We start from the raw sequence: 255,791 nt of genomic DNA on the forward strand, positions 1-255,791 counted from the left end.
TTGTGATTATGTGCTATATATCATCATATATACCTTTCTAAAACCTTCACCGGTTCACTGATGTCACCCTGTGGGCAGAGTCCAGTGATACATGCGACAAAGATGAGTTGTAACGGGGCCTGGAAGGCACGGGGTTTGTGGCGTTCAAGTTAGTTATAATGTCATTTTGATGAGGCTTCTTTGACAGCACCGAAACTGAATGGCGTGGCTTGTAGTGATCAATCTTCTCCACTATACGAGCCACGTTCTATCGACGAGGGAAGGCAGTTGTTCCTTCTATGCTATGCCTTGTATGGTGAAAGGTTTCTGTCACCAGAATTACTTAGATGGTACGCAACTTAGTACTAGAACACACTTCAAGCTTCAACTAGGCGGCCAATGACCGCCCATTGCAACACACATTCTCATTCAATTCGCCTTGGCTAATTCTTACATAGTATTTCGTACGAGGCACAGCCTCAGCTGCTGCTGTGTATTAGGTTGAGTGGTGAAGCTGTGGAGAGCCAATGGTATCTGCTGGGTAAGTAGTACGTGCACGAGGCATGTGCATCGTGCTGTGTTATGCACAGCAGCCTAACATTATAAAACTCGGTACTGTTCTACCTCTATTCCCTCTTACCTAGTATCCTCTGACCCATCTGATCAAAATGTCCCCTTCGCAGCAGATCAAAGATCTTGTCAAGGTCTTCGCAGTTCGTTTTAGGCGCCCCAAAATGAACGGACCCAGATCGACAACCACCGATCATGCTGGTGATGGCTCCATCCATGCAAAAAAAACCCAGCGCCTTTGCCTTTCCTTCCCCACCAGTACACTCTGCAGACAGCAGAGAACCAGGTCTCGAATCCTCCACCAATGTTCCATTCGCTAGATACTCTACTAGGAGTGTACCCCTTTCGCGCGAAGCTTCCGACATGGCTCAGCTGGTGCTGTCCTTGATACAGAATGTCACAAGTGCAATTCCACTTATCCGATCCGATGCAAGCGGGTATTGGTGCACCTGTTGGTGGGGGAAGGATATATCTAACTGGCTTACTATTAGCCAAAAACCTCAATATATCCTCCACTTTAGCTATCCATGCATAAGATACATCCCTCCTATGCGATTATCCGTCTGAGGCTGTCCCCGGTGAGCACCTCTCCTTCGGAGGCTGCGCCGGGAAATGTAAGTGTTTGTCCCTCCCCATCAACGGTCACTATGAATCGCTTTGTAGATCTAAGATTCTCGTTCGTCCGCGCCCGGCAATGTAAGTGTTTGTCTGTCCCCATCACTATGGATTATAATACCACAGCTACAGGTGTAACGTCCGATGTCGCCCAGTGGCAGCATCCTTATGTACAAATCAAGACATAGACAAAAATCCTGATCTTTCGACGGAGTCGAGTAATACTGACACAAGAAACCGAACAGCTGTTGGCGATTAGCGTATCGATTTGCAGTCGGGCCATCCTGTGACTGCCTTCGTAAGCCGGACAAAGGGACGGTTGAACTTGAGTCTACTTTATGAGATGATCACGGGAAAAGATGCGTGGCAGAAGACATCAGCCGTAGGCACCATCATCACCAAAATTCCCAAGTCTGAACTTGCCAAGAAACCGGAATTCTCGTCTTTGTGTTGTGCTTTAGAAGTATGGCGAGGATTTAGTAGACTACTGGAAGTAAGCACTACAATGATGATATAAATATAATATAAGCTATCTGGGCGAAAGCGCTTTCCGATCCCGATCCGCGCGTCTGAAAGAGATGAGGTGAGCTGCGAATCCCAACCAGGTACTAGTAGGAGCCCAGTGACGTACCACACCATGGCGGGAGGCCACCTGTTGTTCCAATGTGAGTGCGGGAGATATCATAGGGCCATCAATGACTCCCTTGATATGCACTATCTCGCTTACCCCAATTGTATGACATCGCAGCAGAGGATGCAACAACCGAGAGATCCCAGTCATGGTTAGATTGAGACAACAACAATATATATCACTTGCTCTTTACGAACCTATAACATAGCTGAAAAGGAGAGATCGATTTATTAGCGATCACCAACTGGCATCATTCACAGACTCTGTCTTGACGATCATGTAGCCATGTCAGCAGCCGCCACACCTTCAAGCTTTACTCCCCTCCCTAGTTCACTAACAGGGCATCCATCACATCATGTCCATCGCCTCGTTCTTTGTTCGGCTATCAGGCTATCATAGTATCGAAGCCTTCGAAGACATCCCGCCGTGGAGAACGCACCGCCCAGTATCCACGTATCCGTAACGATTCATTATGCAGTTGATGGCATCACCGCGTGACTTGGCTAGCGCTCATCCGCCTGAAGCCAAGAACAATCAGCCAAGCACAAGAAGCGTCACTCTGTATGTCACTGCCATTGCATTGATGGATGAAATCGTCGCCAAGGCAGTACCAGGATCGCGAGATGCCGAGGCTCCAAAAAGCTGTGAATAATGTTGGTATTTTTGAAACTTGAAGACATTATTCTTACGACACTGGTATCAGTAAGTGAACCATGTGCTATCAAAACCGGGAACCATCGAAGAAACCTAAGAGCCTGCCGTTTCATCTTAAAAATACTCAACGAGCATCTGTACTCTCTCCGCCTCATTCGCTGGAGCGTGTAAAAGCTCATCCAACGTCTGAAAACAACAATAAATCAGCACCCGCGAAAATGATATGACAGACCAGTTGAAGATACAACACAATAAATCCAGTGATCAAATGACTCACCTCCCCCACTGCTAAGAATCCCTCTACAAAGCCTCCAAGAAGGCTCTTCAATGCCTCATCTGCCTCCAATGCGGCCCTTGCCTCTTCCCAAGACATCGGCATCCGCCGCGTTACGCCCACTGCCTCCCTTTCTGCCTCAGTCATCAGCGCAGCGGGCGTATCACAATCTTGCTCTACGAGCGCTGCTTGAGATTGGATGCCAAGAAGACCAGAACCGATGAGACTGGCGAGAACGAGGTAAGGGGAGGCCGTGCCGTCTACACATTTTACTTCGAAGTGGTTCTTCGAGGGAGCATTGGTCGCAACCTCTGTGTCTACAGACGCAGCAGGAATACACAAGCGTACGGGCGCCTCACGGTTATCCCTTCCCCACGCGACCCATGTTCCGCCACTCCAAATTCCATCGAGCATGCGTGCATAGGAGGCACGTAGGGGGAGCGTGAACGCACAGGAAGCTTGCAGGTGATTGAGTACACCAGCTAGGAAAACGCTTTCAAGAGGGGTGATAGGATTGTCTGATGTGTCCGCTGGAGATTGGTTCAGATTTTGAAGTTTGGATGGATGCTCGGAATTGATGGGGTGCACGGAGATGTGAGTGTGAGCTGCACTGCCACCTATGTGAGAGAGTGAATCAGAGAAGGTAGACTCAGGGTGTGAACATATTGGCAGAAGGCGGAGAGAATGATCAACTACAGGAATAACACGTAACACATACAGGTGTCCATATGTAACCTTGGTGCAAACGTCGCATGAAACCCGTGTTTTCTTGCGACGTTGGTGATGGTCTCCCGTGTGTGCACGAGGGCATCAGCAGCTTCAAGAGGTGGGAGTGGACCCGTCACGATCTCGTACTATGTTGCAAAAAATCAGTATATAGAAAAAAGCGACGAAAAGTCAGGTAAACCAACCTGCCCCGGCGCTGCTTCAGAATGATACATCATCAGTTCGATTCCGCTCCTGACGAGTCCATGTGCAATCTCCTCAAGAACTTCTGTCTCCTTGGCTCCGGAAGGTAGCGCTCGCGTGTGGTTCCACCCGTGTGGGTTGATCGCCTCGATCGGGTTGGTGCTTTTGAGGAGAATGAATTCAGTCTCAAATCCAACAAGGAACGCGGCATTGTAAGATTTGGCGGTGCTGAATGTTCAAGTGAGTCCGCATTCAATGTGGTGTTAGAGAGGACGCACTTGACGATACGATTCAGTGCTGATCGTGGACACATGGGCACACCCGTGCCAAGGATGCGGCCTGGAGCAGGAACCTTATCCTGGAACCAGCCCATAATACTTACATGTCCTGGGGCGTAGGGACACAACCTCATAGATGACAAGTCCACCACAAACAGATACTCCTCTGTAGGCCCAAACCCAGCTGCGAGCCTGTTAATTACGAAGCCGAAGACACATTTGGCGATGGTTATACCCGGTCTGGAGGAGGCGAGGAGTCGATGGAAGGATTTGAGAGGGACGACTCGGATGCTAACAATGTTGACTAGATCAACCCAGGTGATGCGCACGGAGTGAATGTTATAATCTGCTAGGGATTCGATCGAAATGGTGTGAGCTTTGATTGTCTGGGGTGAGTAAGCTGGCGAGTTCGACATTACTGCGAATTGTAAGAGTTGTTGATCCAGTGTCAATTCCAATCTGCGACTATATATACGTATACGCCTCGCCGAGCGTTAACGTTAATTTGCCATCTATTGTAAACATTGATAAGGCTATGGTTGTGATAGAACTTCATAGAAGCAGACCAGGAGCGCCAGATGCTTATATAATATTTCGGCATAGCGCCGCTAGTGTGTAGCGTTCCTAAAAGCCTTCATCATTACAAGGCAACATCTTCCCATAAGTTTTCTCATTTACTTTATTGTTCCTTACTCTACAGTATATAAGGCCCGCATTATCTACTGTTAGAGTAGTTGATCTTACCCCCCCCCGAATAACATTTAGTTCGGACAGTTCTCTTGTCTGAAATAAGTCTATTCAACTATCGACTCTATCGTGTGAACGTATTTGCATACACCACATATTTTGAACTTCCCTAAATCTAAATAAAATTCCCCCCTACGGCCGCCATCAACGAGGACTGATCACCCTCGTACGTCGACGACCCCCTTTACAAAAATCCCTATCCCTTCAATCTTGAAAACAAAAATCAAAATGTCAAACGACAACGACCATGAAAACGTACCAGGTACCTTTCCGCTGAGCTCCCCAGCTGTAGTGAGTGGGTTGAGCATTGACACAGGTGCTCTTGACCTGGGTGTCAAGAGCGCATGGACTCGCGACATGGCTGTCGCTAGAGTCAGGCAGTCACTGAGTCTGAGGGCGGAAGCCCCAACCAGTGACCAGCTATCCACGGACTCATGGCTGGGAGCTCTGGGAGCCCCATCGAAAACTCAAGGACTGCCCCTCACAGATGGGGGCGAAGGGTCCGCCATGATGAGCATTAGTCCTATACTAGGCAGCGTTAGCGGATTACAGACGTCCCACTTTAGGATACGCACCGATAGAAACGTTGACCTAGATACCAATATTAACATTGTCGCACGTCAATCTAAGGAAAATATTAGTTGGTTCGACATGCCTAACGACGATGACATTGGAGAAGTACCGGAGTTCCCAGTACTCAAACCTATAGTCCAAGCCGTGACCTCAACACCTCGGGTTTCATATGAGCTTAAAGGAAGAGCTACAGAAGCAAATAAGGACGCACCTGAAACAGATGATCTGTTTGAACGTTGGACCGAGATCGACGAGCACGCAGCTCGTTTGAGTAAGCCCGATCCTCGAGATTCCGACAAGTCTCTCAAAAGACTCTGGAATGACGATGATCGTTGTGAGTCACTCCAGGTACAGAACCTGGCTCTGCAAAGGTATCGCAACCTAGCTTGCATCAAATTCGCAGAGCAGGAGAACCTTGTCGTAAATCTAAAAGAACAGATTCGTGAGCTTCAGAATCAAGTAATCACAAGTCAGACTTGCGAAGAGGAAACTCGAAAGAAAGTAATGGAAGCAGGCCGTACTCCACCTTCTACTGACACTAAACCCACCAAGTCCAGGTGCGAAGAACCCGGGGTGAACCTGGATAACCCGGAGCTGCCCAAAGAACCTCGATGTTGAGACCCACCCAAGGATTTGAGGTACCAAAGGGCGTCATCGATTCTCCCCAATGGGAGTTCGGTTAAGCGCGCAATGACTGGTCTGGATCACAGTGATCCAGACCCAAGTGACTCGGACTCAATGTCAGCAGATGACGGCGAACGATCATCTACTGAATCTGATGCCGAACGAAAACCTAAGGCGAGACGTCAGAAGTCTTCTAAGTCCCTGAAGAAAGGCAAAGAACTCACGACTAAGAACATGGACGAAACTGTAACTGAATTCGGAATTGACTTCCTTGCGTTAGAGTCAGATTCGGACCATGCCAGTGACTCAGACAATACCAAATGATCCAAAAGGCACGCTTGCAAAGATTATCGCGCCAAGCTGAATCTATTAAAATATCAGCAAGGATTCATAAAGAACGTCCCACCTTTCACCTACAATGGCGAAGCGAACGCAACGATGTACAAGAAGTGGGTCCGAGAGGTCCGGGACTGGAAGGACCGAGCTCGACTATCAATGGGACAGAGCTTACGGATGCTTGGTAAATATATGAGCGGGCAAGCATATCGTTTCTATGAGCGAGACATTCTGGACTTAAGGAAAGAGTACTCACTCACCGAATTCTTTGAACAACTCTTTGATTACCTGTTCCCACCGGATTTCCGCATGCAGCAACGTCAGAGATTCCTTGAGTGCAAGCAAGATGTCAAGCTATCCGTCCGAGACTATCTGCGCAGACTCCGAAATATAGCCGACACTGTTGGTGATGTTGATGAGCGAGAAATGGTGCGACAATTCTGGATGAATTGCCAACCATACATCAGAGCATCGTTAGTAGATAAGGGCTACGAGCCAAATACTGTTAGTCTTGATAAAATTGAGCGTAAAGCCCTACGTATCGAGCGAGCTTACCTCGAGAATGCTAGGGACCCTAATGTCGCCTTAGCCCTGAACCCCACACTAGTTGCAAGCTATGCATCTAATGCAAATCCCAACTGAAGAAGGAACTCTAAGCCATATCAATCCTCTAATCAGCAAAGGACCAATTTGATATCTGCAAACGCCGTGTCAGAATCATCAGCGCAAGGGAACAAACAATACAGACCTCGTCAGACACCTCCCAATCGTGGCTCCAGAGCCCCACCTCGACCTAAAAAGAACATGGATCAGATAAAACAACTGTGTGACCTGAACCAGTGCTTTGAATGTGAGCAAACCGGACATCTAGCGAAAGACTGTCCCAGACGACACCGACTCCCGTTTAGGCCTAGATCCACAGTAGCTACCCTAGGTGCTCGTGCGGTTGGAATCACCAGTGCCGATATACGCAATGCCGCAATCGAAGAAGGTGTCGCTAGTGGTCTATATGGGATGGCTGTCAGCCTGGACGAAGAGCCCAAATTAGATGCTGTGGAAACACTTATGATCGTCTCCCGCACCATCGAGCAATTAAAATTGGGTGTACCTCTCCCTACGGATGAGATCTATGACCCATTATATGATCCTACTGGTAGCGACCGATTCAGTATTTCCCTGCACAGAGGACCAAATACGTACCTCTTATCAGACAAGTACAACTACGATGATTATATCATCTATCTTGACCAAATGACCGACCCTGACTTCGACGTCGTCTCCTGGTTAATTGACAACAAGTTGCGCAACTATGATAAACTTGTACTCACTAAGTCCTCATTCAAACCGACTTGGAAAGGTGTGGTACTAGAACACAACCAAGATGCCCCACCGCAGTCATCTGCCAATGAACCCATCGCGGATGTCTCTGACGCGCCTGAACTGCTTGATGTCGAGACAAGTGATGATGAAGAAACAGGCTCGTCACGAAACCCCCGACCTGGTGAGGTTGAGACTAGAGCAAGAACAGAGGGCCCTGAATTGGACTCAGAGCGTGGAAGCTTCGACGAAGGATTACACCCACCAGACACTAATCCAGTCGTCTCCCAGATCAACCCATCTGTCCTACGTCACTACAATGAATCCAGTGAACTTTTCTGCGCCAGTCAGCCGAAACGGGGTGACGCACCTGACACTCGCACACTTCAATGCAATGCTTCTAGGCCCAAGTCAACCACTAGAATCCTCCCACGCTCCATTGTCGTAATTGTCATGGTGAACGACCGGCCGTGCCAGGCGCTATTAGACTCCGGGTCTCTAACAGATTTCATATCAAGCACCGTTGTTGACCAACTGAAACTCACTTACACGCTGCTGGACAAGCCAATCCCATTACAGTTGGCTGTGTCCGTGTCATGTAGCACAGTAAAGGCTTGTACGACTGTCGACCTAAAGTACCAAGACGTCAGTGGCCCTCGTACTTTTGATATCGCAAATTTAGAAGCTTATGACGTGATCCTTGGAATGCCGTTCCTGTTTCAACACCAAGTTCTGTTAGGGTTTAACCCCCCAGAAATTAAGATAAGAAGTATCTTACCGTTACCAATCAGAGGCGCGCAGACTCAGGTGCTAGAATTGAAAGGGTCTAGTCCAGATACTGACGTGATTGAGTCATATCGACGAGAATTGCTTGCCTACGCAAAGGATATCTGCAAGGAAGCTCATGAGACTCCTCTCCCTCCCCTGAGAAACATCAACCACGTCATACCTTTAATTAATGAGAACGAAGTGTACTCGTGGCGGCAGTCTAAGTGTCCCGAAGCGATGAGACCACTGTGGAGGGCGAAGCGCGACGACTACATCTGGACTGGTAGATGGGGGTTTGTCAGTGGGTCCAATGCTGTCCCTATGATTATGATGAAAAAGACGACAAAGGATGGGTCATTGAAGCTGCATACCGTACTGGACACTCGTCAGCGCAACAAGAACACACAGAAGCTCGCATCCCCCCTGCCTGACATTGATACCATTTTGCACAATGTGTCGTCCAAACCTTTCCGTTCACTACTGGACAGTAAAGACGCATATGAACAGATTTGTGTTGTCCCAGAAGACGTCCATAAAACCCTGTTTGCGACACCTGACGGCACGATGATCAGCCATGTAATGCAAATTGGAGACTGCAATGCCGGTGCAACGTACCAGTCCCTAATGAATCACATTTTTGGCCTGTACATCGGGGTCTTCATGGACGTTTATCTTGATGACATTGTTATCTATTCGGACACTGCGGAAGATCACGTTAAACACATTAAAATAGTTATCGATACCCTAAGGGAGCATCAGTTCTACCTTAGTGAGCATAAGATGCAGCTCTTCATGAAAGAGCTTTGTATTCTGGGTCATGTCATAGATGACGCTGGGATCCACCTGGACCCTCATAAGGTTGACAAAGTTGTGAATTGGAAGACGCCTACTTCCAAAGAGCTACTCATGCAATTCATAGGATCGGTGGGTTACCTCGCCTCCGGATGCGAAGGCGTACGCATGGATATGCAACACCTCTCGAAGGTGGCCGCGCTGACCACTAAATGGTCCTGGAACCTGACTGATCAGCGGGCTTTCGACCTCATAAAAGATTGCATCGAAGCTCACCGTAATGTTCGGCGGAAAGCCATCGACCTTCCCCAGGCCATAACTGGCACCCTGCCGGTGAACCTGACCACAGACGCGTCCCTCACTGGCGCAAGTGGTGTATTGTCTCAGGGAGTGGACCCGACAAAGGCTGACGTCGTCGCCTTCTGGTCCGGTAAATTCAATGCTGCGCAACAGAATTACCCTGTACATGAACAAGAGTTGTTAGCCATTGTTGAGTCCCTCAAACGGTTCAGGCACTTACTCATTGGCCTCAAGTTCCTGATATTCACTGACCATAAGGGCCTAGAGTGGATCTCCACCCAGTCCAAACTCTCGCCTAGACAAACACGCTGGCTGGAAGCATTGAGTGAGTTTGACTTCGACATAACTTACCTGCCTGGTGAAGACAACGTTCTGGTGGACGCCTTGTCCAGAATGTACAGCAATGAGCCTAAAGGCATGGTCAGATCAGCAAGTGAATATGTTAGCGTAGAAGATGATGACTTACCCAAATCCCTGCTGCTGCACTTCATGACGGCGCCAGTCTACACGGGTACACCACTGTTCCTGGGTGCCACAGAGGCAAGACGTTCCACCCGTGTAGCTATGCAACGCATCAATGATGGTAGCGAAGGCAGCAAGCAACGTAGCACTCACGTCCAATTGGCCTCTGCCTCGCAGACTTCACCGGCGGGAGTACAAAAGGCAGTGCAGGGCACTACCCTGCCGACGAAGGCACCTGGCAAGCAAGAAGGTCAGCCAACGGCGCAAGGAGCCAAGCACTTACCTCCACAGCGAATAAGGAAAGTGACCCTGTGACTGGGTGCACCCCCAGTAGAGTCACTGGAGGGTGGGTTGGTAGACAGAAGACAAAGAAAGAGCTCAAACAGCGCACCGGCAAATAGACACCCACAAAGTCATGTGACAAACGTCATTGTCCAGACAGGGCCAAGATCCTTGGACATCTCCGATAAGAACCCAGACGAAACAATGCCGGGCGTAACAGCCCAGACCAATGACGTCAATGACATCACAGTCCAGACCTCATGTCAAATGACTTCCGAGCTTAATTCAGACCCAGCCGAAACGGCCGCAAAGCACATTCTCACTGAATCCCCCCCATCATTAGCCTCTGTTATTGCCCTAGGCGACCCATCTGTCGACATCCACAAGAGAACAGTCGACAGGTATCAAGAAGACAAGTTCTATGCTAAGATATTGGACCAGCCTCACGCATATAAGAACTTTGAGCTGAGTAATGGCAGAATATTCATTAAACATGACAACCATCGCGTCCTATGTATCCCAGACGTACAGATTGGAGACCGACACATCCGCAAGGTACTCATATCACACGCGCACTCTATCCTGGCCCATCTAGGCCCATCAAAAACGCTTACTTACCTTTGAGAGAACGTTTGGTGGAAGGATATGATAAGTGACATAAAGGCATTCTGTGAGTCATGTCCGACGTGCCAAACGTCAAAGCCAACTAATAGCCACCCATACGGCCTACTCGAACCCCCCGAGGTTCCGACGCGCCCATGGAAAATGATTGGCATTGACTTTGTTGGCCCTCTCCCCGAATCTCGAACCTTGAATGGCATGTTCGATATGATTTTGGTCGCTATTGACCACCTAACGGCTATGGTGCATCTCGCCCCAACTAAACAAATGTATCGAGCCCGCGACATTGTGGAAGTCATGTTTAACTTAGTGTACAAACTGCATGGAATGCCGTCTCGCATCGTTAGTGATCGGGACTCCCTCTTCACCAGCACCTTCTGGAAACGACTCCACGAACTCACTGGTACCGAACTCCGGATGTCGACCTCATTCTACCCCCAAACCGACAGCATCACTGAACGTGCAAATTGTACCATCATGCAGATGCTCCGACAGTGTGTCTCTCCCACGCAAAAAGACTGGGCCATCAAACTACCTTCCATTGAGTTTGCGGTTAACTCGGCGAGCTCTGCAACACGAAACTCTCCCCCATTCAAACTCATCTACGGCATGATGCCACCATCCATGATATGGAACACCAAGTGTGAGTATCTGGGAGTTTGCAGTCTTTGCCCAACGGATGAAAGACTCAGTTATGGCTGCCCACAATGCCTTAATCGCTGCCTGGGTTAAAAGCACGTCATTGTCGAACCAACGGCGTAAGGAGGCACCCTTCGTAAAAGGCGACCTCATTTACTTGTCCACCGAGAATATTGCACTTCCCAAAGGACGCGCACGCAAACTGGCGCCTAAGTTCATTGGCCCCTTCAAAATCTTAGACGACTACAAAAACAATGTGTTCCTACTAGATCTCCCTGCAGAACTGAAGCAGCGCGGCCTGCACCCCGTGTTTCATGCCCATCTCTTACGGCCACATGTACCCAACGACGACAGATGATTCCCCGGCCGGCAACTCACTCAAATTAGCGATATTGGTTGCCCGGAGGAATGGTCCGTCTCCAGAGTGACTGACCACCACGGGCAAGGCTCTAACTCCCTTTTTGAGATAGAATACTCATCCGGAGACCGCGTCTGGCTCCCTTACCATGAAGTCTCTCGCCTAGAGGTGGTCACCCAATATCTGGAGTGCCTGGGGGTGCCTGGCATCAAGCACCTGCCAAAGAAAATTTCGGGCCCCTCCCACGAGGTTAGTGTTGCTACCATGTATAATTACACGGATGCTTACAACGAGGTATTCGGACTTGTCAACCGACTACTGGTTGACCTCCCTCCTCGGATCAGGATTGGGTCCTCACAAGGAGTACTTAAACTCTCGGCAGGTCCTACCTCCACCACCCAGATTCCCCGCAGTTCAGGCTGCTAAAGAACTTGCCTCGTCCAGACTCCCCACAGTTCAGGTAGCTAAACCTACCTCGCCCAGACTCCCCACAGTTCAGGCAGCTAAAGAACTTGCACCACCCAGATTCCCCGCTGTCTCCCCAGACATAACCCCATCCCTCACTCACCAGATGGCGTCCAACGCTCCCAGAGGACACTTCGTCCGTCGACGTGGAGGGCGTATGTTACGCTGACCGTCAGTCGGCGTGTGCAAACTAGGATAGGTCTTCTCAGCGACGACTCGAGTGAGTCTACTGAAGCTGAGGGTGGTTCTCAGCTTGACGGAACGTCAAGGGTTCCTCCGGCGATCTCGGTAAGACGGCGCTCGTCAAGATGCAGGGCTAGCGGATACGTGCTAAGTCGTAAGGGGGCGACTTAGAAGTGCGGTCTTGCGCAAGGAAGCTGGGAAGCTTAGTTGAACAAGTTCTGGGATGAACCTAGTAGATTAAAGTAAAGTCTAAGTACAATAATCTGTCTACTTATATGTGCTACATATAGGTATTCTAGCTCAGTCTGTAATCAATGGTATATCTGGGATCTATGATAACAAGACGTGAGGTCAGATAAGATACATGAGGCTTAACCTCTGATCAAGCATGCAGCGCCAAGTGCGACTGTGCATAGGTACATGAGGCGCCAAGGGCGCTCCGGATCTTCATGAAGCGACATGCGGTATGCATGCGCTGATCTAGGGTGACCATGAGGCGTACAGCCTCCATGGATCAGGTACAAGGCCATCTAGGCCAGGGGCGGGGTCATAGCGCCAGGGGCGGCATCACAGCGGTGTAGACCGCTGTCTTTCTAAGTGCAGGCGGTGTTCTGCTGCGTCGGGAGTCTAGCAGGGCGGGGGCTGGCGTAGGCAGAGCTGGGGCTCCAGTAGGTGTTACGGATGCCTGTAACATGTAGAGATCAGGGTCAGTTTCCTCCGCCGGACCACCCCAACTCTGACGCCCTCAATGTGTTCATGCACTTCTTCGTGGCCGAGGCTCAAGCTAAAGAGCTGGCTACCAGGAAGGAGGCTCACGCATTCAAACAACGCCTCCATTCTGAGCGCGACCGTGACCAGGACTACCGTCACCGCCCACATGGGCGCGATCGCAAGCTCGAAAGACATCATCAGCGTGAGGCCACTCACTTTGCTAGCCGCCGGGCGCTGTCTTCCCTTCATCGAATGTTGGACAACCGCCCTGTCCACAGACATGACCTACCAAGGACGCAACCTCATGAGGTTCCCCTTCCCCAGTCCCCTTCCATGTCCATCACGCCTCCTCCTTCTCTACCATCCCCTGCTTCACCTTCCCCCCCTGCAGAACCTGCAGGTGATCTTGGCGCGGATATCGACTCGCTCATTGCCGAGTCCGAGCAGATGGACTTAGAGGCCGAAGCTCGTCGTCGCGGTTTCACAACCGAGGAGCTTTTTGGTAGTGTCGTCCTCCTCGGATTAGTGACTATTGTTAACATGTCCCTCCTCGTTCTCCTAGCAGCTATGGGCACCATGAACATTGAGTCCGCTCCCACCTCTCAGGCTTAATAGGCCCTACCGAATATTCAACAGGTCCCCTTCAGAGGACCTGGAGGGCATATGTAGTGTTCCTAAAAGCCTTCATCATTACAAGGCAACATCTTCCCATAAGTTTTCTCATTTACTTTATTGTTCCTTACTCTACAGTATATAAGGCCCGCATTATCTACTGTTAGAGTAGTTGATCTTACCCCCCCCCCCGAATAACATTTAGTTCGGACAGTTCTCTCGTCTGAAATAAGTCTATTCAACTATCGACTCTATCGTGTGAACGTATTTGCATACGCCACATAGTGCTACTGCTGCGGCAACACTGCGGTTCTTTGTGCATCAAATACACTTACTACTAACTGTATAGCGTAAATTTGGAACGTCGCGGCAGATACTTATATACCGCGCAGCAGTCGCAGCAGTGGTGCAGCATTTTCCTAGTGCCCGTAATATTTCGGAAATCTCCCAGATACATATTTTCTCCAAAACACCGCGATCACAGTCAAACTATCAACGATATATCACCGGTTCAACGCAACCATTGTACTAGATATGGTGAAAGGTTTTGATGATTTTGTCTCTCACCAGAATGATATAACCCCTCGAGCGGCGAGCGCTAATCATCAAATTCAAATCAACCGCTGCTTTAAGACTACTGTTCGGCTGCCCATTATCTTTGGCACCTTGCAATTGCTGCTTGCACTATCACATAACATCTGACTACACGTTGAAGTCTCTCACATGCCTTTGGCTACTCGCATGTTTCCTGTCTCGCGCCGTCATGTATTCTATTACTTCGATAGTACGCAAATTAGTACTAGACAGCACTTCAAGGCTCAACGACAATTATGATCGCCCATTGCAACACAAACTCACATTCTCATTCGATTCTCCTTGGCTAATCCTCGCAAAGTATTTCGCGCAAATAAGTACGAGGTACAGCTTCAGCTGCTGCTGTGTATTAGGTTGAGTGGTGAAGCTGTGGAGAGCCAATGGTAAGTAGTACATGCACGAGGCATGTGCATCCTGCTGTGTTGTGCACAGCTGCCTAACATTATAAAACTCGGTACAGTTCTACCTTTGTTCCCTCTTACCTAGTATCCTCTGACCCATCTGATCAAAATGCCCCCTTCGCAACAGGTCAAGGATTTCGTCAAGGATTTGGGCAAGGTCTTTGCAGTTCGTTTTAGGCGCCCCAAAATGAACGGACCCAGATCGACAACTACCGATCATGATGGCAATGGCTCCATCCATGCACAAACCACCAGCGCCTTTTCTTTCCTTCCCCACCAGTACACTCTGCAAACAGCAGAGAACCAGGTCTCGAATCCTCCACCAATGTTCCATTCGCTAGATACTCTAGGAGTGTACCCCTTTCGCGCGAAGCTTTCGACATGGCTCAGCTGGTGCTGCCCTTGATACAGAATGTCATAAGTGCAATTCCACTTGTCGGTGCTCCGATGCAAGCGGCTATTGGTGGATTATTGACAGGCCTTCAAGCTATAGATGTGAGAGCTTGTATGAATGCGAGCCAGTTTCTTGATTTCAGAGATTGCTACAGAGACGAAGCCAAAATCAGGCGGACCTCAATAGCCTGATCTTGCTACTTGATCGACTGAGCCGCGAATTATGCAACGCCTCGCCTTCCTCGGATCCTGTTGAACAGTCCCGAAGAGATTCCTTTGCCAGGTATCCACGTTATTGATGTATTTTTTTATTCACCTTGACATTGAGTTGCACTCAGAATGCTGCAAGACACCTCAGCCCGAGTGACAACGTTGCGTGAGCGCTGTCTTGCATCCACACTTGTCACACAAGCTATCGCTGGATACTTTGCTGAGATCGACCGCTATCTGGCGGTGTATTTGGTAGTGTTCTATTCTCTAGCGAATGTTTGCATTCACTCACTACTCTGTTTGGTCAGTGGTCGTGTCAAATGCAAAGTCAACGTGAAGTACACGAAATGTTTGTGATTCTACAGAGGGAGCAGGAGGATCGTCAGAAATTCCTGCTGACAATCGAAAACCTGGTTGCCCGCGCACAGTCCTCTGTGGGACCGACTGCAACGCAATTAATTGGAACTGCTACACGTGGCTGTGTGACACTGATAGATGCAACAGGTCACCAATATCCAATACCGGTGGACTTCTGCACCTCATTTGAGGTACGGCTTTTACCGCAAAAACCCGTCTTGCAAAAGCATACTCATCAGGTTCTCTTCAGCAATTCAATGAGATGCTCAAAGTTCTCTTTAAACGCAACTCGATTGAAGCTCAAATCCAGAGACAGTATATGGAGAGCGGACAGTACGATTTGTGCATTGACGAAGGCATGCAAGTAACTCGACTTAATTCCAACGAATGGTCAACACTGGAAGTGGGCACGAAAGTTATCATGAGGGCCATCATCCAACAGCAGACGACATCATCCTCTGGAGTTTCCTATACATGTTTTTGTGGTGGGGTGAATCCCCTCGGCGTTGAGTCTATCATGTATTCGCTTGAACGGCAGGCTGGTTCCTCGATTGATTGGTGAGTATGCTTCAAGTCTTCTGGGTCCTGATTACGTCTAACAACTGGCAGTCGAAAGTGCGGACGACGGTTTCAGATTTCCCGCGTATCTTGCCCTGCAAAGCAGAGTTCTGGCACTCGATCGTCTAACATCGACTTTGATCGCAGAACTGACGCAGGGACGGACCTTATTCCCAACTTGCATATCCAGCAAACTGTATGTCGCATGAAATTGTAATCTTTAGCTGAATACTTAACAATCTTTCGTTCTCAGGAGATTTCAGTGCGTGATGTTGCCTTCTGAATTGTTTATTCGACATTGATCACGATGTCAGTCTCTTGACGGAGTGTTCCAGTGCCTGTGGGCGCACTGCAACCACATAATTTTCGGCTACCAAATATATCGTCACCTCCGTGCATTTCACGGAATTCATGGTGCAGATCACACGCGCGTAATTTGCTCGTGGGGTTACTGTAACACCAAACTGTACAAGGAGAGCCTCGTGCGACATGTGCAAGAAAAACATCTCAGAATTACATATTTTTGCGACACCTGCGACTGGGGATCCGCGCGCATATACAACCTCAAAGTCCACAAGAGAAATTGTAAGGGTCTGCAGCAGTAGATGTCAGTCATGACTTTCTCTTGCATATGACTAACACTAATTGTGCGATTTCAGGTATTGCTTCGGTATTTCAAATATTCAACCCAGATTCCAGTGTGCCCAGTTTCCAAAAAATTCTTACTTCGATAATCTTTTTTGCTCCGGCATCACGGTGTTTACCCATGGTATCTTTTTTTTTGGATCCTCGTTTACTGTCCTGTGGGGCGGAGCCCTATGGTGGACACTACCCCATGGTATCTTGAGTTCAGCTAGTGCTTCTATGGATGTTCGATGTTTCAGTCTTCCTGGCCACGAGACCATGTTTGGAGTAGCAAAATGGCTGCAATCGCGTCAAATTTTTGAAGTGCACGCCTAGTTTTAATACTCTTTTACCAGTGGTACCGCGAATAAGTTGTCATTTCTCTAGTTATGTGTCCGATGTGTTCAGGCGCCCTTCTATCTACCCATAAACGCCGACTCAGACATTGAATATTGAGACTGGAACCCGCAATTCACATTAATACGGCGCCCTCGATATCGAGCAGCCAGTCCGATGATGTAAGAGAAATTGAAGGAGGCTAGCCTGTCGGCTGAAGTTGAGAGCTGTTCATGAGGAGTGAGAGTCGCAGGTCTCATAGATCCAACGATCGGAGACTACAGTAGTCTTGAGATACGATGTGACGGCGACACGCTGAAGGGTAATTTGCGATGATGTGCTACTTTACATTAAAAAAATCGAGTTAGTGTCCTCTAGATCATGAACGAAAACAATCGTTCCTTCTATAAATCTCTGCAAATTGAGGCGTCCGTCATCGCAGTAAAACTCACCTCGAGCTCCCATCAATCACCTCATACCCCCAAACAAAAAAAGTCATGACTGTCATTAAAACCGAGAGCACACAGAAAGGCACACCTGCATAAAATACGTATATACTCAAGTAAAAAGAACGCATAAACAACGACAAAAAACGCAGATCAACAATTTGACGCGAGTGTGACAGAGGAGAGAGAAGAAGAAAAAAGTATAAAATAATTGTAATGCGATGCGATGCGTGCATGCGTGCATGAACGGGTGGTATGGGTTGGGTTGGGGTGATATGCTATAGCGAAGGATATGGAAGTATAGAGTTGAAAAATGAATGCGTTGCGTCAAAGAGAGCGAGGGACAGACAGACAGACAGACGAGACACCCGAACCGTCCAATGCATGCACATTCCACACCGGAAATACCTGATACTTGATACGTTTTATCCATTGCAAATAGCACATAGGGCAACGGGAATGGGAATAGAAAAATACGCACTCCTCACCCCCTCAATACTTGCTTATTCTGGTTTCATGCGATATATCACGGCAGCGGCCGCGACACTCAAGACGAGGACGCCAATGGCAGCTGTTATCGTTGTTGATGCCGAATGCAGCTACGCTCAAGGCGTTAGTACCAGTGGCTATATGCATGTGGAAAAATACTCACCCGCTGCGTCACCTCTGTCTGCGTCTGCATTTGTAGGTGCACTTTCTGTCCCACAGTATCCGTACCCCCGGCATCGGTGACAGATGACTCTGGAGTGAGAGGTTGCACACCCTCGTGCTTCTCCAACTCGCCCTCTACCTCAGGCTCGCTTCCCACAATCGACGGTCCAGGTGAAGGGGATCGTGATCGACCTGCATCACCGTTCAAAATCCCATTTCCATCCTTGTGCGCATCATCATCCAACTCGATGGAAGACACAGATGGAGATCTCGAACGTCTTCGTCTTCGCGCTTTCCCCCGACCAGGATTAGAAGCGACGCTCACAGGACTTGGAGGCGTCACTAGTCCTCCACCTAGAGGATTCGTCCCGTTCGCGGTATGCAGCTTGAGATCACCGTTTTGAAGTCTTGCATGCGTTTGCGCTTGTACGTGCGAGGTAACGACGGTCGATACCCGTGCGTCTAATCCGTTTTCTAGTCCCTCAAAGGCCCGGCGTAACCGTTCACGCTCTGCTCCCCATTCTTCTTGCGCTGCGCTCCATTGCCCTTCTACACCCTTCTTCCACTCTGCCATCAACGCAGTCAACCCTTCCGCAGGATCCGGTTGCTGCTGTTTATGTGCGCGAAGCTGGGCCTCTACCGCGCTTTCTACGGCCTTGGCGAGTTGGGCCTCCACAGCTGCAGCGATCTGCGTCTCGAACTGCCGGTCTGCAACCAGCGCCTCCAGCGCGGTGATCTTGTCCTGCAACACAGTGATCGTGCCCTGAGCGGCAGCATGTTGCGCCGCTAGGGAATGGTTGACTTCTACAGCGCTGTCTATGCGTCCACTAAGAGCTACTAGCCGTGCTGAGAGCTCGTCTAGTGCAGGGTGCGATGGCTGTGGCGAAGGAGATCGTGGTCGTGATCGTGATGTCGAAGGTTCAGTTTCCGATGCACGGGCATGCATAAGCTCGTCCTCGTCCATTCCCATCCCCGATGGCTCTGGCGTCCGCGGCCTACCCAGCTCCTCCCTCCTCTGTGCACGCTCCCTATCCTCCTCGCTCTCATCCTGTTCTTCGCTCTCGTCCTCTTCCTCGACGCGCTCCAACTCATGCGGGGTGATTGTACGAATGCTAGATCCGTCGTCGTCGTCTTGTCCACGGCGACCGCGCTCCGAGTCTACGTTCATGGCATTGTCGTGCTGAGAACGTGCGGATGAAGCATGGATGAGATCGCGGAGAGCTGCAACCTCGGCCTTAATGGCCTCGTGCTCTGCAAGCATGTCCTCGAGTGCGCGGACCTTGTCGACATGGCTTGCGAGGCTGGCTTGGGTCTCGTGCAGCTCTGTGCGCAGCTCAGAAAGGGCAGGGTGCTCCGGGGGAGGTGCAGGAGGTTCTGGATTTGCGGGCGCGGCAGATGCGGGTGCGGGTGCAGAGTTTCCGGAGGTTTGTTGTGAACGTACGGGAGGGAGCGATTGAGGGAAGTGCGGTAGGTTTTGGGGCTGTGGGAGTGGAGATAGTCAGTATGTATGGATGTAGAGAGTAATGGAAGACGGACCACCGAGCCACCGAGCGTGTCGTGAATATCATTCATTACAGTGCTTAGGGAGTGCAGTTCTGTACCGGTCTCGCGACTCTTCTGGAGTTCGCCCTGAAGCCTGCTTAATATGTGGTCAAAGGTTAGGCCATTTTTTCCCGGTGGACGCATACTGCCGCCCATACCACCAAGCTGGCTCTGTAGGGCAGGGCGGCGCTGTGGATGTGCAAAGCTAAAGTTATTACCACTTCCAGATGATGAAGTGGCGGGAGGAAGGACGGAGGGAATATTGGGAGGAAGAGAGGTGGATGATGGGATGGCCTCTACGCGGGCAGCGAGGTGCGCATCTTCGTCTGTGAACACACACATGACGCGTGCAGCGACTTTGTGGTGGATTGTGGTCTTGTTGTCTTCACCAATGATGTCGATACCGAATTCCTACGAAGGGGTTGGGTGGGTCAGACGGGGGAAAAGTAAGGGAAAACATACCACGATATCATCATTTTTGAGCTCAAATGGCTCGGATTCGACTCCTTCTGGGCTGAGTCGCTCGCCATTGATGAAAGTGCCGTTAGAACTTTTCACGTCTTTGATGTATATCTTCCGCCACGTCCGTCAGTCTTCCCCCTCGAAAACAAGGAACAAGACACACCTTTCCACTGTCCTCCCAAATCTCTGCATGTTGTCTGCTTAGTACTTTTGAGTCAAAATAACCGTTTCTCTCTCCTGGGATTGTCTTTGTGTTTGTCTGGCGCCCGATCTTTACGCGCTGGCCATTGTGAAGGGAGATATGTTTTGGGATAAAAGTGTCGTTTAGAGGATAGAGGTAAAGAGAAGGATATGGCGGGTGTACATGTGGAGAGGAGAAGGGTTGAGTCGGGGCCATCGCTGCTAACGGCGGTCAAGTAAATTATCGTCAATCCCTTCTAGCCGCATCCCACATCCCACTTCAACGCTTATGTAATAATTACCTAATTCGTCCATCCTCTGCGCACGAACCGGTCAACATTCCTCGTGCCCAGTATCAAGCAGACATGCATCTTTCATTTCTGATACACATTCATGAGCGGCGTTTTCTGGCGAAACAAATCTGACCAGTTAACTGGAATTGATCAATTGCGAATATTTTAACATTAAATATTTAGGAGGGTGACCAGGTGAGTTTTTCCACATTTCATCACTCTGGCACCCCACTGACATTGAGCAAGTATCAACATTGCTCAAGCTCTCGCTAGCACGAGCGCACAACCACTTCTCGGTCTACGGGAAGAAAAATACAAAACAAACGGACAGACCCCTTAGTGGTTTGAATGACGAAATTAACTGCAACACGACCTTCAACATGTGATACAAGCAAGCCTCAAGGCGCCTACAAGCACGCTGTGCAAACTTTGTCATCTAAGCCGTAAGGCTATCTGGTCTCCCAACTACCTCCACCATAACTACCTCTCTTTTCGCCGCATTGTTTGCGTAGAGCTAAATTCGTTTATTTGAGTATTGTCTTTTAATCATCTCTTCGTGAATATCTTTATTAAATCTGTGGATTTAAACAGCTCTCCTCGTAAGCAGATTCCATTAGGACGTGAGGATGAGACCCCTCGTAACCCTTCCGCTCCATCTCTGACCAGATGGTCTTCTATTGCGGGTTGTGATTGATGGTTGTGTAGTGGCAGAAGGTTGTCCTAAGGTGAGCGTCACTGCTAACTCCTGAAGATCACAATTTGATTGATATGTATGTCCAAGACCTGGTTCTATCTTTAGGTCGGAGTCCCGATTGAGTCAGAATGATAGCCACATTCTGCCTTCTGCCACAGACGGATCGTTCTCAGAATACCACCAGCCCGTGAGTGGTATATGCTAATCTTTGTCTATAAGGCGAGATGCTTCGCTCTGTCACACTCAGATGTTGTCTCCTTCGTGTCTTAGGACGGTTTGCAGCGCAAACGCGCGCTTACGGATCCGACGGCTCTAACTCACGTGACCGAACTGTCAAGATGCGGTCCCTACAACTACTTAACTTTATTATGGACACACGTAGCAGGGGCGCCGGCTGCGTTGACTTCTACCCAGCCTCGGATAGCCCATAACTCGTCACGACAGGTGATGACCGGACTATCAAGATTTGGGACTACCTTAGCAAAAGCTGCGTGCAAACGATGGAAGGACATACGAACGACCCAAGCTTTGCTGTATTCCACCCCAACGTGCCCATCAGCAGCAGCAGTGAGGACGGTACCGTAAAGATATGGAATGGCAATGCCTGAGAACACCCTCAGCTATGTGCTCGAGCGCGCATGGTGCGTCTCGCTGCGCCGAGATGCGAATGAGGTGGCTGTCGGTTTTGATGAGGGTATTGATGTGATGGTCTATCTCTATCGTTCACATGGGGATGGAAGTGGGGAGACGAGTTAAGGAAACGGCTCGCAACATTCTGATCATTTTCTCAAGCTTGTCAAGTATCGTTCTTGATGTTTAACCTCGCGGCCAATTATATGTTTGCTTTGTCCTGAGCTAAATTTTGTCGTGATATGCGGCTTTGCTTTTTTTTTCCTCCGTGATTCCGTGAACAAGGGTAGCATAGTACAGATTGTACACTGGCACGACCATGGCTATTTATCAATTATAATGTAGCCTCTCTATTGAACGCAACTGATTATCGGGATATAAGGATGTGCCAGTGTCGGAGGTCGGATATTCTGGGATCGAAATACTTGCGCAGACTGCACCCAAAGTTTTGCCAGTTCTGTTTGTGAGCGGCAAAACTGACCCCAAGTAATCCTACTATACCAACAAGTATGCGACACATAGTTACCTGTCTTTCTTCGCTGGCAGACTCTCGGATACCCACTGGGTCGATTATCTATCTCCGAGGAAGGTTTGTGCCACTCTCCAGTTCGTTCTGGGAACTTCCGCAACTTCTGCCAGTAAAGTGACTAGGCACATATCCGACCTTACGCCGTAATGGCGCTACTAGTATTGGCGCCGCTCTGCAACGATTCGCGTCAAGTGCCAACGTTTGGCCACCCAAGGTATGGAACATCCCCAAAATATTTCCATGCCGACGAGATACTTCTATAGTGCGCGTGGTTTTTCTACCAAGCCTGTTCAAACAGATAGCCTTTGCGCAAAGTATCGCAGATGGGTCCGGGGTGAAAGGACGGATGAGTCAGCTCGTGAACAAAAGTGATCTTGTTCCTACTAGACAGTAAGACTGGTCGTGGAGGACGGCGCTGACAATATTAATATTGTAGTTTGGGTATACTGGTCTAATGACCATAAGGGGACAAAGTAGCGGTATTTCAAATATCATACTGTCAAGCGCCGGACCCAACGTTCGACCAGAATGTCACCTAAAAGATTCGCAGGCGATGCTGGCATCGCGAAGTTCATAGTGACGTTATACGATTGTTCGGTTTAGCCCCGCATGAGGGTATAAAGCTGGCATCTACTGGTCCCTAACGCCCATTTTCATTTTTTGCACCCCACCACAAGTTCGAGCAGTATGAAAGTCACTCCAGCTTCTGTCACTCTTTTAGTTGTTGCAGCCTTCCATGACCTCTGCGTGGCCGTACCTGCTAAACGTGATGATACCAGTATCCCAACAGGTGAGTTCATTGTTTACCCCATCTGACTCAATGATCTCATACCGTGGTGTTCTTAGACATTCAGATTCTGAATTTCGCACTCACGCTTGAACACCTCGAAAATGCCTTCTACACTCAAGGCTTGGAGAAGTATACCCAGCAGGACTTCCTCAATGCAGACCTGCCCGCCTGGGCGCGTGGACGATGGAACGAAATTGCACAACATGAGTCGACACACGTGTCGTTCCTCGAGAGCGTAATTGGCGAGCAGGCGGTACAGCCATGCACCTACAGTTTGTGAGTAGAGATTTCACAAGAGCAATTTATACGTCACTGAATGGGTGTGGTCGCGTTAGCCCTGACACGGACCCAATGTCTTTCGTAACAACTAGTTTCATGTTGGAGACGGTTGGCGTTTCAGCATATTCTGGTGCGGCGCAGTTCTTGTCTCAGTCGGTAAGTTGTGGACCAACTTTACGGTTTGATCGTAGTCGTGTATTTATTTTATCATGCTCTCAGGATTACATTACGTCCTCGGGTGCTATCCTAGCTGTTGAAGCAAGACAATCGGCGTGGATCAATTCAGCGATTTTGAAAGCTAACCCGTGGAACACTGCGTTTGACGTATGTCATCATGTTCGTCACTAATGATCGCTACTCACATCTGTCTAGACCCCACTAGACCTCAATCACGTGTGGACACTCGCATCAGGCGTGATCGTGTCATGCCCTTCCTCTAACATGCCACTGCCTGTGAAAGCGTTCCCCGCATTATCTTTCCCTGCTGGTGCTCAGCCAGGCCAGACTGTCCAAGTCTCTTTCAACGCAACAATGGTACCGTCGGTACCTCCACAACTTTATGTTGCGTTCATTGCTGGCCTCGGCGCTACTTTTGTGCCACTGAGCGCTCAAAACACAGTTGAGATTCCATCGACTTTACAGGGTGTCGTGTTCCCTATAATCACTTCCAGTAGTACGGCGGTGACTGACAACGTGACAATTGCTGGACCCGCCTTTTTGAGTTTCCACTTCAAAGCTGATGGCGAGGACGAACTCTAAAGTCTTCTTTGTAGTTTAGTACGTTGCTGTATCGGATTTTTTCTTTTTTCTTCTTTTTGGTTCGTGTCTAGTGTATCGATGGAAATTTAAGTATATCTACTCGCCAGAACATTCCCCGTAGTACTTATGTGTACGGACACATGTTGTTTTTTTCGCTAGAGCGTTATGTGCGTCACGCACAATTGCAATCTAGGTGTGAAATATTCTACAAATACTGTGTTCCGTATATTGTCCTCCAGGCAATCTAGCAACGTCTCAGGTGTAGGCAGCCGCAGACCAGCTTGATAATATCATAGAAGATAAACGTTCCTTCATTGTCGGCGGCGTGTCGGCCATCACTCGTAAGTCTCCCCAGGGTGCTTTACGTTGATTGCGGTGGTTTTCCGACGTTATACATGGCTTTATATTCCAATATAACGAAAACAGATCATATATCGGCATATATGCCAGTATCTGCGCCTTACTGACTCACTGACGTGGATGCTTTGACTGACAGTTGAAACGTTGACTCCGAGTAGGTTCGGAACCTCGGAACCAGTTGATGACATGTTACCCTCTTACCTTTTACTCTCCAGACACACAGTGTCATCTTCCAACTTCCTTGCGATTTGATCAACCCACTGACGAAGCCATAGCAGATTTGATTGCATTTGGAGGCTGACAATGGGTTGGCTTGATCCAAATTATGGATTATAGCCAAGAGGCTGACATGGGCTGACATGTGCTAGTACACATATAAAATGTACCTCCGGTATTCTTTGTGAGCTGCTTCTCTTTTCTACTTTGGACGATACCCATATTTTTCAAAACCCTACTGTATACCCTTGTATTATTGACGTTTCACGATGAGGGCCATATTGTCGTTGCTCGCCCTTGTCATCCTTTCCTCTTCCGTTCTCTCCCTTCCATCAGAGCGACGTGACGGCGATAGCGCACTGACGGGTGATGTTAATTTCATTTCTCGAAGCTTTAAACTGACGAATACTACAACAGAGATCCAAGCTCTAAATTTTGCCCTCTCCCTCGAGCACTTCCAGTACTACTTTTACAAACGGCTGTACCAATATGAGCCGCAGGACTTCTCCAACGCTGGTTTGCCGCCATGGTCGCAGGGGAGATATGCACAGATATCCTCCCATGAACTCACGCATGCTCAGTTCCTTGAGAATATCCTGGGTGACAATGCTGTTCAGCCATGCACATATAACTTGTTAGCTCATTTCTTGTCCATCTTTCACGTGTGGCCTGAATGAACCCTCCATCAGTCCAGACTCCGATCCGAGATCATTCGTGAAGACCAGCAACATTGTGGAAGCAATAACATCCTCTACGTACACAACTCTCGCGAAGTATCTCTCCGATCCTGTACTTCGATTTCTATTGCTCTATATTGGGATCCAACTCAAAAGCATTTTAGGACTATGTCATCTCCATCAGCTCTATTCACTCCGTGGAAGCAAAACACTCAGCGTGGGTCAACGCGGACATGCGTGAAGGTGCCGCTTGGAGTACGGCATTTGATGTACGTGGCATCTCATCTCTTAACATGCATTTTGAGACCGACAATCAACAGGCGCCAATGAGTCTGAGTCAACTATACACGATGATGAGTGGCTTCATCGTATCCTGCCCATCCTCCAATTCGCTGCCGCCGATCAAAACATTCCCCTCACTCACGTTTCCCTCCAACGTTATCCCAGGGCAGACTGTACAAGTGTCGTTTTCGCCCGCAGCTCCGGACCGCGATTCACACACGTTGTACGCCTGGTTCATCTCAGGGTTCAAAGCGCTCGTTGTACCTCTCAACGCTGACATGACGGTCACCATCCCGGACACGCTGCAGGGTTTTGTGTTCTCGGTGATCACGAACAACAGGGAGAGCGTGTCCGACGATGCTACAGTTGCTGGGCCAGCGTTCTTAGTCTTCGATTATGACTACCAAGGAAACGATCAGTCGCTACCCATGTGAAGAAATCAATGATTTCTCAAGTGCGTCCGAGTTGCTAAACTACATTCTATCGACTTGTACATTTATTGCCGAAAACTACTTCAATTTTCTCCACTATCAGTATCGGGATGCTGGAGCTCCAGGTTCTCCGCCTAATGCAACGATAGCGTTTGCTGCCACCGACTCACTCATTGCACCAATGTCAGAAGTGACATTGATCTACATGACGCAAAAAGAGTGAGCTATAAACGCGGATTTTCAGTCAAGTGATCTCACTATGTCGAAGCCTTCCTCAGCACGCTTAAGGGCCTGCTTTCCTGAGCTGCAGTAAATTGCGCTGGGTCATAAATGGATCAGTGATGATTATTTAGCAGGAGTTCAGCACACATGCTTACCACTTCTTTCCTTCCTTGTGTGTAGCTTTGAGAACATTTTGAATGACAGTTTCTACGTCAGGGTGCGGATCGGGAGAGGGGGGAGGGTATCCCAAGGACAGTGAAAGATCGTAAGGACCGATGAATAAGCAATCTAAAAGATCATATTAGTGGTGTACGTAATTATATACACCCAACGCACCAATGCCGTCCACAGCAGCAATGGCCTCAACATTCTGCACGGCTTCCGGCGTTTCGATTTGTATCATAACAACTACATGTTCATTCGCAGATTTGATGTACCCGGTGGCATCGATGCCCCACACGCCATGCGTGAATGGACTTCCAAAGCCGCGCCGGCCTGCCGGAGGGAAGCGACTGTCGGCCACGATCTCCCTCGCCTTCTCAGCATTAGAGACCTACAGCCCGGCACAGAGTCTAAAAAAAACGTTCGATTCCATACTCTCCCAAAGCCACTCACCATAGGAACAAGCACACCCCGTGCGCCTGCATCAAGCGCGTATTTAATCTGCCACGACGTACTATTGCTGAACCCCGTGGCTGGGATTCTCACGAGCGGGCTCGGCGCGTTGGGTCCAAGACCAGTGATAGCCTGAATGGATTCTGCAGCGCCAGGCTGGAGCGATGTGAGACCGTGTTCGCAGTCTATCATCACCCACGAGAGGTACGGGCTGGCTTGTGCGACCGCGCGTGCGTTCAGGATACCTGGGAGGGTGATCCATGCGCCGAATGCGGGCTTGGAGGCTTTGAATGCTTGCAGGAGTGCGTGCGTTGTCATAGCTGGAGATTGAGCGTATTCGGGTCTGGAGATGGGTTTATATAGAGAGGGCCAAGATTATAGTCATGAGGGGTGTTTTGCGGACCGATCTGAGCCGCTGACGCCTTAGCGCTATTGAACTTGCACCATATCATGCTAAATAAGCCTAGATTTATGTAAAGTCATTCAATTTGAGAGCTGTTGGGGGTATTGAAATGGTCATCTGAGTTAATTTCACGAGTGTGTGCTGTACATTACCTGTCCATGCGCACTGCAGCATCATCACTTAGATGGAGAAACGACCGCAAATTCAATAGACAGAATCAATGATTAATGTTGATGGAAGATGCCGAGTTAGGAGGTGACATCCATCTGGCGGGTCTTCAAGCCTACCAATAAAACGAAATCCATTATATTCGACTGGTGATTAAAGGAGCTGTGATTATGCGTGCTCAGTGGCAGTTGCAGGTTGTATGGGAGTAAAAGTATTGCGAGGGCGCCATTCACGTTCTGTTGTCCAGTATCGTATCCACTTCCACTCCTTTCCCGTCTTTTTATGTACCTTCTCGATCGTCTTGAGGGCGTCCAACAACCAGATATTGGGCTTCTCTGCGTATCTTGCCCTAATCACGCTTTCCTGTGGAGCCTTGACGGGAGGTTTGTCTTGGACTTGTTTGTGGAGCTCTTCATACAACGCCTTGGCCACGATACGTGCATTTGCCGAATTATCTTTGAGACATGCGACATAGAGCATGGAACAAGCAGCCAGGTCAGATGAAACCGGTGGGAGCTTGTAGACACCAAATAGAGCTGCGACAGTCATAGAGTCCGAAAGCGGGCGCTTGTCATAGACGGAGTGCAGCATATGTCGTGCGGCGAAGAGAGAGCCCAAAGCCAAACCGTATTTCGAATGGTCTCCAAAAACCTTGAGTGCGAGTGTCGGGCAATTCAGCTCCTCACAGCGACCTTGGTTTATATCAGCAGAGAACGGGGCAGCGATAGGATGTTGGACTCACGGATGAAAGCCTCTGCGTGTATGGGGCGGAACTCCTTGCCCGAGTCTCTCCACCTCGGAAACAGCTCTGCAACCATTTCTAGCTGTTCTGACGAGCTCGCGAGCTGGAACAACCGAAGCCATGCAGTTTGGCGCACTTGGCCGGCTTTGATAGCACGTTTGCGTCCTGTGCGGTTTGTCACGTACTCCACAAGTTCGTAGAACTGTGGTTCTCGACGCGTAGCAGCGTCCTGGAATTTAGCTTTTGAGGCCGTAGTAGACTTGGAGGGATCAGGTACTGAAGTTTCAGATGGTGTCACAGACGAGAAGAGGTCGTCATCCCTGGACTGTTGAACTGCATAAAATTTGTTGAGCACTTGATGATGCTCTGCTGCCGTGCACCTCACCTACAGTCGTCAGATGGAAATTTCTGCGACACACTGATCGATTGGCGGCGCTTGCTACTCGAAAGAAGGCCTGTGGCCGGGAACTTAAGGAGAGGAGGCTAGCCATCCTACGGTGCATCATTCACAGCTTTGAAGCAAAAGCATGAAACTGAAATTTCTTGTCAAACATCGCCAAACAAAGGTCGAGTATCATTATTTGATAATATCATTTTTGATTCTTCTACTCACCCATGTGCAGGCTCAGCGCTCCGCAGAATACCCGGAAAGTCATCAAATCTCAAGACTCGAACTGGGTCTACGGCCGACGACGCGGAAGGCACGAATCCGCTGCAAAATGTTCCAGATAAATAACACTTCTTCGCCCAACGCCAGTGATATCTTATCTCAGACTTTGTCTCATTCCAACTTTTCCGATAGGCCTCTTATCTTGTTTCATTCCCAACACTTATTGATGATATCGTTGGGAAACTCATTTGATCGGCTCTGTAATAGATGTCCATCCATGAATTTATAGTTTTAGATTTCGAGGATATGATACATCGTGATGTAGATTTTCCCTTGACCGGATCACCAGTACTGACTTGTCTCTCAAATTAGCTGCTCCGCACTATCAGCGAACTTCAGCTCGTGCACGAAGGCGTACAGGACCGCAAATCAAAATCAAGACTCGGATATCATACGTCGATGATAACTCCGCTGCTGTACTCATCCGACGGGCGACCGCAGAAGTCTGGTTCGAGACCGGCGAATTATTCATATTCCGTTTTTTCACCTAGCTTCATGTATTTCACAACTTGCATGCTGTCGATCGTGTCTATGACTCTCAGACGGCGATACCCTGATATTATCTGGCACCACTTTGGGGTATACACGGCATGGGAATCATGCAGACGGTGAGTGCGATGAGAGAGTCTTGGGAGATGAAGTAGTCACCGTCGCTGGGGTAGAGAGAAGGTGAAAGGCCGTAGGAAATCGATGGCTCACACGAGCTCTGTAGTTCTCTTGTGCTTATTGCAGGCAAAGCCATCATTTGGCACGTCAGCAGCACGTCAAATGACTCAAATTCGACTGATCTCAGGTTCAGGGCTCGCTGGCACCACTTCTTCGAATACGGGCAGAATACAAGGGAAAATTCGGGTGTTCCAAACTTATCTTAAAAGTCCCCCAGGCAATTGGACTACAAACATTTGTTCCTGATATGTCAGGCTCCTTATTTTTTCCGGATGTGTTCGAGTTCACGTTCTATTTATACCGTGCTAGCGGTATTCAACACATTTACATCGCATAGCTGCGTGTACATGTTTGTCGATGCATTCCCCATCCGGGGATGAACCCTGATATTCGAGTTAGCCGGGTCGTTTTTGGCCTTGCGTCGACGTGGCCTATTGGTCAGGTTCTGATTGTCGCCCCCACCGTGCAGCCAATTCACTGGGACGGGCTACACGCATTTTCAGCAACCGTACAGTATCGTCATTGAACCCGTCCAGTGATATGCAATATCCCGGTTCCAAAGATAGAAATGTCCGAGGGCTTTCATTGGGATGAGGTTTAGTATACTTGCGAGGACGCAGGCCACGTACCGGATTGCTCGAAGTAGGGATCCTCGGGACGCGCGTTTACTAAGCTCATCCGGACAACAAAAATAACAACGACACGAGGACGAGCCACATAGGTGACTCGAAGCGAGATTGAGCCACACGGCCCACACCTCTTAGCAGCATATAACATGATTTTGGAGCGATGCTCAGTCGGGTGATGCTGATTTTTTGATGCCGTATAGGTCATATCTTTGACGCTCGCTTCGGATAAACTTCGGTCGTGAGCAGATGTACTAGATGTTCCCGACGGTCGACGGTCGGCCATATTGCATAGATGTGACTACGATGGGGTCGTCAGCGCGCGGCACTCTTTGTAATACTTTGCTTACTTACTATGCGTATTATTGATAGTGCAGGTACTAGGATGGGGGCCGTTCTCCACATGCTCTGGTACAACGATTGGATGCGGAATGAATAGATTCCGCCGGAGATGAATATGGTGGCTTGCCCTTCCGAGGGAACTATTGCACCCATTTGACCTTTTTACTGCTTCTCCCGCGACTGACTGCAAGATGTGACGGGATGAAACGTCAACATAGCCCTACATAGCCTACAAGCCAATACAAATGACACTGCAAATGTACAGCAAGTGCTGCGAAGTGACGAATTCGTATATGAAGGGGAATTCCGAACAAGCACTAGGCTAGTACTAGAGGTTCCGTCAGGTACACATACCTAGTACATCCGCGGTCAATCACCCTCTACTCTCCACCCAGACTTCAAGCTTGTCAAGTTGCCAGTAAAGCTCTCACGAAACGCTGACAACGATTCTCATGCAGTGAGGATGTCACAATGTTTTCTGATCGTGTCATGACAACACTTTGTTCCTGATAAGTGAGTATTAGTTCGAGTTGAAGGAGTTGCATGTACGTAAATATAAGCAGGGTCACCGTCGAAGGAAGGCGGGGAATCAGTAGCCAAACTCGGGCACATGATGGGAAGCGAAATGGTCTTTTTCTAGAAAGAGCTCACGTTGGTGTTAAGATGGTATGTTGTACGACGCGCGGGGTGCCATATGTCAATCAGGCCGAGCTTAGGTTTGGCGAGTTAATTATTGATGGAAAACAGCGTGACCCAAATGCTGGCCCGCCGGCGTTGTCATTCTTTTTTAATTTAAGAGTTCTATGAAAATAATGAAAAGTACTTCGGAGTATTAATTTAAGTATATCGTGCGTACTACTACTACTAGTTGGTATCATGATCGAGGAACAGCGAGCTTATCGCGCGCCCTGGGGACCGCTTTTTGTCAAAAAAAAACATTGAAAAGGAAGGTTTAAGGCCTGAGGGGAGGGTGGATGCCGCCGTCAGCAGTATTTGTCTGCCGCCGTCTGAATTCAAACTCCGCGCACGTGGTGGATGCCGTACTAATCGTCGTTCATTGGATGATAAACTGAAGTACAGCTTATTCATCATTTCTCGTTATCTCTTGCCAAGTACTTAAGACAGCGGTAGGATGAATTCACGTACGGCAACTAGTCCGACGTCAGGTCCCACAGATATTCGTATATCTACCCACAGGGTTTTCCTCCTTTTTCAAGGAGCGCACGTCCATCTTTTATTTGCAGGAACATTAATTCGTCACAGCCCCCATCCCATCGTCAACGTGTATTAAGGGCAAAATGGTGAACGTTACCTACGATGCTTGTGAGTCTTCTACGTCATTCTCCTAAAAAATGCTCAACAGCGCTGTCCAGCCGGCGACCTCTATTCGTCTACTGGAACCATTTTCAATATGGGCGATATTGCCTGGACATTGGCATCAACCGCTCTAGTATGGATCATGATACCTGGGGTTGGCTTCTTCTACTCCGGTTTACTCAGGAGGAAGAATGCTCTCAATATGATCTATCTCAGTATGATGACCGTTGCTATGGTCTCCTTCCAGGTCCGTCACACTTTATGAGATTTTAACTACGCTCTATGTGCTCATCGACATTGTAGTGGTTCTTCTGGGGCTATTCTCTAGCTTTCAGCGAAACTGCCAGTCCCTACATTGGCAACCTCAGTATGATTTCCCTCAGAATTACAAGTCTCCACTTTTAACCGCTATTCGTCAGAATACTTTGCCTTGCGAAATGTACTAAACCAACCTTCTATCGGTAGTCCCAGAGTACCGGCCATCGTATTCTGCGTCTTCCAGCTTATGTTCGCTGCTATCACGTACGTCATGATTAGTATGGTCTCTTATTCAGAACACTCATGTAACTCCAGTCCTATGATTGCCCTTGGTGCTGTCGCAGAACGCAGCCGCTTGGGTCCTCTCCTGGCATTCGTTTTTATTTGGTCTACACTCGTTTATGATCCCATCGCCTGTTGGACATGGAACTCCCAAGGCTGGTCGTACGTCCTTGGTGGTCTTGACTTCGCTGGAGGCACCCCAGTGCACATCTCTTCTGGTACTGCCGCACTTGCCATCTCACTCTACCTTGGCAAACGTCGCGGATATGGCACCGAGCGCCTCGCCTACAAGCCTCATAACACAACTTATGTCATTCTGGGCACGGTCTTCCTATGGTTCGGCTGGTTCGGCTTCAACGGCGGTTCTGCACTCTCCGCAAACTTGCGTGCAACCCAGGCGTGCATTGTTACCAACCTTGCTGCAAGCGTTGGTGGTTTGACTTGGATGCTCTGGGATTATCGTCTTGAACGCAAGTGGTCCGTTGTCGGTTTCTGTTCTGGGGCTATCGCGGGTCTCGTCGCTATCACTCCTGGTTCAGGTTTCGTGGGTTCTCGTGAGTTTTACTTTTTTAGAATCCGTTGAAAATTTTTGAGACGTGAATTAGCGGCTGCTGTTTTGTTCGGCTTCATGGCTGGTACCGTCTGCAACTTTGCCACCCAGCTCAAGTTTATCTTCAAGTATGATGATACGCTCGATGTATGTGAACATCCTGTCTGCATGGAATTATCGGTGCTCATTCTACGTCAGATCTTCGCATCGCATGCCATTGGCGGTATTGTTGGCAACGTCCTTACTGGTCTCTTCGCTCAAGCAAGCATTGCTAGTGCTGATGGCGTTGTTACAATTCCTGGAGGTTGGCTTGACCAGAACTACCGTCAACTTGGCATCCAACTCGCAGATTCCGTCTCTGGGCTTTCTTACTCTTTCGTCATGACTGTCAGTCTCATGCCCATATCCTTTCTCCGCCCTTCTTTATCTGACTCTTTGCTCATCTATAGACCATCATATTGTGGGTCATGCACTTTATTCCCGGCCTCCGGATCCGTTGCGACGAGGAGACCGAGATCCTCGGTGTCGACGATGCAGAGATGGGCGAATTTGCATACGACTATGTCGCTCTTGAAAATGAAGTCATGCCTCGTAGCGAGTACAACGCAGGTGCGTCTTCCGGCAGCCGCGAGCCGCAGCACACCGCCGCAACGACATCGCAAATAAGCCAAGAAAAACAGATTGGGGAGGAGGATGTCAGTCGTGTACAGTGAAAGGGTTCATAGGGTCGAGGATAAGAAGACTGCAAGAAAGTCTACCACTCATTACGTTAAAGTCTGTTTTCTTTGTTCTAGCGTATTCACACATTTTTGCATGTTCTGTTTTAAACAGTAACATGCGTGTTATTTAGTTATCCGGACTTTTATTTATGTAACTTTAAGATCGAGTCATTTCTTGATGGACTGACTTGAAGGCATACCCCTTGTTGACCCAGTTACTTGTGATACCCTTGTGTCATGTAAATACAAGAAAGCCAGAAATAAGAGATCTTACGGATAAACAGTAATCATGTGGAAGTGTAATTAATTTGCAATGAACAGGACCAGAACAGGAGTGTGTTTGTAGATCGACAGGATGGGATCCGGAAACTCCCTATCATTAATGTGGCAAAGACCTGGGGCCCAACTCTTTTCCCAGTCATTAATATGTAGATCTTAACGTGACGCGCGCTGCCCTCGCGCAAAACCGGTCCGACATGTTCGCGCCACTTCCTTTAATGCCTATCGTCATAGAGCTTGACATGAAGACCCTGTTGATCCAGGGTGTGATTGACACATATCGCCACCCTACTTTGTCGGGCACAATGGTTGCGCATCGCGAACGAACCAAAGCAGAATGCGCAACAGGGAGCTTGACAACGGAGCACAAGGTCGAAGCTCATATATCGTCATCTAGGTGACTTGCAGAATTGACGATTTGGCACTAGCAGTCAAACTTGATAGCGACGCACCCGGAGAGGCACCCCCTCGCTTGCCAGCACAGTCACGGTTCCCAAGCTCTCTATGATCGGCACCGTTGTCCCATCCGCCATCTCAAACGCATGTACAAGGACAATCTGGGACGAGTCCAAACTCGGTCAAAGTCAAAACGATCCGGAACTAATAATAATGATCTTGACAGTGCAGTGTACCTTGGACAAACTCTGTTAATGCAAAGAGCCTCCCTAGGCACATCCGCGCTCCATCCCGGAATGTCATGGAAATAAAAGGTAACCCTGCAGGGTTTCTCCGGGAATATGCGGGCTTTCGAGCTAGCGGGACGTCTTCGCACTAGGCCCTAACAGAACAGTTGAGTGCTGCAAGTGGAATGATGACCGCCGTCCCCTTCGGAATGAATACGCTCTTGGTAAAGTTATTGGCAGCTGTACGCAAGGATTTGACGAGAGGGATTGCGTAGCCTGTCATAGTCAGCTTGAATGCTTTGAATAATTTTTTTTTCGTTGGATACGCACTCATCGCGCAATTTCCTTGACTGCTGCGTGAAGGCGCAGAACTTTGTTTAGTACGGCATCCAGCAGGGACGCTTGTTTGTAAGATCATATAAGGGAGGTTGGTCTGAACTCTATACATTCGTCACGAAGCTTCGTCTGAATGTCTGAATGTCTGAATTCCGCGCAAGTTCTAATGTGCCCACTGTAAAGTTGAAAAGCAAAGTGACAGCAGCGGACTGTTGAAACCATGGTGACTGATTAGAATGCAAGGAATACTTAGTGGGAATGTGCATACGGTCTTTTGCTAGATGATTGCATGTTACCTGCAGTGATCTCAAAACCGGTGAGAAGCAGAACCTTTACCTGGCGGTGACGGAAACCAGTGTCACATCGTTCAGAAGAGTTCTGTGAATTCGTATACTTCGTCTAATATTTCTTGTGGAGTCGGCTTAATGTTCTCACCAGATTCTTTTGCTTTCACTGAACAACGATTTAATTTGAATCCGAAGGGCGGGACTCAAACCCGAACATGATATGTCCTCCTGCTCAGCGCCGCTGGAGCGGGGCGTTCCATCAGACCTAGGCAGGTCCGGGCGCAGTAGCAGGTGTCCTGGCGCGGTGGCAGGAGTCCTGTCTCGTAGTCGGTCCTCACGCGTGTCGTAGTCTGTCCTCGTTAGACAGAGCCGTAGCCTCCCGCTATAGAGGTCTGGCCTTGGGTTCCCTTGCAGTCCGTGCCCGTTCCACCAGCCCTGGCCTTGAAAATTGGCAAATTATGCAGATGAATCCTGAGATGACTGGAGGTTAGCATACAATTTTCTTACAATACCATTACATAGTTACAGACCGTAGTCAAACCTCATAGCGACATACCCGGAGAGGCACACTCCCAGCCTCAGCACTCCCAACCGCCCCCGGCCTTGGTAAAGATCCCAAACTATCCACAATCTGCACTCCAGGGTCATCCATCTCAAACACAAATTTTCGAACGAGGACGAATAGTACAGCCTGCATGGACGAAACCAGACGCGGTCAAAACAATCAGGAATCAATATTCTCAGTGCGTAGCTGCGTACCTTAAACTCTGCCAATGCAAAAAGCTTTCCTAGGCACGTTTGCGCTCCATCACCGAATGTCATTAAATGACGGTAGCCATGCAGGGTTTCTCTGGCATCGAGCATACCCTCATCCCCTTCGAACCACCGGGAAGGTTTGAATGCCTTTGCGTCAGGGCCCCACATGCTAACAGAGCAATTGAGTGCAGCGAGCGGGATCACGATCACAGTCCCCTTCGGGATGCACACGCTCTCCATGAAGTTACCGGCAGCTGTGCGCAAAGGTTCGCTGAGCGGGATCACGTCGTCTTGCATAGCCTGTTGTAGTCAATTCGAGTAGTTTGTGTTGCATCTGAGCGGGATACGCACCAATCGCGGGATCTCTTTGAGTGGTGCATGGAGGCGAAGAACTTCGTTCACCACAGCGTCCAGGTAGGGAAGCTTATTCGTGAGGTCATCGTATGAGGGGGTTGGCCCAAACTCTAAACACTCGTCGCGAAGCTTCCTCTGTATGTCTGGATTCTGCGCAAGTTCTACTAAAGCCCACTGTGGAGTTGAGAAACACGGTTGGAGCAGTGAACGGTTCGGAACTTACTGTCATGCTCACTGATTAAATGGGAGCAATAGTGAATATCTACTATTCTTTTGCTAGACGAATTCACGTTACCTGCAGTAGTCTCAAAGCCTGCGAGAAGGAGAACCCTTGCCTGGCGGAGACAGAGGTCAGCGTCCCATCGTTCGAAAGAGTTCAATGATTCGTGTACCTCGTCTAGTACTTCTTGTGGAGTCAGTCCCGCGCTCTCACCATATCCCTCAGCTCTCACTACACAACAATTTCAGGGTTGACAATTTCGCAAATGAAAGGCAGAACTCACAAAGCAAACCCAAACATGATTTGTCTCACTGCTCAGCGCCGCCCGTCTCATTTTCCTTGCGTGTCCGCAATAGCATCTCCTGGCATATTTTTCCAACTATCAGGCGAAGCTTTAGGGAGAATCGTATGGCAGGCAATGGCAACTTCAGGATGAAAGGAAAGTTTTGTGCCAATATGATCAAGTTGCTAGGAACATTGGTGGATGAACCAAATGCATTCAGAATGTGCCCAACGTCGGAGTCATTTCCATCGAGTGCGCCGAAGTCATGGGACAGGACGGCTATGCCCGCACTGTCGAGTCTATGTGGCAGGGGATAGATAAGACATCAGCCTAGTAGAAAGGAATGGATATACATACGAGATATGGTTCATCCTGCATAATGTGTCTGAGTGCGCAGGTACGAAACTTTGAAGGAGAACTCAGAAAAGTACCATTGTTGAACATCAATGGTTGCGCAATGAGTTCCTTGGTTCAATTCTATCTCATTGTCCCAGGCAATTGCTGTCTGTAACACATTTTAAGTGAAATTCGGGGTGAATTGGTTAGAGACTGACCTTGTGAGCGGCATCATGGAAAACAGATGTCAAGTTGCGAATGACAGCTGCGGTAAAGGCGGGGTTGAGAGCCTTGCGCTGCCTGACGGATGAAAGAGAATCGCATGGATTTAGCTTGACACGACTTGCAAGTCTCACTTCTACTAACCTTTGGTGACTTTCACCATCGGCCCACAACACTCCTCTTCCCATCTATCAGTTGCATAAGCACGCCGTTACCCTGTAGCTGTACAAGTAAAGAGACATACCACTGTTTGAACGACGATCTTGTTGAATGGAGTTTGGTTATACAACCATGTGTCTCTTGCAAAGAAATGAGATATTGCTTTCGGGTCCCATAATACGACCCTGGACTGTCCAAAGATACCCGGAACTTTGTACACTGGACCATACTCCTTGGCCCAACGTTCGTACAATTCAGTTGTAGCGGTAGAATCTAGCATTATCTTGGCGAAGCCAAACACCCAGCCTGGGCTCTGAGGCCCTCGTATATGTGTTGTTCGTTGTTGTCGGCGATAGACTTGGAGGGGATAGAAGAGCGCCAGTATCACAACCGCGATACGTGTCGTTGAGCCTGACAAGGGCGAGACCAGACAAAGGTCCTTGAAGGCAAGCCAAATATCCCTGGCGCAGGGGTTACTTTGCAACAAACCCATGATATCAATCACTGGCAGTACCCGCTCTCAAATGTTAGTCACAGGATAGCAAAAGGGCAAGTGAGACAAAGCCAGCTCATACCCGTATATGTCTAAACTGGATTTCCAACCAAACGAGAGAAAAGAAGACATTTGCCAGCGGGTGGGCCCAGTCAACTGTTCGCCGAACCCCAATAAATATCCGACTTGGTTGAACTGACCAGCTTCACAGGGTTCAAACAGTCTGTCTATATGATCTTGATGGCTGTGACGGTTGATCCTGACCCCCATGCTTCAAGCTATCTGAAAGACTGGCGATCGTTGCGGTTGCTGGACTTTCGAATTTGTCATCCTGCATGGGATGTCCACATCGTAAGTGCTTCACGCACGGGACAATTTCCAAGTAGAACTGCGGGGAATAAATTCTTGTTAGGGTCTTATGAGAAGGCAAGGATAAAGGTATCAGCATTATCATTTTCATGTACAGGATGGCAAGACAGGTCATGATTACATGCAGGAATTGTGTAGAAAGGATGGAATGGAAGAAAATAATGACCAATTGATGACCAATAACTTCGAACAAGTTACCGCCAAATATTCAACATCAATTTGATCCGCTGAAGACGTTCAAACTCAGGTTGGATCCACATGGTCACAAACATTCTTGGGCCTAAGACGAAGCAAGGCACTCGCCCATTGGCAATTGCAAGCTGAGCACTCTTTCCTTGCAGCTAACCCTCCTGGATCATCGTTAATTTTCATCCACTTCAACCTGTTTATGTCATTTGTCAACTTTACCAGGACGGCAAATATGAAGAATGTCTTCGGCGGCGCGCACTTCACGGTAGCCTTCCAATCGACAGAATATTGTGATGCGTGCCTCTCACTACCTGCGAGTCTATCAAGGGGTACGGATCTGTCCTCATGAAGCTATCGTTTCTGGCGCCTCTAACACGGAAAATGGAATACGCCCGTCGGATCATGTGTGTTGATGCGTCTTCGCAGAATCCTCCGAGAGACCCAACGATTCCCATGTTTCTGTCCGTGGTGCCAGGGAAAATCATTGGAACCTTGGAAGCGCTTGTCATGGCTCCATCGATTCATTTACATTTTCCACGGGAGTACGACCACTACAGTTGACAGGGATATCGAGTCGCTATGCTCACTTCTCACTGGCATTATCAATTCTCAAATTAGCACACATCCCCTCCGCTCGTTTCTTCACAACTTTCTCAAAGAGTCACGGAGCTACGTAGTTCTCCGTCAATGTGTCACCTTGCCTCGGCGTCTCTTACTCCCCGCAATTACAAGCTAATAACATCGAGCCTGTTTCATGATCGGGGGAATCATGCGTGATGAACCATACTAAGTTACAGTACCGAGTCAGTACGATTACAACTTGTATTTTGTCACGTGAAGCACCAGCACTGACAACGTTAATACAGGGCGATGACATCGATGATAAACCACACACTTCGACGAGATACTTTCGTGGGCCTATCATGGCCATATCAGCATTCAACCTGTAAATGCGATGCGCGAAGCTTTTGTGAGATTCCCGATCATTGCCAGGGCCTTAAATCCGCAATCAAACAGCCATTTTTAGAGATACAGCCTTGTGGGGTGGATATAATTTAATATAACAAAGTCGTGATCAAACTGTAGCGAGGGCACAACAGTCTCAAGTATGGATGTCCAACACAGAACAGAAGACTCACTCAGTCACCGTCTACTATCTATTGCCATACAACCAGACGTCATTTTGTACCACCTTTCGACTTCTAGTTTTGGGGTGAAGTAACGAAGCGCCTTCCTTTCGGTATCACCCAAAAATAACTGATATATCTGGCCAGCCAGGCCCAACGGTTATGATACAACGATCACGTTCATACCCGAAATCAAACGTCCCTGTGCCTCATTGTGCAGGAAGTATTCTCACCATCAGCGTAAGACGCCATAGAATGGACAGCAATGCAGTACACTGACTATGAGATATATAGATAAATGCATTACTAGTGGAATTTATTCGGCCAGCAATGTCTTCCTCTACGCAGGACCTCTTACCACAACTTAACCTAGGAAACACGTTTGGCGCACTTTTTATTGGGGTCGCCCTTTCAGCAGTGTTTGTGAACTGTTTCCTCACCATGTAGTATTCAATGCTGAAAACTTGTCGTATCATTCTCACGAATAGTCTGTTTGGTGTGACCAACGTTCAAACCTTTATCTACTTCCAGACACATAAAGACACGGGAATGACGTTTTTCAAGCTGATTGTACGTATATCATGCTGCCCTATTTTTCAATTTAATCATTGATGCTACGCCAGGTTATCTGGCTTTGGTAAGTGTCCCCCCGAGTTATGATTCACTGAACATGTCAATTTTACACTGTACCCCATATTTTAGGATACTTGATGCTCTACATCTGGCACTGATTGTACATTGCGTCTATTACTATTTAGTGACCAACTACGCGAGCTTCAATGCGCTCACAGAAATCGTGTGGAGCTTGAAAGTGAGTTTCCTACTTTGGCACTCTATGCAGCCTGATGACGCTTATGATATTGATGGACTCGTGCAGCTTCAGCTAATAGTCGATGTATGTTGTTTCTTCTGAACTCTGAGATTTACACTAGACATGCATTTAACAGGTTCTCATCGTTCCTACGGTACATCTGTAAGTTCGATGTGCAATGTTACACGCAACATTCTAATTGATGCTGTCTGGTCCCATAGTTCGTATGTCTATCGCATATGGATAGGTATATCATTCCTAATGATGATTTGTTTCTACTAACACGATGAGTCTAGTCAGCAAGGGCCGATCGAGAGTTCTCCCGGCTATAATAATGGTAGGTCTGAAGTCGGTGCTCGATGGTATATCGTTTTGTTGACGCACTGTCAGTGCATAGTCGTGGTTCTATCAGGAGGTGAGTCTGTCGCTGGAAACGCTCTTTACTCGATTCTGAAAATCTGTTCAGGTGTTGCCGTCCGTAAGACTTCAGTGCCACTACCTTTGTTATTAGCTCATCACTCGACGTAATGACAGCTGTCGTGTTGGTGCAGTGAGTCAGACATATACCTAACTTCGCGAAATTGCTGATAGCCGCTAGATATCGATGCCGCTTTTTCCAGGATGTGGTTGCAACCGAGTGGGCGACATACTTGACTTTGGGCGCGGTTACTTTTGATGACATCCTTATTGCATCATCACTATGTTATCTCCTCGCTACTTCCCGTACTGGATTCTCTAGGTGACGAGATGCACTTTGTTCGCTGTCGTGATCTGATATACTAACGCAATCATTTAGTACCGATTCTTTCTTAACAAAGCTCTTGGGTTATATAATCAGTACAGGCTGTCTGACGAGGTATCCCTCTCTCCAACTCACCCCATGCTTGGACTAATATGTCTGCAGTATATGTTCATTAATAGCTGTAATCACTGTGAGGTTCCATCTCTTGCACTGTCCATGATTGAGGCCTCAGACAGCCACCTATAGTGCGCGGTGATGCCGAGGAACTTCATCTTTCTCAGTATTGAATTCTTAGTGACTAAATGTAAGACCAACCCATTGTCTCAGGATCGTGCTAACTAACGGTACGGTTTCAAGTATACGTGAACTCTTTCATGGCACTTATGAACGCACGATACTACCTGCAGGCCGGCGCAGATAATGTGGGTTCTCCCAAATTTCGTGCTGGCCATAACGTTTTCCACCCCGAGCTACGCATTGAGATGTCGCAAGACGAGAAGCTTCAAACATCGCGGACAGATGTATCTGATGATGCAGTGCTCCATACTACTCGACCGATTCAAGCTGTCAAAGTTGGTAATTGTATTATTGTTGATGCAAAAGGGCTAATGGCACGATTTATCTACAGTTGCCAACGACGGGGACGATGCAAATGCAGTCTTTCTCGTTGGCGTGATTCAGTGGGCATGGATTATTATTTGTGCGTTTCCTCGCGAGTAGCGCTCACAAATAACTTATGGGTTCGTAGTAAATCATCACTCCCTACCCGCCATGTTTACGGAAGGACTTCAATTGCTGGCGATGAAACATCAACTTTCTTGCACGTCATACCCTGATCCTGTACGTTGGTCCGTGCTCTTCCACTCAGCATTTTTGCAATTCAGTGGTTGCGGCGGTATCCAGCTTGGCGAAGCCAGATACCCAACTTGGGCCCTGAGCGCTTGAGCCCGAAGCCACATGCGTGCTGTTCATTGATGATCTTTGGCAATACACTTGCGATGAGGCTTAAAATGAGTCAGCGCTGAGAAATCCATCAGCCGCACGACATAGATATCCGTCGAATCTAACCGAAAGTGCTTCACGCACTGCTTGTTTCGAAGGAAATGAATGGTTCCGAACAGGGCTAAGCGTTACATGGGGAAGAACAGCACCTAGATACTGAGCCCGAGATCCTTTGAATCAGAATCTGATGGTTTTCTGTAATGGTTTGTAGTGTGTTGTATATGATATGGCAGGCGATAATGAGACAATTGAGGTGCTACTTAGCAAGGTTCGTCGAATGGACGTCGCTACTGGGTGTGCATGTGATCATAACAGGTTCGTTGTGCGCACAATGCCGAAATGAATGGTGATCGTGATGTGAACCTGCTCACCGACAATTATTAGCACTGCCTTGTGGGATCCATGCTGCGATACACAGCCAAACTTGGCCAGATTGGTGATCACTACAGGTATTATATCTCAGTATATTTGACCTTCGTGTATGTGTGGGTCCATCATTAATGATATCGATGGCATCCTGATTCTTCCACACAAGATTAACATTTAATGTTTCGACTTGCGCGTCGACGGTCCAAGGTACGGTCCAGGAGACACAAGTGGGTTATGGCCCCTCGCCTCACCCCTCCGGTGGACGAGTTGCCGCAAGTAACACATACGTCACTTACGTACGTGATTACAAGTCTTAGTCTGTACAGTTGCCATCGTGGGACAAAGCACCTTCGCATCAATGGCATACTATCATTGCTGTACTTATACATCTTATACATGCTTCTAGTACCATCAGCGTTCAGCGTCAGAAGTCATGATTCTCTCACAGAACAAATGGCAGTGTGATTATTCTGGGTTATTATATAGTATGTGAACCTACTACTGGTGGACTCGTTTAGTCAACAACAATGTCTTCCTCGGCTCAGGATGCCATTCCACAACTTGACCTGGGAAACACGTTCGGGGCACTTTTTATTGGCGTTATCCTGGCAGCAGTGTTAGTAAAACTATTTGTTCATCATGCAGTCAAAAGCTGAACGTTTCCTGCGACCTTTCGTACTAACATACCCCATGGAAAACAGTCTCTTCGGTCTAACCAATGTTCAAGCCTTCATCTACTTGCAGGCGCATAGAAGCGCGGGGATAACATTTTTCAAGCTGGTTGTACGTCTATGCTGCCTTGGTGTTGGTTCCAGTCTTGATGTCATGTTCTGGCAGATTACCTGGCTTTGGTGTGTCCTCTCGATTCGCAATTATTGATCGCGTAGAGATTGTTTCCCAAACTTTTAGGATATCTGATGCTCTGCACCTGGCATTGACAATCCATTGCGTCTACTATTATCTGGTAATAACTATGCAAACTTCGGCGTGCTCACGGAAATCGTATGGAGTCTCAAAGTGAGTTTCTATAATGGCCCTTTATGCAGCGTCTAATGGGCTGGGACAGCTTCAGTTAGCAATCAACGTAAGTTGTGCTTCCGTTCTTTGTGACCCACCCAACAATACGCACTGCACAGGCTCTCATCGTTCCTACGGTACATCTGTAAGTTCAGTCACTGTTACTACATACAACACTCAAGTCATGTCATGGTCGACAGTTTGTATGTCCATCGCATATGGAAAAGTGATTATTCCCCTACTATCGTGAATTTGCTACATCTACTGAATGAACCTAGTAAGCGAAGGTCGATCAAGAGTTCTCCCGACCATATCATTGGTGGGTTTGCAATCGGGGTTCATTTGTGTTTCATTGTGTTGATTCACTGTCAGGGTGTGGTCTTGGTACTAATTTCAGGCGAGTTTGTTGCCTGCAAATGTTGTTCATCCGATCTTAAACCTCCCCTTAGTTGGTGTCATCCGTGAGATTTCAACAGTGTTACTGATATTGTTATTGGCTCATCGTTTGACCTAATGACAGCCCTCGCTTGGGAGCAGTGAGTCAGGCAGTTCCGTAACTTCAGGAGGTGCTGATAGCGAGTAGATATAGGGTCAAATTTTTCGAGGATTTGGCTAAGGCCATGTGGTCAACATATCTGTCTTTAGGAGCAGCCACTTTTATCGATATTATCATCACATCATCGCTATGTTATCTCCTCGCCACTTCACGTACTGGGTTCTCTTGGTACAGAGCAGATTCCTTATCAGGATCTGACATGCTGATGCAGGTTACTCAGTACCGATTCATTCATAACAAAGCTCGTGGGCTATACCGTCAGTACTGGTTGTCTGACAAGGTATCCTCCCTTCCAGCATGCCCTATAGTGCTTTGACTGATATTTCGACAGTATTTTTTCGGTGTCAATCATAATCACAGTGAGTGATATCTATTATGTTGTCTACATCTGAGGTCTCTGTTGGTTTCCTGCAGTGTGCTGTGATGCCGACAACCTTCATCTTCATCGGGCTTCAATCTTTAGTGGCTAAATGTATGATCAACAACACATTCTTTCGTGACCATGCTGACCAGCTGTATATACTGTTTCAAGTACATGTCAACTCGTTTATCGCACTCCTGAATGCGCGATACTATATGCAGGCCAACGCAATTGTCGATCCTCCCCAACTTTATGAGCACCACGGCGTCTATCGCCAGGAACTCCACACCAGTGGATCGCAAGATGAAGAGTTTCACAAATCCCAGGGGAACCCTAAGGATGAGGTACTGCATATCACGCAACCTATCCAGGGTATCATGGTTGGTGGTTGTGTCATGGTCGATAGGAGAAGGCTAATTGACACATCTTAGCCACAGTCAACGACATCGACGATGGAAATGAAGTCTCTCTCGTCATTAGTGTGACATGTTAACTATGTGTCTGATCAAGAAATGACACCTACAGAAACATAGTTTGTGTTCTAAAGTTATCAGGGCGGCGCATCTACAACGGCCGGCGGGAATGGCGGACTGGTGGGGGTAGGCATCACATCAGGTTTTGAAAGCGGAAGAAAGGACTAACTTAGTCGACAGGGACTTTCTTTACTGTTCATCGTACGGTTATGTTTATTGGTTTTGCGAGTACAGTGTACAATTGGGCATGACTTTATCGTTTGAATGTTCAGCCACAATAATAAAGCTGCGAGTAACTTTTACAGTAAACGTCAATAAGGTAATGAGCAAGCCCATGCTCCCTTCTAACCATGATGCATGACCCGGCATTTAGATATGCGATTGGTATGTGGACAATCTTCCTGCGCGCAGAGTCGTCAGACTTCAGAAATGGTGACATCTTTTTGGTCTCTCACATTCTCTCAAGATCGTGCTGACCAACGGTACGGTTTCGTGAACTCTTTCATGGCGCAGATAGTGTGAGTTCTTTTGAATTTCGTGCTGGCCATGACATTTTCCACCCCGAGCTGTGCATTAAGATGTCGCACGACGAGAAGCTTCAAACATTAAGTGGTTGTCATTATTTGATGCGATACCAGGCCCCAATGACTTTCCGTAATGGTGGTGACATTGTATAAGTAGTATGATATAGGAGAAGATGATGAGAGGTGTTCATGCTACTCGGCGAGGTCCGTTGCATGGATATCATGACACGTCACAGGTGAGGATAATTTGCGAAACCTGGTCAGATGAGATGGATCGTGATATGATGAGAACAAGACAATAATGTGCTCATCGAAATGAATTTGAAAACGTCCTTCCTGTCATGTGACTCGATGTTTGGGTTCGCCATTCAAAGTCGTTTATTACGTTTATCATTACTCCAACGCACGAAACGCAGGCAGAGTGCATATCACACAAAACATATCTGTGACCTGCGTTGTGTCAGCGTCTCGTGTCAGCAAGACATGCCTTCGTCGACACACACCATGCCCAAGACTCCACACTAATACTTTACAGAGTCAGTCACGGTGACACCAAAAAATATCACTGCGATTGCGAGAGATTATGCAGGAGCTAGCTGCACCAAGTACTTTATGGAACGTGGAGACGACATGCAGAGCTCGGAGGTCCCGATACGAAGGGGACGTGTTCTCTGAAGAAAAGAACGCATACTAGGATGGCCAGCTTTGCTGTGCAACGTGCTTCCCGGGGCTGTTCTACTAATGGTAGCGCGTTAGATATTCGTAGGTCTCTGGATCGGGACCCACAACCTGTCCAGCAGGATGACCAGGATCATGATCCTGGTATAGAGGTTCGTCTTGTTTTGCTTGTGCTTTCTACTACAATGACTTATGATTTCATTGAACCATTTTGCAGGTTACGACGCGTTCACGACACAACGACAGGTGTCCACCCTCCCACGTTACCTCCTCAACATGTGGTTCCACAACGGATTCACTACTATCAGACCCTAATGACAGCGGTGTTCTCGCACCCCCAGATACGGACCAGTGTGTCCTTAAGGAGGATTTATAGTGAATACTCACATGAAGCGTCACTCCCACATGTTTGTCTTGTGGACGCAAACAGCCAGTCTAGATGACGAAGACACCGGGCTGAGTACAGAAACCGTCGCACGGCTCAAATTCTCACTGCAGTTCACGCCTTCGCTTGAGGGGGATTACCACTGCCGCCGTCAAGCTCTACCTTCCACATTCAGCTTCAAACAAGGATACGCAAGATAGTCATCGAGCTTCATGGTTGGGCGCCGGCATGCAATGCTATGTCTCGCAATGTTTCGAAATGGCTGGATACAAGGCATACAATCGCACATCGTTCAAACCAGTGAGTCTTGGACCATACCGCGAGTTCTTGTACTGATCGTATGCTTGCCAAAGCATGTAATTTGTACGTTCCAGGTGCAGAGCCATGTACTTCATCGCCTTACATCACGACGGTTAACGGTATATCATTTCAATGTGATTTTAAAACCGTCGAACGACAGCAGGGAGCTCGGTAAGGACCGAGAAGCAGTCAGCCTGAACGACATCACCCATCAGAGTAGGCACCAGCAGTGCGGGAAGAGTCGGAGGAAGGCTGAGTCAAACGTTGGTGCACATTGCGATTCTTAAGGCTGCAAGAAGTTTGTCCATCGTGCTCATGAGTGAGTATTCAAGGTTCTTGGGACGGATTTTGTTATAATCCACCGAGACGCACGCCAGCCTTGGGAATCTACGTGTATGTTGACCGGTACGTCATCTTTGATACTTTGACAATATATGCGCCAATTTATAAAGTATGATGGACAGTCGGAATCATCTGCGGACGTGTACCAAACCTGCTCCGAGTCATCTATGAATACACAAGCTCCTGCGGCCCGCTACATCGGCCTTTCCAACGAGCGTGCTCGACGTTCGAGTTCACCCAACACGCACGGCATCTACTGCTCCGTCGCCCCTTAGTTCGTACTCAGGACCAACATATTCCGGGGAAAACTCCAAACGTGCAGACCTTGTCGAGCATCACGGGATGTCACCCATTCCAGAGAGTGTCTCACATCCTGACATGCTCTTGTTTGCTCTCAGACGTTTCAAAGATAAATCATCTGGAAGATCGAGCTTATTTGCATTTGCAGAGATTTCCGATATCACTGCTTTTCAGCTGGACGGGTAGGAAAGAGCGAAATTCTGTCATTTCCGTCCTATTCTAATCATTCATCACAGTTCATGTCTCTATCAATGTTCTCATTGTTCGATATCATCTGTTGTGTCATCCTTGTGCTTTATCGTACGAACGATTGAACAGTTGCAAATTCGTATCTGTGCGAAGGTATAATCAGTTGCCTGATTGGCAGGGAGTTAGATAAGAGATAGACGCCTGTTGTGCCACAAGCTATAAGAACCCTTGCTTCGTGTTCGTTCGCTGTCATATTTCGCCACGACCTCGTTCTGTACCGCCGTACAGCTTTCACGATAAACCAAATCACCTCTACTTCAGGACTCATATCAAGATCTCCCAATGGCAACCATCGAAGCCCAGGACCTCAGAGAAAGAATCGGGCGCTTTCGAGTTCTGATCATGGGGAGAGCAAACGCAGGCAAAACGACTATCCTTCAGAAGGTCTGCAACACCACCGATCAACCAGAAATTACCGATACCCAAGGAAACAAGGTGTGATGATCTATGTCATGCACGCCTCTATCGCTGATCAATTGTGGGTAGATTGATACTACCATCGTGAAATCCTCAATCAAGGTGCGTGCATCATTTGCTCTGTGGGTATACATGCGCTGACGGATGTTCAGCGAGGAAATCACGATATCACGAACGAAATGGTTTTCAAAAGTAATCCCGGTTTCGTATTCCACGACTCATGCGGTTTCGAAGCGGGATCTGAAGAAGAATTCAAGAATATGAAGAACTTTATCTCAGAACGGGCACATGCGACAAAATTGGAGGAGCGAATTCACGCCATCTGGTAAGTAGCCCCCTTCTGACATTACGCGCGTTTTGATTGCCATCAGGTATTGTATTCCGATGGACGACCATTGTCGAACATTCCAGCGATCAGAAGAGAAGTTCTTCCGGGAGTGCGACACTGGCCATGGTGAGCTTGCGATTTCATTGTCAGTTGCCGTGCTCGGGCTAAATGATCGATCTTTAGTTCCTGTGGTCGTGGTGTTCACCAAATTCGAAGCTCTGCGTCCCGTCGCATTTGGAGAAATCAAGAAGCAACTAAAGGGAGTATCGAAAGAAGAACGCTCAAAGAGGATTGCCGAGCGCGTTGAGGAACTTTTCACCAAGACAGGAGTATTGGATCAGTTGGGCAACCCCGAAAATCGTGCGCGTCCTAAGTCCTATGTACGCTTGCAGGGTAAGTGGTTCAATTTTGATTTGTCCCATGTCAAAGTTGACATCAGCAACCATGCTAGAGATGAATAAAGCGGATATGAACTGCAACGCTCTACTGGAACACACCACTTTCGCACTAGACAACGAAGAATTGCGGTTGTGCTTGGTGTCGACACAAAAATCAAACATGGAACTTTGCATTAAGTGTGCCATCGCGTGAGTCTCAGATTTGCAAGTCACATGATTTTGTTTCAACATTATCTAGAACACTCGTTGATCGTGCGTATAAGCAAATCGAAGATGGAGCCTATCAGCATGATATTGCTAAGTGGTTTCCGCATCTCAAAGTAAGATGAAGATTCATTCAATCTGACAATCACTGGTAATGGTTCTGACGGATGGTAAATACCGAAGCGCTAAAACTGTACACATTCTGATATGTTATCCTTGATTGTAGTTGTTTTTTGATAACAGCTGGTAAGATTGTGGCTTAAAAAGCTAAGCAAGGACAACGCTGATGCCTTACTGGTCTGTTTTTGTTCTTGTTTTTTTTGTGTCCATTTGCTGTTGCTCGTCTGTTGACAGTATGTGAGTGACTTGATTGCTTCCAGTCCTCGACCCATGCTCATGATCCCTATCCCTCGCTGCTGCTCGCCTGTTGACAGTTTGTAAGTGCCTCGATGGATTCTAGTCCTCGACACATGCTCATGATCCTCATCCCTCGCTGCTGCTCGCCTGTTGACAGGACGTAAGTGCCTCGATGGATTCTAGTCCTCGACCCATGCTCATTATCCCCATCCCTCGCTGCTGCTCGCCTGTTGACAGGCCGTAAGTGCCTCGACGGATTCTAGTCTTCGACCCATGTTCACGATCCCCGTCCCTCGCTGCTGCTCACCTGTTGACAGTTTGTAAGTGCCTCGATGGATTCTAGTCTTCGACCCGTGCTCATGATCCCCATCCTTCGCTGCTGCTCGCCTGTTGACAGTATGTAAGTGCCTCGATGGATTCTAATCCTCGACCCATGCTCATGATCCCCATCCTTCGCTGCTGCTCGCCTGTTGACAGTCGGTAAGTGCCTCGATGAATTCTAGTCCTCGACCCATGCTCATGATCCCCATCCTTCGCTGCTGCTCGCCTGTTGACAGAACGTGAGTGCCTCGATGGATTCTAGTTCTCGACCCATGCTCATGATCCCCATCTCTCGCCGCTGCTCGCCTGTTAACAGGACGTAAGTGTCTCGATGGATTCTAGTCCTCAACCCATGCTCATTATCCCCATCCCTCGCTGCTGCTCGCCTGTTGACAGCGGGTAAGTGCCCCGGTGGATTCTAGTCCTCGACCCATGCTCATGATCCCATCCCTCGCTGCTGCTCGTCTGTTGACAGCGGGTAAGTGCCTCGATGAATTCTAGTCCTCGACCCATGCTCATGATCCCCATCCCTCGCTGCTGCTCGCCTGTTGACAGTACGTAAGTGCCTCAATGAATTCTAGTCCTCGACCCATGCTCATAATCCCCATCCCTCGCTGCTGCTCGCCTGTTGACAGCGGGTAAGTGCCCCGATGAATTCTAGTCCTTGACCCATGCTCATGATCCCCATCCCTCGCTGCTGCTCGCCTGTTGACAGTTTGTAAGTGCCTCGATGGATTCTAGTCCTCGACCCATGCTCATGATCCCCATCCCTCGCTGCTGCTCCCCTGTTGACAGGACGTAAGTGCCTCGATGAATTCTAGTCCTTGACCCATGCTCATGATCCCCATCCCTCGCTGCTGCTCGCCTGTTGACAGGACGTAAGTGCCTCGATGGATTCTAGTCCTCGACCCATGCTCATGATCCCCATCCTTCGCTGCTGCTCGCCTGTTGACAGGACGTGAGTGCCTCGATGGATTCTAGTCCTCGACCCATGCTCATGATCCCCATCCCTCGCTGCTGCTCGCCTGTTGACAGCGGGTAAGTGCCTCGATGGATTCCAGTCCTCGACCCGTGCTCATTATCCCCATCCCTCGCTGCTGCTCCCCTGTTGACAGGACGTAAGTGCCTCGATGGATTCTAGTCCTCGACCCATGCTCATGATCATTATTCCTCGCTGCTGCTCCCCTATTGACAGGACGTGAGTGCCTCGATGGATTCTAGTCCTCGGCCCATGCTTATGATCCCCATCCCTCGCTGCTGCTTGCCTGTTGACAGTACGTAAGTGCCTCGATGGATTCTAGTCCTCGACACATGCTCATGATCCTCATCCCTCGCTGCTGCTCGCCTGTTGACAGGACGTAAGTGCCTCGATGGATTCTAGTCCTCGACCCATGCTCATTATCCCCATCCCTCGCTGCTGCTCGCCTGTTGACAGGCCGTAAGTGCCTCGACGGATTCTAGTCTTCGACCCATGTTCACGATCCCCGTCCCTCGCCGCTGCTCGCCTGTTGACAGGAGGTGAGTGCCTCGATGGATTCTAGTCCTCGACCCATGCTCATGATCCCCATCCTTCGCTGCTGCTCGCCTGTTGACAGGACGTGAGTGCCTCGATGGATTCTAGTCCTCGGCCCATGCTTATGATCCCCATCCCTCGCTGCTGCTTGCCTGTTGACAGTACGTAAGTGCCTCGATGGATTCTAGTCCTCGACCCATGCTTATGATCCCCATCCTTCGCTGCTGCTCGCCTGTTGACAGGACGTGAGTGCCTCGATGGATTCTAGTCCTCGACCCATGCTTATGATCCCCATCCCTCGCTGCTGCTTGCCTGTTGACAGTACGTAAGTGCCTCGATGGATTCTAGTCCTCGACCCATGCTTATGATCCCCATCCTTCGCTGCTGCTCGCCTGTTGACAGGACGTGAGTGCCTCGATGGATTCTAGTCCTCGACCCATGCTTATGATCCCCATCCCTCGCCGCTGCTCGCCTGTTGACAGCGGGTAAGTGCCTCGATGGATTCTAGTCCTCGACCCATGCTCATAATCCCCATCCCTCGCTGCTGCTCGCCTGTTGCCAGTTTGTAAGTGCCTCAATGGATTCTAATCTTCGACCCATGCTCATGATTCTCATCCCTCGCTGCTGCTCGCCTGTTGACAGGGCGTAAGTGCCTCGATGGATTCTAGTCCTCAACCCATGCTTATGATCCCCATCCCTCGCTGCTACTCGCCTGTTGACAGGCCGTAAGTGCCTCGATGGATTCTAGTCCTCGACCCATGCTCATGATTCCCATCCCTCGCTGCTGCTCGCCTGTTGACAGCGGGTAAGTGCCTCGATGGATTCTAGTCTTCGACCCATGTTCACGATCCCCATCCTTCGCTGCTGCTCGCCTGTTGACAGGACGTAAGTGCCTCGATGGATTCCAGTCCTCGACCCATGCTCATGATCCCCATCCCTCGCTGCTGCTCGCCTGTTGACAGTTTGTAAGTGCCTCGATGGATTCTAGTCCTCGACCCATGCTCATGATCCCCATCCCTCGCTGCTGCTCGCCTGTTGACAGCGGGTAAGTGCCTCGATGGATTCTAGTCCTCGACCCATGCTCATTATCCCCATCCCTCGCTGCTGCTCGCCTGTTGACAGCGGGTAAGTGCCTCGATGGATTCTAGTCTTCGACCCATGTTCACGATCCCCGTCCCTCGCTGCTGCTCACCTGTTGACAGTATGTGAGTGCCTCGATGGATTCTAGTCTTCGACCCGTGCTCATGATCCCCATCCCTCGCTGCTGCTCGCCTGTTGACAGCTTGTAAGTGCTTTGATGGTTTCTAGTCCTCGATCCATGCTCATGATCATTATTCCTCGCTGCTGCTCCCCTGTTGACAGCGGGTAAGTTCCTTGATGGTTTCTAGTTCTTGACCCATGCTCGTCATCCTCATGCCTCCCTACTACTCGTTTATTGACAGAACGTATGGACTTTTGACTGTTCCTCGTCCTCAACCCATGCTGACAATCGCTGCTTTTAACCTGTTGACAGAAGGTCAGTTCCTTGATGGTTGTCCGTCTGCAACTCATGTGGACAGCTCTTACACTTACTTTTTTTTTTGGCAGGTGGTGCGTGTCTTGATCATATTTTGTATTCAGATGATGGTCAATAGTATAATGATGTTCACTCGTTTTCATAGCCTGATGTAAGCGTGTTCTATTCCATCAGATGAGCCGAATTATCATTACTCATATAATGCTTAGTTCGTTGAGTATCCCCCCTTGATAACTTATTTTCCATGTTCATTCATCTTGCATATTTTTGTGTCCTATGCAGAATGTGAGTCGTTTGACCTTCATAATGCGAAGCGTTAATCTCAATCATTTTGACTCACTCTGTCGATCTGTAGGATGTAAGTCTCTTTCAATCGCCAATCATTTTAGCCAGATAATCTCTTGCGTTCTTCACGTGTTCACAGAATGTGTGTTGATCATATCCTGTCTGACATCATGTTACTCCACTGACAAACAATCTCGTCTAGCTCGTACGTCCATGAATGGTATTCGCCAGTATATAGTGATGCTCATCCGGTTCCAACCCCTGACAGTTTGTAAGTTACCTGAGCACAGCAGTCATTGTCTACAATCTGGTGGTTGATTATTCACAACCATTACGTCGACCAAATAGAATGTGCGTCTCTGTTATTAATCAAATGCCAATTTTCCACCTCATAATTCTGACATCCCTTTCCCGCAGGGGGCAAGTACTTTCCTCCGTGGAGTTGATTCCGATACCCATACTTTCAACCTATGGCTAGGCATATACCCGCCGAGATGATATTATCCGCGTCCTTCAGTCCTTGGTAGGTTGGCTTCCCTCCGCATTGATTCCCAGCACTATACGAGTGTGCAACAGGCTGTAAAGGGTCCACTGTTCACTTCTGCTGCGAACAGAATGATTCAGACTGGCATCGGTTAGTTTCTCACCACATGAACGGTTGTAGTCTTAATCACAGCAAGCAGCTACCATTATCGTCCTCGAATACTCTGCGTTTCTCCCGCACGAGTCGAAGGGCTCAGAGTTCGTCGAGTCTGCCGTGGACTACTACCTGAAATCTCCGACGGCTGCTGCAGTGGAGAAAGGAGCGAAAGAGATTTTTCGTCAAGACTACCATGGAAAGGAACTGGAAAAGAAGATTCTCGAGTTCATCCTTGAAAATCGCTTGTGTACGTCCCTCGTCTCGTTGTGAACCTGGAAGTCGAAGTTTACCAAAAGCCTGCAGCAAAAAACTTGACAGAAAAGAAGTAGATGATGTTCGGGCCAAGCTCCCTGTTTTTTTTGATGCGTCTTTCTTCATGCTATGCGCTCGTGTCGTGTACAATACCAAGCACGCCAGCTCTAACTCCTGAGCGGTGCAGTTGTTTCCGATTCTCTTCCCCGTGTTATGTACTATACTACACCGACGAATTTTCTATACCAAGTCAAGCAGATTAGCGGTTCTCAAAGTCGAACCTTGAAAAAAATCATGGTGAATTCGGATGCTGCCGATACGGCAGGTTTTAACTCCGACCTGCCCTGCCAGCGTGCTCAACATCGTTGCTGCTGGTGTCGACGCTGCTAAAGCTTTAATCTGATTCTTAATCGCTGTCAGTAGGAATATCCTGGATCATGTCACGATCCAATCAAAGAGGTCGAACCAATACATCTGTGTCGAGATGCGAGAGTTCCGAGATGTCGAATGTAGTGCTGCCGCGGTCCGGTCCAGAACCACGGTTCGAACCGGACTTTTGGTCCGGTTCTCTGTGGTTCGGTCCATGGTTCCCTCACCAGCCAGAACCGGACCGGAAAGCGGTTCTGGGTTCTGGACCTTCACTAGTGGTCCGGTTCTGGTTCGACTTTCCCGAACCTTCCCGAACCGTTCCTTGACCTTCGAATTCCCTCGACTTCGACACCAACCACGACGACGTCGGTGTCCATGTCGACATCAAAACACCGTCTTCGAGATTTGCATTATTTGTTAATCAGGCTACTGTTAGCCTTTTTGAAGGTAAGTACTAATCAATTTATTCTCAAGACTCTGACATATGTTTACCTATATCACAGATATCTACTTGTTCTAGTCTATATGCTTCCTGGATAGTCATGATCCTCCACCGGTTCTCAACTCTAACAGATCTCCTTGGATATTGTCGCTCTGTCTAGGTGAGTATCTTTTTTTTTTTGCTTAAGTCCATGTCTCATTTTGTTACAGTTCTTGACCCTAACTATAAGTTAGCATACGTCGAACAGCGATGGACTGTGACGAAGGTCGCAAACGGGAGGGCTCGTCTTGAGGCAGTGGTGAGTACTATTCAAACTTAAGTACCCTACCGGTCTCTAACTCCAGATGTATTCTTAGTTTGACAAATATTATCAAGTGCCTCCAGCCCCAGGACCACATCCCAAGGAGCCAGAGGCCATGTCATCAACAACGAAAGCTTCGATCTTTCTCCAGCGTGGGCATCACATCAACTCTGCGCTGCAACGCACTCGCATCATCCACTTTCTCCGCGCTACAATTGATGAAGGCAGCCTATAAGAATGGACATGTGTCAGCAGCAGTAGAGGCAGAAGAATATGCAGTTGGTATGCAGTTAGACTAGCTACCCAATGTCATGTAGATGTCTTGTGAATGTTTTTTCTGTTGCTTGAAAATTTTTTGGTTTGGTTCGCGTTCAGACCAGACAAGAACCGGACTGGACCATTGAGAACTGTTCTCAATGGTCTGGTTCTGGGTTCGACAATTTTAAAGAACCGAACCATGGTTCGGTTCTTGGTTCTCATAAGGACCCTCTGAACCGGACTGAACCGGACCACGGCAGCACTAGTCGAATGCTGAAGAGTCCGAGACGTGAGGTACGAGCACATGCTAAAGCGGAAACGGACGAGCGCGCATTGACAGCGGCTCGTGCCCTCCCTTATTTTTCATGTCTTTGATTAATATATGTTCCTGCTCAATTTACCTTATAGCCAGGACCAGATAGTTAGACGCATCTCAGTCTTGTCCCAAGTACTGAGATGTGAGTACCATTAGTTACACGACGTACAAAATAACTAATGTCTTTCGTAGCGTTTTTCATTCTATTAGGTACATATACCAAATATACAGAGTCTTGTCCCAAGTACTGAGATCGTTTGTCATTCTATTAGCTCCCTCCGACGTGTCCGCTCGCCTTTAAAATCTACAATCTGCTGGTACGGACACCTCAAAGAAGTGTACTATCCATTGGGAGGGGGTCCGTAGTGCTCGTACTGAACGCCTACTTGCCTGGTGCAAGGAAAATGAAGACGCACGCATCAAGCTTTTCTCTGATTCTGTAAAGGATGCCAAGGAGCAAGGTCGGAAGAAGAAGCAGAGTGGTACTTCGAGAGATGTTGTGTATTCACAGGTCGCACAAGCTGTATTTTCGAACGACGAGGATCTGGAGGTTCAATGACTCTTCAAGGAGGACCCCAAGGCATTCATAAAACCAGTTTCAACCCGTTTCGGCACGTAAGTATCTAGTTCCTGCGTCATCCATCTTCCCACTGGAATCACTGATCAGATGTCTCAGACTGAGGAAAAAATACAATGAATTTAACAAGGACCTCAAACAGTCGGGAGCAGGAAAGACATATGCGGAGCAGCAAGAAGATCCAAAGATCAAGTCTTTGATCGGTAAGTTTCAGCTGCTGTTGATCTGCGCCTGTCTGAACCATGTCTCCGTCAGATACAAAGCTCGAAAATTTTCCCTGGTGGCCTGAGCTTCATGGCTGGTGGCGGACAAATCCAGCCTTCAATCATGCCTTCTCTACTGCGGATGCAGGGCAAGATTTTGCGTCTGCTGCATTGGAACATTTCAATATTTCCAAGCACCCACAACCACTGGCTACAGTTGACGACGATGCTCGCACGGATGATGATGGAGACATAGTCGAGGTCGATACTCGCAGTGTGGACGATGGTGCTGTTGTCGATGTGGCAGATGAAATGATAGTCGACCAGCCCCCCCACATAGAATCACAATCATCAGCATCATCATCGCTTGTACCTTTGGACCGTGGTCCTAGCAACACACCTGACTCATTCTCACTGCCTCCATTGCCACACTGGTTCCAACAATCTCAGCTCCCTCCCATCTCAACTTCTGATGCACTTGGAGTGGTATTGTTGAACTCTCCTGGGCGCTCACCAGTACCCAATCGCAGTGCCCCCGATAATCCATTGTCTGTTTTTTCCGATTTTAGGGAATCTTCACCTAGCTATCAGTCTACGCCTATCAACTCAGAAGACTCGGATATTGGTGCCAGCCGAGCACTGCGGTCTCTCTGTGTCAGCTCGCTTAAGGGAAGTCGTGAAAGTTCACCTTCTCTTGCTACAAAACGGTCTTGTCCACCTACTCGAAGTGCATCACCTCAGTTTAGTCGTCCCTCCTCTTCATCACGCAAACACCCTGGCGGCAGTGCTCTTGACCAGACCTCTGCCACTGCAGAAAAAATGTCCCAAATGGCAGACTCTCTAATGAAGCACCTTGAGAGCAAACGTGAGGGTCATGTCGAGCACGAAAGCTACAAACGTATAAAACTTCAGGGCGACATTTGGGCTCGTGATCTCAAGGCCCGCAGTGCTCGTGATGAGCGGGAGCATGTGATGCGTCTTGCGGAACAAGACCATCTCCACCAGCAGGGGAGGATGACTCAACAAATTGAGTTTGCAAGACTCGAGCTTGAGCTATCTCGTGCACGTCGAGAAGAGGAGGAGGCTCGGATTCGTCGTATTGCTATGGAGCGTGGTTCTGATCAAAACTGAAGTAGGTCTGTACTGTGTCATCATGCGACTCGTTTTTAGGACTCGGAAATGCATGCCATTTTGTACTCGATCTCAAGCGTGACTACACACAGCAAACACTACAGGTTTGGGATAAGTGCTTTGAGCTCAAGTGCAAATTTCCCTCATTGGGTACTAAAGAGGACGAAGAACTTCTACTTGACAAAGGTTAGGTGCTAAGGAGGACGAAGAACTTCTACTTGACAAACACATCTTTAATGTGTTGCGATTCGCTCCAATGAGGAAAGCAACTGCGCCTTTAACACATTGCGAAAATCCTGCCCTGCAGTTCCAATGTAAGTCTGATCACCTACTGCACCACCCCCTTGCTGATCATCCTCTCCTGCGTCACCATCAGCTCGCCTCAACCTCCGAGTTTGCTGATAGAAACAGATGTTCGTGTCTTCATGGTGTGTTTTTTCTTCGATTTCGACGATTAGATTGTGCAGAACAAAGCATGAACGGATCCACATGTTTGCATAGTCAAGGTCCTTCTGACTTTGGATTGGGATGCGAAGCTCCCGCAGTGATTGGAACCGGCCCTTGATAGAGCCGAAAAAATGCTCTGAACGAACACGGACCTAGATGTTGGGTAAGTACTATGAATGTATATTGCCATTCATACTCACTGTTGATAGGTTATAGTTGAACGTCTTTTGGTCCAGCATCAAACTCCCTCCCACCGGCCGTTTATACGGCGGCACACACCAGGTTCACGCAGCATACGCCGAATCCGCCCACAGCCACTCTCCTGCACCGAAAAACGACTCGGGATCCCGGGAAACTCTTGTCCGCGCAAATATGTTTGAGTCGTGGAGACTTCCAGGTACGCCAATGACGTAGTCCACGATACAAAGATTATGAGGGAATATAACAACCTTTTTGATGGTAAGTCACCACGCTGCACATCAAACCGACACTTACCTGCGCTGTTAGAGAATAGTCTGAGTTCTTGTCGAAGAAACCCTCCCCATGCCAACCTGGCTTCTCGTGTAAGGGGGACGGAGTCCCATCTACAGAAAGAAAGCCTCCACGCCATTCATGACACGTCTTACTTTCGACGTAAGTTTTTGCCCGCTCTCGCTCAATTTGATCCTCGTGATCAAGCAGATCAAAATGAATGGCCCGGTCATGAAGTTGAAGGATTGCGATCATCACCCATTTGTAGCAGTTGTAGACGGTCCCCACGGACACTCCAGCCCAGTCAGTCAGAGATGTCTTCAGTGGTTGCGGCATTGCCATAATGGCCAGCGCCATTGAGAAAAATGGTGAGCTGTATTGAGACAGGAAGCTGGGGGTTATTCGAATTGTTGTAGAAGATGGCATGTCCTTGAATCAACTTCGTAAGTTCATCAAACACGTCCACGTCAACACAGAGCTTGCAACAGAATTTTTCAGGTGAGAATAGAGCCCACTCCTCCAGCAAGTGTAGCTGAGGCGCGCGACTTAAAGACGGACGGACATCAAGGACTCGACATTTCTCTACCTCGTCATGCAGTGCAGTGATTGCATCGGCAAACTGAGTAAAGACTCGTTCGCACATATCTGGGATATCGCGCGATAGGAATTCGGAGTACGCTGTGGAGAGTGACGTCAGAGAGTTGTTTGACAAGGCAGACGCGATTGACGACGTGGGGGACACTGGGGACGTTGGCCATGTTGGTGATGCGGACCGTATACTAATATCCGAGCCACTATGGCCATCGACAGCGTCGTCAGATTCCTTATCATCGTCTTCATCGTCGTCTTCATCTAGTAGCTGATCTATCATAAACTCGATTAGTTCCATATATCGCGCGATGGTAAGGTCATTTCTGGTTTGTTTGAGGCTGCGAAGCAGCTTCTTTCGATCTGATTCACAGGGCATATTGATGGAGCTGCAGAACGCTATAGCAGATGGTACAGCTTGAAAGCTTAGGGTTTGTTTGTCAGCGTCGGAGCTTCAATACTACCGGCAACGCGCAAATTTCTGACCTTCCAAAATTCTACGAAGTCAACTTTGAGAACCGCTATTGACAGGACGCAAGTCTGCATCTAGTTTGCATAGACCTCACGCAAACCGGTCAAATCCTGCATTTTCTGAGATTATCGAACTCTCAGCCTCAAACTTGGAGTTCAAGGACCGTTCACTGCGGCCACTTGACGAGGGCGAGCAGGACGACGAGGCTTACTTCCCCCTTCCTGGAAAAGAAAACTTCGTCACAGTCTGATCACGCTTGTGAGCAACAGACAGACTTGACTTGCAAATTCTAGACCATGTGAGTATTTCTAAATCATGATATTCCATGTTCAAGTTAACCGTCACCGGCGGGCTAGTCTTGTATGTAATATGGAGATAGTGTGGGTTCTTCTAAATTTTGTGCTGGCCATGATGCCATGTTTTCTACACGGGCTGTGCATTAAGACATCGCAAGACGACAAGCTTCAAACATCGCGGACAGATGTATCTGACGATGTAGTGCTCCATAGCTCGACCTATTCAAGCTGTCATGGTTGGTAATTGTATTATTGTTGATGCAAGAGGGCTGATGGCGTGATTTATCCATAGTTGTCAGCGACGGGGACGATGCAAATGCAGTCTTTCTCGTTGGTGTGATGAACCTTCCAGTAGGCATGCATTACTCGCGAGTAGCGTTCACAAATAACTTATAGGTTCGTAGTAAATCATCACTCCCTACCCGACATATTTACGGAAGTACCTCGATTACCGGCTGTGAAACATCAACTTTCTGTCTGAGACTTGCACGCCATATGATTCGGACTGTCCTAAGTCACGCCCCTGATCCTGTAGGTTAGTTCGTGCTCTTCCGCTCAGCTTCAGTGGTTGCGGTGGTATCCGGCTTAGCGAAGCCAAACATCCAACTTGGACCCTGCAGGCCTGCACACGAAGCCACATGCGTGTCGTTCATTGATAATCTTTGGCGATAAACTTGCAGGAGATGAAGCTTGAGAGCAGTCAGAATTGAGATGTCCGTCAAAGCTAACCGAAAGTGCCTCACGCACTGCTTGCTTCGAGGAAAATGAATGTGCTGCGAACAGGGCTAAGTGCTACACGGGGAAGAACCTGCCACGAACACTAAGCCTGGGAGAGCGTTTGAGCATCTCGGGAGTACGAAGTAGTCTTCAAAAGATTAGGTATTTCTCATTGAAGCTTTCGGGGCGCCTCGAGTTCTAGAACTGGGATACTTGCAATGAGTCTGTGAAGGTACCCAAGTTGTGCAATGATTTTTCGTAGAGTTAAGTGGTAGCCATTATTTGATGTGATACCCCTTTGAACCAGGTTCCAATGACTTTCCGTAATAGTGTTGACATTGTATTTGATATAGGAGGAGATGATGAGATAGGGTGATAGTTCATGCTACTCAGCGGGGTCCGTTGAATGGACATCGATCGCAACAGATTCGTTGCGCGCATGAGGCTGCCGCATGCCGAAATGAATGATGATATGAACCTGCAGCGCCGCAGGCCTTGTGGTATCCACGCACACCTAAACTAGAGATCAGATTCGGTATAGGTATTATAACTATTTGGCCTTCGTGCGTGGATCAGCCTGATTCCTCACAAAAGATCAGCACTGAATGTTTTGACTTGCACGTTCAACGTTGTCAACGGGCAAGTATGTTATAGCCCCTCTGTCTTATGTAATATGGAGATACGCCACTCCTCGGGCCCGGTGGACACATATGACCGTCATACGTACTAATTACAAGTCTCCTTCGTTCATGCTTCTACCATCAGCGCTCAGCGTGGAAGGCATGATTCTCTCACAGAACAAATGGCAGTGCAGTTATTTAATACGGTGAACTGGTGGACCCGTTCAGTCAGCAACAATGTCTTCCTCGGCGCAAGATCCTATTCCACAACTTGACCTGGGAAACACGTTCGGGGCACTTTTTATTGGGGTTATTCTGGCAGCAGTGTTAGTAAACTATTTGTCCATTATGCAGTCAAAAGCTGAGCGCTTCCTGTGACCTTTCGTCGTAACATACCCCATGGAACAGTCTCTTTGGTCTAACCAATGTTCAAGCTTTCATCTACTTGCAGGCGCATAGAAGCACGGGGATAACATTTTTCAAGCTGGTTGTACGTCCATACTACCTTGTTGTTGGTTCTGGTCTTGATGTCACATTCTGGCAGGTTGCCTGGCTTTGGTAGGTGTCCTTTCGAGTTGCAATCATTGATCGCGAAGAGATCGCTTCCCAAACTTGTAGGATATTTGATGCTCTGCACCTGGCCCTGACAATCCATTGCGTCTACTATTACTTGGTGACCAACTATGCGAACTTTGGTGTACTCACGGAAATCGTATGGAGTCTCAAAGTGAGTTTCTATAATGGCCCTCTGTGCAACCTCTAATGGGCCATAACAGCTTCAGTTAGTAATCAACGTAAGTCGTGTTTCTGTTCTCTGTGATCCGCCGACAACACGCATTGCACAGATTCTCATCGTTCCTATGGTGCATCTGTAAGTTCAATAACTGTCACTGCAACATTCAAGTCATGTCTCGGTCAACAGTTTGTATGTTCATCGCATATGGAAAGGTGATTATTCCCCTACTACCACGAGTCCGTCATGTTTACTAAATGAACCCAGTAAGCAAGGGTCGATCAAGAATTTTCCCGGTCGTAGCATTGGTGGGTTTGCAATCGGGGTTCGATTGTATTTCATTATGTTGATTCACTGTTAGGGCATAATCGTGGCCCTAGGTTCAGGCGAGTCTCTTTCCTGTAAATGAATGTTCTTCATGTAATTTTGAACTTATCCTCAGGCATTGCTATTAGTGAGATTTCAACGATGTTCTCGTGATTGGCTCATCATTTGACCTAATGACAGCCCTTGCGTGGGCGCAGTGAGTCAGGCAGCTCCCTTACTTCAGGAGGTGCTAATTGCGAGTAGATATAAGGTCAAATTCTTCAAGGATTTGGTTAGCATCGAGTGGATGACATATCTGTCTTTGGGAACGGCCACTTTTATCGATTTTCTCATCGCATCATCGCTATGCTATCTTCTTGCCACTTCACGTACTGGGTTCTCTAGGTACGGAGCTGTTCATTCCCTATCGGGATCTGATGTACTAACGCAGACTACTCAGCACCGATTCATTCATAACAAAGCTCGTGGGCTATACCATCAGTACCGGCTGTCTGACAAGGTATCCCTCCTTCCAGCCTACCCCATAGTACTTTGACTAATATCTTGACAGTATCTGTTCGATGTCAATCATAATCACAGTGAGGCTAGATTCATCGTATTGTTTACATGCGAGGTCTCTGAGGGTTTCCTGCAGTGTGCTGTGCTGCCGACAACCTTCATCTTCATCGGGCTTCAATTTTTAGTGACCAAGTGTATGATCAACAATACATTCTACCATGATCGTGCTGACCAGCGGTATATACTGTTTCAAGTATATGTCAACTCGTTTATCGCATTCTTGAACGCGCGATACTACATGCAGGTTAACGCGATCGTCGATCCTCCCCAATTTTATGAGCGCCACGGCGTCTATCACCAGGAACTCCACACTAGTGGATCGCAAGACGAAGAGTTTCACAAATCCCGAAGGGACCCCAAGGATGAGGTACTGCATATCACGCAACCTATCCAGGGTATCATGGTTAGTGGTTGTGTCATGGTTGATGGGATAAGGCTAATTGACACACCTTAGCCACAGTCGATGACATCGACGATGGAAATGAAGTCATTCTCGTCATCAGTGTGACATGTCAACTGTGTGTCTAATCGAGAGATGACACTTACAGAAACATAGGTTGTATTCTAAAGTAATCTCATCTTTGAAGGACGACGCGTCTACAACCACCGGCGGGAACGGCGGACTGGTGACTCGTGAGCGTAGGCATCGCACCAGGTTCTGAAAGTAGAAGAAAGGGCTAACCATATCGACAGGGTTGTTTACTGTTCATCGTACAATTATGTTTGTTGGTTTTGCGATTACCATGTACGATTGGGCATAAGTTTATCGTTCAAACGTTCAGCCACAATAATGAAGCTGTGAGTAACCTTTACAGTAAACGTAAATAAGGTAATGAGCAAGCGCAGGCTCCCTTAAGCTAACCATGATGCATGATCCGGCATTAAAATATGCAATTGGTACGTGGACAATCTTCCTGCGCGCAGAGTCCGAGGACTTTAGAAGTGATGATATCTTTTTGGTCTTTCAAAAGTTGGTATATCGATACATCGCCGCTTTATGTAAATCACCGCTGTATCCAATTGCAGTTATCTACTAAGTACTCCCGTTTGGAACAACTCGTGGGGAAAACAGGGGTGCCGGGACGAGCGAGGAGGCTGGCAAGCTTTTATTCGCGAGCGTGATGATGCAAGGTTCAAACTTATAGCTTAAAGGATAACGCGAAAGGCCGCTCGCGACAGAGCCCGCTACGGTCGCTTTGTCGAGTCATGATGTGAATCAATTGGTGTTATAGACACAAGTATCGTACAGATTACGGGACACCATTACATATGGCTTTTCGGCGCCTCGACACCATTTGGAGCCAAGATCAATCTCAAGTGTTTGTCCTTGCGACATATGTGCAGTGATCACGAACCCTGGAAGAACTGGCACTTGCGTTCGAGTGATGCGACACATTTTCTTGGGTTGGGATAGGTGAATTTGAGCTCTATGAAGTCTTCGATTGTTGGAATTTGGTACGGGGACAAGTTCGGGAGTGCTTCATTTGACGAGTGACTGATTTGTACGATGCAGGATCTTAAGACCCGTTGTCCCTCATCGTTCAGCCAGTGTCTGACTTTCCTGAGCTTTAGAACCCGTTTGGGTAGCTAGACATAATCCCACTTGGATGACAGACGAAGAAGACATTCTTTATAGATCATTATTTAGCCTGGAGCCATATAAAAATGATTCGGGCGAATACATGTACCTCGAGGCTGAAAATTTCAAGTATGATGACCAGCAGAAAACTGCGCAAGATCCATCTCCGAAGGCCGAAGAAATCGAAAGCCATCGAACTTCATATTTAGGAATGCGAGCCAATCACGGCCAGGTTCGACATCGCGCCCATCCAGATAGACAGGGCAAAATGTTTGTACCAACCGTCAACAGTAGGAACGCGCACCGGACCAAAAGTCGACTCCGCAGCCACTCCATTATGATCAGAATGCGGCACATTATAACTGTGCAGAAGGATACAGTGGAATCAGAACTCGCACCATTGAAGCAAAAAACGGTAGGAACCTCAGCGAAAGATTCAATGACTTCGTGATAAATAAAAGACATAGTCGACGACTAAAGAAGATCGATGTACGCAGAGACTTGATACATGTTGATTAGAGTTTGAAAATAGCCCTGCAGGACCGTGTGAACAAATCACCATTTAAAACAGGAATGCATTTTTCAATAGCATAGCGGGAATGAGAACTATCGCCCAGTCAGTACCGACTCATTCGGTGTTCGAACGTTCATTCTGTATGATGCACGAATCGGATTAGGGATTCCATTTTTATAGATGACACTGCGGATACTGCCGCTTGGCCTCAACCGTGACAGTACAGCCTGAGAATGCACTCACACCATCATCATCACGGGGCTATCCACAACAATGCACTTATCTCATTCTGGATCATTTGTAACAGAATGGTAAATCCACGCCACTGCCAACAGAACTGGCACAGCCAGCAATGACGGTCTTCCTCAATGCAGAATCTCCTCTCAAAAGTTGATCTCGGAAACACGTTTGGGGCATGTTTTACCGGGATTACCCTTGCAGCGATGTCAGTACTTTACCCAAGCACTGGAATTCCGATTATGTTCGAATCAGAGTCTCTCCCCCGTTTACTGGACCCAGTTTGAAGTCCCCGCTGCCGTTAAATAAGACCGCTTGGTATTTTTGCTGCAACTTCTATCTTGCTAATGCAGGCGTTTCGGCATACGCAACGGACTCGGTTGTTTCGGGATCGTTGGCAATAGGTTTTGCAATACCTGTAAACACTTGAGCCTTCGGCCTCACACATGCTGTATTTTGCCCTGACTGATCTCTATGCCGCTCCTACAGCGCCCGTTCCTCCGCAGCCCCTGTCAAGAAAACCAGGTCTCTCAGAAATGCCTTGATGAAGCTGGGGAAAATAGTTATCAGGGTTCATACTTTATCCCTCAGGAAGGCGTACAAGGGACTTTGAATGGATATATAACGTCTGGAATGATGGCATGCGGAATGGTATGTCATTATTCTGTGACCTCATCGGACGTTGTCGTGACTCACCCCTCGCATAGCCTATGTCATGATTTCTTCTGTGTCCTTTCCAGATTGTAAGCCTATTAAGCCACCGTAGCTTTCAAGTCGCCTTCTCATCTGCTCGAACTGTCCGTTACGCATGGCATCGCCCAGTCTACGCTCCGCAGCAACTGGTGGATTTTTTTATCTTCAGCTCGATGCCACGCATGATCGCTTGGATAACGTGAATCGTTACTTGATGAGAACTACTGCGGTTGTTAAAATTTGATCATTGGTTCTGACCGCAGGGCTGATTGTAGTCGTACTCAGTGGAGTTGGTGAGTCATTTGCACTGCAATCTGGGAAAAAATAAACATGACCACTGAACTACAGGGCAAAGTGGTCGCGCGGTCAGTCATACATGAAACAATATGAGTGGAGAAAAGGCGGATCATATAGTATTGCGGAGAAGATGGGCGCTTAGAGCCCTTGTCAAGATTGCGTTACAACGATAGATCAAGAGTTGGTCATGGTATTACTGTTTGCTCGGTCAAGCCAAGCATGGTTGATTTTCTCCATTTTGTTGTGAACATACCACGTCTTTCAGAGCTACATTTGATGTCGAGATACATGTTATACGAAACTGTCAGCCATTTTGACGATATCGACAAGTGATACTCCCAGGCTTTGAAAGATAAGATTAATGCCCTTTTCTTCTCCACTCAAACCTTAAAAGAGCTAGCACCCATCAGAACGCACCTTCTTCGTCTGTGATACATCGGCCGAATCGAAAGCATTAAGAGGGAAATCATGATAATACCACGTACAACGGAACAAAGGGTCAACGTCGAACCGTAGTAGACCTAGGGTTATTGACACCTTGAGAACTTGAAAGATCACTGGGTCATGTATATACTTAGCACTGGCACCGCTAGACAAACCGACATCTATGATAGTTCTTGATGCCTGCCGGTGCCAAAGACGTGACAAGACGCGTGGATGTCCCAGAATATCTTCTCCTGCTGATAAGCTCGCACGTTCGCGCGCCAAGAGGTACTGTTTTGTAAAAAACAAATGTATCGTCCTCCAACTTGGAGCCTATGTTGGACCTAGCCTAGCTATACAGGGTGTGCTTATACTCCCGCTTATCTATTGTGCTGCGCTGGCGGTATCATGATGCGGATGTGATTAATGTGATTACTAGAATGAATTACTAAGTAACCACCGGGATTGCAAGCGCTTTGTAAGCGACTGCACGCCATCGAGCTCGCAATTCGTGCATCATTCCAAAGCAAATGTAATGCAGGTAAAAAAATTATCTTTAAAATGCTGGGAGCGCGTACATTATATAAACTCTTCTCTATCTCTACATCCTCGCACTTCCATCTCCCACATCGGGTTTACCCCATCTAATCGATACCCCACTGCGATATGACCATCTCCCTATTCACTACCAACGGCCATGCAAAAGGCGTCAAGCGTCACTCGAAACGCTCGTCTGAGCTCGGCTTTTCTACGCGAGCTATTCATGTAGGGTCAGAGCCAGACCCTGCAACTGGCGCTGTCATCCCTCCCATATCTCTTAGCACGACATACAAGCAAGATGAAGTAGGGGTGCACAAGGTTCGTGTTTCAGTCTGACTCCACATGCCGTACTTATGACGTGTCTGTGGCGAGTAGGGTTTTGAGTATTCTCGTTCTGGCAATCCAAATCGCGATGCACTAGAGCGCACGCTTGTAGGCCTGGAGGCAGGTGCAGGACACGCTATCGCGTTTGCTTCTGGTAGTGCAACGACAGCCACTGTCTTGCAGTCTCTAGGTCCAAACGCACACGTACTAAGTGTGAACGATGTCTACGGCGGTACGTTCAGGTACCTCACGAGGGTCGCGAAGGAAACCATGGGTACCGAGTCGACGTTTGTAGACTTGGAGAACGCGACAGATGATGAAATACTAAGTGCTATAAAGGAGAACACAAAGGTTTGTTTTTAACTATTCAAATTTGGCCAGCCACTGACGCAAATACTTTAGCTTATCTGGATCGAATCGCCAACAAATCCCACCCTCCGACTAATTGACATTCCGCGCATAGTGGCTCTCGCGCGCCGCGCTCCATCGAAACCCCTTGTTCTCGTCGACAACACATTCCTCTCCCCATTCTATGCCTCCCCACTCCTGCAAGGCGCTGACATCGTCATTCACTCCCTCACCAAGTATGTCAATGGCCATTCTGATGTCGTGATGGGCGCTGCCATCCTTCGCTCCTCGTCTACACCAGACAGAGACTATGAAGGCCTCGTCCAAAAGCTTCGCTTCCTCCAAAATGCCCATGGTGCCGTCCCCAGTCCTTTTGACAGTTGGCTCGCCCAGCGCGGTGCCAAAACTCTCGCAGTGCGGATGAAGGCCCATGGTCTGAATGCACTCCGCATTGCCTCCTTCCTGACTTCGCACCCCGCCGTTGAACACGTCATCTACCCCGGTCTCGCCTCGCATCCGCTACACGCCCTCGCACGCACCTCCCTCAGCCCACACGCGGAGCAGTTCATCAGCAACCTACCGTCATCGAGCCTTGCACACGGTATACCATACGGTGGGATGGTCTCATTCCGTCTACGTGGTGGTGCAAAAAGTGCAGAAGCACTTCTGCCGAAGCTGAACCTGTTCACGCTTGCTGAGAGTTTGGGTGGTGTGGAGAGTCTTGCGGAGTTACCTGCACGCATGACGCATGCAAGTATCCCGGCGGCGGAGCGCGAGGCTTTGGGCATTGAGGGGCTAGTACGTTTGAGCTGTGGCATTGAGGAGGTGGAGGATTTGGTAGATGATTTGAGGGCTGCATTGGATGGGCTGGAAGATGAGGATAGTGGGTGTGAAAGCGGGTTGGTAACACCGTCGGATGCGAGTGATTACGGTGCAAATGAGCTTTGATCGTAGACTTTAGTGTTCCAGATACCTATACAGATATTATCGTAATCGTTTCTGGGTCTATTAGATGGTATATTACTTTGGAGGCTTGAGCTTGACTTCCATTGCACGATGTGCAGCCTCTGAAAGTATCAAGAAATCTAATTTGCTGAATATGCTTAACAAGCTGAATCATTCTTGGGTTGATCCTATCTAAGAATTAACGTGACCACAGCAATGTTGTCATTGATAAGAAGCCTCGGGTTGCAGATAGCGTTCGTCCCATCACAATTTTGGTAGTCAAATATAGCTAAAGGCTCGAGGGCGGTTTCATAGTGGAGAAACTGTTACAAGGCTCTTTGTCTGCATACTACGATCTGTTCGTGCCTTCTCTTCTACGGAAGGGAATTGACTAACAAACTTACAGGGTACAGCCAAACGCCTTACCTGAAGTGAGTACTCCTTTGATTCTTTTGTAATCCGGTTTACCAACTTGGCCAGTCTACACCCCAGCCGCAAAAGTACAACATTGCTCACATAATGAAAAATTCACTGATTCCAGCTATTGCAGCTGGTAAACTGGTTGGAAGCATATGCAAGTTTCCTTGATCTCGACGTTTGGACGCCCTCGACGATCACCAAGACATCTTGGAACGATAGCACGAAAACTTGGTCTGTCGAAGTCAATCGCGGCGGTAAAGATACTAGGGTTCTGACCGTTAAGTACCTCGTTTTTGCCACTGGATCTGGCGGTCGCCCGAATGTTCCCGACATCCCTGGGAAGGCATGTAACGCTCGAACCAGTGATCTAAACGTGACTCATGGACGCAGGCAAGCTTCAAAGGGTCTGCCGTGCACTCGTCAGAGTTCAAATCCGCGGCTGATCATATCGGTAAAAAGCACTCGTAGTCGGCTGTTGCAATTCTGGTTGGTCTGTCATATCTTTCATATCGAACGAGGTCTGAATATTTCATCAGCACATGACATTGCTCAAGATTTCTGTAGTCACGGTGTCGACATCACAATGTGCGTTCTTTGGTTCAGGTTATGCCATTTTCATATCTTATGGAATACTAGGTATCAATGATCGTCGACATTCGTGATCTCAACAAAGTCAGTGGAAGCAGTGCTAGGCGGTAATTGTTTCCGTCGTTGTTGGTGGCTTGGCTTGGCTTTCCTTGCCTAGCTCTCTATAATGAGGAATTCCCCACTGAGCTGGCTGATGTTTACAGTACCTCGCTACCTTGAACAGTTGTTGGGCGGCTGTTAGGCGGCTGCATCAACGCATGGTTCCTATGGTTGCTGAGACCACAGACAAGTATGTCGGACGATTCGAAGCTCACTTCCAGGTGCATTAATCACAATCGCAGGGTCATTCTAGATGGATTGGCTAAGGTTGGTTTTAAGACCAATCTTGGCATACATGGAGCGCAGTGGTGGCTACCACGTCGGTGGGTGTACCTCTAATGCATAACGAAGATGTCTTTCAACAGCTTCCAGATACCGGAGCAAGTAAATCTATTATCGACGGGGATATTAAAATCAAGAATGGTTCCGCAATCGAGTCCTTCATGGAAAACGGCCTTCGATTTGTTGATGGCACCGAGCTACAGGCAGACATGATAGTATTTGCTACGGGGTATGGTAATATTTCACTTTGACGAGCAGGACTCATAATTGCTTACAGTTACGGCGATCACCGTGACTTCATGCGCGAGGTCTGTGGAGATGAAGTCGCATCAAAAATCCCCAGGGTCTGGGGTCTAGACGATGAAGGGCAAACTGTGGGAATGTGGAGGTATTGCGGGCATGATGGTCTGTGGTTCGCAAATGGTATTTTGCATCGTTGTTATGGGCGCGTCAGTTTCATTTTGATGAACAGGTGATTTGGCTCTATCGCGCTTCCACAGTCTCTGTTTGGCCATGTGTGAGTTCATTCCTTGTGGTATATAGAGCGTTGCTGATGATTGAAAATATAGAAATAAGAGCAATCGAAGAAGGTATTTTGAATAAGGCGGATATAGTTATTTGATGACATTTCTGCTCATGATCAGGACTGGAAGCTGAAGACCTGTAAAATGTACGAGTAGTTATTGCGTGAATTAAATGTTGTATGTACAATGAATTTAAGGGAATTTTCACTGGAGCCTCAGCAATTGCAATTTTTTGTTTTGTTTTTTAATATAGATATATACAAGATGTTTCTGTACCCCCAAACTCCCAACCTAACTTGAAGCTATTCCCCCTACTACAACAGCACCACAGAAGGACTAGTAGAAACAAGCAACCTGGACCAGAAACACGTCGAGCCCGTCACGATCGACCCAAAACAACCGCAGGCCCACCTCATCTAACCTCATGTACTAACCTTCTTGTTGCAGTCTTCCTTTTGTGCTTACTTGCGTCGTCCTGCCTGACGGCGCAGGGAATACGTGTTCGAATACATAGATTCATAGTGCCACACCGCCCAAAAAACATATACGAAGGAAAGCATATGACGAGACATATCCAACATAGGGTCTACGATCCCAAAGGACTCATCCTGATGAAAATAAAGCTATTCCCCCAGCACCAGCCAGTTCCAGTTACAGAGATAGCTGTCACGTTAATGTATCACTGACATTATTGGCACGGCAAGCAAGAAGCGGGCTCACCCTTTCTTTCCTCTTATGTGCAATTCACAGACCCGGAGTCGCCTACACCTCCGTGGATGACAGAACAGCACTGGATACAATGGCAATTTTGAACGACCTCGACAATGTTGTTTATATTGCAGTAGAACAAAAATGGCATGTTCCCGTTATAACCCGCCATTCGTCCACACTCATACTTGCCTGCAAACACCCGTAAGTATGCGGTCAGATCAACTTGAAAATATGTGCTGAATATTTACTGTTCTGGGCACATGGCCCCCCGTTGGGGTTGGTGTCCGAGTCTGCTTTAACGATGCCCACCAATACTGCGGCAGACATAATCATAGTGGTGAGTGAGATGAACTTCATTGTAGCGCTCGAGGATGGGTCTCCAGTGACTGTGGATGATGTTCTTTGTTATTGGACTGAGATATTACCGCTTCGCTTTTATACACGAGCAGTAAAGGGCGGTCAGCCCAAAACATGTACCTGCTGTGCGTCCGACCAAGTAAACTAATGCGCCATGGCAACAGGACATCTCTAGACGTGGCTCTATGAGAACTTGCTGTCTATGAAAATTTGGACGCGAGCTTGACACTAGCGAGTTCTCATGGAGCCACGTCTAGCATCCGCTTTCCCAATGATCCCCTAAATGAATGACTTCTTTCTTCTATTGTTCGGTGTGGCAAGCGGTGACTTCAGTCGTTGCTTTGTTACAAAAGCCGACTTTTGTACACTATATTTGCACGATCTTTCTCTTCATTTACTCCTGAAAATATGCACAGCGTACCTTTGATGGTTTTTGACACAGGACAATGCAGTAATAAAACAACGACATGCTTGGAAGGAGGCGGCAGGTATTCTGAATAGGTGAGGATAAATTTGTTGATAGTAGCGAACGCCTGTTGAGCCTGAGAGCGAAAAGATATTGAGAAATGTCGATGTCGAACCCATGATATTATTCTAATGAATAGCCGCCACGACTGACTTTCCCAGCACAGGCAGCGCACGATTACCGTCACCAAGAGGTTCTGCTAGATCCTGTGAAAATAGTATGAGCAAGGTGCGACACCGAACAGTAGGTAACAGGAAGACAGCGAACATCATCCCCGTATAGATCGGAAGTGTGGGTAGGAGTGCCATCGTCGGTCACTGCAGAACCAATATATTTGTTCCAACAGTGAAGACTGCGGCTACCGCGTCAGGATCAGGTGACGGGTAGAGCGCCGAGCGGTGTAGCGGTCCTATTTCGAGTAGTTTTTCTTGTCATATTGGTACCTAGGATGAGTATTATGAACACAAACCAATTCATGAAAAGTACAGTTGGTCGGCGGTTGAATCATTCTTGGGTTGATCCGTTATCTAAGAATTAATAACGTGACCAAATGCTGCACAGCGTGCGAAACACCGTATCTAACAGGTTTGCGTATTACCTCAACTATCACGACAAGGCCCTCCCCCACTATCAGTGGGAGTCGGGGAACGTCCCAACCATTGTCATGCAGCATGCAAAGGCAGAGTCAAGCACGTCAGCAAAACAGGGAGAGGCAAATCGAGGAGTGCTGTCAGGCTCATCAGGACTGGTTGCTCCCCTGAAGCGTGAAAAGAATCCGCCAGCCTATGGTGCACAGCACCGCCAGGATGCACTTTGGGAAGGTGAGCCAACATATTGTGCAAAACATTAACCAAATCAATATCAAGCAGGAGGGAACGAGGCGCTTCCTCCTTCATGGAAATATATATGGATAGAAGAACCGTTTTATGAAGACTTGCTACTCGAGATGGGTTCATCAAACCGACCTTTACCGGGAGTGCGATTAGGTGAACAACGAAAGTGAGATGACTCGGAGAGCAAAAAATTCATTGTCAAGCGTAGATTCCTCCGAGCTGCTCATTATTGGATGCGAATGGCATATCTCACCACTCGGTCGGTCTTACTTCGTCAACCACAACACTCGGAGTACATCGTGGAAGAAACCAACACCAGAACGTCCAGCAGGGTGTTTGCTGCCAGAGTGCACCATCAAGGGTAGTAGGTGGTGGAAGACCGAAAGCCTTGCCTGCTTGGGCACCGATGGCGATATAATGATCATGTTGGATGATGGTTCCATTCGCCAGTGGACAAAATCTGGACGGCCAATAGGAAAACCTTTCGACAGTGACGCAGAAGATGCAATCACAATGGCAGTGTCTCCAGACCAATCGATGGTCGTAGGTATATGCAAAGATGGCAAAGTACGACTGTGGAATATAAAGGAGGGGAGCTTGGTAGGTCTCCCGTGGGAGGGGAATGATGATGAAGTGATGTGCCTCGATTGGTCACCGAATGGGGGGGAGGTAGCAGGTGGATTAAGAGACGGAACTATACGACGATGGAACCCTGCCACTGGCCGACAAATTGCACCACTGATAAAGAGCGGCGATCTATGGGTGAACACAATCAAATACTCTCCGCAAGGTGATAAATTCGCGAGTGGCAGTGAAGACGACATACTCTGTGTGTGGTCAAAGGACGGCGAGCTACTCATCGAAATCACGGGAGACAACTTGGTGACGTCGTTGTGTTGGTCTAAGGATGGCGCATACATCTTTGCCTCAGATGATCACAACATACGAAAATTGCAGTCGATTGACGGGGAAGAACTCGTCGTTTTTCGGGGTCATACCAGAAGCGTTGAATCCCTTTGTCTGACTCCTGATGGATCCCATCTTATCAGTGCATCAGGTGATTACTCAGTTCGCATCTGGGACCTCAAATCCAATCAGCAAGTCGGAGACCCACTCTGGCACGACGGCGGTGTTTCAGTTGTTGCCATGTCCTCCGATGGACAATACTTTGCCAGTGCTATCTTTGGACGTGATGCAAAAATTTATGTGTGGAGCCTGGAAGAAGCACTCCGACGCGCTCGTGGAGTTGGCGTGCGTGTGTACAAACTTGGGTCGATCTCTTTTCTAAATAGCCTTGTGCACCGGTCAGCCCGGGGGCGATGCGGAGTCTAATGCGAAGCTTAAGGCAAGTAATTGCAATTTTCTTTTCTTTCGTACCTATTTTGACGTCTCTACCAGGGACGTGCAGCTCCATTCAGAGATGTATGCTAGTTAATTTCGAACAACCTGATCCTTCACTCATGTATCTACATTAGATCTCTTTTGCCCCCAGATGGCAAAGTAATAAATCGAACATAGGCTTGACGAGATATGTGAGTCCAGCTGTATTCTTTCTGAACTGTTGCCAGGTCTGACACTAAGACAGGGAAATGACTTCTGGGGTGAAGACACAAACCACCCACCTCGTCGCTCAGCAGACATATCATCTCCACCTGGTCTGCGCAAATTGTTCGGCTTCCTGCGCTCCAGCACTCGACCTACGAATACAGTCCAGCTCCAGCCTCGGCGTTTGAATTTCAGCTTATTTCCTGTAAAACTTACCACACGTCCCGCCGATGTTGCTCATTGCCAATTGGAAGACGTGAGATGCTTGTCGTCACTACCCTTTGTGATATCACTCAAATAATTTTGCAGAGATATGGGATTGTCCCTGAGACCGACGCAGAAGCAGAAGTAGCTATGCAACGTACGAATAGCAACAATGTTGACGGCTCAACGCAACAAGGACAAGATGTAGCGAGGGTACAAGGGTCTCAAGGTCAAGTTACTCAGGGGCAAAGTTCTCCAGAAGAGACTTTGATAGGATGTTGTGGATTCTATCTTGTTCGTCGTCGGCCCGCATCGGACTAGTCCTTGCATTGGTCTAAGTGAAGGCTAGTATCGTCGCTATTGTGAGTAGTTATTTCCGGACGCGCATGAGCTGTCTCAACAATGTCATCTGATCTCTCACTGGCTCATATGATAACTGTTGAATTAGTATTTCCCTGAGCTATTCTGTTCAGTGAATCAATCTTATCATCGCCAATGAGTCCGGATCAACGTCAGTCTTTCCATCTCTCATTGCTTATCTTATTGTCTGACAATTCATGAAACCGTAACGCAGATACACATTGCACCAAATATGGACTGATCGCAATCTTGCATGACACGAGACTAACTCGCAGGATTGCAGTCAATTCATTAACACTCCTAGATATACACAAGGTTCGTGCGTTACTTTATCTCACACCATAGCATAGTAACATGTTCCGTTCTGGTGAATAGGATTTCCAAGTCGCGTATTCGCAATCGGGCAGTTCAAAGAACTGTGAGTGCAGAAGCACTCCTGCCTCAATTAAAGCTATTGAGGTTTGAGAGTTTGGGTTGTGTAGAAAGTCTTGCAGAGTTACCTGCGCAGATGACGCATGCGAGTATCCAGCAGTGGAGCGTGAGGCTTTGGGCATTGAGGGGCCAGTGCACTTGAGCTGTGGGATTGGGGAAGCGGAGGATTTGGTGGATGATTTGAGGGCTGCGTTGGATGGGCTGGAAGATGAGGATAGTGGGTGTGAGAGTGGGTTGGTGACGCCGTTGGATGTGAGTGGTCATGGTGTGAATGGGCTGCATTAATTATAAGTAGGCGTTGGTGTTCTGGATATCTATTTAGATATTATCGTAATTGTTTATGTGCCTATTGGATGACTATCATTGCACAATGTGCAGTCTCTGAAATATACTTCACTGAATATAGAAACAGGTGTGCGGTTGAATCACTCTGGCCAGCGTTTAATCGGTTTAGTAAGAACTTAGTAACGTCTAGGATCCCATTGCACATGATATCGCCTAAGTAAGGCGCCCGCAAGTACAGCATGCAAAACAGCACATCTGACAGGTCTCTTCATTACCTCCACTATCGCCAACATCCCGATAACCGTCATGCCACATGCAAAGACCACAAGCACGTCAGCGAAACAGAGAGAGGAAGATCAAGGATTGATATCAGGCTCATCAGAAGTAGTTGCTCCCCGATTCAATGTAAGTATATTACAATATATTACGAAGTACTTGGATATATGACAATATCTTCTTCTCACCAGTCCTCTGATACCCCACCGTCGAAGCTCGAAAAGAATCCGCCAGCCTATGGTGCACAGCACCGTCAGGATGCACTTTGGGAAGGTGAGCCACCATATTGTAAACCAAATTGACTGACTCAATATCAAGCAGGAGGGAATGAGGCGCTCCCTCCTTTATGGCGTGAACATATATGGCCAGAGGAACGACGGTTTTATGACGACTTGCTACTCGCCATGAGTTCATCACACCGACCTTTACCGGGAGTGCGATTAGGTGAGCAATGAAAGTGCGATGACTCCGAGTCGGAGAGAAAAAAATTCATTGTCGAGCGTAGATCACTCCGAGCAGCTCATTACTGGATGCGAGTGGCACACGCCCTCGCACGCACCTCCCTCAGCCCACACGCGAAGCAGTTCATCAGCAACCTACCGCCATCTAGCCTTACACATGGTATACCATACGGTGGGATTGTCTCATTCCGCCTACGTGTTGATGCAAGGAGTGCAGAAGCACTTCTGCCGAAAAGGAGGTGGAGGATTTGAGGACTGCGTTAGATGGACTGGAAGATGAGGATAGCGGGTGTGAGAGTGGGCTAGTGACGTTGTCGGATGTGATTGATTATGGGCTTTGATCGTAGACTTTGGTGTTCCAGATATATATTATCGTAATTGTTTTTTTTCTATGCCTGTTGGACGAATTTCATTGCACGATGTGCAGTCTCTGAATGTATCGAGAAATATAATTCACTGAATATAGAAACAAGCGTGCGGTCGAATCATTCTGGCCAGCGTTTGATCTATTTAGTGCCTAAGATCCCACTGCACAGGATGACACCTAAGCAAGGCGCCTGCAAGGATGGCATGTGAAACAATATATCTGACAGGTCTCTTCATTATCTTTACTATCACCAACATCCCAATCACTGCCATGCCACACGCAAAGGCCGAGTCAGGCATGTCAGCGAAACAGAGAGGGACAAATCAAGGAATGCTGTCAGACTCATCAGGGCCAGTTGCTCCCCTGAAGCACGAGGATAATCCGCCAGCATATGGTGCACAACACCGCCAGGATGCACTTTGGGACGGTGAGCCACCATATTGTGCAAAACATTGACCGACTCAGTATCAAGCAGGAGGGAATAAGGCGCTCCCTCCTATGTGGACAGAGGTTAAGGAGGGGGATGGCAGACCACGATATTGGGACGGTGCACTCTTCATGATCTCATCACGCCGACCTTTACCGGGAGTGCGACTAGGTGAGCGACCAAAGTTGGATAAGAACAAAAACCTCACAGTTGAGCAGATTTCTCCTGGCAGCTCATTCCCGGATGCGAATGGCACATCTCACCGTGTGGTCGGTCCTACTTCGTGAACCACAGCGCTCAGATAACGTCGTGGAAGAAACCATCACCAGAACGTCCAGCAGGGAGTCTGATGCCAGAGTGCATCATCAAGTGTGTCAGCTCGTGGCATGATGGAAACCTTGCCTGCCTGGGTACCAGTGGCGATATAATGAGTATCTCAGATGGTTCAATCCGCCGGTGGACAAGAGCTGGACGGCCAGTGGAACAGCCATTCGACGACGACGGAACTGTAATAATAACAGCAGTTTCTCCAGATCAGTCAATGGTCGTAGGTAAATGCGGAGACGACAGAGTACGGCTGTGGGACATAAAGGATGGAAGCGTGGTAGGTCACCTATGGCAGGGGAATAATGATGAAGTGAGGTGCCTCGATTGGTCACCAAATATGGCTGAGGTAGCAGGTGGATTAGAGGACGGCACTATACGACGATGGAACTCTGCCACTGGCCGACAAATTGCACCACCGATAAAGAGTAGTGATGGATGGGTGGCGACAATTAAATACTCTCCACAAGGCGACAAATTTGCAAGTGGTGGTGAAGACAGCATAATCCGTATGTGGTCAAAGGACGGCGAGCTGCTCATCGAGATCAAGGGACATGAAAAATGGGTGATGTCGTTGTGTTGGTCCAAGGATGGTGCACACATCTACTCTGGCTCACGTGATGGCACGATTCGAAAATGGCAATCAATTGACGGGGATGACCTCGTCATTATTCGGGGCCATACCGCAACCGTCACCTCCCTTTGCTTGTCTTCTGATGGATGCCATCTTGTCAGCGCATCATTTGACTACTCCGTTCGCATCTGGGACCTCGAAACCGATCAGCAATTCGGAGACCCACTCTGGCACGATGATAACCTCTTGGTTGTTGCTATGTCCTCCGATGGACAATACTTTGCCAGTGCTACCTCTGGACTAGATGGAAAAATTTATGTGTGGAGCCTGGAAGAAGCACTCCAGCGCGCTCGTGTGGTTGGCGTGCGTGTGTGCATTACTTGAGTTGGTGTTTTTTCCTCAATAGCTTTGCGCATTGGCCAGGGCAATGCAAAGTCCAACACGCAGCCCAAGGCGAGTGCTTTTTCTATTATTTCATACCTCTTCTGACTTCTTTGCCAGGGACGTGCAGCTCATTCTAGAGATGTACGCTAGTTAATCTCGAACAACATGATCTTTCGCTCATTTATCTCGTCAGATCAATCTCGCCCCTAGACGGCAAAGGAACAGAGGCTTGGCGAGACATGTGAGTCCAGTTCTATTCCTCCTAAGTTCTTGCGAGGCCTGACACTGAAACAGGGAAATGACTTCTGGGGCGATGGCACAAACCATGCGCCTCGTCTCTCAGCAGACACATCATCTCCGCCTGTTCTACGCAATTTGTTCGGCTTCCTGCGCTCTAGCGCTCGACCTACAAGTGCAATTCAGCTCCAGCCCCGGCGTAGCTTATTTCCTGTAAAACTTACCAGACGTCCCGTCAATGTGTCTCCTTGCCAATTGGAAGACGTGAGTACCTTGTCATCGCTACCCTTTGTAGTATCACTCAAATAATTTTGCAGAGATATGGCATTGTCCCTGAGACCGACGCAGAAGCAGCTGCAGCTATGGAACGTGCGAACAGCAACAACGTTGACAACTCAACGCAGCAAGGACAAGCTGTAGCAAGGGCACAAGGGTCTCAAGGACAAGGTGCTAAGGGGCAAAGTTCTGATTTCGAAGCAGGAGAGCCTCTGATAGGATGCTGTGGATTTTATCTTGTTCGTCGTCGGCCCGCATCGAACTAGTCCTTCCACCAGTTTATCATAAAGATCATTGTGGTTCTTCTGCGAAATCATTCCTCAGCGCGTATGAGTCCTTGAGGATGGAAGAGCGGATATAGTGGAGGCTTCGAGGAGTGCGCTGAAAGATGAGGATAGTGAGTGAGTGCCATCATCGCGTGTGAATGATGATGGGCCTGGTTGGCTTGGCTGATGGATTGAATGGGAGATGTGTGTAAAATGGTATCGCTGTAATTGTTCGAATTCGTAAACACTGCCTGGCTTTCGATCACGCCTGTACGTAGACGAGCCAGATACGCCGACGGTTCAAGTTAAGCTGCGGTGGGCACACATTGTCCGGGCCAAGACGACTCACTAGACCATGTTCTGCTGCTGCCATGGAAGAACAATCATATGTGATAGCAAGTTGTCTCGTTCGTTATCGACCCACCTCGAATTAGTCCCTCCATGTGATGAGACTATTGCAGGTTCTGTGAGATATTCCTCGAACATACCAGCCTCTTCGTACTGTGGTTTGAACGTAGAATTATCAGTGCGATGTACTGGGATGCTAGCGGTGTCTGTGACGCATTGGGCATTGGAATCGATAATGAGTGGGTTCTGAAGTGCGTAACAAATCATGTACCATATTCTGAAGCTTTATGCGACCGTACAAAGTCCATGACGTCTGACAGGAGGTGAACGACGGTGAAGAGGGCTTTATATCGGCCTTTATTTAGTGGTGGCCTGCTGCACCAGGGCGGCCATCACCAGGCAAACGTCATCGCTACACAGACTGATGAAATTGCATGCCATCCTTACACCAGTCAGGGGCATGCAGGGGGCACAAGACGCTAACGCGTAAGATATGGGTTCAGTGTCATCGCTCGGGTAACTAGGTTTCTAGGACAATGCATTGATTCCAGTATCAGATAATATAGACGATCACGAACGATAATTTCTTCGTCAAGACCGACACGTTGGAGGAGCAGTGACAACCGAAAAATAGACGAAGGGAATTATGGAGCGGTGGAAAGTGGATGACGACGCGATCCTGATAGGGTACTCCAGAAAATGCCGAATCACAAATGTTCTCGCGTACAAAAAGACGGATCCCCACAATGCACAGTACAATTTGTCCCAAAAACTGTACTTTGCGTCGCCTCTCGTTTGCGATCTGGTTTCAACGTTTCAACCCTCCAGTTCTCGTTCTCCAGACCATCCAAGATGACGACCTCTGGGCTACGTCCCTGAAATATGTATAAGACAGACCCAACAAGTTTCACGACCAACTTACCTACGCGAGAATCGTGACAGCGACGAGCAAGGCGCATGAACACGAACTATTGAAGGTAAGCCTGGAAACACAATCAAAAGCACAATGCAAAGGTGATTGGAGGTATAAAATTGTTGTCTGCAAACTCTAGATCCGTGAATACATGATGAAGTCCACAGTTGAGAGTTATACCAATCCACGAAAAAGGGAGGGAAAAAACTGGAAAACGAGTGTGGCCATTAGGTAAAAAGAGTGAACGGCAATAAGTACGACGAGACTAAAGCTCGGGAATGATAGCGATATCTAACATATACGAAACCGTGTCCTCATAGAAGGTGAGCTCAGTTACCAAAGTACTGTGATGGTGTGAAATCTACCTTAACGATACCCGTACGTCTAGAAATATGCCCCACGAAGGCGGACTACACCATCTTTGAGTCGCTCCGTAATCACAGGACTCGCTGCTGGACGGTATTTGTAATCCTTCGAGTATCTGTGCAAGAGGAGAGTCAGACTCTGCACCATTCGCCAAAGCACAAAAATATGGAGTTTGCACACAGAAGGATAACTCACCTTTCAGCATGAATGATCTTAGGTTGTGATCTCTTGGGCTGCACCTGGAATGCAGCCCAGAAGAGGAACGCAACCAAGAGAAGGAGTGCAATGCGCTTCCAGAGCGAAGGTGCGGGGCGGTTAAATCGGGGATCTGCATGGAGTTGCTGGATTTGAGACCGCAGTTGTGGATTAGCTTCTATTTCAGCGGAATCGTCGGTTGAGAGTGCCTGATATTGAGCTGACATGGCGACGCTGGCACAGTGATAAGTCGAAAAACTAGTGAAATGTATTGCGGTGGGTTGAACGGTCGGAGATTTAAATTGATTGCTCTACGTGGCGGTCGCAAAGTCCGTGGACTGTGGTGAACTTGTCCAATACTTAAGTACAAGCCATCATAATTTAGCATGCTGCGTACACGTGTACTGTGCTCGGTGATACAGTAAGACTCGAGATAAGTAGTATATTAATCAAGCAGGTCGATCATCGAGATACTTTATATATAGGTGAGCTACAACCGCAATCTATACCCAAAGCGTACCATAACATACATCGAGCGCTGAACTAGTGAGAAGGAACACTGGCTAGCTCTTCTTCTACAAAGGAAGCAGCATCCCCAGTGGAAGGACGAACTTGAGGCTCGGCTGACCAACATCTGCGCATGAAATCCAAATGCTGCTGGCTAACGGCCACACCAGATTCGGGCCGATATGGCTCTATACGATTGAGCTGAGCACTGAATATATGTTGAACTTTTTTAAGCCACCAGAAGGGCAGTCTACCCGAGAAGACCTGTACGAAGCAAGATTCAGGTGAAACTCGAACAGGGTCCAGCATACGCGACTCACATGGAGCATGATACAACCGAGCGAAAATACATCGCTCTGACTGTTCGGTTTTGGGAGATCGGCATCGCTGTCACTGCCATCTGAAGTGTTTTGTGGTTCCGGTGAACCGAGCAATTCGGGCGCTATCCACCGGACAGCGCCACTCGAATGAGAGTTGTAGTACGATCTGTCAGCCTCTGCGAGAGCCACTGAGAGACCGAAATCTGCCAAAAATGCATTGCCTTCTCGGTCGATCACAACATTTGTCTTCCAATTATAGGGTTAGCTTGAAGGACTCTAAAGCATCGAAGAGTACATACACTGGTCAGGTCCCCGTGAATTACTTTCTGTTCGTGAACTAGAGAGGTTGTCAGAGAGAAAACGTGTATCTGGAACGGCAGTCTCGTACGATATCTCAAGCCATCCACCACCTGTTTCAGCTAAATAAGGGCATCCATTGAGTAAGGACTTATATTTGGCATGATAAATCTCACCAGTTTTAGTTTCTGTCCCATAGTGAGGCTCGTGCGCACCAGGTAGCTATCAAGTGCCCCGTTATGCATCCATTCGGAAACAAGAGCAGGCAATTGTCCAAAACCGGAGACCGTGCCGTGAAGAGTGAGAACATGCGCATGCCTCAGTCTGACCCACACGGCTACTTCGCGGCGAAGTCTCTGCGAACAGACATTCGATGCACTTCACATTACGGAATGAATGTTAGCATACCTTCTTCGCTTTTTGAACGGCTTCTTTATTACGTATGTCCGTAATCCTGATAGTTTTGACAGCAACCTGTCCAACAGATATTGGTCGATGAGACTCGCAGCCTGAGGGTAACATCATATGTACCTCAGTAGTTGCTGAATTGATAATCCTTGAACACCTCCAGATATCGCCCAAGCCGCCAGATGACGTGGGATATTCTGATTGCTTCCTGATAGATGTAGGCGGAATGGCAGATGGGTCCGTATCGAAGGCCACTCTGTGTCTCGTGTCTCAATGTCTGCAGTTTATGAGGAAATTTGCACTTACTGCCGCGCTTCATGTGCACCAGAGGTAATCGGCTGTAGCATAATCACGGCGCCGCTGTTATCTCATGAGGAAGTGTCTTATAACCCAGAGCTGTGCGAGTTACTCACGATGCAAGATTACCATTCACTATGTTGGATGGTATGGAAAGGTTGAGCTGCACTTGACCTTGCGGTGCAGATAGTTGAATTGGTCCATTTCTGTGGCCTTCATGAGTGCTATCCACCGTGATATGGTGATTAGACATACGGCTGCAGAGTGGTAATATCTGATACTGGTACTGGTACGACTGGTATCGTCAATGGGCGGCTATTATAGCATGAGTGAACCATTTCTTCATGATCCTTGGTTGAAAACTCACGTTGCGGGGTCTGCGAAGGCGGCAGCATTGTCTACAGAACTGCCATTGCGATGATTTTCAACCTGTCAATATGATGGTAGGATCAGTGGTTGTATCTAACGACTGAGAAAATTAATGCCTCACAGTTTGGGTCTGTCGCTGGGACTTTCGAAAAAATGACGCGCAGCAACCCATAGTAATAGTAATGAGTGAACGGAGGTCTGTGTTGAGCTGAACAGAAGGGTCAGCAAGAACGAGCAGGTTTAAGAACAGCTGTCCGCGTCTAATATGCGCTGCATGGTTGAGGGACGGTCTCTAAAATTATGCTAGCGCCCTGCCACCATGACAGGCCACCACAAGCCTTTGGCGCAATGGATGGCCAACCAAACCTCATCATGATTTAGTCACTGGGTGATCCTATGGGGCCTGTGGTGGATCTCATTAATTGAATCAGACCTGACTTGCAGTGAGGTTCAAACGTGGAGTGGCACGGAAAATCTATTGCGTTTTATAATTAATTATTGATTGTTGCCGATATATATCCCCGTTTGAACCGCGTCCGGTCCATATTTTGTTTAGCTCCGGACCTCCCGTGTCACAGTTTTAACTCTTGTATGAACCGTTCGAACTTGTCCGGTTTCTTGGGGAAACTGGATGTAATGTTCAAATTGTGAAATGTGATGTTGAAAACTGTTCAGTTGTTCAGTACTACTAGTGTGATTATCATAACTAAATCTGCCGCATCCAAGAGTTAAGGATGGGATCCGAACGTGATTTGGTGCACTGGTGGCGGCCTCTCCTTGGCATGCAATACAGACTCACGCCGGGCTCGCAGTAAAGACGGTGGGACAATGATTCATGACTCATTGATGCAGGTCAAACGAACGCTGCTGAACAGGGTCCAGGAAGGTTCTCCTTAGAACCTGTCCGGTCTGTATTCAGATCCGACAAAAATTTGCTCGAACCGGACTTGAACCGGACGTCGATAACGACAACATCAGCTCGTCACCCTGGGCACTGCCGCCACTGCGGCAGGTTTGGATCAAGCAACACCACAGAACGAGGCAAAAACGCTTCATCGGCCAAAAATAAGGGTCTGATTCGAATTCACGACGCGTTGTTCGTATTATTTATATAGCTATAGTGGCAACAAGCAGCGAATATACAGCAGAGACGTCATTATTGGCTGAAGAATACGTACTACGTAGTCACTGTGTACCCAGAGGCAGTGCGAGCTGTAGCGGTGATAGGCAGACCCGACCACGATGCATGATGCAACGATCTGTGCTGTGAACCAGAAACCGCATTTTGAGCTATGACTCGGCAAGTGAATGTGTTCTGATTTTCGGTTACAGTGGAGCTACCACCTGTGATCAGAGTGTCCTTCGATCGAGACCTGCAATCAAGAAATCACTGTGCTCATGACTCACGAGCTCTAAGCGACACGGCTATAAGCGATAGAACGAGTTGAGCATGGTCGTTTGCGATGTGTTGGTGTATTGTTGAACTATGTGGAGGCACTGCCGCCGATGTCCTGTGTAAGGTATCTGGGTTTCAATTTCTTTGGATCGATGCAACACGATGAGGAGAGTCGTCAGAAGCGTGTCTAACGATGATGACGACGAGTACAACGGTTCAGGTTTGTGATTCGCGACCGTCTTTCTTCCGCTTTCCCGCTCCCACACCTCGACTAAATATACTGTGTCTGCTCACTTGACGCTGACTACTACAAGCAGATATGCAAATGTCGGATTCGGGCTCTGATGCGGAAATGGAGGTCGAAGAGGTGAATCGGAAGCTCCAGGAAGAAAACGATGATAATGAAGGGGAGGATGAGAAACTAGAGCCTGAGGATGAGGATGAGGAGCCTGAACCTGAACCAGAGGTGCGTCGATATCATATATTTCTGGCTATTGGCATACTGATACCATGTGTTCAGGATGCTCCAGAGTCTGAGGAGGCTTCTCCTCCTCCATCTCCGCCCAAGCAGCCCCGTCTTAAGATCAAACTCAAGCTTCCGAGCGCGCCCAGCACCGAAGATACTGGATCGCGTGGGCGTTCTGGTGGTGTGTCCTGCGTAGTCATCCTCGCGCGCACGACTGACTGTTGAGCTTATGACGCGTAGATATCGATGTAGAGTCAGAAGATGAAGACGACGAAGAGGCGGTGGGCTCTACGCGCCCGATGACTTCCCGTCAGGCGGTTCTCGCGAGTGTTGTAGGCTCTTCGCATGTATCTCTATGTGCGTTCCTTTGTTGTCTGCTCCTTTACTCTCGCTTCGAGTTCCTAAACATTTCTCTGACTGATGGTTGTATTGGTATCTTCATATGTTGCCATGTTTACACATTTCATGTCCCTAGCCGCTGAGCGCTAACTTTCATTGACAGCTACTGGCGAATCCTCTCGAAAGAAGAAACAACTCACAGAGAGCGAGCTTGCACTTCGACGCGAAGAAACGGCACGAAAACGTCGTAATCTCACCGAGAAAAAGCTCGAGGACGAGAAGGTTCGTCAGTTATGTTTACTGTGTCTAGGAGGGAATTGAATATCTTTCGTAACTTCACGCACCATCAAATGAACATCCGATATTTCATTTGTCATCCCTACTATGTCCATCTCACCCCTTCAGGCAGAAACTATCAACCGCCTCCTCAAAAAGCAGTCCAAGTCAAAGGCCAAGCGCAGCGCGCTCTCCACCGCAGAGGCCAGTGCATCCGAAGGTGAGCGTGAGGTCGAGCAAGAGGAAAAGGAGGTCATCCTACCGACCACTTGGCGGTGGGTGTCCAGCACACGACCTCTGCCACGGGAGGATATTGCTCAGGGCAAGATGCGCCTCACATTAGGCGTGCCTATCTCTGTCCTTTCCAGCACTTTGCTGGCACCACAGCCACCTCTACCAAAAGAAAAACCACAGTGTGACGTCCCTGGATGTACTGAAGCACGAAAATACCGCCTAGTACGCGATTGGGTCCGCGGGGCATGTGGTCTCACGCATCTAAAGGTTCTAGAGGTGGAGGCGAGTACGAAGATGGAGATTGCGTGATCAGGAGTTTCACGGCACTTTGAGAGGTGCGTGCACTTTGTCTTGTGACATGTCGCTTCGGGACTGATGATTTTCAAGGTGTAGATCGTCGTCATTTGCAACTTGTTCTCGCAGTTACTTGTTAAGCTTATTCACTGTACTATGAATTCATGGCGCTTTCACTTGGTTTACATAACCTTTTAGGCGTTGACATTTCACAACGGTAGTTGTGTCCTAATGGAGATTATCCCCTGGCCTGGAACTTCAGAAGTCCTGTTGATCGGATAGATTATTGCGTTGCTTGACAAGGTTTCTTGTCCCGAAGGCGTGCTGGGAGCAGAATTATCTGTGGGCAATTGTGCCGGCATAACCGCCAGCAGAAGTTTCAAAGTACTAGACGGTTAATGTATGGCAAGTGTCACTAGGAAACACGATCAGAAGATATCAGCGTGTCCACATCCTACTGTCCGTCGTCGTGTGAGGTGGGAACAACGTTTGTGATGATATCCTCGTCAAGATTTCGGTGGAAGACCTCGGTTGACATGTTCCAATTCTGCAAAATCATAAAGTTGGCCTTTTGACACTTAATTTTCGTCATACTTGTTGATGTCTTTCGGATCCGCAAACCGCTTCCTGATTCCCTCCAGCCGATCTTCAGGTATTTTGGAAGACTGTTTTGGTTGACATTTGAGTGCAGGACTTTCGAGACTTCATTTACTTGACAAGGTGCGGCGATTTCTCTACTGAATAACATATTCTTTCGTCTTGGTTCCTTCAACCTGTCATTCTGGCAGTAGCTCCACACAAGACCATTTCTCGCACAAGAGAATTGCCTCGCGATGTCTGAGCCGTTCTCAATGAATTATCGACCAAAAAGAGCCTAGCTGGCTGCTTGTCATGCATATACTAATGTCTGATGGCAAGCGGTGACATGTTCGCTACAGCGCTTAAGGACGATACTTTTTGGTGGTACGGTTTCAAAATTCAGGCATCTCTTACTTTTTTCTTTTGGTCGGTGACCCAGTCTGTCCGCGTCACATTCACGCTCTGTTAACCAGTCTTTTTGATAGACGCTATTCCTAAATTTCGATGTCGACCATTCAGCTATATACCATACTAATCTCAGTCAATAGCATGTATTACTGTTACAGCCTTTTCTTATCAGCTCGTTATCACTAGTTGCAGCTGGGCTCAGTTCGGTTCAAGTAAGGTTCCTGGCGGCTCTCGGAGTTCCGAGTGAAGTTAAGACTAGACTTTACTTGATCCTCGAACAGCGATGGACCGTGGAACATCGTCTCAGCCAAGAATTGATCAGTGGGTCCTCGTGATTTTCTTCCAGGACTTTGGCTGGCTTCGGGCTAGTATTATGATCGAACTGATCGGTGGTTTCGTTTCCAGATCTGTGCAGACGGCAGACGGCGGTGCAAGATAATCACTGCAGCGTTAGCCCCTAGCTTTTCATTGACAGCTTACATAACTTCGGACATTCTATCGTAAATTAATCACAGATCGGCACAGGCTATTTAGTGTCCATGTGCAAGATGCCATTCAGTATATTCATTATCAGGATATATGGAGTATTCAAAACCCTTTCATTACGGAAATCTGTATAGCAAGGGTTAACTAGAACTAACCAGGGTTCTATCTAGTGGACGACCATCAGATCTGCCACAGCACTGCACAGTGCGATGAGCGGACTCGTTCCTCCCATGCCAAGGGTTAGCCGACGCGGGGGCGAACAAATTAGGAAACATTCAAGGTCCGCGTATGAATTTCATTTACGAGAGGATCACCAAGTCTACGCATACGACTTTCAAAAATTTTGAATTGAGAAACACTGTTTTGTATAAATTCATACTTATCATGCAGTTCGTCCATCTCAATTCCCCAGATAACGTATCATGTCGTCCTCAGGCCCCACCCTTGCACAAATCGAAGGTGAGTCTGGCTGCTTGACTTGCTGTGTCGTTTGAGTTAATACTCCTTTTTAGTTGTAGATATCGTCCTCACAATCGTGGCTTCCATTGTCACATCCTTCCGCTTGTGTCTTCGTACGCGGCAGCGTCGTCTATGGATCGACGATATGTGGGCAGCCCTCGGCATGATATTCATCTTCATGTTATTAATTGCCGATTGCTTGTATCTGCAAGACTACGGTGAGGGTCTTCCCAGTGTCTATGTCGCATACATCTTGCTGAAGAAACGCAGAAAGGTACCCTCAAGACACAAGGATAGCATTATACTATATGTGCGTTATGCTTTCTTCTTATACTTGAGAGACGTTACACTGAATACCACATCAGGATTGCTCAATTCTTTTACGCAGTCGTATGGTAAGATACCGACGCTCTAGCGGTGGCATCTAAAAGTGGCGGGGCTGACGTGCACGCACAGGTCATCGAGGCTATCCATATTGTTTACCGTTGTGCGACTCACAGTCCCGGGAACTTCTATTAGGAAGACTCTTATATCCATCGCCATTACCTTCGGCGTCGTATGGGCTCTACTTTTTTCACAAGTGTGGTGGGTTTGCGAAACTGAGCCCGGCTGGAAAAGACTCCCACATCCGCAGTGCGATCTCGGCAGAAGTGTTGCGATAGCGCAGATAATCAGTGAGGATTTCTTGTTCGTCGAATAATCGGTCTTCTGACGTAGTATTTCAGCCGACGTTCTAGGAGACGCTGTCCTCATCTTCGCTCCATTCTCCCTCATTTACAGAGTCAGATTGTCGAGCCCGCAAAAAATCCGGGTACTAGCCGTCTTCTCTGCATCGATGATAACCACGATCGTCAGTCTCGCCCATGCATATTACATCTTCTCCGGTGGAGGGACAAAGGAGGTCATGGCTGCTATAGTCGAGGTGCGGTATCAGCGTATAGACCTCGAGTGCTGCTGATCATATCATGCTTTAGGCTTCCATGTCTCTAATCGTCGCTAACTTGAGCGTCGTCGTCGCTTTCTTCTTCCATTTGAGTGCAGAAGATGATTCGACTCCGGCGTCCATCGTAACTTTCGGATCACTGCCTAAGAGGCGCGTTCGGGATCCGCTCGCTACGACTATTACAGGTGCTGAAAGTGCCCCGATCGTACTGGAGGACCTCTCTCAGTCGCATCCCCGTTCTCTCAAGACAAGAGACGACGACGAGATTACTTTGGACATCAAGGAGGGAAGACAGACGAAGCCGGATGATTTGTGTTAGAGCACAACGACGTCGATTCGTTCTGGGTCTTTGTCGATCGTGTTAGAGCACGGGGAATATTAATATAGTATCTTGTTGATTCGCTGTACATGCTGACCTATGTCGATAGTCCAACGAAACTGTTCATAATTACATACCGACCTAACCGTATCTATATTAAAGTAATGCAGAATCTTGCTGTATTTCAGATAACCTGGGCAGACTCTATTGAACGCGCCAGGACACAACTCCGACTACATTTAATGGATGTTGTGATATATCATGATACATATGAAAGGATTTCGTTACATGTGAAAGCACGGCACCGCCGCGGCAATCAGCATAATCACAAGCAAGAACCCACCGGTCCACCGATGGGCCGAACCGTGCTCTACTTCCGAACTGATCCCTCACGATTAATTGTCAGTCATCCCTGGATGCGAATGGCGCATCTCACGGCCCTGCGGTCAGTCCTATTTAGTCGACTACGACACTCGGAGTATATCGTAGTGCAGAAGATGATTCGACTCCGGCGTCCATCGTAACTTTCGGATCACTGCCTAAGTGTCAGCAACACCCTAAGTCTGTTGTTATAGCTCTGATGACGATCCCGTAGAAGGGAACAAGATAGATTGCTGATTACAAGACTGCGATGGTAGAATAAACAAGGTTGAAAACAGGAGACAGAACTATCGACGAATGCATGATAACTCAAGTTGAAAGTCCGCTAGTTCCGGAAACGGTCTGACCGTTTCTTTAAACCTTTTCACCACACTAAGAAGCGCGTTCGTGACCCTCTTGCTATGACTATTACAGGTGTTGAAAGTACCCCGATCGTACTGGAGGACCTCTCTCAGTCGCATCCCCGTTCTCTCAAGACAAGAGACGAAGATGAGATTACTTTGGACATCAAGGAGGGAAGACAGACGAAGCCGGATGACTTGTGTTAGAGCACAACGACGTCCGGTGGAAGACCTCGGTTGATATGCCCCAATTCTGCAAAATCATAAACTTGGCTTTTGACAGTCCCGCTTGTCGACGTCTTTCGGATCCATGAACCTCTTCGTGATCCCCTCCAATCGATCTTTTGTTTTTTTTGTAGATTTCGGAAGACTGTTTCGGTTGACATTTGATTGCAGGACTTCCGAGACTTCATTTGCTTGACGACTTCTCTACTGAATATATTTCTTTCGTCTTCCCATCTAGTTCTTTTGATCTGTCACACTCTGGCAGTAGCTCTACACAAGACCATTTCTCGATGTAACAAATGGGCGTCATTTCCCCGCCTACTCCTACGAGTGTCCCGAGATCCCTTGGACACCCCGCCAGAGAACTGCCTCGCGATATGTCCGAGCCGTGTCATTCTCAATGAATTAGCAACCAAACAGAGCCTAGCTGGCTGCCCATCATGCATATACGTCTGATGCAAGCGGTGACATGTTTGCTACAGCGCCCAAGGACGATACTTTTTAGTTGTACGATTTTAAAATTTAGGCACCTCTTACTTTTTTCTTTTGATTGGTGACCCAGTCTGTGCGCGTTACATTTACGCTCTGTTAACGATTTATAATTTTGATAGGCGCTGTTCCTAAATTCGATGTCGACCATTCAGCTATATACCATACGAATCTAAAAGAGATTATCTGTTCAAGTCCAAGATTCCATGTATGCGACCGAATACTTGCGGTCAAAAAAGATACATGTAAGAGATGTGCATTTTTGTGCGCATGTGTGGGAGCTGCACAAAGACAGAACCTTCGGTGTTCGTTCGAGAGGCGCTCCTAGCGTCCGCGCAGTGTAGTCTAGCTGGGCCTCGACCAGGGTAGGAATAAGTGTTTTCCAGCTGTTATACAAGCGAGTAGACGTGAGATCAGGCTGGATACGACGAGTCGGTGTGGATTGTGAGGCAGGTTGGGGAGGACAGTTGTCGTGAGGCTCAAGGATGCTTCCCAAGCCTCATGAGCGTCTTCCTCGAGGACCACAGTGTCTGCTTCTGTCCCTGCCAGGACAGGTGAAGTTTATTCAGGCTTCGCCGAATCTGCAAGTAAGCTGGCTATCTTTGCGAGCAACTGGCGCTGTTTAGCCTTCTGACCTGGTACTTCAACAAGTACCTGGGTTTTCTGCTTGTCTCTGAGTTTCTGCGGGCTGGAAAAGTGGGTACCCAACCCAGACGACGTGCCAGGTTGAGCAGCGCGGGTGCCTGTGCGTGGGGCCATGGTGTCTTGGAGGCTGAAGCAGGAGAGCTGAGAGCAACCCGAGGTATTCGATTGTTGACAGAATGCGCAGGAGGAGTGCGCTGCGCAGGGGCAGAGCAGAGCAGGAGGACAATGAGCCAACCAGATATTGTTAGATTGTAGCTATATTTACAAACGGAGGATCCTCCCAGATGAAGGGGTCTTTCAGCCTAAAAGACCCTCTATTGGCACCGAGAAGTACTGCCTGAGGTAAGTTCCGAGACTAGGCTAACTCCGACGAAATGGGGGTTTAATTTCAGCAAGTTCCGCGGCATTTGCTGGCCTGTAACGTTCTTTCTTATCGTCATCATCATACAGGATGTTGCTCACTGAATCGCCATGTTCTCATGATGACCCTTAACGTTGACATCATAGCGTCTCCATATTTCATCCGCGAGGAAACATCCGAGCCGCCTGTATCATGTCTTATCGCCTCTCGGGCCGTTTGACCTCGTCCCTATACTAACAGCTAAATGTACTTGGTCAAGTTCAGATTAATGTGAGTACAAACCCACCATCTGCCTGTTTACCCTGACTGATGCGATTGTTCGTCGCAGGGTGTACGAAATCCCTTCGGCTGCTGGTCCTGCTTGTATCCATGAAATTCGAATTGACGTGACACGTGTTTTGCAGGGTGTCGATCTCGATGATTCGTCTCAGCCAATAATTGATCTGTGGGTCCTCGTGATTTTCTTCCATCTGATGGGCCATGGCAGGCTTTTGGTTGGCTTCTGCCAGCGCGCAAGCATTAATGATGATCATGGTGTCGGAACTGATCTTTCGTCTGTGCAGACCGGCAGTATTTGCAAGTACTGTTGCGGTGCACTGCTTAACCTGCAGCGTTAGCCCCTTGACAGGTACGGAAATTCTAAATTTCTATCGTATGTAATACATCCATGACACTGATCGGCACAGGCTATTTAGTGTCTGGCAAGATGCATATGAAACATGCGGTATCTTTATGAAAGCCTTCGATTAAGGAAATGTGTATCGCAAGGGTTATGTAACTAAAACTAAGCAGGGCTCTACATAGTGGACGACCATCAGATCTGCGACAGCACTGTGTGATGAGCGTGCTCGTTCCTCCCATGCTAACGTTTAGCCGACGCGGGGGGGGTGAAAAAATTAGGAAACATTTATAGAGGGTGTCAAGTCGACACAAATACGACTTTCATATATTTTGGATTGAGGAGGTATAAATTCATATAACAACGCATACATATTATGCAGTTCGTCCATTTTAATTCCCCAGAGAACGTATCATGTCGTCCTCAGGCCCCACACTGACACCGATCGAAGGTGAGTCTGGCTGCTTGACTTGCTGTGTCGCTCGAGTTAATACTGCTTTTTAGTTGTAATAGTAGATATCGTCCTCACGATCGTGGCAGCCATTGACACATCCCTTCGCTTGTGTATTCGTACGCGGAAGCGTCGTCTGTGGATCGACTATATGTGGGCGGCCCTCGCCATGGTATTCAACTTCATGTTATTAATTTCCGGTTGCTTGTATCTGCAATACTACGGTGAGGGTCTCCCCAGTGTCTATGTCGCATACATCTTGCTGAAGAAACGCAGAGAGGTACCCTCAAGACACAAGGATAGCATTATACTATATGTACGTTATGCTTTCTTCTTATACTTGAGAGACGTTACAAATTCTACATCAGGGTTGCCCAGTTCTTTTACGCAGTCATATGGTAAGACACCGACGCTCTAGCGGTGGCATCGAAAAGTGGCGGGGCTGATGTGCACGCACAGGTCATCGAGGCTATCCATATTGTTTACCGTTGTGCGACTCACAGTCCCGGGAACTTCTATCAGGAAGGCTCTCATATCCACTGCCATTACCTTCGGCGTTGTATGGGCTCTACTTTCTTTACAATTGTTGTGGGTTTGTGAAACCGAGTCCGGCTGGAAAATACAACCACATCCGCAATGCGATCTCGGCAGAAGTGTTGCAATAGCGCAGATAATCAGTGAGGGTTTATTGTTCATCGAATAAATCGGTCTTCTGACGTAGTATTTCAGCCGGCGTTCTAGGAGACACTGTCCTCATCTTCGCTCCATTCTCCCTCATTTACGGAATCAGATTGTCGAGCCCGCAAAAAATCCGGGTACTAGCCGTCTTCTCTGCATCGATGATAACTACGATTGTCAGTCTCGCCCATGTATATTACATCTTCTCTAATGGAGGGACAAAGGAGGTCATGGCTGGTGTAGTCGAGGTACGGTATCAGCGTATAGACCTCGAGGGCTGCTGATCATGCTCTAGGCTTTCGTGTCTGTAATTGTCGCTAATTTGAGCGTCGTCGTCGCCTTCTTCTTCCGTTTGAGTGCAGAAGATAATTCGACTCCGGGGTCCATCGTAACTGTCGGATCACTGCCTAGGAAGCGCGTTCGTGACCCTCTCGCTACGACTATTTCAGGTGCTGAAAGTGCCCTGATCGTACTGGAGGACCTCTCTGAGTCGCATCTCCGTTCCCTCAAGACAAGAGATGACGACGAGCTTACTTTGAGCATCAAGGAGGGAAGACAGACGACGCCGGACGAGTTGTGTTAGAGCACAACAACGTCAATTCGTTCCAGATCTTTGTCGATCGTGTTAGAGCACGGGGAATATTAATTTTATTGATTCGCTGTACATGCTGACCTCATAGATGTCGATAGAACAAACCTGTTCATAATTACATACCGACCTAACCGCATCTACATCTACAATATTAAAGTAATGCAGAATCTTGTTGTAGTTCAGACAACCTCAAAGAAGCTGGGCAGACTCTAATGAATGCGCCAGCGAACACTCCGACTACATTTAATTGCTTACAGAAACAAATTGCTGGGGGATTGGTGACCGTCAATGCTGGTAATGAATGCGACCAACCGCTGAAAAAATCTTCATACCTGACTTTTTCGCAAGATGGCCATTTCCCCGTCGTCTCACTCCAAAGTCTGTGCTGAATCACTTTCTTGGCTTGCAGGCTTTAGCCCCAAAGCACACCAAGCCTTCGATCGCAGTAAGACATGGCTCATAGTAAGCATGACAATATACTCACGTCGTCTTCTTAGTTGTTTATCCTACCCAATCGCAACTGAAGGTAAGCCTTATAAAATACAAGCCGAGGACTTACTGAGGAGTTCATACAGAACACGTTCGCAGCGCGTGCGATTTCATGAATCTTGTATCTGTCATAGATGAATACTCAGATGTCTCGAGGTCCGTTAACAAAATGATGTCGTAATGGATGCTCTGCGCCATCACGTCCCAAAGGAGAGTGGGTCGGCGGAGAAGTCGCTCGCCAGTGAGTGATTTGCTATCTAATATTCAACATCAGGTCACACCGACAGATTCGAACGTACTATACGTAACGCTAGTGGTCAATCGCAGAAGCGATTCATCGTGGCGTTCGATGACTATCTAGAGGGCGTAGTGCAACAAGCTATTGACATCACATCCGTGACATCGAGAGTTATTTTGACGTGCGCCACGCATGGCCTGCATTCGCCCTCTTGGAGCTAGGCTTCGATATCCCAGATGAAGTAATTTCGCACCCGGATATGATGTTCGCATCCACTGACATGATCATTCTCGCCAATGTTAGTAGTGTCTCTCTACGAACATATCGCAAATGACACTCATCAAAATTGCACGATATTATAGGACATTACATCCTACGATCTAGAGCAAGCACGTGGAGATTGCAGTCTAACGGTTATCATGCACAAGCTTGATACGGATGTCGATGGCGCCATGTTATGGCCCTGGGTGGCGGATCACCCTACAAAACTCGAGAAGAGGCCATAGCAGCTATTCCAAAATGGGGAGAGCCCATCGACTCGCAGTACTGCAATGGCTTTGGAAACTGGGTGCGCGCCGACTATGATTGGAATTTTGGGAGCGAGAGGTATATGGGCACCAATCATGATGGTCTGGAAGTTCAAAGGAAAAGGTGATGTCGAAAGACCACTTGTCAGGCTGTGAAGAGATTGGACCCGTACTTGTTGGTGTGATCCATCAATGAATGACTCACTTCTAAACAGATATTCTCAGCCTTGTTACCTATAAGGCTGCTAAGTGGAAAGTGAACGGAGCTAGGTTAGATACGAGACGAAGACAGTGTTTAGACGAGTGATGAGATGTTGTATGCGTTCTAGACGGCTTCTGAGGTGCTTTGGAGCGGGTAATTCGCTGTAGATATCAAATGTACATGGGCTAGTTATAGTCGCGAACCGTAAGGGTCCTCGAGTATGGCTAGGCCGACTGATTAGGTGAAAACGGAGGCAGAGAGTAAGTGGCGTTGAATCCTGACAGGTTGTGCTAGTGAGAGCGAGAAAAAGTACGAGAAACTGAATGAGTGGCGTACGAAAGGGTTTGGTTTGGACAGAGTGACAAGAATCGCATAGCGGTTGACAGTTTTCGGTACGGTGAAGGGAGAATGGGGAAACAGTAACGAGAGTGTGTGTTTGAGAGTCGACATAAACGAAGGTATCATGTAAGAAGGAATAAGAGACCATGCTGGTTGTCGACGATAGTGAGATAATGAAGGTGAGGGAGAAGGAATGCCGCGTGACTCGGATGCGAAGCGTGGTGCTTCTTCGCATCAATGAGTCACGTGGATGGTTCGGACAGATGAACCGTTTCGAACGTTCTTAATGGTCGGGGCGTAGAGGATATGGTATCCTCACATAACTTTCGGATATGAAAGCACTGGAAGGATGGTTGCTGATGATGTCTGCGACGATGGAGGGGATGAAGTGAGGGTCTTAGCATGCCTGTCTATAGCTTGCTGCAGGTTCTCGTTGTATTGCGTTTGGGGAGGCGGAGCAAATATGGGAGTAGCTGTGGACACATTGGCCAAGTTGATGCGTGCAAGGAGCGGCCCAGATATTAGCAGCAATGGGAGCGAGGTAAACGAGTCGAGTATAACATGCTAAATAATCGACATGGCTTATGTCAAGACCGTGCATCTCTCGAGCAAGTGCCTCGACTTCGTCCAAGGTAGATTTGACAGGTGCAGGGGGAGGAGTGAATACGACGCGCTTGGTTGGTAGTTCTCGTTGTACGTCTCTCTCATCTTCTTCGTCTGAATCCCAATTCTGATGCGATGGCTTCGGCCTAGGTCCACGAGTATCGCATTTTGATTTGAAGCGGCTAGTAGTAGCAATGGGCTCGTTTAGATCAGCATTGAACGCATCATCCGAAAATACAAATCGCCCAGCCTCCAAAACTTTCTCAAAATCAGGTGCTTCGTCCCTCGTGTAGTTAGCTTCTGTAAGCTGAAGATGTCGGTCAATAGCTCTTCGTGCGGAGCGGGGTAGGCCTTGCCAAAAGTACTGATTGCGCTCGTGAATAAAGATCTTTGAGTTGGCTTCTAACCAGATGGCAATGGGACGAAATTGACGATAATACTGGAGGAGCTTTGTTTCCGTGGATATGTCCGAGTCCGCTGCACTGAGAACGACATGTTCCAAGTCCTGGATCGTATAGCATATGCCCAGTTCAGCTCGAGAATACATCGCCAGAATGCTCTGTTTAAAAATGCCATAATTCCTACTTTCGTATCCCGTTAGCGTGACCCAGAGTCGTTTGGTGAGAACGTCCGTGTAACGAATGATAGTCCTGCACTTCTGTTCGTCCGTGAGTGCGCAGGAGGAGGCTAGGTCCTCGAAGAATTCAAGAAACTCAATAAGCTCGGACGCATCGCCGTCAAACGAAGGCGCCTTGTTAGATCTAGGGCCAGGCATTGCCAAAATTCCTTCGTTTGCGTTCGACATGGGTGGCGTGATTGACAAGTAGATATTTGTGTGATGTGTGACGTTCACAGGGAGAGGTTGGGATGAAACAGACGTTCGTTTGGGAAAGAAGCATGGAGTGAGATTAAATGGCTGTGGCTGCGCGGGCAAGGTAGGGAAGGAGTGGTGCGAGTGAGATGCGACGGTGATGGTAGGTTCGTTTGACGAAAGCGAGGATCGGATACTATGTCTTCTGAGCTGGATTCAAGAGGCTGCTGAGGTTTGGAATTGGCGAGAATAAATGGTCTAATGACCGGGTACTAGAGAGAAAAACTAGACAATCAGTAGTAGATCAACGAATCAAACTTGGGGTGCAAAAGGGGTGTTCAAAACAATCCCCTCGCGGTGGGATCCAATATATAAGGCTGCTTAGTGAGTTCGAAGGGGAAAGTAAACGAAGTTAGGTTTAGTACGAGATAAGCGGAAAAGGATAGCGTTTTGATGAGTGATGAGACGTTGGACACGTTTAGACGGCTTCTGTGGTGTTTTAGAGCAGGAAACTGGTTATAATTCGCTGTCTGTATGAGAGTACATGGGCTGTATATAAGCGCAAAAAAAAAAGGTAAGGGTCCTCGGGTAGCTAGACCGAATGATCATGAGACAACGGACGCAGAGGGGAGTGGCGTTGAGATCACAAGGTAAGTTTAATGAAAGAAAATGGAAAGCGGCATAGCTCGGATACGAAGAGTGATGCGGCGAGTCACGTGGACAGCTTTAAGCGCCTAGTCGTAGTCCTTGCGTACACCACCAGTTGCCGGTTTATCCGTGACCGATATTGTGAGAAAACTATTTAGAGGACCTGACTTGTTCCTAGAACCCTGGCTGTAATAAGAGTTTTGTAGACAAATAATAAATTCACGCCGTAAAGGTCGTAAATCTGGTATTCAGTAGGGAAATATTTCTGATATCTGGTAAAAGTCAGTCATATATTGCACGTACATGACACAGAGTTCATCCAAATATCACACGCGTTACATATAGAATAGCTTTGCGTGAGTTATGTGTGATAGGTTTAGAGATGAGATATCTTGCACATATCGCATCAACATGCTCACGATCTTTGGCTCTGACCGCAGCATCTAGATATCGTGCACCATAGCTTCAAATAATATATCTTTCCAGCGGTTTTCGATGCAGGGATCGTTCAAACTGTTCCAGTTAAAGCTTATGACATTGCATACAAGTATTACAACAAAGAGTATGTACTGATGGCATCATAGGCCTAAACATACTAATACATATCGACATTAGGCATCATGGCTAGCTCAAAACAAAACGGACAACAAAAATTTCGCTACAATATCAAGCCGAGGAAATGAGGGGAAGGGGATAGAAGAGCGCCGCGTGTTTACAAAATTCGTTCCAAATATGACTCACTACGTCATCCTGGACCAGAACCTCCTCAGTATTGCTATCATTCGAACGTTCTAACCAGTGTTCAATGAACGATCCCTCCAGTGGAATACGAGGATCCCACATTGGCCACTTGCCCATTGGAAAGGACGGATAGGCGGCGACGAACGCCAGCCAGAAAGCGTCACGTCCCCACGTCCACAGTGACGATTCCGTGTCAACTTCTGTGGTGAGCCATTCCTGAATTTGCCGGTAAACTGTTTGCCAATCGGCTGGATTGATGTAGTCAAACGAAAGTGGGAGTGGGAGAAATGATATAGTGGGTTTGTCGTCATCATAGGACATAGCTGAGGTCGACTTTGGCGTGATGTAAGTAATAGGTTGATGTTTAAATAGATGACATATGCGCTTACATTGTCCAAGTCTCCTGAACAGTGTAGTATGCTGTTGCAGCGACTCAAGTCTGACGATACAACCTCTATGACCGGTGTAGTGAATGTTCCATATTCCTGATCAATAGATACTGATATGCGAACAGGCTGGCGTTTACATGTGAGCAAGCCTCGAGAAAAGTGGAAAACGACGGATTCATACAATATCACTCCTTTCCAAGAGCTGTCTCGGAAATGTCCCGGGAAAGCAGACTATGAAGGACATTGGTTCGAGTGAGGCATGGTTGTCTTTATAATGAACACCAGGATAGAGAGTTGAAACTTTGGTGAGTGATAGCGTCGAATTCATTTTGAAGTTAACAAAGTGACAATCACCTTGAACAGCGAGACGTGAGAGATTGGACTTGTCGACATTGTGAATGTGTTCAGTCACGTGATTGGCACATCCAGTGCCTGCGCAGTGCCCACTGTTCTCGACGAATTGACCAGCATGAAGGACGACATCATCGATGGCCATAGTACGTGTATTTTTTTCCCATCAATTCATTGCTTATTTATTTATGCTACGGTATCTACAGTCTTTCGATTCTGCGATGACACTTCAGATCATGTCTTTTGCACTGCGTGCCCTAAAAAATGTGGTGTCTATCGTGTGATGGCACGCCGCAATGCTGCAAAGCACGCGAAGCAAGATATTCACATTCGTGGTGCTGAAAATCTTAAGAAAAAGCTTTCTGAGACCAGGAAGCCAAGTGTTTCTGCTGCAATGCCTGCTGGCCATCCTGATCCTTCACTTCCCCCCACCGGTCAAGACGACTTCAGCATCGATTTTGATTACATGGATGACACACCTATTGACATACAAGCTGATGGACTGCCCATGGTGCCCGAAATGGCGCCAGATGATATGGATTCCGAATATCCATTAGCCGATCTCTGGAACAAGATCATCAGCAGTCAAACACTCCAGCTCGATAATGAATTTCCGGACCTGTTTGCTGAACTGCAGGCGTCTGTTGCCTCGGGACAAATTGCCATCTCAACACCCATCGTTCCCACCAACAAGGAGTGTGAGCTTATTGACGACAGCGCGCCTGACTTCGGTATTGAAATTCCTGGTAAGTGAAATGTCTTTCCTGCGCTCTGAAATTCAATACTTAGCGGTATTTGCAGATGATCCGCTTCTTGAACCTGCGAACACTAACTACAACGTCTCTCCGGATTCACTCGTCTTGCGATGCAAGACTATCCAGAGGATGGCGGAAAGGGGATGTCACAAGTATTCAATGGGAGTAAAATGTTGTTCGATCTCCCGTCGCCGCCAGCGGTTCAGGTGGACAGGACCGTGTATTTTACGGACGAACTGTTGCAGGAGTCTTCAGGAGGCTATTTCATCCCAAAACGATTCTTTCTGGCTGCTGCTGACATCCCCACCGACACTACCGAATCCTGCAAGCAATCAGATAAAGTGCTATATGCATTGGGTCGAGCTGCTGAACGGACAGAGGTATGGGGTCACCTATGTAATGTGTACTAGTGCTCAAATGTGTATCAGGCCGGGTTCATTGTAAGTGACAATGAGGAGATTATCCCAACGTCTATGTTTGTACGATCATTTGGAGATATTGCTGCAACCTGCGGAGAGCTTGATTGCGGGCTCACACGTATGTTCGGTTCTACTTTCATTAGTAACTATGAGACTAAAGCATGACATAGCATCTTCCGTTAAATATGCGTCACTTTCACCCAATCCGCTGCGAGAAAAGTCGAAAGGTCGAATGGTGTATAACGTTCCCTTAATCATCTTCATGGACGACGTTTCAGGCAACATATCGAAGCAGTGGAACAAACACCACGCTATATACATGTCTAACGCAAATTTGCCTCGAGAGATGCTCGAAAAAGAATTCTTCATGTGATTTGTTTCGTCCTCCCCTCACGCACCACCCATGGAATTGATGCGAGCAATGAAGGAATCCATATCGTATGTTATTCTACTTGTCATTTGTATGCTAGTATCATTGAATGCATGTAGTGACGCAGCACGATCTGGTGTCATGGCGTGGGATTGCAAGTTCAACGAGGAAGTTATGCTCATTCCGTATGCATTATTTCTCGCTGGAGACAATCCCATGCAAGCTGAAGAGTGTAGCCACGCGGGGCTCAACTGCAACTATTTCTGCAGGACGTGCAATGTTGGCGGAACGAAAGAGTACAAGGAATCCGAGGCTGGCTACAACAGCATTTTTATGGTATGAAAGTCCTTTCTGTATCTTCCATATGACTTATAGTGCTTGCAGTCAGGTAATATACGGACCCCCAAGAAGACGAGTCAAGAGATTCGACAACAGTTTGAAACTGCCTTCAGATCAGGCGCCACGACAAAAATCCAGAATTCTGTTTCGTCAACTGGTGTGCGAGATTCAGCTTTGGGTTCGATTCTCAGTGCGTTGGTCGAACTTGGCAAGAAGCTTCGAAAACGCATACCAGGATCTCCAGCTCTGCCTGAAAGTGAAGTTGAAGCTGCGCTTCGGAAAGAATTCGAGGAACTCTTGAAAGGTGAACACCTCAACGATACTACCAATCCCCTACTGGGAATGGATGGTGAGTTTTTTTTGGTTGCTGTAGATCTCTCGCTCTCAGCTTCATATAGGGTTAGATATTCATATGGATACCCCAACGGAAATCCTTCATACAATACTCCTGGGCGTCGTCAAGTACTTCTGGGGGCAGACAGTGTTTCTCCTCGAAAAAGCAAAGTTCCTCCACATTTTTCAGTACCGGCTCGAATCCATTGACAAGGACGGCCTGAATGCGCCCTGTCTAAATGCAGACTATATTTGCCACTATAAAGGCAGTTTAATCAGCAAGCATTTTAAAAGTTTGGCGCAAGTTATGCCATTCATTATCCACAACCTCGTTCCTCCGACGGTCCTTAATGCATGGACAGTGATCGGCGAACTCATTGTACTGGTCTGGCACACAAGATTCACGGACACAGAAACATATCTCGTGAGTTCAATTCATGTTCTATCCAAAAGGTGTGTCTGATACCTTTGTGACAAAGGCAACGCTATCTCGAACCATTGAAGATTTTTTGAATGTTACGACACAATGCGCACCGAGTATTTTGATTAGCAAGCCAAAGTTCCATTTTCTCGTCCATCTTCCAGCGTACATTCGTCGTTTCGGCCCTGCGATTGTTTTTTCAACTGAGCGATACGAATCATTCAATCATGTCTTCCGGTTATCGTGCATCTACAGCAACCGACAGGTGCCAAGTAGGGATACTTGCAAGATTTTTTCTCACCAGGACACGGTCAAACATATCGCTACCGGTGGATACTGGTATGATTCCAGAGTCAAGAAATGGGTTTGTGCAGGGGAAAAGGTCCTATGCTATCTTGATGAACATCCTGAACAAGCGAGGCTTCTAGGCATACCAAACTCGAGTCATAGTCCTCTGATACCCGGTAAGTCCCATGGTATGTGCTATCGCTATATCGCCACTAATGATGTACAGGTTCAGGCAAAATTGAAACCACTTCTCCCACTGCAATAGCAAAGTCAGTGCGAAAAAACACAGTCCCATGGAAAACCACTCGCTGCGCGAAGATTCTTGGGACCGTTCAACCTGGAATCGTGTATTATCAGGGTAAATCAGTTGTGACGAGTGAAGGAGAATGTGCACGCTTGAATAGTCATGTTATTTTCCGACAACCAGTGGACAGGCAGGTGAGCTAGTATCTTCTTTTCCTTTTGTCGTGATGGCTACTCATGGACACGGCTGTGATGCTGCTTCCAGTTGTATATTGGACGTATTCGCGAGATTCTTGTATCATCCCAGGACAGTCAAATGACAGATCATGTCGCACTCCAGCTCTTCACATTCAGAGCTGCTCTCCACCCGTCTCTCCACCTCCCATGCATTGATCTTACTGATAATGAGATGGTTTCAACCGGTATAGTACGTCATGTGTTTTATATACAAGCTAATTGTTCAAGACTTGGATCACCTCACAGGACATTATTTGCACCGTCAATATTCAACATAATTGCCTCGATTCGCAGTGCACGGACATCCGTCGACAGTCTGTACATCAAGAACAGATAGACACCTCTCAAACAAAGGCCACAGTCAAGCATGAGTCAACGCCGAACTTTTTTCTCAATGTCTATTCCATTCATAACTACGATCACATCCAACGTGTTGTTCCAGATACACTTCGTGAGACACCGCTTCAGGTTACCAATGTAGCTGAAGTTCGTGCCATGGCCATACACCAACTACAAGACAAGAGAACAGCGAAGAAAGGTGGAGATACGTCCCAACTAGCAGATAGTGGTGAGGGTGTGGCTGCTCAACCATCTTTAGCGCCACCTTCTGCCTTTGATCGTGCTCCAACCAAACCGCAGAAGCCTGCATGCAAAGCCAAGGCAAAAACAGCAAAAGCGAGCGCACATGGTCCGAGTACACAAGGAAAGAAGGGGACGGCACCCACTCAGCAAGATTCAGGAGCATCGCAGCAACATCAAACTGTCTCTGCGCCATCAATGGGAGGTCCTTCGCAACATTTTTACTCACCTGCACCCCAACCACACCATCCTCCACATCAGTCTTTCCCTCCGCCCCTGCCAATTCATGCTCTTCCCCCCTTACGCTCCTCACCTCCATTTCACCAATCACCATCTCAGTTGTATCGCCCTCCCCCACAGTCATATCTTCCGTCTCAATCATATGCCCCTGCGCCTCTACCTGCCCAATATGTTCACCCAACTCGTCAGCAAACACAAAACGTGCAAGAGGCCCCAATGGATCCACTGCCTGCAGTGCAGGCCCCAAATCACTACATGACATTGACGCCTCACTTCCCTCCTGCACATCCACAGCTCTGGCAATCTCATGATACCAGCTCTATCTCTGGACTCCCCAGCTCTTCTCGTGCCCCACCATCGCACCAGTTTCAACCTCTGATGTCTCCCACACACTATTCACCACATAATGTTGCAGGCCACTTCCCATCACCTCATTATCCTCCCCAAGAATCTCAGGTTCGATATCTGCAGAGTCAGCATCACCACCCTCAGTTTGGTATGATGTATCCCGGTGGGATATGAACTCCAAAGGCATCCCACAGAATTTGTTGCTGATCAGTGAGTCGCTAATCCCACAGTGCGCGACTTCTACTTACAATCCTGCAGTGCGCGACTTCTACTTACAATCCTGCAGCGCGTGACTTCTACTTACAATCCTGCAGCGCGCGACTTCTACTTACAATCCCACAGTGCACAACTTCTACTTACAATCCTGCAGTGCGCAACTTCTACTTACAGTCGCACAAAGACCTTCAAGCCATTCAAGTTGGGTATCTGGCGGTTCCCCATTTCAGATTTGGTGTCTGGCTGCACTCAATTTTGTGTGATTAGATGAAGGCCTGCCGCAAATATTCTCACTTTTGCTGCACCAAGAAGTACCACTCAGATAATATACTTAGTGATTATCTCTTCATCCCTCTCCAAGCCCCTTTTTCCACCCAGCCCTTATTCCAAAAATATATCCTCTTTATTGTTTGATACTCTTTTCTGCTGCTTTCATAGGCCTGAGCGCACCAAAGATCTTGTGAAGAATATTTGGGTATGACGCAATTGCCAACTCGGACGCAAGCGAAGAAGCGAGGCTTTATTCGATCAGCCACTGAGCCCAAACCTCCGTTGGTCAGCCTTGAGCAGAACAGTGAGTTGCTCCTGCGCAGTGCATCCACGTCCAGGCAACATCATGATGCTCCAGCGCTATCCTGTGCGGACCAGTTCAGGTTCGAGAAGCACAGGAACCCCACGCTCAACAAATGGTCTGTTAGCATCACCCACCGCTGTGCCTCGAGGCAGGAGTCGTTCGACTTCTATCCAGAATGCCTCTCGACCTCCTTCAGTGTCTGGATCCATAGGAGACATTGGTCGTGCTCATTCACCACTTTCCCAGACCGTCACTATTAATCAAGCTTCTCAAGGTCAAACTGTTGTTGCCTCTCGGTTCGCTTCACCAGATGAATCCCTGGATGAGCCTATTAGTGCTAGCTTGCGTCGCCGGAGATCTTCTAGCACCGACTGTAACGACCCATCAATATTTATGCCTGGACTCACAAAGCGACTCAAGTTGTACACAAGGAAAGTTGCTGAAGAGAAAGGTGTCGATGAGGAGCACCTCGTTGAATTCATTGATGCAAGTTTTCTCTCAATGCTATTATGAATCATTTCTGATGAATCGTTAGACTGGAGGAATTGCCTATATGCTCATTGATATTAAGGCCACCTTGATGATGTTGAGCGCAGCGAACAGAAAATCTCTCCTCGTGGAAATCAAAGAACTAATAGAATCGAAAGATTTCAAGGTACTTGTGTCTAACTGTACTATTCTGTCGTCAACTTCATACTGATCAAGCATGACACAGTCGGGTCTTCACAACCGCCTCACAGCATGTGTATTATCACCTAATCTCACCGCATACGTCAATGACACGCTTGAACACGTCATGGTACCTTCAATATCCTTACATAGGAATGTAGCAGCTGAACAGGATGACAGGAATTTATCAAGAAAAATAGCGAGATATTCAAGGTCCCAAAGTTCCTGTTTGAAGACATCGAGCTCACCGCACAATTATCAAAACTTGTCAGCGAAGCACTTTCTTGCATCCGCGGCAATATAAAGACTAAGGTAAGTGTCAAAATACCTCACAGAAAAAGCCAAGCTTAGACTGATTCAGCTGATGTCGTCGATCCTAAAACGCTCGAGTATCATAGACACTGCAAGATCACTCGCCCATGGTTGCCTAGAAGTTGATGCGTCACATTGGAATAGATATGCGTTTTTGGTATGGTCTTACTCTCCTGACTGCTCATTCTGACGATGAGATTCCACTGGCAGCGCCGTTGCTTGCGTATCTTTCTTATCGGCACCGGTAACTACAAGACCATACCTCTAAAGGATATCTATTCCCCATCGCTCCTTCCGTCCCTCCACCGAGACCTTCGTGTCAAGGTTGGTGATGCACTTGGCATTGATGTTGGATTGGACGACTTCGACCAAGACCCCATAGCCGAAGGTGATGCTAATCAAGTCCAGGAGAACGGTGCAGACAGTATCGGAAGCATTGAAGGCAGCATAAATAGAGCAGAGGCTGGAGATGATGGACCCGATGTCGATGTTAACCATGATGGAGACGAGGAGGAGGACGGCCTGGAAGGAAACGTGTCTGGCACGGCGGAAACGTACGAACTCGACCCCAATGATTCGGGATTTGGCGGCCATGGAAAGCGCACTATCTTCACGTCAACCAAATTTTGGAGGTTTGTGGATGCCTCGCTCGAGGGCATTCGCAAAATGGGAAAGGCAGAGGCAGAGGAACTCAATGACGGAACACCAGTTGAGAATATCATCAGAAAGTAAGTTCATTGCTAATACTTCACTCTGCACGTGGTTACTCATTGTTGGGAAGCATCTTGGTCGAATATTTCCAGCAGGACCTCGCTGAATTCCCGGGGAAGAGGACCGTTCCGAAGCTGCTTTCCAGCACCAATCCCCAGTGGCAGACGAAAATTCAGACCGATCTACTTTGGTAGTGAATATGCCAGCTCCTCACTCCCGCTCGACACACGTATCACTCGTTCTGAATCGTTATTGTAACTAGCACGCCGATAATATAATTGTTTTGACTGCTTGACATACATTTACCGCCTTGCAAAATGTGTATTTGATGTGACTGGTATGGTGCTGGTAAGCTGGCGACTAGCTACCCTGAATATATGAGTCTATGTCTGACCGGTCCTGGCCAGAGGTAGATATGACTTACTGAACTCGATATCTATACAAGATGGGACAACATATCCGTGTGAGGTGTGGCATGCAATATATTCAAGATAAATCAATGTGATACTCGTAATAGCTCCAGTTTCCAATGTACCTACACTATCTTTATAATACCCTGAAGCTTTTAAATACAGGCATGTCACACACCTCGTGTGATAGATCGAATAGTTAAATATTAAATTGGTCAACAATATATGGCGAGAAAACCATGTTAACGACATTTCGAACAGGTTTGTCACACGTTACTACTTTTGGATGTGTGGGATAGCTTTTCGGCGAGTGACTGTGTAGAGGATGTTCAATCCTTACTAACTTACATACCCGTCTCATATTATTTTTCCTCCAGATCCCGCGTATTTTTTTTGATCACCCACTCGTTATTCTTTCTTGAGTTATCGAGGCACGATTCTTCTCCTCATTTACCAATCGTGACTTATGATTGCCTGGTTTTTGACATACAACAAAGACATGCCTTCGGTCGTTTTTTTTCCAATCAATTGTGTTTACAGTGGCAGGTCACGAAATACAATATTTGTACAGTACTCTTGGACAATCCTTCAAAGCTTCATTTGTCTCCCCAAATAGACACAGTGTCTCTTCGCGTTCTCACCCTCGACCTACCTGGACGTCCCTCGACGAAAAAGAAGTTGTCTCTGTGCTGGACCACGCTCTCTCTACAATGCAGTCGAGAACATGCTGTTGTTGAAAGTTTAGCCTTCAGTCGTTGACCCATGTCATCGCTTTGAACTTCAAATGCAGCTTGGTTGTCGCGCAGGTAACTTTGTTCATTGTAGACTTCGAAGGTGTCTTGCAGAATGAGAGAGCAGATCATCGATGATTTGCAGCGAGAATTCATGACCATTGGTTTCGTGTCCGAGCCCCTGAATGTGGTCAATGGATAGCATCTCCCAAAATTCTATCCAGTGACATGGTTGCATAACCTTCGAGTACGATCTGTGAGAACATAATTCGTAATTGAGCTGGTGTGCGAAGGGAATCCACGGCTTCTCGGAGTGCAAGGTGACCTTCGTTTTGATCATCGAATAATCCAACGTCACACGTGGCTTCACATATGACAAGTATTGAAGATGTGCCCTTGAATTGTGATTTTGATAGATAACGAGCAAAAAGACGAAAACAAAAGAGGTCACAATACATCGTTAGAAGGGAGTGCGCAGGATTTCTTTCATCATCTACGATAGGGCCAATGGTCGTTCGTGTATCTAATAGATAGATTCCGTCTTCAGCAGAAGCAGTGTTGGCACCGAATGTAAAGACATCGACACAGATATCCCCAATTTCCGGAGTGGCAATAAATTCGTCGTACAACGACGTCGATTCGTTCCGGGTCTTTGTCGATCGTGTTAGAGCACGGGGAATATAGCATTTTGTTGATTCGCTGTACGTGCTGACCGTACGGCTGCAGTGGGACATAAAGGAGGGGAGCTTAGTAGGTCGTGGGAGGGGAATAGTCATGGAGTAGAGTGCTTCGATTGGTCACCAAAGGGCAAGGAGGCAGCAAGTGAATTAAAAGACAGCACTATACGACGGTGGAACGCGACCGCTGGCTACCACCCATAAGAAGAGGCAAAGAATGGGTGAAAATAATCAAATGTTCTCCGCAATGCGATAAGTGCGCCAGTGGCGGTCAGGGCACTATGATCTGCATGTGGTCAAAGGACAGCGAGCTGCTCCTTAAGATCAAGGGACATGACAACTGGACGTTATCGTTATGTTAGTCCAAGGATGACGCATATATCTCTGACTCCACCATCCAAAAATGGCAATCGATTGACGGGAAGAACTCATTATTCAGGGTCATACCGAATCCGTTATATCCCTTTGTCTGTCTCCTGGTGAACGCTATCTTGCATTAAATGACTATTCAGTTCGCATCTGGGACCTCAAAACTTACCAGCAAGTCGGAGTCCGACTCAGGCACGACGACCAGGTCTTGGTTGTTGCCATGTCCTCTGATGGACAACACTTTGCCAGTACTATCCCCGGACTGGATACAAAATTTTATGTGTGGAGCCTAGAAGCAGCACTTAAGTGTGCTCGTGGGGCTGCCATGCGGCGTGTGTCCATTACTTTCGTCCACGTCTTTTATAGATATGTTTGTGTGTATGTCAGGGCGACGCCAAGTCCAACGTTCAATCGGGTGTGGCGCCGAAGAGGCATAATGCCCGAAATATCGAGGGGGAGTCTGGCAGTGAGTCAGACCAGCCTGAGTATGGCTTGGGTTGTAAGTTGATGGTTCTGATAATAGACGGTACTCGTAGTTGTAAGTCGGATGTGCCAGCTTGAACAGTGAGATCCGAATTGAGACTCGGAGTGATGACTAGTAGTAGGCAGAATGCGATAGTAATAAACGCGACTCGGATTCGGAGGCTCAGGCTGCTAGTTGAACGAGCCGCCATAGACTTGGGAACTTTTAACTGAGAGTTCAACTGCCCGCACAAGTGTCGAGATACCAACTTGAAGTCACTGAAGTTATCCAACGTCGGCTCAGGCTCCGAGTACTAGTCCAGTGATCGAGTCCGATGGTGGACTTTCGAGTCAGTTGCCGTTGGAGGTGAGTGGAAAGGCTTGAAATTGATAGCCGCCTGAGGCTTACCAGCACTGGCGCCCAATGAGCCAAACTTTAACTTTCCTTCCGGCCGCCCAGTTGACAGTTGATTCGGAAGTGAGCGGCTGGAGCCCAGTAAGTATGTATTGCAAGATGACTTTGAATGTCACAAACGGCCTAGTAGGATCTCCAAACAACATGGTTGCGCGATGTCAACGCGATTATGCCACTGTGTGGTAGCGACATGAAGTCTCCTGGTGCTGCGTGCGACGTGGTACATGATTATCTAAAGACAGCAACCGACATGTCAGAAAAGGTAAATTATGTCGCCGACGGATGTGGCGAAAACCTCCAGATCCGTGCGAGATTTTTGTCAGGTTCGTCGCCACTGTAATGTCAAACGATTCTAGACGCATCCAAAACGTAATCCGAATTTTTCTGCAGCGCCCGGGACTGGTCAACCGGCTCGTGATATCTGGTTCCATATCTTTGATATCACAAGCATAATGAGTGTGCTGACTTTACAGTGTTTCAGGTGCAATACTACTCTCCGTTTACACGCCTGATGTGATTTGTCTTTTGCCACACCTTCCCTTATGGGTTAGCCTACTTGGATAGCTTGTGATTAATTGATTGCTTTTGTAAGCTAGCCAATTTCAGCAAGCTTTTTCCAGCCAATCACATTTCAGCGAAATTTCACTCTCACCGAGACAAACATGCAAAGATCTCATTTGTCGACTTCCAACCCGTTCACTCTCTCGCATGTACATCTCCCATCTCCTATATCCATTTAAACTTTGAATCTCACAGTACTAGTCTCTGCATACCGTACACCGTGTGGCCACCCAATATTTCTCGGATATTCCACTTCCATTGGCCAGTGACTCAAAGGCATTCACAGCACGGGCCCCGCACAAATACGGGGCGCGGCAGCTTCGCCCAAAGTTTGTTCTGCATCTAGCATGTTCGTTTCCAATTGGCCATGGTGCATAGTGAGTTATATGTTCACACCATGGGATAGCGCTGAAGCAGACATTGCGAACTTGCGATTCCTAGCATTGCCAACCATCAAGACATTCGACTCGCAGGATGGGGACAAATACAGGGCGCAGCATCAGCTGTGTCCAATGACCTTTCTCATCCTACATAGAGAAATACATTGCTCATTGTGTAACACGATCTAAGTCGGGCTCTGGAAAATTTTCATGTGCACCACCCACTATCGAGGGAATTACCGAACAACCATATTCCGAAAGCTTCCCATTCATTGGTAGAGTTAGGGATCCTCGACTGGACAATAAATTTAGCTGGTATCGGCGTTGGTGAGTGTCGTGTACGTCTTTCCTGAGAGATCCACAATTAAAACGGTCTGAGATAGTTCTACGGTTGATGATAACTGGAGCAACCGGTCGCGTGCAAACTGTGGAGATTCATGCTGCTTATATGGTCCTTGGATGCAGGCGGCCAACATTTGAGGCGCACCTGGTGTGATAATAAACGAGACTCACTGACACGAGGCAGGAATGCTATGGCCCGACCATTCATTCCAGTAGGGAGAGGATTGAGAGGTGCCAAGCCTGGGGTTATTAAAAAATCTTTTTCACAAAGAGCCCTTTTTGCGAGGCCTGTCTCCTATTGGCATCCTATAGACAAACCCAATAGAGTCGTTCCTAGCGCAAAGTTTGGATGAGAATCTACCCATCCGGGGACAAAAGCACAGCTGGTTTGAAGGAACCAGGAGGTCCGGGGGCCATGCCAGGAAGCTTGATCGATAAGAAGTTACTTATAACTAAACTAGACTTATCGCACCCTCCAGCATGCCACTGCTAAACACCTCAAATTTCTTGTTCACTACAACTGAATCCATCCACGCACACTCATACAGTCTGTACCTGGGTGCAACGGTTTAATGTTGAGTTGAACTCGAGAGATGCGGCAGCAAGCCCCCAAGTCCAGTTATGCGGCCTTTATCGAAGTGCCTATATCATCGGATCGAGATTGGCGACAGCAAAAGGCTATGCATTGTTGCTCTATGTAGACTAGTAGTACTAGCCCAAACTATATGACTAACCTGCTGTACGAGCTGATGATCTTCCGGCTATCATACCCAGGTTCGAGTTGACATTGATTGATGTATTACGTGCTGTTTCTAGGTGTGTTGGGCAGTACTATGTACCGCCATTGCCCCGGTCACTTCCGCCAAACAGCCACTAGTAGAGTTCATACATCTCGGCGGAGCACCGCGGGTTGGAAATAATCTGGATTTGATCCTTAGTGTGTGGAACTCAGTGTCCTTGGATAGTTGGGCTTTCCTATGACAGCTCTCCTCTGCCAATGAGATATCTTTACCAGAACTCTGTTCATGATGAGGCCTAGGTCCGACATCGTGTGGTTGTCGTGTCCTTGCAAAGTATAGTTCACTTACATAATTGTACTCCATGGGGAATGTCAGTTATTATTAGATCGCTTATCATGATCCCGGTTGGACAAGCTCCTCGACATGCACTAGCAGAACTCAAAAAATAAATCTCCACATCCCCTCCACATCACATATATATGTCCAATATTACATCACAAACATAACTACATAGAGAGACAAGCGGGATTACAATCGATATCTGGCGCTAGTACAATATAAACATAAACATAAGCTCGAAAAGTTACCGGGGATTCCCCTCCCGCCCATACGTCATGCCCACACCTCACTTCTACCCCACCTGTGGCGGAAATACCTCCTTCGGTCACATCGGATACGGCGCCTACAATGGAGAGAATAACAGCATCAGAAAAGGTCATGGCAGGAAAAAATCAAATTGAGTTCAAGGCTTTGTAAGATGGAATGGGAAGGAGGCGGGAACGGGAACGGGTAAGGGCCTTCAGGAGTTTTGCCACCATCACCGGTTCCGGGATGAGGTTATCTCGGGAGGGACAGTCAAATTAACGATAAACAGGGTTATATGACGGAAGAGTGCCATGGTCTACTGCACAGCACACATCAGAAAAGATAGATATCTATGAAAAGACGAGCAGCATGGCGCAAAGTGATAAGAAGGGAAAGGTGTAAAATGGGAATAGTGCACACAAAGACGGGAATGGGCGACATGCGCATTGCAAATGAGTGTGAGAATGTACAGCATGATAGTGGGTATGAGAACGTTCCGGAAAGCATGAGACCTCAGCAGAAATAACAATGCAAAAACCAACCAGTAGACAGAAAGCAAGAGAGCAATATGACAGAGCCAATAAGATAACTTAGAGAAAGAAATCGAAAAGAAGGGATATTAAAGTTCCAAAAAAGACACATACTCATGATCCTCTAATACAATTGGAAGATGGCCAATCCCCCGTACACTGTCAGATGACGAGCTAGATGATGACTGATAGGAGAAATAACGTGCATTCCGTCGCGATGATGGGGTATCAACAAGATATGGGCGCCTCCGCATGAGAGAGTAAGGAACTTGGGATGAGAGCGGAGAAGAAGGAATATTAGAGGGAGTGCGGAGACGCTCAAGCAGGAGTCACTCAGTCCGGGACGCAGGATCCCCAGAGCCGGGGCTCGAGGGGTGGGAAACCTTGTTCCACAGAGCAGTAATTCCGTGTTTCCCTTTGGGATCGCGGGAAGGTGTCCGTCCACTTGGGTCGCGCGACACGGACCGGGAGCGTATGTTGCCAGCCCCGCCCCGTCCAGAGGACTCAAATTCAGTGTGATGATGGACTACACGTTCAACGTCAGGCGAGTGTACACTGGTAAGGTTTGCAGTTCCGCCTCTGCCAGTCGAGTGTCTGATAGGGGGATCATAAGTTTAAAAGTTCAGGACCGAATGCAACACACATACATCGCTTGAGCATGAAGATGCTTCTTTCTTTCCTCTTCGTCCATGTTGTCGACGGTAGAGGCAGCTCCATATTGAATGTTACCTACTCCGCCTCGTCCCGTGGAATGAACTATTGGTCCACGAGACTGAGAACGAGAGCGGGAGCCTGATATGTTGCCAAGACCGCCTCTTCCAGAAGAATACTAAGAGGTATCAGGCTTGCATCAGTGTTTGCGGTACATGAATCAGACGGACATACAATTGGGTTGGATTCAGCGTGGTGCTTCTTGACTTGCTGTTCATATCCTGCCTGAACCGCAGCGTGCTCGTTGAGGATAGTTACGGTCTGGGGGTGGTCTTTTCCGACATCCTGAGAAGGGGTGCGCATGTTACCCACTCCACCTCTACCCACAGAAACCATCTGCATCTACTGAGCAAGCATCTTGGAGCGAAAGCTGTGTAACATACCCTATCAGGATGTACAGCCTGCTCCCGCCCACGAGTTGAATCAGAATCAGTCAGATCATCGACGGGACGAGGATCACTTGAGACGGATGAGCGTCGAATGTTACCAGCTCCACCTCTGCCCGAAGATTGCTGACGCACGAAAACGTTGTGAGATGGATTTTGTACTAGATACGAATGCACTTACAAATGAATCACGTCCCCGGGATATAGACCTGCTCTCATTGCTAATCGAATCTGCCATGAGCACAAATTAGTTTCTGCAGCGAGAAACGACGATGATGGGCAAGAGGAAAAAAAGTGGAGTAAAGTTGGACAGGAAGATGGCCGTAAAAAGGGTGCTGGAATGAGTGACAGGGAGCCTAAAGTGAGTCAAGCAATGCTGTGCACGAGGTCGGATCCTGCACGAACTTTACCTGCAATAGCGCTCAATTTTGAGTGACAGCCGGAAGACAGCTTTCCCTGGGAGATAAGGGGAAACCCAAAGAGACAGCTGAGGCCGGGTACTGAAGTGAATGCGGGGCCGTGCGATAGTACCCCTTATCAAAGTTCTCTGGATTATCTCTCCAAAGTGGCACTCATCTTTCTTGCGAATACAACACACATGTGGAACAGAAAACTCACTTGGTACATTCACCAACGTCGCCCCATCATCATCACTGTCATGTGTATACACCCGACTCAGCCTCTGTAGAAATGACCTTGAAACTGGACGTTCTCCAGGATTTCCAGACATGTTGTCTGGTGTTCTGTTTGTCGCCAATCCAAGGTTTATTAACCGACTACGGGAGTTGTGTCGAATGTATCGATATCGAGAGAGGAGAGAGAGAGAAAAGAGGAATTCTGGATTTTCTTGGCAAATAAAGGAAAGTGTTGACGCGATATCCAGTCGGAGTGCATACTTATGGCGTTATATGGGTGATCGATGACCTCCGGATCCATCTATGAGCGAGTCGCTGACTTCATCAACGGTCGGATCTCTGACCAAATGGACTGTTAAAATGGAGCGGGCTCTGAATTGGCGCTGGACGCTCTCTTCAAACACCGCCAAGGCACCTCCGTGACGTACATATCCAGCAACCTCTTCCAAGGCCATAGTCACGTACATCCTGAGTTCTGCCACATTCTGCCCAGGAGGTTCCGCCGCAGTACGACACTACAGTTCCAACTCCTCTTCGACTCCTCTTCAATTTGTAGTCACTCGCGTTCTCAACGTGACGTATGCCATCAGTGATCCCGGCACGACGTCAATTATGAGTCAATTGCCTGTCACTCGACAGCCAATTGTACTTCAAACCCAGGTCACAATTTGATGCGAAATCCATGTGACTGTATCAGACGACTCAGGATCGAGGCACGACTCAAACATAGCCAACAATGACCTGGATGTTGAGAGAAAAGACCATTAGTGAGTACTCATACATTATCACCAAATACCAGCACGACGTTAGAAAGGAAAGGAGAAAGCCGGGCTCGGTAGACTTTGACGAAGTATCAACAAACAAGCGTGCATACACAGTAAGTCCGACGTAACCGAAACACAAAATGTTCCATATGACCGACTGATACGACCCTTTCGCGTAATTGCAGGTTGCGGATCTTGTCATTTTGTTGTCTTACTGTATTACAACCATTTCGGAAGATAATGCCCGACGTGTCCAGGCTGCAACACCGATTTGTGCAGCGTCCACATCAAACCATGTGCATGTCCTGGCACTTTTGCGTTCTAATGGGATTACCTGCTTGACAAGGTTTCTGGGACCTAGGCCATTTCCCACCCTTCCGAGCAACTTCCTTCTCGCAGATATTACCAATCATGACTCTACTCTAGAGGAGGACGCATGTGGCTGGCTGCCCCATCTAATACCGTCTTTGAAATTCTCTAACTAGCTAGCCCGGATATCTTTCGGATCCACTAACTGCTTTGTCGTTGGCTCCAGCTGACCTTGAATCAAGGCATTTTTAGTCTCTTCGCAGGGTGACAGTTGACTCCAGGAGTTTCGGAGTTTCGCTTACCTGACAACGTGCCGCTGCTCGTTCTGCTGAATATCGTTTGTAAGTCTAGTTGCGGCTGTGCAAGAAGGACTTACATAACGCAAGTTTGAAGGGAATGACATCGAGACCATGATGCACTCTTTGAAACGTCGGGAAGGAATACTCTTGATCCTGACGTAGAGGGACATATCCGCGTGTCTCGGATGCAAAGAGTAAAGCTCTTCGCATCGATCAAACACAGGGAGACTTGCATCTTGTTGGGAAGAAGAATTCTGTGATACCTTCAGCAGGACAGGTTCGCGCTTCACTAGAGTGTTACATTTAATCTCTATACGCTGTTGAACGTCCTAGAGAACAAGCAATCATCGTGGTCCTGCCAGTGGCACCGTGGGGCTCCATCCGAGCTCTAAATCTATAGTGCAGACACGACATATCATACATCTCCCGAGAGTCTCGACCGTCCTCTCCGTGAACGCTTCTGAGTACTTGGATGTTTTTATTTTTCCCTGAATTCCCGAGTGGCTTACAATCTCCGGCTTAATATTGGGTCAAAGCGAGGTCAAGCGCTGGCGATCGATCATTCGCATATATCCATCACAATATTTCTCAGGTCGAGATCATTCGAGAGTCAAAACTGTCGCTGATAGGCAGGCAGACGCCTGCCTTTCGAACGTTGCGTTGCATATATGCCATAGTCTGCACCTCATGATCTCAGTGAGTTTGCCATTATCAGCGCTAAGTCTCGTCCTTCTCAAATTTATAATCGCAGGTAAAAATTGCTAGGCTCGCATGTAGTCCCCACCAACCCTTGTCGAGTCCAGACTTGACAAGGCGGTCCGCCCATCAATCCCTCATAAATTTAAATCAATAACCGTCGTGATAGGTGCCAAAAATCAAGTCACGTGCTCTGATACGCGTTTCGGCGTCTCATAAGTTATAGTGTTTTACGTTCTGCAATTTCAGATTCAACTGCGGCAACAAGAAGTAGGGCAATACTACCCGGGAACTATCCCCAAACAAATTCCTTGAGGCTGGGCTCCGAATCGTATAAAACATGGGCTTTGAAGACGACTTTTTTCCCATTCCCTCACCGCTCTTTGAACAGCCTTGACAGTTGAACTCTTAGCACCTCTTAACCAACCTTCTTAATTCTCTACCTTCAAAAATGTTCGCTCGCATCTTTGCTGTTGCCTCTCTCGTCGCCTTCGTTCTTGCCGATGGCCAGTGCAACACCGGCAACATCCAGTGTTGCGACAGTGCTACTTCTGTATGTTGATGCATCTTTCGTAGCAGGGTACTGAGATAGCTAACGAATGGTTCACAGGTTGAGAACTACAACTTGCTGGCTTCCAATGATCCGAGCCTGATCGCTATTCCTGCTGACGTTGTCGGCCTTGTTGGCCTTGGGTGCAGCCCTCTCACCATCGTGGGTGGTGGCGCAGGCTGCGAGGCTAACCAGGAGCCTATGTGCTGCAGCAACAACAAATACGTACGTGCTTTTCCTGACGGCCTATAACTGCGTAATAATGACCGTGCTTTAGGACGGTGTTGTGAACGTTGGCTGCACTCCCATCAACATCGGCCTCTAGACACCCAGTGGACAATTGATTAATATAAGGTTGGAAGGTCGCTTATTTGATATCGATATCCTTCGCCCTCTTACTACTACATAATAACACATTCTCTATTTGCTTTTCTTGTGTGCTCATACGAGGTCTTTGACTCTTTGCTCAACTCGACTAATATAATCCTTGCTTGATGGCATCCATTGCACTGTAGTCGCCTGTCCCTGGACCAAAAGGTAATGTATCTAGCATTTTGATCACCTTTGTACGTCCTCCGGCCTCAACGCTTCAACTCCTGAGTCGCAGACCCCCAGTAATATTTGAAATTACTCCGTTACGTAAACCACATGTCATATGACCAGTGAAAATGCGTATCATATGATTGGTTCTTTCGCTGGGTCACACTGACATCATGCCAATACTTAGTCAGACTGCATCCATAACCTACTCGCTATGTCTCTTGACATCGAGTCAGTCGGCCATACCCCATCGTGTTCTGATAATCCAATATTTATATCATACGTCTAGCTGGCGAAGATGATCGAGGATCCAAACGAATTCATGGTATTTGGATTTCAGATAAAAACAGTCCCATCAAGTGACACATCGCAGGGAGGACACTGGTCTGTGCTTGGCGCGACCTGACCGCGGGTGTGAATAACTACGGCTGTGGCGGACCGGGTGCTTTTCTTGAAGTCGACAATTCTCATAGCTAGTCGCTCTCTTATCTTCACCGACACCACCTTACAGGTAGACGATGAGGACATTCACCGCGCTGTATGCGCTCATTTCTGTTCTCTTTGTATCTGCTTCAGTCTTCGATCAGCAGCCGCCTCAGGATGTAATCGGCAAACCCACCGTCGATACCCTAACTGACCGTGACGCTATCATAGAGTCGCTCCTTGCTAGCCACGCGGATGATCCTGTACAAGTTATGCGTATTCTGGATCCTGAGAACGCGTCAGAACTAGATACTCCACGGTTTTTACAAGTATTTGGGACCGAGGCAGTATGGATGACCGAAGGCGACAAACTACGTCTTCGACAGCAGGGCCTCGGGTTCATCGATCTCACTGATCATCAGGATTTGCACGCATGTCACGGGTCTGCTCAATCATGTACGTACTTCTCTCCATCTTCTATTCTCATTAAGCTGAGAGTCAAATGATAGCATGGCCTAAATTACAATATCAAGAGAAGGTGGCGTCGGTCACCGAGCTTCTGAGTAAGGACGAGATGAAGAAAAATTTGGAGAAATTTACTTCGTTCCACAACCGGTATTATCGCTCAGAGTTTGGTGTCAAGAGTTCACGCTGGTTGTACAATCAGATTCTGGACGTCAGTGTCATCGCATTAAACTTGTCGAACTCATGTATCCAATCCGCTTGTACAGATCATCTCTACTGCCCCTCCCGGTGTCCGTCTCTCAGTCGAGACGTTCACTCACATATTCCCCCAGCCCAGCATCATCGCTCGCTTTGAACCGTTCTTTGGACGCGCTTCTCCCAATCCGACGATAGCCCTTCCTCGCATCATCGTTGGCGCTCATCAAGACTCTGCAAATTACCGCTTTCCCTTACTCCCTGCACCTGGAGCAGACGATGACGGCTCAGGAACGGTCACAATTCTCGAGGCGTTTAGAGCTCTTGTCCAATCTGGATTCGCTCCAGAACGCCCGGTCGAGTTCCACTGGTATGCCGCGGAAGAAGGTGGCTTATTAGGAAGCCAGGAGGTCGTCTCGGAGTACAAGCAATTGAAGAAGGAAGTGGGCGCCATGATTCAGTTTGTGAGCACAAAAGTCTATCCATTGTGAACTGAGAATTAACTGGGTACTAGGACATGACTGCATATGTACCAAAGGGAGAAGTTCCTGTTGTGACCTTTATCTCGACGGACGTTGATTCGAATCTGACCAACTGGGCGGTTGGGATTGCAGAAGAGTACAGTACGTCTGCTGTGGGAACTGCAAAACTCTTGTAAGTGGGGTACCACAGTTCTCGCAGCACCCCTAGCTGAACCTGTTGTAAGCCCTGGTGCGGGCTCAGACCACATGTCATGGTACCGAGCGGGGTACCCTGCCATATTTGCAGCAGAGGGCGATCCGTTCAAAACATTCAACCCGTACATTCACACTTCAGGAGACAAGATAGACCTTGCCGATGGAGAGTTTTCATTTGAGGTGCGATATTTTTCATTGATGTGCATTGCGTCGTGAATCATTGACTATGGAATACAAACAGCATGCTCTTGAATTCGCAAAGGTTGCTGTTGGGTTCGTTGTTGAGCTCGGTGGATGGGTTGAATAAGTTCGTGGGGATAGTCATAGCTACCAGCCCGGGATCAATGCTATCCTCGTACCTACAAAAACTCCTGTGTTCAAACTCCTCACATTGCGGCGGCACAGTTCTCAAAGTTTTTTCCGAATAGGTTTGCATGTAGACTAATTGTTTATGCAAATTGTACTACTTAATGATATAGCGCTTCAGCACTGGCGCGTGTAATGTTTGGAGCAAGGCTTTGCCTGACTTCAGCTCTGGGAGTACCGTAGTTTACATACTAGGTCTACCAACGTAGCAGTGGAGAAGTTCGAACACTCAAGTCGAACCATGTCATTAGATTACATGTTATTTCCCATATAGCCCACTTGTTCAGTAGACAGTCACTTCGGTCAAAAAAGCACTGCAGCAACATGTTGCCAGAAGCCTTTCGGAGGGATCTCAGGTCGTTCGGTTTCTTCACAGCTGGGAATACCCTGATTGATTACGAAGTGAGTCTGAGTCCCAGGTAAGCTAACGTGTCGAATACGTACCGTAATGAAGTCCATGTCGTCTGTTTTCCAAATCACCGTGCCTCGTGTAACCTTCCAGAACAGAAACAATCCAAAGAATAGTGGAATATTTATATCTGCGATAATTGGTCAGGTGTCATCTTGGTAGAGAAGGACCGGCTTACATGATGTCAAAAAGTAAGAGGCTTCAAAATCCCAAAACACGGTAAATCCATTTATTAGAATAAACAGTATACACCAGGTCATGCCCCAGATGGAGAGCCACGGCTACAGATTGAAATCAGTGATTATTTTATGCGTTTTGGTGACCCCGACTGACTTGTAGGGGATTATAGTAATGGAGTTTCTGTCGATCAATGCCTTGGTATTGCAGTCCGCGATCTGCATGGTTCATCAGTTCATCGATGATCCATAGATACATACGCCGGGTACTCACAGAAGAAAATGTAAGTTAAATTAATCGAAAGCCAGCCGAAGAAACCACCCATTACACTGAGATGCTGGAACCAGCTAAGATGCGACATGAGCCACATTGCGAACACGAGGCGACTCATGAAATTTACTTGAACACAGTTTCTGCACCCGATGATATACTCATCAGAGACAAAAAAGCGAAGACACTCTGTTGGCCCCACATCAGTGTCCGTGGTACTTGGGACTAAATAAGCGTTCATTCATACCGAACAGAGCACTGCAACAATTGGTACGCCCTTCCTCGTACAGATAGTGAGGAACCGGGGTGCTTGTTTACGAAGTGCTAAACCATAGAGGATGCGCGAAGAACAAAAGAGGAACGAGTTGCCCGCGGAGAATGCGCTAGTTATGAAACCTGCATTTACTACAGTGGGTAACACTACATGGCGGAGGAAAATGAGATATGACTTTATGGAAAACGAAGTACACACCTCTTATTCCTGAAATCTGCATCGCAATCACAAATGGCGACTTGGCAAAGATACCAGTTCCCTCCAACAGTTGCGGATTATTTGAAGGTACAATGAGTCCTGCAATGAAAACGCCGAGAATCTACTGAGCTGTAAGAAGTTATTCATTGTAAGATATCATTATGCTCAACGTAGAAAATGAGGATTCGGTAGAAAACTCTGCGAATAGCTTTGGCAATATTCCTCCGCGGGTTCTGCGTTTCAGACGCCGCACTATCGGATTGTTAGGGAATATATGCCCAGAATGAGATACCACATACACAGCCACTATCTCCATTCCCTGGTAAGCAAATGCGGCTTGAGTGATGACACTCAATATTCCGAGGAAATTATTAAGCGCAGGATACCGAGGTTCAAGTCCAGGCCCGGCAAAGACACCCGGATTACTCCAGTACTTTGGATAATTAGCTCACTAGTCCACTCATAAAGTAACACGTACTTGAAAACCAAGTCGCTGGTGATTCGGTGCTCCACCAAGGTCAATGACGAGGCCAACGATGATTAGACCAATGATCGTTATCACTGATAAACATGTTGAGTTTGCTTTACAAATACCAGCAGAGGGCTAGCTTACGCTTCAAAATGGAAAAAGCAAATTCGGCTATTCATCTTTTAGTACATAAATTGAAAAGGATGATGGACCTACTTTCTCCGAAGTATCTGAAATTTAGGAATGAATATACGTGGCGCGACCGGCTTCAACGACTCACATTACACCAAATATATTTGTGGCGCATATAACGATACAAATCACTACAGTATAAACTGCAGCGTGATGTGACTAGACAGAATTCCAACCTTTAGGACACAACAGGAACGTCAAATGTAGTTCAGGAAACTTACATCCCACATAGAGATCAGTATTTGAGCTCCGGATATTTCCACAGGAACGTAGAACCTGAAAATGGCGATGTGAATCACTGAATGGCTGTGATAAAATGTATACGCCTACGCATTAGTCTTATGAAGGGGCGATCATGATATAGGCAGTTTCGATAGACACAAAATGAAACCTTACAAGAAAATAATTCTAACGAGTGACACTTGATTAGGTATGTTAAAACATAGCGAGAAGATAAAGGATGTACCCAACCAACCTACAGAGTATGAAAGGTCAGTCGAAGGTAAGTACTTAAGTAGGTCACTCACTGCAAATCCCAATGCGGGATCTACCCAACGGGAGGCTGAGCGACGGCAAGTTGATATCATTTCAGTCTCAAAAGGAAAAGTACAAACCGAAGTGGGGAAATGATCCTGATATCGGCGCTAGGGAGGTCATCTCCCCAAGTGAACATAATGACCTGGCCGGATCAAATAGGCGGAAACCCGCACAGATCGTAGACTTACGAATACGCTACAGAACCCACCAGGGCAAATGCAATCAGGGCACCGAGTGGTCCAGCTGTGTGAATGGCTCCCCCTGTGCCTAGAAACAGTCCCGTACCCAAAGTACCAGCGATCTTGGGAAAATGGTCAAAGAGATTCAAAGGCAAGACATTCGGCGACTTGCAGCTATCCTATGATGAGAGAGACGGATGAACGTCAAAAAATAAGTAGGAAAGCTGATAGATCTGTCGCAGACTTACATCTGTATATGCCGTTGCTTGAGCCTCCGTTTCACAAGATCCATGGAAGCAACATCCAGTGGAAGATCCCTACTTGAATCGACTTGAAGTACTTCCACGTGAGTGACATTCTTTGATTGCCTGCGCTCTTGGAGCACATATCCTTCCTCCATTGCAACACTGAGATTAGGCCAGAGGGTTGGGGGAGGTAGTAGTCGGCAGGATGTCAAAAGACGCCAATGCGTAGTTGCACTGGCCCCGGGATTTAAGAGAGGCGCTTAACTACAGCAAATCGCCATATCTATCGAGCTCTGCATCAGAGACCGTATCTCACGCCTGATGGAGCATTTGTTGATAGCTTGGCTCCGGAAAGTAATATCCGCCTGGGCGATACATAGATTCTCGTTCCAGGACCGGTTAGAACTCGGCGCAAAGCTTATCGTCCCGTAAATTGCACTGCGGTTGGGCATTCTTGGACGTGTGCTGTGCCTTTGGTAATCCCTCGGATACCGATTTTAACCAGTATTCTCTGGGCCATACGTACTACGAAGTGGCTCCAGAATGGAAAACGGCGGAAAGTCTGCAATATTAATGCAACTGCGTGGCTGTGTGTGTGAAAGTAGTTGGTAGAGCCCGTTTAGCACAGTCACGGCCCACGGGTGCGTAATATTAATTACTCAAGTCTCGTTCTCTGCGACTGAGGCGGTGAGGCAGCAGCGTACTCAGGAGTAGTCAGTGGCCAAAGGCTCATAGTAAGGAACGTCTTTTTCGAGCATACTTCCGCCTTATCGTATGGTTTCATCACAGGTGAGTCACGGTGATACGTACTACAGGTATGCGCACGATAACGCATTCTATGGTGAGAAGAAAGAAACCTGTTTCCAGATGGCCAGCAAAAAATGACATATGAGAGTGGCGGGTTAGGCTTGAGAGGTGTATCTATGACTGCGTTATGACGAGCAAGGCAATCATGATAAGTGGTGAAATTTTGAAACCGACAAAGCCCCAACCTACTAACTCCGTGGCTAAGCGCTAATCTCCGGTGCTACTAGTGTGGCTGTTGACACCGCTCCTGCACACTGGGTTCCCTATTCCAACGCGAACCACCAGAATCACTGTACCATATGTTGATTATGGTGAGAGGGGTGGGACAACTCTTCAAGGCCAGCCGACGATAGAAAACCGCTCGGTGATGTCGTTTGAACCGATTATGGAAAGACCTGTGTTCAATCAAACCATCAAAGTTATTAGTTGCTGGAAGTGACAAACGTCCTTCCCAATCCTTCTTGTGTGCGTGGCCCTATCAATCTCTTGACGCTAGTCTAATATATATGGCTGATGGAGCTTATAATGTGAGGTTCAAGTCAATTTTATCCCAGGACAGATGCCAAATTTGTAGTCCTCACTGAGCTACGTGCCGACCTTCGACTATGAAATGGAGGGAAATGGCTTGTACATCCACACACGACCGATAACTTTTGAAATTTTCAATTGACATTGCCATGGCATCACTGTGAACAAGACATGCTATGCTCTCAGTTAAGTAACTTTGACAGGCGTTTCGTATCGATGGTACATCAGGCCTCAGGAGCCGATCGCGGAAGAAGAAGGGGACTACAGGAAGTGCGATCCATGCATCTTCACAGGAGGGCTAAACCTGCGCCCATATCAAGATATGGACTGGTTTCAAACGTTTTTTGCGCTCGGGCGATGTTGGTATCAATATCAGCTTCTTCTGGTACACACTTCCGTTCATGCCCCTTAGTTAGATGTCCAAGGGAGATGCAAGAAAGCTGTGAACTGTTGATGGGGCACCAGACATCCAGGCCCTCATGTTTGTTGACCGGTTTCTTCTCCGGTGTGCTAATGTCAAGGCACAAGCCCAAAAGGTGTTCAAGCACTCGCGGTTCGTGATATATGTACTGCTGGACACGATCGAGTTGCTTTGAAGTTGCTAGACATGAAGCATAGCGTTCTCCCAGGATGGTCATGGAAATAAAAGGCCTATTCAGTCTTTGGACCCGATTGTCACGCAGATAGGATCCACCTTGGGCAATGTCAATGGTTCCAATAATCCAGATCCGACCAGCTGAACATTTCCAGATGAAGACCTTGATACCGGTGAACTATCCTCTACCTCTCGATCAGGACCTGTCATCCCTGTGCAGTACGCCCTATCCCCATCGGACCGGTTATCCACCATGATCATCCCCTGTTGACGATGTCGAGCTCGGAGGACGCCGAAGCACTGCGACTCCATGTCGAATATTCGCGTGGTCATTTTCGCGCGCATCTTGGGGAGCTCTATCTGGCGGCGTCATCTCTTAACCAGCAGTTTACTTTCTATGATCAGCGCGTTTTCAGCGAAGAGACCGTGCAGGAGTGGGTGCGTGGGCTCAATGATGCGACACTGGTATCTGGGTCGGTCTCATGGTGATAAATTTCCCCTGCAGAGCAAACTGTGATGTAGGTCGGCACACTCAAAACAGCAGATCAAAACAGCAGAGGATGGGTTACCGTGGAATACGACTACATTAGTACACTACCTTTACATATCAGCAAAATCTACTCGTCTTCGCCTTCCTGACTTACACTATCCAGCTTATCCAGTCCAGGCAGCTATTCATCGTCTCGCCTCACTTGAAATAAGACGAGGCTATAGTGATGGATCTTTTATGCAGATAACGAAAATATCGTGTACAATGTGTACAGCATGAAGTGCAAAACTGGAGCGCGGAACAATCTTATGGTTGCCCGAGAGAGGGGAAACGACTATCGAGTGAGAGGCACAACTTCAGCAAATGACCTTATGACTAATGAAAATGCCGATAGCCAACGAACCATCCGCAACAGCCCACTCTCTCATAGGAAAATTTTCCCGCCTTGCCAGTATTAGTCGAGTTCTGTGTTTATTGCCCTTGTGTCCCCGCTGCGGGTTGGCCACGTCGCGTTCAACTGCGGGCCTCGTTACCACTCGTATGTTGCATAGTTCCGCCTCAGTGGGAGGAGTGATGCCGTATCTCTGTAAACCCAGCTCAGTCGTTTTCCGAACAAACATAGCTGATATCGAGCGAGTCATTCTCGACAAGGAGCAACCTCGATGGGATGCCTGGAAAATCTCGCGGGAGATCAGCCGAAATTATAACACCGGGGCTCGCACAGCATTTGTTGGTACACATGTGCAAGTTGAGTGCTGAATTGCAACGAGCAGATTGCGCCAATGATAGGGAGATGACGGGCCCACGGGGGAAGCAGACTGATGAAGAGAAGGTTAGGTGTGTACGCTGCATTTGCAGGCACCTTTTCGCACCCGAATATGTCCATGAGCGCCAAGATGAGGCTCGGGCTGTCGTTGTCACAGTGCGATATTTAGGTGCTAGTGCGACAAAGCATTTTCATATTCAACTAGAAGCGCTTTAGCCGCGGGAGGGGGGCCGCATGACACCAGGGCCTGATGACTCACATTTTTGCTCATAAATCAAATCAATGTAGTTGCATCACACCCCTTGAGGCGAAGGCTTGAGCAATGACCGTCAACGCTGGTGTGAATATTGCCCATGTACGACGCAGGCTCATCCTAGACCGCCTTCGGATGATGATCGGTTTCAACCCTCCAGCATAGGTTGTACCGTGACACATGCAACGGAAACGATGAACATCCAGCATTTCAGATATTCATATGTGTCATTACACGCCACTGACAGACCATGCTATGTCACGGTATGGCACATGCGCATTCAGTTCGTATTATGCACGTGATCTTCAATGTTCATTCTACAACGGCGGCACCAGGATCATCACTTTGCCGTTTGCCATCCAACAACGGAAGAAAGGTCATGATCAGGTGGATGCCAGGCCACAAAGGCATAGAGGGTAACGAACAGGCGGACGAGCAGGCCAAGAAGGCGGCCAAAGGAGACATCAGAAGGCAACTCCCTCCCCAACTCGCTACGCACACGAACGCACACCCCCATCCTTCTCCCTATCAGCAAATCCGCAACAAAACAACATTTCCACCACGAGATCAAACAGGAGGTGAATACGGCCATGCAAGAGGACTCAAGCTACCAAAGACTTCACTTGATAGACCCCACCGCCCCCTCGAAACACTTCGCCAACCTGAATAGACCCCTTCCCGTGCCGTCATAGCTCCTTCCTGTCCCAAATCCAAACAGGGCACATACTGTTAAACAAACACCTGTTCCACATTTCGAAGTCCCACATGTCTTGTTGTTTGCAATGCAACGCACATGAAGAACCAGTCAAGGACTTCCTCCTAGAATGCCCGAAGTACTCTCGTCAGTGAGCGGCCCTGCGCGCGGAAGCAGGACGACAAGCGAACCAGCTGCAACAGCTACTCAACAACGGGAACTGCACCAGACCACTCCTTCATTACATTGCACGCACAAGAAGACTGGAGCATACCTTCGGGGACGTCACCCCCCCAGAACCAATAGAAGAATGGTCGATTTCCCCCTATCCTCGCCTTAAGTCGGCGTACTCGTCCTCGCCCAGCCGGGACCAATCATATCAGAGCTCACCCACCCACCATCGACTATCCTATTAGAAGTGAATAGCGCATGTATTGTCTACCATAGGGCTACGCCCCAACGGACACTAAAAATAATAATTCAAGTTGGAGGCTGAGAGTTCGATAATCTCAGAAAATGCGGTATTTGATCCGTCCGCGCGAGGTCTATGCAAACTAGATGCAGACTTACGTCCTGTCAATGTGTTGCTCGGATTCAGAAAGTGGCGGCTCCGAGTCTGTGAAAAGATTCACCACAAAAGATGGGTAGATATCACCGTACGTACGTAGGCCGTGTAAATTCGACGAAAGAACATGTTACATGGCAGCCCGCGGTAAATGGTGATCGTGTTTTCTCACGCTGGACCGCGACGAGTCACAGTACGTTCTCAAAATGCGGGAAGACACAGTGATACTATGTAGATTGCGGCGGCATATGGCAGAAGCAACGCAATAGTTATGGGTACAGTCTACGAGCTTGCAGAATGGTCCTGCAGCATGTAAAATCGCAATCCGAGTAGAGTGCATAACTACTAGTGAATACTAGTATGGAAACAATGGAGGTGCGATAGCAAGAGAATGCGAGCGAAAGCAGACGTGAGTCACAGCAACAACAAACGAGAAAATCAGAACGAGGGCGGATGAATTGTAGCATTTAAGTGCTAAGACCACTGGCTGCGAAATCTGTCACGCACGATGGACTCGACTCAGTAACAATCTGCTTGACTTGGTATAGAAAACTCGTCGGCCCGGGTGTTGAAACTGGAGTGCCGAGTATAGTACATAACACGGGGAAGAGAATTGGAAACAACTGCATCGCTCAGGAGTTAGAGCTGACGTGCTTGGTATCGTACACGACACGAGCACATAGCATGAGGAAAGACGGAGTCAAAAAACAGGAAGCTTGACCCGAACATCATCTACTTCTTTTCTGTCAAGTCCTATGCTGCAGGTTGTTCGTAAACTTCGACCTCGAGGTTCACAACGAGACGAGGGACGTACACAAGCGATTATCAAGGATGAACTCAAGAACCTTCTTTCCCAGTTCCTCTCCGTGGTAGTCTTGACGACAAATCTCTTTCGCTACTTTCTCTACTGCGGCAACCATGGGAGATTTCAGGTAGTAGTCCAGGGCAGACTCGACGAGCTCTGAACCCTTCGACTTGTGCGGGAGAAACGCAGAGTACTCGAGAACGATAATGGTAGCTGCTTGCTGTGATTAAGACTACAACCGTTGGTGTGGCGAGAAACTAACCGATGCCAGTCTGAATTATTCTGTTCGCAGCAGAAGTGAACAGTGAACCCTTCACAGCCTGTTGCACACTCGTATAGTGCTGGGAATCAATGCGGAAAGAAGCCAACCTACCAAGGGCTAAAGGACGCGGACAATATCATATCGGTGGGTTTTTGCCTAGCCATAGGTTGAAAGTATGGGTATCGGAATCAACTCCACGGAGGAAAGTACTTGCCCCCTGCGGGAAAGGGATGTCAGACTGCCCTGAAAGCAGCGCATAAGAACAAATCAAGAGCACACTGGAAAACCATATGGGAAAAATCACCAAGGTACGCAAGGACGCGAACAATAGACCCATCAATGCCCTCCTCGAACTTCATCAAACTCACCAACGGCCTGCGCAAACGCACATCAAGCATCTACATCCAACTCCGCACCCGCCATATCCCCCTGAACTATCATCTGCATCGAATCAACAAGAGCGACACTCCGCACTGTCCCATATGCCCAGGAATCGACGAGACAATACACCACTACCTCTTCGACTGCCCACAGTATAGACGCGAACGCCACATATTCGCAAACGCCGTCAGACGCAACGCAACATCCATCACGCACATACTCACATCCGAGAAAACAACACCCCATCTAATCCGCTTTGTAAATAGCACCGGCCGCTTCAAATCAACATTCGGTGAACTGTAAACTCTGTATAAGAAAACATACTAGCAAAACATATAGTTATACCATACATCACTCCGCGACATAATCCCCATAATACTCCTCGTCAAAAGGAAAGACGCCACTTCGTGGCGCCACTGTCGGAAACGAAGAGGACACGTCAGTAACGAAGATAATACTAACCCAAGCAACAGCAACCAACACCAGACGAACACCAAAAACCACATCACAGACTAAGCGTTACATCCAGCTAGTACCTTCACACTGACCCATCCTCTTCCCGCAGCTGTCCTTTTGTACCTGCTCACACCATGTGACAGAGTACGAGTCCGAATTAACCCACCCTTTAACTTTGCCCTATAACACACAGAAAGCTTATGACGAGAACATGTCCAACATAGGGTCTATGACCCCAAAGGACACAATCTGAAGCAAAAAAAAAAAAAAAAAAAGGGATGTCAGAATCATGAGGTGGAAAATTGGAATTTGATTAATAACAGAGACGCACATTCTATTTGGTCGACGTAACGGTTGCAAATAATCAACCACCAGATTGTAGACAATGACCGCTGTGCTCAGGTAACTTACAAACTGTCAGGGGTTGGAACCGGATGAGCATCACTATATTGGCGAATACCATTCATGGACGTACGAGCTAGACGAGATTGTTTGTCAGTGGAGTAACATGATGTCAGACAGGATATGATCAACACACATTCTGCGAACACGTGAAGAACGCAAGAGATTATCTGGCTAAAATGATTGGCGATTGAAAGAGACTTACATCCTACAGATCGACAGAGTGAGTCAAAATGATTGAGATTAACGCTTCGCATTATGAAGGTCAAACGACTCACATTCTGCATAGGACACAAAAATATGCAAGATGAATGAACATGGAAAATAAGTTATCAAGGGGGGATACTCAACGAACTAAGCATTATATGAGTAATGATAATTCGGCTCATCTGATGGAATAGAACACGCTTACATCAGGCTATGAAAACGAGTGAACATCATTATACTATTGACCATCATCTGGATGCAAGATGTGATCAAGACACGCACCACCTGCCAAAAAAAAGTAAGTGTAGGAGCTGTCCACATGAGTTGCAGACGGAAAACCATCAAGGTACTGACCTCCTGTCAACAGGTGAAGAGCAGCGATTGTCAGCATGGGTTGAGGATGAGGGATCATCAAAAGTACATACGTTCTGTCAATAAACGAGTAGCAGGGAGGCATGAGGATGACGAGCATGGGTCAAGAACTAGAAACCATCAAGGAACTTACCCGCTGTCAACAGGGGAGCAGCAGCGAGAGATAGCGATCATGAGCATGGGTCGATGACTAGAAACCATCGAGGCACTTACCATCTGTCAACAGGCGAGCAGCAGCGAGGGATGGCGATCATGAACATGGGTCGAGGACTAGAAACCATCGAGGCACTTACTTCCTGTCAACAGGCGAGCAGCAGCGAGGAATGGGGATCATGAACATGGGTCGAGGACTAGAAACCATCGAGGGACTTACATACTGTCAACAGGCAAGCAGCAGCGAGGAATGGGGATCATGAGCATGGGTCGAGGACTAGAAACCATCGAGGCACTTACACCCTGTCAACAGGCGAGCAGCAGCGAGGGGTGGGGATCATGAGCATGGGTCGAGGACTAGAAACCATCGAGGCACTTACCATCTGTCAACAGGCGAGCAGCAGCGAGGGATCGCGATCATGAACATGGGTCGAGGACTAGAAACCATCGAGGTACTTACATACTGTCAACAGGCGAGCAGCAACGAGGGATGGGGATCATGAGCATGGGTCGAGGACCGGGAACAATCAAGGCACTCACATACTGTCAACAGACGAGCAGCAGTAAGGCATCAGCGTTGTCCTTGCTTAGCTTTGTAAGCCACAATCTTACCAGCTGTTATCAATAAACAACTACAATCAAGGAAAACATATCAGAATTTCTACAGTTTTAGCGCTTCGATATTCACCATGGATGAGAACCATTACCAGGGATCGTCAGATTGAATCAATCTTCGTCTTACTTTGAGATGTGGAAACCACTTAGCAATGTCATGCTGATAGTCTCCATAATCGATTTGCTTATGCGCACAATCAACGAGTGTTCTAGATGATGTTGAAACAAAATTATGTGACTTGCAAATCTGAGACTCACGCGATGGCACACTTGATGCAAAGCTCCATGTTTGATTTTTGTGTCGACACCAAGCACAACCGCAATTCTTCGTTGTCTAGTGCGAAAGTGGTGTGTTCCAGTAGAGTGTTGCAGTTTGTATCCGTTTTGTTCATTTCTAGCACGTTTGCTAATGTCAACTTTGACATGGGACAAATAAAAACTGAACCACTTACCCTGCATGCGTACATAGGACTTGGGACGCGCACGATTTTCGGGGTTGCCCAACTGATCCAAGATTCGTGTCTTAGTGAAAAGTTCCTCGACGCGCTCGGCAATCCTCTTTGAGCGTTCTTCTCCTGATACTCCTTTTAGTTGCTTCTTGATTTCTCCATATGCGACGGGACGCAGAGCTTCGAATTTGGTGAACACCGCGACCACAGGAACTGAAGATCGATCATCTAGCCCGAGCACGGCAACTGACAATGAAATTGAAAGCTCACCGTGCCCGGTATCGCACTCCTGGAAGAACTTCTCTTCTGACCGCTGGAATGTTCGACAATGTTCGTCCATCGGAATACAATACCTGATGGCAATCAAAAAGCGCGGAACGTCGGAAGGGGGCTACTTACCAGATAGCGTGAATTCGCTCCTCCAATTTTGTCGCATGTGCGCGTTTTGAGATAAAGTTCTTCATAGTCTCGAATTCTTCCTCAGATCCCGCTTCGAAACCGCACGAGTCGTGAAATACGAAACCGGGATTACTTTTGAACACCATTTCGTCCGTGATATCGTGATTTCCACGCTGAACATCCGTCAGCGCATGTATGCTCACAGGGCAAATGATGCACACACCCTGATCGAGGATTCCACGATGGTAGTATCAATCTACCCACAATTGATCAGCGATAGAGGCGTGCATGGCATAGATCATCACCCACACCTTGTTTCCTTGGGTATCGTAAATTTCTGGTTGATCCGTGGTGTTGCAGACCTTCTGAAGGATGGTCGTTTTGCCTGCGTTTGCTCTCCCCATGATCAGAACTCGAAAGCGCCCGATTCTTTCTCTGAGGTCCCGGGCTTCGATGGTTGCCATTGGGAGATCTCGATATGCGTTCTGAAGTAAAGGTGATTTGGTTTATCGTGAAAGCTGTACTGCGGTACAGAACCAGGTCGTGGAGAAATATGACAGCGAACGAACACGAAGCAAGGGTTCTTAATACTTATGGCTTGTGGCACAACAGCTATACACAGCATCTATCTCTTATCTAACTCCCTGCCAATCAGGCAACTGATTATACCCTCGCACAGATACGAAGTTGCAACTGTTCAATCGTTCGTACGATAAAGCACAAGGATGACACAATAGATGATGGTATCGAACAATGAGAACATCGATAAAGATATGAACTATAATGAATGATCAGAATGCGACGGAAATAACAGAATTTCGCTCTTTCCTACCGTCTAACTGAGAGCAGTGATATCGGAAATCTAAGCTCGATCTTCCGAGGTCTTCCAGACGATTGATCCTTGAAACGTCTGAGAGCAAACAAGAGCATGTCAGGATGTGAGACACTCTGGAATGGGTGACATCTCGTGATGCTCGACAAGGTCTGCACGTTTGGACTTTCCCCCGGAAGATGTTGGTCCTGAGTACGAACTAAGGGGCGGGGGTGCAGTAGATGCCGTGCGTGTTGGGTGAACTCGAACGTCGAGCACGCCCGTTGGAAAGGCCGATGTAGCGGGCCGCAGGAGCTTGTGTATTCATAGATGACTCGGGGCAGGTTTGGTACACGTCCGCAGATGAGTCCGACTGTCCATCATACTTTATAAATTGGCGCATATATTGTCAAGTATCAAAGATGACGTACCGGTCAACATACACGTAGATTCGCAGGGCTGGCGTGCGTCTCGCTGGATTATAACAAAATTCGTCCCAAGAACCCTTGAATACTCACTCATGAGTACGATGGACAAACTTCTTGCAGCCTCAAGAATCGCAATGTGCACCACCGTTTGACTCAGCCCTCCTCCGACTCTTCCTGCACTGCTGGTGCCTACTCTGATGGGTGATGTCGTTCAGGCTGACTGCTTCTCGATCCTTAGCGAGCTCCCTGCTGTCTTTCGACGGTATGGAGATCACATTGAAATCATATAGCGTCAACCATCGTGATGGAAGGCGATGATGTACATGGCTCTGCACCTGGAACGTACAAAATCACATGCCTCGGCAAGGATGCGATTAGTACAAGAACTCGCGGTATGATCCAAGACTCACTGGTTTGAACGATATGCGTGATTGTATGCCTTGTATCCAGCCATTTCGAAAAATGTCGACAACATTGCGAGACATAGCACTGCATGCCGGCGCCCAACCGTGAAGCTCGATGATTATCTTGCGCATCCTTGTCTGAAGCTGAATGTGGAAGGTAGAGCTTGACGGCGGCAGTGGTGATCCCCCTCAAGCGAAGGCATGAACTGCAGTGGGAATTTGAGCCGTGCGACGGTTTCTGCGCTCAGCCCGGTGTCTTCGTCATCTAGACTGGCTGTTTGCGTCCATAAGACAAACATGTTGGAGTGACGCTTCACGTGAGTATAAATCCTCCATAAGGACACACTGGTCCGCATCTAGGGGTGCGAGAACAACGCTGTTATTAGGGTCGGATAGTAGTGGATCCGGGGACGGACATCGTTGTGGAACCACATGTTGAGGAGGTGATATGGGAGGGCGGACACCTGTCGTTGTGTCATGAATGTCTCCAGAGGCGTCGTAACCTGCAAAATGGTTCTCCTGTAGGGATAAATTGAAATCATAAGTCATTGTAGTAGAAAGCACAAGAAAAACAAGACGAACCTCTATACCAGGATCATGATCCTGTTCATCCTGCTGGACAGGTTGTGGGTCCCGATCCAGAAACCTACGAATATCTGACGCGCTACCATTAGTAGAACAGCCCCGGGAAGTACAGAGCTGGCCATACCAGTATGCGTTCTTTTCTTCAGAGAACACGTCCCCTTCGTATCGGGACCTCCAAACTCTGCATGCCATCTCCACGTTCCATAAAGTACTTGGTGCAGCTAGCTCTTTCGCAATCGCAGTGATATTTTTTGGTGTCACCGTGACTGACTCTGTAAAATAGTGGAGTCTTGGGCATGGTGTGTCGACGAAGGCATGTCTTGCTGACACGAGACGCTGACACAACACAGGTCACTGTGTGATATGCACTCTGCCTGCGTTTCGTGCGTTGGAGTAATGATAAACGTAATAAACGGCGAAATCCAAACATTGAGTCACATGACAGGAAGGAGTACGTTTTCGAATTTATTTCGGAGCACATGTCTTGTTCTTATCATATCACGATCCAGATATCCATCTCCCATCTGACCAGGTTTATGTAACATAGTGATGATCCCGGACACCCACAAATTTAGTGGGGAGAGGTTCTGTAGAAAATAAATGTCATGCCGTCTGTCATTTGATGCGTGGAAAATTCTTTCCGCTGGCCGATAATCAAACCGATGGTCATATGATCCTCGGAACTCCTACACAAGCATTGGAGCTGTTTGTATCAGAACGCAACATTGCACGTTTGCATGTTTTTGATATTCTCTGGTTACTCTTCGAGTCACGTCTTCAACACGGCGGACTGACCCTTGAGCTTGATGCTTCATTCCACTTCTGTTTCATGCTTTCGCTGTTGATGGCATGGAGGGACCGCGGCGCGCTGGACGTTTTTTTCTGATGGCTTGATGTGACTCCTCCAAGGCACGTCTTCAACACGACCGACCACTCTTCATTGTGATTTTAACCTCCATGGTGTAAGGCCGTGTGAACGCGAATCCGAATTCTGTACAAATACAGATGCTGTCGGGGACTGGCGCGGCTGAGCGCCGTTACGATGCAATAAGGATGTCATCAAAAGTAACCGCGCCCAAAGTCAAGTATGTCGCCCACTCGGTTGTACCCACATCCTGGAACACGCGGCACCGTTATCTAGCGGCTATCAGCAATTTCGCGAAGTTAGGTATCTGTCTGACTCACTGCACTAACACGACAGCTCAGGTCATTACGTCGAGTGATGAGCTAATTACAAAGGTAGTGGCACTCAAGTCTTAAGCGACTCGGGAAACGGAGGATACTGGTGTCACGTGTGAGCAAGTCTCAGATCCCAGCGCTCAGCGCTGTTGATCAATTCACCATCGAGCTCTCACTGGCATCCTACACTTCGCCTCGCTTACGCTTCTGGCTTCTCTGTTACCATCCTCTTATCGCTTCACTGATCGCTTATTCTTTAGACTTTCCATCTTATCAACTCATCTCCTATTACATCTTCCCACCAATCCCACATGATTCCCCCTCTCCTTTTTATGGAAGCTTCCACCATTCGATACAAGCGAGTAAATCTCATGGTGCTCTCAACCTGCGCCACACGGAAATCACCTTGAGGACTGCCCCCATTAGACTCAGGAGTTTGACTTGCCTTGACGATTTGGATCCAAGTGATCACTGGGGCGCAGTCCTGCGACTCGGTCCCAATCTAAAAGACTAAAAGACCTTACTATCTTCTCCTCATCGCAAGCTTTCCAGGATTTGCAACATCATGTACAGCAGGCTACATGTGACATTGCTGTGGCTTATTTGTAGTCTTGCCGCTGAGTCAAAACAACGTCATCTTTTGGCCCTCGATGCATCACCCGCGAGTAAGCAGAAGAACCACGAAACTTAACCTTGTCGTGTATACGAATTGTGCGCAAGTTTAATATTTGCGTTTAACAGTACTACTGAATCATCATAGAGGCAATTTAACTTGAGCGCGTCCGATCTGGCCTCGCTTATACCTTTTGGATGGCAGGCTTCTCTTTTACCTTCCTCAACTCCCATCTTGTCACATCTTTTCGGACCATCTACATTCACACATTCGCAGCATCAAACCGATATTCAGACACTCGTGTAAGGTTTTACCATTCTCGTACAAACGAGTCGATTCCAGGGTACTCTCAACCTGCACCACACGGCGATTACTTTGAGCACTGGCCCCATTCCAACTCAGGAGTCAAGGCAAGATACAGATCTGATAATCAACTCTGTACCTCGCCTCGTCTTCTCCTCATTGCGTGTGTTTCGAGTCAAACCTTATTCCCGGCTAGAGTGACATGGGTTCAATTCTCTTGTCGGGTCAGAACCACATCATCCTCTGGGGCCTCGATGCATGTGAGAAGAACAAAATTTCAAGATTTGATCAACATCAACCTTATGCTCGTATTTACGATACGGCCAACTTATCTACCGACTAATGAGAAGAGTCGACCATCGTTCTCGCGTCTCGAGGATTAACAACATCATGTACAACAATGCCATCTTCTGGCCCTTGATCGAGCCTAAAGATCAACCTCGTCACCGTGTCTACCATAGAGTCGTGAGCTTCATGAAAAGTTGCACCGTGCAGTCATCAAAGACTTTGGTTTACAAATCAATAGGAGTCCACTCGCCTTGGCGACGTTGACCCTCAAAGATACCATATTGAATTATTGTCCCGCGACATTACCACTATCTATTGATTTCATTCGTGTCGCTCGAACGAGTCTACCATTTTTCTCCTGATTCTATTGATAATGAAGTTCACGGTACGCCACGCATTAACTTGATGATGGTTGGCACTGATTCATATCAGAGATATAGTCGGGGATCTTACATTTGACTGACGTATAATTTACGCCCCGGATTCATATCTTGACGCTCGCTGACGATTCTAACGTAATGTACAGCAATCTATAGAACTGCCCTGACATGTGGTTAAAAAAGGCGCCTGCAAATACAGCATCACATCTGACCGCAGGTCTCTTCGTTACTTCTACCATCCCTTCTCGTTCTCGACCATTCACTTTCCGTATTATCGAGCACTGTCTCACTGTCAACTCGTCCGCAAAGATAGCGGTGTCTCAAACTTTCTTCGTCAGTGTCATGGCCGAATCAAACGCATCAGCACAACGAAGAGATGGAGAACGAAGAGCATTGTTGAACTTACCGGTAGTTAGCGCGCCTCGTCGGACGAAGGAGAAGGATCCACCACCCTACGGTGCACAATATCTCCAGGATGCACTTTGGGAAGGTAAGTGTCTGCATTTTCACACCTACTTACTTACTCGACGACAAACAGGCGGGAATGAAGCGCTCCCTCCTCAATGGTGGCAGTCTAAGCTGCTAGATGACACAATAGCATATCAAGATGACACAGTCGTAATGGCTTCTTGGAACCGACCTTTACCAGGAGTGCGACTAGGTGAGCGAAAAAATGTCCCACTAGCAACGAGGAACTAGTAATGGTGAAACATAGATTTTCCTGGACAACTCGTTCCCGGATGCGAATGGCACATCTCACCGCTTGGTCGGTCCTACTTCGTCAATCACAATACAAAGACCACGTCGTGGAAAAAACCAGCGCCTGAGCGTCCACCAGGGAGCTTGACGCCGAAGTGCATCATCAACGGTCATTGCAAAGTCATTTATGGCCTTGCCTGCATGGGCACCAGTTCCAATATACTGAGCGCGTCAGGCGATGGTTCAATTCGTCAGTGGACAGGAGACGGAGAGCCAGTGGGGAGGCCTTGGAACAGTGATGGAAGAGAGGTATGCTCTATAGCAATATCTCCAGATGAATCAATGGTCGTGAGCGGAAGCTCAGATGGCAGGCTACGGCTGTGGAACATCAGGAAGGACAGCATTTTCGGCAAATCGTGGGAGGGGCATGATGATGGAGTGCGGTCCATCGATTGGTCGTTCAATGCCCAGGAGATAGCAAGTGGATCACAAGATGGCACCATACGACGCTGGAACCCGGATACTGGCCGACAAATAGCACCACCGATAGAGACCGGCCATGGGATGGTTTTCACTGTCAGATACTCACCACAAGGGGACAAATTGATGAGCGGCGGAGAGAACAAGGTGATCTGCGTGTGGTCAAAGAATGGCGAGCTGCTCATGCAGATCGAAGGTCATGAGCGCGAGGTGACGTCGTTGTGTTGGTCCAAGGACGGCGCACACATTTTCTCGGCGTCCGTCGATCACACTATCCGAAAATGGCGGTCGATTGATGGGAAAGAGCTTGTTGTTTTTCAGGGTCATACCTATCACGTCCGCTCCCTCTGTCTTTCCTCTGATGAAAGTCATCTTGTTAGTGCAGCAGCTGACTGCTCAGTTCGCATCTGGGACCTCAACACCAATCAGCTGGTCGGAGACCCGCTCTTGCACGACGACGAAATCTTGGCTGTTGTCATTTCCCCTGATGGAAAATATATCGTCAGTGCTGGATCGGATGGAAAGATATATGTATGGAGCCTGGAAGCGGCGCTCAAATATACAGTCAATAATCACGTGCGTGTGTTTATTCGTTGTCTGTGTCTTTTCTAAGTGGGGTCTGGTCGTCATTCAGAGTGGGGATGAGAGCAGTGCGAAGGTCAAGGCAAGTCGTCTGCGCTTCCCTTTCGCGTTGTATCTCACTTTTTTTTGCCAGGGACGTCCAGTTCGATCGATAGATGCTGTGCGCCAATCAGTTATCAACACTCTGCTCATTCGCTTATTCATGTCGTCAGATCTCCAAGCAGCGGCCCCAGGCCGTCAACAAAGGCTTGGCAAGATATGTTAGTGCAGTTTTTCGTTCCGGGGCTCTCGCAAGTCTAACAAGTGGCACAGGGCAATGACTTCTGGGACGTTGATGCCAACCCCACGCCTTCTCCTGCGAGCCCATCGTCTTCCCGTCATTGGCGTAGCTTGCTCGGTTTACTGCCTTTGGGTACTCGACATGCCAACGCGCCACAATCAATACCGCTCGAGCCCCGACGTTGGAATTTCAACCTATTTGCAAGAGGAGGTTCTATACGGGCCGCTGAAGTAGCTGCCGGTCGCAAGAAAAATGTGAGTGGCTTCCATTGGTCCCTTGTGATATCATGGAAATTAATACATTTGCAGAGAATTTATGTTTCCCCTCCCAGCGCAGCAGAGTTGGCCCGTGCAGAAGCGGCAGCAGCAGCTGCTGCTGCTGCGCAACATGCAAATGGCAACGAGGCTAGCAGTTCGACACAAGCAAGTCAACCTCAGGTTGCGCCGGGGATACAAGTGTATCAAGGACGACCGACAGAAACACAAGGATCAATTGGTGGGACAGGACAAGTTTCTTATGAAGTTAGGTGCTGCGGATTGTTTTTTAGTTGTGGTCGTCCTACCTCGCATCAGTCATGAAGTCATCTCTGTTACTTGATAGTCTTTGCTCATGCGTCTTGTTTATTTTTGCGGACTAGCTTTACTTTTTGTGCAGATAGCTACATAAGCATCCCTATGCGTAGTACCAGTGCCCCTTCATGCACATGTTCGACCATTGCTCTAGCGCGAGATGATAAGTTAGCAGGGCACGAGCGACTCAACTTTTTACTCGCAGGCCAAAGTCATACCCGCGTCACCTCTTAGCTATCATTAGACTGCAGTTTAGAGCTAAAGCTCTTACTCGACAACGCTGGTGTATCGTCCGCAGGCGCCTTCAGACTATAATATGTTTCAACACACCAACATAGATGATACCACGGCACATGTGAGGGGGATGAGAGAAGTATTAAGTACCATTTCTCATCCGACTCGCATGTGCTCGAGGCAGCGAACTGGGAGTACTTGAGTTATCATACACTTACGTCACGCAATAAATAACCGCAGGTATACATGAACTATCGCGCAAGTTTCCATGGCGTGACATCATGATCGTCTGTAGAGTGTCAACTTGAAGTTGAAAGAACCGAGCGTGGGACCACGAAACATACTTGAATATCGACGCAGCACATCATTCACGAGAAATCTATCCATTGAAAACAGTATGAAAATGCGTTCTAGACAATCTCCTAAGCCATGAGTACAGAAACGGTAGAAGAAAGGGATCCACGATATGCTATGAGGTTCAGTTTGTATTATGCATGTCTAATAGTCTTCATTTTACAACGGCGGGATGGTTCAGCCTTCACATTAATACACGCGCCGCTCACTGCATTTTCCCCAACACCCTCGGCTGATTCAAATCCGCAATGTTGATGAAGATATCATCAGCAGGGTGTCTGTACAGCGGTGCACGGAGTCTCTTCTGGTCGAGGTGGTGTCCAATGAAGCCGATGCTGCGGCCAAGGACGAAGAGACCGTTGAGGGTCCCGATCTTGATATATTCATCGGCTTCTTCAGGGGTGAAGGCACCACTGTCGCGCAGGAGGTCGACGAAGCAAACGGCGATACAGCCGTCGACGTTAAGGATAAGCTGTTGGGATGTCAGTCTGGAATTTGGTTTTGGTGAGGGATGAGGACGTACGGTATCTTTCTTGCTCGTGGTTACTTTCTCAACGGCAAGCGCGTAGTCAAGAAGTGAGTGGCTTGGGAAGTTCTTCCTCACGTATTCCTTGACGAGCTCGACACGGAGATCAGGGTTGTTCACCGATTTGATCTTGTGGCCAATACCAGAGACTGTTATGCGTCAGTCAGTCTCGAGCTCACACAACCGTAAAAACAAACTGGACGAGGCCACTCACTGAGCTTATTCGCCTTCCTGGAATTATCCACAAACTCCCGAGGCGTCAACCCCGTATCTCTAGCCCCACTGAACATGCTAGCAGCTTCATCCAGTGCTCCACCGAACCGACTACCAATGGTCAACAAACCACTTGCCAAACTCGAGATCAGGTCCTTGCCCGCACGGGTGGCGACGATGGTATTCATGGCACCGCTGACAGCTGGACCGTGATCTGCCGTAAGCATCAGCACCATCTCGATGAACTTGGTTGCCCAAGGGGGAAGACGGCGCTTGAACCAGAGGAGAGAGACAACTCCTCCAAGGCCGATATCTTCTCTGAAGACATCAGAGATACGCATGCCAGCATAAAGCAGCTCCTGTCCACGCTCATCAGAAATAGTACTGATAAACGCAGCCGGCTTCCTGATAAGCCCCAACTCTTGTGCCCATTTATAATCCATGGGAATAACTGGGGGCTCGACTTCTCTGGCGAGGACGATAACACCCTGCGCGACGAGCGCTTCGTAGGTGTCTTTTAGGGCCTTGGGGAGCTCTTCGAAAGTGGCGGGCACGATGAACCCGGCCTCACGCATAGCCCTGTTCTTAGCATCCGCAGTCTCGCTATCGCTGTTTGCCATACTGCCTGCGTGTCCGAACTGCACCTCCGTAGTGAACATGCTGGCGCAAGTCCCAATGGCCCATGCAACAATGGGTTTCTTGATCTTGCCAGACTTGACGGCTTCGATGACGCGGTATTCTTCGACACCGCCGACTTCACCGAGGAGGACGAGCATTTTGCATGCGGGGTCGGCTTCATAACGGAGGAGGTGGTCGATGAAGGTCGTGCCGGGGTAGCGGTCACCACCGATAGCGATACCTTCGTAGGTACCGTTTGTGACGAGGCTGAGAATGTTATTGAGCTCATTGGACATGCCTCCGGATTTGGAGACGTAGCCGACGCTGCCGGGGCGGTAGAGCTTGGAGGCGATGATGTTGTCCATCATGCTGTGGAGTAGAAATTATGTCAGAAGGGAGAAACGTTCATGTCAGCGCAAGGAGCAAACACACCCTCCAGAATTGCCGATCCTGAAGCAACCAGGCTTGATCCCTCCGACAGTAGCAGGGCCGATAATCAACACGCCCTTCTCATTTGCCTTCCACAAGATCTCCCTTGCCTGGCGCTCTGGCACACCCTCGGCGATCAACGCAATGGCCTTGATGCTCTCATACTCCAAACACTCCATCGTACTGCTATACACACTCCGGCTGGACGCAAAGTTAACGACGACATCGACGTCGGGGTGCTTCTTGACGGCTTCTTCGAGAGAGGTGTATACGGGGAGAAGAGTCTCGCGTGTGCCCCAGTAGAATTTCTGAATGTGGTGTCCTCCAAAGGGATAAATCATAGCCGCTACACTCGGACGCGCGCGTTTACAGCTGTAATCGAAGTCCAACATTCCCTGGATGGCCCGTGGTTGAAGACCATAGACAAAGCTGCGTGTGTCTTCGTCGAATGGCCTGTATGCGGGCCTGGAGCCTTTGGTACCTTTGAGAGAATCGAAGCGGACGACGACATCATTGGGTTGGGTGCGTTCGCCATCTGCGTGGATAGCCCCAACGTCGCTGGCCCCGGGCTCGGGCGATGCGGCCGAGATCTTGGGGGAGCCGGGTGCGGTGGCGGGGATGCTGATGAGTGCTGTTGTGCTCGTTGTGGACTTGAGGCCGAGGGCAAGGGGAACGATTTCGGTGATGTGGGTGTCAGGGCCGAAGACTCGGATGGGGACGCCAAGGGATTCGCCTGCGTTAGTGTTAGTGGCGATGTTAAGATCAATGTATGCGTGGGATGGACAAACCGAGTAAACGCATGGCTTTGAGACCTTCTTGCCAGTTAGGACCGCCACGACGGACGTAGATCTTGGCATTGTGTGCGATGAGTTGAGCTTTGTAGGATGTGAGCGCGCGGATGATGCCTTTAAAGGTAGCAGCCACGTTGGTGAAGTTTGCAATACCACCACCGATGATGAGGATCTTGCCATCAGGGCGAGGAGGTGGACGCGTGAGTAAGTCGACTATACATAGATTAGCGAGATGAGATTGACGAGGAGATATACGCACGGATTGTCTTGGCATATTCGAAAGTCTGACCCTCGCTCGGGGCACCAGAGTATTCACCGTAGTTTGCGAGTTCATGTGCGAAACCTGCTGCTGCGATGGCATCACTGTAGACGACGGATGCACCGCCACCTGCGACCATTGTCCACACACGACCGTTGGGGTTGAGGACGGTGAGCTTGAGAGAAGCACCGGTTGAAGCATCGAGTTTTTGAATGTATGCTATGTCGAATGAGTACGACACAATAACGATCGACAGAGTACGCACCCTCTTCCTTTGTGAGATCTCTACCAAATGGAGCAGGCCAAACCATAGGTGGGCCACGATCAGCGTTTATCTTAGAGCCAGTGGTATGTCCAGCTGGAGCGGTCTCGTAGACTGTCAAGTCTCTTGCGACAGCCCACTTTGGACCGCAGATGCTCTCGGCTGTCTGATCGAGCTTTGCAGCCATATCGAGGTAGTGAATTGTACCGTCATCGAGAACGACCAAGGGGTTGATCTCGAGGTAAGCATAGTGGAGATCTACGTAAACAGAGTACAGTCTGACGAGGAAGTCGGCGAGGACTTCTTTCTTGTGTGCTGGGACATCGCGGAGGAGGATTCTCTGGAGGTCAGCGCGACTTGGGAAAGGACCGAGGACGGGTATGTCGAGTTTGAGAGCCTTCGCGTCAACATCGCCAACGTCGACACCACCTGCAGTGGTGAAGAGCAGAGTGTCACCGTGACGTGCTGAAGTTATGCAGATGTAGTACTCAGAGTCTGATGGATGGGGGAGGAAAGGTTCTACGATGAAAGAGCTGAGAGTGCCCGTGACTGATTCGACCTGTGAGAGAAGTACTAAATATGGAAGGAGATGCGATTAGATGAGATAAGGACTTACTCTCTGAGGCTTCCCTGCTCTATCTTGAATCCATTTCTTCGCGTCTTGCCAATCTTTGTTGAGAGCTAGCAAGCCTGCTTTGCCTCTACGTTTGATGAGCTGATCTGGTTTTGCGACGAGCTTTGTGGTGGATACCCAAGAAGGGAGAAGGGTATCGGGTGTGATGGAATCAGTTGAAGGATCCCATAAGATCTGCGCTACTCGTGGAGCGGGGAATTTAAGAGTAGAAGATGGTGAGGGGGCAAAGTTTGGGTTTGGTGCAGGTGCACGTTGAAGCCAATAGGCCAATAGAAGTTTTGCGTCGTATTCTCTGATTGCTATAGTGGATGTGAGCACAAGTTAGTAGTGCGCTAATAATGAGAACGGACCTTTCGAAGACATTGTAGGGAAAAGAGGAAACGATGTCTATCATCCTGTATAGACGCTATTTTATACCCCAATATTCACACGATCTAAAATTTACACAGCCACACTCGAACCACTAAGATCGAACCATTCAAATCGTATCACAAACAAATTTCAATCCGAATAGTCAGGCAAGTTCGAACGTAGTTCGGCGACAACACCCATACTCGCCTCAATCATCGGAACAACCTACAGCGCACTCTGAGCGACACTCGCTGCAATCTTGCAATCTCAGCGCTTACGTTTTTGGGGTTCGCTTGGGGTTATTTGCATTCACAGCACTCTCATGGAAGCCACACGGCAATCACCTCGAGGACCGACTCAGGAATGTTCAATCTCCATCTCCATCAAGGAATTTATTGACTCTATCAAAACGTGTTTATCGCGGGCATTAACAACATCATTGTGACTAGACTCGACTCCCTAACTCGCCTTCGTGATATAGACCCTCAAATCTCAGAGACGGCCTACAACTACCACCGTCTCCACTGCACCGCCCCGATTAGTTGATTTTCTTATCGCCAGCATGTAGTTGACGAGGGTGGGTAGAATTCCCAAGCAAATACTGTCCAGTCGCTTTCTGGCCCCTCATGCACATGCACCACGTTCCGGGATGCATATAACTGACAACATCGATCATGTCGTATTAGTGAGTTCGACATGCCACTCTATAAAACTCCTCGCAGATTGACACCATCGCTACCGTTTCTCTTTGCTAGACTACGATCACAGGGGTACTTGGTTAATTGGCGTCATGTGATGCTAATTCATATAGACACGCATGTAATACTAGAAATGCATTCGGTTATCTACCATTAGCCGTCGACATCGTGCCACTCACGTTCAAACGTTCATAACGTTCATATCTTGATGGTCGTTTGGCGTAATGTACAGCAATCTGTAGAACTGCCCCGACATTCGAAGCACTGCCCCCGACATGTGGCCCAAAAAAGGTGTGAAAAGTACAGCTGACTGTCTCTTCATCAGTTCCACCATAACGAGTCTGTACAGACAGCGGTAATTCAAAACTTTCTTCTTTGATCAGTGTCATGGCCGAATCAAGCGCATCAGCACAACGAAGAGATAAAGAACGAAGGGCGTCGTTGAACTCACCGGTAGTTAGTGCGCTTCGTCGGACGAAGGAGAAGGATCTGCCACCCTATGGTGCACAATATCGCCAGGATGCACTTTGGGAAGGTAAGTGTCTGCATTTTCATACCTACTTACTTACTCGACGACAAACAGGCGGGAATGAGGCGCTCCCTCCTCAATGGTGGCAGGTTAAGCTGCTAGATGGCAGAATAGCATATCAAGATGACACAGTCGTAATGGCTTCATGGAACCGACCTTTACCAGGAGTGCGAATGGGTGAGCGAAGAATGTCCCACTAGCAACGAGGAACTAATGATGAAACATAGATACTCCCGGACAACTCGTTCCCGGATGCGAATGGCACATCTCACCGCTCGGTCGGTCCTACTTCGTCAATCACAATACCAAGACCACATTGTGGAAAAAACCAGCGCCTGAGCGTCCACCAGACAGCTTGACGCCAGAGTGCATCATCGAGGGTCATTCCGAAGTCATCTGGAGCCTTGTCTGTTTGGGTACTTCCAATCTACTGAGCGCGTCACGCGATGGTTCAATTCGTCAGTGGACAATAGATGGAGAGCCTGTGAGGAGACCTTGGGTTGGTGATGGAGGAGCAATAGGCTCGATGGTAATGTCTTCAGATGAATCAATGGTTGTGAGCGGAGGCTCAGATGGCAGGCTACGGCTGTGGAACATCAGGAAGGGCAGCTTAGTCGGTGACCCATGGGAGGGGCATGATGATGTAGTGTGGTGCATCAATTGGTCTCCCAATGGCCAGGAAATAGCAAGTGGATCGCGAGACGGCACCATACGACGCTGGAACCCGGATACTGGCCGACAAATAGCACCGCCGATAGAGACCAGCCATGGGATGGTTTATGCTGTTAGATACTCACCACAAGGGGATAAGATCATGAGTGGTCAGGAGGATAAGGTGATCTGCGTGTGGTCAAAGGACGGCAAGCTACTCATAGAGATCGAGGGCCATGACGATAGGGTTTCGTCTTTGTGTTGGTCCAAGGACGGCGCACACATTTTCTCCGCGTCAGTCGATCACACCATCCGAAAATGGCGGTCGATTGATGGGAAAGAGCTCGTTGTTTTCCAGGGTCACACCAATGCCGTCGCTTCCCTCTGTTTTTCCCCTGATGAAAGACATCTTGTTAGCGCATCAGCTGACTGCTCAGTTCGCCTATGGGACCTCAAGACCAATCAGCCGATTGGCGACCCCCTCTTGCATGACGACGAACTCTGTGTTGTTGTTATTTCCCCTGATGGAAAGTATATCCTCAGTGCTGGACTGGATGGAAAGATATATGTATGGAGCCTAGAAGCAGCGCTCAAACATATGGCAGTCAATAATCACGTGCGTGTGTTTATTCGTTGTCTGTGTCTTTTCTAAGTGGGGTTTGGTTGTCGTTCAGAGTGCGGATGAGAGCAGTGCAAAGGTCAAGGCAAGTCGTCTGCGCTTCCCTTTCGCGTTGTATCTCACTTCTTTGCCAGGGACGTCCAGCTCGATCGATAGATGCTGTGCGCCAATCAGTTATCAGCACTCTACTCATTCGCTTATTCATCTCGTCAGATCTCTAAGCAGCGGCCCCAGGCCATCAACAAAGGCTTGGCGAGATATGTCAGTGCAGTTTTTCGTTTTGAGGCTCTCGCAAGTCTAACATGTGTCACAGGGCAATGACTTCTGGGACGCTGATACCAACCCCACGCCTTCTCCTGCGAGCCCATCGTCTTCTCTTCATTGGCGTAACTTGCTCGATTTACTGCCTTTCAGTACTCGACATGCAAATGCGCCACAATCAATACCGCTCGAGCCCCGACGTTGGAATTTCAACTTATTTCCAAGAGGAAGCTCTATACGCACCGTTGAAGTAGCTGCTGGTCGCAAGAAAAGTGTGCGTAGCTTCCGTCGCTCCTTGTTGATATCATCGAAATTAATATATTTGCAGAGAATTTATGTTTCCCCTCCCAGCGCAGCAGAATTGGCTCGTGCAGAAGCGGTGGCAGCAGCAGCAGCTGCTCAACGTGCGAATGGCAATGAGGCTGGAAGTTCGACGCAAGTAGGTCAACCTCAGGCTGTGTCGGGGACACAGGTATCTCAAGGACGCCCGGCGGAAACGCAACCAGGTCCATCTCTGGTTGTGCCAGTGACACAAGTGTCTGAAGGGCAACCAATAGGAACGCAAGGCGCAGGTGGTGGGACGGATGTTTCTTGTGAAGTTAGGTGTTGTGGATTGTTTTTTAGTTGTGGTGGTCCTTCCTCGCATCAGTCATGAGGCCATCTACAAACTGGCCGCTTCGATGTTTTTCTCTTGATTTTGAGGGCTTTGCAAATTGTTTCGCACCTGGCCGTACCCGTTGGATTTTACTTGTCCGTGTAAATGAAGGCCATATAAGTATACACCTTCTCATGTTTACAATATCATCACTGTTTCCAATTATGTAAGTGTGCGCCTGAGAGTACACCTCATACTCCGGAATGAATGACTTTGAAGTTCGAGTGTCCTCAGAAGAGAGGTAGTTCTATCAGCAGACTTTATTAACACAGTATAGTATAGTTTCTCTGAAACGAAAGAACTCATAATCAAACACTGAATTGCCAGGGACCGTTTGCTTCACCGAAGCTGTTAACTTTAAATTTGTCTCAGACTCCCACGCTGCCTACTAATCGATGCACCGCAAAGTTACTTTTGCACCAACCTGAGAAAATTCTTCATGCTGACTCCGAGTCGTTCCCTGCTCTACGGACTACGTTCACGAGAATATTTTAGGCAACTGGACCGGTGACGAGATAATCGGCAAACTCGTGTTGGGGAACCAGGCTGGTGTGAGTCAAGCTTGCATCAATTCACCATCTGCTCTATCATCGCACCACTCGATTACGCTTCTCTTCACGTCTTCTAAGTTCTTCACATCTTATCGCTCCATCGGCCTTCACATGATCCCATATCGAACTGAAATACCCCTTGTAGGTCCTTATGGAAGCTTCGACCATTAACACGTACAGCGACCTCCTGCACACAGCCATCACCTCGAGGACTGCCCCGCTCCTTCTATTACAACTTCGTACCTTGCCTTGGCGATCTGGATCAGGAAATCAAATTTAGTCTGAGGTATGTAGAATCCGGCATTTTCCTACTATCTGCTAATCCTAATCGAAATGACTCGACCATATTCTCCTCTTCGTTTCCGGTATTGATACACTTACAACGGGCCAAAGTTACGTGGTTGCGACTTTGTGGGTCTCATTGTTGAGGAGTTGCCAACAGAATCGCAACCGCGTCATCTTTTGGCCCCTCGATAAATCACCAGCGAGCATAATGATCAACCTCGTCGCTGGGTCCGACTCTCATAATGCGGTGAGCCCAAATTGTGCTTTCACCAAGTCATTTAGTTAAGTCATACATATGATAGAGTCCACTCCACACCCTGCGTTGGCAATATCAATCCTCGAGGGCATGTTAATTGCATCGCTCGAACCAGACTTGATAGACTCGGAGGTGCGCAACTGCCACTTGGTCTAGAATCAAACTTAAAAAAGCGAGTGACTCAGGCGTTGGTGTCATCTAGCACTAATTCATACAGACACGCATGGAATTAGCTTGACGCTCGCTGACGAATTTTGTGTAACGCACAGCAATGTATAAAACTTCCCCGACGTGCGGGCGAAAAAAATGCGCCTACAAGTATAGTATGCACAGCTGACTATCTAGCAGGTCTCTTTGTTACTTCCACCATCTCTCCTCACCCTCGGTCATTCATTTTCCGTACTATCAAGCTTTCTCAACACGTCTGTACAGATAGCGGTGATTAAAAACTTTCTTCGTCAGCGTCATGGACGAGTCAAGTCCATCAGCACAACGGAAAGATAGAGAACAAGGAGCGATGTCGAAATCGCTGATGGTGACTGCACCCTGTCAGACGAAAGAGAAGGATCCGCCACCCTATGGTGCACAATATCGCCAGGATGCACTTTGGGAAGGTAAGTATCTGCAGTTTTCATACCGACGTACTCAACGAGAAGCAGGCGGGAATGAAGCTCTACCTCCTCAATGGTGGCAGTTCAAGCTTCTGGATGATACAATGGGATATCAAGATGAGACGTTCGTAATGGTTTCACAGAAACGACCTTTACCAGGGGTACGACTAGGTGAGCGAAGGATGTGTTACTAGCAACAAGAAACTCATGATGAAACATAGATTATCCAGGACAACTAGTTCCCGGATGTCAATGGCACATCTCACCCCTTGGTCAGTCCTACTTTGTCAATCACAATACCAAGACCACGTCGTGGAAGAAACCACTGCCTGAGCGTCCATCAGGGAGCTTGACGCCGGAGTGTATCATCGAGGGTCATTCCCAAATCATTAAGAACCTTGCCTACTTGGGCACCAGTTGCAATATACTGAGCGCGTCACACGATGGTTCGATGCGTCAGTGGACAAGAGACGGAGAGCCTGTGGGGAGGCCTTGGAATACTGATGGACGCGTGTGCGCAATGGCAATATCTCCAGATGAATCCATGGTCGTGAGCGGAGGCATAGATGGCAGGCTACGGCTGTGGAACATCAGGGAGGGCAGCATGGTCGGTGAACCGTGGGAGGGGCAGGGCGGTCCGGCGGTGTGCATTGATTGGTCTTCCAATGCCCAGGAGATAGCAAGCGGATCGGAGGACGGCACCATACGACGCTGGAGCCCAAATACTGGCCAACAAATAGCACCACCGATAGATACCGGCCATGGGATGGTTTGCGCTGTCCGATACTCACCACAAGGGGGGAAATTCACGAGCGGTGGAGAGGACAAGGTGATCCGCGTGTGGTCAAAGGATGGGGAACTTCTCCTGCAGGTCGAGGGCCATGATGGTGGGGTGATGTCGTTGCGTTGGTCCAAGGATGGCGCACACATTTTCTCCGTGTCGGCCGATCACACCATCCGGAAATGGCGGTCAATTGATGGGAAAGAGCTCGTTGTTTTTCAGGGTCACACCAATATTATTATCTCCTTCTGTCTTTCCCTTGATGAAGACCATCTCGTTAGCGCAGCAGCTGACTACTCAGTTCGCATCTGGGACCTCAAGACCAACCAGCCAGTCGGAGACCCGCTCTTGCACGACGACGAAGTCTGGGTTGTTGTCATTTCCCCTGATGGAAAGTATATTGCCAGTGCTGGATCGGACGGAAAGATATGTCTATGGAGCCTGAATGCAGCGCTCAAACATGTAGTCGATGATCACGTGTGTGTGTTTCTTTGTTGTCAGCGTCTTTTCTAAGTGAGGTTTGGTTGTGATTCAGCTTGTGACTGAAGCAACACCTGATGCAAAGTTCAAGGCAAGTTGTCTGTTTTTCTCTTTCTTCTGGTATCTTACTTCTTTACCAGGGACGTGTAGTTCGATCGACAGATGCCGTGCGTCAATCAGCACCCTCCTCGTTTGCTCATTCGTCTCATCAGATCTTGCAGACTGGCCAGGTCTTCAAGAAGCAATCCCAGGCCGTCAACAGAGGCTTGACGCTATATGTCAGTGCAGTTTTTCGTTCTGGACCACTCGCAAGTCTGACAGGTGGCACAGGGCAAGGACTTCTGGGACGCTGACACCAACCCCACGCCTCCTTCTGCGAGCCCACCGTCTTCCCTCCATTGGCGTAACTTGCTCGGTTTACTGCCTTTCAGTACTGGACCTGCAAACGCGCCACAATCAATACCGCTCGAGCCCCGGCGTAGGAATTTCAACTTATTTCCAGGAGGAAGCTCTGTACGTACCGTTGAAGTAGCTGCCGGTCGCAAGAAAAATGTGGGTAGCTTCCATCGCTACTTGTTGATATCATGGAAATTAATATATTTGCAGAGAATTTATGTTTCCCCTCCCAGCGCAGCAGAATTGGCCCGCGCAGAAGCGGCAGCAGCAGCTGCTGCTGCTGCTCAATGTATGAATGACAATGAGGTTGTGAGTTCGACACAAGTAGGTCAATCTCAGGCTGTGTCGGGGACACAAGTGTCTCAAGGACGCCCGGTGCAAACGCAACCAGGTCCATCTCTGGTTGTGCCAGGGACACAAGTGTCTCAAGGGCAGCCAGTAGGAACGCAAGGAACAGGTGGTGGGACGGGAGTTTCTTATGAAGTTAGGTGTTGTGGATTGTTTTTTAGTTGTGGTGATCCTTCCGTGCATCAGCCATGAGTTCATCTACAAACTGGCCGCTTCGACTTTTTTTCTCTTGATTTTGAGGGCTTTGCAAATTGTTTCGCACCTGGCGGTACCCGTTGGATTTTACTTGTCCGTGTAGATGAAAGCCATACACCTTCTCATGTTTACAATATTATCACTGTTTCCAACTGAGTATGCGCCTGGCAGTACACCTCATACTCCAGACTCTGAACCCACAAATGACTTTGAAGTTCGAGTGTCCTCAGAAGAGAGGTAGTTTTATCAGCAGACTTTCTTAACACACTTCAGTATAGCTTCCCTGAAACGAAAGAACTTATAATTAATTTACAGCTGTTTTCAAAAATATGCGGAATCGCAAAAGTTGAAACTCGCGCGTCGGAAATGCCCGGCCAGGACCCCGTAAGCACTTGAGTGACAAATCCAGCACCAATTCAGAGTGCTTCGCTGAAAGACAATGTCGTCGCCATCACCCTCTGTTGAGATACCTCAATTTAGGGCTACATTCATTGTCCATCTTGATACATACACAAAGACTACTATTGAAACTAATGGCAAAGCAAAGTCCAAGGAAGTCAAGTCTACAAAAGTCAAGGAACTTGTGTTTCAAATCTCTGAGCCCAACTATCATCCTCGCAAAACATGACAAGTCACAATACAGGGTTACTGAGAGGAAAAAGTATGGTTTCAAGTACCTTGTTGGCAATTCTCGTGGGCAAGTGATATTTGTGTCATCCATGGGGCTTGATCTTATCTCAGTGGTTTTTTATAGCCGCATCGAAGCCATGGATGTTGACAACAAAAAAGATTATGCGGAGATGGCAAAGAAGCTCATCTCTGAAGAGCCTCAAAAGGTGAAAGTCTTTGTTGACATGAAAAATGTCAAGAAACTCCCTGTCTCTACTGCTCGAAATGAGGTATGTGGTGACGAGAATTTGTTGTGGGACCGGCTGTTAACTTTAAATTTGTCTCAGACTCCCACGCTGCCTACACCGCAAAGTTACTTTTGCACCAACCTGAGAAAATTCTTCATGCTGAGTTCACGGACTACGTTTACGAGAATAATAAGGCAACTGGACAGGTGACGAGAAAATCGGCAAACTCGTGTTGGGGAACCAGGCTGGTGTGAGTCAAGCTTGCATCAATTCACCATCTGCTCTATCATCGCACCACTTCTCTTCACGTCTTATCGCTCCATCGACCTTCACATGATCCCATATCGAACCGAAATTTCCCTTGTGGGTCCTCATGGAAGTTTCGACCATTAACATGAACACGTACAGCGACCCGCTGCACACAGCCATCACCTCGAGGACTGCCTCACTCCTTCTATTACAACCTTGCCTTGGCATGAATAAGGGGAATCAAATTTAGTCTGAGGTATGTAGAATCCGGCATTTTCCTGCTGTCCGCTGATCCTAATCGAAAGGACTCAACCATATTCTCCTCTTCGTTTCCGGTATTGATACACTTACAACGGACCAAAGTTACGTGGTTGCGACTTTGTGGGTCTCATCGTTGAGGAGTTGCCAACCGAATCGCAACCTCGTCATCTTTTGGCCCTCGATAAATCACTAGCGAGCATAATGATCAACCTCGTCGCTGGGTCTGACTCTCATAACGCGGCGAGCCCAAATTGTGCTTCCTCCAAGTCATTTAGTTAAGTCATACATATGATAGAGTCCACTCCACACCCTACGTTAGCAATATCAATCCTTGGGGGTATGTCAATTGCATCGCTCGGACCAGTCGAATATGTTCTCACTGGGGTTTAGTTGATAAAAGGATCACAGCGGGTCACACTGTCGGTTCGTTATCGCCCGTTCAGTGTGTAAACTACAGCATGTGACGATGACCACTTAGCAGGTGACTTGATTGCCTTCACTATCTCTAACGTTTCTCCTTGCTAGGCTCGGAGGTGCGCAGCTGCCACTTGGTCTAGAATGAAACTTAAATAAGCGAGTGACTCAGGCGTTGGCGTCATCTAGCACTAATTCATACAGACACGCATGGAATTAGCTTGACACTCGCTGACGAAATTTGTGTAATGCACAGCAATGTATAAAACTTCCCCGACGTGCGGGCGAAAAAAATGCGCCTACAATTATAGTATGCACAGTTAACTATCTAGCAGGTCTCTTCATTACTTCCACATCCTCGACAATTCATTTTCCGTACTACCAAGCTCTCTCAACGCGTCTGCACAGACAGCAGTAATTAAAAACTTTCTTCGTCAGCGTCATGGACGCGTCAAACGCATCAACGAAACAGAGAGGTGGGGAACGAGAGTTGTTGAACTCACCGCTGGTTAGTGCACCTCCGAGTCGTCGGACGAAGGAGAAGGATCCACCACCCTATGGTGCACAGCATCGCCAGACTGCACTTTGGGAAGGTGAGTAGCTGCGTTGTGATACTCACTGACTTATTCAACGAGCAGCAGGCGGTAATGAAGCGCTTCCTCCTCAATGGCAGCAGTATAAGTTACTGGATGACAAAATAACATATCAAGATATAACACTCGCCACGACTTCAGGGAACCGACCTCTACCAGGAGTGCGAATGGGTGAGCGAAGAATGTGTCATTACCAACGAGGAACTCATGGTGAAACATAGATCATCATGGACAACTCATTCCCGGATGCGAATGGCACATCTCACCGCTCGGTCGTTCCTACTTCGTCAATCACAATACCAAGACCACGTCATGGAAGAAACCAGTGCCTGAGCATCCACCAGAGAGCTTGACGCCAGAGTGCATCATCGAGGGTCATTCCGAAGTCATTTGGGGTCTTGTCCGTTTGGGTACCAGTTCCAATATACTGAGCGCGTCAGGTGATGGTTCAATTCGTCAGTGGACAAGAGACGGAGACCCATTGGAGAGGCCTTGGACTAGTGACGGAGGGGCGGTACGCTCAATAGCAATATCTCCAGATGAGTCAATGCTCGTGAGCGGAAGCACAGATGGCAAGCTACGGCTGTGGAACATCAGGAAGGGCAGCGTGGTCGGCGACCCGTGGGAGGGGCATGAGGGTTCAGTGTGGTGCATCGAATGGTCTCCCAATGCCCGGGAGATAGCAAGTGGATCACCAGATGGCACCATACGACGTTGGGACCCAGATACTGGTCGACCAATAGCACCACCGATAGAGACCGGTCATGGGTGGGTTTGCGCTGTCAGATACTCTCCCCAAGGGGATAAATTCACGAGCGGCGGAAACGACAAGGTGATCCGTATGTGGTCAAAGGACGGCGAGCTGCTCATGGAGATCGAGGGCCATGACAGTGTGGTGTCATCGTTGTGTTGGTCCAAGGACGGCGCACACATTTTTTCAGCGTCCGTCGATCGCACCATCCGAAAATGGCGGTCGATTGATGGGAAAGAGCTCGTTGTTTTTCAGGGTCATACCGATCCCGTCATCTCCCTTTGTCTTTCTCCTGATGAAAGCCATCTTATTAGTGCATCAGTTGACCATTCAGTTCGCATCTGGGACCCCAAGACCAATGAGCCAGTTGGAGACCCGCTCTTGCACGACGACGAAGTTTGGGCTGTCGTCATTTCTGCTGATGGAAAATATATCATTAGTGGTGGATCAGACGCAAAGATATATGTATGGAACCTGGAGGCAGCGCTCAAACATGCAGGCGATGATCATGTGTGTGTTTATTCTTTGTCAGTATCTTTTCTAAGTGGGGTTTGGTTGTAATTCAGCTTGCGATTGAAGCAAAACCCGATGCGAAGCTCAAGGCAAATCGTCTGCGTTTCTCCTTCTTATGGTATCTTACTTGTTTACCAGGGACGTCCAGTTCGATCGATAGATACTGTGCGCCAATCAGTTGTCAACACCCTCCTCGTTTGCTTATTTGTCTCATCAGATCTTGCACACTGGTCAGGTCTCCAAGAAGCAGCCCATCAACAGAGGCTTGACGAAATATGTCAGTATAATATTTCTTTTTCTGGCTCTCCTAAATTTAACACTGGTACAGGGCAACGGCTTCTGGGACGCTGATACCAACATCGAACCCCATCCCGCAGCTCCTCCTGTGAGCCCTTCGTCTTCCCTTCGTTGGCGCATTTTGCTCGGTTCGCTGCGTTTCAGCACTCAACCTCCAGACGCGCTACAATCAATCCCGCTGCAGCCCCGGCGTTGGAATTTCAACTCATTTTCAGAAGGAAGCTCGATACGCACCGTTGAAGTAGCTGCTGGTCGCAAGAAAAATGTGAGTGGCTTCCATCACTCCTTTTTGATGTCATGGAAATTAATACATTTGCAGAGAATTTATGTTTCCCCTCCCAGCGCAGCAGAATTGGCCCGCGCAGAAGCGGTAGCAGCAGCAGCTGTGCAACATACGAATAGCAACAAGGCTGGCAGTTTGACACAAGCAGGTCAACCTCAGGCTGTGTCGGGGACACAAGTGTCTCAAGGACGCCCGACGGAAACGGAAGGTGCAGGTGGTGGGACGGAAGATGTTTTTTATGAAGGAGTGAGCTGCTGCGGATTTTTCTTTGGTCGTCGTCGTCCCACCTCGCATCAGTCATGAGGTTATCTACTAAACTCTCTGTTGCTTGATAATCCTATTCTGTAGTAATTTGGTATTTTTGTTAATATGCGACGAAGCTGTCCTGTCTTCGATCCGGATTCAAAACTGACTAGAACCAGAGTCCTGTACCCAAGCTAGATACGGGTACCCACTTGCGAGCCTTCCGTTTGATAGTTCGCTTTGAACTGCATTTTTGCTAGCGTGGCAGCACGATGGTGAATTTGAGAAGATCACGTCGGATCATGATAAGGTTGAAGACATGATGGACATCAGGTACTGTGGCTGTAGCTGTATGGCCAGAGTCTTCTAAAGATCTACCAGTGATTTTCGTTCGTACCTCGACGATCGGACTTGTATATTATCACATACTGACTTAAGAACATAACATTTAGGGTAACTGAGAAGCTAATCGCAGAAATCAACATGAAATGTAAGTTTTCTGGTCTGCACTCAGCAATCCCATCTCCCTCGCCATTATCTGTAACGCAATGAACTGGGAGTAGAACCGTGCAGCAAAGAGATCGCCCTCTGCAAACCAGAGTCCATTATCTGGAGCAGAATGTCAGTATCATTGAATCGCACAATCAAATCAACAGAATACTGACGTCCAGTCGGCCTCCAAATACCCGCGAACTCATAATCACTATCTAATCCTCCGACGTCATGGACGGTATCAGCGACCTGAGGCCCAAAAAGGTTCTCAGCAACTTGTTTTATTGTAGTTTTTTACCTGTAAATGATGCGTTAGAAGTGCGTGATCAGACGGATAGATGTTTAAAAGACTTACCCAGTTGCGAAGATGACAAGGTCGGCCACTACTTGCGAACCATCATCGAATACCAACCCGGAAGGGGAGAAGTGGGAAACCTCATGTCCCGACTTGACGGTAATCTGGTTGCTAGTAAGCAACATGCGTGGGGGAACTCAGCAAAATTGATAATACCTTGCCAGACGTGATGAGCTGTGCACAACCCCGGTCGATGTAAAAGCCACCTGGAATGTCGGTGAGAAAAATAGAACGATACAGAACAAAAAAACTTACCTCGTCGAATTGAGAGACGGTGAAAGAAGTTATCCTCAGGGCCGGGAAGGAGATATCCATTCCGGGACAAGTTCTCCCTAAGGTCCCTAAGGAAAAAGGGTGAGACGAAGAAATTACTTTCGAATGTTGCCAACGAACTGATCGATATGGGCATGCATCTCCATAGCGTTGTACTTGGAATCTTGCAGAGCTGACAAGGGGAGAGCGACATATAAGCGGTCGGCGATCTCTGTCGGAGGAATATCCTGCCCGACATATCCTACGAGCAAAATCAATATAGATATCTCCGCAGCAGTACACTGAGATTACCGGTAAGCAAGCTGTTGATCGTCTGGCGACTGACAACGGCGGTCGGGGAACGCTGGACAAGCACTGTCTGAGACCCATGATTTGCCACGTCCTGAGCAATATCGTGCGCAGAGCATGCTGCGCCAACGACAACGACTTTCTGCGCACCGACGCAGGAGGAGGACTTGTATTCGCTTGAATGGATGACAGAACCGAGAAAGGAGGTCTGGATGCAGAGGGTCAACGTCGATGGAAAATTAAGTCCTGTTTACGTACTTTTCCCGGAATCGGAGGCGTAAACGGGAGTGCACCTCCCCTCGTACCAACGCCTATTGCGCCAATAAGGTGCCGAGCCTTCACAGTAATAGAGGCTTGCCCTGAAAGAGATACAGATAATGTCCAGGTACTTGACGAAGCATCATATGAAGTAGCAGAAATGTGTGCTGAGGTCAACACGTGAAGACCCAGAGTTCTTTGGTAATTTTCAAGATAATCAGCAACATCTCCGCAAGGAATATATGTTCCGGATCCCTCTGGGAAATCGACGAAGGGAAGATGGTCTGCTGGCACATTAGCATAGGATGAGGTTGGCAGTTCTTCAGCTGCACGTACTGAACGCCTTCGGAGTATTCGTCTCCAGTGAATCGTATCGAGAACGCCAACTATTGCCGATTCTGCCAGACCTCTCCAAGACAAGTGTAGAGATCCCGAGATTCTCCAAACGGGCGGCCACGGACAAGCCGCACTGACCTGCACCCACGACGACCGCTGTGTACTCCATTGTAGTGTTCCACTCGGCAGGACGACAGAGAGGCGTGTGTGCATCAAAGCGATCGACCACGCCGGACAACCGATCCATCATGGTCACGAAGGACCAAGCCTTCCATGAGGAGTCCTCGGTTTGAGTCAAAGTGAATACGGCAGAGCATTGGGCTATGACTGTATCGAATTGAATGATTCCCTGGATGAACGTCTTTGTAGGACTAATGCGCCGATGACGAACACCTGGCAAGAGTCGGAACTGACTTGGCCGTGCAAGGGCAACGGGAACTGAGAAAAAATGCTGCATTTTTGGAAGTGAATGCAAGGTGCGAAAATCAGGGGTGAATGCCAAGATATCCCGCCAGTAGCTGTCGTTCGTAAACGAGCGCTTGAGAGTAAAACTGGGACCGGATATGTCAGAAATAAAAGCAGCAAGCCACGCGGAAGAGATGGCCTCTGATATATCCAACAATAAGTGGACTTGAACTGATTTTGAAAGGCAGGCTTACCTGCAGACAACGGAACAGAGAATGTTTCTGAGCCAGACATATTTCTTGAATGGTCAATTAATTGAGCTTGAGTTATGCAGTTAGAATCTCAGAAAGAAGGCTTTTATACGTCTCGGTCCACACAGGCTGTACCTCCTTCCTTGTTTTTCTTTGCGATTTAGCCACGGTCTCTTTCGTGCCCCGGTACCTGCGGCTGGGGACCTCAAGTATACGGATGCATGCATCCTTCCGATCCACAAGGCGGTAGGACATGACGGCCCTTGACTTGCTAGACAGCCGGCTTCTCCATAAACCGATTTCCTGAGCGTTTGAGTTGCGCGCTAAGGAGATACGTACCAATAGCTGTTGTTGGCTGTCCTTTATACCTTCCTTTTGTGTTCTTTTCATAACGTCACAGTTGGACAGGGATCAGTACCGAGTACCGAGTACTAGGACTTAATCTGCCTGCAAGGGTAGACGACATTGGGATTGATGCAGTGAACCTATACTTGTGAGGAGTTGAGTCATGGTTACGGTCGCAAGTAAGCATACACAAACAGGCGTGGGCCATGGCGCATTTCGCAACGCGCGACTGCAATATCTGTTTGCTATCCCAGTACTTACCCTGCCGGCAAGGGTCGAGTTTTCGGTGAATCAACTGTCAAAGTTCAGTCAAATAAGGTGCAAGACCCTGAACATGTCGGTGCTTTAAGCTTCAACCTGTGTATAAACTTGACCATGCCGACCACTGGTTCACTAATGTGTTGTGTACATTGCAAGTTGCGGTGTCGTTCAGAACGTTCAAGGCGCATCGCCTGCTCAGCTAGTTCTAGAACAACATGCCAACAGCCAAAGCGCTGCCAGTGAAATGAATGCCTACACATCGGCGGTTTCCTGTTTGCTTCCACAAGCTAGATTTGCATTAAAATACTTGACGCAAAATAGTTACCGGCGAGAATGATCGAGAATCTGAATTCAACTTACATAGTTACCTCGGTACCTGAGGGCTGAGCTTACACATGAGCATAGATGCAGCCAAATAGATATGCACGAGCCCATCGTATCTTAGATTTGAAAAGCCTGTATATGTAAAGTGGCGTCAAACATCACATAAAGTTACAAATGTCCAGTTCAAGCCTGGTTGGGGCAAATGCTTGTTGAATCTGAATACAGACCGAACCGGACACGTTTTGAGGAGTACATTGGCGAAGTTTGTAATACCACCGATGATGAGGATCTTGCCATCAGAGCGAGGTGGGCGCGTGAGCAAGTCGACTATATGTAGATTAGCAAGATGTGATTGACGTGGAAAGATACGCACGGATTGTCTTGGCATATTCGAAAATTTGACCCTTGCTTGGGGCACCAGAGTATTTATTCACCGTAGTTTGCGAGTTCATGGGCGAAGCCTGCTGCTGCGATAGCATCACTGCAGACGACGGATGTACCACCACCTGCGACCATTGTCCAAATACGACCGCTGGGGTTGAGGACGGTGAGCTTGGGAGAAGCACCGGTTGAAGCATCGAGTTTTTGAGCGTATGCTATGTCAAATGAGTACGACGACATAATGACAATCGACGGAGTACGTACTTTGTGAAATATCTACTAAATGGAGCGGGCCAAACAGCAGGTGGACCACGATCAGCGTTTACCTTGGAGCTAGTGGTAGGTCTAGCCTAAGCGTTCTCGTAGATTGTCAAGTCTCTTGCGACAGCCCACTTTTGACCGCGGATGCCCTCGGCTGTCTGGTCGAGCTTCGCAGCCATGTCAAGGTAGTGAACATGGCCGTCATCAGGATAATCGAGGACGACCGAGGGGTTGGTAGGGCAAAGTGGAGATCTAGGTAAACAGAGTAGAGAGGTCGATGTGACTCAAGGGTTGAGCTTGTTGCGCCCGACCCCACGATCCAAAATTTACACAGCCACACTCGAACTATTCAAAATTTCAAATCAGAATTTGCCAGATCTGCAAGTTCAACGTCGAGACTATATATATAGTACCGTGACTCGACTCTATCATTTATATGGAACGACCTAAGCTGCCTGCAGCATACTCAGAACAATGCTCGTTGCAATCCTGCAATTTCATCGCTGACGCTTTTGGGTTTACTTGGATCCGCATTCACAGCATCGATCCATTCTCGTGGAAGCTACACGGCAATATCTGATCAGCGAGTCAGGAATGTACAATCTCCTTCAAGGAATTCATGGATTGTTCATCGCGAGCATTATATGTGTAGAAAGTTAACGTGCGTAAGATTCGAAATGCAACCGGTTATTTTACAATTGACCCGGCGTGCTCTCAGGGCCATCTTCAGGAGTTCAAACCTTCATATCTAACGTTCGTTGGCGTCATGTACAGCAATTCATTATGTTCATAGAACTACTACAACGTTCAAAACACCGCCATCGACATGCGATTTAAAGTGGCATGTACAGCTAACTATCCGTATTATTAAGTTCTGTCAACGTGTCTGGCCACCGATATTTCAAAACTTTTTAATCATCGTCACGGCCAAGTTAAGCATATCAGCACAATGGAGAGATGGAGAACAAAGACTTACAGGTGGCTAGTGCAACTCGTCGGATGAAGGACAAGGATTTGTGACCCCGGGCCTTATAGTGCACAGCATCGCCAAAATGCACTTTGGGAAGGTGAGTAACCGCGTTGTGATACCTACTGACTTCAACTCAAGGAGAGGGAGCCAGGAATGAAGCGCTCCCTCCTCAATGGCAGCAGGTTGGGTTGCTAGAATGACAGACTGGGATATCAAGATTCAAGATGACACGTCGTAATAGCTTCATGGAACCGACCTTTACCAGGAGTGCGACTAAGTGAGCGAAGAATGTCCCACTAGCAACGAGGAACTAATGGTGACACATTGACAACTCGTTCCCAGATGCGAATGGCACATCTCACCACTCGGTCGGTCCTACTTCGCCAACCACAATACCAAGACCACATCGTGGAAAAAACCAATGCCTGAGCGTCCACCAGAGAGCTTGACGCCAGAGTGCATGCTCGAGGGTCATTCCAAAGTCAGTTGGAGCCTTGTCCGCTTGGGTACCAGTTGCAATATACTGAGCGCGTCATGCGATGGTTCAATTTGTCAGTGGACAATAGATGGAGACGCGCACCATTAAAGTAGCTGCCGGTCGCAAGAAAAATGTGAGTGTCTCTTGTAGTGAAACGAAAGAACTTAAACACGGAATTACAGTCAGGGACCGGGGGCAAACCTACTTTCGGCCGAGTTTTGACCAAGTGCCTAGTAAGAACGCTGCACTTATGTAAATAAGATTTGTGATGTTCTGACGATGATTATAATCCACTTCAGTGTTATGGCATTCCAGTTTGTCTGTCGTGATGTCAGGTTAGAGGTAATACTGTACAGTACACTATTGGCTCAGATGCGCAAGCAATCACTTCTCCTCCTTTGTCAGGAACAACTCGTATTTCGAGAAAGCAGGCGTCGCATCAGTAAACCTTTGCCTGATCAATCTGGCCTTTGCTTCGCTTCTTGGTGAGATCGAACAAGCAAACGGACGAGGCCTAAAGACAAGACCCTAAAGAGTTTGTTTGGGCTGATCCTTAACAACATCGATGCAGCCATGACACACCTCCTCATACGCATCGATATCTACAGGGATCTGTGCCTTCGTAACTGGATCAATGGCAGCAGCGAAATCAAACGCCCAGACCAACGTGGCAATGGTGAACGCCTGCTTGACTGTTCAGCCCAGAAATCGGGTGTTAGAGCGTCACATACCAGGTTTGTGTTGACTAAATTCATCCCAGGGCAGAGTCTCTGCAGGACATCATGAGATACATATCGTGTCCCTCCAGCCCAAAAGACTTACTCTTCCGCTCCCAAAGGGTATACTTGCGCGCCAGTCTTTGCTATCCACACCAGGTTTTGTCCCGTGTTCGGAGAGGAGGAATCTCTCTGGTCGAAAGACCTCAGGTTCGTCGAAGACCTCTGATAATATTTGAGCGGGCCTCCATTACATGTGAATTACGACAAACTCACCCGGATCATGCAAAATGCCCCCTACTCGATGGTCAGCTTGACAGGTTGGAGAATGCGAATGTTACACATACAAGCATTTATGAAAACGGTTGTACCTTTAGGGATAACATAGCTTCGATACTGGCATAATACATTGGTCAACGTGGGCGAAAACTATGACCGGTAGATCGCGACTTACTTCTTGAGTCTCTAGCAACGCGTGAGGCATTCCAAGCGGTGCCATAGGTTTCAGTCTATGTACCTAACAGACTTTCAGCCTGATTTACCATTGCTAACCTAGACAAGAATTCACCTCTCTTAGGATGGCACGGACATACGGAAGCGATGCAAGGTCATCCATTGTGGGTGGCCGCCCGTCCGGTAGAACGGAGTCGATCTCATTTTGAGCCTTTCGCAGTGTCTCGGGGAAGGCAACAAAACACAGAATGAGGGAAGAAATGAAGGACCCCGATGAATGGGATGCTTCGAGCACGATCGCACCTAACCAGCTACAGCGCGAGATGAGAGTTCCTGAAGATGTGATTCAGAGTTCGCACTCACGCGGCAGCGTCCTTTGACATCCCGAGCTCTTCTTGGCGCTGAATGACTTCTTCCATAAAACAACCAGTACCTTCTCCTCTGGCGAGCCTTGTTTCTGCCTCTTCCAATAACCCAAAATATAATCGACGTTGCAGCGTCCTCGCCTCCCTGCATATTCTTTTCCACGGCGCCCACCGTTCCGGGACATATTTGAGAATAGGGAGGAGATCGACGGGAGGCCCCTCAGCAGATACCACCTGCACGGTGAGTCTCACACCTTCATAAAAAATTCTTTCTTCCTCCGTGTCAGGCCGTGGGCAGCGTTTCCCAAAAGCTATAGACAGCAGTATTGAAAATGTGTAACGATCGATGTGCTTTTCGAAGTCCTATGAGGAGATGAGAAAGCTTAATAGATTATCGAAAGAAGGGAACCTCACTTGAGGTGAACGGAGTAAATCAAATAGAAGTTGTGAACTCTCTGCTACCGCGACTGGTAGGTGTTTATTCACACTTTGTGGGGAAAGCAGGGTCTGTAACGCCTTTCGGCCCATATGCCAGATATCCGTCGCTGACGACTGATAAAAAAAATTGAAAGGATGCTGAGGGAGAAATAACGTACTCGAATCTGCTTCCGCGATAAAATACCCATCCGTTATGAGACTTCCAGTGTAAAATGACGGACGACCAGAGGTTTCATTGCTTCGCTTATCCATGAATTCTTTGAGAACTGTGGCATCCGATACCACAACAACTGTGCCGTGACCGATCTTCAACTAGGAACACTATCAGAGGCAACGGCAGAAATGTTTCTGTAGCAAACGTTTCTTACGGAAAAAATGCCACCATATTGTCGAGCCCATTCGGTAAATCTAGAATGAATGAGGTCTGTAGCGTTATGAATGCGAGTCAAATTTGACGCCTTACTTAATTTGGGCGAACTTGGGCGGGACCATGAGGGCATTTCCGAGTATGGGGACGGTCGGAGGACCAGGAGGTAGGTGCTGCTCGCGCCTTCCAATGCTTAGTAACTTGGTAATCATCCATATTATACCAGTGGTTAGGAGGAGAGAGAACAACGATATGGAATCCATTGTGTTACTGCTTCTACTGAGTGGCACTGCCAGTGAGGTGAAAGGGCAGGGTACAATGCTTGATGGTATCTGATGGGATGGAACAATGCCATCTAGCACGATGTGTCCAGGTGACTTGTCCCAACCTGCCGAATTGGATTATGATAATGTATATTTGTCCGTACCATTTTGAACATTGCTGACTTGCCATAAGGATCTAGAAAAATCTAAAGAGGTTTCGATACGCATCAGCCAAGCTGGCAGGAGCTAAATTGAAAAAAAAAAACATCCTGAAAACAGCCGTTATCTGCCAAGTACGGATTAGAAACATCTTTGAAATCGAACATGTTCTTATTGGCAATTCTACCCATAACCCCGCCAACTTTCTAAATTCTTGCGGAAACTCACTCAATCTGACGTCACGGTAGAATGGACTTTGGAAGGAGAACGAAGTCAGGACTCAGAGGCATAAATCAATGGGTCATGGACTGATAGCCGAGTTAGACCCATCCCTCCGAAGTCAGCCTATCTGAAGAGGCGGTCTGTTATTCGCGTTTTCGCGTGAGAGTTATAGTCGACTTCTGGATGCCACATCAATATCAAAACGAACAAACAGTTCACGAAGTCACCTGTATGGAGAAGGCCTGCGAACACTCCATTGGAATTGATTATGTTGAAGAAAGTTTCTGCCTCATAAATTTGTGTCCGCGGAAAGTGGGCAGTTGAAACGTATGCCATATCTCATTTTGGGTGACAGCGCACATGAGATCACCCTCGGGTATGGTGTGACCAGTGGTAAACCCAAAGTACCAGGTAATAATGATATGATAATACTATGGACCTTCTCTAACTGCATAGAGCAGGCCTGGGAGCCGGGTGAAAACTGCAGTAAATCTGGTTTCATTCGCATGCCAAAGGGATTTGATTAGACGTAGCGATGTCCATTAACAAAAGCGCACTCAACTATTGGTATTGCTGAAACGTTGTGGCCGCATCTGTTCATGAACATCACAAGTTGAAATTACATAACAATCTGAGTCTGAACTTCGTCATCGTTCCAGCACTGACTCCAAGACGAGCACGAGTCCTTGCGCAATGCGCACGAGCTACGAGAGATCGTATCGATCTCTCCAATGGCATACCTGAAGTGGTATCTCTCTCCATAGAAATCGAGGTCAGCTGCTCAGGTGGGAATGCCATCGTCCAGGTTTAGGCTCAATTGAATCGTGAAACGTTTGATTTTCATGTCAGATGGTCGATTACCCTGACCAACAGCATCTCCAAAGGTCTGTTGTACACGTGTAATTCGATACGCATCCATAATTGGCGACTTGAATTGAACAGACCCACAGAGTCTTGACAAAAATCGATGCTTTACCCCCTGCAGAAAGTCGGTATTATGATAACGGACAAAAGGTTTTCGTAGTTTCGCTAGAAATCTTTCATTTCCCAGTATAGACTTCACTTTGCGTTTTTCACTTTAGTTGTTAGATTTTCGAGGACATCCTGATCCTCGGATGTCCGACCGTCCGACCCCATCCGCGCCAGCAGCATAGTCGCTCCATCCCTCTGACAGCACACATGGGGATCATCACTCAGCATATACAGAAAAGTTAGAACTGGCGAGCCCTATGATGTTGTGATTCATTCTGAGAATACTCGGTGCTTCGGGGATCAATGGTTATCGCACTTCTTCTCTCTGATGCCAACAAGCCCCTACGCTATGCAGACCTTAGTCGAGTAGCCCTTCAGTGTCTTTATGCAACACACTCGATGTGGAAAGCCCTTTCTATCCTCCAATCCGCAATATCATGTAGGGAACTAGAAACACCCACATCGTTCACACCACCATCTCGGCTTCTATCTGCCTTTGATGCGCACGTCGGTGACTGTTCGTGCCAAACGCGAGCGCAGATGCTCTGGGAGCTTGTCCAATTCTACAACATACCAGAGAAGAAAAACGCCCTCGATCGCGCAATCACAATGCTGCAAGAACTTAGGATTCAGGCCGCATTGCTGCTTCAGGAGATCGAGCTCAGTCACGGGAAACCACGCATTCCCACCCTCGACGCACTCAGAACTCATTTGAGTGTATGGCAACGCATCGGCTTCACGCGTTTTTTAAATCATTTCTCTGGGCCCTCTGACTCTCCGCCTGAAATTGGCGGCGCCCCGCAGACTGGCGCTGCTGGAGATGTGCTAGTTAGTAAGTGAACCTTGACAGTTAGAGTAATGCACCATAATTTGCTCAATGCCTTGTTCCCAGGCCCGACGCTTCCACCGGATTCTTCACACAAACGCTACCAGATCACAGTTGAACCAGAATGGGACACCGACAACCTTTTCCTCGTCGCGCGTTTCTTGACGCTCTGTCTTCTTCTGTCTGAATGCAAGATAGCTAAGTTAAAATCCGGTTCCCCTACCCGCGTGATTGTTCGCGTCGATCTTCAATTAATGTATGCGAACATCGGACTGGAGCTTGAAGCTTTGAGTCTGTTGCCGGCACGGAGGAATGCGAAGCCTTGTGATGGCAAGGTGAAGTTGCACGCGCAATGCGATGCTATGCAGGTCTACGTATCCATCGTTACGACGGATTGGGTGAAGAAAACGGTTCTTAGACTCGGACTTCTTGACTTTCACCAGAGGTATGTGATATTGGTGTGGTTTCAGGGACTGGCATTCAAACACCGTGTGTTTAGTTTGTCCGAGGGATTGATAGTCGCAAATAGTCGCCACATTTCGTGCGTTGCGACGTATGCATCCACGTTGCTTGTACGCGCGTTGTGGTTGACATTGAACACACCTTTACTGGTCGCGATCCAGCGGTTCTGTTCGCATGGCGGTGAGTAACAATACGCGAATATAAACGAAATTTTGTTGATGATATCGTTACCTTGTTTCATATCAGAATTCCACAATATCTATTGCCGTATCACCAGAAATCCCGCATCCCCAGCCCCCTCTTTCTGCGAGATGGGAGAACCCAATTGGTTCGATGTTACACTTGTTTCCGATGAAGACATTATCGCATCACCGTGGGCCATGCTACCGCACGTCATCATGATATGCATGTCGGGGGAAGGCACGATTGACGACTTCCGCCGTCTTCTCCTCGATAACAATCAAGGGAACTGGCGTCCTAGTCAACCTCATAATGGGACGTGCCAAGAGATTGTTGACTACGTCAGCAAACTCAAGGAGCTCAACTTCGCTCGCTTTATGGCGCACTGCTCTGCGCACCATGATCAGTTTCCGTTCACATTACCGGATGATGAGGATGCGTTGGAGAGGGTATCTGACCTGATCCAGAAGGGGTTGGGCAAGAGAGCTAGTGACACCTTTCAGGGGGCCAGAGATGGGGCTGATGACTTTGGAACAGGGAGATCTATGAACATGTTCACGATCGAACACTTGGTCGTGGAATTTCCAGGCATGATATTGAAAGAACTACAGGGAAAGCCTACCGTTTATGGTTGTAGACTTGAATCTTGATAAGCTCGCACCAGTAAATTGTACTAGTAGTATCTTGACTTGAACATCCCAGCTTATCATCGCCAGTACTTGGACACATATGGGAGGTTGAAACACACCTGGCATCTATTTCATCAACGCTCATGTTATTGCCGCGCTACTACAGATGAAGAAACAACTTTAGAAATTTGTATGTTACTGTAATGTTCCCCTTGAATGTTCTCATTGGACATGCAAGTCACTGATAGCATAGCGGCCGGTCGCGAGCGCTTCCCACGCTCGTCGCCGTCGGGTTCTTATATAATCATTATATGTTATTGGGAACGATGACTATGCTGGCGCGGATGAGGTCGGGACGGTCGGATGACCATTCAACCTTTCGAATTACCTCGCTTGACAAGGTTTCCTACGACAATTAGTAGCCAACTTTCGACCAACCGGCAATTTCCGGCAATTCACGTGATGCCGGTCCCATGTAGAAAATAAATGTCATGCCGCGTCTGTCATTTGATACATTTGTACACAATACGCAGCCAACGGAGTATGCCGAAATTATTGCAGAGGAAATCAGAGAGTGGCACGTTTGTCCGACAAGACTCTCACTCGTCACAACTTAATCTGGAGGGCATCTGGGAATTCGAATTTCCGGGTCCGTCCAGCTGAGTCCAGCTGGATCTGTCCGGCTCACAAAACAAAGCAGTCCAGAACTTGTGAGTCTCCCCCCTGAGGGTGCTTTATGTTGTTTTCCGACATTCTACATGGCTTTATGACTTTATATTTCAATATAACGAAAACATTTTCTATATATGATCATATATTCAAGTTGGCATAGATGACAATATCTGCGGCTCACCAGGACTGTCCTCTGATGGTATGACACTAATACATTACATGAGCAGAAATATGGATGGGAAAGCCGGTCAGTGAGTCTAATGATTGCTAGTAGGTGAGCACAAAACTGTAGCGGAGGAAAGCTGGCCAGCTAGGTGCACGAGAAGGACAGGCAAAAGCCCAAACCATATCTACAAAGCTGTAATCATCAGGCAAGGCAAGGCAGGGATATTGTTAAATTGATGTGTTCGAGACAGTAACAAGTCGTAAAAATGAGCTCATTGTATGATGCGACATCAAGAACTGACAAGTTGTGCGCAGACGGATCCAGACAGACCCGCACGCAGCCAGACGGAGACTGCCGGAAATTCGGATTCCCAGACTTTCTGTTAATGTTTGGGTCAAGCAAGGTTTCTGCCGACGCAGGTGGCAATTCACGAGTGACAAGACGGCATACCGCATGACTCCTCATCAGCAAAAGACCTTGAAATTTCGCTTGTCAGAAAGAAGTTTGATGCTTATGGTGAGCTTACGGCGTTGGTGATTGAGCAAAGCGATTGGTGGAACAAACTTATCCATAGTAAAATGTAAATCAAATAATGTGGTAGCGTTAAGTGGGTAAAATGGGTTGGAAATAACGATATTATATTGAGATTACTATTTGGAACCCTAGACTAGGGCCATTTATAACCAGCAGTGACGACCGTTGTAAAACTTTGTAACAATTGTGCATGGATTTGAGATCATTGTCTGTGTTGTGACTACTACTACTACTACTAGTATGAGGTACTGATACTGCGTCTATGCAAACTCTGTGCTGAATGTATGATAGCTCTCCTTATCCGCGAAACTGTTAAGAAAAAACTGGTCATAGCTCTCCAAACAAGTGGCCGAAGAAATCTTTGCATCTACCTTGTTACCATATTCTGGTATCAATTCGACAGCATGTGTTACATCCGTCAATGATATCACGCCACCACACCTACAATGTTTACCATGTTGGTCTATCGTGTATGTGCGCTCTACTGTCCACATTGCAAGTTCTGGATGGTCACTGGGATTAGCGACAAAGTGAAAGAATTGGACGTAGAGGAGTGGACTGGAGAGGAACATTGGCAACACCAAGTCAGAAGTCCGTGGAATCTTTGGCTGAAAAATAAGTCGGACTTGTGCAACACGACTGGCTGAAAAACATCTTGAATTAGATCTGAAACACGACTGCAAGAATAAACTTACTACTTTGGCCACCATCATCCGTGACATTGATTAGGACAGTGTCACAGTTTCCAAGGGGGAATGCATCACTCGGTGGGTACGCTTGTATCACTCTGCTTGGCATGATGACTTGTGGCTGGAAAGCAGAGTGAAGCTGTAGTCGGAATTTGTTCCATGCACAAAAGTGTCTGTATTTGTGGTCCCAGCGGGTATGCTCGCCAGTGAGGAGGGATAGCTGATTGATAAACTGAGAGAGCACGCGACCGAAATTAACAAGTGAATATTTGGTTTCAATAGCGATGGGTGTCAGAGCCTTGTAATCTGGCGTCGAAGTCAGATGGAAAGCAGTGTGAGCATCTCCAGAAAGAATGCCCTTGAGAAAATGATTCTGAACTGGCCGAGGTCCATGAACAGAATGTGCTTCATCAGGGAGAACACGAGAAACCCAGGAAAGTGCTGGATTAACGGTTGTCACTTCCTCATCTTCCATACATATGGTATTGACAAGTGACGTGCCACGAGAATAGAATAATGCATACAAGTTGAATAACTCCATTGACTCCTGGCGGTTGAGGATCCGTATGCACTGCTCTGTAAAATCAGTGGATCGCCGGTTTGTGCGCCCAAAGAGATGCTTGCAGTGTGTGATGAGTAAGCGCTCTGTCATGTCAGCTGAAAACTGCATCAAAGTGCCCAGTCTCTCGACTCTCCAAAGCTTTGCAATAGCTCGAGTTTCGGGATAAAAAAATCTTCTTTAATGCCTTTCTTTCCCCTCCTTGCCTCAGCATCGACAATAGCATCCTTGAACACGTGAAAATCTGAAAGCGCTTGCGCCATTGACTGTAGGGAATCAGGAGAATGAACTGGATTCTGCGAAAGATAGATGAACTCCACAAGGGCGTGAATGGCACGAATGAATCTGGGTGGAGCAACACCTGCGATTGAAGCGACAATGGTGCATTGGATATCTCGGTGCTCCTGTCCTGTCATTTGGTTGACATGGGTGACACCTTTGGTGAAGTGACGTGTTCCCACCCGCTTATGCTGAACCATGAAGCGAGCATCGAGCTCAGGTTTCCCTACTGTCTCCTTGATCCAATTGAGCGGATGATCTGCAAAAAACTTGATGCAGGTATGTAAAACTTCACCAGTGAGAAAGACAGATGGGCATGCGAACATCCAATTGCGCCAATATGGCATGTGAACTCCCGACAGATGGACTGCTTTTGCTGCCTTCTGGAATTTATCGAGATCCCAAGGATCAGCCTCCTGGGAGATCTCATAGATGAGTCACAGCGTGTGTTGCCCAGTACGAGGAGGATGGAGGACTCCATCACCAAAATTTGCCTGTGTCGCCATAGTTATGGGAGATGCATTTTTACTGACGGTAGCGATCATGGTAGCCTCTGGGAGGTCACATATGTGAGCAATGAGAGGTGTAAAGACATAACAAATGTATCGGGAAGGATCAGGCATAAAACAACCATTTTTTGCTGCAATCTTGAGATTGGCGCAGACAAGATCGACACATTTATGCCACAGACGTGCTTGCAGAATGCTCTGATAATCAGGATGCACACGAAACTTGGTGATGGGCATGTAAGCAATACACCGCCAAGCTCGTAGTGTAGCCTTGGAGCGAACTTCTGAATCGAGGTTGCCAATCATAATGAAGAGTGGGTGCATCTCAAGCCCTCCGGTAGTGTGTGTCACAGGTGTTTTATCTGATCCCAGGATGATCGGTACTTGTGTAGCACCTACTGGGAGATGGTCCTAGGAACATGGCATCAATTTTTGAATAGTAGACTGACGGATAAAACTGACCTGAATTTTCCATGCCATATTGGTGCTCATATAATCCCCATATTCACGCTGACCCCAAACATTGACAACATGTGGCTGAAAAGTAATGTGATTGGTGAAAACGGGATCTCCAAAGAGCTGTTTGACAACTTCGAGAGCATCACGCCAGATGAGTTGCAAAGGATAGGTTGTCTTGTAGCCTGTAAACTCCATGGTCGAGACTTTCCATGGCACAAAAGAGGGGAGTGCGTCAATCCAGTCGAAAAGTTGATCTTTTGACGTGAAAGATGGTCTTGGGCGGGTGTGAAACTGTAAACATAGAGTTAGACCTGTCAAATAGGGCTCCAAGTCTCCTACCCATTTTAGCTTCAAAAACTTGTCAATCTGAGTTTGAGTCAGGTTTTCAACTAGAAACCTTGCCAATTCCCACTCCCCTTCATCATGAAAAGGGTAATACATATTTATTTTCCTGCGATAATCATATTGATCCTCTTGCAACCTGTCGAATAAGTTTTTGCCGACACCAAAGACATACCCAGATCGAGGATGATGATAACCAGTAGCGGAGGATGTCGATGAATGAGAACCTTGCAATCCAGGTGGAATTGGAAATTGATGTGGATGTGATTCGTGTGGCCAACAGGTAGATGGAGAATCAAGATGGAGAATGACTGCCTCGATGGAAAAGAACTCCTCACTGCAGTTGGGACACAGCCTGGTATATGTTAGTCTATGTAATAATAAAGTGATAAAAGATACTTGCTGTTACGGTACACTTATTCCCCTAACTTTTCCTTCGTTACCGGACAGTGGTCCCTTGTCACGTCTGTTACTGAACGTCCGATTACATTCCAGACTCTTACTCACATAATCGCCAAGCTTACCTTCCGTGCCTGTAACCGTCACCATGCTTAGCCCTTATCTCTTATCAAGCGGGCTGTCCGCCTTCTATCTTGATACGCCATTTACAAGCTCCGCTTGAACATTCGCTATATAGACACATAGTGTACCGATTGTATTCTGCACTTTAATCTACTGGGTTTTACCTGGAACCAAGTCCTTTAGCAAGGCCTCCAACCTTGCTATCTAAGAACCACTATTCTAAGGGAGTCGCTGATACTCGCCTTAGCCAGAAACCTTTGACCTCTCATATGAGAGAAGAACCACGTCTGTCTCACCAAATCTCAGTCCACTCGGACTCAGACAGCTCGACATATCTCAGTCGTAACAAAAGATTAAAGTCCCACCATAGACGCCACCATCTGCGATGTCCCTTGACATCACGACTTCGCTAACTCCTTTGATCGGAGCCTTGAGCCTAGGCACACTACCGCCTATACCACCGCTGAATAACATGACTACCACTACTAAAGAAGTAGAAATCAAGATCAGTTCTCCTCCCAAATTCGATGGAGATCGCGATGAATTGCACAGGTTCATGCTGAACTGTACTGTGTATCTTGATATCAATGATAAGATCTACGACAATGATAAGAAGAAAGTAATCTTCGCACTCTCGTTCATGACCAAGGGTAATGCAGCCGCTTGGAAAGAAGACTTCATGGAAGCTGCCCAGAACTCAAAAAGAAAGAATACAGCCGGAAATATCATTGCATACGGAACCTGGGACGACTTCAAGGTAGCCTTCAAAGAAGCCTTTGGAGCCATCGACCCAGCAGGAACAGCTATGGCCAAAGTCCGAGCCCTTGAAATGAAAGGAGATCTCCAGACCTACATCTCCAACTATCGTCTCCTTGCTCACAAAGCCGGGATAACCGAAAATGTCACCAAAGTAGAATTCTTCCGCGAAGGTCTTGATATAGGACTTCATAACAACCTCTATCGTACCAGAGAAAGTCTAGACGACTTTGAAACTGTCGTCGCCACCTGCATTAATCTGGACAATGCATTCCAGAGATTGAGAGCAATCCAGCGACGGGAGAACCCGACATCCCCCCAGAAGAAAAAGAAGTACAGAGATCGCCACTTCACTCCTCACAGAAGCGACGCCATGGAAGTCGACAGACTTTCTGAATCTGAGGTAAAGAGACACTTGAAGGAAGGACGGTGCTTCAATTGCCACCAGACAGGGCATTGAGCCAATGACACTGTGTTCCATCCCAGAGAAGACAAGAAACAGAAGATGCCTATCCGTAGGAAGGCTGAGAAAGAAGAAAGCAGTGACGACGAAGAAGAGGTAAACCGACGCTTCGTAGAGATGGATTTTTGAAACAGAAGGCTGCATCAATGTCAGTACCTTCTATCCCCATATGACTTGTACAATCACTTGGAAATAAGAAAGAACTTCGTGTTCCTGCTACCATCATTTCCACCAAGCGTATGAAAACCATTGAAACCTCTATGGTCGTTGACTCTGGAGCAAGCGGAACCTTCATTAGTGAAGCATTCTGCAAACTACATGGAATCAAGACCCATAAACTCTCGAAACCTTTCCCTGTCACAACCGCGGATGGATCCGACGCCAAAGGAGGACTCATATCCCGTTATTGCGTCCTCACGATCAAAATTGACGAATGAACCATGATAGGAAAGTTCAAAATAACCAAACTTGCAAAGAAAGATAAAATTTTGCTTGGGTTCCCATGGTTAAAAGCATTGAACCCATTAATCGACTGGATGAACAAAGAACTGTCCCTCCCGTCAAACGAACGATCGCTCAAGATCGAGAGAAATATCGATCATCTCAGAAAGCAGCGCGGTCTCCCGCTACTGTTCTCTCGGATCACTCCCGTGCAGAAGGAATCACCTCGCGAATGGAAGGATTCCAAGTTAAGGAAACCCTCTGAAGAACCCATCTACCCCTGAGCCTCTATCGAAGAAATCACCGACGAGGAACTCCCTCGTCTCGTGCCCGATAAAGATGAGTCAGACTATGACACCAAAGAAGACGTATGGTCGGAAAATTACGCACCACCAGTCATCGACCCTTCCCTCTACCCTCTCAGTGATGAGGAGGTCTTAATTGAATATTCCCCCAACAGTTCCCAAGTTAGGATAATCTCCGAAATCTCTTTCGACACCCCCCTCACGAAGGATGGTACCTCGAAGCAGGAACAGAGCTATTCAAAATCCAGCAATAAAGCTCAAGAATTTGCCTTCGCCGGAGAACAAGAAAAAATGAAGAAAAGTTTCGAAGAACTTGTCCCTTCCTATCTCCATACTTACGCCAATATTTTTGCAAAAGACGGTCTCAACAAACTACCCCCAGAACGACCAGGTATAGATCACCGTATTGATCTAAAACCAGGATTCGTGCCAAGAACATCCAAGATCTACCCGCTATCAGGAAAGGAAAGAGAAGCAGTGAAGACCTTTATTAAAGAGAATACTGAAAAAGGGTTCATCGTACCGTCGAAATCCCCGCAAGCCAGTGGATTTTTCTTTGTAGGAAAGAAAAGCGGCGAGCTGCACCCCTGTCAAGATTACCGATACCTCAACGACTGGACCGTGCACAACCAGTATCCACTTCCCCTTCCAAAAACCCTCATTGAACGACTCTACAAAGCCCAATATTTCACCAAAATCGATGTACGTTCTGGCTATAACAACATCCGGATCCACCCCGACGATAGATGGAAGGCTGCTTTCACTACCGAAGAAGGCCTATTCGAACCAACGGTAATGTTCTTCAGATTAACGAACTCTCCCACCACCTTCCAGTCCTACATGAACAATCGCTTCCAGACCGAAATCAATGAAGGATGGCTCGTCATATACATGGACGACCTGCTTATCTTTTCCTCGGACCTTGCAGAACATCACGAACGGACAAAAAGGGTATTAGAGACTCTTCGCCATGAACAGCTGTTCGTGAAACCAGAGAAATGTACTTTCGATGCAAAAGAGGTAGAATACCTCGGAATGATCATCCACCCCGGAGAGGTAGGCATGGAACACGCCAAGGTCGACAGAATAAAGAATTGGCCGGTCCCTACTTCCGTAAAAGATGTTCGCTCCTTCCTAGGGTTCTGCAACTTTTACACAGCATTTGTATCCCACTATTCCGACATTGCCCGACCGCTTATCAACCTTACTCGAAAAGATCAACCTTTCGCTTGGACTTCAGATTCTCAACACTCTTTTGACAAACTCAAGCACTGTTTTACGACAAAGCCTGTGTTACGCAACCCCAACCCTACACGCCAATTCGCCCTTGCTACCGACGCTTCCCTCATAGCAACCGGAGCTGTACTTTTACAGACGGACGAAAATGGTGTCTATCACCCTTGTGAATACATCTCCCAGTCTTTCAACCCAGCCGAGCGAAATTATGAAATTTTTGATTGGGAATTACTCGCTATCATTCGCGCTCTTAACGAATGCCGTCACTACTTGGAAGGAAGCCCTCATCCCGTCATCGTCTTCACTGACCATCTAAACCTCCTCTATTTTTCGAAAGCGCAGAAGCTTTCTCGTAGACAAGCACGTTGGCAGCTCACTCTGTCCAACTATGATCTGGAATTACACCATGTCCCCGGAACGAAACTTGCCGCACCTGACGCTCTTTCATGGCGCCCTGATCATGGCCTCGGTGAACATGATAACGAAAATTGTGTGCTTCTCCCCGACTCCATGTTTATACGGTTGCTCGATGATGAGCTCTCTGCCGCGCTCGCCACGAACTCTTTGGACGACCCAATTTTCTCTGTTGCCAGCGATGCCTTGAACGGGCTTTGCCTGCCTCCGATGACATCAGCGCTCTCAGACTGGAAAATCACCGACGGGGTGCTGTACTATAAGTCTCGCACTTACGTCCTGCCCTCGCAGAGAATGGCCATTTTGCTTCGGCACCATGACCATCCTACTGCCGGCCACCCCGGACGGTTTAAAACCGAAGAACTCGTTAAGCGAGATTACTGGTGGCCTGCCATGGGCACCTTTATCCGCTCCTATGTCGCTGGGTGTGCCCTGTGTCAGCAGATGAAAATTGATACTCACCCTGTCACTCCCCCCCTTGTCCCTATCCCCTCCTCCACCACGCGGCCTTTTTCTCAGGTCTCTGTTGACCTTGTCACTGACCTACCTGTTTCCAATGGTTTTGACTCCCTCATGGTCGTGGTAGACCATGGCCTTACGAAGGGGGTGATTATTTCCCCTTGCAACAAAAACATCTCTTCCAAAGGGGTGGCTAAACTATTTCTCAAAAACATGTTTAAACGCTTTGGACTTCACGAGAAAGTAATCTCTGACCGAGGTCCCCAGTTCATCTCAAAGTTTTCTAGAGAACTAGCCCGCCTCCTTGGATATCAGATTGCTGCTTCCACAGCATACCACCCGCAGACTGATGGACAAACTGAACGACTCAACCAGGAGATAGAAACATACCTCTGAATATACTGTAGGAGTAACCCACACGAATGGTCAGACCATCTACCTCTCGCCGAATTCATACACAACCATCGTAGACACGAAGCAAGGAACGCGTCCCCTTTCTTTCTTATGATGGGGTATGAACCCCACGGCATTCCCCACGTCCTATCATCCTCAGACACCCCTGCCGTAGAAGAAAGAGTCCGCGCCCTCCAGAAGATTCGAGAAGAAGCCATCTCGTGTCACAATATTGCTATGCAGCGAATGGCAGAAAGAACGCATAAAAAGAAGTACCTACCATGGAAAATAGGAGATAAGGTCTGGCTGTCCGCAGCTAATCTCATGACTACCCTCCCATCCAGGAAGCTTGCGCCCAAACGACACGGACCATTCCCTATAACCGCAGTCTTATCGCCAATCACGTTTACCCTGAAACTTCCTGAACAATGGAAGGTCCACCCTACGTTCCATGCTTCTGAGCTATCCTCCTATCACGAAACAGAGATCCACGGACCGAACTACAAAGAACCACCTCCGGATATAGTCAATCAAATGGAAGAATACAAAGTCGAAGCTATCCTAAGTCACAAGGGCGTGGGTAAACAAAGACACTATCTCATATCCTGGAAAGGGTACTCTTCCGGAAGCAATGAATGGATTCCAGCGGAGAATCTGGAGAATGCCAAAGACCTCCTTACAACTTATAAAAGGAGGCATAAGTTGAACTAAGTCGATCAGTTCCCACTTCCACAACAAACAAACATGTCTTCCCAGCAAATCCCCTCTCCCACTGAATCCAACCCCTCCGCTATCTCTCTCAGCGAATCCCCCTTTGCCGACAACATCGTTAGCATCGAAGACGACGTCATCATTGAAACCACCATCCTCTCCATAGCCCATGCCCTCGAAATTGAGAACTACCTCAATTTCCAACCAGCAATCCCAGCTGGCGTCGCCGCCACCTACATTCATATCATTAGAGCCACCCAATGCCTGGAGGAAGAATTCGCTCAAATACAGAACGATGCCCTCAGGCTTTCCTGTAACCACGTTCAGCGGCGCATACGCTCGCTTACACTTCAGCTATTTCCTCTTGGTTTTAGCACTATCTGCAGGGAAATTATACAGACTGTTGCTGATCGAAACTCCTTCCAAGTTGGCCGCCCATTGCCTCCTCTTACTCACACTCCCCCCGCTGTTCTACCTGATCCAACTTCGATTGGAGGGAACACTCAACCGGTACCTGTCCCAGCGCCCAACGAAGTCTACAGACGAAAGCTCCGCAACAAAGCCGTCGTTCATGGCGTAACAAAGGCCAAATCATCTAAAGGAAAGAAGCGCGAGGTCATTGACCTCACCAAAGAACCTACCACCTCCGCCATCACTATCAGAACCCCTTCGCTGAAACATGTCGTCGGCACCATCGCTGACGCCAACTTCATTTGCCGAGTTTGCAAGAAGCTTGGCCACAAGCACAAGAACTGCCCCTTGTACTTCTGTCGCTTCTGTGGTGACTCAAAACCCGGGCACTTCTCCATCTACTGCCCCTTTGACACCAACAAACCAGACTTCCCGTTGGTCTATACCGACGAAGGCTTCTACGAAGCGTTAGCCGAGTGGGAGGCAGAGAAAGATAGGAAAGAAGAGGAGGCACTTGAGCGTGCCAATAGGGAGTACTTGGTACAGCCGGACGACCTCGAGTTCCACAATGCCGACGCTGACCCCATCTACTATGCAAACCAGGACAATTAGTGACGTCGAAGTCGGTGACATCAACCATAATACGGGGGTAATGTTACGGTACACTTATTCCCCTAACTTTTCCTTCGTTACCGGACAGTGGTCCCTTGTCACGTCTGTTACTGAACGTCCGATTACATTCCAGACTCTTACTCACATAATCGCCAAGCTTACCTTCTGTGCCTGTAACCGTCACCATGCTTAGCCCTTATCTCTTATCAAGCGGGCTGTCCGCACTATGATTGCTATCTCCTATCTCTTATCTCTCACCAAGCGGGCTGTCCGCCTTCTATCTTGATACGCCATTTACAAGCTCCGCTTGAACATTCGCTATATAGACACATAGCGTACCGATTGTATTCTGCACTTTAATCTACTGGGTTTTACCTGGAACCAAGTCCTTTAGCAAGGCCTCCAACCTTGCTATCTAAGAACCACTATTCTAAGGGAGTCGCTGATACTCGCTGTAGGGATTCATTTCTGGCTGGGCTTGCAGAGACTGTTTTTACCTTAGTGTTATGTTTGCACTTTTGTAGCTTACATAATCAAGTTACCTTTTCACCAGTTCTACTATGAGTCTGAGTATTCAGCAAGTTTCTATCATATTTCCTCTTCTCTGAGCCTTGAGCCTGGTCCAGAAACCCTTTAGGGTCGAATAGCAGCTAGGTTCTGCAAGACCCAACATTGTTCAGACTCACCATCTGAATTGTCGTACCTTCATCGCCTTAGCCAGAAACCTTTGACCTCTCATATGAGAGAAGAACCACGTCTGTCTCACCAAATCTCAGTCCACTCGGACTCAGACAGCTCGACATATCCCAGTCGTAACACTTGCATCAAATAGTTAACCGGATTGCTAAGTCTTGACTAGGCCTTTCCTTGTGAGCTTTGCTGATGCTTGCTGGCAGTAACGTCTTTGAGACTCCGCAGACTGTGCATTCACAGGGTATTGTACTGATAACAGCTTATACTATTAGCAGGTTTCCTCTATATATCAGTAGGTTTCTTCCATCGTCAAGTTCAAAGTGCTTACAGATGTCTTCTCCATCTCGTTCTCAGCCCAGTAGTCCCCCCCCCCGATGTAAGACCTATGGTCTTTGCGGCCTCGTATAGGCCTTTTTGTGTTGTCCCTCTGGTTCTAATTGCAGTACACGCTACCATTGGTATAGCGCACATGTCTTATGTCATCGGCCGATGGCTGTGGCTCGCGTGCGCGCTTCGGCTAGCGTCGGCTTCTCTTCGGATCTGTCGCACGTCCTCCGTCCATCCTATCCATATCCTCCGCTGGTTCATTGGTGCATATATTACTTGATTCCCACTAGACTAACAACATTTCCCAAGCTATTCCATTAATATTCTCGTTAAATGTGTCATGGACCCTACTTACATACATCTCACTACCTACTCGGCTCCGAATATCGCTTATGCGCACATACATATATTGGATACTTAGGATTTTCATGTACCTTCTCTCTCCCATCAGAATTTATCACCCGTTTACATGCAAAAGTTATAAGCCTTGACTAAAAGTCTAAAATCTTTGGCACTCTCTCATGCGCGCACTCCTATCGGCAGCAATTGCCTTGCGCTCACGTATCTATAATATTGAATACTCTCGGCACTCATCATCACTCGGCTCCACCCTCGCGCCTTCAGTACCTCCTTGCAACTCACCTTTGACTAAACCGCGCGTTTTCGCGTTTTGTCACATCGCGGCCGCTCGCGCTCGCATCGCATCGCATCGGCTCGCGTCTTATTGGCACTTCGCCTAAGCGCATATCGCCTCGCATTTTCGGCGGTGTAGAGACTCATGCCTCTCCTTGTGCAATATTGCAGTTTTCACCAAGGAGTATACAGCACGAACTTGTAGCATCACTCTGTATGCTTCCTACAGCTATTCCTACATGAGGCGCAGCTTTCCCGTTGAAGGTTCAACGATACAGCGAGGCACGAACAATGCTCCTGACTGTATCTATAAATGTTGTAAGGTCGCGCGTTGCCTAGTCTGCTATACTTGAGACGACAAGTGCATTCGACCCTAAAGGGGAAGCGAGTGCAGCAAGGATCTAGAGGTATGCGCTGAAAGCGCTACTGGTTGGCCAATGCGAAGCGCAGGTGCGCGCGAGGCGCGAGAATGCGCGAAGCGCGGGAATGCGCGCACGTGTATGCGGAAACAAGAGAGAGTAAGAGTGAGTTTGCTTAGGTGATGATATGATGTAAGACAAGAGAAGGGAGATGCGAGGTGTAAACAAATAGATTTCTACTATGTTCTGCTAGGTAAATAGTGGGTAGTAACCAGTAAGTCCTCTGTCCTTCTGGTGGGAGAGTAAGTGAGTAAGTATGTACTGCTGGCGCTTAAGTATGGCGCCTAAGCGCTGTCATGCGGAGCCGAAGCGCTACCGAGTAAGGTATGTAAAGATATATGTAAGTAAGGGTCCATGATAAAAATAAAGATGGAACGATAAGCAAATGTGAGAAATGGAAATATACGCACTAGGGGACTTGGTGGACAGTGGATGGATGCTTCCGGATGGCTGGCGCTATAGGGCGCTCAAGCGCGGGAAAGCGCGCGCGCATATACATCGTGAAGCGTGGGAAAGGCACGCGCGCGAGTTGCGCATTGCGCAGGAAAGCTGCGCCTCATGTAGGAATAGCTGTAGGAAGCATACAGAGTGATGCTACAAGTTCGTGCTGTATACTCCTTGGTGAAAACTGCAATATTGCACAAGGAGAGGCATGAGTCTCTACAGCGGTGTAGAGACTCGCGCCTCTCAATGCGGAATATACGGCCCTATTACCCACATAATTCCCTACACGTTCCAGCTCTTATCCGAAGGATCAGTCATACGCGCTCTCACGCGCGCGCCCTACGTATGCGCCTCGTTCGCGCGCCTTACACGCACTCGCGCCTTTCGCGCGCGCTCGTGCGCCTCCCCTTAGGCCTTCGTACCCTTGTCCGTCCGTCCGTCCTATGTCCTCGCTGATTTACTGGTGCGTTATTCTTATCCCTTTCACTGAATTGACGTACCTTCGGTCCGATCTCCGCGCTTACATATAGAAAGTCTATCATAGGCTTTAGAATATATTTAGAGTTGATATGGTTACTCGGTTCGGTACCACGCTCGGAAGCGCGCCGCATAGCGTAATCTCCCTTCTTAAATAGAGGGAAAGCTCCTTTTAACTTACTTTCTTCCCTTCTCCCTCATCTGAGTATACTGCAAATTGTATAAGTGCACCTTAGTACTTGAAATCCGATATACTTCACTATTCTACCATCGCTCGCGCATCTGTTATACTTGAACACTCTCCCCCATCGCTCAAAAGCACGCTTCCGTATACGCGCGCGCCCCTCGCATCTTTCGCTCGCGCGCGCCCTTCGCGCGCCTTCGCATTTGCTTACTCGCGCCTACGCGCGCGTTATCTTCTCGCGCCTTCGCGCGCCTGTTACCACCCGTCTAGTTGGCGAAGACTCCCTCCATTACATTAAAGAGGAACTTCTCTCAGTAGCTGTCCTTTGGGTCGAGTCGTATTCTCGTATCCTGGTCTTACTGTAGAACCCCCGTTAGCTTTAGCGTTTCACCTATAGTCAAGATTCCTCACCTTCAGCGGGTTAGGTCCTTGCATGTTGTCGAAATTGGAAAGATGCTCGAGATGCCTGGGACTGTATGAGCCTGTGAAAATGATCAGTGACAATGTCTCATTGACGATCAAGTGACTTACCTCAAATGATCCATAACTCTCATAATTGAACGCCAACGGTCCATACGGTGGAATGTCGTGGTTGGGGTTTGGTAGGGATTGATAGGCAGGGTCGGTACTAGGCACTGTATTGTTGTAAATGTTATAATCAGGGTTGGGGAATGTGTAATCCATATCAGCGCTCGATGACTCAGCAGGAGCGCTTGAAGATGCATCAGCCTGAGGGCGAGTACTTGATGATGCAACGTGAGCGCTTGACAGACCCGCGTGAGTGTCGAACGTGTGAGCAGGGTGGAACGACGACACATAACCACTGGCAGGAATGTCGTGGTTGGGGTTTGGTAGGGATTGATAGGCAGGGTCGGTACTAGGAACTGTATTGTTGTAAATGTTATAATCGGGGTTGGGGAATGTGTAATCCATATCAGTGCTCGATGATGGATGAGTGTGAGCGCTTGATAACGGATTAGTATGAGCGCTCAATGACTCAGCGGGAGCACTTAAAGATGCATCAGCCTGAGGGCGAGTACTTGATGATGCAACGTGAGCGCTTGACGGACCCACGTGAGTGTCGAACGTGTGAGCAGGGTGGAACGACGGTGCATAACCACTGGCAGCATGTGCACTGAAGGAATTGTAGTTGTCGTAATGAGTGCTAGTAGTTGCACAAATCAGTGGTAGCTGTCAAGACAGAAAAGCACACACCTTGAGCTGAACCCCTCATGTGGATTGAAAGTGTTTGCCATTGGTTCATGGGGTTGTTCGTCGCTGAGATGCATCTGAGTGTCCGCTGGGACGTGTGAGGGATTCAGACCAGACCCGCGAGTGGGTTTTAGTATCATTGTTTTACCTTTAGCACGTTTTACAGGCATATGCAGGGAGGACTCGAGTAGTAAGGGCACAATAAGGGCGCAGGGTACAGATAAATATCCACATAGCATTCTACTACAAACCATACTTAAACAAGATATGTGTCAATCAGAAGACACTGGAGAAGGGTAAGATGAAGGGGTACAATGTAAAAGTAAAGCATGCAAGTGACAAACCAATACAATCTGGGGGGTCGCCATCGTAATGAAACAGTAACACGAGCAACATGTAATATTACATGTCCTCTTATCGATTGATCAGTGTCGTACATTGAATACAAAAATCTGTTTCACATACCGCGATTGGAAGGGCATGCAGCTGAATAGCCACCGATCAAGTTCACATGGTGGTACTAGTAGTCACATCATCAGGCGCTTCACCAGCCCCCACCGGTGCCCCGAGACACTCTTCTTCGGAATCCAGGTCCGAAGAAGAGTCTAGAACAATATCATCATCATTGTGAATCTCAAGACTGGGGAACTGGGATCACGAGTCCGCAGGTCCGGATTGTAAGAATGCGTCTTTGGTTCGTGAACCTAAGATCTTTGAGATCTGTTCAGCTTGGGCTGAGGTAACACGAAGGATTTTGCATTCATCTTCATAGATGGCTTGAAGGTAATCTCTATCATCGTCAACTTCCGTGCAGTCACGCTCAGAAAAAATCTTCCTAAAGCTCTGCAACTCCTTGTCTGCAAATCCAAGTCGTTCTTCATTCTTGGTATGCAGGGCATCAAGGAATGCAGTGAAGCACTGTTTCTTCAATTTCCCACGCAGTCACCACAAGGCATTGGCATGCAGTCTTGCAGGCAGCAAGCTTGGCTTTATAGCCTTTGTACAGGGTTGAAGAATGCAGTTGCGCAAGGCCATTTTCCAAGTATCCGATATGCTTTTTCAATATAAAAATCAGTCCCTGTAATCCAGTAGAAAAAATAGATTGTACCTGAAGAAATGTTTCAAATGATACATATGGGTTGCACTCTTGCCCCATGACATGAGCTGCATAACGAACCTCTATTGGAGCTGGATATACGGGATATGGACGCTGCTTCCTCATCATTCTGTTGTGCATGAACTGCCGTCGTGCAGCACATTGAGGGTTCGGAGATTTAGACAGATCAAAAGATATGCTATCCATCTCCTTAGCTGGAGTCCCAAGTGTCTTTTCCGGCCTTGTGCTTAGTGGTGAAGTGCACAAGTCAGAATTCATAGTGTTGGGAGAGCTCCCTGACTTGGAGCTAGAATAAAAAAGAGATGTTTCAGGAGTGGTGGCGCGTCCGCTGGATAGAGGAGAAGATGTGGGGCTATTTAACGGACTTGGAGGGCCAGGCGAACTGCTAGGGGGAGGAGGAGATGAGACTTGGTGTGTGCGAGGAATGATAGCTAGATGAGAGGGGGTGAAATGGGAAGAAAGGGAGAAGTGGGGTAAAAACTCAAATAGACCTCTGGACGCGAGTATAGATTCGGCCCGAGGGGATTGCTACTGAGAATGATTCCTCTAAGTAAAAGTGTGAGGGGAAATGTAGAAACTAATAAGGGTAACTGAGACTAAAGGAATACGCGAAAGCCGAGAGCCGAAGCTGATGCGATGCGAGCGTGAGCGAGCCGCTGAAGGTTCAACGATACAGCGAGGGACAAACAATGCTCCTGACTGTATCTATAAGTGTTGTAAGGTCGCGCGTTGCCTAGTCTGCTATACTTGAGACGACAAGTGCGTTCGACCCTAAAGGGGAAGCGAGTCCAGCAAGGATCTAGTAGTAGGCGCCAAAGGGTGCTACTGATTGGTGAATGCAAAGTGCAGGTGCGCGCGAGGCGCGGGAATGTGCGCGCGTGTATGCGGAAACAAGAGAGAGTAAGAGTGAGTTGGCTTAAGTGATGATTGGACACTAGACAAGAGGTGAGAGATGCAAGCTGAGAGATGTTATATGCGAGGTGCCGAGGAATAGATTTCAACTATGCTCTGGTGTGTAGTAAATGGGTATTGTTCTGGTTCAGTCCTCTGTCGTTTTTGGTGGGTGAGTAAGTGAGTAATAGTATGTACTGCTGGCGCTTAAGTATGGCGCCTAAGCGCTGTCATGCGGAGCCGAAGCGCTACCGAGTAAGGTATGTAAAGATATATGTAAGTAAGGGTCCATGATAAAAATAAAGATGGAACGATAAGCAAATGTGAGAAATGGAAATATACGCACTAGGGAACTTGGCGGACAGTGGATGGATGCTTCCGGATGGCTGGCGCTATAGGGCGCTCAAGCGCGGGAAAGCTCGCGCACATATACATCGTGAAGCGCAGGAAGTTGCGCACACATTGCGCGATGCACAGTGTAGAGACTCATGCCTCTCCTTGTGCAATATTGCAGTTTTCACCAAGGAGTATACAGCACGAACTTGTAGCATCACTCTGTATGCTTCCTACAGCTATTCCTACATGAGGCGCAGCTTTCCTGCGCAATGCGCAACTCGCGCACGTGCCTTTCCCGCGCTTCACGATGTATATGCGCGCGCGCTTTCCCGCGCTTGAGCGCCCTATAGCGCCAGCCATCCGGAAGCATCCATCCACTGTCCACCAAGTCCCCTAGTGCGTATATTTCCATTTCTCACATTTGCTTATCGTTCCATCTTTATTTTTATCATGGACCCTTACTTACATATATCTTTACATACCTTACTCGGTAGCGCTTCGGCTCCGCATGACAGCGCTTAGGCGCCATACTTAAGCGCCAGCAGTACATACTATTACTCACTTACTCACCCACCAAAAACGACAGAGGACTTACTGGTTACTACCCACTATTTACCTAGCAGAACATAGTAGAAATCTATTTGTTTACACCTCGCATCTCCCTTCTCTTGTCTTACATCATATCATCACCTAAGCAAACTCACTCTTACTCTCTCTTGTTTCCGCATACACGTGCGCGCATTCCCGCGCTTCGCATTGGCCAACCAGTAGCGCTTTCAGCGCATACCTCTAGATCCTTGCTGCACTCGCTTCCCCTTTAGGGTCGAATGCACTTGTCGTCTCAAGTATAGCAGACTAGGCAACGCATGACCTTACAACAATTATAGATACAGTCAGGAGCATTGTTCGTGCCTCGCTGTATCGTTGAACCTTCACCGCACCATGTACAAATTCCTCAACTGTTTGACCACAATGAAGAGGAACCATCGGAGCCTCAAGATGCTCTTCTCCCCGTCGCAACGGGTGAGATACCGTGTTCACAAGTTATACACGTAAGTTTCAAGTATATTTTGTTTATTTCTCTCAAACTCTATTATAGACAACGGGACCCGCACGATCGTCCAACAGACGACGACATACTCGACAATTACCTGGAACACCACATTTTACTCACGAGAGCCCCGTTGTTCCTGCAACAACACAGGCTGATGTCACTGCAACAATGCAGGCAACTCCGAGTGCAACTCCAAGCCATGCAGGAGCCTCAGGCGACAACCATCATTTCCAGGTTACAGGACCCATCCACGATCAGATCTTCAAGCACTCCAAAGAACTTGTCGTGGGCATCACCCTCACAAAGGACGTGATGGCCTTGTCTATGGCCGACAAGAAACGTATCATCAAGTCTATCATTCGAAAGGCGACACCCAAGATTCCAGGGCTTCAGGGTATGATCATTTTTTAATACTTTTATAACTAATGGACCAACAGGAATACCACACTGGGAGAATCAAACCAAGGACCTTGCAACAATCTGGCGAGCGGTAATTGTCATGTGCACGGCAGTTACGACCCTCACTCGAGAAGGTGTCATAATGGCCTACAGACTTTTCCCTCCGCAGGGTAGTCCAATCTCCCCCGAGACCTTCCGCATGGATCGTGTGAGACACCTCATTCGAAACAACACATTCATGCACGAATATTCGTTTAATGCGGTATGGTCTTCATTTCACTTTCAATCACATGTTGAGTTGTCAACAGGATGGGACACTGACAATTCACTCCAAGTTCAAAAATCACTTCATCCTTCACCTTGTCACGAGAATGGTATGGAATATGCACTTCCAACTCGACATTTTGCTCGTCTCACCACGCAGACAGCTGCACTTTGCGATGGGACTGGCCGGCGCAATAACGAAATGTGTGCTGGCGGAACAAGCACACCTGATACTCACTGCACCTAAGTCGTCCCCAGACACAGATGCTTTTACCTTTGAAATGATCTGTTCAGGTATGGATGATCTCACTGATGAGGAGAAAGTCGACTTGGATGGGTGGAAGGATCATATGGTCATTTGTGGGACGTCTCAACAGTGCAAGAATGAGCTCTCCGATTTCGACTTGGACTCAAACTCGGATATCGCGTGACATGTATTATAAATCACGATACTTGTATTATTAGTAGATCTGTTGTATATACATTGAAAATACGGCTCTTTACCTCACGAAATGCATTATATTTATTACTTAAGCACATCGGGCTTGAGACAAATGTTCAATTAAACCAAGATGAGTGTTTACAAACACCGCCCTGAGCTACACCAAATAGGCTTGTTCAGAACAAGTTCAGAACTTGTGTCGACCGACTTGTGTTTTTTTAGATGCTCTTCCCACTATTAGTATGAGCTCACGCCCGTTGTGCCTTCGGCACAATTCGAAGGAGTGCGTAGCACTCCTTCAGGGGAGGAAAATGAGTGTTGTTCCTTCGTCACAGGAAGCCAAGGAGGGCTACGCCCTCCTTTGGCTTCCTGGCCTCAGGCTGCATCCTAATAAATTGTGCATTTTGGATAATTTTGAAAATACATTTATGAGCAGTTCAAAAAACTAAAAGTACAATCTACCACCACATAAAGTACATAGTACATAGTACATAGTAAGATCAGTCAGTTCTACATTCTTTGAGCAGGATTCTGACAAAATTACAAAATATATAACAGTATCATTGAATGTATTTATTTTCCCATCTTTGCCTGTCGGAAAAAAGTTCCCAGGGTTTTAAGGCCTTGCAAGACATTTTAATGCTCTATTTGGAGGGTGTCCTTATAAGGGCTTTTAAATGGGTAAGATAATATTTTAATGCCCATTAAAAGGCACTTATAAGGGCCCTTTTGATGACCTTATGTTGAGTTTTGCCTCGCCGTGCCTCAGAACGGCCCATTAAAATGCCTTGTACTGTATTCATTCGACCTTAGGTTTGTGGGGGTCCCGGTGTGACATGACATAATGGTAGGTTCGCATGTTCGTCTGGCTGAGGGTGGTGTGACAGAAGTATTAATAGGTTCGTATTTACATGTTTTTTCTACATAATACACACACATGCAATGAAATGTAACGCAAAGAGGTAACTGTTTCAATATTCAAGGTAAAAGAGGTAGAAAGTAAGTAGAAAAACATGGTAAAATTATAATTTATGCCACCACCCATGAACAAAATGTCACACATTTAGGTTCGCTACCCTCAATTTGGTGTGACTGTCACACGAAATAGGTTCGGTTCGGGGGCTCAGCGATGCTGTGACGAACCTAAGGTCGAATGGATACAGTAAGGTTTTCTTAAGGTGCTGAGCTGGACTTGTAATCTGGCAGTATTACAATGGTACCTAACTTTTTTCCGACACCTACCCATCTCCCAATTGTCTCCTACATCCTCCCGTCTCCTGTCTCCTGTCTCCCGTCCTACATCCTCCTGTCTCCTGTCTCCCGTCCTACATCCTCCTGTCTCCCGTCTCCCGTCTCCCGTCTCCCGTCTCCCGTCTCCCGTCTCCCGTCTCCCGTCTCCCGTCTCCCGTCTCCCGTCTCCCGTCTCCCGTCTCCCGTCTCCCGTCTCCCGTCTCCCGTCTCCCGTCTCCCGTCTCCCGTCTCCCGTCTCCCGTCTCCCGTCTCCCGTCTCCCGTCTCCCGTCTCCCGTCTCCCGTCTCCCGTCTCCCGTCTCCCGTCTCCCGTCTCCCGTCTCCCGTCTCCCGTCTCTATGTCCTCCCATTCTCCCATTTTTGAGTCCACATTGTCTTCAGTGTCTCCTTTGATTTTGATTTTTTCACAACCTTCTGTCATTCATCTCTTGTCACCATATATTTGTTTTCCCCCTGTCTGTAATTGTATTATACATTGTTTCATTATTTGATGTATGTATACAGATTGTTACAAGTAACATCGGTCACGTGGCCCCCCCTATCATTTTCCCTTCATCCTTGCCCTCACCATCTACCGGCTCGTCCTCCTTTACCGATTCTCCGTTGACCGGATCCTCGGGACCGTTCCCGTCCCTCGCATCGCCCGCCTCTATGCACGTGCACGCACGTTCCTCCCCTGATTCGACCACCCATGTGGTCCCGCACCTATGACTCGGTCTGACTCGTGCCACCAATGTGGCTTTCCTCTTTCTGTTTCCCCTGACTGCGGATTCCCGCACGTTGTATTCTTACCGTTGGTTTGTTCCAACGTTTCTCGGTCTCATTCCACATTCAACCACCCATCACTAATCCGGCCATGTTGCCAACGCACCTATACCATTCTCGTATCCCCTTTACCCTTACCTACTGTGCGGTAGCCTTGCCCTTAACCCTTTCCACTTAGTATAAGTAGTCGGTCACCATGTACTAGATTCTCTAACTTGAATCTACTCAATCTTCCCTGGAACATACTTCCCTCTGAACGCCCCTTTGGCTTCAGTCTCTAGTATCTTTTCTTAGTTGCTCATCGCGACTAAGTCTACCTCGATCGACCTCATCGTACGGACAAGACTGTCCTTACCTTGAGCGACTTCTAAGACATCCATCTCAGAAGTCACGTGACACGCGCGTACTGTGATCACTGCCGACTCGTCGTCGCCAGTCTCACTTGCTACACCGGATCCTTCCGGTTACGTCACGAACGTTAGCGGACGACGCCCCTCTTAGGGCTCTGCCTAACAGATCTATTTGAGTGCGTAACACAGATACTACCATAACAATTACAGTAGGGAAAAACTCATCTGCCTTCCCCTGCTCAAAGACATCTTTTTAATTATTTAATGCCATGTACATATACAGTTACCAATGTCGTGCTAAGTTCCCAACTGGCGACGCTATTTGAGTCGGCACTCGAAAACACGTGACAAAACCACACGAGTTGCCAAATCAAGGTTAAGCGAGCTAAGCGCAAACCACATGGCCTTTAGCGAAATAGGCGAAAGCCATGCGAGCACCCAACCATTTCCGAAAACCGTCGTACTTTACTTCTTAGACAAGTCCACACCCATTCTGCCTTTGGCACAGGAAGCAAAAAAGAGGGCTTCGCCCTCTTTTTTTAGCTTCCTGGCCTCAGCTTCATCCCAATAATTCAGAAGGCTGCATCCTAATAAATTGTGCATTTTGAATAAGATCATGCCTTGATAGTAGTGGATTTCAAAAAAACTGAAAGTACAATCTACCACACCATATAAAAGTGCATAGTACATAAGATCAGTCAGTTCTGCATTCTTTGAGTAGGATTTTGAAGAAAGTAAAATTACAAAATATGTAACAGTATCATTGAATGTATTTATTTTCCCATTTTCCCCTGCCCCCCATCTCCCATTGTGTCCTGTGTCCTCTCGTGTCCCATGTCCCGTGTCCCATGTCCCGTGTCCTGTGTCCTGTCTTTCTATCCTCCCATCTCCTGTTCTCCAATCTCCCATTCTCCCTGTTTCCCATTCCCAATTTTCTGTCTCCTCCCATCTCCTGTTCTCCAGTTGTTGAGTCTCTACATTGTCCATTTCCTTTTTATTTATTTATTCACAACCTTTTCTCATTCATTTCCTGTCACCATATATATCCTGTCTGTATCATATGTTGTTCTATTTTCAATTTTATCATTTACTGTATGTATGTACCATAGACAATTACAATAGGGAAAATACTTGTGTTGAGTAGTGCGCAGGCAGCGGCGATTGAGTCGGCACTCAAAAACACGTGACAAAGCCACACGAGTTTCCAAAAAGAGGTTTAAGCAAGGTAAGCGAAAAACATGTGGCCTTAAGCGTATCTAAGCGCATCTAGGCGAAAACCACATGGCCCTACGCGAAAACCACGCGAGCGCGCGAACGTTTCTGAAACCTTTCTCCCTTTCTTCTTAAGATGGGACGTCTTCCCGACGGCATCACGTGAATTGCCGGAAATTGCCGGTTGGTCTACTAATTGTCGCAGAAAGTCTGGGAATCCGAATTTCCGGCAGTCTCCGTCCGGCTGCATGCGGGTCTGTCCGGATCCGTCTGTGCACGACTCGTCAGTTCTTAACGTCGTGTCATACAATGAACGCATTTTCATGACTCGTTACTGTCTTGAATACATCAAATTAGTGATCTTCCAGCCTGGCCTCACCTGACTATTACAGCTTTGTGCAGCTGCAGATATAGTTTGAGCTTTCAGATGGGCTTTTTGCCTGTCCTTCTCGTGCACCGGGCTGGCCGGCTTTCTTATCATCTACTACAGTTTTGTGCTAGCAGCTTGCCTACCAATCATTTGGCTCAACCGGCTTTCTCGTCCTCTATCAATGGTGTTACATTTCTGTGCTTGCCTGCTAATGGACTCATGCAGATTCTAAACTGTTACATATTTTCACTCATGACTCATGCAGGTATCTCTGAAATAAGTCTGGACCAAATCTGTGAGGGCTGCGGGCTCTGATGTTCCTATATAGTTTTGTTAATGTACTTATGTCGTGTCATACTCTATTGCATACAAAATATCTTGAGCCGGACAGACCCAGCCGGACTCGGCCGGACGGACCCGGAAATTCGAATTCCCAGATGCCCTCAATTGTCGTAGGAAACCAGCAAGGTAATTTGATATGGTACAGGTGCCGAGACGTAGGTGCGGAGTTTCCCGGCACCACACTTCCAGCTGAGCGCTAGCGCAATCTTCCTTCGTTCGTTTTTCGACCTACCTACGACGTCGAGCTACACATCCTTCATCCTCTCGCTCACGATACTTATCGTTCCTTGCTCCCACCCACCACTTCCTCTTAATTAGACTTCGAACCGTTACTACTCCGTATTTCATTAGTATCTTAATCATTGGTGTATAAAGACGCTTATCTTGATCGCACCGCACAAGAGTTAGAACACGACCACATTCGTAAGCAGGTTTCCCGCCCACCCAGCGGCTCCACCTGCTTGCGTCCCCCCCGAGCTAACGCTGGACCGCCCAACACAAATAGGTCGTGTCCCAACTCTCACTGAGCCAGACGAAGCTGGACATTTGTGCATGTACACAATACGCAGCCAACGGAGTATGCCGAAATTGTTGCAGAGAAAAACAGAGAGTGGCACGTTTGTCTGACAAGGCTCTCACTCGTCACAACTTAATGTTTGGGTCAAGCAAGGTTTCTGCCGACGCAGGCGGCAATTCACGAGTCAACATCTAGTTTTAAATTCCAGGTGGCACTCGATGATACCACCTTTCCGAACACCCAGTTTCTGATGACCTCCGGATGATTCCGAAAGTGCGCATCAGGGCCATGGGGATCAGCCAGCAAAGGTTGGATCGATCTAGGTATGTACTATGGGCACACTGAACGGGCTCCTTATACAGATAACATTGGGCAAATCGTGGAAAAACATTTAACAGCGAATTCAAGCTAGATTTTGCCAGCAATGCCATCTTTCGCCTCTGGTTTCCCTAACTGCTGGCTTCACCATACCTGAAATATTGTTCTCACACCATCATCATCATCATCATCATCATCATCATGCTTCTCGAACCTCGACCTGCCGGGTCCTGTTTAAAAGGGCGGGCTGCAACCAAAGATGTAAGCTAGTTTCATACTTGACCATCTAACATTGCTATGTCGAATAATCCAATCCCCGTTGTTGATTTCGCTCCGTTCTTAGACGGATCTGCGAAACAGCAGGCTGCAGATCAGCTCCTCGGGTCGTTCAAATCGTATGGACTCGTCTACCTCACGAATTTCGGTCTATCGAACGAAGAGGTCCAAGAGATGTTTGATTGGGTGGGTTAACAGCCGCCTCCCTAGCTAGGACTTCTAACCTATGAGTCGTGCGATAGTCGAAGCGTTTTTTTGCTCTTCCGCACGAAAGCAAAATGCTCGCGCCTTTTCCAGACTCTAGAACGCATCATCGAGGTTAGACAATTCCATTGCCGAATACTAAGATCAGGGGTTTAGTCACTTTCACATATGTCATCTCTCAGGTTACACCTTCCCCGGCCGGGAGAAACTCCCGGATTTGGGAGATTCTGCTGAAATACCACTCCCAAGCGTGAAAGAGTCGTTCGACATCGGGCGCGAGGACGATGACTTGATGCCAAACATCTGGCCGCCCGATCACATCCTCCCCGGCTTCAAGGAATCGTGTTTGGCGTTCTATTGGGTCAGTGTGTCCACTTGGGCCAGAACCATTGTACCTTGATTCTGACGGAGAAGAAGAAATGCCATGAGGTTGAGAAGAACATCCTTCGCGCGCTCGCGCTGGGTTTCGGCTTGGAGGAGGAGTGGCTTGTGAAGCATCATAGGATGCCAGATAATGATCTGAGACTGCAACACTATCCCAGGTAAGCTTTCATTGTTGGTCGACTGATGTGAGCTTGAATCACGATACTAGCATCTCCCTCGAATCTGTCCTTACGAACAAGGTTGCACGGATCTCGAATCATACAGATTATGCTACGCTTACAGTCAAGTCTCCCCTGTCCTTTCACATCATACATCGAGGCTAACCCAAGGCAGGTCCTCTTTCAAGACAACGTGGGGGGCCTCGAAGTCGAGGATCCGAATGAGCCTGGGAGGTATATGGTGTGTAACCCTGAGGTCACCTCCATACTAAAGTCAAAACTCATTTATGGTTGAAGGCGGTACCGCCAATTCCGAACTCGATCATCGTTAACGCAGCGGATTTCTTGCGGCGATGTGAGGGTTCCTTTGGTTTTTGCTGGGACCATATAGCTACCAATGTGCTGATTTGACTTCTGTAGGGTCGAACGACACGATACGGAGCCCGATGCATGGCGTCCGCGTACCGCAAGATGCGGTAATGAAGGATGGCATGCTTCCAGATCGATATTCTATCCCCTACGTGAGTTTATACCCGCTAATCCTCCGTCCCTTAGCTGATAAGTCGACATATCATATATATATATCAGTTCTGTGCTGCCGTGCGCCATCTTTCCCCTTTTTATGCCAGATTTGTTGATTGACGATTGGCATGTACAGGACTTTTCCACAGTCGTTGATGTGATCCCTGGTACATGGTCAGCAGATTATCCCAAGAAGTATGAGCCCAACTCGGTGAGTTGGTTTGCCTTCCCGGTGGCAAATGGAAATTACATATATTGATGTCAATGGTGACGGAATAGGTGGGACAGTATGTGTTGAAGCGGCTTGTCGATGGTTATTAAAGCTGGTGAAAGGTGCTATGGGTTGACATAAGTATGGTAAATATCTGTTTGTCCGAATGTTCCAAAGGTTTATGTAAGAATGAGCAAGGAGGTTCAGCATCACTGCGCGTCCGACTAAGCGTCTCAGACGCTCTTAGCTTTGTCGTTTTATTCGAAATTCCGAGTCAAGTTTGTCATACAAGGACTGGCATTACAAGTTGTTACCGTTCATTTGCTTACCCTCGTTAGTATCATAGCATTCGCTCTTTGTTTTTCTATCTTCGTTTCACTACCGTGCAACTCTAGTTTCCATCGAATTCAGCAGCGTCTGGGTTAATTCAAGTCACACCTCTACCGGGCGCTCCTGCGGCCAAACCAGCAGCAGCCAAACAGCCCGCTTCTCGGCAACGCCCAGCAGTTAATGCGGGTCCAGCACCAAGTCCCAACGTCGCGAACTCACAGACTCCGCAGCTGCAAAATTCCAAAGTTGAGGTACTGCGTGCCCGAATCGCACAGCCTGAGCTAGTACAGAGAGGAGTAGTATTGACCAGCCAGCGGCAAACTCTTTGACAGCAGCGCCCACTCTATTCGCGTCACATGAAGAGGTCGAGAGAGCGAGTTGCAAACAATGGTAAGTGAATTGCCAAAACGATACAATATGTACCAGGATTCCGTTGCTCATATATCTGTACAACTATTACACGTGTTGCAGCTACATTGCAACGGTGTTATAACATAGGTTGACCAACGGTGCTCGTAGGGCCTCGATTGTAATGATGGTAGTTTCATCGGCTAGAGCTTGATTATGAGCGCCTGGCAAAATCCGGAGATTTCCCTGATGGCCGCAGCTCAGAAGGAGGAATCCAAAGTTACTCTGCCGGATATCGTGCCAAGATTCCAAGCAAATCCTCTCGACGCTGGTGAGCATTGATATCTCCTTCTTGTCTGTGTGGGAAAACGGCATCGTTTTTGTTGCGTGCACCCTACTCTCCTAAATGAATGTACGGTTAACGCTGAGATAAAGTTCAGCGATGTAGGAAGAAGGAATCCAAAGTTACCCTGCCGAATGATATCGTGCTGAGAGTGGCTCAAGCTATATGCTAATTTTATGCTCGTCAGAATTGGCCCGCGCAGAAGGGGCAGCAGTAGCTGCACACGTGCAAATGGCAATGAGGCTGGCAGTTCGACGCAAGCAGGTCAATCTATGGTTGTGGTGGACACAAGGACGCCCGATGGAAACGCAACCAGGTCCATCTCTAGTTGTCACAGGCACACAAGTGTTCCGAGGGCAACAAACAGGAATGCAGGACGCAGATGGTGGGACGGCAATAGTTTCTTATGAAGTTAGGTGCTGCGGATTTTTTTAGTTGTGGTCGTCCTTCCTCGCATCGGTCATGAGGTCGTCTACTAATTAAACCGGTTGTTTCGATGTTTTTTCTCTTGAAGTTTTGAAGTATATGGTCGGGGCGTGGAGAATATACTGTCCTTACCAAATCCTTACATCATTGGACATGCAAGTCACTAATAGCATAGCGGCCGGTCGCGAGCGCTTCCCACGCTTGCTCGTTCGTTACCGTCTGGTTCTTCAGGTATATAATATGTTTGTTTGTTTTTGATTCAAATTTTTGTCCATTGGGGTAGTCCAGCTACCCTATGTCAGACAGATATGTTATTGGAGAACGATGACTATGCTGGCGCGGATGAGGTCCGACGGTCGGATGACCATTCAACCCTTTGAATTAACATTTAGTTTTAAATTCCAGGTGGCACTCGATCATACCACCTCTGCAGATCTGATCTCCGGAGGATTGCGAAAGTGCACGTCGACGACAGCATGGGGATCAGCCAGCATATTTACAAAAGATTGGATCAATATAGGTATGTACCATGGGTCCGGCACACTGAACGGGCTCCTTATACAGATAACGTACACTTATTTGGCAAATCGTAGAAATGCCTCTAACGGTGAAGCCAGATTTCGCCAGCACTACCATCTTTTCCCCTCCGGTTTGCCCTAACCGCTGGCTTCACCATATTTGAAAGATTGTTCTCACATCATCATCATCATCATCATGCTTCTCGAACCTCGACCTGCCGGGTCTTGGCCAACTCCATCGTGATTATGATCATCTCAAGCAACTGTAGAGCCAGATCCAAATGATACAGCTGATTTTTATGGCCTAAATGTTTAAAACGGCGGGCTGCAAACAAAGATGTAAGCTAGTTTCATACTTGACCATCTAACATTGCTATGTCGAATCATCCAATCCCGATTGTTGATTTCACTCCGTTCTTAGACAAATCTGCGAAACAGCAGGCTGCAGATCAGCTCCTCGGGTCGTTCAAATCGGCTGGATTTGTCTATCTCACGAATTTCGGTATTCCGGAGGGAGAGGTTCAAGATATGTTTGACTGGGTGGGTCAGACTCCTCTTCACTCAGAATTTCTAACTTACACCATGAAAGCTGAAACGCTTTTTTGCTCTTCCTCACGAAACCAAAATGCTTGCGCCTCATCCGGATTCTGGAAGCCATCATCGAGGTTAGATCTTTCATTATTGGCTGCAAGTTCACTCGCCTTCACATATGTCGTCTCTCAGGATACTCTTACCCTTGCCAGGAAAAAGAAATACAATACTCGGATTCTGGGGACGAATTTACCATTGCACCACCAAGCATGAAAGAGTCCTTTGAATGCGGGAGCGAGGATAACGACTTCATGCCAAACATCTGGCTGCCCGAGGGCGTCCTCCCTGGGTTCAATGAAGCGTGTTTGTCCTTCTTTTGGGTGAGTGTATTCCATCGCGGTTAAATTCCATGTACGTGAATTCTGATGGAGTATACAGAAATGTCACGAAGTCGAACAGAATATCCTCCGCGCCCTTGCACTGGGGTTTGGCTTGGAGGAGGAGTGGTTCTTGAAGTATCACGAGACGGCAAATAGTCAGCTGAGATTACATCACTATCCTAGGTAGGGGTTTCACTCACTCACGACCGGTACGAGATTGAATAATGCTGTATAACGCAGCATATTCTCTGAATTGCTCGAGACGAACAAGCTGACAAGGATATCGGCTCATACGGATTTCGACACGCTTACAGTCAGTTTCCCCCTCCGTGTCATCTGTTCAAAGAAGCGAAACTAACCCCAGGTAGTTCCTCTTTCAAGGTGAGATAGGAGGACTCGAAGTCGAGGACCCGAATGAGCCTGGGAATTATGTGGTCCGTACTCTTGTTCGAGCCCACTTCCACACCAATGTCATAACTAATATGAAAAAATTGTAGCCAGTGCCTCCCATCCCCAACTCGATCGTTCTCAACGCGGGTGACTTTTTACGGCGATGTAGGGCCCTTCTGCTCTGCAACTATTGGACTGGTACCATTGTGTTGACTTGTGAATTGTAGGGTCGAATGACACGATACGGAGTACAATGCACCGCGTTGTAGCACCGCCGGGTGTGGCAGCAAAGGATGGCCTGCTTCCGTCCCGGTATTCTATGCCCTACGTAAGTTCCCCCCCTTGATCTAGACATCGTGACTAGATTAATCTCATACAATGTCTACAGTTCTGTGCCCCCGTATGTTTTTCCACTTTTCCATCGTATCTACGTCTATTCATGGGTGGCTATAGGACATGTCTACGATTATCGACGCCATACCAGGCACGTGGTCGGCAGATCAGCCCAAAAAGCATGAGCCTGTCTCGGTACGTTGCCTCGTCAAAGTCAAAGTGCTTGGATACTGAGATTGGTGTAGGTGAAGGAGTATGCAATGAAGCGGTTTGCCGCAAATTATTAAGGTGAAGGGACATGGATATAATGGTGATGATCTATTTCCCAGGCGCTTCGAGGGTCAGGATACTTGTGAAAGGAGTTATGCATTTGTCATGCTATGTATATAAATTGTATTCAAGAGTATTGGTATTCTCAGAGGCGAAGTCCATGTGTGTAACCTAATCAGTAGTAAATTTCAAGAAGTTTGATGCTTCTCGTCATCAGGGAAAACCTCCCGCGGTGCTAACTTGGATACAATTAGGCAAAATACATGTAAGTCAAATTAAATTAAACTATCACATAAACTTGGTATTATTCATAACATACAAACTATTAAAACGGGCTGTCGACTAAGGATGTAAACTGTGAGATTGATCCACTTGGTTTCCAATATCACCCCTTGACCATCTAACACTGTTATGTCGAGTCATTCAATCCCCATTATTGATTTCGCTCCGTTCTTAGACGGATCGGCGAAACAACAGGCTGCAGATCAGCTCCTCGGGTCGTTCAAATCGTATGGATTCGTCTATCTCACGAATTTCGGTCTATCGAACGAAGAAGTCCAAGAGATGTTTGATTGGGTGGGTTGACAGTCGCCTCCCTAGCTGGGACTTCTAACCTATGAGTCGTGCGATAGTCGAAGCGCTTTTTTGCCCTTCCGCACGAAAGCAAAATGCTCGCGCCTCATCCAGACTCTGGAATGCATCATCGAGGTTAGATAATTCCACTGCCGAATACTAGGATTAGGGGTTTAATCACTTTCACATCTGTCATCTCTCAGGTTACTCCTTCCCTGGCCAGGAGAAAGAATCCCAACTCCCGGATTCGGGAGATTCTGCCACTGAGGCCGACATACCACTCCCAAGCGTGAAAGAGTCGTTCGACATCGGGCGCGAGGACGATGACTTGATGCCAAACATCTGGCCGCCCGATCACATCCTCCCCGGCTTCAAGGAATCGTGTTTGGCGTTCTATTGGGTCAGTGTGTCCACTCGGGCCTGAACTCTTGTATCTTGATTCTGACGGAGAAGAAGAAATGCCACGAGGTTGAGAAGAACATCCTTCGCGCGCTCGCGCTGGGTTTCGGCTTGGAGGAGGAGTGGCTTGTGAGGTATCATAGGATGCCAGATAATGGGCTGAGACTGCAACACTATCCCAGGTAAGCTTTCATTGTCGATCGACTGATGTGAGCTTGAATCACGATACTAGCATCGCCCTCGAATCTGTCCTTACGAACAAGGTTGCACGAATCTCGAATCATACGGATTTTGATACGCTTACAGTCAAGTCTCCCCTTTGTTTTGTGTCCTTTCACATCATACATCGAGGCTAACCCAAGGCAGGTCCTCTTTCAAGACAACGTGGGGGGCCTCGAAGTTGAGGATCCGAATGAGTCTGGCAGGTTTTTGGTGTGTAACCGTGAGGTCGTCTCCATACTAAAGTCAAAACTAATTCATGGTTGAAGGCGGTACCGCCAATTCCGAACTCGATCATCGTTAACGCGGGGGATTTCTTGCGGCGATGTGAGGGTTCCTTTAGTCTTGCTGGGACCATATAGCTAGCTACCAATGTGCTGATTTGACTTCTGTAGGGTCGAACGACATGATACGGAGCACGTTGCATCGCGTCCGCGCACCACCGAATGCGGTAACGAAGGATGGCATGCTCCCAGATCGATATTCTATCCCCTACGTGAGTTTATGTCCGCTATTCCTCCGTCCTTTAGCTGATAAGTCGACAGTTCTGTGCTGCCGTGCGCCATCTTTCCCCTTTTTATGCCAGATTTGTCGATTGATGGTTGGCATGTACAGGACTTTTCCACAGTCGTTGATTCGATCCCTGGTACGTGGTCAGCAGATTATCCCAAGAAGTATGAACCCGTGTCGGTGAGTTGGTTTGCCTTCCAGGTGACAAATGGGAATTGATGTCAATGGTGACGGAATAGGTGGAAGAGTATGTGATGAAGCGATTTGCCGCGGATTATTAAAGCTGCTGAAAGGTGCTATGGGTTGATATGAATATTAAGTATATGGTAAATATCTGTTTGTCCAAAAGTCAATTTACTGCATCAAAACATAACATTCAAGTTGTAGACACCCGCAGGTACATACTTGGATGTACAACAAAGGAAGCAGTGGCATATATGTCTGACTCTAAACGATTCTTCTGGTTATGAAATCGAGAAGCGGTCAAGTGCCAATCATAAGGCAAAACGTGCCTAATATTTGACGTACAGATTCAGTGCTGTAACACAAATGAAAAGAACCGCACTTACTCGGAAGTAGCTCCCCTTCAGTTGTGTCATAGGAACGGCGATGAAAAACATGCCAATCACAAGCCTATAAAAACCGTCAGACTCTTCGAGTGCATCAAGCGATATCACTTGCGCTGTTTCAACACCGAACACCGTCAATGCTCCAGATTTTGTAGCCCATGGGACTTGGAAATATGCGACTGCGAAACCTAGGCCACAATTGTGAACGTTGGACAAAGACATATCATGCGTTGCTGTAACTCACCGCCCACTGATCTTGCAAAGTTTAAGAGGGCACTGACTTCGCCCTAGAGGGGAAGGACGTGTCACTGAAATGCAAATAAGTATATATGCGTCACTCACTGCCCTGCGAGGGAAGCAGTCATTACAATACGCGTCTAATAATATTCCTTGAGTGTTCCACGACACTCGAAGTATTGGATCCGAGACTTACACACTGCAACAGTGTTGAGGGTGATTGCAACAAATGCAATGCCCCAGCCTATGATGAGAGCGGCTTTGTTGAGATTTTGTATCCCAGCGCCCAGCATCAAAAAGCCACAGATATAAAGTGGCATGGCTAAGTAACAGGTCCTACGCAAATTCTCAGCTCTAACTTTGGACCATCACTTGAGTTTGCATACCACAAGCGGCTCTCGGCCTCGAAGAAACCACCGTTTTTGCGAATATGCAGGTCCATAATGAATTCATTGACGTAACGTCCAATGAACTCGCCAAGAAGGACGGCGACCTAAAAATTCCATGCTCAGAACAGTAACCATGCATACTTCATAGATGGAAAAAACTTGCAATTGGAGTCGCATACGCCCCAGCCACGGCATATTGGCTGAAGCCAAATCCGACGGGAGGAGGAGATCCCATGAAAACAACATTTGTCGTCTACAAAAGTCGATGAGTTTATTACTGCACTGGGTCGAAACGGAAACGCCCACGTTTACACCGATCGAGAACCCGAAGACCAATGCCTTTCGAAAAGGTCAGCAAATGTACTAAGTATGGTCAGCAACGCAATTCATCTCACCTCAAAGAGAACTACGAAGAAAAACTGAGGACGCCAAGCGACATCCAAAGATGCCATTAGAACTTCCGGCCATCGTGGTCTGTATTTTGCCATCTTGTACCCAGTGACGCCTATCAAAGTTTCAAATCGATATCGTAGTCCCGTAGAAATTTGCAGTGGCTTCGATGCAAGGTGACGATCATACATACTGGTTCAGCAAAAGTCAACGCCACTATCTTAAGAAGAAAGAGTATGTCAGAACGTACGTTTCTTCCATAAAAAACGCAATGAGAAGTAATACGATGGCGTTGTAGATAGATCCTATAGCATAGGCCCATCTCCAGCTATCCAACTATTGATGAGTATCCTGAATCAAGGATAGTTTATGTAAGACGTACCTCGCACGCGCTACAAGGAAGCCAAATACAAATGGTGATAAGAAAGGCGATCTATGAGATAGTGAGTGATGTTTCTCCCAATAAAAGGATTCATTCTCTGACATAACAAAACCCGAGGTCCAGATGTTCAGCTTCCGTGCTTGAAGATGGAAGGGGAAGATATCCGTCACGACATAAAGACCCTTGGAGGTTGGTGAATAACAAAGCTATCACGAGAATTGCTACTAATCATACTGTCACCTGAGGACACGTTCTGAGACCGTAGTCAGTTTAACGCAGCCATGAAAAAAAATGACGGCCTGCCCAAAGAATCCAGACAAACATCGCATCCCTTCATCAGCAGTTAACATTGTCCAATAAATACCGAATTATTGTGTAAGTACCTGCGAAGGTGGCTAGATTCGGCGCCAATGTGGCACCAACCAAGAATGCAAGTGCAAAAAGCTGCGCTCAAGTTTCAGGGTTCATATCGGCCAAATCACTGGAAATATATACCTGACTCCAGAAGAGTACTGGCAACCGACCATACCGTCTCACGAGCATGACCCAGAAGATGCCTCCCCAACCTGGACTACAGATGAGAAGAGACTATTCTCATGTAATGGTGTGATCTCACCCAGAAGGAAGATGCCCCAGCTTCAAGGAATTGTCATTGAATGTCAGTAACGATTGATGCATCACGCACTTTGACGTCAGATCGTTGATGACACCCGAGGTCGTGTCATAAGTTTGAGCGAGGCCAAATATCGATGCGATTCCTGCCAATAAAAGTATTTCACAATGACACTACTATGGATATTGAGCGAGGGCGAGATACATACCAATTCCACCGTCGAAGTCAGGTACCACTCCAGACATTGTAATGATAATCAGGTGCACAGTCTTACGGAAATCTGTCCACTACGAATGAATAGCTTAGTGTTAGTAAAAGGGACACGATAGTGAAATGACGAACATTTTGCGGGTCGTTCGGGTCATCAGCGGGTTGAGGCCAGAGAACCTTCAACCCGTCAGGGCTAAGCTTGAGTCTAGAGGCCATTACCTCCCCAAACTCGACCTTCGCCTGTCTAGTGAGTTACGAATGAGTAACGATGGACTCAGGATAAGTAGGAGCAACAACCACATACTCGGGGTCAACTACTAAACGGCCAGTATTCTGTTCGTAATAAGCGACAAAATCCACCTCATCGATAACATCGACTTTGATTGAGTCATCTGCCTTTATTTCTGACTGCAGCTGCTGGGATATAACATCCTCTAGAGCCATTGGTAATGGAGGTGATAGTTGGGAAGCGAATATCGTCACTTGATACCCATTATCAATTTAAAGCACAGTACTTACGATGAGAACGCATCTTTTTTAATTTCGGGGGAGCGCAGATTGTGAGGCCTTGCCAGAGTTAAAATCGTCGTTCAAGCATCGTTTTACGATCCCTGTTCAAATTTTCAATGTAGTCTCCGAGTTGGACGAGCTGTATTTAGCATAAACTAGACCAAAGATATAGTCACAACAATTCCAACAAGCGAGGAAGATATCAGCATCAAATCAGTTTAAATCTACTGCTGCTGATAGGGGAGCTCACAGTTAGTGTTGTGGGAAGAACTATTTCAAGGTAGTTCTACCGGCAGAACTGGCAGAACCATAGCGTGGCAGCATCACACAACTGAGATTACCCGGTATGGACGGTAGGGTGAACATATGACCAAACAAGTCCGCGTGATGTCATCAACACCCAGCAATTAACTCAGAATGATACCTCCCACCTCGCGATACTATCATAACGTAGATGCTTCTTGTATCTACATGACATATGTCGGAATTTTTTTGTTGCGTGCACCCTACTCTCCCAAGTGAATGCACAGTTAACGCGGCTGAGATCAAGTCCAGCGATGTTGGAATAGAGCGGCAGGCTCTGTTGCTAGAGGCAACACAATCATCACGGTGCCGGTGATCAAACGTTCAAGCCATAGAGTGGCTCAAGCTACCAGATGCTATTTTTATGCTCGTCAGAATTGGCCCGTGCAGAAGAGGCAGCAGCTGCATAACATACGAATGGCAATGAGGCTGGCAGTTCGATCTCTGGGTTGTGCTGGACACGGGCCAAGTGTCTCAAGGACGCCCGATGGAAACGCAACCAGGTAGGTCCATCTCTAGTTGTCCCAGGCACACAATCTCGAGGGCAATCAACAGGAATGCAGGGCGCAGATGGTGGGACGGGATTCTTTTAGATGCTGCGGATTTCTTTTTTTAGTTGTGGTCGTCCTTCTCGCATCCGTCATGAGGTCATCTACTAATTAAACTGGTTGCTTCGATGTTTGAAGTCGTGAGCTTTACAGACTATTTCGCACTTCGTGGACATTGCGTTTGACTTGAGTCACCCAAGATTTTTTCCTCGTGTACTTTTTACAAAGTATTTGGCAGGTTCTTGTGATAATTTTCTTATGAAGAGGCACTAGCGCTTTTTGTGACCTATATTGACAATGTCAACCTACGACAGTTGACCTGACCGATGTTGGCTTGCACCCGATGAGAAAGGTAACAAAGGCTGCATATACGTCGTAATATGTGCTCTATGGCCGCCATTATAAAGGGCTCCAGTGTAGATAAGTAGATAGGTGAAAACGAATGTGAATCTACATTGAAGTTGTCTTCTATATTCGAACCAACGAGTCTAGAATTTCCAGCCGCCCGACAATCCCATGACATTATCCGGATCGACAGCCTTCTTGATCTCTTGCAAACGAGGTACGTTAACGCCATACATTCTGTCTAAACTCGTGTTGGGAGGCGCGTTGTTCGGGTATACGGGAACGTCTGCGATGTTCTGGCCAAGATCCGTGAGTGCCTGTATCATATGCTGGCCGCTTGCGTTGACAGCTTTGAATATCGCGTCGTCATACTGCGCATCCGACCAACCATAGTATACTTCGATGAATGAGTAGCCTTTGTCTCGTGATGCTGGGTATGCGGTCGGCGAAGCGACGTGGTCGTAGAGCGAGGGTACGTAGATGTCCACGTCGTATGAGACGATTTTAGCACTGGATTTTTCCAATTCTGCGCCCCAGTACTGAAGAATATTATATGTTAATGGTGTATTCAAATCAAAGGGAAGAGGTCATTACCAGTGTCTCGTTTGCAATCATGTCCAACACGGGCACTGTAACCTCCTCCATTGCTATCCAATGGAACACGGATCTGTCTTTGAGTGAGTGGAAAAGACGGTCTTATGTTCCACACTGACTTACCTAAGCCCAGAAGTAACATTTAAGGGAAGAGACTGCACGAGATTTACGTAGGATCTGGTACCAATGTCTTTTTCGATATGAGGAGCTGTCAAGAAGTCTTCAAATATGTCATAAGGGCGTGTTGGAGCATCATAAAAGAGGATGGTCGATTCTTCAGCCTGTAACGCAAACACGCAAGTCACTCGCTGAGCAGTAAGTAGAGAATGGCGAAAGCTGACGCACCACTCCAGCGACGTAGTTATAGGTGTTGTATATGGATGCCTTTGTATCGGTGAGATTCGCCGCGTAGTGGGCAATAGCTGCGGTTGCGGCATCCCATTGGTCATGCGAATACGAGATACGTCCGCCCTGCGCGCGAGATGATTATTAGAGTATACTTACCAAGACTGAGTCCTTACCCAGACTAGAGACTGAGGATACGTTTTGACAGTAACCCTCGTCACGATACCCTGCTATTGTCAGCACCTTCGTCAACGGATCTATTGGCGCTACGTACAAAATTATTGAATCCACCCTTGAAATTTCGCAGATAATTAGGGTAGTTGACGTGATTAGACCGCTGGAAACTCACCCGCAAGGCAAAGAACAGATCTGGATTTGTGGAATCTGATACATCAGTCACTGTGCCATTGGGCAAAACAAGTTCGAAAGCTACGACGTTGTCGAAGCCCAGGCCATGTTGATTAGTCAGATACGAATATCCTAGCGAAATAAATCAATTATATGTCCACCGTGGACCTTGCTAAAACCATACCTCCTCCCAAAACAACGCCTCCCACTCCAATGCCAGTAACTTTTGCGCCCACGACAGTCACGTTATAGGGTTGCAGTGCGACATAAACGTCGTCCCATAGTAAACCTGTGCCCACAGTTGCTGTTTGTGCGGTGGAATCGTACACAACATCCGAAAAGGAATACATCGCAATTTGGACGCCTGGGGTTGAAGAGAAGCCTGCATTTGCGGCGTGTCCTCCACTTTTAATCTTTGTGACAGTCAGTATCATCGACATATAATGGAAGCCGAAGTCATTGTTACTCACTCCAAATTGTGTCTGCGTCTGTCCCAAAATTCGAAGCTGAAATGCAAGACACGTCAGGAAGTGAGTGGTGAATGTATTCGCCTCGCACATACCGCGATTGCAACATCATCAGTTGTTGCAGGCTCAAAGGTACATTGAGAGTCTTGAGTACTAGACGCAGACCAGTGATAATTGTCCTTGAGATATTGAGGACAGCCTGTAGAAATATGGGTCAGCCGTGACCAAGAGACTTGACTGGAAGTACGCACCGGTGTAATACACTACGGAGCTCGACGAGACCTCCGATGCGATCTGCTCGCAAACTGGACTTCGAATGACATTTGCTGCATGGCGAGATTCTGATGAGGTATCATCATGGCGTGCTGTGAGGCCAGTGAGGCCAAAAAGAAAGGAGAGTGAGAGGTCAGCAAATGCGACCATTGTGATCTAGTCCGAAGAAAAGTATGGAAACTGACCATCAAAAGTTTGCAGGAGGTTCTATTTAATAATTACTAGCGGAAAGTTAACCGATAAACGACAAATGGGCCGACTACGCCACACGGCCACTTTATGTGGTAAGTATTACCTCATGCATGCCAACAGTATCAGCGTGGACGGAGATGAGGATTATTAGCCGTAGGTACTCGCAGTAGTACTAGATCAAGAACTTTTCTGATTCAAATTGTCCTATAGTCGTTGCCCGAGCACAATGCCGAAAAACAATTGCCAATTCAAGTACTACTATTATGATTAAACACACTGACTGAATTAAGTTATATTACATTCATTAGGAACCGAATCGGTCCCTTCTCTCGGATCCCGCTTACTCGGCTGCAATCTTAACCTGCCCGATCACCTTCTCTCTCACTCCATCCTTATCAACGCCGTTGAATTTCGCATAACGGTGATTGGGATGTGTGACCGTGGTGCAAGACAAACAGATCTGACCAAGCACTCCGAGCTATCCCCTGAGACGTTGCCCAAACATGTCTGTCCGCCAGAGAGTCTCATACAGATTGGCCATTTCCTACATCCTCTCATTTACATAAAATCAATCATAATGCATCATGCATGCCATCATGCCCCACCGGTCACCGCTGAGCGCTGAAGCTTGAAGCTTAAGCAGCACGCTTGAAGTGTTGAACGTCTGTACACGTAAGTCACAGAGAGTCTCTAACTCATTTTGGTTGCATTAATGATGGTCACCATCCGGTTATGGCATAAACTTGTTTTTTACAGCGTCTGACATTCCCTAGGAGGTTTTGTGAAGCTTTAAATCCGGCATGCAGTTCATCTATGAGGTTCAGTGGTTCAATAGCGCACTCGACAGATCCTATACATCTGTCAAGACGAAAGCGTAATGCCAGTGTGACACTGCTCTTCATGCAATTAAAGCTCTCCAGCATGCAAAACTGACCGTGTTCATAATTCTAGCGAGTCTCTTTATCATAAACGCTTCTTCTCGCCTCACGAGCCTCGATCACTAGTATTGTTCTCCGTCCGTAAAGCACAATTCTTTCAGACCTTTAACCTTACTGCCCGACGAGGTCGAGTCAAGCACGTCAGCAAACCGAGAGAGACGTAGAAGGAGAATCGCTATTACACTAATTCACCAGCATGTATCCATCCCTCCAAACGGACGCATGTGCAGTACCACCATGACGCACTTTAGGAAGGTGGGCAACTCCATAATAATGCCCACAGACTGACTCAACCAGAACCAGGTGGAAGTGCGAGGCTCCCTTGATAGCAACAATTTACGGTGTTGGATGGCACAATGGTATATCAAGATAAGTCACTCATAACGACTTCATGGAACTGACCTTCATCAGAGATACGATTGAATGGGTCCCGGAAGTGCTCCTACATCCCAAGAATTTATGGTCGAGGAATACATTACTTCTACACAACTCGTTCGCAGAGCGAATGGCGCCATCACCTCCCCTTCGTAGGCCGGTTTCCTGCTCTTAATCTGTTGATGTGTCGCAACCAGTACTACTTGACCCGCGCCGTTGGAATTTCAAGTCACTCCCTGTAACAATCGCTAAGCAGTGTCGACTCGGCTGTTACTCCCTGTCGCGATGAAGATATGAGCGCTGGTCATCACTGATATTTGTCCCTTCTGATACTATTCAATTTGCAGAGATACGGTATTGCCGCTGGGTCCGATACAGAAGCGGCTGCAGCTACGCAAGGTTCAACTGATGAGCGGGAGAATCTTCCTATGAAGTGAGGTGTTGCGGTTTGGTTGTACTCGTGCGATGTCGTGGCAGACGTGAGGTTCTCTGAAATCACCCCAAGATTTTTCTTCTCTCATGTACTTCTTACAGAAGTATCTGGCAGGTTGAGAGCATTGTATTTGATCATTTTCTCATGAAGAGGCACCAGCGCTTTTTGTGACTTAATCGACAGCGTCAACTTACTTGACCGATGTTGGCTGGTTATCACTCGATGAGGAAGGTAACGACTGTTGCACGTATGTATCAAGTGCTGTATGTACTACTATGACTATGACTGACCGCCATTGTAGAAAGTTCCAGTGTAATATATGACAATATCTGCGACTCACCTCTTCTGATCGGCGCCCGCCCCGCCTGTGACAGCTAACCCGATCCGTCATAGCGTCCCGAACCACCATGCATCTAACGTCCATTGTGCGGGCCGTGGCACTCGTATTTAATGTCGGCACACTACCCAGGGTCCTTTACATCCTGACGACGTCACGACTCCACCACACCCGTTTTGCCTTCGGCACAGGAAGCAAAAAAGAGCGCTTCGCCCTCTTTTTTTTTTTTTTTTTTTTAGCTTCCTGGCCTCAGCTGCTAGACAGTGTCTATCGACGGTTTACTTCATAGACATGCTGGTCACCAGTCAACTCAGCTGCATGGATCCCGGTAATTCTGAGGGCTCCTTTTGGATGTCTTAATAATCATCGCAGTTTTGGTTTTTGAGGATGGTGGCGGCGTTTTGACGAGAGTAAAAAGTACAATTGAATGTATATAATATATATAATCTCCCGTCTCCCGGCCGTGACGTAATTCCACCTTTGATGTACTCTACATATGGAAAGGGTGAAAGGGTTAAGAAAGATTCAGGAATGTTGGAAGTCAGAGGCCTGAAGAGGGTTAGGAATATGGAGGTTTATGGTGTACTTTAAGACTACTTGTGTATAAACTACAAAGTATTGGCGCTGCGCAGTGCGCACCGTAAGGTTTAGGTGCCACTCCCGTTTAGGACAAGGTTTGATGACGCTTAGCTGCAACTTAGCGGTGCTTGAATCCAAGTGAACACAAACTGAATGAATTGAGCAGCCCTTGTGAGCAAAATTTCTAACCTACCAGACTCGTCGATCGTACATGCAATTAATTTCAATGCGACAACACATTGAGCACAAGACAGAACAAAAAATACAATGAATATCTATAAACATAAAACATACTCACAATACCCCCTATCCACGCACTCACTTTTAATTTTCATCCTCCACCGCCACCAACTCCCATCATCGTCATCAAAGCTCGTTGTCGTACCCGCCTGCACGAATGAAGGAAATGCAAATATCTATAGTATAAACATACAATACCATTTACGCCTCGCACACACTTCGAGTCATAGCTATTCTTCATCTTTCAAAACCTGCCAGAGGACATCAAAAGCGGACAACGGTAGCTGCTACCAATTCCAGTCATCGTCTTCGAAACTCGGCGCCGTTCCTCCTTCAGCGGGTGCGAGTGAATCGGGTGTTTTGCGTACTGACGCGGAGGCAGAGGTGGGCGTAAGCACAGATGGCATCAAAACCCTCCCAGCATTCACCGTATCCTCATCTTCCTCATCTTCCAACCAACTGTTTGTGCGCGGGGTAGGGGCATGAGTTTTGGTGCGAGTGTGCAGGTACGTGGAGCGCGTCAATGGAGAGCTCGCGTTTGATGATGGTGTGTGTGAGGAAGAGGAAGCGCTCGGTAAGGTTCTGTGTAGGGAGGTGGTGCTGCTTGAGGGTGTGCGGAGGGATGAGGGGAATGGGAAAAGGGAAGGTGTTGATGTTTGTATTGATGTGGGAACGGGTGCGGGTGAGGTTGCTACTGGGCCTGCGGTTAATGCTGATACAATGGATTGAGAGACGTCTGCGAGGAGGATGGAAGCTCGCTTTTGGCTTTTGGAGAATCTGTGATGGGTGTGAGTTTGTGAATGTGATCGGGAGAAGAACATCGATAGTGAATGCACCAAACTGAAAGCGGGAAGGGAATATTACTCACACATCACCTCCAAGCTTGCGACTGACATTTCCCCACCCACCAGCTACGCCGAGCGATCCGGCGCCAGGCATTGATGTAGGCGGTACCACAGAGGAGCGTTTGCTAAGGAGTGTATTTGTGCTTGGTGAAGACCCTGGACCGTCTGCATCGAATTCTGAAGCCACCGCTGTAACGGACGCGTCTAAGCCTGGATTGATTGTACCCTGAACGACCTCTGTAGTCGAGTCGAGTTCCACGCTGCCTCGCCCGAGGTCCACACTGGTACTCGTACTATTATAAGAACTGGCATGCCTCATAAATGCAGTCGGTGGATGCGAAAGATCGCGCGATCTCCGACGAAAGACTTTTTCCTGTCTCGCTCTTGATGCTTCCCTTTCTCGTGTTTGATTCGTGAAATGTCGTTCCGCGCCGATACCAGAAGAAAGGGAAATATCTTCGTCCCAGACAGATGACACGGAACTCCTCGAGAATTGTGTCATCCCTGAACGCGTTGACGTTGACGCGGACGAGTCGCTCACACGCTGCGTGTGACGCCTCGGGACCCCTGCTGTTTCTTCTGTGTCGGTTGGGGGAGTTGGTGAGGGAATCGGAGAAGAAAGGTCACTTAGGTCGCTCAGACCTGCTGCGAGCAATCTTACGCCTTCTTTGAGGCCACCTACGACTGAAGCAGTGGGTGTGGACGAGGAAAGAATGGGATGAGGTGGTTCGCGGTTGACGATGCGCTCCCATTTTCGTTTTACTAGGAAACGAGAGAGGGTCAGTTCGCTCTGACGAGGAATTGAGACATATGTGATGGCGGATATAGTGCGGAACGACGGCGCCGAGGAAGGACGAAATGAAACATCAAAAAGGGACTCACGTTCTCCTAGATCCCCTTCAACAGCAGCCAGTTGACCAGACAGCTCGAGGCGTCTGCTCTCAGCGGCTGCAATTTCGTGCAGGAGGTCAGCGTGCCTGAGATTTAGATTCCGTTGACATCAATATAGGCATGCAGAAATCCGGACGTACTTCTCAGCTAATGTTAGGGCAGCTCTCTCTACACCCCCACTGGCACTAGCACTTCCAACAGACAGACGCGTGCGGGCTTCCCCGACTGCATTTAATCCGCGCAACTCCTCGAGTCCTACCATAGTATGCCTCTTCATCGAGCGTGAGGTCCTTTTGCATCCTTCGAATAGACCTCCCGCTCCATGTACCGCATCCGTTCCTATCGAAGCATCAGCTACTGTTGGAGACGTGGATGTCCCATGTCTCGAGAACACATCGACGCGGGAAGATATGTAGGAGATGGAAGATTGCCGGCGGGTAGCTTTGAGGGCTGTTGTCGCGTCGTTGGGGGATACGCCTCGTGCGTGGGCACTCGAGGATGGTGTGCTGTGACTTGGAGGGGGGGAATAGGGCGGGGAAGGGAGAGAACTCGCTGCTGTTGACGAGCTGGAGGTGTTCAAGAGAGTCAGGTGTCTAGTGCCATTACTATGATCCATATTCATGGTCGTGGATGACTTGGTTTTTTAGATGTCGTTGATGGTTGAAGACATGGATGAGAGAACGATGTTGTCACACAAGATAAATATCCAGCAGTTGCAAAGCAACAGTCACTTTGGAATAATATTTATCAACCGAAAAGGAAACTCTCCACATAGCGAGATGAGAGCGAGAAAAATCTCTATTTCCAGAGGTCACTGGCTGGTATGTCTCATCAAGGTAACTACATGTCGGCCGCTTCGCACTGTATATTAATACGAGAACCCGAATCAATGATGCGCTACCCCGCCCTCCTTCTCGGCTTCTGCAATAAAGTTCTTGATACTGTTCATCCTGGTCAGTCCGTGCTGCAGCACGAGTTGTTTGGGCCTGATAGAACACATACAATTGTTCCTCTTCACTGTAGACCACACACTTAGTCGGTGTCTGCAGGCAAGTAAGAATGAGAATAAACGCACCTGGATCCAGCATTTATGGGTACAGCCTCCTTCACGCGCTCTGCAAGAGGTTTGCCTGAAGATGCAGAATCTTTCTTTCCGCCAAGGGATGCATACACGGCACCGCCTGTCGCGAAGAGCGTACCCAACGTGAGGTACTCGGTTTTGATGGCGCGGCCAAAGATGACGCTACCAATATTCCAGTCAGCGGGTCAGTAGCTAGTGATTGAGATATGCGCACGCACTAAGACATGTCGATTTTCGGAAGTGGAAGAAGAGGTTCAAGCAGAAGTGAAGTAGCCCGGATTTTCCCGGATTGGCTTTGCAAATTGCCCGACTAACCCAACCTCCGGCAGACTCCCACTCTCAAATATTACTATTTACTCCCTAGCTAAGGCATATCTTAGACGAAGGTCGTACTAAGGTAAAGCCTTGATGCACAGGACGATATCAACAGTCGCGCGTGGAACAGCGTTCGAGCAACGGTCGCTTCGATTACTTCAAGAATGTTTCTCCATGTCCCTCAAACGCGTCGGTGGCAAATCTGATGGCGGCATCGACTTGCTGGGCTGGTGGTGGCTTCCCCTTAGCTCAGTTTCCCAGCCTACCCCGCTCAAACCTCCACGCAGACGCATACGCGTCCTTGCGCAATGTAAAGCAGAGAAGAAGAAGTTCTCGCCAAACTACGTTCGCGAGATGGAAGGCGTATGGCATATGCACGCTCAAGACCGCTCCCCTTCCGAATCTAACATACGCGTGTCTGAACTGGGTACAGTAGCGCTCCTCCTTTCAGAGTCAAAATTCACCACTGCAACCCTCACCCGTGCACTCGGATCCAGCGTTCCCTTTCTACTCATGCACCTCCCTCCCCCCCACCGATTTCTTCAAATTCACCCGTTGAAACCACCCTCGGAGAAGTTGGCTCTGCTTTCTGGAATCCCGCTCTCGGTGGTGCGCAAGGTCTTCTTCGAGGAGAACTTGATGTTCGATGGGAACGTGACCCGGGAGGTGGTGGACGGCCTGGGTTGTGGTGTCGCCACAAAAGAGTGCAGAACTGGACGCCGGATGCACATGGGGAGTATGTTAACGCTTCCGAGTATATCGATCGGTGACTAGGATGGTTATCCATCTATCGATGACCACTCGGGAGTTGAGTGTCACGCTACCATTGTATGTATGTATACCGCGTATTCCTCTGTACTTTAATCACACTTCCTGAAGGCGCCGACTGGGCGTGTAACTGCGTTTGCATGTTCATTTCTTTAGCGCTCGCCGACGGATTTGGTGCAAGTGGTGATATGTAAGACGGAATAAACCGAGGTTCATCACAGGCGTTCTAAACAAGGTACCTGCACCCGCAGCATCCAAATCTGAGCGTTTAGCAGGTTCATTCATCACCTCCATCATATCTTCCCCTCGACTCTTATTATCTCCAGGTTTACTGTCTACCTCTTTGTAAAGCGCGCCGTTCTCAATCAAGGTTATGGCCCACGAAGAGGCTGAGTCAAGCACGTCAGCCAGAGAAGAGAAGCGCCGTTGGGCTCATCAGCACATATTAGACCTCTAGCGGGAGAGAAGGATCCACCGCCATATGGTGCACAGCATCGCCAGGATGCTCTTTGGGAAGGTGGGCAAATCGTATTAGGATGGCCATTGACTTACTTGACAAGAAGCAGGCTGGAATGAAGCGCTCCCTCCTCGATGGCACCAGTTTAAGGTGTTAAATGGTTCAACGCAATATCAAGACGATACGATCATCATGACTTCATTGGACCGACCTTTACCAGGAGTGCGTCTAGGTGAGCGAAGAACGTCCCACTGGGAGCGAGGAACTCATGACACAGCATAGATCATCCTGGATATCTTGCTGTTAGTGAATGCGAATGGCACATCTCACCACTCGGTCGGTCCTACTTTGTCAACCACAACACTCGGACCACATCGTGGAAGAAACCGACGCCAGAACGACCAGCAGGGAGCTTGATGCCGGAGTGCATCATCGAGGGTCACTCCGGCTGCATATGGAGTCTTGCTCGCGTGGGCACCAGCTGCAATGTACTAAGCGTGTCGCAAGACTGTTCGATTCGCCAGTGGAAAATAGACGGAGAATCAGTAGGAAAACCTTTGGATAGCCATGGGATACCGATGGGTTCTATGGCTGTATCTCCTGATGAAACTATGGTTGTGAGCGGAAGTGCAGACGGCAGACTGCGGCTGTGGAACATAAAGAAAGGTAGTATGGTTGGCGATCCGTGGGAGGGCCACAATGATCACCTGAGGTGCGTCGACTGGTCTCCCAATTCCCTGGAGATAGCAAGCGGATCGAACGACGGCACCATACGACGCTGGAACCCGGACACTGGCCGACAAATTGCACCACCGATAGAGACCGGTCACGGTTGGGTCTATGCTGTCAAATACTCTCCACAAGGTGACAAATTCACGAGCGGCGGGGAGGACAAGACGATTCGTGTATGGTCAAAGAACGGCGAGCTACTTATCGAGATCAAGGGACATGAAAATCTCGTGACGTCGTTGTGTTGGTCCAGGGATGGCGCATACATTTTCTCCGCGTCGTATGATTGCACCATCCGAAAATGGCGGTCGATTGGTGGGAAGGAGCTCGTTTTTTTGAAGGGTCATGACAATGCTGTCCAATCCCTCTGTCTTTCCCCTGATCAAAGCCATCTTGTCAGCGCATCAAACGACTACTCTGTTCGCATCTGGGACCTCAAGACCAATCAGCCAGTCGGAGACCCACTCTTGCATGACGATGAAGTCCTGGCTGTTGTCGTGTCCCCCAATGGAAAATGCATTGTCAGTGCTGGATTAGACACAAAAGTCTATATATGGAGTGTGGAAGCAGCGCTCAAAAGATGTTCAATCCGACCGCGAGATGTGCGCTAATCAGTTGTGAACTCTATCCTTCGCTGATTTGTGTTGTTAGACCTTTCCCTCACATCCAATCGTCTTCAAACAGCTCGCGAACAATAGAGGCCTGGGGAGATATGTTAGCATTGTTTTTCGATTCTTAGCTTTGGCTAACGTTCATTTGATACAGGGCAATGATTTCTTTGGTAGCGACACAAACTGTGGGCCAGCTTCGCCTGCAAGCCCGCCATCTCTTCTTCGTCGTTTGTTCAGTTCCCTACGTGCCGGCACGCGACCTCCAAATTCGGTTCAATCAACACCACCCGAGCCCCGACGTTGGAATTTTAACTTATTTCGAGGAGGAAGCTCTATTCATACCGTTGATGTAGCTGCCGGTCGCAAGAAAAGTGTGAGTGGCTTTCATTGCTTCCTCGTGATGTGATGGAAATTAATATATTTGCAGAGAATTTATGTTTCCCCTCCCAGCGCAGCAGAATTGGCCCGCGCACAAGCGGCTGCAGTAGCTGCCCAACATGCGAATGGCAACCAGACTGGCAATTCGATGCAAGCAGGTCAATCTCAGGCTGCGTCGGGAACACAAGTGTCTCAAGGACGCCCGGCGAACGCACAAGCAGGTCAATCTCAAGCTGCGTCGGGCCCACAGTTGTCTCAAGGACTCCCGACGGATACGCAAGCAGGTCAATCTCAGGCTGTGCCAGGGACACAGGCGTCTCAAGGGCAAACAACAGGAACGCAAGGTGCAGGTGGTGGTATGGGAGATGCTTCTTATCAAGGATTGAGCTGCTGCGGATTTTTCTTTCGATTTTCATTTGGTCGTCGTCGTCCCACCTCGCATCAGTCATGAGGACATTTACTAAACTAGTTGTTTGGATGTTTTCTCTCTAGAAGTTGTGAGCTTTACAGACTATTTCGCACATGGCCATACACCTCGTGAGCGTTGTATTTTACTTGTCCGTGTAGATGAAAGCCATACGGCTTCTTATTACGGTTTTCAAATGAGTGCGTACCTAACAGTACATCCCATACCTCGGACTCCACAGATGACCTTGAAGTTCGAGCGTTAACGAGAACATGAAGACGAAAGGTAATACTTCTACGAGCAGGCTTCATGGACTTACTAGTCAGATGAAAGAAATTTAAGAAGGAAGTCAGTGTTTAGCGTTTATTAGAGGATGATGTCTTAGTATTACCGCACACTTGTACGGCACCGATTAAGAGTTCCTTCAATCCCGTCGATGCACAGGTTTCGCAGCGGGTCAGTGCAAGCAGAGATGAGGGCAATGGCAAGACCTTTAGATGCTGAGGATGTACATGCTGTGGCACTCTGCGCATTTGCTCCTGACCCTTATGATACTTCCTTACTTCCCACTGTTCTCGCAAACGGTAAGCAGTCCCTATTAGCATCCAATGTCGCCTGCGCCTGTTCAATCGCGTTCGCTGTAGTGGTTCATAGTACTCGTGCTCCGCTAACCCAAATGTAACGAAATCTTGAGTCGAGTTGCCGAATACCAAAGTCATCAGAGGCTAGGATAGTGACCACAAATCTGAAAACTGACCTACGAAGCGTCAGCAACAACAGCACAAATTACACCAAGAAGGTCCAACATTGTTTGAAAGCTAGTTGAATACCTGTACCTGTTTCGGTGAACTATCACGCTAGGTCAGAAAAAGAAATAGCGATAAGAATGACGCAGGGACAAGTGTATCCGCTGTCTTTGCGTTCTCGGCTTAACTAACTACAAGACCTTCTTTATGGGGAGTTTAAAATGATCTTCCTTGAATTTGAAAATACTTCGGGGTAACAACACTTTCTATATAGATACCTTCCTCAAGCTCAGTTGTTACAGCCCAGCACCTTCAGAGGGAGCCCGGCGAATGTCGCCTGTGTCTTTGAGAGCACCTATTGGAGATATGGTACCGACACCATTATGCAGGGAGCTTTCTTATTCGACTTGTCCTAGCAAAGGGGTAGGTATTGCGGATGATTCTCGATCAGCGTCGTTGACTAGTGGTTCTCCGCTTGAATCAGGGTATTTGATGTGTTCTGAGCAATCCGTCAACAGTGACATTTGTGCAGTCGAATGGGTCACATACTGGTGTCAATGATATTAATGATTCCATTGTCATCACCCTTGGTTGACATGAAAGATTCTCCACCAAGAACAAAAACTCTAGTCCCCATAGACGCCATAGCATGACTCAAACGGCTGCTAGGCGCTGGTCCCATATTTTGGAACATGTACCACCGCTGGTCTGTATGTGATAAGCTTAGAACACGGACACCTATCATTCAGCAAAATACGTACTTGACATCTTGAACGCTGCTAGGTCGCCCAGTTCCTTGCCGTCTACACCTCGCCCGCCAAATATATAGATGGATCCGATACATTGTAGCTCTGACCAGGTCTCTGTATTAGTGTCATACGACCATGTGTCATTGTAGTGGTATGGACCATCTGTTCCTCCGAAGCTGTAAAACATGAATACGAGCCAGTTCCAGATGAGCGTCCGACATACACGATGATGCAATCCTGGTACGCTACACAGACATGTCCTGTGCGTTGAGCAGGACAAACTGCTCCAATGGGTTTACACTGCTCCCAAGCTGGTGTTGTCCGTACTAATAACATATGGTTTGGTAAAATAAGCTTAAATTGTATGAGGCTTACGAGTGTTGAGATCAAATGACCAGAGGTCATTCAGGGCCTCGCCATCTGCCTGACCTCCGAAGACGAAGAAATTTGGTGCCAACCATAGTAACAGCATGACCATACCGTCCAGCAGGTGCAGGACCGTGCGTACCCACCCGAATCCACTCTCGTGAAACTGAGGCGTACATGAACTATGGTTTCTCTGAAAAACTAGTATGAACGCACCGAGATTCAGAGGATACAAGCCATTATCTTGTTTTCCTGACTGATCAGATGAGGGGCCTGTTTTCGTGTCTCCTCCCCATATAATGAGAACGCTGCTAATGAATGCACTGGCATGACCAACTCGCGGCGAGGGTACTTCTCCGGCTGTCTGCACGAGTGTCGCGGAAATATCGCGAGCAGAGAAAAGGTATAAATCATTACGGGCGGTTTCGCGAACGAGACCACCAAAAAGGTACAACTCTCCCAAAGCAGTGCCTGTCGTCGAGAGTGCATGGCCATAGCGAGGGAATGGTGGAGGTGAAGGTAAATTTGGTGCGGGTATGCCAGACTTCCAAGTCGGGAGTACAAGTGGGGGCGGGAGGAGTAAGCGCCGTGCAGACCAGGGATAAGCTGGCCATTGTTGTTGTTGCTGGGAGGCATGGGGTTGTTGTTGTTGCTGTAACTCGAGCGGCTGTCCTGTGATTAATAAGACATCATGAGCTTGTTGACATTGTTGAGCGAGAGGGGCTGCTGCAGATGAAGCACCGGCGAGCTTTGTAAACAAGGACATTGTTCGCGTTCTGTTTACTAGGATAAACGGTTATTAGAAGGAACGCACTTGTGCGACACCATTTGTGTTCTGAATTAGTAACAAATGCGTGATGCTGATGGTTGTTACTAAGTGGGGGGAAGTCTATGCTGCGGTATTGAGAGACTTCCGCAGCACTCGGCAGTCGCTAAGGAGGTTTAGAACATGATGTTTTGTAAATCTCTACCATTTCGTAACGCGAAGTTCCGAACTATAGTCGGAATTCATCATCACTAGCCCAAGATCATGAGCATCAGTGCTTGGCACTGGCAGGGTCCCTGTACTCCCTTTCGCCGATAGCACTGGGCCACAGGTCGCTCAATTGCAAATGATTCCAGGATTAAATTATAAGTGGTGCGACAAATTACGGCACTAGTGATGCGGCAGTTCTTTGCACATCATGTGCAACCTTTCCATGCATAGTGTTAAGTACGAATATCAACGAGTTCCTTGGGCGAGGTCGAACGTCCGCGATGGCATGTCGAGGGAGACCTCCACCTGTAGGATCGAATCGGTGCCGCGGACATCGGTCGAGTATGACTATGACAAGGCGTCCGATGCTATCTACGACAGTCTCTTTCTTTGGCGTGGACGAACCCCCTTAATAGGTGTGTCCATGAATCGTACGTTTTCCAGGTTGAAGTCCTTGCCCATCACAAACGCCTTTTCCATTTGGTTGATTTCAACCAACCCGATTCCAGAAACCTGAGACCAAGTCTTATTGATGTTCACTGTAGACCGCACAGTTAGTCTGTGTCTACAAGTAAGGATGACCATAAACGCACCTGGATCCAGCATTTATGGGTACAGCCTCCTTCACGCGCTCTGCAAGAGGTTTGCCTGAGAATGCAGAATCTTTCTTTCCACCAAGGGACGCATACACGGCACCACCGGTCGCGAAGAGCGTACCCAACGTGAGGTACTCGGTTTTAATGGCGCGGCCAAAGATGACGCTAACAATATTCCAGTCAGTGGGTCAGTAGCTAGTGATTGAGATATGCAAACGCATTAAGACATGTCGATTTTCGGAAGTGGAGGAAGAGGTTCAAGCAGAAGTGAAGTAGCCCGGATTTTCCCGGATTGGCTTTGCAAATTGCCCGACTAACCCAACCTCCGGCAGACTCCCACTCTCAAATATTACTATTAGTCTTCCTAGATATCTTAGACGAAGGTACTAAGGTAAAGCCGTGATGCACAGGACGCTATCAACAGTCGCGCGTGGAACAGCGTTCGAGCAACGGTCGCTTCAATTACTTCAAGAATGTTTCTCCATGTCCCTCAAACGCGTCGGTGGCAAATCTGATGGCGGCATCGACTTGCTGGGCTGGTGGTGGCTTCCCCTTAGCTCAGTCTCCCAGTCTACTCCGATCACACCACCACGTAGACGCATACGCGTCCTTGCGCAATGTAAAGCAGAGAAGAAGAAGTTCTCGCCAAACTACGTTCGCGAGATGGAAGGCGTCTGGCATATGCACGCTCAAGACCGCTCCCCTTCCGAATCTAACATACGCGTGTCTGAACTGGGTACAGTAGCGCTCCTTCTTTCAGAGTCAAAATTTACTACCGCAACCCTCACCCGTGCACTCGGATCCAGCGTTCCCTTTCTGCTCATGCACCTCCCTCCCCCTCCGCCAATTTCTTCAGATTCGCCCGTTGAAACCACCCTCGGAGAAGTTGGCTCTGCTTTCTGGAATCCCGCTCTCGGTGGTGCGCAAGGTCTTCTTCGAGGAGAACTTGATGTTCGATGGGAACGTGACCCGGGAGGTGGTGGACGGCCTGGGTTGTGGTGTCGTGACAAAAGAGTGCAGAACTGGACGCCGGATGCACATGGGGAGTGTGTTCACGCTTCCAAGGATATTGATCGGTGACTAGGATGGTTATCCATCTATCGATGACCCGACTCGGGAGTCGAGTGTCACGCTACCATTGTATGTATGTATACCACGTATTCCTCTCTACTTTTGTCACACTTCCTGAAGGCGCCGACTGGGCGTGTAACTGCGTTTGCATGTTCATTTCTTTAGCGCTCGCCGACGGATTTGGTGCAAGTGGTGATATGTAAGACGGAATAAACCGAGGTTCATCACAGGCATTCTAAACAAGGTACCTGCACCTACAGCATGTAAATTTGAGCGTTTAACAGGTCCATCCATAACCTCCATCATATCTTCTCCTTGACTGTTAATTCGCCCATCATCTCAAGGTTTACTGTCTACCTATCTGTAAAGCACACCATTCTCGATCAGGGTTATGCCTCACGAAGAGGCTGAGTCAAGCACGTCAGCCAAAGGAAGAGAAGCGCCGTTAGGCTCGTCAGCACATATTAGACCTCTAGCGGGAGAGAAGGATCCCCCGCCATATGGTGCACAGCATCGGCAGGATGCTCTTTGGAAAGGTGGGCAAATCGTATTAGGATGGCCACTGACTTACTTAACAAGAAGCAGACGGGAATGAAGCGCTCCCTCCTGCATGGCAACAGTTTAAGGGGTTCAATGGTTCAATGCTATATCAAGACAACACGATCACCATGACTTCATTCACTCGACCTTTACCAGGAGTGCGTCTAGGTGAGCGAAGAACGTCCCACTTGGAGCGAGGAACTCATGACAAAGCATAGATGATCCTGGAGATCTTGCTATTAATGGATGCGAATGGCACATCTCACCACTCGGTCGGTCCTACTTGGTCAACCACAACACTCGGACCACGTCCTGGAAGAAACCGACGTTAGAACGGCCGGACGGGAGCTTGATGCCGGAGTGCATCATTGAGGGTCACTCCCGCTGCATATGGAGTCTTGCCTGCCTGGGCACCAGTTGCAATGTACTGAGCGCGTCGGACGACTGTTCGATTCGCCAGTGGAAAATAGACAGAGAATCAGTAGGAAAGCCTTTGGATAGCCATGGGGTGCCGACAATCTCTATGGCTGTATCTCCTGATGAAACTATGGTTGTGAGCGGAAGTACAGACGGCAGACTACGGCTGTGGAACATAAAGAAGGGCAGTATGGTTGGCGATCCGTGGGAGGGACACAATGGTCAGGTGATGTGCCTTGATTGGTCTCCCAATTCCCTGGAGATAGCAAGTGGATCGAGCGACGGCACCATACGACGCTGGAACCCGGATACTGGCCAACAAATTGCACCACCGATAGAGACCGATCACTGTTGGGTCTATACTGTCAAATACTCTCCACAAGGTGACAAATTCACGAGCGGCGGGCAGGACAGAATGATTCGTGTGTGGTCAAAGAACGGCGAGCTACTTATCGAGATCAAGGGACATGAACACTTCGTGACATCATTGTGTTGGTCCAGGGATAGCGCATACATTTTCTCCGCATCATATGATTGCACCATCCGAAAATGGCGGTTGATTAATGGGAAGGAGCTCGTTGTTTTTAAGGGTCATCACAGTATCGTCAACTCTCTCTGTCTTTCCCCTGATCAAAGCCATCTTGTCAGCGCATCAAGCGACTGCTCTGTTCGCATCTGGGACCTCAGAACCAATCAGCTAGTGGGAGACCCGCTCCTGCATGACGACGAACTCTTGACTGTTGACATGTCCTCCGATGGAAAATACATTGCCAGTGCTGGACCAGACGCAAAGGTCTATATGTGGAGTGTGGAAGCAGCGCTCAAAAGATGTCCAATCCGACCGCGAGATGTGCGCTGATCAGTTGTGAACTCTATCCTTTGCTGATTTGTGTTGTTAGACCTTTCCATCACATCCAATTGTCTCAAAACAGCTCGCGAATAGTAAAGGGGTGGGGAGATATGTTAGCATCATTTTTTCGATTCTTAGCTTTGGCTAAACGTTCATTTGATACAGGGCAATGATTTCTTTGGTAACGATACAAACAGTGGGCCAGCTCCCCCTGCACGCGCGTCGTCTCTCCTTCGTCGTTTGTTTAGTTCCCCACGTGTCGGCACGCGACCTCCAAATTCGCTTGAATCAATGCCACGCGAGCCCCGACATCGGAATTTCAACTTATTTCGAGGAGGAAGCTCTATACATACCGTTGAAGTAGCTGCCGGTCGGAAGAAAAATGTGAATGACCTCCATTGCTCCTTTTTTGATATCATGGAACTTAATACATTGGCAGAGAATTTATGTTTCCCCTCCCAGCGCAGCAGAATTGGCCCGCGCACAAGCGGCAGCAGTAGCTGCGCAACATACGAATGGCAACGAGACCGGCAGTTCGATGCAAGCAGGTCAATCTCAGGCTGTGTCGGGAACACAAGTGTCTCAAGGACGCCCGACGAACGTACAACCAGGTCAATCTCAAGCTGTGTCGAGCACACAATCGTCTCAAGGACTCCCGACGGACACGCAAGCAGGTCAATTTCAGGCTGTGCCAGGGACACAAGGGTCTCAAGGGCAAACAACGGGAACGCAAGGTGCAGGTGGTGGGATGTTAGATGCTTCTTATCAAGGATTGAGCTGCTGCGGGTTTTCCTTTGGATTTTTCTTTGGTCGTCGTTGTCCCACCTTGCATCAGTCATGAGGACATTAGTTGTTTGTATGTTTATCTCTAGAAGTTGTGGGCTTTACAGACTGTTTCGCACATGGCCATACACCTCGTGAGCGTTGTATTTTACTTGTCCGTGCAGATGAAAGCCATACAGTTTCTTATAACGGTTTTCAAATGAGTACATCCCTAGCAGTACATCACATGCCTCGGACTCCACAAATGACTTTGAAGTTCGAGCGTTACCGACAACATGAAGGACGAAAGGTAATGGTTCTACGAGCAGACTTCATTGACTTGCTAGTCAGACGAAAGTACTTTAAGGAGGTTGGTGTTTAAATTTGACAGAATATCTGTATGCGCGCAGCTGTCCAAACGACAAACGAAGTCGATCTCGGAGCTCCGTAGTGAGACCAGTTAATTGACTCGTTCAGTTGCTTCGAAATATGTCTTCCACTGCAGGCCAACTAGAACGAGATCTGAGAGCACTTCGGGTGAGACTTCACGTGTATACTACCTATTCAGTCCTTACCGTCCTTTGTTCAGATCTTCAAGAGAAGAGTCCAACTCGGAGTGGTGGGTGCCCGCTGAACACACAAAAGGTAAACCTCAGTTCGCACTCGCAAGACCACTCCAGCTGCAAATGGCTATCGTCAGTTGTTCGAATTTCCCATTACCTTTGACGAGCCTTAAGCATTTGGCTACCATCGCTTTCAACGATCTTCGTCCAGGCGAGGCATTCGATACCCGACGTTCATGTTCGCTACTTTCATCCAACAATCTCTCCGTCTTCCCATTTGCACAGTCGCTCGTGGCCAGGTGGTTGGGCCGTCTGAGAATATACCATCTGAGTGCATGACGTTGCCTACGTCCGTGCAGTTGCTTGTAGTGCGGAAGGATCCAAATGAGATCACTGTCCCACGCAATGTCAAGTGCATATCCTGGAGAGGACGATTCGGGAGTGAATATCATATTCTTTCGAACGCCTCTTCGGTTGAGTGACCGGCCAACATAGATATATCCAACTCAACAATATTAATGTGATCACCGTGAATGTCTATGGCCATGAAATTGATATCTCATGCGGATCTGTGTATCATTCAGACGGATTCTACGTTTTGTATATTTTGTCGTAAGTACAGTCACTCAATATGAAAATTCAAGAGCTCGTCCATATGATATCGCCGATCGAGATGTGATCATTCTAATTTGTCCGATTGAGAATCGAAGGGCAAGATCATTTGATCAGTTGTGCGGTGGTGTTTTAAAATTAGAAGCATGCAGTCTTACGCAGAGTATGATATCTGTAGTCGCGCGTGGAACAGAAGCAATGATCGCCTCAGGAATGTTTATCAATGCTACTCACTCGTCGGTGGTAAATCTCATGGCGGCTCTGACGTGCTGGGCCGGTAGTGGTTTCCCCTCAGCTCAGATCCCCAGCCTACCCCAATCATACCTCTACGCAGACGTACACACATCCTCACGCAATGCAAAGCAAAAAAGAAGATGTTTCGCCAAAGTCGTCAAACGGAAGGCGTATGGCATATACACGCTCAAGCCCGCCCTCCATACGCGTGTTTGAACTTGGTTTGAACTGGGCACAGTAGCACTCCTCCTTTCAGAGTCAAAATTCACCACTGTAACCCTCACCCGTGCAAGCGTCCTCTTTTTCCTCATCCTCCCCCTCTGTCAATTTCTTCAGACTCACCTGTTGCAACCACCCTCGGAGAAGTCAGCTCTGCTTTCTGGAACCCCGCTCTCGGTGGTGCGTTTGGTCTTCGTAGGGAATTTGATATTCGATAGGAACGCGATCCAGGAGTCGGGAGGTGGTTGGCGACCTGAGTTGGTGTCGTGACAAAAGAGTGCGGAACTGGACGCCAGATACGCATGGGGAGTATGTTAACGCTCTCGAGGATATTGATCATTGACTAGGATGGTTTTCCATCCATGGATGACTCCGCTCGGGCGTTGAATGCCACGATAACAATGTATGTATACATACCACGTATTCCTCTCTACCTTAGTCGCACGTCCCAGAGGCACAGACTGGGCGTGTAACTGCGTTTGCATGTCCATTTCTTACAATTAAAACTAACTCTCACTGCTTGTCCAGGTGTTTGGATATATGAAGCTCAAGTGAATTCCATATCTTAGCGCTCGCCGACGGATTTGATCGCTGGTACAAGTGGTGATATGTAAGACGGAACAAACCGAGGCGCGTCGCAATAAAAATATCAGTCACATAACCGCCGCTAACATGTGTTCTCGGCAAGGTGCCTGCAACCACAGCATCCAAATCTGAGCGTCTAGCTGTTCATCACCTCCATCATATCCTCTGTGAAGCACGCCATTCTCAATCAGGGTTATGCTCCACGAAGAGGCTGAGTCAAGCACTTCAGCCAGAGGAAGAGGAGAAGCGCCGTTAGGCTCATCAACACGTATTAGACCTCTAGCGGGAGAGAAAGACCCACCGCCATATGGTGCACAGCATCACCAGGATGCTCTTTGGAAAGGTGAGAAAACCGTACTAGGATGGCCACTGACTTACTTAACAAGAAGCAGGCGGGAATGAAGCGCTCCCTCCTGGATGGCAACAGTTTAAGGCGTTCAATGGTTCAACGCAATATCAAGACGACATGTTCACCATGGCTTCATTCAACCGACCTTTACCAGGAGTGCGTCTGGGTGAGCGGAGAACGTCCCACTGGGAGCGAGGAACTCATGACAAAGCATAGATGATCCTGGAGATCTTGCTGTTAGTGGATGCGAATGGCACATCTCACCACTCGGTCGGTCCTACTTTGTCAATCACAACACTCGGACCACGTCCTGGAAGAAACCGACGTTAGAACGGCCGGATGGGAGCTTGATGCCGGAGTGCATCATCGAGGGTCACTCCCGCTCCATATGGGATCTTGCCTGTGTGGGTGCCGGTTGCAATATACTGAGCGCGTCGGAGGACCGTTCGATTCGGCAGTGGAAAATAGACGGAGAATCAGTAGGAAAACCTTTGGATAGCCATAGGATGCCGACAGGCTCTATGGCTGTATCTCCTGACGAAACTATGGTTGTGAGCGGAAGTACAGACGGCACACTACGGCTATGGAACATAAGGAAGGGCAGTATGGTTGGCGATCCGTGGGAGGGCCACAATGGCCACGTGAGGTGCCTCGATTGGTCTTCCAATGCGCTGGAGATAGCAAGTGGATCGAGCGACGGCACCATACGACGCTGGAACCCGCATACCGGCCAACAAATTGCACCACCGATAGAGACCGATCACGGTTGTGTCCTTGCTGTTAAATACTCTTCGCAAGGCGAATTCACGAGCGGCGGGGAGGATGGGACGATTTGTGTGTGGTCAAAGAATGGCGAGCTACTTATTGCGATCAAGGAACATGAAAACCTCGTGACGTCGTTGTGTTGGTCCAGGGATGGCGCATACATCTTCTCCGCCTCATATGATGATACCATTCGCAAATGGCGGCTGATTGATGGGGAGGAACTGGTAGTTCTTTGGGGCCATGCCAAACCCATCAGATCCCTCTGTCTGTCCCCTGATGGAAGTCATCTTGTTAGTGCATCAAATGACTGCTCTGTTCGCATCTGGGACCTCAAGACCAATAAATCAGTCGGAGACCCACTCTTACATGACGACAAACTCTTGGCTGTTGTCATGTCCTCCGATGGAAAATATATTGCCAGTGCTGGAATTGATGCAAAAATTTACGTATGGAGCATGGAAGCAGCACTTAAACAGCAGGGGGTGCGCATCTGCATTGTATTTCAACGTCTTTTCTATATTCTGGCTGTTGTTTAGGGTACGGATGATGCTAATGCAAGGCCTGACGCGAAGTCCAAGGTAAGTCAGTCTTTTATATCTCTTTCACACTTGATCTCACCTTTTTACTAGAGACATCCAATCCGACCACGAGATGTGCGCTAATCAGTTATGAACAATCTTATCCTGCGCTAATTTGCGTTGTTAGGCCTTTCCCTCACGACAGCTCGCAAACAATAGAGGTGTGGGGAGATATGTAAGTATCATTTTTCGATTCTTAGCTTTGGCTAACGTTCATTTGATACAGGGCAATGATTTCTTTGCTAGCGATACAAACAGTGGGCCAACTCCCCCTGCAAGCGCGTCGTCTATCCTTCGCCGTTTGTTCAGTCCCCTACGTGTCAGCACGCGACCTGCAAATTCGCTCCAATCAATACCACGCGAGTCCCGACGTTGGAATTTCAACTTATCTCGAGGAGGAAGCTCCATACATACCGTTGAAGTGGCTGCCGGTCGGAAGAAAAATGTGAGTGACCTCCATTGTTCCTTTTTTGATATCATGGAACTTAATACATCTGCAGAGAATTTATGTTTCCCCTCCCAGCGCAGCAGAATTGGCCCGCGCACAAGCGGCTGCAGTAGCTGTGCAACATACGAATGGCAACGAGACTGGCAGTTCGCTGCAAGCAGGTCAATCTCAGGCTGTGTCAGGAACACAAGCGTCTCAAGGACGTCCGACGAACACGAACACACAAACAGGTCAATCTCAAGCTGTGTCGGGCACACAGTCGTCTCAAGGACACCCGACGGACACACAAGCAGGTCGATCTCAGGCTGTGCCAGGAACACAAGGGTCTCAAGGGCAAACAACAGGAACGCAAGGTGCAGGTGGTGGGATGGGAGATACTTCTTATCAAGGATTGAGCTGCTGCGGATTTTTCTTTGGTCGTCGTCATCTCACCTCGCATCAGTCATGAGGACATTTACTAAACTAGTTGAGCATGCTCTATGATACCTCCCATGTAATTCATTTACTGTCAAAAACATTCCATTTACCATGCCCTTGGGTCCAGCCTTGCATGCGGTCAAAAATATTTCACTCCCATCGTAAGGTGCATCTCAGACTGGTAGAGTTATGCTTCGCAGTAACTGTCACTCGCGCACTCGGATCCATCTCCCTTCATGCACTTCCATTCCATTGCACTACTTTCTCCAGATCCATCCCACGTGCTGACAACACCACCAGGGACGTTGGCTCCGTTTTCTGGAATGCGCCAAATGGTCTTCTGCGCGGGGAGCTTAATGTTCGCTTGGAAGGCGACCCTAGTGGGAGTCAGTGGCTCTGGCACTTGTATCATTGAGATGGGGTGTACCCAGCCCGGATATGCAACTGGGAAGAAGTATTGCTACGTGCCATGGTCCGTGTACAGTCCACGAACTAAAATGTTGATATATACACTGTCGCTCCATTGGCAAAACATAGCGAACTATGTACTCCAAAATTTGACGGGGTCGCTTCTTTAACCAGCGCCTCTAATGACATGCAGTGCAAGGAGCCTGTAAATACAGCATATGAGCCCTAGCGTCTATTAGGAGGTCTCTCCACCGCTTCCACTATCTTCGCTATAGATTTTGCCCATTATCAAACCTAGCTTCTAGCTCATTGTCCAACCGTCTGGAAGCGCAGCGTCCTTTCTTGATCAGAGTCATGGTTAGCGAAGTCGGCGAGTCAAGCATATCAGCACAACGGAAAGACGGACAACAAGAAGCGCTATTGCACTCACCGACATTTCAGACGGGCGCGAAGGATCCACCACGATATGGTGCACAATACCGCCAGGATGCACTTTGGGAAGGTGAGCAGCTACCTTATGATACCCACCACTTACTCAATTAGTAGAAGCAGGCGGGAATGAAGCGCTCCCTCCTATGTGGCAACAGTTTAAAACGTCATCGGATGGTGAATCACGATATCAAGATGATACGCTCGTAATGGTCTCGTGGAACCGACCTTTACCAGGAGTGCGACTAGGTAGAGCGATGAAATTGTGACAGGGAACGACGAACTCACAGTTAACATAGATCATGCTGGAGATCTCGTTGTCCCCGGATGGGAATGGCACATCTCCCCACTCGGTCGGTCCTACTTCGTCAACCACAACACTCGGACCACGTCGTGGAAGAAACCAAAGCCAGAACGTCCGGCAGGAAGCTTGAAGCCAGAGTGCATCATCGAGGGTCGCTCCAAATGTATATGGAATCTTGCCTACTTGGGTACCGGCAATATAATGAGCACGTCTGAGGATGGTTCAATTTGTCAGTGGCAAAGAGATGGAGAGCCAGTGGGAAAACCTTTGAATAGCGATGGGGGAGGGATAGGTTCGATGGTGGTATCACCGGATGAAACGATGGTCATTTGTGGAAATGCAGATGGCAGACTGCGGCTGTGGAATATAGAGAAGGGTAGAATGATTGGTGACCCATGGGAGGGGCACGACGCTGCAGTGAGGAGCCTCGATTGGTCTCCCAGTTCCCTGGAGATAGCAAGTGGATCGGAAGACGGCACCATACGACGCTGGAACCCAGATACTGGGAGACAAATGACACCACCCATAGACACCAGTCACGGATGGGTGAATGCGGTCAAATACTCTCCACAAGGAGATAGATTCATGAGCGGTGGCACGGACATGATGATCTGCGTGTGGTCAAAGTATGGCCAGCTGTTTATCAAGATCAAGGGACACGACAGCGGAGTGACGTCATTGTGTTGGTCCGAGGACGGCACACACATCTTCTCTGCCTCAATTGATAACACCATCAGAAAATGGCGGGCGATTGATGGACAGGAACTCGTCGTTTTTTGGGGCCATACCCACTACGTCCATTCCCTCTGTCTTACTCCCAATCAAAACTATATTGTTAGCGGATCAAGTGACTACTCCATTCGCATCTGGGACCTCAAGACCAATCAGCCAGTCGGAGATCCACTCTTTCATGATGACGAACTCTGGGCTGTTGCCATGTCCCCCGATGGAAAATACATTGCCAGTACTGGACTAGACAAAAACATCTATGTATGGAACCTGGAGGAGGCGCTCAAAGTTGCGGTACGTGTGCTTTGGTTTTTCGATGTCCTTGTCTAAGAGTTTTGGTTGTTCAGGGTGCCGACGATGGGAATGCACAGCTGAATGCAAGTCTTCTCTGCTTCTCTTTCACACCACATCTCACCTCTTACTAGGGACGTCTAGCCCAACCGAGAGTTGTGTACCCACCAATCGTGAGCGATCTAACCTTTTCTCATATGTTTCACTAGATTCTTAATGTCCATCTGCATTTCAAACAACAGGCCAATACCAGAGGCTCGGCGAAATATGTCAGTAGAATTTTGTCTTTCAGCTCTTGCTCATCTAAATTTGAAATTTGATACAGGGTAGTAATTTCTTCGGCAACGAGTCAGACCACGCGTCTCGTCGTGCAGCTCCACCTGCAAGCCCATCGTCCCTTATTCGTTGGCATCGTTTACTCAGTTTTATACATTTCGGCACACCACCTGTAAATGCATCCCAACCAATTGAACGACAGTCCCGACACTGGAATTCCAACTTCAAGTTGTTTTCTGGAGGAAACACCAGCCACACCGTCGACGTACCTCTTGCTCAAGATGAAGATGTGAGTAACTCCCCTTTGCTCTTCTTTCATCTCATTAAATTACATCGCAGAGATATGGCATTGTCCATGAAACTGATGCGGAAGCGGCCGCAGCTATGCAACGCACAGATGGCAATGAGGCCGACAATTCACTGCAATCAGGTCAACCAGCTGGGGCACAAGCATCTCAAGTAGAACCAATCCAAACACAGACACAAGGCTCAACTGGTGGAGCGGAAGACTTTGTGTATGTAGGAGTAAGCTGCTGCGGAATTTTCTTTGGTTGTCGTCGTCCTGCTTCACATCAGTCATGAAAACATCTAGAAACTTTGCTACTCGAATATTATCTCTCTTCCCTTTCATCTGTATTTATACATTATGCGTCTTAGATATAGCTCGTTCTGTCGCACGTACATGCGCACGAAATTGATATATTTCTCTCAATAAGGGAAAGTGTGATTGAAGCAAGCATGAAGCTGTACCAGTGTGCCTGTGTAATCACCCAGCCGCTCCCAGGCATAGGAGATCGAATACAAACAGGGTGAGAGTGTGTAAAAGATACTAAAGGATAATATACCGTGGTTCTGCACCGGAGAGAAGCACAAGGACAAGTGCTACCCAACCCACCAGCACATATTGTACTTGTCCAGGTGAGCGCGAAGGATCCACCACATATGATGGTGGATGTAAACGAATGTAAACGAGTTCCTTGGGCGAGGTCGAACGTCCGCGATGGGATGTCGAGGGAAGCCTCCACCTGTAGGATCGAATCGGTGCCGCGCACATTGGTCGAGTAGGACTATATGACAAGGCATCCGATGCCATCTACGACACTTTTTTTTTGGCGTGGACGAAACCCCTTAATGGGCGTGTCCATGAATCGTACGTTTTCCTCGCAATGTAAAGGTTGAAGTCCATACCCATCAAAAACGCCTTTTCCATTTGTTTGATTTCAACCCACCCGATTCCAGAAACCTGAGACCAAGTCATATTGATGTACGTGTTGCTAGAATAATGATTGAGAATACAATGACATAGATAACTCTCGATGCATAATTATGGTTGCCAAGGAAGCCTACTTTGCACGGCACTTGCAGAAATATGTATAGAATCGGCAAGATCATTCGTCCCTTCAAAACATTGGATCAAATCCTTGACGCTACCACCGCTACTCCGTCTTGCCCGGTAATCACTTGTGAGGACGCGTTGGACAGGCTCTGGCGATATGTGACGGAGCTCCACGAGGCGTTTTGGCTTGTTCCTGCGCAGCTGTACATGCTTCTGTGGAGGTGTGGTATGGTGAAGATTTACAAAATCCTTGTGCGGTTTCTGCCGCTCCGAAAGTTTCCGCGCTGGTGTCGTAATGGGCTTGCGACGGTCTATGAGATCTGTGGGCGGAGGAGGTAAGGGAGGACAGTCGGGGTGGTCATCAGGTTTAACATATTCACGGTGAGGAAGAAATGATGCCCATGTCGGAAGCAGGCTGGAAAAAAACCCCGTCTTTTCTGCTAGATGATTTGGTGATACAATAGTCGGTTGAGGCCTAACTGAGTAAGATGATGTAGATATGGGAATATTCGTCGGGTCAATAGCACTGGTTTTGTCGAAGAGGTCACGGTACCGTGGTATGTGCGAGACCGGCGTAGATGTGAAATTCGCCAGCCTGGACACATCCGGGGACATGAAACTGGCAAAAGATAATGTTGAGAGATCGGCTCGCGCAGCCCGCTTTTTTATGAGCACATCCACTCTTGCTAGTAAGTTCTCCCTGAGTGTGTGTCAACTCAGCTGGCACAGCGAAAACTGTCAGGAAGTACAAACCAACTCCAGGGGGGACCCAGCCCCGTCACAACATCGTGACCTCCAGCAAGACATTGAAATCGCACCACCACCGCCTCTCTGTTCACATCCTTTGGCGAGGTGATAACTCCGTTGACATGGCACTCCTCAAAAAAACATTTATCCAAAAGTTTCCAGTCTTCACGCCTCCACTCGCCCGCCTTAGGCTTATAACAAGGTTGGACGCATGTTGCACTGGAAGAACGAGACGGTATCGAGCTGCGGCGTTTCCCGACGCCTGCGCTAGGGAACTTTGTGCGCGACTTGCGTGCAGCAGCGGGCCTGGAAGACGCCAATACGCAGTCGTAGTCATGCTGGATTGGTCAAAAAAACTTTAACTTGTAGAGATTGAAGAGAGATACTTACTAATTTCAAAATCGCAGCGGCTCTCGCTGCAGCATTTGGATCGCTCCCTGTAATGCATACTACATTGCTTTCGACGTCCACATCTGAATCTTCGCTCTCTTCTACCCTGATATGACGATCACTGGTTGACAGATCGCTGGATAGATCGTCGGAACCAGGTGGCACCTCCACAATATCCTCGAACACACTCTCAATATCCAATGCATCCAAGATATTTCCTTCCATGCCTTCATCCTCACTATCTGCAATTTCCATATCCTCTGGATCAGGCAAGCTCCTGTCTAGTCGTGCCTCGTACGGAAATGGGCTGACTGGCCGACCCCACTCCTTCATGCGGGCCTTTGTCCCACTCGTAGGTGGGTCCGCCTTCGTAGGTACTTGAAACATCTTGAAACGCCCTGTGTACTCTCCCTCGCCTTCTGATTCGGTGTCCGTCCACTCGGGTGATTGGGTGTCCCGAACGTCGGCATGTCTATGCGGTGACGAGCTTAAGAAAACAGGGGTCGATCTAGAACTAGTTGTTGACCCCAAACGTCTTGCACTCAACAGAAGCGGGTCTTCTGTTGGGCTGGGGGGTCTCATTGCACTCAAGTTGATCTCCGGTGGCTCCCTCTTGACACTGGTCTGCCTCGATCCATTCCTCCGCGGCGGACGTGATGGCTATTAATTCGTAAACAATCAAGTACTTATTACACTTCAAAACACTCACCGTCACACTCTTCTTTCTCGGACTCTTCAGCATCCGTCTAATAGTAAGTTTCACATTCGGCGCGGTCTCGAAATGGTTCGTCCAAGAACACTGTTTGCATCGCACGTGACTGTACCAAGTTCATTGATTACGTCATAATAGTAATACCAAACCAAATATATGCATACAGACTTGGTGCCACAGCTTCGAAATCGAAGAATTTGAGAAAAGACTGCCGAGTAACTAAGTAATATGACTGATGTCGCCTAGAGTAGAGTATGTCATCATGAAAATCATCAGTATCGTCAGAGGTCGTAAATTATCATCTAAGGGGTCATGAAAGACCGGATGCACATTGGAAAGCGAAACTGAAAGTGATCTCAGCGAAGACTATCGCGAGACAACACTTTCGCTCTGCCCTCTCGCTCGGCCACTGAAGTCTGCCGATTGCAACGAACGTTTCGCACCAAGTGACAGATCATCGTTTGCACGAGAAAAGAAGTCATCCTCGCCCTCGTACGGAGAAGTGCCCGAATTTATCTGTGTCACAACATTCGATAAGCCAAATGTTAGGTGGGGGAGACGGTGCCCCATGACTCACCCACTGCTTGAGAACATCTGCTACACGACTCGCTTCCTCGACGTTGAAGATCACATTGGTCCCCTTCTCGGCATGGAGCCGCATGAGCTCACTCAGCGACCTGTTTTTCCTACTTCTAATTGCCCCAGATGTGCTGCAGTTGTCCTGTGTCTCTTCGCCCGGAAACAGTACAGAATTTCGTGGTACTTGCGTCTGAGGTATGATAATATCACTTGAGCGGTCCCAGTCCTCATTCAGATTCAGAGAGAGGCTGCTCGTCGTGAAACTCTCCTTTGATGACATAGTTCAATTACAGTTCTTAGTAGTGGCAGGGTCGACGAAGTAGGAGAGGTGAAGGCCCTGGTATAAGACTATAATTGGACTATAAGTAACTTTATCCTTCTATTCCTTTTTGGGATAGCCTGTGACCCTGTGGGATGCGGAGTTGTCCGGCTTTCTATTGCTTTCTATCAACTTTATAGCGAAGTTACTTATAGCCTCATTGAAATCTCAGTCAAGGTCAATCCCTTCACTGCGTGTTGTCCAAAAATTCCGACGGCTTAGAGATGGCTGAGAATCTGGGGGTACCTAAGGTTTCAGCCACGTCGAAGCCATCAAATATCAGACAACTTCTAAGATGTCGGAAATTTGACCCTTTAAATTACCACTGGTGTCAACAATGGCTCGAACTTAGAGTCACTCTCACCTGCGTACTATCTACGTTTTAGCTACATCCACCTGGACTCGGTTGTACATAACCTGCAGCTAACATATATATACGAATTATGAATGAAGCTGTGCCGCACGGTAAGTGTTCAGATCAAGGTGCACGGAGTTTAAATTTACCTTGTTCTTGACGCTCGACAACTGTTGGGGATGACTGCTATATCATATTTCAATTCCACACCTGTTCTCACTTATCATGGTTAGAATAATGCGGTATCTGACTGGGAACCCGACTACACCGACGAGGGTGCTCTCCAACGAAGACTAGCAGTAAGACCTACCCACCTCGAGAATATCAAGATAAAAGCCTGCTTGCTGAGACTCTAACTACAGAACTCAAGCTCTTCAATCCACACTCGATCTCAACTACTTGTCACCCCGGCCCTTCGTCAGTAATTTGACTTTCCAGTTGTGAGTGTCCGTGAACTTGCTTTGCACAAAAATTTCACCCAACGTTTCGCAGCAACGACCTCGGCAAGGAGGTCGCGATCATGCTTGCCTGGAGTCCCAACCTGGACGGTCTCTATGAGGACTTCTTTCTGATAGTTTGGAGGTAAGTGCGTACTTCTGTTAGGGATTATTTAAACCCTTGCAATTGTTTCAGGGTCAGCAAATTCGGGAAGTCGGGTGGGTGTTCCTATTCTCTTGCTGCCAAGTTGCCGACTTACATATGAGCCCTCTTTCCAGGTCCATACTGGGCTACCGAAACTCATACAGCCCAGTAAGTAATGACAAGATCAATAGTCTTGAAAGTTGCTTATATCTTGTATAGGCTTGCCGCTTGCTTGCTCCAGAGCCCAGGTCGAGAGTGGGAAGGTCATCAGCGCCGCGACCTCCATCAATATCAATGTGAGCAACTCTCATCTACTCTGAAATTGCTAGCACCAACGCGAGCCATAATGCAGAACAGCAAGAAAACAACCTTGACAAAAGCCAACAACGTCTATCATTTCTCTGTAAGTCTGGCTTCCGTTGATTTTATCTTGACCCCCAATGAATACCTCGTGTAGCCTCTCCCTCGCCAGTGCGTGCGTGCATACATCTATGTAGCATATAGTCAGGCTGCCAGAGGTGTAGCGAGCGGGTGGCATCAGCATTGTATTTCCTATAGCTACCATGTATTCGCAATTTAAATGGAATATTAATGCATATTCACAATATTTAAAATCATTATTAAATAAAGTGTACACCATATGTGGTTTATTATATATATACGTATGGTGTCGTTTTGGACCCATGGTAGCAGCCGGCTCAAACTTGATGGCCAAACGATGTCTTCGAGGTGATTGAAATCCGGAAAATCAACCGTCTGGAAGCCGGTTCATACCATAGGTCCAGAAATGGCTAAAACTTGACCCTGGGGTCACATTCCAGCCAGGTATCTACCGTCGGAAATTTTTGACAACACGCAGTGCTTTCTGTTGGGATAAATGACGATCTCACTGAGCGCTGACGATCCTGGTACCTTATCATCCTCTTTTCCTTCAATCCCTGAGCAAACAAAGTACCAGTATCGATGTCATTCACACCGATAAAACCCAAACGCTTGCATCATTCATTATTTGCCATTGCGCCAATTTAAAAATGTCACAAATAGTTCTGGATGAAAATATAAGTCTATCTGGTAACCGGATTGAAGTGTTTTGTTGTAGCCTTGGATGGCCTAAGTATAGGAGATGTAATGAATATGATGAGCGGTTCACCGATGCGTGTAGGTCATAGTCTTCAAAATGGGTGATCCGGGCGGTGTATCGCGAAGGAAAAAAGGGAGCTTGCAAACTCAATATTGTTTTCGAGGTCTGTTAGGGTCTGTTGTCTATTATACCTTGTTTGCTCGGATTGCAGGAACCGAGGTACTTTCACTCGAACACACCTTAAATTAACGGGCTGTCCGTTCCTCACAATCTGCGCACCCCCGCCCCCGAGATTAAAATACACCATCATCGTAAGTACTGCGCTTTAAATTGATGATGGGTATCGAGTGACGATACCTTACAATTTGCTTCCTAACTCACCTCCACTACCAATCATGGCTCTAGAGCATGTTAGCTCCCAGCGACTGCATTCAGAAACGAAGGCAGATAACCCAATCAAAGTCGATGTTACCGACGACGTGGATTTTGTTGCTTATTACGAGCGGGCTTCTGGCCGTTTAGTAGTGGACCCCGAGTATGTGATTGTTGCTCCCATATATCCTAAGTCTATCATAACTCATTCGTGACTCACTAGACAGGCGAAGGTCGAGTTTGGGGAGGTAATGGCCTCTAGGCTCAAGCTTAGCCCTGATGGGTTGAAGGTTCTCTGGCCTTAACCCGCTGACGACCCGAACGACCCACAAAACGCTCGTTATTTCTCACTATCGTGTCCCTTTCACTAACACTAAGCTATTCATTTGTAGTGGACCGATTTTCGCAAGACTGTGCACCTGATCATTATCACAATGTCTGCAGTGGTACCTGACTTCGACTCTGGAATTGGTATGTATTTCACCCTCGCTCAATATCCATAGTAGTATCATCATGGAATACTTTTATTGGCAGGAATCGCGTCGATATTTGGCCTCGCTCAAACTTATGACACGACCTCGGGTGTCATCAACGATCTGACATCAAAGTGCGTGATGCGTCAATCGTTACTCACATTCAATGACAATTCCCTGAAGCTGGAGCATCTTCCTTCTGGGTGAGATCACACCATTACATGAGAATAGCCTCTTCTCATCTGTAGTCCAGGTTGGGGAGGCATCTTCTGGGTCATGCTCATGAGACGGTATGGTCGGTTGCCGGTACTCTTCTGGAGTCAGGTATATATTTCCAGTCATTTGGCTGATATGAACTCTGAAACTTGAGCGCAGCTTTTTTCGCTTGCATTCTTGGTTGGTGGCACATTGGCGCCGAATCTAGCCACCTTTGCAGGTATTTACACAATAATTCGGTATTTGTTGGACAATGTTAACTGCTGATGAAGGGATGCGATGTTTGACTGGATTCTTTGGGCAGGTCGTCATGTTATCCATGCTGCGGTAAACTGACTACGGTTTCAGAACGTGTCCCCAGGTGAATGTACGATTAGTGGCAATTCTCATGGTAGCTTCAACATTTACCAACCTCCAAGGGTCTTTATGTCGTGACGGATATCTTCCCCTTCCATCTTCAAGCACGGAAGCTGAACATCTGGACTTCGGGTTTCGTTCTGTCAGAAATGAATTCCTTTATTGGGAGAAACGTTTCTCACTATCTCATAGATCACCTTACCTATCACCATTTGTATTTGGCTTTCTTGTAGCGCGTGTGAGGTACGTCTTACATATGCTGTCCTTGATTCAGAATACTCATCAATTGTTGGATAGCTGGAGATGGGCCTATGCTATAGGATCTATTTACAGCGTCATCGTATTACTTCTCATTGTGTTTTTCATGGAAGAAACGTACGCTCTGTTATACTGTTTCTTAGGGCAGTGGCGTTGACTTTTGCTGAACTAGCATGTATGATCGTCACCTTGCATCGAAGCCACTGCAAATTTCTATGGGACTGCGATATCGATTTGAAACTTTGATAGGCGTCACTGGGTACAAGATGGCAAAATACAGACCACGATGGCCGGAAGTTCTATTGGCATCTTTGGATGTCGCTTGGCGTCCTCAGTTTTTCTTCGTAGTTCTCTTTGAGGTGAGACGAATTGCGTTGCTGACCATACTGAGTACATTTGCTGACCTTTTCGAAAGGCATTGGTCTTCGGGTTCTCGATCGGTGTGAATGTGAGCGTTTCCGTTTCGACCTGCAGTGATAAACCTATCGACTTTTGTAGACGACAAATGTTGTTTTCATGGGATCTCCTCCCATCGGATTTGGCTTTAGCCAATATGCCGTGGCTGGAGCGTATGCGACTCCAATTGCAAGTTTTTTCCATCTATGAAGTATGCATGATTAATGTTCTCAGCATAAAAATTTTAGGTCGCCGTCCTTCTTGGCGAGTTCATTGGACGTTACTTCAATGAATTCATTATGGATCTGCATATTCGCAAAAATGGTGGTTTCTTTGAGGCCGAGAGCCGCTTGTGGTATGCAAACTCAACTGATGGTCTAAGGTTAGAGCTGAGAATTTGTGTAGGACCTGTTATTTAGCCATGCCGCTTTATATCTGTGGCTTTTTGACGCAGGGCGCTGGCATACAAAATCTCAGCGAAGCCGCTCTCATCATGGGCTGGGGCATTGCGATCGTTGTGATCACCCTCAACACTGTTGCAGTGTGTAAGTCTTGGGTCCAATATTTCAAGTGTCGTGGGATAACTCAAGGAGTATTATTAGACGCATATTGCAATGACTGCTTCCCTCGTAGGGCAGTGAGTGACGCATATGTACTTCTTTGCATTTCAGTGATATGACCTCCCCTTCTAGGGCGAAGTCAGCGCCCTGTTAAACCTTGCAAGAGCATTGGGCGGTGAGTTACAATGATGCATAATTTGTCCAACGTTCACGATTGCGGGCTAGGTTTCGCAGTCGCATATTTCCAAGTCCCATGGGCTACAAAATCTGGAGGATTGATGGTGTTTGGTGTTGAAGCAGCGCAAGTGATATCGCTTGACACACTCGAAGAGTCTGACAGTTTTCATAGGCTTGTGATTGGCATGTTCTTCGTCGCCGTTCCTATGACACAACTGAAGGGAAGCTACTTCCGAGTAAGTGCGGTTCTTTTGATTTGTGGCCCAGCATTGAATCTGTACATCAAATATTAGGCACGTTATGCCTTATGATTGGCATTGACAGCTTCTCGATTTCAGAACCAGAAGAATCATTTAGAGTCAGACATGTATGCTTCCTGGTTACTTTCAACTTTGTTGTACAAATAAAAAAATTGTCCGGAGCAAGGTCATAAGTTCGCAATTATCGTACCCCTCTGCTCTGCCCCACCCAACAGTATATTTGTCATTGATATCCGGAACGGTTAACCGGGTTCCAGCGTCTAACTTCTACCAACTTTCCGACTCAGCCTCTGTCGTATGTTGTGAGCTGTCATGCTTGCGCACGGTGTCCCTAGGGAGTCCCATATATTTCCACCATCCAGGCACCATACTGGCCTTATTGGCCCACATGTACATGACAAGACAATGGACGTCGACACCTATGCATCCAAACATCAAAGACTTCTACAGTCCTGCGGACAAGAACAGCCCTCAATTGCATCCATCATCAATGTCTCTGGTCGTGATAGAGGATCCAAATTATATGTAGCGCCAAAAGGTAACAAGGTACATTTTTTGGCATATTCACTGCATTGTACACCACTCACTATATTCAGGACTCTTGTGGACAACCTCAGGTCGACCTGTCTAGTTATCGTACAACTATGACCCATTCCAAAAATGCTCCACCACACCCTTATGTGATTCCGCCTCGATTTCAGAAGCAGTATGCAGCACCGTGAGTCAGGCTGTTACCCCTCTTTGAAAGTGCCTTTATTCACATTGGCATCCAATCGAGTGCTTCACATCCGCAACCTCCCACTGAACCTCATCTTCACATCGATCAGGTACGATTCAAGTATTCCTTTGTATGAACGAACTAATCGGTCCTTATTAAGCATAAATCACAAACACTACCAACTCCCACAGAACCAATGTCTCATCATGACACCCAACCGCTGGGAGTTGAACTGGGTAGCCATATGCAAACATTGAATACACCATCTGAACCACCTAAGCGACCCCCGGATTTGCAGTCGCCTGCTGGTCGAGGTGTCGCATTACCTATACCGTCAATTAACGTCAGCCTTCCTCCACCTTCCAAGGCAAAGGTAGTAGTCAATCTCCTTGGGCTGACTGGATAGTTGATTTAGTCAATGATATTGCAGAAATGGGCTCGTAAAGAACGATCATCTGGACCTGAGTGCTCGGTTGCAGAACTTGAAGCTGTAACAATCAAACCAGAAACCCCCGAACCTTCAATTTCGTCAAGTAGCGTCAAGCTACCATCCGTTCGGGAGAGATCACGATCGTCGAGCCCGAAACCTTCAATCGGAGAATCGACTGCTCCAACATCATCAAATTTGGCTAAGGTGAGCAGCAGTTTACTTATCTCCAGTTCTGATAGTCATATTGATATGCTCGGCTAGCAGGATACGAGAGATTCATCAACTTCGGGCAAGGATGAGATGTGCAGGGATTGGCTTGCTGGTGTCTGTACCCGCACGCGGTGCTCCCGTGCTCATAAACGAATACCGAGTAATCTCACTTGTCACCGTTGGCTTCGTGGGGAGTGTAGTCGGTCGTCGTGTCTTTTCATGCACGAGCATCAGGCAAGTCCGACACACTATGATTTGAGCGTGATGATGACCTACGGCTAAGAGTTCCGATGGTTCCGTCAGGAATCAACCACCTGTTCAAAACAGCGATCCTTGAGACTTCGAAATATGCCCTCTACTGCAAGCCAACTGGAACCAAATCTAAGAGCACTTCGAGTGAGACTTCACACGAATACCACCTATTCAGTCCTTTTTTTTTTTTTTTTTAATATTTATTGCGGCTTGGTTCAGTACTGGCTTTTGATGGTCCTCACAGCCGTGGTGCCGGCATTTGGCTGCCCCGAGATCGGCTATGATGCAAGTGATCAGCCCAGGACGGTTCATTGGAACAGGTAGAGTGAAGAGAAACTTGGAGCGCCGCAACGACTTACCTTGCTCGTCTCATTGATCGATCGTATCCCGGTGGACGGTCCACTATGACCGGATTGAGCTTCCATTGGTGAATTCGCTTCCAAGTTTCCATGTACATCGTCCTTTGATGTTACCATGTCCTAGTAATTGTAATAAGTAGGCGCTTCCAATACAAAACAGCTAGTACTGGTAGATAACTCGTGAGGCTTTTTATGTAAAAGAGATCCGGGTGGCATGAAATTTGTATGGTGTGTAAATTTGAGTTCCGAGTCGTGCATCTTAAGCCGCCGTATCACAGTCTCTGCCGCAGGCTCGCCAGTGCTAGTGCTCGGTTGAACTCCATGTTGGCCAACATCCTGCGGTGTTGTCCTCGTTCCATCGGATAAAATTAGTGATACCCAGACAATTCGCGTTATAAGTCCATTCTTCATTGTATCGCCGGCGACTACTACTGCTACTTGTCATAGTCGACGTCAAGCTGTAGAAACCAGCCAAGATCACTCCCTCTTTGCGATACCCTTCTGGCTTTCTAATTCAAGTATCCGTCACAAGTGTGTGTGTATAGATCTAGTACGCTCCTTCGTCCTTGTAACTGAAATCTGAACTTACTGTCATACTATCTGCCAAAGGCCCGTCACGGTCATGGCTCAACCAGGAGGACGCTGGCACCCCAATCCGCAACTTATGCAGCATTCTATTTCGCTGGCAAGGCACCTGGCCCCCACCAGCTGGCGTTGCTCTTCCTCCAAACTTTCCTGGTCCACCACCCATGCCGCCTGGCACCAACACTCACCCACATTGGAAGGCTGGCTTTTGGCAGTACAACCCTGCCTACAACATGAATGGCGCAGGTTCCGGTGTTCACTGGGCACCCGGAATGGGGTGGGCTCAGAATGTCCCTGCCAACTTTAATCCTTACAAGCGCGTACCCCGTCCTGCAAGCCCGAGCTACTGGAGGACACAGCTCTCCGACAATGGTCTTGGTTTGGAGAATATGGTCCCTGCAAGGTGCTTGCGTGATTTGGCCTCCAAACTACGTTCCCGAGATGCAAGGCGTGGCATATGCACGCTCAAGACCACTCCCCTTCCGAATCTAACATACGCGTGTCTGAACTGGGTACAGTAGCGCTCCTCCTTTCAGAGTCAAAATTCACCACCGTGACCCTCACTCGTGCATTTGGATCCAGCGTTCCCTTTCTACTCATGCATCTCCCTCCACCTCCGCCAATCTCTTCAGATTCATCCGTTGAAACTACCTTTGGAGAAGTTGGCTCTGCTTTCTGGAATGCCGCTCTCGGTGGTGCGCAAGGTCGTCTTCGAGGAGAACTTGATGTTCGATGGGAACGTGACTCGGGAGGTGGTGTGCGGCCTGGGTTGTGGTATCGTGACAAAAGAGTGCAGAACTGGACACTGGATGCACATAGGAGTGTATTCACGCTTCCGAGGATATTAATCGGTGACTAGGATGGTTATCCATCTATCGATGACCCGACTCGGGAGTTGAGTGTCACGCTACCATTGTATATATGCATACCACGTATTCCTCTCTACTTTTGTCACACTTCCTGAAGACGCCGACTGGGCTGTAACTGCGTTTGCATGTTCATTTCTTTAGCGCTCGCCGACAGATTTGGTGCAAGTGGTGGTATGTAAGACGGAACAAACCGAGGTTCATCACAGGCGTTCTAAACAAGGTACCTGCACCCACAGCATGTAAATTTGAGCGTTTAACAAGTCCATTCATGACCTCCATCATATCTTCTCCTCGATTCTTATTTTGCGCATTATTTCAAGGTTTACTATCTACCTCTCTGTGAAGCACGCCGTTCTCAATCAGGGTTATGCCCCACGAAGAGGCTAAGTCAAGCACGTCAGCCGAAGGAAGAGAAGCGCCGTCAAGCTCGTCAGCACATATTATACCTCTAGTGGGAGAGAAGGATCCACCGCCATACGGTGCACAGCATCGGCAGAATGCTCTTTGGAAAGGTGAGCAAACCGTATCAGGATGGCCACTGACTTACTAAACAAGAAGCAGGCGGGAATGAAGCGCTCCCTCCTGAATGGCAAGTGTTTAAGGTGTTCGATGGTTCAACGCAATATCAAGACGACACGATCATCATGTCTTCTTCCAACCGACCTTTACCAGGAGTGCGTCTAGGTGAGCGAAGAACGTCCCACTGGGAGCGAGGAACTCACGACAAAGCATAGATCGTCCTGGAGCTCTTGCTGTTAGTGGATGCGAATGGCACATCTCACCACTCGGTCGGTCCTACTATGTCAACCACAACACTCGGACCACGTCCTGGAAGAAATCGACGTTAGAACGGCCGGCCGGGAGCTTAATGCCGGAGTGCATCATCGAGGGTCACTCCCGCTGCATATGGAGTCTTGCCTGCATGGGCACCAGTTCCAATGTACTGAGTGTGTCGGACGACTGTTCGATTCGCCAGTGGAGAATAGCCGGAGACTCAGTTAGAAAACCTTTGGATAGCCTTTCTCCGACAGGCTCTATGGCTGTATCTCCAGATGAAATTATGGTTGTGAGCGGAAGTGCAGACGGCAGACTACGGCTGTGGAACATAAAAAAAGGTAGTATGGTTGGCGATCCGTGGGAGGGCCACAATGACCTGGTGAGGTGCCTCGATTGGTCCCCCAATGCGCTGGAGATAGCAAGTGGATCGACCGACGGCACCATACGACGCTGGAACCCAGATACTGGCCAACCAATTGCACCACCGATAAAGACCGGTCACGGTTGGGTCTATACTGTCAAATACTCTCCACAAGGTGACAAATTCACGAGCGGCGGGGAGGACAGCATTATTCGTGTGTGGTCAAAGAACGGCGAGCTGCTCATCGAGATCAAAGGACATGATAGCGATGTGACGTCGTTGTGTTGGTCCAAGGACGGAGCATACGTTTTCTCTGCGTCGCATGATCGCACCATCCGAAAATGGCGGTCGATTGGTGGGAAGGAGCTCGTTGTTTTTAAGGGTCATGACAATATCGTCAACTCTCTCTGTCTTTCCCCTGATCAAAGCCATCTTGTCAGTGCATCAGGCGACTCCTCGGTTCGCATCTGGGACCTCAAGACCAATCAGCCAGTCGGAGACCCACTCTTGCATGACGACGACCTCTTGACTGTTGTCATGTCTCCCGATGGAAAATACATCGCCAGTGCTGGATTAGATGCAAAGGCCTATATATGGAGTGTGGAAGCAGCGCTCAAAAGATGTTCAATCCGACTGCGGGATGTGCGCTAATCAGTTGTGAACTCTATCTTTTGCTGATTTGTGTTGTTAGACCTTTCCCTCACATCCAATCGTCTCCAAACAGCTCACTAATAGAGGCGTGGGGAGATATGTTAGCATCATTTTTCGATTCTCAGCTTTAGCTAACATTCCTCTGATACAGGGCAATGATTTCTTTGATAGCGATGCAAACCATGGGCCAGCTCCGCCTGCAAGCGCATCGTCTCTCCTTCGTCGCTTGTTCAGTTCCCCACATGTCGGCACGCGACCTCCAAATTCGCTTGAATCAATGCCACGCGAGCCCCGACGTTGGAATTCCAACTTATTTAGAGGAGGAAGCTCTATACGTACCGTTGAAGTAGCTGCCGGTCGGAAGAAAAGTGTGAGTGACCTCCATTGCTCCTTTTTGATATCATGGAACTTAATAGATTGGCAGAGAATTTATGTTTCCCCTCCCAGCGCAGCAGAATTGGCCCGCGCACAAGCGGCTGCAGTAGCTGCGCAACATGCGAATGCCAACGAGACTGGCAGTTCGCTGCAAGCAGGTCAATCTCAAGCTGTGTCGGGCACACAATCGTCTCAAGGACGCCCGACGGACACGCAAGCAGGTCAATCTCAGGCTGTGCCAGGGACACAAGGGTCTCAAGGGCAAACAACAGGAACGCAAGGTGCAGGTGGTGGGATGGGAGATGTTTCTTATCAGGGATTGAGCTGCTGCGGATTTTTCTTTGGTCGTCGTCGTCCCACCTCGCATCAGTCATGAGGACATTTACTAAACTAGTTGTTTGTATGTTTATCTCTAGAAGTTGTGGGCTTTACAGACTGTTTCGCACCCAGCCATACACCTCGTGAGCGTTGTATTTTACTTGTCCGTGTAGATGAAAGCCATACAGTTTCTTATCACCGTTTTCAAATGAGTACATGCCTAACAGTACATCCCATACCTCGGACTCCACAAATGAATTGGAAGTTCGAGCGTTAACGAGAACATGAACACGAAAGGTAATGGTTTACGAGCAGACTTCATTGACTTGCTAGTCAGACAAAAGAACTCTAATTTAAGGAGGTTAGTGCTTGAATTTGACAGAATATCTGCGTGTGTGCCTGTCCAAATGAGAAACGAAGTCAAATTCAGTCCTACGTAGTGAGACCAGTTAATTGACTTGTTCACTTGCTTCGAGATATGCTCTCCACAGTACTGCAAGCCAACTGGAACGAAATTTCAAGTGAGATTTATATATATATCACCTATCTAGTCCCTACCATCCTTTATTCAGATCTCCAATTCAAGAGAAGAGTCCAACTCGGAGCGGTGGGTGCCCGCTAAATGCACAAAGAGTTAACTTCACTCGCAAGACCTCCCCCAGCTGCAAATGGTTATCGTCAATTGCTCGAATCTCTGAAAATCTCTCCGTCTTCTGCAAAGTTGCTCTTGGCTAGGTAGTTGGACTATCTGAGAATCCATCTGAGTGCATGGCATCGCCTACGTCCGTGCAGTTGCTCCAAGTTGTAGTGTGGAAGGATCCAGATGGTGATGATCACTGTCCCACGCAACGCCAAGTGCATACCCTGGAGAGGACGATTCGGCGCCCACTAGGATGGTGGCTGATTTGCCCATCACGCTCGGTTTTGGGAGTGAGTATACATATTCTTTCGAATGCCTCTTCAGTTGAGTGACCTGCCACCATCTTTCCAACTCAACAATGTGATCACCGTGTTAGCTGTGCGTGACTTGTACCCATGACTATGGTCGTGAAACTCATAGCTCGTGCGCATCTGTGTATGATTCAGACGGAACATGTGTGTTGTATATTTCTTATACAGTCACTCATGTTCTCAACATGAAAATTTGAGAACTCGTCCACTTTCTCATCATTTCCTGGAGGTGATGATTCTAATTCGTCCGATTGAGAATCAAAAGGCAAGATCATTTGATCAGTTGTAAGCGGTGGGGCTTGGAGTGGTGACATGGTGTATTTTGAAACCCGGTCGCAATCTTGCCAAGGTCTCCATGTACGATCTTAGATTGGCGACACGGAGCCAATTTGCTCCCCGCTCTCCACCCAGGCCTGGTCCTTTTACATTCTTGCAACGAGTCAGAAACTCGAGGAGTTCAGATAGATCCAGTAATCCGAAAGATCGAGTCAGTAGTCGTGAGAGTTTCATGGTGTACCGAGACAATAGACAGATCGCTTCTGCGGAGCCACAGGATATCATTACGATTCTGCAGAGTCAGTGTAATCTGACACTCGGTTGGTACGACTTAGCGTGGTGTATCATATTCCAGTAACAAAAATGACCTGGATAGTAGCATACTGAGTCATCAATGTGCCGCAGACACGCGTTGTCGACGCTATGGCGGTGAAGTGTTAAGCGCCATGGTCCGCGAAATGCTCATCAAGCCGTGCTCGTCGGTTTTCGGACCATCAAAATGTTATCGGAAGTTGGCTATAAAAAAGGAGCCAGTGACCATTTGCTTGCTTGTCCGCGACATCACGTAGACCAGTAATTCGTACCCAGGTCGAGTACAAGTCGAGCGTTCAGAAGTGCGGGATTGAGAATATCGTAGAGCAAGCGAGCGGGAAATGCCGTCTGAATCGGCGTCAAGTCGGGGTTACTGATCACTATTAGCGCTTGAATAAGGACCGTCATGATGCTGGCACCTCCATCCAGTCGTACTCTCGACAAAGGCTAGTTGAATGCTATACGCCGTCTTGGTGTCCCACATTGCAAATACCGCACACTTGTCCGGCACCGATTAGAAGGCGTCCTTTCAATCCCATCTGCTTCTCAAACTGATGGACAGGTTTCGCAGCGGGTCAGTGCAGGCAGAGATGAGAGCGATGCTAAGGATTTACATGCTGTGGCACTCTGCGCATTTGCTCCTGACCCTTATGATACTTCCCACTGGCATTGTTCTCGCAAACGGTAAGGGCACCTGCGGTTTCCATCGGATACAAGGGAGAGGACAGGTCGCATCAATCCTCGCACTTCCATCCTTTTTGGTTCACCACGATGGGAGGGAAGGAGGTCGATGGATGGTGAGATTCGCTGGCATATCGGTCCAATCTAGGTGCACCTCCAGCACACTTGGAATTAACTAGATCTATTGATTGTTTTGTTAGAAAATCTATGGAACATTTTCCGAGGCATCACACCAGGGGCTGCGGATGGTGCGATGAAGTTGGCTTGGTTCAGTACTGGCTTTTGATAGATGCCAACGGTCCTCACAGCCGTGGTGCCGGTATTGGGCTGGCCCGAGATCGGTTACAAGGTATAAGCGATCAGGCTAGGACTGTTCGGATCAGTTCATTGGAACAGGTAGAGTGAAGAAAAACTTGGAGCGCCGCAACGACTTACCTTGCTCGTCTCGTTTGATCGATCGTATCCCGGTGGACGGTCCGCTATGACCGGATTGAGCCTGATTTGCTTCCGTTGGTGAATTCGCTTCCAAGTTTCCATGTAGAGCTCATCGTCCTTTGATGTTGCCATATCCTAGTAATTGTAATAAGTAGTAGGCGCAAATGCAAGCCACTAGTACTGGTAGATAACTCGTGAGGCTTCTTAAAAGAGATCCGGGTGGCTTCAAATTTGTGTGCATGCTGTGTAAATTTGAAACCTTGTTCCGAGTGGTGCATCTTAAGCCGCCGTGTCACAGTCTCTGCCGCAGGCTCGCCAGTGCTAGTGCTCGTTTGACCTCCGTGTTGGCCAACATCTAGCGGTGTTGTCCTCGTTCCATCGGATAAAATTAGTGATACCCAGTACAATTCGCATTATAAGTTCATTCTTCATTGTATCCCCGGCGGCTACTACTGCTACTTGTCATAGTCGACGTCAAGCTGTAGAAACCAGCCAAGATCACTCCCTCATTGCGATACCCTTCTGGCTTTCTAATTCAAGTGTCCGTCACAAGTTTGTGTATAGATCGAGTACGCTCCTTCGTCCTTGTAACTGAAATCTGAACTTATTATCTACCAAAGGCCCGTCATGGCTCAACCAGGAGGACACTGGCACCCCAATCCACAACTCATGCAGCAACAACCCATGCCACAGGGTTGGCAAGGCACCTGGCCCCCACCAGCTGGTGTTGCTCTTCCTCCAAACTTTCCTGGTCCACCACCCATGCCGCCTGGCGCCAACACTCACCCACATTGGAAGGCTGGCTTTTGGCAGTACAACCCTGCCTACAACATGAATGGCGCAGGTCCCGGTGTTCACTGGGCACCCGGCATGGGGTGGGCTCAGAATGTCCCTGCTAACTTTAATCCTTACAAGCGCGTACCCCGTCCTGCAAGCCCGAGCTACTGGAGGACACAGCTCTCCGACAATGGTCTTGGTTTGGAGAACATGGTCCCTGCAAGGTACGTGCGTGATTTGGCCTTCAGATATGATCTAGCTTGAAGGACACTGTAGAACAGATCGTGATCGAGAATCTACAAGGGATGTACAAGGCGATACCGCACCACAAACTCCGTGGATATGGAATCCTCCGAGTCTTTTGTCAACGGAGGGAACAGACCGTGCTACCCCGACGAGAGACTTCAATAATCGTCGGAGCTCGCAAGATAGTATTCGGAGTAATTCGACCCCGACCAATTATGGGTTATCACAAAGAGGTTCGCAGGACAGCCATAACACTACAAGCACAAGCACACCTGTGCGAGACTATTTTTACAGTCATCCATCTTCGAGACATGGTTCCGTAGACAGCCTCGGGTCCCGCTCACAGGGGGGCTTGAGCCAACATTCTATCTCTTCGGCAACCCCGCCACCACCATCGTCCCACGGTCGTATAAATTCGATTTATTCAAGTCGGTCGTCATCGACCGCACCACAATACGTACCCCCTTTTCCAGCACCGCCATCTTCATCTTCATCTACATCAACGGCCATGTCGTCATCAACCCGCGTACAACAACCTCTTCAGGCACCCGTGTTCACGAGAGAGCCAGAGTCATTTATGACTAGGTCAGACTTTCAAACGACATCTTCATCCAATGCCGTGCGGACCCCCACACGCTATCCAGCGACACGTAGACATACCGATGAGGCTCTCGACCATCTGTCACGCTCCTTTTCAGCGCCTCAAGCGAGCGCTAGCACTGCTTCCCGTGGCCTTTCGGTGCCGGAACCCCTTTCGCGGCATCATTCACTCCCAACCACGACATCACCGTCCTCTATAGGTTCGCTGTCCACGTTTACGGAGGATATGAGTAGTGTACTGAGCCCCCTCATTAACTCTGTACAAAGATCTGCTGTTCCTCATTCATTATCACGGAGTAGGACAGAGCCTGTAATTCCGCAGGCCCATTTATCGACCATTCCAGAGTCTATGTCGTCGTCTAGCCATGAGAGCTCAGAAGACTACTTTCATCCTCTATCTGCACCTCCAGATTCTGACGAGGAATCGCCAGAATCCTCACCTTTGCGTAATCGTGTCCGTACGCGAGAGATAGAACGTGAACGGGAGAGAGATCGCGAGCGACGCAGAGAAAGGAGCCGATCGTACGAAAGAGCGAATCATCTGACGCCATACAACAATAGTTCGCGGTCCTCGAATCCTCTCCCGCCACCGCCGATGGAGCGCCCTAACCCTGTTGCGTCTGCACCGCCTCCTCAGTCCCCAGAGCCTGCGCACTATACGCGACGCATACGGAAGGGGTTCTGGAACCGACGCGGGGACTACCTCACGGCGAATTCGTACGTCGTGTATGCACCAGAGAACAGGGCGTATCCTCCGGAGTTGCAGCATTATCCCAGCGAGACGGAAGGATATAGAGATCAGTATGGTGTCTTTGTGCCGTATTTGGCGGAGAGGCCAGAGTTACCAACGAGTTTGCCATATCATGGACGGCCTCCAGCGCAGCCGTATGACAGCGTGAGTGTTGTGCATTTTTCTTCATCGATAACGTGGCTGATGGGACTTAGTTTGTTGTCTACAGTTATCATTGAGGATGGGAGGGATAATTTACTCCGAGCGATTACTGGGGTACCAGAGCATACAACAGATCTATTACATTGTATAAATAGAATCATAAATGCCACAGACACGACAGAACCCTACAAAGGATATCGACACAAGTACAACATAGTACACAGATGGTGGAACAAATGGAAAGTGACGCAAGCCTTGAGAAGAGGCATAAAATAAGATGAAACAAGACAAAAAAGAACATATCAACCAATGGGTGATCACAGAAATTCTACCCCAATGCCACCATGCTTTTCTCGCATGTGTTCATAGATACCATCTCCCTTCGGGAACGTTTCTAGACATTCCCAGCAGATGTGGGTTTGGCATCTGACGCAAGTCATGTGGTTGCAACCTTCGCTCCGTTCTATTGGAGTCCTGCAACTAGGGCAGTTTTTGACATCATGAGTGGCTGCCCATTCATGGTACAGCTTGTCCTCTGCCTTGTCCCGCTCGTCACAGGTGAGCCCATCATGAGCCTCCGTATGGCAATTAGAACAGATGCGAACCAAACAAGATGGGCATTGGAGAACGACGCCGCCAGAAGTTGCACGATATACCTGAGAGCAGTCTGGTGTTGGGCAGTGGTGGAACTCATCCGCCCGGGCGTGAACGTATGACCAAAATGACGCTTCACACAGGGCAGCGAAATCCTCATCAGAAATAATCCTTTTGGCGAGGCCGGTAGAGATGCGTTCCGTACACGAGGCGTCATCGCCCAGGCAGGTGAGGGGGAATGCCTTGTTTTCGACTGCGGACACAAGGTAACTCTCGAGGCAAGACGTGCACCAAATATGTCCGCAGGTGAGAATGGTTGGGACTGATGCTTCAGTGAAGCAAACAGGACAGACAGATTGGGGGGATGGCGTGGAGCTATCTGCATAGCGGCTTTGTACCTTTTCCACCGCTTCACAGGCGATACGGTAAGCCTGTTCGTTACCTCGAACGACCAGATTGCGCTGATTCGAGATGTAATGGACGTAGCAGTTCTCAGGACCAAGGGTCTTCTGGAGGGTCACAAGGTCTGTGCCTATAAATGGACCAACTACCCTGCCTGATAGAGGAATGCGCCACCATTTTCGCGCCTGTAATTCTTGGAACCGCGTCATGATATCTTTTCGAGCAAGCTGACGCTGTTCAATTGGGCCCAAAAGTAAGATTTTGCCCATCCGAGTTCGTAATCCAATGCCAGTGTATCGACTCTCTAGCTCACGAAGGAATGAGTAACCGGATGGTTGGGAAAAGAATCTGTCCCATATGGGTTTCCTCTGGAGAGTCACGACTTCACCATTTTGAAGTTGTTCAAATTCTGCTTTGGCAATCCCAAGATTGCTCACGTTTTCGGCCGATATCCTGATATGAACAGGCCCATCAGGCGATGTCAGGCGGTCAACAAGAGTCACGTCATGGTTGAACCTTGTCCGCCACGTCCACCGAAGGCGAGCAATGTCTTCTTGCAGCATCTTGAACTTGCTTAACGGCAATGAGAAGTTGAGTGACTGCACGTGCCGAGCAGATATGTAAGTTTTTCCTCCAATTGCACGAGGACGTTGGCCATCTAGATGATCCCTGGCATTGCTGGCATCCGCGTGGGTCTCAAAGGTTGCCCATACGAGAACAGTGCCGTTCCAGATAGGGACAACAAGATCGAAATTGGACAGATTGCCGCATGAGTGTAACATCCGAAGTATTACTTGGCGAGCGCTGTCGAGTGAGTCGTAATTGGGGCGTTCGAGTAGGATCGACTCTGCGTTGCCGAACTGCTCCAAATCCTTTCTCTCTGCATCGGGAGGAAGATGAGAAAACATGACGTTGTAAACACCAACTGCGGGTAATCCTTCGTACAAGGCGGCTGTGAGAACATTGTCCCTCATCACCAATCCAGTGGCGGCTGCAATCGCAGCCTTGGCCTCATTAAGGGTTGCGTACCCTGCGTACCCAACGCGCTGGGGCGCATTCCAGGTAATACGGACAGCGGTATCTTTGAGCACTGTGGTACGGCATGCGGTAGTGTTCAAAGTCAGCTTTGCAGTGAGTCTCCTCCCCTGGATTTGGCGTCCATGAAGGGCGACCGAAGCCTCCATAGCTTGCGCTGCAGTGGAAAACTGCACTTTGACGGTTAACCGCTTAGCACCCTTTCCGTCCGGAATACATAATTCGTCGACTTGATATACTTTCAAAAGGGAACGGAGTTGGGACTCCTTGACGTCCGGTGACACGTCTCCAAGGTGTACCCATCGTGTTTCAAATCCAGTAGTCACGTCCTGTACATCGAAACCACTACGGAGTTTCACTGTGATATGATCTGCGATTGTCACGGGTATGACAAGATCCTCATTTCGACGTGTGTTAGGGGGTGGCAGGCTGGGTGGTGGGTGTCGTGATGGGGAGTTGCCAGACGCTGGTGCGCCATCGGCACAAGTATTCCGGACTAGTGATGGAGCATTCGTTTGTGATACGTTCTAGTAGTATGTGTTAGAGAGTTGTGTATTACTAAGCTCATAGAACTCACATCATTGGGGCGTTTGTGCGAGAAAGGGCAAGGGTGACGCATGCATCGACCTTGCAACCAGTCATAACAAACTTTCAGCTGGCAGCCACCGGATGAGTGCCAGAAATGAAACCGGAGAGGAATGCACATACGTTACTGGATGCCTTGTGTCCCGTGTATTCTGGCGTAGTGATAGTCGAAGCCGCCTGAGAATGTCGTTCTGACCCACGGGATTTTGTTCCCGAAGGTGGGACTTGTATCATGGAGCACTGAGCACTGCTGGATGCGTTAGAAGATGGAGGTCGAGTTGAGTCTGGGGATATCGGGATGAGGGCCAGTTATGCTAAGGCAAGCAGATAAAATAGTACCTTGATTTATTGTGCCTCGAGTGCTGCCGTTTCGAACAGGTGCTTGACTCTTAACAGAACCTTCAGGAACTTTACCGCCCTCTCGAACTTTGCCGTTTTGTTGGTCGTTAACGGGACGGTCGGGAACTTCGGTACATCGAACAGGTAGTTGATCTTTAAGAGGACCAGCGGGAACTTGCACGCTGTCTCGAGCGTTGCCGGGTTGAACAGGCGTTTTATATTTAACATGACGGTCGGGAACTTGCACGCTGTCTCGAATGTTGCCATTTCGAACAGGAGGCTGATCTTTAACGGGACTGTCGGCAACTTGCACGACATCTCGAGGATCACCGTTTCGAATAGGTAGTTGAGTTCGCGATGTGTTCTGATACCATATGTTAGAAAGTGATATATATTACCAAACTCAAAGCACTCACATCGTTGGGACGTTCGTGCGAAAAAGGGCAAGGGTGACGTTGGCAGCGACCCTGCAACCACTTCTGACAAACTTGCTTCGGTCGGCGACCATCGGGCTTCACAGGATGAGCGCTAGAAATGAGACAGAGGAGGAATGCACATACGTTGCTGGATGCCTTGTGTCCCGTGTTTTCTGGTGTGGTATTAGTCGAAGCTGCCTGAGACTGTCGCTCTGACGCAGGGGATTTTGTTCCCGAGGGTGGGACTTGTGTCATGGAGCACTGAGCATTGCTGGTCGTGTCAGAAGATGGAGGTCGAGTTGAGTCTGGGGGTATTGGGATGAGTTTGCTACATTCGGCTAGCCATGCTAAGGTAAGCAGATAAAATACCTTGATCTATTGTGCTTCGAGCGCCACCGTTTCGAGCAGGTGCTTGACTCTTAACAGAACCTTCAGGAACTTGAACGCCCTTTCGAGTTTTGCTGTTTCGATTAGGTGGTTGGTCGTTAACGGGACGGTCAGGAGCTTGGGTACAAGTGGTGCCATTTCGAACAGGTAGTTGATCTTTAACAGGACCAACAGAAATTTGCACGTCGTCTCGAGTGTTGTCGGTTCGAACAGGTGGTTGATATTTAACAGGACGGTCCGGAACCTGCACGATGTCCCGAGTGCTGTCGTTTCGAATAGGAGGTTGACCTTTAACGGGACCATCGGCAACTTGCACGACGTCTCGAGGATCGCTGTTTCGAACAGGTGGTTGATTCCTGACGGAACTATCGGAACTCTGAGCCGTAGGTCATCATCACGCTCAAATCATAGTGGTGTCGGACTTGCCTGATGCTCGTGCATGAAAAGACACGGCGACCAACTACACTCCCCACGAAGCCAACGGTGGCAAGTGCGATTACTCGGTATTCGTTTATGAGCACGGGAGCACCACCTGCGGGCACAGACACCAGAAAGCCAGTCCAAGCACATCTCATCCTTGCCCGAAGTTGATGAATCTCTCGTATCCTGCTAGCCGAGCAGATCAATATGACTGTCAGAACTAGAGATAAACTGCTGCTCACCGTAGCCAAATTTGATGATGTTGGAGCAGTCGATTCTCCGATTGAAGGTTTCGGGCTCGACGATCGTGATCTCTCCTGAACGGATGGTAGCTTGACACTACTTGACGAAATTGAAGGTTCGGGGGTTTCTGGTTTGATTGTTACAGCTTCAAGTTCTGCAACCGA

The 255,791-nt window shown here is 48.1% G+C and overlaps 77 protein-coding genes across 77 annotated transcripts in view; 42 read left to right on the forward strand and 35 right to left on the reverse strand.

Moving 5' to 3' along the window:
* Positions 1-102: 102 nt before the first annotated feature.
* On the forward strand, positions 103-1,352 carry F5147DRAFT_763118 (uncharacterized protein; the record flags this gene model as incomplete). The annotated part of the gene is made up of 7 exons (XM_041440622.1): positions 103-133; positions 188-329; positions 438-520; positions 728-1,000; positions 1,086-1,163; positions 1,213-1,245; positions 1,291-1,352. The coding sequence occupies 7 exons, from the start codon at positions 103-105 to the stop codon at positions 1,350-1,352; spliced, it is 702 nt and encodes a 233-aa protein (XP_041289014.1).
* A 1,080-nt stretch (positions 1,353-2,432) lies between these two features.
* F5147DRAFT_712672 (uncharacterized protein) lies at positions 2,433-4,454 on the reverse strand. Its single transcript, XM_041438368.1, has 5 exons — positions 3,911-4,454; positions 3,635-3,860; positions 3,442-3,577; positions 2,727-3,340; positions 2,433-2,635 (listed from the first exon to the last, which is right to left on the reverse strand). Exons 1-5 carry the CDS (start codon positions 4,324-4,326, stop codon positions 2,564-2,566), a joined length of 1,464 nt encoding a protein of 487 aa, XP_041289015.1. The 5' UTR covers positions 4,327-4,454; the 3' UTR covers positions 2,433-2,563.
* Positions 4,455-13,058: 8,604 nt separating this feature from the next.
* On the forward strand, positions 13,059-13,700 carry F5147DRAFT_777430 (uncharacterized protein; the record flags this gene model as incomplete). The annotated part of the gene is made up of 1 exon (XM_041441982.1): positions 13,059-13,700. One exon carries the CDS (start codon positions 13,059-13,061, stop codon positions 13,698-13,700), a length of 642 nt encoding a protein of 213 aa, XP_041289016.1.
* Positions 13,701-15,425: 1,725 nt separating this feature from the next.
* F5147DRAFT_712675 (uncharacterized protein) lies at positions 15,426-16,966 on the forward strand (the record flags this gene model as incomplete). Its single annotated transcript, XM_041438369.1, has 7 exons — positions 15,426-15,550; positions 15,607-15,846; positions 15,906-16,213; positions 16,265-16,409; positions 16,467-16,475; positions 16,528-16,820; positions 16,873-16,966. Coding segments are annotated over 6 exons (1,118 nt in total), but the record flags the coding sequence as incomplete, so codon positions are not given.
* A 691-nt stretch (positions 16,967-17,657) lies between these two features.
* Positions 17,658-20,696, reverse strand: F5147DRAFT_712676 (uncharacterized protein). The gene is made up of 5 exons (XM_041438370.1): positions 20,438-20,696; positions 20,275-20,385; positions 19,807-20,223; positions 18,272-19,750; positions 17,658-18,218 (listed from the first exon to the last, which is right to left on the reverse strand). The coding sequence occupies exons 1-5, from the start codon at positions 20,669-20,671 to the stop codon at positions 18,123-18,125; spliced, it is 2,337 nt and encodes a 778-aa protein (XP_041289018.1). The 5' UTR covers positions 20,672-20,696; the 3' UTR covers positions 17,658-18,122.
* A 1,176-nt stretch (positions 20,697-21,872) lies between these two features.
* Positions 21,873-22,049, forward strand: F5147DRAFT_582879 (uncharacterized protein; the record flags this gene model as incomplete). Its single annotated transcript, XM_041431686.1, has 1 exon — positions 21,873-22,049. A coding segment is annotated over one exon (177 nt), but the record flags the coding sequence as incomplete, so codon positions are not given.
* Positions 22,050-23,123: 1,074 nt separating this feature from the next.
* On the forward strand, positions 23,124-24,640 carry F5147DRAFT_712682 (ferritin-like domain-containing protein). Its single transcript, XM_041438371.1, has 5 exons — positions 23,124-23,390; positions 23,447-23,666; positions 23,726-23,825; positions 23,889-23,993; positions 24,042-24,640. Exons 1-5 carry the CDS (start codon positions 23,288-23,290, stop codon positions 24,426-24,428), a joined length of 915 nt encoding a protein of 304 aa, XP_041289020.1. The 5' UTR covers positions 23,124-23,287; the 3' UTR covers positions 24,429-24,640.
* A 325-nt stretch (positions 24,641-24,965) lies between these two features.
* On the forward strand, positions 24,966-26,824 carry F5147DRAFT_712688 (ferritin-like domain-containing protein). The gene is made up of 7 exons (XM_041438372.1): positions 24,966-25,370; positions 25,422-25,638; positions 25,694-25,793; positions 25,846-25,950; positions 26,002-26,417; positions 26,498-26,613; positions 26,663-26,824. The coding sequence occupies exons 1-5, from the start codon at positions 25,274-25,276 to the stop codon at positions 26,395-26,397; spliced, it is 915 nt and encodes a 304-aa protein (XP_041289021.1). The 5' UTR covers positions 24,966-25,273; the 3' UTR covers positions 26,398-26,417; positions 26,498-26,613; positions 26,663-26,824.
* F5147DRAFT_777435 (Pyruvate/Phosphoenolpyruvate kinase-like domain-containing protein) lies at positions 26,494-27,549 on the reverse strand (the record flags this gene model as incomplete). Its single annotated transcript, XM_041441983.1, has 5 exons — positions 26,494-26,595; positions 26,653-26,713; positions 26,772-26,904; positions 26,953-27,169; positions 27,232-27,549. The coding sequence occupies 5 exons, from the start codon at positions 27,547-27,549 to the stop codon at positions 26,494-26,496; spliced, it is 831 nt and encodes a 276-aa protein (XP_041289022.1).
* Positions 27,550-27,924: 375 nt separating this feature from the next.
* F5147DRAFT_712700 (uncharacterized protein) lies at positions 27,925-29,072 on the reverse strand. Its single transcript, XM_041438373.1, has 3 exons — positions 28,930-29,072; positions 28,545-28,877; positions 27,925-28,494 (listed from the first exon to the last, which is right to left on the reverse strand). Exons 1-3 carry the CDS (start codon positions 29,048-29,050, stop codon positions 27,971-27,973), a joined length of 978 nt encoding a protein of 325 aa, XP_041289023.1. The 5' UTR covers positions 29,051-29,072; the 3' UTR covers positions 27,925-27,970.
* Positions 29,073-30,175: 1,103 nt separating this feature from the next.
* F5147DRAFT_655910 (uncharacterized protein) lies at positions 30,176-31,001 on the reverse strand (the record flags this gene model as incomplete). The annotated part of the gene is made up of 3 exons (XM_041434036.1): positions 30,176-30,357; positions 30,510-30,807; positions 30,861-31,001. The coding sequence occupies 3 exons, from the start codon at positions 30,999-31,001 to the stop codon at positions 30,176-30,178; spliced, it is 621 nt and encodes a 206-aa protein (XP_041289024.1).
* Positions 31,002-31,963: 962 nt separating this feature from the next.
* F5147DRAFT_712712 (ammonium transporter AmtB-like domain-containing protein) lies at positions 31,964-34,255 on the forward strand. The gene is made up of 8 exons (XM_041438374.1): positions 31,964-32,171; positions 32,222-32,412; positions 32,469-32,532; positions 32,585-32,687; positions 32,739-33,259; positions 33,311-33,402; positions 33,454-33,642; positions 33,705-34,255. Exons 1-8 carry the CDS (start codon positions 32,147-32,149, stop codon positions 33,966-33,968), a joined length of 1,449 nt encoding a protein of 482 aa, XP_041289025.1. The 5' UTR covers positions 31,964-32,146; the 3' UTR covers positions 33,969-34,255.
* A 1,603-nt stretch (positions 34,256-35,858) lies between these two features.
* Positions 35,859-38,322, reverse strand: F5147DRAFT_814521 (cytochrome P450; the record flags this gene model as incomplete). Its single annotated transcript, XM_041443524.1, has 12 exons — positions 35,859-35,939; positions 36,056-36,190; positions 36,259-36,555; positions 36,607-36,783; positions 36,833-36,843; positions 36,905-37,056; positions 37,142-37,411; positions 37,470-37,484; positions 37,544-37,617; positions 37,667-37,748; positions 37,815-37,858; positions 37,915-38,322. 12 exons carry the CDS (start codon positions 38,320-38,322, stop codon positions 35,859-35,861), a joined length of 1,746 nt encoding a protein of 581 aa, XP_041289026.1.
* A 2,015-nt stretch (positions 38,323-40,337) lies between these two features.
* F5147DRAFT_839488 (uncharacterized protein) lies at positions 40,338-42,199 on the forward strand (the record flags this gene model as incomplete). Its single annotated transcript, XM_041444229.1, has 16 exons — positions 40,338-40,426; positions 40,496-40,577; positions 40,631-40,644; positions 40,710-40,902; positions 40,955-40,980; positions 41,040-41,065; positions 41,115-41,155; positions 41,209-41,233; positions 41,285-41,296; positions 41,353-41,368; positions 41,417-41,557; positions 41,615-41,674; positions 41,723-41,750; positions 41,807-41,864; positions 41,918-42,132; positions 42,189-42,199. Coding segments are annotated over 16 exons (1,035 nt in total), but the record flags the coding sequence as incomplete, so codon positions are not given.
* A 1,138-nt stretch (positions 42,200-43,337) lies between these two features.
* Positions 43,338-45,722, forward strand: F5147DRAFT_712727 (uncharacterized protein). Its single transcript, XM_041438375.1, is given in 14 exon segments — positions 43,338-43,393; positions 43,407-43,547; positions 43,633-43,714; positions 43,821-43,948; positions 44,149-44,174; positions 44,227-44,284; positions 44,469-44,484; positions 44,512-44,672; positions 44,716-44,761; positions 44,898-44,976; positions 45,037-45,245; positions 45,297-45,417; positions 45,527-45,625; positions 45,674-45,722. The coding sequence occupies 11 exon segments, from the start codon at positions 43,459-43,461 to the stop codon at positions 45,348-45,350; spliced, it is 948 nt and encodes a 315-aa protein (XP_041289028.1). The 5' UTR covers positions 43,338-43,393; positions 43,407-43,458; the 3' UTR covers positions 45,351-45,417; positions 45,527-45,625; positions 45,674-45,722.
* Positions 45,723-46,557: 835 nt separating this feature from the next.
* Positions 46,558-46,916, forward strand: F5147DRAFT_777442 (uncharacterized protein; the record flags this gene model as incomplete). Its single annotated transcript, XM_041441984.1, has 2 exons — positions 46,558-46,692; positions 46,758-46,916. The coding sequence occupies 2 exons, from the start codon at positions 46,558-46,560 to the stop codon at positions 46,914-46,916; spliced, it is 294 nt and encodes a 97-aa protein (XP_041289029.1).
* Positions 46,917-48,398: 1,482 nt separating this feature from the next.
* Positions 48,399-49,452, forward strand: F5147DRAFT_582806 (GTP-binding protein; the record flags this gene model as incomplete). The annotated part of the gene is made up of 5 exons (XM_041431681.1): positions 48,399-48,551; positions 48,686-48,858; positions 48,905-48,987; positions 49,045-49,254; positions 49,313-49,452. 5 exons carry the CDS (start codon positions 48,399-48,401, stop codon positions 49,450-49,452), a joined length of 759 nt encoding a protein of 252 aa, XP_041289030.1.
* Positions 49,453-59,913: 10,461 nt separating this feature from the next.
* Positions 59,914-60,792, forward strand: F5147DRAFT_712758 (uncharacterized protein). The gene is made up of 3 exons (XM_041438376.1): positions 59,914-60,220; positions 60,279-60,454; positions 60,511-60,792. Exons 2-3 carry the CDS (start codon positions 60,292-60,294, stop codon positions 60,612-60,614), a joined length of 267 nt encoding a protein of 88 aa, XP_041289031.1. The 5' UTR covers positions 59,914-60,220; positions 60,279-60,291; the 3' UTR covers positions 60,615-60,792.
* An 841-nt stretch (positions 60,793-61,633) lies between these two features.
* Positions 61,634-63,789, forward strand: F5147DRAFT_340719 (uncharacterized protein). Its single transcript, XM_041429288.1, has 17 exons — positions 61,634-61,881; positions 61,964-62,045; positions 62,100-62,113; positions 62,174-62,282; positions 62,332-62,349; positions 62,401-62,426; positions 62,478-62,503; positions 62,556-62,596; positions 62,650-62,674; positions 62,731-62,742; positions 62,796-62,811; positions 62,859-62,999; positions 63,055-63,114; positions 63,166-63,193; positions 63,250-63,307; positions 63,368-63,576; positions 63,628-63,789. The coding sequence occupies exons 1-17, from the start codon at positions 61,793-61,795 to the stop codon at positions 63,679-63,681; spliced, it is 1,008 nt and encodes a 335-aa protein (XP_041289032.1). The 5' UTR covers positions 61,634-61,792; the 3' UTR covers positions 63,682-63,789.
* A 3,665-nt stretch (positions 63,790-67,454) lies between these two features.
* F5147DRAFT_640703 (Cys/Met metabolism PLP-dependent enzyme-domain-containing protein) lies at positions 67,455-69,249 on the forward strand. The gene is made up of 3 exons (XM_041433035.1): positions 67,455-67,774; positions 67,832-68,131; positions 68,183-69,249. Exons 1-3 carry the CDS (start codon positions 67,583-67,585, stop codon positions 69,074-69,076), a joined length of 1,386 nt encoding a protein of 461 aa, XP_041289033.1. The 5' UTR covers positions 67,455-67,582; the 3' UTR covers positions 69,077-69,249.
* A 1,089-nt stretch (positions 69,250-70,338) lies between these two features.
* F5147DRAFT_777448 (uncharacterized protein) lies at positions 70,339-71,005 on the forward strand (the record flags this gene model as incomplete). Its single annotated transcript, XM_041441985.1, has 5 exons — positions 70,339-70,370; positions 70,423-70,499; positions 70,553-70,691; positions 70,740-70,885; positions 70,935-71,005. 5 exons carry the CDS (start codon positions 70,339-70,341, stop codon positions 71,003-71,005), a joined length of 465 nt encoding a protein of 154 aa, XP_041289034.1.
* Positions 71,006-71,609: 604 nt separating this feature from the next.
* Positions 71,610-72,280, reverse strand: F5147DRAFT_712807 (uncharacterized protein). The gene is made up of 3 exons (XM_041438377.1): positions 71,946-72,280; positions 71,707-71,886; positions 71,610-71,649 (listed from the first exon to the last, which is right to left on the reverse strand). The coding sequence occupies exons 1-2, from the start codon at positions 72,052-72,054 to the stop codon at positions 71,720-71,722; spliced, it is 276 nt and encodes a 91-aa protein (XP_041289035.1). The 5' UTR covers positions 72,055-72,280; the 3' UTR covers positions 71,610-71,649; positions 71,707-71,719.
* Positions 72,281-72,367: 87 nt separating this feature from the next.
* F5147DRAFT_712811 (uncharacterized protein) lies at positions 72,368-73,015 on the reverse strand (the record flags this gene model as incomplete). The annotated part of the gene is given in 6 exon segments (XM_041438378.1): positions 72,368-72,425; positions 72,437-72,596; positions 72,614-72,615; positions 72,635-72,658; positions 72,684-72,885; positions 72,989-73,015. Coding segments are annotated over 5 exon segments (389 nt in total), but the record flags the coding sequence as incomplete, so codon positions are not given.
* Positions 73,016-75,597: 2,582 nt separating this feature from the next.
* Positions 75,598-76,228, forward strand: F5147DRAFT_655918 (uncharacterized protein; the record flags this gene model as incomplete). The annotated part of the gene is made up of 5 exons (XM_041434037.1): positions 75,598-75,613; positions 75,677-75,777; positions 75,838-75,880; positions 75,971-76,146; positions 76,217-76,228. The coding sequence occupies 5 exons, from the start codon at positions 75,598-75,600 to the stop codon at positions 76,226-76,228; spliced, it is 348 nt and encodes a 115-aa protein (XP_041289037.1).
* A 656-nt stretch (positions 76,229-76,884) lies between these two features.
* Positions 76,885-77,356, forward strand: F5147DRAFT_712825 (uncharacterized protein). Its single transcript, XM_041438379.1, has 2 exons — positions 76,885-76,903; positions 76,956-77,356. Exon 2 carries the CDS (start codon positions 76,986-76,988, stop codon positions 77,166-77,168), a length of 183 nt encoding a protein of 60 aa, XP_041289038.1. The 5' UTR covers positions 76,885-76,903; positions 76,956-76,985; the 3' UTR covers positions 77,169-77,356.
* Positions 77,357-81,341: 3,985 nt separating this feature from the next.
* F5147DRAFT_341017 (uncharacterized protein) lies at positions 81,342-82,024 on the reverse strand. The gene is made up of 2 exons (XM_041429289.1): positions 81,594-82,024; positions 81,342-81,513 (listed from the first exon to the last, which is right to left on the reverse strand). The coding sequence occupies exons 1-2, from the start codon at positions 81,818-81,820 to the stop codon at positions 81,417-81,419; spliced, it is 324 nt and encodes a 107-aa protein (XP_041289039.1). The 5' UTR covers positions 81,821-82,024; the 3' UTR covers positions 81,342-81,416.
* F5147DRAFT_341112 (kinase-like domain-containing protein) lies at positions 82,022-84,240 on the reverse strand. Its single transcript, XM_041429290.1, has 12 exons — positions 83,913-84,240; positions 83,790-83,851; positions 83,678-83,737; positions 83,539-83,628; positions 83,432-83,485; positions 83,126-83,381; positions 82,894-83,073; positions 82,809-82,839; positions 82,720-82,757; positions 82,421-82,666; positions 82,124-82,364; positions 82,022-82,066 (listed from the first exon to the last, which is right to left on the reverse strand). Exons 1-11 carry the CDS (start codon positions 83,961-83,963, stop codon positions 82,137-82,139), a joined length of 1,296 nt encoding a protein of 431 aa, XP_041289040.1. The 5' UTR covers positions 83,964-84,240; the 3' UTR covers positions 82,022-82,066; positions 82,124-82,136.
* A 1,100-nt stretch (positions 84,241-85,340) lies between these two features.
* Positions 85,341-87,242, forward strand: F5147DRAFT_712845 (uncharacterized protein). The gene is made up of 7 exons (XM_041438380.1): positions 85,341-85,407; positions 85,505-85,653; positions 85,708-85,834; positions 85,894-86,010; positions 86,156-86,274; positions 86,398-86,837; positions 86,890-87,242. Exons 1-6 carry the CDS (start codon positions 85,350-85,352, stop codon positions 86,809-86,811), a joined length of 984 nt encoding a protein of 327 aa, XP_041289041.1. The 5' UTR covers positions 85,341-85,349; the 3' UTR covers positions 86,812-86,837; positions 86,890-87,242.
* Positions 87,243-88,780: 1,538 nt separating this feature from the next.
* Positions 88,781-89,990, forward strand: F5147DRAFT_582871 (uncharacterized protein; the record flags this gene model as incomplete). Its single annotated transcript, XM_041431685.1, has 4 exons — positions 88,781-88,946; positions 89,160-89,402; positions 89,454-89,650; positions 89,703-89,990. Coding segments are annotated over 4 exons (894 nt in total), but the record flags the coding sequence as incomplete, so codon positions are not given.
* A 1,586-nt stretch (positions 89,991-91,576) lies between these two features.
* F5147DRAFT_341191 (uncharacterized protein) lies at positions 91,577-92,361 on the reverse strand (the record flags this gene model as incomplete). The annotated part of the gene is made up of 2 exons (XM_041429291.1): positions 91,577-91,598; positions 91,655-92,361. A coding segment is annotated over one exon (339 nt), but the record flags the coding sequence as incomplete, so codon positions are not given.
* On the reverse strand, positions 91,659-91,844 carry F5147DRAFT_549033 (uncharacterized protein; the record flags this gene model as incomplete). The annotated part of the gene is made up of 1 exon (XM_041430374.1): positions 91,659-91,844. A coding segment is annotated over one exon (186 nt), but the record flags the coding sequence as incomplete, so codon positions are not given.
* A 956-nt stretch (positions 92,362-93,317) lies between the features above and the next one.
* On the forward strand, positions 93,318-95,037 carry F5147DRAFT_341209 (uncharacterized protein). The gene is made up of 7 exons (XM_041429292.1): positions 93,318-93,502; positions 93,556-93,726; positions 93,779-93,818; positions 93,871-93,900; positions 93,962-94,179; positions 94,232-94,428; positions 94,476-95,037. Exons 1-7 carry the CDS (start codon positions 93,466-93,468, stop codon positions 94,761-94,763), a joined length of 981 nt encoding a protein of 326 aa, XP_041289045.1. The 5' UTR covers positions 93,318-93,465; the 3' UTR covers positions 94,764-95,037.
* A 404-nt stretch (positions 95,038-95,441) lies between these two features.
* On the forward strand, positions 95,442-96,005 carry F5147DRAFT_777458 (uncharacterized protein; the record flags this gene model as incomplete). Its single annotated transcript, XM_041441986.1, has 4 exons — positions 95,442-95,502; positions 95,536-95,657; positions 95,717-95,797; positions 95,862-96,005. The coding sequence occupies 4 exons, from the start codon at positions 95,442-95,444 to the stop codon at positions 96,003-96,005; spliced, it is 408 nt and encodes a 135-aa protein (XP_041289046.1).
* Positions 96,006-96,371: 366 nt separating this feature from the next.
* F5147DRAFT_712860 (uncharacterized protein) lies at positions 96,372-96,863 on the reverse strand. The gene is made up of 2 exons (XM_041438381.1): positions 96,565-96,863; positions 96,372-96,505 (listed from the first exon to the last, which is right to left on the reverse strand). The coding sequence occupies exons 1-2, from the start codon at positions 96,800-96,802 to the stop codon at positions 96,453-96,455; spliced, it is 291 nt and encodes a 96-aa protein (XP_041289047.1). The 5' UTR covers positions 96,803-96,863; the 3' UTR covers positions 96,372-96,452.
* A 2,537-nt stretch (positions 96,864-99,400) lies between these two features.
* Positions 99,401-100,057, reverse strand: F5147DRAFT_548334 (uncharacterized protein; the record flags this gene model as incomplete). The annotated part of the gene is made up of 3 exons (XM_041430360.1): positions 99,401-99,703; positions 99,760-99,885; positions 99,941-100,057. Coding segments are annotated over 3 exons (546 nt in total), but the record flags the coding sequence as incomplete, so codon positions are not given.
* Positions 100,058-100,960: 903 nt separating this feature from the next.
* On the forward strand, positions 100,961-101,149 carry F5147DRAFT_547526 (uncharacterized protein; the record flags this gene model as incomplete). The annotated part of the gene is made up of 1 exon (XM_041430348.1): positions 100,961-101,149. A coding segment is annotated over one exon (189 nt), but the record flags the coding sequence as incomplete, so codon positions are not given.
* A 367-nt stretch (positions 101,150-101,516) lies between these two features.
* Positions 101,517-103,175, forward strand: F5147DRAFT_747309 (uncharacterized protein; the record flags this gene model as incomplete). Its single annotated transcript, XM_041439936.1, has 5 exons — positions 101,517-101,653; positions 101,774-101,990; positions 102,039-102,342; positions 102,392-102,750; positions 103,122-103,175. 5 exons carry the CDS (start codon positions 101,517-101,519, stop codon positions 103,173-103,175), a joined length of 1,071 nt encoding a protein of 356 aa, XP_041289050.1.
* Positions 103,176-103,752: 577 nt separating this feature from the next.
* Positions 103,753-104,004, forward strand: F5147DRAFT_543756 (uncharacterized protein; the record flags this gene model as incomplete). Its single annotated transcript, XM_041430292.1, has 1 exon — positions 103,753-104,004. A coding segment is annotated over one exon (252 nt), but the record flags the coding sequence as incomplete, so codon positions are not given.
* Positions 104,005-106,010: 2,006 nt separating this feature from the next.
* F5147DRAFT_582824 (uncharacterized protein) lies at positions 106,011-107,185 on the forward strand (the record flags this gene model as incomplete). The annotated part of the gene is made up of 5 exons (XM_041431683.1): positions 106,011-106,133; positions 106,322-106,453; positions 106,503-106,610; positions 106,724-106,801; positions 106,865-107,185. Coding segments are annotated over 5 exons (762 nt in total), but the record flags the coding sequence as incomplete, so codon positions are not given.
* A 3,700-nt stretch (positions 107,186-110,885) lies between these two features.
* On the forward strand, positions 110,886-111,600 carry F5147DRAFT_712867 (uncharacterized protein). Its single transcript, XM_041438382.1, has 2 exons — positions 110,886-111,496; positions 111,553-111,600. Exon 1 carries the CDS (start codon positions 111,137-111,139, stop codon positions 111,356-111,358), a length of 222 nt encoding a protein of 73 aa, XP_041289053.1. The 5' UTR covers positions 110,886-111,136; the 3' UTR covers positions 111,359-111,496; positions 111,553-111,600.
* Positions 111,601-113,695: 2,095 nt separating this feature from the next.
* On the reverse strand, positions 113,696-114,701 carry F5147DRAFT_582827 (uncharacterized protein; the record flags this gene model as incomplete). The annotated part of the gene is made up of 5 exons (XM_041431684.1): positions 113,696-113,960; positions 114,014-114,195; positions 114,252-114,413; positions 114,461-114,589; positions 114,645-114,701. The coding sequence occupies 5 exons, from the start codon at positions 114,699-114,701 to the stop codon at positions 113,696-113,698; spliced, it is 795 nt and encodes a 264-aa protein (XP_041289054.1).
* Positions 114,702-117,540: 2,839 nt separating this feature from the next.
* On the forward strand, positions 117,541-118,220 carry F5147DRAFT_712877 (fungal hydrophobin-domain-containing protein). The gene is made up of 3 exons (XM_041438383.1): positions 117,541-117,719; positions 117,777-117,941; positions 117,994-118,220. Exons 1-3 carry the CDS (start codon positions 117,618-117,620, stop codon positions 118,039-118,041), a joined length of 315 nt encoding a protein of 104 aa, XP_041289055.1. The 5' UTR covers positions 117,541-117,617; the 3' UTR covers positions 118,042-118,220.
* A 464-nt stretch (positions 118,221-118,684) lies between these two features.
* Positions 118,685-120,527, forward strand: F5147DRAFT_341669 (Zn-dependent exopeptidase). Its single transcript, XM_041429293.1, has 6 exons — positions 118,685-119,135; positions 119,189-119,355; positions 119,411-119,803; positions 119,854-119,993; positions 120,046-120,196; positions 120,258-120,527. The coding sequence occupies exons 1-6, from the start codon at positions 118,775-118,777 to the stop codon at positions 120,321-120,323; spliced, it is 1,278 nt and encodes a 425-aa protein (XP_041289056.1). The 5' UTR covers positions 118,685-118,774; the 3' UTR covers positions 120,324-120,527.
* Positions 120,528-120,685: 158 nt separating this feature from the next.
* F5147DRAFT_777467 (general amino acid permease 1) lies at positions 120,686-123,487 on the reverse strand (the record flags this gene model as incomplete). Its single annotated transcript, XM_041441987.1, has 22 exons — positions 120,686-120,769; positions 120,827-120,921; positions 120,970-121,072; positions 121,125-121,186; positions 121,242-121,315; positions 121,369-121,427; positions 121,486-121,658; positions 121,711-121,831; positions 121,881-121,962; positions 122,010-122,143; positions 122,189-122,271; positions 122,324-122,350; positions 122,396-122,409; positions 122,460-122,530; positions 122,593-122,647; positions 122,702-122,709; positions 122,768-122,779; positions 122,838-122,846; positions 122,899-122,933; positions 122,986-123,050; positions 123,097-123,261; positions 123,336-123,487. 22 exons carry the CDS (start codon positions 123,485-123,487, stop codon positions 120,686-120,688), a joined length of 1,683 nt encoding a protein of 560 aa, XP_041289057.1.
* Positions 123,488-131,479: 7,992 nt separating this feature from the next.
* On the reverse strand, positions 131,480-132,995 carry F5147DRAFT_839509 (uncharacterized protein; the record flags this gene model as incomplete). The annotated part of the gene is made up of 8 exons (XM_041444230.1): positions 131,480-131,534; positions 131,681-131,892; positions 131,942-132,077; positions 132,136-132,345; positions 132,403-132,485; positions 132,532-132,704; positions 132,755-132,787; positions 132,843-132,995. The coding sequence occupies 7 exons, from the start codon at positions 132,993-132,995 to the stop codon at positions 131,772-131,774; spliced, it is 909 nt and encodes a 302-aa protein (XP_041289058.1). The 3' UTR covers positions 131,480-131,534; positions 131,681-131,771.
* A 1,184-nt stretch (positions 132,996-134,179) lies between these two features.
* On the reverse strand, positions 134,180-135,114 carry F5147DRAFT_712935 (uncharacterized protein). Its single transcript, XM_041438384.1, is given in 5 exon segments — positions 134,180-134,530; positions 134,550-134,693; positions 134,884-134,894; positions 134,940-134,984; positions 135,031-135,114. The coding sequence occupies 5 exon segments, from the start codon at positions 135,074-135,076 to the stop codon at positions 134,294-134,296; spliced, it is 483 nt and encodes a 160-aa protein (XP_041289059.1). The 5' UTR covers positions 135,077-135,114; the 3' UTR covers positions 134,180-134,293.
* Positions 135,115-140,733: 5,619 nt separating this feature from the next.
* F5147DRAFT_712944 (ATP citrate lyase) lies at positions 140,734-144,827 on the reverse strand. The gene is made up of 9 exons (XM_041438385.1): positions 144,803-144,827; positions 144,435-144,751; positions 143,822-144,377; positions 143,557-143,775; positions 143,295-143,510; positions 142,510-143,239; positions 141,461-142,446; positions 141,244-141,395; positions 140,734-141,192 (listed from the first exon to the last, which is right to left on the reverse strand). The coding sequence occupies exons 1-9, from the start codon at positions 144,813-144,815 to the stop codon at positions 140,926-140,928; spliced, it is 3,456 nt and encodes a 1,151-aa protein (XP_041289060.1). The 5' UTR covers positions 144,816-144,827; the 3' UTR covers positions 140,734-140,925.
* A 12,231-nt stretch (positions 144,828-157,058) lies between these two features.
* On the reverse strand, positions 157,059-159,522 carry F5147DRAFT_839515 (putative dimethylaniline monooxygenase (N-oxide-forming); the record flags this gene model as incomplete). Its single annotated transcript, XM_041444231.1, has 10 exons — positions 159,242-159,522; positions 158,583-159,188; positions 158,247-158,530; positions 157,992-158,196; positions 157,821-157,941; positions 157,683-157,768; positions 157,584-157,633; positions 157,428-157,531; positions 157,246-157,283; positions 157,059-157,189 (listed from the first exon to the last, which is right to left on the reverse strand). Exons 1-10 carry the CDS (start codon positions 159,279-159,281, stop codon positions 157,059-157,061), a joined length of 1,665 nt encoding a protein of 554 aa, XP_041289061.1. The 5' UTR covers positions 159,282-159,522.
* A 691-nt stretch (positions 159,523-160,213) lies between these two features.
* F5147DRAFT_712972 (uncharacterized protein) lies at positions 160,214-160,620 on the reverse strand (the record flags this gene model as incomplete). Its single annotated transcript, XM_041438386.1, has 2 exons — positions 160,214-160,495; positions 160,542-160,620. The coding sequence occupies 2 exons, from the start codon at positions 160,618-160,620 to the stop codon at positions 160,320-160,322; spliced, it is 255 nt and encodes an 84-aa protein (XP_041289062.1). The 3' UTR covers positions 160,214-160,319.
* Positions 160,621-162,557: 1,937 nt separating this feature from the next.
* F5147DRAFT_814616 (cytochrome P450) lies at positions 162,558-164,809 on the reverse strand (the record flags this gene model as incomplete). The annotated part of the gene is made up of 13 exons (XM_041443525.1): positions 162,558-162,786; positions 162,841-162,942; positions 162,990-163,028; positions 163,081-163,199; positions 163,251-163,271; positions 163,322-163,370; positions 163,429-163,491; positions 163,543-163,738; positions 163,791-164,155; positions 164,207-164,337; positions 164,389-164,542; positions 164,599-164,638; positions 164,694-164,809. The coding sequence occupies 13 exons, from the start codon at positions 164,807-164,809 to the stop codon at positions 162,643-162,645; spliced, it is 1,539 nt and encodes a 512-aa protein (XP_041289063.1). The 3' UTR covers positions 162,558-162,642.
* A 1,533-nt stretch (positions 164,810-166,342) lies between these two features.
* On the forward strand, positions 166,343-168,406 carry F5147DRAFT_712981 (uncharacterized protein). Its single transcript, XM_041438387.1, has 4 exons — positions 166,343-167,045; positions 167,106-167,484; positions 167,539-167,681; positions 167,748-168,406. Exons 1-4 carry the CDS (start codon positions 166,517-166,519, stop codon positions 168,329-168,331), a joined length of 1,635 nt encoding a protein of 544 aa, XP_041289064.1. The 5' UTR covers positions 166,343-166,516; the 3' UTR covers positions 168,332-168,406.
* Positions 168,407-169,942: 1,536 nt separating this feature from the next.
* Positions 169,943-173,068, reverse strand: F5147DRAFT_747315 (uncharacterized protein; the record flags this gene model as incomplete). The annotated part of the gene is made up of 9 exons (XM_041439937.1): positions 169,943-170,325; positions 170,378-170,591; positions 170,631-171,071; positions 171,149-171,334; positions 171,407-171,585; positions 171,670-172,129; positions 172,181-172,468; positions 172,517-172,746; positions 173,044-173,068. 9 exons carry the CDS (start codon positions 173,066-173,068, stop codon positions 169,943-169,945), a joined length of 2,406 nt encoding a protein of 801 aa, XP_041289065.1.
* Positions 173,069-182,278: 9,210 nt separating this feature from the next.
* Positions 182,279-185,006, reverse strand: F5147DRAFT_655941 (uncharacterized protein; the record flags this gene model as incomplete). The annotated part of the gene is made up of 12 exons (XM_041434038.1): positions 182,279-182,293; positions 182,417-182,445; positions 182,631-182,685; positions 182,831-182,901; positions 182,947-183,303; positions 183,490-183,584; positions 183,635-183,874; positions 184,097-184,117; positions 184,143-184,236; positions 184,336-184,549; positions 184,578-184,709; positions 184,809-185,006. The coding sequence occupies 12 exons, from the start codon at positions 185,004-185,006 to the stop codon at positions 182,279-182,281; spliced, it is 1,521 nt and encodes a 506-aa protein (XP_041289066.1).
* Positions 185,007-186,947: 1,941 nt separating this feature from the next.
* Positions 186,948-188,123, forward strand: F5147DRAFT_777487 (uncharacterized protein; the record flags this gene model as incomplete). Its single annotated transcript, XM_041441988.1, has 4 exons — positions 186,948-186,998; positions 187,075-187,423; positions 187,467-187,690; positions 187,737-188,123. 4 exons carry the CDS (start codon positions 186,948-186,950, stop codon positions 188,121-188,123), a joined length of 1,011 nt encoding a protein of 336 aa, XP_041289067.1.
* Positions 188,124-189,430: 1,307 nt separating this feature from the next.
* On the reverse strand, positions 189,431-189,742 carry F5147DRAFT_814626 (capsule O-acetyl transferase; the record flags this gene model as incomplete). The annotated part of the gene is made up of 1 exon (XM_041443526.1): positions 189,431-189,742. One exon carries the CDS (start codon positions 189,740-189,742, stop codon positions 189,431-189,433), a length of 312 nt encoding a protein of 103 aa, XP_041289068.1.
* A 3,746-nt stretch (positions 189,743-193,488) lies between these two features.
* On the forward strand, positions 193,489-195,223 carry F5147DRAFT_712996 (thymine dioxygenase). The gene is made up of 12 exons (XM_041438388.1): positions 193,489-193,519; positions 193,602-193,720; positions 193,777-193,852; positions 193,921-194,099; positions 194,156-194,280; positions 194,331-194,403; positions 194,456-194,521; positions 194,578-194,635; positions 194,701-194,801; positions 194,869-194,880; positions 194,939-195,013; positions 195,082-195,223. Exons 2-12 carry the CDS (start codon positions 193,709-193,711, stop codon positions 195,121-195,123), a joined length of 819 nt encoding a protein of 272 aa, XP_041289069.1. The 5' UTR covers positions 193,489-193,519; positions 193,602-193,708; the 3' UTR covers positions 195,124-195,223.
* A 2,130-nt stretch (positions 195,224-197,353) lies between these two features.
* On the forward strand, positions 197,354-198,899 carry F5147DRAFT_582808 (Clavaminate synthase-like protein; the record flags this gene model as incomplete). Its single annotated transcript, XM_041431682.1, has 11 exons — positions 197,354-197,518; positions 197,568-197,643; positions 197,702-197,889; positions 197,948-198,072; positions 198,130-198,202; positions 198,258-198,323; positions 198,387-198,444; positions 198,507-198,607; positions 198,668-198,679; positions 198,733-198,807; positions 198,858-198,899. 11 exons carry the CDS (start codon positions 197,354-197,356, stop codon positions 198,897-198,899), a joined length of 981 nt encoding a protein of 326 aa, XP_041289070.1.
* A 274-nt stretch (positions 198,900-199,173) lies between these two features.
* On the forward strand, positions 199,174-201,216 carry F5147DRAFT_617525 (Clavaminate synthase-like protein). Its single transcript, XM_041432558.1, has 13 exons — positions 199,174-199,458; positions 199,515-199,590; positions 199,659-199,855; positions 199,912-200,036; positions 200,087-200,159; positions 200,221-200,286; positions 200,343-200,400; positions 200,469-200,569; positions 200,619-200,630; positions 200,689-200,763; positions 200,823-200,909; positions 200,971-201,095; positions 201,153-201,216. Exons 1-11 carry the CDS (start codon positions 199,294-199,296, stop codon positions 200,862-200,864), a joined length of 990 nt encoding a protein of 329 aa, XP_041289071.1. The 5' UTR covers positions 199,174-199,293; the 3' UTR covers positions 200,865-200,909; positions 200,971-201,095; positions 201,153-201,216.
* F5147DRAFT_342372 (MFS general substrate transporter) lies at positions 200,754-204,197 on the reverse strand. The gene is made up of 25 exons (XM_041429295.1): positions 204,134-204,197; positions 203,893-204,038; positions 203,678-203,807; positions 203,506-203,617; positions 203,372-203,450; positions 203,236-203,308; positions 203,167-203,186; positions 203,046-203,116; positions 202,934-202,994; positions 202,854-202,881; positions 202,785-202,803; positions 202,653-202,732; positions 202,551-202,601; positions 202,419-202,496; positions 202,174-202,360; positions 202,085-202,117; positions 201,942-202,031; positions 201,776-201,882; positions 201,586-201,725; positions 201,495-201,529; positions 201,397-201,439; positions 201,265-201,340; positions 201,153-201,216; positions 200,989-201,095; positions 200,754-200,917 (listed from the first exon to the last, which is right to left on the reverse strand). Exons 2-24 carry the CDS (start codon positions 203,903-203,905, stop codon positions 201,078-201,080), a joined length of 1,608 nt encoding a protein of 535 aa, XP_041289072.1. The 5' UTR covers positions 203,906-204,038; positions 204,134-204,197; the 3' UTR covers positions 200,754-200,917; positions 200,989-201,077.
* An 814-nt stretch (positions 204,198-205,011) lies between these two features.
* Positions 205,012-207,290, reverse strand: F5147DRAFT_713036 (FAD-binding domain-containing protein). Its single transcript, XM_041438389.1, has 11 exons — positions 207,085-207,290; positions 206,929-207,032; positions 206,837-206,872; positions 206,551-206,779; positions 206,368-206,498; positions 206,293-206,310; positions 206,195-206,245; positions 206,019-206,144; positions 205,797-205,954; positions 205,674-205,746; positions 205,012-205,618 (listed from the first exon to the last, which is right to left on the reverse strand). The coding sequence occupies exons 1-11, from the start codon at positions 207,254-207,256 to the stop codon at positions 205,223-205,225; spliced, it is 1,494 nt and encodes a 497-aa protein (XP_041289073.1). The 5' UTR covers positions 207,257-207,290; the 3' UTR covers positions 205,012-205,222.
* A 2,835-nt stretch (positions 207,291-210,125) lies between these two features.
* Positions 210,126-212,641, reverse strand: F5147DRAFT_713042 (uncharacterized protein). The gene is made up of 4 exons (XM_041438390.1): positions 212,077-212,641; positions 211,928-212,022; positions 211,069-211,807; positions 210,126-210,977 (listed from the first exon to the last, which is right to left on the reverse strand). The coding sequence occupies exons 1-4, from the start codon at positions 212,556-212,558 to the stop codon at positions 210,488-210,490; spliced, it is 1,806 nt and encodes a 601-aa protein (XP_041289074.1). The 5' UTR covers positions 212,559-212,641; the 3' UTR covers positions 210,126-210,487.
* A 181-nt stretch (positions 212,642-212,822) lies between these two features.
* F5147DRAFT_640744 (uncharacterized protein) lies at positions 212,823-213,292 on the reverse strand (the record flags this gene model as incomplete). Its single annotated transcript, XM_041433036.1, has 4 exons — positions 213,236-213,292; positions 213,012-213,179; positions 212,939-212,953; positions 212,823-212,886 (listed from the first exon to the last, which is right to left on the reverse strand). The coding sequence occupies exons 1-4, from the start codon at positions 213,241-213,243 to the stop codon at positions 212,823-212,825; spliced, it is 255 nt and encodes an 84-aa protein (XP_041289075.1). The 5' UTR covers positions 213,244-213,292.
* Positions 213,293-213,300: 8 nt separating this feature from the next.
* F5147DRAFT_342498 (uncharacterized protein) lies at positions 213,301-214,432 on the forward strand. The gene is made up of 2 exons (XM_041429296.1): positions 213,301-214,160; positions 214,212-214,432. The coding sequence occupies exon 1, from the start codon at positions 213,426-213,428 to the stop codon at positions 214,104-214,106; it is 681 nt and encodes a 226-aa protein (XP_041289076.1). The 5' UTR covers positions 213,301-213,425; the 3' UTR covers positions 214,107-214,160; positions 214,212-214,432.
* Positions 214,433-217,638: 3,206 nt separating this feature from the next.
* On the reverse strand, positions 217,639-218,822 carry F5147DRAFT_839526 (uncharacterized protein). The gene is made up of 6 exons (XM_041444232.1): positions 218,759-218,822; positions 218,552-218,708; positions 218,400-218,502; positions 218,189-218,352; positions 217,977-218,135; positions 217,639-217,926 (listed from the first exon to the last, which is right to left on the reverse strand). The coding sequence occupies exons 2-6, from the start codon at positions 218,652-218,654 to the stop codon at positions 217,826-217,828; spliced, it is 630 nt and encodes a 209-aa protein (XP_041289077.1). The 5' UTR covers positions 218,655-218,708; positions 218,759-218,822; the 3' UTR covers positions 217,639-217,825.
* A 1,291-nt stretch (positions 218,823-220,113) lies between these two features.
* On the reverse strand, positions 220,114-220,278 carry F5147DRAFT_529165 (uncharacterized protein; the record flags this gene model as incomplete). The annotated part of the gene is made up of 1 exon (XM_041430052.1): positions 220,114-220,278. A coding segment is annotated over one exon (165 nt), but the record flags the coding sequence as incomplete, so codon positions are not given.
* A 238-nt stretch (positions 220,279-220,516) lies between these two features.
* F5147DRAFT_640750 (uncharacterized protein) lies at positions 220,517-221,194 on the forward strand (the record flags this gene model as incomplete). Its single annotated transcript, XM_041433037.1, has 1 exon — positions 220,517-221,194. The coding sequence occupies one exon, from the start codon at positions 220,517-220,519 to the stop codon at positions 221,192-221,194; it is 678 nt and encodes a 225-aa protein (XP_041289079.1).
* An 11,015-nt stretch (positions 221,195-232,209) lies between these two features.
* F5147DRAFT_713089 (uncharacterized protein) lies at positions 232,210-234,246 on the reverse strand. The gene is made up of 4 exons (XM_041438391.1): positions 234,144-234,246; positions 233,435-234,094; positions 233,051-233,382; positions 232,210-232,997 (listed from the first exon to the last, which is right to left on the reverse strand). Exons 1-4 carry the CDS (start codon positions 234,174-234,176, stop codon positions 232,286-232,288), a joined length of 1,737 nt encoding a protein of 578 aa, XP_041289080.1. The 5' UTR covers positions 234,177-234,246; the 3' UTR covers positions 232,210-232,285.
* A 28-nt stretch (positions 234,247-234,274) lies between these two features.
* F5147DRAFT_713091 (uncharacterized protein) lies at positions 234,275-235,056 on the reverse strand. Its single transcript, XM_041438392.1, has 2 exons — positions 234,724-235,056; positions 234,275-234,662 (listed from the first exon to the last, which is right to left on the reverse strand). Exons 1-2 carry the CDS (start codon positions 235,003-235,005, stop codon positions 234,513-234,515), a joined length of 432 nt encoding a protein of 143 aa, XP_041289081.1. The 5' UTR covers positions 235,006-235,056; the 3' UTR covers positions 234,275-234,512.
* Positions 235,057-235,491: 435 nt separating this feature from the next.
* Positions 235,492-236,505, forward strand: F5147DRAFT_655953 (uncharacterized protein; the record flags this gene model as incomplete). The annotated part of the gene is made up of 10 exons (XM_041434039.1): positions 235,492-235,509; positions 235,633-235,698; positions 235,762-235,820; positions 235,892-235,981; positions 236,033-236,055; positions 236,116-236,149; positions 236,201-236,277; positions 236,311-236,384; positions 236,439-236,456; positions 236,479-236,505. The coding sequence occupies 10 exons, from the start codon at positions 235,492-235,494 to the stop codon at positions 236,503-236,505; spliced, it is 486 nt and encodes a 161-aa protein (XP_041289082.1).
* A 952-nt stretch (positions 236,506-237,457) lies between these two features.
* F5147DRAFT_777503 (uncharacterized protein) lies at positions 237,458-237,739 on the forward strand (the record flags this gene model as incomplete). The annotated part of the gene is made up of 2 exons (XM_041441989.1): positions 237,458-237,597; positions 237,658-237,739. The coding sequence occupies 2 exons, from the start codon at positions 237,458-237,460 to the stop codon at positions 237,737-237,739; spliced, it is 222 nt and encodes a 73-aa protein (XP_041289083.1).
* A 129-nt stretch (positions 237,740-237,868) lies between these two features.
* Positions 237,869-240,182, forward strand: F5147DRAFT_777504 (major facilitator superfamily domain-containing protein; the record flags this gene model as incomplete). Its single annotated transcript, XM_041441990.1, has 17 exons — positions 237,869-237,905; positions 237,969-238,041; positions 238,091-238,110; positions 238,161-238,231; positions 238,283-238,343; positions 238,428-238,450; positions 238,519-238,622; positions 238,673-238,723; positions 238,778-238,855; positions 238,911-239,097; positions 239,154-239,345; positions 239,383-239,489; positions 239,540-239,679; positions 239,737-239,771; positions 239,827-239,869; positions 239,920-240,107; positions 240,165-240,182. The coding sequence occupies 17 exons, from the start codon at positions 237,869-237,871 to the stop codon at positions 240,180-240,182; spliced, it is 1,428 nt and encodes a 475-aa protein (XP_041289084.1).
* Positions 240,183-241,187: 1,005 nt separating this feature from the next.
* Positions 241,188-241,938, forward strand: F5147DRAFT_342796 (uncharacterized protein). The gene is made up of 3 exons (XM_041429297.1): positions 241,188-241,483; positions 241,541-241,723; positions 241,773-241,938. Exons 1-3 carry the CDS (start codon positions 241,268-241,270, stop codon positions 241,824-241,826), a joined length of 453 nt encoding a protein of 150 aa, XP_041289085.1. The 5' UTR covers positions 241,188-241,267; the 3' UTR covers positions 241,827-241,938.
* A 1,051-nt stretch (positions 241,939-242,989) lies between these two features.
* Positions 242,990-243,751, forward strand: F5147DRAFT_713129 (uncharacterized protein). Its single transcript, XM_041438393.1, has one exon. It carries the CDS (start codon positions 243,143-243,145, stop codon positions 243,542-243,544), a length of 402 nt encoding a protein of 133 aa, XP_041289086.1. The 5' UTR covers positions 242,990-243,142; the 3' UTR covers positions 243,545-243,751.
* Positions 243,752-247,951: 4,200 nt separating this feature from the next.
* On the forward strand, positions 247,952-248,956 carry F5147DRAFT_713141 (uncharacterized protein). The gene is made up of 2 exons (XM_041438394.1): positions 247,952-248,404; positions 248,457-248,956. Exons 1-2 carry the CDS (start codon positions 248,130-248,132, stop codon positions 248,659-248,661), a joined length of 480 nt encoding a protein of 159 aa, XP_041289087.1. The 5' UTR covers positions 247,952-248,129; the 3' UTR covers positions 248,662-248,956.
* Positions 248,957-248,967: 11 nt separating this feature from the next.
* Positions 248,968-251,283, forward strand: F5147DRAFT_839536 (uncharacterized protein; the record flags this gene model as incomplete). Its single annotated transcript, XM_041444233.1, has 4 exons — positions 248,968-249,260; positions 249,312-249,692; positions 249,745-251,209; positions 251,260-251,283. Exons 2-4 carry the CDS (start codon positions 249,319-249,321, stop codon positions 251,281-251,283), a joined length of 1,863 nt encoding a protein of 620 aa, XP_041289088.1. The 5' UTR covers positions 248,968-249,260; positions 249,312-249,318.
* A 219-nt stretch (positions 251,284-251,502) lies between these two features.
* On the reverse strand, positions 251,503-254,906 carry F5147DRAFT_342938 (uncharacterized protein). Its single transcript, XM_041429299.1, has 6 exons — positions 254,722-254,906; positions 254,578-254,673; positions 254,162-254,525; positions 253,946-254,106; positions 253,815-253,892; positions 251,503-253,764 (listed from the first exon to the last, which is right to left on the reverse strand). Exons 1-6 carry the CDS (start codon positions 254,830-254,832, stop codon positions 251,524-251,526), a joined length of 3,051 nt encoding a protein of 1,016 aa, XP_041289089.1. The 5' UTR covers positions 254,833-254,906; the 3' UTR covers positions 251,503-251,523.
* Positions 254,907-255,716: 810 nt separating this feature from the next.
* Positions 255,717-255,791, reverse strand: part of F5147DRAFT_342854 (uncharacterized protein) — a 1,254-nt gene continuing 1,179 nt past the window's right edge. The window contains exon 5 of the mRNA XM_041429298.1: positions 255,717-255,791. This exon is cut by the window's right edge and continues 309 nt beyond it. The gene's annotated coding sequence lies outside the window, so the exon portion shown is untranslated.

This window comes from Suillus discolor, assembly GCF_016758755.1.
Source record: "Suillus discolor strain FC423 chromosome Unknown F5147scaffold_59, whole genome shotgun sequence".
NCBI lineage: Eukaryota > Fungi > Basidiomycota > Agaricomycetes > Boletales > Suillaceae > Suillus > Suillus discolor.

What these genes read in the sequence shown, in the direction of transcription:
- F5147DRAFT_712825 (XM_041438379.1), top strand. Translation starts at nt 76,986, where the DNA reads ATGCGAGTGGCACACGCCCTCGCACGCACCTCCCTCAGCCCACACGCG.
- F5147DRAFT_712877 (XM_041438383.1), top strand. Translation starts at nt 117,618, where the DNA reads ATGTTCGCTCGCATCTTTGCTGTTGCCTCTCTCGTCGCCTTCGTTCTT. An exon ending in GTTGCGACAGTGCTACTTCT is followed by an intron (nt 117,720 to 117,776) that starts GTATGTTGATGC and finishes AATGGTTCACAG; the next exon opens with GTTGAGAACTACAACTTGCT. An exon ending in GCTGCAGCAACAACAAATAC is followed by an intron (nt 117,942 to 117,993) that starts GTACGTGCTTTT and finishes ACCGTGCTTTAG; the next exon opens with GACGGTGTTGTGAACGTTGG.
- F5147DRAFT_712676 (XM_041438370.1), bottom strand. Translation starts at nt 20,671, where the DNA reads ATGGCCCCGACTCAACCCTTCTCCTCTCCACATGTACACCCGCCATAT. An exon ending in TCAAAAATGATGATATCGTG is followed by an intron (nt 20,224 to 20,274) that starts GTATGTTTTCCC and finishes ACCCCTTCGTAG; the next exon opens with GAATTCGGTATCGACATCAT. An exon ending in ACACGCTCGGTGGCTCGGTG is followed by an intron (nt 19,751 to 19,806) that starts GTCCGTCTTCCA and finishes CCACTCCCACAG; the next exon opens with CCCCAAAACCTACCGCACTT.
- F5147DRAFT_712981 (XM_041438387.1), top strand. Translation starts at nt 166,517, where the DNA reads ATGGTTATCGCACTTCTTCTCTCTGATGCCAACAAGCCCCTACGCTAT. An exon ending in TGCTGGAGATGTGCTAGTTA is followed by an intron (nt 167,046 to 167,105) that starts GTAAGTGAACCT and finishes CCTTGTTCCCAG; the next exon opens with GCCCGACGCTTCCACCGGAT. An exon ending in GCGGTTCTGTTCGCATGGCG is followed by an intron (nt 167,682 to 167,747) that starts GTGAGTAACAAT and finishes GTTTCATATCAG; the next exon opens with AATTCCACAATATCTATTGC.
- F5147DRAFT_712682 (XM_041438371.1), top strand. Translation starts at nt 23,288, where the DNA reads ATGAAAGTCACTCCAGCTTCTGTCACTCTTTTAGTTGTTGCAGCCTTC. An exon ending in CGCAGTTCTTGTCTCAGTCG is followed by an intron (nt 23,826 to 23,888) that starts GTAAGTTGTGGA and finishes TCATGCTCTCAG; the next exon opens with GATTACATTACGTCCTCGGG. An exon ending in CGTGGAACACTGCGTTTGAC is followed by an intron (nt 23,994 to 24,041) that starts GTATGTCATCAT and finishes ACATCTGTCTAG; the next exon opens with ACCCCACTAGACCTCAATCA.
- F5147DRAFT_712860 (XM_041438381.1), bottom strand. Translation starts at nt 96,802, where the DNA reads ATGCGAAGAAGCACCACGCTTCGCATCCGAGTCACGCGGCATTCCTTC. An exon ending in TGTCCAAACCAAACCCTTTC is followed by an intron (nt 96,506 to 96,564) that starts GTACGCCACTCA and finishes ACAACCTGTCAG; the next exon opens with GATTCAACGCCACTTACTCT.
- F5147DRAFT_712935 (XM_041438384.1), bottom strand. Translation starts at nt 135,076, where the DNA reads ATGCCTTCGTCGACACACCATGCCCAAGACTCCACTATTTTACAGA. An exon ending in AGACTCCACTATTTTACAGA is followed by an intron (nt 134,985 to 135,030) that starts GTCAGTCACGGT and finishes ATTGCGAAAGAG; the next exon opens with CTAGCTGCACCAAGTACTTT.
- F5147DRAFT_342498 (XM_041429296.1), top strand. Translation starts at nt 213,426, where the DNA reads ATGCACAGGACGATATCAACAGTCGCGCGTGGAACAGCGTTCGAGCAA.
- F5147DRAFT_712727 (XM_041438375.1), top strand. Translation starts at nt 43,459, where the DNA reads ATGTCTTCCTCGGCTCAGGATGCCATTCCACAACTTGACCTGGGAAAC. An exon ending in AAATCGTATGGAGTCTCAAA is followed by an intron (nt 43,949 to 44,148) that starts GTGAGTTTCTAT and finishes CATGGTCGACAG; the next exon opens with TTTGTATGTCCATCGCATAT. An exon ending in AACCTATCCAGGGTATCATG is followed by an intron (nt 45,246 to 45,296) that starts GTTGGTGGTTGT and finishes GACACATCTTAG; the next exon opens with CCACAGTCAACGACATCGAC.
- F5147DRAFT_712758 (XM_041438376.1), top strand. Translation starts at nt 60,292, where the DNA reads ATGGAGATAGTGTGGGTTCTTCTAAATTTTGTGCTGGCCATGATGCCA. An exon ending in GACCTATTCAAGCTGTCATG is followed by an intron (nt 60,455 to 60,510) that starts GTTGGTAATTGT and finishes ATTTATCCATAG; the next exon opens with TTGTCAGCGACGGGGACGAT.
- F5147DRAFT_712712 (XM_041438374.1), top strand. Translation starts at nt 32,147, where the DNA reads ATGGTGAACGTTACCTACGATGCTT. An exon ending in GAACGTTACCTACGATGCTT is followed by an intron (nt 32,172 to 32,221) that starts GTGAGTCTTCTA and finishes AGCGCTGTCCAG; the next exon opens with CCGGCGACCTCTATTCGTCT. An exon ending in CTTACTCTTTCGTCATGACT is followed by an intron (nt 33,643 to 33,704) that starts GTCAGTCTCATG and finishes GCTCATCTATAG; the next exon opens with ACCATCATATTGTGGGTCAT.
- F5147DRAFT_712996 (XM_041438388.1), top strand. An exon ending in CAGATTATGCTACGCTTACA is followed by an intron (nt 194,404 to 194,455) that starts GTCAAGTCTCCC and finishes AACCCAAGGCAG; the next exon opens with GTCCTCTTTCAAGACAACGT. An exon ending in ATGAGCCTGGGAGGTATATG is followed by an intron (nt 194,522 to 194,577) that starts GTGTGTAACCCT and finishes TTATGGTTGAAG; the next exon opens with GCGGTACCGCCAATTCCGAA.
- F5147DRAFT_713129 (XM_041438393.1), top strand. Translation starts at nt 243,143, where the DNA reads ATGCACGCTCAAGACCACTCCCCTTCCGAATCTAACATACGCGTGTCT.
- F5147DRAFT_340719 (XM_041429288.1), top strand. Translation starts at nt 61,793, where the DNA reads ATGTCTTCCTCGGCGCAAGATCCTATTCCACAACTTGACCTGGGAAAC. An exon ending in ATCGTTCCTATGGTGCATCT is followed by an intron (nt 62,427 to 62,477) that starts GTAAGTTCAATA and finishes CTCGGTCAACAG; the next exon opens with TTTGTATGTTCATCGCATAT. An exon ending in TCACGTACTGGGTTCTCTAG is followed by an intron (nt 63,000 to 63,054) that starts GTACGGAGCTGT and finishes CAGACTACTCAG; the next exon opens with CACCGATTCATTCATAACAA.
- F5147DRAFT_712845 (XM_041438380.1), top strand. Translation starts at nt 85,350, where the DNA reads ATGAGGAGAGTCGTCAGAAGCGTGTCTAACGATGATGACGACGAGTAC. An exon ending in ATCGCGTGGGCGTTCTGGTG is followed by an intron (nt 85,835 to 85,893) that starts GTGTGTCCTGCG and finishes TATGACGCGTAG; the next exon opens with ATATCGATGTAGAGTCAGAA. An exon ending in CTCTTCGCATGTATCTCTAT is followed by an intron (nt 86,011 to 86,155) that starts GTGCGTTCCTTT and finishes TTTCATTGACAG; the next exon opens with CTACTGGCGAATCCTCTCGA.
- F5147DRAFT_342372 (XM_041429295.1), bottom strand. An exon ending in ACCCGAACGACCCGCAAAAT is followed by an intron (nt 203,451 to 203,505) that starts GTTCGTCATTTC and finishes ATTCATTCGTAG; the next exon opens with TGGACAGATTTCCGTAAGAC. An exon ending in CTTTGCAAGATCAGTGGGCG is followed by an intron (nt 201,341 to 201,396) that starts GTGAGTTACAGC and finishes ATTGTGGCCTAG; the next exon opens with GTTTCGCAGTCGCATATTTC.
- F5147DRAFT_712944 (XM_041438385.1), bottom strand. An exon ending in GAGCAGGGAAGCCTCAGAGA is followed by an intron (nt 144,378 to 144,434) that starts GTAAGTCCTTAT and finishes CTTCTCTCACAG; the next exon opens with GTCGAATCAGTCACGGGCAC. An exon ending in CAGGAAGGCGAATAAGCTCA is followed by an intron (nt 141,396 to 141,460) that starts GTGAGTGGCCTC and finishes GACGCATAACAG; the next exon opens with TCTCTGGTATTGGCCACAAG.
- F5147DRAFT_839526 (XM_041444232.1), bottom strand. Translation starts at nt 218,654, where the DNA reads ATGGTCATGCTGTTACTATGGTTGGCACCAAATTTCTTCGTCTTCGGA. An exon ending in TACCAGGATTGCATCATCGT is followed by an intron (nt 218,353 to 218,399) that starts GTATGTCGGACG and finishes CATGTTTTACAG; the next exon opens with CTTCGGAGGAACAGATGGTC. An exon ending in AGCAGCGTTCAAGATGTCAA is followed by an intron (nt 218,136 to 218,188) that starts GTACGTATTTTG and finishes TATCACATACAG; the next exon opens with ACCAGCGGTGGTACATGTTC.
- F5147DRAFT_341017 (XM_041429289.1), bottom strand. Translation starts at nt 81,820, where the DNA reads ATGTCAGCTCAATATCAGGCACTCTCAACCGACGATTCCGCTGAAATA. An exon ending in AAGATCATTCATGCTGAAAG is followed by an intron (nt 81,514 to 81,593) that starts GTGAGTTATCCT and finishes CCTCTTGCACAG; the next exon opens with ATACTCGAAGGATTACAAAT.
- F5147DRAFT_713089 (XM_041438391.1), bottom strand. Translation starts at nt 234,176, where the DNA reads ATGCTGAAGAGTCCGAGAAAGAAGAGTGTGACG. An exon ending in CGAGAAAGAAGAGTGTGACG is followed by an intron (nt 234,095 to 234,143) that starts GTGAGTGTTTTG and finishes ACGAATTAATAG; the next exon opens with CCATCACGTCCGCCGCGGAG. An exon ending in CTGGGTCCCCCCTGGAGTTG is followed by an intron (nt 232,998 to 233,050) that starts GTTTGTACTTCC and finishes ACACACACTCAG; the next exon opens with GGAGAACTTACTAGCAAGAG.
- F5147DRAFT_712807 (XM_041438377.1), bottom strand. Translation starts at nt 72,054, where the DNA reads ATGAAGTTCATCTCACTCACCACTATGATTATGTCTGCCGCAGTATTG. An exon ending in GGGGCCATGTGCCCAGAACA is followed by an intron (nt 71,887 to 71,945) that starts GTAAATATTCAG and finishes GGGTGTTTGCAG; the next exon opens with GCAAGTATGAGTGTGGACGA.
- F5147DRAFT_640703 (XM_041433035.1), top strand. Translation starts at nt 67,583, where the DNA reads ATGACCATCTCCCTATTCACTACCAACGGCCATGCAAAAGGCGTCAAG. An exon ending in ATGAAGTAGGGGTGCACAAG is followed by an intron (nt 67,775 to 67,831) that starts GTTCGTGTTTCA and finishes TGTGGCGAGTAG; the next exon opens with GGTTTTGAGTATTCTCGTTC. An exon ending in CTATAAAGGAGAACACAAAG is followed by an intron (nt 68,132 to 68,182) that starts GTTTGTTTTTAA and finishes CAAATACTTTAG; the next exon opens with CTTATCTGGATCGAATCGCC.
- F5147DRAFT_341112 (XM_041429290.1), bottom strand. Translation starts at nt 83,963, where the DNA reads ATGGGTTGCTGCGCGTCATTTTTTCGAAAGTCCCAGCGACAGACCCAA. An exon ending in GATATTACCACTCTGCAGCC is followed by an intron (nt 83,629 to 83,677) that starts GTATGTCTAATC and finishes TGAAGGCCACAG; the next exon opens with AAATGGACCAATTCAACTAT. An exon ending in GTGAATGGTAATCTTGCATC is followed by an intron (nt 83,486 to 83,538) that starts GTGAGTAACTCG and finishes ATGAGATAACAG; the next exon opens with CGGCGCCGTGATTATGCTAC.
- F5147DRAFT_712867 (XM_041438382.1), top strand. Translation starts at nt 111,137, where the DNA reads ATGTTCGTTTCCAATTGGCCATGGTGCATAGTGAGTTATATGTTCACA.
- F5147DRAFT_341209 (XM_041429292.1), top strand. Translation starts at nt 93,466, where the DNA reads ATGTCGTCCTCAGGCCCCACACTGACACCGATCGAAG. An exon ending in CACACTGACACCGATCGAAG is followed by an intron (nt 93,503 to 93,555) that starts GTGAGTCTGGCT and finishes ACTGCTTTTTAG; the next exon opens with TTGTAATAGTAGATATCGTC. An exon ending in TTCTTTTACGCAGTCATATG is followed by an intron (nt 93,901 to 93,961) that starts GTAAGACACCGA and finishes GTGCACGCACAG; the next exon opens with GTCATCGAGGCTATCCATAT.
- F5147DRAFT_342796 (XM_041429297.1), top strand. Translation starts at nt 241,268, where the DNA reads ATGATATTGCAGAAATGGGCTCGTAAAGAACGATCATCTGGACCTGAG. An exon ending in CATCATCAAATTTGGCTAAG is followed by an intron (nt 241,484 to 241,540) that starts GTGAGCAGCAGT and finishes ATGCTCGGCTAG; the next exon opens with CAGGATACGAGAGATTCATC. An exon ending in TTTTCATGCACGAGCATCAG is followed by an intron (nt 241,724 to 241,772) that starts GCAAGTCCGACA and finishes CCTACGGCTAAG; the next exon opens with AGTTCCGATGGTTCCGTCAG.
- F5147DRAFT_713042 (XM_041438390.1), bottom strand. Translation starts at nt 212,558, where the DNA reads ATGAATATGGATCATAGTAATGGCACTAGACACCTGACTCTCTTGAAC. An exon ending in GCCCTAACATTAGCTGAGAA is followed by an intron (nt 212,023 to 212,076) that starts GTACGTCCGGAT and finishes TCTAAATCTCAG; the next exon opens with GCACGCTGACCTCCTGCACG. An exon ending in TGAAGGGGATCTAGGAGAAC is followed by an intron (nt 211,808 to 211,927) that starts GTGAGTCCCTTT and finishes CTCGTTTCCTAG; the next exon opens with TAAAACGAAAATGGGAGCGC.
- F5147DRAFT_617525 (XM_041432558.1), top strand. Translation starts at nt 199,294, where the DNA reads ATGTCGAGTCATTCAATCCCCATTATTGATTTCGCTCCGTTCTTAGAC. An exon ending in CTCTGGAATGCATCATCGAG is followed by an intron (nt 199,591 to 199,658) that starts GTTAGATAATTC and finishes GTCATCTCTCAG; the next exon opens with GTTACTCCTTCCCTGGCCAG. An exon ending in AGAAGTATGAACCCGTGTCG is followed by an intron (nt 200,764 to 200,822) that starts GTGAGTTGGTTT and finishes GTGACGGAATAG; the next exon opens with GTGGAAGAGTATGTGATGAA.
- F5147DRAFT_713036 (XM_041438389.1), bottom strand. Translation starts at nt 207,256, where the DNA reads ATGGTCGCATTTGCTGACCTCTCACTCTCCTTTCTTTTTGGCCTCACT. An exon ending in AGGCGTTGTTTTGGGAGGAG is followed by an intron (nt 206,499 to 206,550) that starts GTATGGTTTTAG and finishes TTATTTCGCTAG; the next exon opens with GATATTCGTATCTGACTAAT. An exon ending in AATGTTACTTCTGGGCTTAG is followed by an intron (nt 205,747 to 205,796) that starts GTAAGTCAGTGT and finishes ACTCAAAGACAG; the next exon opens with ATCCGTGTTCCATTGGATAG.
- F5147DRAFT_342938 (XM_041429299.1), bottom strand. Translation starts at nt 254,832, where the DNA reads ATGACACAAGTCCCACCCTCGGGAACAAAATCCCCTGCGTCAGAGCGA. An exon ending in GACACAAGGCATCCAGCAAC is followed by an intron (nt 254,674 to 254,721) that starts GTATGTGCATTC and finishes CATCCTGTGAAG; the next exon opens with CCCGATGGTCGCCGACCGAA. An exon ending in CGCACAAACGCCCCAATGAT is followed by an intron (nt 253,765 to 253,814) that starts GTGAGTTCTATG and finishes ACATACTACTAG; the next exon opens with AACGTATCACAAACGAATGC.
- F5147DRAFT_341669 (XM_041429293.1), top strand. Translation starts at nt 118,775, where the DNA reads ATGAGGACATTCACCGCGCTGTATGCGCTCATTTCTGTTCTCTTTGTA. An exon ending in TCACGGGTCTGCTCAATCAT is followed by an intron (nt 119,136 to 119,188) that starts GTACGTACTTCT and finishes GTCAAATGATAG; the next exon opens with CATGGCCTAAATTACAATAT. An exon ending in TGTACAATCAGATTCTGGAC is followed by an intron (nt 119,356 to 119,410) that starts GTCAGTGTCATC and finishes CCGCTTGTACAG; the next exon opens with ATCATCTCTACTGCCCCTCC.
- F5147DRAFT_712688 (XM_041438372.1), top strand. Translation starts at nt 25,274, where the DNA reads ATGAGGGCCATATTGTCGTTGCTCGCCCTTGTCATCCTTTCCTCTTCC. An exon ending in CGGCGATAGCGCACTGACGG is followed by an intron (nt 25,371 to 25,421) that starts GTGATGTTAATT and finishes ATACTACAACAG; the next exon opens with AGATCCAAGCTCTAAATTTT. An exon ending in CAGCCATGCACATATAACTT is followed by an intron (nt 25,639 to 25,693) that starts GTTAGCTCATTT and finishes ACCCTCCATCAG; the next exon opens with TCCAGACTCCGATCCGAGAT.
- F5147DRAFT_712700 (XM_041438373.1), bottom strand. Translation starts at nt 29,050, where the DNA reads ATGATGCACCGTAGGATGGCTAGCCTCCTCTCCTTAAGTTCCCGGCCA. An exon ending in TTTCCATCTGACGACTGTAG is followed by an intron (nt 28,878 to 28,929) that starts GTGAGGTGCACG and finishes AATTTTATGCAG; the next exon opens with TTCAACAGTCCAGGGATGAC. An exon ending in ACACGCAGAGGCTTTCATCC is followed by an intron (nt 28,495 to 28,544) that starts GTGAGTCCAACA and finishes ATATAAACCAAG; the next exon opens with GTCGCTGTGAGGAGCTGAAT.
- F5147DRAFT_713091 (XM_041438392.1), bottom strand. Translation starts at nt 235,005, where the DNA reads ATGTCATCAAAGGAGAGTTTCACGACGAGCAGCCTCTCTCTGAATCTG. An exon ending in CAGATGTTCTCAAGCAGTGG is followed by an intron (nt 234,663 to 234,723) that starts GTGAGTCATGGG and finishes GTTGTGACACAG; the next exon opens with ATAAATTCGGGCACTTCTCC.
- F5147DRAFT_712672 (XM_041438368.1), bottom strand. Translation starts at nt 4,326, where the DNA reads ATGTCGAACTCGCCAGCTTACTCACCCCAGACAATCAAAGCTCACACC. An exon ending in CTGAAGCAGCGCCGGGGCAG is followed by an intron (nt 3,578 to 3,634) that starts GTTGGTTTACCT and finishes TTTGCAACATAG; the next exon opens with TACGAGATCGTGACGGGTCC. An exon ending in AAGGTTACATATGGACACCT is followed by an intron (nt 3,341 to 3,441) that starts GTATGTGTTACG and finishes TCTCTCACATAG; the next exon opens with GTGGCAGTGCAGCTCACACT.
- F5147DRAFT_713141 (XM_041438394.1), top strand. Translation starts at nt 248,130, where the DNA reads ATGGACAGGTTTCGCAGCGGGTCAGTGCAGGCAGAGATGAGAGCGATG. An exon ending in GGCATATCGGTCCAATCTAG is followed by an intron (nt 248,405 to 248,456) that starts GTGCACCTCCAG and finishes TTGTTTTGTTAG; the next exon opens with AAAATCTATGGAACATTTTC.